Below are 280370 nucleotides of genomic sequence, written 5' to 3'. Positions count from 1 at the left end.
TATACACCAAAAGATGGAGCCAGCACAGAATAGTGGGAAGGGCCATTTTCCAAGCATATGCTAATAGAGTATTGTCCAATCAATAATTGGCCTTAAGTGCTCGGTTGTCTGATTCTAATGTATCAACTCAGAGTTTCAGCCCTTTACATCTCCTGCTTTTGTTTTAGAACACAGTCATGCTCTCCCTGACTTCTCAGGAAGGGAAATGAAAAGCACCAAAGGGAAGTGGAGATTGTGAGTGGGTTTCTGGGCTGAAGGGTCTTATTAGAAACAAATATGGACAAACACATGGGAGGTATTACACAAGCACATAACAATAACACACAGGCTATTAGTGGTAACTCTCCCCACATTCAGAGCAGGCTTGATGTGGTATAACAAACATGAATTGTACATGCAAGTAGTGGTATAGCAAAGAATATAAATCAGCATGGTGTAAAAGATTTCCAGAAGTCCTAGAAGGAGGGTATGTTAACAATAGTCATATACACCTTCAGCAGCCAAGAGATAGTCCAAAATCAATCTATTGTTCATTGCTTCACGTGTCAGGAAATCCAATGATCCCTGCAAGTTTTTGAAGTCCCACAACAGTCTTTTTTTTTTTTTTTTTTTTTTTTTTTTAATAGCTTTTTATTTACAAGTTATGTGCATGGGTAATTTTACAGCATTGACAATTGCCAAACCTTTTGTTCCAATTTTTCCCCTCCTTCCCACCCCCTCCCCTAGATGGCAGGTTGACCAATATATGTTAAATATGTTAAAGTATAAATTAAATACAATATAAGTATACATGTCCTAACAGTTATTTTGCTATACAAAAAGAATCACACTTTGAAATAATGTACTATTAGCCCGTGAAGGAAATAAAAAATGCAGGCGAACAAAAATAGAGAGATTGGGAATTCTTTGTAATGGTTCATAGTCATTTCCCAGAGTTCTTTCGCTGGGTATAGCTGGTTCGATTCATTACTGCTCTATTGGAACTGATATGGTTCATCTCATTGCTGGAGATGGCCACATCCATCAGAGGGAATCCAATGATTGCTGAGGGTTTTGAAGTCCTATAACAATTTTTTCATGTCTCAGAGAATCCAATGATTCCTGAGCGTTTTCAAGTCCTACATCAGTCTTATCATGTCTCAGAGAATCCAATGATTCCTGAGGGTTTTGAAGTCTCAACAATTTTTGATGTCCATGAGTCAAACGCCATAACTGCTGTGCTCATTCAGTAGTGGGCACAGTCAACGATGGAACCACCCGATGTTTCTTGGGTCTTCTCCTTCGTTTCAAGGGTCTGCTCCATCTCTCTCCAATGGACAAGGCAAATACGGCTCATTGGCACCCATCTGATTCCTTCTCCATCTATAAAGATATAAGCAAACGCTTTCCCCCAAGCAGTTAACCTATCTGGTCCCTTTCATTCATCATGTTCTGGGTCTCTCCACATCACCTGGCAATTATCTAAAGATAGTGGAGCTACTCGCACTGGATACTGACCTTCCAGCGGGTTATAAAACCTGTCTGCCGGAGCCAGTGCATCTTTCTCAAAAATCAAAAAATTAGTGCTATATAGAGATAAATTTAGAAGTTCTCTAGGATTACCTGTGGCTCCCCCTTTCTTTGGTTTTTGGAGGAGCGTCTTGATGTCTCTGTTTCTCCTCTCCACTATTGCCTGTCCTTGAGGATTAAAGGGTATGCCAGTGGTGTGTAAAATCTTATACTGTGCACAAAAGTGTGCAAAATGTTTAGGAGTATATGCAGGTCCATTATCTGTTTTTATTGCTTGTGGCACACCCATAACTGCAAATGCTTGTATAAGGAATTCAGTGACCACTCAGGCTGTCTCTTTTGCTGCTGGTATTACAAAAGTGAATCCTGAAAAGGTGTCTGTCACAACGTGGATAAAAGACAGGTGACCAAAATATTTATAATGGATCACATCCATCTGCCAAATTTCATTGGGTCTCAAACCACGAGGGTTCTTCCCTGGAGGCAGTGTAGGAGCATGGAAATGAAGGCAAGCTGTACAGCTTTTTTACTATGCTCCTTGCTTCCTCTCTTGTTATTCCAAATTGCAAATGTAAAGGTCCAGCAGCCTGATGATATTTAAAATGAGATTTTTGGGCTTCTTGAAATAAAGGAGTATTGGCCAGCATAGTTAGAAGGCTATCTGCCTTTGAATTACCATAAAAAAATAGGACCTGAAAGTCCTTTATGAGAGTGGACATGCAAGATATAAATCTTACCTGGATGCTTTCTCAATTGTTGAAGTTCCTTAAAGAGCTGATATATATTAGAGGCTACAAATTTTATTTGGGCTGTGGCAATTCTTTGTACCACACCTACTGAATAGGACGAATCAGATATTATATTTATATCTTTTGGATAATAAGAGCTAGAATGATTGCATACAATTCATTTTGCTGAGTGGACTGAAAAGGAGTTCTGACTACTCTCTTTATAGTTAAGTCACGAGAGTGTACAGCACAAATATTATGTTTGGATGCATCTGTAAAGATAGTTGGTCCTTTAAGAAGAACTTTAGAAACCTTTTCTTCAAGAATCCATTGCCAATTATGTAATAGTCTGGTTATCTTTAATGGAGACCCATGTGTAAAATTTGGAGCCATGGCTAATAAAATTTGCCACTCTGGGATAATTTCAGACCATACATTAATTTGTGCATTAGTATAAAAGGTGTATATCTTGTCAGGTCTTATCCCAGATAATTGTACTGCTCGCTTAATGGCCTTTAATAAAATTCTAGCCACAAGCACTGGGTAAAGAGTAAGGTTTTGTCCTGGTTGTGCCGGGAGGTTCACCCACTCTATCACATTGTCTCCTTAATGAAGATCTGCTGTGGGTGCCTTTTGTGTAGCAAAAACTGGTATTTCCAAGGTTTTTTTGAGTGACTCAACCACATTGGATAAAGCCAGTTCAACTTCTCTCAAAGCCTCTTGAGCTTCTTTTGTAAGCTGACATCGTGAGTTTAAAGCACTGTCTCCCCTTAAAATGTCATATAATGGTTGCAGATAGTCAAGCCTAACATTGGTCACATCCATTGGATATCTCCTATCAATTTCTGAAAGTCATTTAAGGTGTTTAACTTCTTTGTTCTTAAGGACAGTTTTTGTACTGTAAGCACCTTACGGTATATTTCATATCCTAAATATTGAAAAGGAGATGTCTTTGAATTTTTTTCTGGAGCTATGTGCAATTTGTAGTTCCTTAGTGTTTCTATGGTCTTTTATAGACATGCTTCTAACATTTGTTCCTCAGGTGCACATCCCAATATATCATCCATGTATGTAATAACATAACTTTTGGAAATGTTTTTCTTACTGGAGTAAGAGCAGCAGCAACATACATTTGACACATAGTAGGACTGTTTTTCATTCCATGTGGCAAAACTGTCCATTCATATCTTTTATAAGGCTCAGCTAAGTTAATGCTGGGCACTGAAAAGGCAAATCTTTTCATATCCTCCTTATTTAGAGGGATAGAATAGAAACAATCCTTAATGTCTATAAGCAAAGAGGCCATTCTCTAGGCAATTGAGTAGGAGATGGAAGTCCAGGCTGAAGAGTTCCCATAGTTTCTATCTGTTCATTTACCTTTCTTAAATCAGTCAACATCCTCCACTTTCCAGATTTCTTTTTTACAACAAATACTGGGAATTCTAAGGACTTAGAGAAGGTTGTAAGTGTCCTTGGTCAAGCTGCTCCTGTACTATATCTAATAAGGCCTGAATTTTATCGCTACCTAAGGGCCACTGTTCTATCCACACTGGTGTATCAGTTTTCCATTGGATAGAAACAGGTGAAAGTGTTGGCAGGCCTTCAGCAGCAGCCCTGCCTAAAAACCCGAAGTACTCATTTGTAATCCTAATTGTTGTAAAATGTCTCTTCCCCACAGATTGATGGGGATTTTTCGAACTATAACAGGAGTAAAAATTCCTGTTTTGCCTTCAAAAGTCCATCTCAAAGGAGTAGCACTAACTCAGCTGCTATTGATCCTCTTATGCCAGACATGTAGGTATCTGCCTTAATCTTTGGCCAGTGACTGGGCCAGTTGGCACCTCTAATGACTGTATGATCTGCATCTGTGTCTACCAATCCTTCTAATAGTATGCCATTTACATAAAGAGCATAGGTCAGTCAGCTGTCACAGCTGCTGTCTAGTATATCCCTGGATTTTATTGCTTGGAGTCAGAATCTGGGCAACTATCACCAGATTGCTTATTAGGAGTCTGTATCAGTAAACTTATGCTACTACTTCTCTTGGTTGATAAGTCACACATTGTCTATCTGTATTAGTGACTAGGATATTAGCTACACACTCCCCAGTTTCCCACATCAGTGTATGGATGGACACTGTTTTGTACTCTCAGGAGATGAAATGGTCAAGTCTACTGTGCTTGGAGGCAAGGTATCCATAGGCTGAAGAGAAACAGATTTCATCTCTCCAGGGGGTGTCTCAGTTTTCCCAGCTGCATACAATTCCATTCTCCCCAATTGTAATCCCCCTCTCCCATCAGATTGCTTCCTGGTTGATTGGTCATGTCTGGGTACTGGACTTCTAGGCATTCTCTGAGTGTAGCATGGGCTGCCATCATGCCCCTAGTATTTTTTGCCTTGGGCCCTGGGGGTGGGCCTCTCATCCTGTTTCCCGGAATCAGTCTACATTCTGATACCCAATGGAAGCCTCTGTTGCATTTTGGACATGGGGTATTGGGTCTTGTTCTCATACCCTGTTTTCTCACTCTGTCTCTATGGCAACATTGAGCTTTCAGATGCCGTACTTTACCACACTGAAAGCATTGACGAGCCTCTCTGGAAGTCCCTTGCCAAAAGGGTTCCTGTCTTCCCATGTTCGGATCCGGGGAAGTCTGTATCATATCCTGGCTATAAAAGGTATTTGTGCCCACTGTGGCACAGCGTCTTATGATCTCCTCTAAAGGAGCATCCTTGAGTAGTCCTAGTATAATTCTTCTATAAACCTCATTAGCATTTTCTTTAGCAAGTAACCTTATCTGACTTTGCTAGTCAGTCATTTTGGCCAATCTGAGGGGTATAAAATGCCTCCCGCCTCCCGACTCTTAAGTTTGAAATAATTTACATTTCTTTAATCAGTGATTTAGAATATTTTTTTTTTTCTCATGACTAAATTGCTGTGAATCCTTCACTGGAGAACTGCCTGTTCCAATTTATCAATTCAGGAATGTTTCATGTTTTTATAAATTTGACAAAAGTTTTTATATAGTTGAGATATTATCTGATAATTTGTCTATAAAATTTTTTCCTCAATTTTCTGCATTCCCTTTCTTCTTGACTACATTTGTTTTGTTTGTACAGAAACTTTAAAATTTAATGTAATCAAAATTATCCATTTCATTGCTCTTTGTGTCTTGTTTATTCACAAATTGTTCACTTATCCATAAGACTGATAGGTAATATATTTTATGTTCTTCAAATTTTCTTGTATTCTCTCTCTTTATCTGGGTTATGCATCCATTTTGAGCTTATTTTAGTAAATGGTGTAAGATATTAATCCATAATCAATTTCTGCTAGACTACTTTTAATTTTTCCTAGGTTATTTGTTTTGCATAATTAAATATGTATAACCTTCATCTAATTACTTAATATTATAGGAAGGAGGGAGATGAGGGAGAGACAGAAAATTTGGAACTTGATGTTTTGTTTTGTTTTTAAAGGATGAAATTGTCTTTATGTATAAATAGGGGAAAATAAAATATTTTAAAACATTCAAGAGTAAGGACAACATCTGTTGTCCAGTTATCTGTTATCCATATATGATCTTCAATGGGATTCCATGATAAATTTCTATCCTGGCCAGGCTCATAAATAGAAACTGTTTTGTTCTTCCCAACTTCTCTAACTTGAATGGATCTTCAGAGCATTTTAGAATCATTTTCATTATGTATCATTTGATTCCCACCATTAAATTTTTCAGGGAAGGGAAGTTTGCCCCACAAAAGGAGTCAAGTTGAAGCAATGTAGCTACTTGGCAGATATGGATCAGGACCTAGTTTTGTAACTCAAAGCACTAGTGGAAGGTATATTTCAGGTTCCAAAATCTGTTCCTTCTATGACTTGGCTCTAGAACTCCTTGTATTCTTCTCTTCAGGGCTCAGGAGATTTAGCTTATTCCAAAATCCCTACTCCAGTAGTATCAAAATCAAAAATGGGGGCTATTAGGACATAGATAAGATACCCTGTAGGTCCTCATAGTGACTTAGTTTTAAAATGGAATCTTACCTATAGTTTAATATATTTTTATTTATTTTATTATTTCCAAATGATGTTTTAATCTGGTTGAGGCTGTGCTGGGGGTGTTGGACAGCATGTTTAATGTTCTCTACAACACTCAGGTCTTTTCTCGTGTCTTGCTGCAATAATTTCTCTACTAAGTGCCTTTTCTTCTAGGAACTCTTCTTTCAATCTCTCCTTTTGCTACTCACTGTGACTTGTATGATTGTGGGAGTCACTTAATTCTCACTGGCTTATAAAATGGTCTATAAGGTTCCTTCTAACTCTATGAGCCTGTGAAGCCTTTGGTCCTCTGCTACTGTTCTTCCATTGCTGCCATCTCTGGACCTCTGTGTCTGTGTTTCTGGATATAGATAGGATGGGGTCCCTTCATGAATGAATTGTTTTTTTTTCATTTGTTGTTGTTGTTTTTTAATTTTACTCAATTACATGTAAAAACTTTTTTTTTTTTTTTTTGGTTATACAGTTACATTTTTCTTTTTTTTCTTTTTTTTTTTTTTTAACATTTCCTTAAGAATTATATTGGGAGAACTGATGCTGAGTGAAATGAGCAGGACCAGGAGATCATTATATACTTCAACAATCATACTATATGATGACCAGTTCTGATGGACCTGGCCATCCTCAGCAAGATCAACCAAAGCATTTCCAATGGAGCAGTAATGAACTGAACTAGCTACGCCCAGAGAAAGAACTCTGGGAGATGACTAAAAACCATTACATTGAATTCCCAATCCCTATATTTATGCCCACCTGCATTTTTGATTTCCTTCACAAGCTAATTGTACAATATTTCAGAGTCTGATTCTTTTTGTACAGCAAAATAACGTTTTGGTCATGTATACTTATTGTGTATCTAATTTATATTTTAATATATTTACCATCTACTGGTCATCCTGCCATCTGGGGGAGGGGTGGGGGGGTAAGAGGTGAAAAATTGGAACAAGAGGTTTGACAATTGTTAATGCTGTAAAGTTACCCATGCATATAACCTGTAAATAAAATACTATTAAAAAAAAAAAAAGAATCATATTGGGAGAGAAAAATCAGAACAAAAGGGAAAAACCACAAGAGAAATAAAACAGAAGAAAAAGACAAAAAAGAAGTGAACATAGATCCATGTGCTGATTTTACATTTCAGTCTCTGGATGTGGATAGTAGTTTCTAGATGAGAAATTTTCTGCCTCCATTCCTTCACCCACCAAGTCTTCTCTGTGTGTCTGCAGTCTTTCTTAGCTCCTTAACATCTGTGTCTGTTGCATTTTAAAGGCCAGAGGCATGACTCAGCTGTGCACCAGGATTGAATCAGGATTGATCAATCTGTCCCAGATGTCCCAGGATAGCATCAGTCCTCCTTATGTCAGTAGGTTAGGTTTGTACCTCTTCAAATTATTGGAATATTTTTTGCCCTGTATGGGAAGACATCTTTACAACCTTAACCAGAAAAACTAGAAATTCTTGAGAAATATGGCCAGCCACTAGGTGAAGTTTATGTATTTCATTGGGAAAATGATCATAAATAATAAGGATAGCTGACATTTATGTGGCATTTTAATGTTTGCAAAGCATTTGGCATATCCATTATTTATCTTGAAATAGTCTTAAGTGGAAGATTGTCTTGTGAGGCTAGATTTATATTTCTAATGTTTATTGGATTGAATTTAACCTCCTGCTTTGTAAGTAAAGGGAAGGAATGGCAAAGCAGGGCTTGAATTGGTTGAATTAATTTATTTTTTTGCTGTGACAATTGGGGTTAAGTGACTTGCCTAGGATCACACAGCCAGGAAGTGTTCTTAACTCTTTGGGTAAAAGAGGGGCTCAGTTTAGTGCCGACAAGCCAGTGGGAGGCCATTAGCTGTAGCACAGATCAGGGCCCACGAGTGACACAGCAGATTAGCTGTGAGGCCTTAATGCAGCAAGCAAAGCACCAGCTCTGAAACCCAGGGCACGACCACCTGAGTGCAGTGAGAAAGCTATCGACATCAGAGGCCCTGAGGCAGAAAGCCAGTGAGCAGCCCCAGGAGCTAAACTCACTTTTTTTTTTCTTTGGAAAAAAAAAAAGAAAAAAGAAAAAAAGGAAAACAAAAGAAATACAAAACAAAATAAAGCAAAACAAAGGAACATTGTCATGTGCCCAGCAGAGCATCAGGGAAGATTCAAAACATATAACAATAAATTACCAGATCAAGAAAGTATATATATTAATAAAAGAAATTATATTCATGAATGATCATTGGCAGTCCAATCATTCTTATATTTTCTCTTCTTGATCTGTTCTCCAGATCTGTCGTTTTTCTTATGTTTCACATTCTATTCTATTTTCTCATTCTTTATAATCTGTTTTGTTATTGTTGTTTTCTCATAGCTTCACTGGCTTCCCTTGGCCAGTTCTAATTTTCAAAGCATTACTTTCATCTTTGAGACTGTACTTGTTTTTCTGGTTGTCTAACTTTTTTCCCCACAAGCTTCTTGTCTCTCTTCCCCCCTCCCACCCCACCCCCCTTTCATTCTTTCTTTCCTCTAAGGCAGTTGGGGTCAAGTGACTTGCCCAGGTTCACACAGATAGAGCATGTTAAGTATCTGAGACTAGATTTGAACTCAGGTCCTCCTGACTTCAGGGCCAGTGCTCTGTCCACTGTGCTATCTAGCTGTCCCAAGCTTCTTTTTCCTCAATGACTCTCATTTGATTTTTGAATTATTTTTTGAGTTCTTCTATAAATTCTCTATAGGCAGGGAGCCATTTCATGTTACTCTTTGGAGAGGAAGCTTTTTTTTTTTTTTTTTTAAACTAAAGTGTCCTCCTAGGAAGAGGAATCCCAATCTTCCCTGTCTTCCCTGTTCCCATAATATGTTTCAATGATGGAGTTTTTTCTTCTTTGCTGGTTCATTTTTTTTTAAATAAGAGGTATGTGTAAGCACCTCAAATCATGGGGTGGGGAGATGTTGCCTCAAGTTTCCCTTCTCCACTTTGACCAGGAACCCCAATCCAGAGCTTCCCCTTCCCTTCCTGCAAGTTACCCTCGCCAATAGTGCCCCTGACCTGCTGCTTCTGCACTCTCAGTGCTGGTTCCTTCTCACTCAGGGCCTGAGTCTCAGCAGCCCATTTGAGCCTTGAGTTCCTGATCAGTCTTCCCATACTTTGCAAACAGTCAGGGAGGTGAAAGTCTCTGTGATTCCGGCTGAGGCTTCAGCTACAGCCAGCTAACTACAGGGTCCCTGCCTGATGGTTTTTCAGAGCTAGCCCAGGAGCGTTTGCCCTTCAGACAGGTTAATTCCTAACCTGGAGCCTGTCTTCAGATCTTCTCAGTTTGTATCTGGAGGATCCCAGTTCTGTCCAAAGTCGTCTTGATTTTTCTTGAGTCCGTGTTTGCCCTGGGGCTCAAAGTTGTTCTATTTGTGGGGGAATTGGGAGAACTTGAAATTTCCCAACCTACTCCACCATCTTCCCAGAATCCTCCCCTCCCCCCCAAACTCTACTTTAAAAAAAGCAGAAACTAATAGTCCTGATCATAGAAGCTACTATGGTGACAGGGAAGATCCAAACAACTTGGAAGAGGACAACAATGAGGGCAGCTAGATGGTGCAGTAGATAGAATTCCAGCCCTGAAGTCATCTGAGTTTAAATTTGGCTTCAGACACAATGTTTCTTAACTGTGAAAAAAGGAGAGAGAATAACAGTGTCAAAATGTCTACAGGTGAATTCTCAAAGGAGAAATGAATTGGTCTCAAGCCCAAAAAGTCCTCTTGGAAGAACTCAAAGAGGATTTTAAAAATCAAGAGATATTGAAGAAAAATTGGGAAAATAAGTGTTATGCAAGAGAATTACAAAAAAGGAGAAAAAACTTGGAAGAAAGCACAAAAATTAAAGAAAGCAATTTCTTAAAAAATAGAATTGGCAAAATGCAAAACAAAACACCCATTGAAGAAAAGATTCTACTTTAAAAGTAGAACTGGCCAAATGGAAAAGGAGGTATTTTCTAATTGAAGATTTTAAAATTTAAATTGTGAAAATAGAAGCTAATGAGTCTATGAGACATTAAGAATCAGTTAAAATCAAAAGAATGAAAAAATAGAAGAAAATGCAAAATATCTCATTGGAAAAACAACTGGCCTGGGAAATGGATCCAGGAAAGATCATTGTAGAATTATTGAATTACATGAAAGCCATAAATAATAATAATTTTTAAAAATACCCAAACAGCATTTTGCAAGAAATTATTAAGAAAAATTACCCTGATATCTTAGAACCAGAGGGTAAAATAGCCATTGAAAAAATCCAATCATCTCCTAGAAGTGATCCCAAAATTAAAACTCCAAGGAATATTGTAACCAAATTCTATAATTGTCAGGTCAAAAAGAAAATATTATAAGCAGCCAGAAAGAAACAATTCAGATATCAAGGAGCCACAGTCAGGATTACCCAGGGCTTGGCAGCTTCCACATTAAAGTACTGGAGGGGTTGGAATATGATATTTTGGAAGGCAAAGAAACTTGGATTACGCCCAATTCAGCAAAATTGAGCATAATATTCCGGGTTAAAAATGGATATTCAAAGAAATGGGGGGGGGGGCGCTTTAAATCTTTTCTGATGAAAAGACTGAATTGAAAATTTGAACTTCAAAACAAGACTCAACAGAAGCACAAAAAGATAAATAGGAAAGAAAAAAAAAAACATGGTATTCAATATGATATTTGTAATACTTAAGAATGATATCTCTATTAGGACAGTTAGAAGGAATATACTTAGAAAGTATAGGTATAAGTTGATTTGATGTGATTATAAAAAAAATAAAGGATAATAAAAAGATTGTACTGGAAGAATAGGAAAGGTAGAGATAGAATAAGGGAAATTATATCACATGAGGAGGATGAAAGACAGAAAGAAGGAAGGGTCATCATTGGTAATTATATATACATACAAACCTTAGTCATCAGGTTTGACTCAAAAGAGGAGGGAATAATATACTTACAGTAGGGTAAAGAAATCTATCTTACATTACACATATTTAACTTATATTGGATTGCTATATAGGAGAGGGGAGAAGAGAGGGAGAAAAATTTGCAGAGATGAATGTTGAAAACTATGCATGTATTTGGAAAAATAAAAAGCTATTATTAAAAAATTGAAATATTTTAAAAAACCTATCTTATCTTATAGGGAAGTAAGAGAGAAAGGGGGAAACTAAAAGGGGCAGGGAGATGAAATGATAGAAGAGAGAACAAATTGAGGGAAGTGATGGTCAGAAGCAAAACCTTGGTGAAGAGGAACATTGTGAAAGGAGAGAGAGAAAAAAGTATAAATAGGAAAAATAGGAGGGAGGGAAATATGCAGTTAGAAATCATAATTGTGAATGTGAATGGGATGAACTTTCTAAAATGGAAATAGAAAATAGATAAAAAACCAGAATCAAATATATTGTTTACAAGAAACACATTTGAAGTACAATATCACACACAGAGTAAAGGTAAAAGGTCAGAGCAAAATATATTATGCTTCAGCAGAAATCTAAAAAAAAGGAAAAAAGCAATGATAGTAATCCTGATCTCAGCAAAAATGTACCTAATTAAAAGAGACAAGAAAGGAAACCACATCTTGCAAAAAAGATACCATAAACAGTAAAATCTGTACTAAACATATATATATACCAAGTAGTATAGCATTCATATTCTTAGAGGAGAAGCTAAGTGATTTACAGGAAAAATAGATGACAAAACAATACTAGTGGGGGATCTTAACCTCCTCTCAGAACTAGATAAATCTAACAACAAAATAAACAAGAAAGAAGTTAAGGAGATGAATAAAATTTTAGAAAAGTTAGATATGATAGACCTCTGAAGAAAATTTAATGGGAATAGATGGTACCTACACAAAAATTGATCATGTATTAAAGCATAAAATCTCATTCAAATGCAAAAAGGTATACCTATTTAATGAATCCTTTTCAGATCATGATGCAATAAAAATTACATGTGATAAAGGGCCATGGAGAGATAGATTTAAATTTAATTGAAAACTAAATAATCCAATCCTAAAGAACGAGTGGGTCAAACAAAAAGTCATGGAAACAATAATTTCAACAAAGAAAATGACAATAATGAGACATCAAAACCTATGGGATGCAACCAAAGCAGTTCTTTGGGGAAATGTACTGTCTTTAAATGCTTACATGAAGAAAATAGAGGAAAAACAGATCAATGAATTGGACATGCAACCAAAAAAGCCAGAAAAGGAACTAATTAAAATCCTCAATTAAAACATCAAATTAGAAATTCTGAAAATCAAGAGAGAATAACAAAATTGAAAGTAAGAAAACTATTGAACCAGTAAATAAAACTAACAGCTTGTTTTAAGAGGAAAAAGTCCCACCAACAAAATAGAAAAAGTCTTGCTTAATTTGATTTAAAAAAAACAAAAAGAAAACCAAATTACTCGTATCAAAACTGAAGAGGATACATTCACCAAAGATAAAAATGGAAACAATGATTAGGGGCTGTTTTGCTCAGCCATTTGCAAATAAATCTGACATTTTAAGTGAAAAAGATGAATATTAAAAAAAAACAAACACAAATTGACTAGATTAACAGAACAGAAAATAAAATACTTAACCTCAAGTTAGAAAAAAAAAAATTAAACAAGCCATTAGATGAATTAGATTGATTTGCAAGTGAATTCTACCAAACTTTTAAAGAACAATTAATTTAAATTCTATATAAACAATAAGGAAAAATAGATGGAATCCTACCAAATTTCTTTTATGACCCAATTATGATACTGATACCTAAATCAAGAAGAGCCAAAACAGAAAAAATTACAGAACAGTTTCTCTAATGAAAACTGAAGCAAAAAATTTAAATATAATAGTAGCAAAGAGATTGTAACTATTACTAGGATAATATACTATGATCAAGTGCAATTTATATCAGGGATATGGAACTGATTCAATATTAGGAGAATTATCAAATAATTGACAGACTAGCTAATTCTATGGGTTGTTAAATTTCTCTATAGGTTCATAGAGTAGGCACCTCCCTTTCTGGTTCAACTTAAGGATAGCTGAAATGCCAGCCTTTCAAAAATACCTCCTTCATTAACCTAAAATTTCTTTTTCAGTTTAATATGTAGAAGGTTGGGCCTTCAACAAAACTAATAGAATCCATATGATTATCTTAATAAATGTGGAAAAGAGCTTTTTTTTTTTTCTTTTTGACAAAATTGAGCATCTATTCCTATTAAAAAACCTTAGAAGAAATAACTGGATTTTTCCTTAAAATGATTAGTATCTATTTAAAATCATCAGCAAGCATTATCTTACTCCAAGCAAGATTGATTGGGATAAGCTAGAAGCTTTTTCAATAAGATCAAGAATGAGACAAGGATGTTCATTATTACATGTTCATTATTACCACTACTATTCAATATTGTACTAGAATTGTTAGCTTTATCAATAAGAGAAATAAAAGAAATCAAAAGAATTAAGGTAGGCAATGAAGAAACAAAACTCTTTGCAGATGAGCTGATGGTATACTTAGAGAATCCTAGAGAATCAATTAAAACACTGCCTGAAATAATCAACACCTTTAGTAGAATTACAGGAAATAAAATAAAACTCATAAATAATCAGTATTTCTTTATATTATCAATAAAACCTAGAGATAAGAGATAGAGAAATTCCATTTAAAATAATTAGATATATAAAATATTTGGGAATATACATGTGAAGACAAACTCAGGAATTATATGAGTACAATTACAAAACACTTCACACAAATAAAATTAGGTCTAAGCAATATCAATTGCTTATGGGTAGGCTCACCTAATATAATAAAAATTACAATTCTACCTAAATTGATTTACTTATTCAATATAATAGCAATCAAACTACCAAAAATTATTTCATAGAGCTAGAAAATAACAAAATTCGTCTTGGAAAAACAAAAGGTCAAGAATATCAAGGGAATTGATGGAAAAAAAAAAGTAAAGCAAGGTGGCCAGATCTAAAACTTTTATAAAGTACTGGTTAAGAAGTAGGAGTGTTGGATCTATGGAATAGATTAAATGCACAAGATGTAGTAACTGGCTATAGTAATTTGCTATTTGATAAATCCAGATTCCAACTTCTGGAATAAGAACTTACTTATATATGGCAAAAACTGCTGACAAAACTGGAAAATATTACAATAGGAACTAGGTGTAGACCAACATCTCATGCCATATATCAATGTAAGGTCAAAATGAGTACATGATCTAAGTATGAAGGGTGATATCTTAGGCAAATTAGGAAAGCAAGGAATAGATGACTTTGGAGATGTATGGAGAAAGGAAGAATTTATGATTGAAGAAGAGATAACATTATGAATAATTAAAAATTTTAAAAGTTTTTTACTTTGGTTATATATGTATATTCATTTTTTAAAATTTAAAAATTGTTATGAAGTGTGTTGGGAGAGAAAAATCAGAACAAAAGGAAAAATCATGGGAGAAAAAAAACAAGAAAAAGATAAAGACATGAGATGGAGACTGCTACCCACATGCAGAAGAAATAACTATGGAATCTGAATACATATGAAAGCATAATATTTCATTAAAATTTTTTTTGGATGGCTTTTCCCTTTTGTTCTGATTCATTGTTCACAACATGACTAATTTGGAAATATGTTTACATGATCGCATATATAGAGCCCTTATAAAATTGCTTATTATGTTGGGGAGAGGGAATGGAAGTGAAGGAGAGAAAAGTTATTAAAAAAAAAAAAAAGGGACTGTTGAAAGGTATTTTTATATGTAAATTGAAAAAAATTAAATACTGTTTAAAAAAAAAAAAAGAAAAATATGTATCCTTCAAGAACCACCTGAATTGAACCTCCTAATGTAATGAATACTAAATATACTTTTTTTTCCCCACCCCCCAAAATTCCCTATTTCTTTTGAGGTCATCATCATCCATCATCCTTCTAGTCACCCAGCCTGAACCTGAACTGAACCTGAACTCACTCTGGTAGGTTGGATCCCCAGAAAGATACTTTCTGGGTCCATTTTCCTAAAACTATAAGTCATGAATTCCTATTTCTGTGCTTACATTTAATAGTGAACCAGGACTCAACATTAATTGAGCAAAGGCATTTATTGAGGGGATATAATAAAAATGGTAACTATAAATCACTCCTTTCAAAATCCAAAGTGATTATTGTTCAGTCCTGGCCAACTCTTTGTGGCTGTGGCCCAGAGGATTCTGATACTGTCCTTGAGGTTTTCTTGGCAAAGCTACCACACTGGTTGGTCATTTCCTTCTACAGTGGATTAAAGCAAACGTAGAATAAGTCTCGCAGCTAGCAAGTCTCTGAGGCTATTTTGAACTCAGGTCTTCCTGATTCCAGGTCTGTCCATTGAGCCCCTTGCTGGTTGTAGCAAAAACCATGGCAACACCGGTGGGAGACATCCATGGAGAGAACACATGTGGCCTTTGGTATTTCAGGGCCCCAGGGCCCTTCCTGGGCTCGTGATACCCTCATGCTCCTCCTCCCTGGAAAGTGGGGAATGCTTTTTCCTGCAGCTGGACAGCCAGGGCTAATTCCCCTTGAATCCCTGGCTGGCTCTCATAGGCAATGCCATGAGTCACGCTCTTTGAAACTGCTTCCTGCCCTCTCTGCCTGCTCTTTCTGGGTGTCCACTACTAGATAAATAGTTCCGCTATAAGACACCATGACCAATGGGTGGGGGAAGAGAGGAAGGAAGCAATCTCCTCCCTCACCACCCTCCGGGAGGACATGTAAAGGTCACACTCCACAAAGCTGTTTTCTGCCTCAACTGCCTCACAGGACTGACAGGCTTGCTTTTTGATGGTCAGCAGGTAAACGGTCAGTCCTCAGGCAGCCTATGGCAAACCGTCTTTCTGATTTCATCAGGAAACTTTTTTTTTATACCTTACAAAATATTAATACATTAACACCTCCTCTCTTGGTTAACTGTCCACTTCTGTGATTCCAACTGGTCTAGGGATGGGAGGACAAATAATTTGGTCAGGTACTAATTAGTTCAGATGTGTTCTACATGAAAACTTTTCTCATCTCCCCAACTCCTAGTGCTACCCCCTCGAATTAATGTGTTCTTAACTACTTCACATTTATCCTTTTAATATTTTTTTGTATATAATATATATGCATAAACATAAAATGTATATATGTATACACTTATTGTCTTCTTCGTTAGAATATAAATTCCTTGTAAGAGATTTTTATATTTATTGTATTTGAACCTTTAGTGCCTGACACATTGTCTGTCTCCCCTTCAGAGGCAGATGGTACAGTTCAGGAAGACCTAGTACAAATTCCTCAAACATTTATTAGATTTATGCCAAACAGCAAATCATTTAACCCTTTACTCTCAGGTTTTTTTCATCCCTAAATTGAAAAATTAATGTCAACCATCTCACAGAGTATTGTAAGGATCAAACGAGAGAACACATAAATGCTTGGCAAATTTGAAAATGTCAAGTAAATGTTATCATTGCTGCTTAATAAATGATTAATAAATGCTTGTTGATTATAAAAAGTATTTACACTTTTTTTATACACATACGTGTATATCTACTTATATATGTTGTCTTCAGCACTTAACACAGTACCTGATACATAGTAGGTGCTTAATAAATGTTTATTGATTGTTTCCCCCAGTTAAACGTCATGAGTTATTGTAAGGATCAAATGAGAGAACACATAAATGCTTGGCAAATTTGAAAATGTCAAGTAAATGCTCTTATGATTGCAGAATAAATGATTGATTAATGCTTGTTGATTTACACATGTTTTATATACCTGACACGTAGAAGGTGCTTAATAAGTGTTTATTGATTGTTTCTCCCAGTCAAATTTAAGAATCTTGAGGGTATGTCCAGTACCTAGCATTGTGCTTGGCACATATAAGCTTACATTAAATGTTAGTCATTGTATTGATTGATATAGAACCAGAGTTTCAATCTTGGCTCTGCAACTGTTGATGTATATGGCTTTGGGCAAATCATTATTCCTTTGTAAAAAGAGAAAGTTGGACTAGATCCACTCTCTCCATGGTCCTTTTTAGCTCTAGACCTACAATCCTTTCCCAACTACTTACTACTACTGAATCAACAGCACAAATACATATATCATTCTTGATTCCTCTCCTCCCCCATTTCCTTTAAGCTTATTTTCTTAAACTTCTTGAGGGCAAGAACCATATTTTCTTCTTGCTTTTATAGTTCTGGAAGCATAATACATACTCTCAGAGTACTTATTGCTTTCAGATGAGTATAGTGAAGCACATGGAAAATGTGCCTTTTGCTAATGTGGGGGAGATGCAGAGGGACATTAGGCACTTTGTTTGCAGTTGAGGGTCTGGGTACCAATTGGATGTATATTTGTTAATTCTCATGGGAAATAACCTCTAAGACCACTGGGACATCAAGAGGAAGAACTCAGCCACTAAATGAAATTTTGTGGTTTGGGAAAATAATTTCCATTTTAGAGTTGTCTCACATATAATAAAGGGCAAAATGAAATATCTATTCATTGATTTTTTTTCCTTTCAACAAACATTTATTTAAACCTCTTTTCCATGTGCTGCCCAATATAAAAGGGCTACTTGGGCAATATTTACACATCTTAATATTTTTCAAGGCAATTAAAAAAAAAACCTAAGGAAATCTACATTAAGATTTGACAAAAAATGTTTAAATGACAGAAATATATTTCCAATATTAATTACTGACACTAATATTTGCTTATATTATCAGTCATCAAAATGTATTAAAATTCTTGTTATTCAAGATCTGTTCTTTGAAAAGCAGTTCAATTAAGCAAATACATATTAAACACTTACTAGGTGAAAGGCAGGATTTCTTAAACTGAGATCCAAAGATGAAAAAGAGATAGTTCCTGCCTTTAAGAGTTTTTACATTCTATTAATGCACTGATGCTAAGAAATTGTTAGGTGCTTTTTTTTTAATCTCAGGAAAGTGGGGAGGGGGTAAGGTCCTAAAGAAACCAAATAATCCAAGACACAACTAATGTTACATACATCAAGTCAAAGAGATAGGATCTTAAAGTATATTATAAAAATAAATAAAGCTAGATTAAAATAATCTTTTTAGTAGTATTTTATTTTTTTAAATACATGTAAAGATAGTTTTAACATTAATTTTCATAAGATTTTATGTTCTAAATTTTTTCCTTCCTTTCCTTACCTTCCCCCCTTCAAGAGAGCAAGCAATATAGGTTATAAATGTACAAAAATTAATAATCTTTAAAAAGAACTCAAAACACTTTGTCCATATCAACCTCAATATTATGAGCTAAGCAGAATGTTGGTAATGATAGTTTTTTTTCTTTTTTTAAAGATAGTAGATACTTTTTTAAAGAAAGTAGCCAATTAAAGTTCACAGGAGATAATGGATTCCAGAATTATATTAGGAAAGAATAGTGTTAGAGCTGAAAAGAGTAGAGTTAGAAAAGTAAAAATAGAACTCAAAATTTGGTCATATATTTAGTCTCACATCCATTTAAGGCTATTTCCTGAGTTTAATTTTCCTTAAATTTTTATCTAGACTAATTTTATGAAAGGAACAGTGGCTCAGGGGATAGAGAGCTGGATTTGAAGTTAGGAAGACCCAAGTTCACCTATAGCCTTAGATATCTGAAATGATATTTTAATATCACATGAAGGAAAGAAGGAAGGAAGGAAGGAAAGAAAGAAGGAAGGAAGGAAGGAAGGAAGGAAGGAAGGAAGGAAGAAAAGAAGGAAGGAAGAAAAGAAGGAAGGAAGGAAGGAAGGAAGGAAGAAAAGAAGGAAGGAAGGAAAGAAGGAAAGAAGGAAGGAAGGAAGGAAGGAAGGAAGAAACGAAGGAAGGAAGGAGGAAAAAAGGGAAGGAGGGAGGGAGTTTGGGAGGGAGGGAGAAAAAAGGAAAGATGGAGGAAGAAGGAAAAAGGAAAAAAAGAAATAAGAATGTTTTGAGCACCTATTATGTGCTAAGCACTCTGTTAAGCATTTGACAACTATTATCTCATTTAATCCTCACAACTGTGAGAAGTAAGTGCTATTATGATACCCATTTTATAGTTCAGTAAATTGAGGTAACCAATGGTTAAATCACTGACCCAGAGGTCAAACTTGAGTTCACATCGGCCTGTTCCAAGCCCAGTATTGTCTCTACTGAACCTCAAGCTGTCAGCATATGATAAAAACTAGAAGAATAAAAGTCCACATTCACAAATGACACTGCACATGTTTATTACATATTAGCCACCTTCCCCCTATATTTGTGTTATTCTTCCAAGAGAATTGGGGCTTTATTACTACAATAAAAGCCTATATGTGTGTTAAATGTGTTCACTGGAGGTTGTTGCAGTGACTGAAGTAATTAGTTGACTCTAGCATTGGAATTTTTTTTTTTTGGCTTTAATAAAAAAAATAATGATTTTCCTGAAACTTGAGGAGGAGTTGGACAGTTTGGATCAAGCCTGTTCACAATGTGTCTTTTTATATTGTAACCACATTTGGTTGATATTTTAAGGTGCTATATATATATATATATATATATATATATATAATATGACTTTATTAAAGTGTTAACTGTAATGCATGAATATAATAAAAAATTCAATAGAAACATTTGAAGGTTATTTTGTGAGGGAGGAGATTCCAAAAGGCATATTTGTTTCGAGATAAGTTTTCTGAAGAACATAGTATATTTATTTGTTAGTGAATTGTGGTTGCTAGGATTCTCCCTACCCAATTATTTTCTTTTAATTTTTAAATAGTATTTTATTTTTATAAATACATGCAAAGAAAGAAATACATTCACTTTTGAAAAACCTTGTGTTCCAAAATTTTTTCCCTCTCTCTCTCCTTCCACCTTCCCCAAGACAGCAAGCAATCTGATATACACTAAACATATGCAAGTCTTCTAAATATATTTCCATATTTCTCATGCTGCACAAGAAAAATCAGATTAAAAGGGAAAAAAAAATGAGAAAAAAAAAGCCCAAGCAAACAAACAACAATAACAACAAAAAGGTGAAAATACTATCCACATTTGGTCTCCATAGTTTTCTCTAGTTGCAGATGACACTTTCTATTACAAGTCTATTGGAATTATTCACTTTATATATATATATATATATATATATATATATATATATTGTATTTCCTTCCCTGGTTTCATGTTGTTCCTCTTCACTCCTCCTAGAATATAAGCTCTATAAGGACATGAATTTTGTTTTTCTATCCCCAGGACCTAGCACAATGTTTAATAAATGTTTATTGCATTGACTTGAATTGAATGTGCAACACATGTTCTATATGCCATTTAAAGGATGTTAGAGAAAATACCAGTTGCCTATTTACCTGTTAGTAATGCTTTTTTAATTTTCTAAAGAAACCCTATTTGAGGATAGAATGGTTGGTGGGCTCACTGAACAGTTTTAATCTAGGAATTGTGCATTTCAGTTTTATGTACATCCCTACAGAATGTATTTACCTGGTCTATTGTCCCATTGATTTTGGGAGTCCATTTTATTGCCTTACCTCATGCAGTCCTCAAGGACAATGAGGATTGTTTTATATACAGTTGTAGTTATGGTTACTTATGTTATAGTTCTTCCTTTAGAGCCTTCTTCCAATACTTCATTCAGTATCTCATCGAGAGTTTTCTAAATCCAAACCAGTAGAATAGTGTAAGCGCTGGTAGATACAACCAGGTTGCAAAGCCTTCCAGTAGGGTTCTGCTCTATGCTCAGGATTGAGCGAGCTAAGTCTAGAAGTCTAGGCACAGGTCAGACACAAGACTCTGTATACACTTTGATCCAGCAGTGTCTCTACTGGGTCTGAATCCCAAAGAGATCATAAAAGAGGGAAAGGGACTCACGTGTAAAAAAGTATTTGTAGCAGTCCTTTTTGTAGTGGCAAGGAACTGGAAACTTGAGTGCCCATCAGTTAGGGAATGGCTGAATAAATTATTGTTATATAAATGTAATGGAATATATTGCTCTATAAGAAATAATAAGCAGGCTAATTTCTGAAAAGTCTGGAAAGCCATGAACTGATGCTAAGTGAGGTGAGCAGAATCAGGAGAACACTGCGCACAGCAGCAAGAAGATTATGTGATAATCAACTGTGATGGGATTTGGTTTTTTTCAATCCTCAATGAGTTGATTCAAGGCAGTTTCAATAAACTTGTGATGGAAGGTGCCTTCTACATCCAGAGAGAGAATATGGAGACTGAATGTGAATCAAAGCATAGTATTTTCACCTTTTGTTTGCTTTTTAATTAACAACTATCATTTAAATTTATCATTTATCTATTTGTCATCTATCATCTCCTTTTCATTTATCTATACATTACTTATCTATCATCTATCATCTATATTATAGACAGATACATGATAGATAATAAATATGTGACAGATGATAAGTAGATGGATGATAGATCTTTTTAAATCTTATTTTTATTTTATTAAAACTTTTTATTTTCAAAATATATGCATAGACAATTTTTCAACGTTGACCCTTGCAAAACCTTGTGTTCCAAATTTTTCCTCCCCTTCCCCCCACTTTTCCCCTAAGTAGCAAGTAATCCAATATATGTTAAACATGTACAATTCTTTTATACACATTTCTACAGTTATCATGCTGCACAAGAAAAACCAAATCAAAAAGGGAAAAAATGAGAAACAAAATAAAATGCAAACAACAACAAAAAGAGTGAAGATGTTATGTTGGGAACCACACTCAGTTCCCATAGTCCTCTCTCTGGGTGTGGATGGCTCTCTTGTAGATAGAGAAATCTAATGATCTTACTTAAACCTATTGGGGCTGATCCAACAAAGAAGGAACCATACAAGTAGAACAACTAAGAGAGATTAGATTTAAGAAAACCCAGAGGGAAAAGAGAATCCAGAGAGAATGGTCAACTGTCAAATGCTGCAGAAAAGTTAAGAGATGAGGGCTGAACAAATGTCATGGGGTTTGACAATTATGAGATCACTGATAACTGGAGAGAGCAGTCAATTGAGTGGTGAGGTTGGAAATTGTGTTTGAAAGTTGAAGTAACCCTTCAACCTTCAAGTGAGAAGAGAGGTAATGGAGGCAGAAAAGTTATAGGCAGATTTTTCTACAAGTTTGGCTATGACAGGGAGGAGAGATATAGTATGATAGCTAAATGAGCTAAAGGAGAAGTTAGTGTCTAATGCAAGAGTTCTTAACTATGAGTAGATTTTAGGGGAATTTTGAACAGGGATGGAAAAAAATGCAACTTTATTTCAATATAACTGATTTTTGTTGTAGTCCAATGTATTTTATAGACTTAAAAACATTATTCTGATCCACAGATTTTACCAGATGACTAAAGGAATCTATGACATTAAAAAAGACTAGTATGAACTTTTTAAAGAGGAAGGAGGCCTGAGCACCTGTGTAGATGAAAAGAAAAACCAAAGTAGAGAGAGAAATTGAAATAGAAATATAGAGGGGAAGGTATTGGGGTAGTCAGTTAGGAGACTAGATGAAGTAGAATAAAAGGGATAAGTAGAAGGATTGACTTTGGGAAGAGAAGGGCCACTTGTTTATCAGAGACTGGAATAAAGAGGAGAATGGGAAATGATATTAAGGGATTTTGAGGAGTAAGGGAATGCAGAGAAAGCTCTGTTTTCTCAGTAAAATCTCAGGAAATGTCCTCTGCTGAAAGCATGAGAGAAAGTGTTTTGGGTGGAGCTTAAAGAAAGAAGAGAAGGATTGAATGCTTCAAGTGAGAAGGATTCCAGGATCTCCTTTTAAACACTGAAAATCCTAAGTGTAGGCATTCATTTAAAATGCATTTTGACCCTGAGTGGTTAAATGTCCACCTCCCTTCCCTCTAGAGTACAAGTAAGAAAACAACAGTGTTTTAACTATGAATATTGACACTTGCAACATACTTTGTATTTCCTTGCCCAGTGAGTTATAATCAAATCTGTGCCCCTAGAACTAGCTCCTGCCCACACTCAGCGTTGGTTCCAGCTGTATTATTTTACACATTCTTTTCTTTCCACAAAGATCTTTTCCCTAGCTCTTTGCCATTTATGTTGCCTATGTTGAGAAAACAAAGGATTTCACGCTACCCTGTGTTCTAAGCTTAGGGAAGAGAAGGTCTTCCTCCTCCCACCCTTATTCCCAAAGAGTGTGTTTCCTCTCCCCCCTTCCCCTGCCCTGACTTTTTTTTCCAAGTTAAAAAATATCACAAGCCAAATTCTATTGGAAATAGCTGTTTTCTTTGGCATCCTGGTACATTTTTCCTTTCCTTTCTCTTGTGTGAATTATCAGTATCCTACATACAAACTAAAACACAGTTTGTTAGTAGGGTAGAGATTATTATCTTCCCTAATTACCTCATTAGCCATTATCTTAGGTTCCCTGCTTTGTGAATTTGAATGGCCCTGAGGTATAGGGTTAAAAATTCCTCCCAAACCATATCTCCCTTTAGTTTATCATTCCATTACTGTAGCACCCTTTATTAACTCCACCTAGACTTGGCAGACTCTGCTCTTAATGAATCCCAACATGCATATGGCCCCCTAAGTGTTTCACCCCAGCCACGTGATTGTACGATCTATTGATTTGGAGACTTCGGGGTTAATTGGAAGGAAAAGACCTCATGGACTCTACCACTAGAAATTGAATGGATAATATCAACAGAATTAATAGAATTTGATTCAATTCTATATCATTTATTAACTATCTATTATGAAAACATTATGTATGTATTGGCAGTACAAATATCCATCCCATGAACCAAATCAGTTCCATTTGTTCAATAATGAATAGAACCAGCTACACCCAGCTAAAGAACTTTGGGAAATGACTGTGAACCACCACATAACATTCCCAATCCCTCTGTGTTTGTCCACTTGTGTTTTTGATTTCCTTCTCAGGTTAATTTTACACTATTTCAAAGTCCAATTCTTCTTGTGCAGTAAAATAACTGTATGCATATATATATATATATATATATATATATATATATACACATATATTGTATTTAACATATACTTTAACATATTTAACATGTATTGATCTACCTGCCATCTGGGGGAGAGGGTGGGGAGAAAGAGGGGAAAAGTTGGAACAAAAGGTTTTGCGATTGTCAATGCTGAAAAATTACCCATGCATGTATCTTGTAAATAAGAAGCTATAATAATAATAATAATAATAAAATAAAAAAACAAACAAAAAACAAATGTCCATCCCAGGTGTCAAGCAGCTTATATTATACTTAATGATACAGTTTTTTGGGGAAAAAAATCAAGGAGGTGGTTTCTGATTTTTTGTTAAATACCAGGAGCAAATTGGGCAGCATGGTGATACAGTAGATAGGATAGATTGTCAGGTCTGGAGTCAGGAAAGCTCTTCTTGAGTTCAAATCTGATCTCAGACAATGACTAGCTGTGTGATCTGGGGCAAGTCTCTTAATTCTGTTGGCCTCATTTTCCACATTTGTAAAATTAGCAGGAGGAAGCAGGAGGTCCTGCTTCTTTAGGAGGTTTGTCAGACCACCTAATATGTTTGCCAAGAAAAGCCAAATGAATTGGACTTGGCTAAAAAAATCACTCAACTTGCCTCTGTCTAGGGTAGTAATGATGGTTAGAATAAAACATTTAGAAGGATGATTCAGTGGCAGATGGGCAAGTGAGTATATCGTATGGACATAGATGAGCCCAGATAAAAGCCATTTTTTTTTTGTTTCTGATGGATTGTGAAAGAACTGAGAATCATGAAGAAACCCCTGAGGACTTTCCTAACTTCATCTCCCATAGCTAACTACCAAGAGGCTAATGAACCTTCTAAAGAAAAACCTGTAGGAACAGTCAAAAAGGACACGCCTATGAATCTGAAGTTTTTGGTTAGTGTATTTTGTTAGTTCAGAGAACTAAAATGTGTTAAGGAAAAAAAAATCTTAATTTCCATCATTTAAGGTTACCAGTGTGTCTTTCTTGCCCATATAGTTGCAGGGGTAGCCACCCTACCTCTGTCTTTATCTGTTACTTCCACACGTTACTGAAATCAGTTCTATTCTCCTGAATAGTCTGACCCTTCAATAGCTTTTCTTCATTCTTTCATCTCTCCTGCCAAACAAACAAATTTCTCTATTCTCCTTAATATGTTGGTGAAGAGTTGAAATCATGTGATTCACATTTTGGCTGATTTTTGTTGTTTTGTCTGTGTTTTGTTCTGTTATGAATTGAATGGCTTAAAGTACTTGCTCCATGGGGGGATAAAAGGCAAAGGTGAAGTAGGTGAGATCCCATATAAACACTTGTTTTGATAAATAAAGTTTTTTTTCCCTTCCAAGAGAAAAAGATAAAGTTTATATGACTGGCTTTTCCTGTCTCATTAGAATGTGAGAAAGTAAACTTATAGTAACTGTTAACAATAATAAACTTTCACATAAACCCTTTTAGGTTTGCAAAGTGCTTTTCATACATTAACTCAGTGGATCCTCATGACAACCCCAGGAAGTAGGTGCTATTATCATTCCCATTTTACAGATGAGATAACTGAGACAGAGAGGGGTTAAGTGATTTTTGCCAGGGTTACACAGATACCCAATATTTAGGAGGGATTTAAACTTGGGGGGAGGAGGGAAAGGTTGGTTTTGTTTTTTACTCCATGCACTGTGACTACATGTTCCAGATTTTCCACACCAGTCCAAATTTTAAGAAAACAAACTATTTTTAACGAGGCTATGCTAAAAGAGTATCCTTTGTCTGATCACAATCCTATGTTTTGATTTGGAAATCAAACTACATGTGTGAGCATTTGACAGAATTGATAATAATAACTAGGATTTACTTGTTGCTTTGAGATTTGCAAAGTGATTTGCTTATGTTAACTCATTTAATTCTCACAACTCACAATTCTCACAATCTCTTAGGTAGGTGCTCTTATTATGCCCATTTTACAGATGAGGAAAAAGGAACACAGAGATTGAGTGATTTGCCATGGGTTAAACAAGTAGTAAGATGCACAATCAGTATTTGAACTAAGGTCTTGCTGACTTTAAGTCCAATTTTCTATCACACTGTGATAAGAAGAAGGTTTTGGAGGAAAGATGAGTTCAGACTCAGTAACAGCAGTATAGAATTGCAGAATTCCAGAGTCGGATAGGACTTTAGTGATTCCATTGTTCAATTCCTGCTGTCAGAAATTCTTCTGCCATATACAATATCTGATCAAGTGATCCTATACAGCTTTTTCTTGAAAACCTCTAGTGAGATCATGTTTTTTGTTATTACTTTTTACTTTTTTCTTCTAGATTGTTTTTCACTTTCATATATTTGTATTCTCAACTCATTATTGTTTCTTTGGTTTTTTGAGGGAGATTTGTTTCTATAAATTGTATTTTTTTCTATTCTGGCAATTATTTCTGTTATGTAGACCATAAATTCTTTCATGATTCTTGTTTTTCTCTTGAACCATCTGGGACCATCTTGCTGTGGTCCCATGACCTCTTGGGAATCCATAGAATCCTCTGCCTCATTAGTTGTTAATTCATTTTCCTTCATCTTGCAAATTTGTTTTCCCATCGATTCCTGGACTCCTTAAATTCATCTGGAGACCATATTCCTTTCTGTTATTAACAATTTCATTGTTTTTCTAATTGTACTTAAGGTCTCTAACTGAGTTTTCTTCCTTCCAGGAGCTTCAGAAATTCCTTTATTGTTCACTTTTTGATTCTTTCCCCTTTAATAATAATTTTCTCAGGGGATAATCCTGAAAAACTGACTCTGTCTCCTCCTACACTGGAGAACTCACTTTTCATCGACTTCTTTCATTTCAGGAAGGGGAATTGAGATGCAGAACTGGCCTCAGTCCCCTTTCCTTCAGGCCTAGTAGAGCTTCCCCAAATCCCCACACATAATGGCATTCTGCCCTTGTCATCTTCTGTTCCTCAGGTCTCTGGCTGAAGCTTCCTGCAACACAATCATGCATTGCCATATACCCATTGCATTTCCATCATGTTTCCCACTCTCTCTACAGATTATGGTATATTGGGAGTGGGAAGGGGACAGCTGAATTTGGTTGCAAATTCCAGGATTGTCTTGTGTAGCCCTGCTGAAACATAGGGGCTGGTGGGGAAGGAGAGTGCTGAGTAAATACATAGATTATTGGCCTTCTCTGTTCTTTGTGAGCCAAAGCTTGTCGATAGGTTATAACATGTTGCAAACAATGACTTGGGTACAAGAAATGGAATAAACAATATTATTCAGCAAGATATGGTATATGAATTTAAAGCAATATTATTGTTCTATAAGAAATGATCAGCAGGATGATTTAGAAAGACTTGAAGAGACTTACAGGAACTGATGCTCAGGGAAAGGAGTAGAACTAAGAGAATATTGTAACAGCAGCAACAGATTATGTGATGATCAACTGTGATGGTTCAACAACGAGGCGATTCAGGCCAGTTCTAATAGACTTGTGATGAAGAGAGCCATCTGTATCCAGAGAGAGGATTATGGAGACAGAATGTTGTGTTTTTCTTTCTCTCTTTTTTTTTTTTCTCTTTTGATCTTATTTTTCTTGTGCAGCATGGCAAATGTGGAAATATGTTGAGAAGAATTGCACATGTGTAACCTATATTGGATTACTTGCTATTTGGGGAGGAAAGAGGAAGAGAGAAAAATTTGGAATGCAAAGTTTTGCAAGGGTGAATATTGAAAACTATCTTTGCATGTGTTTAAAAAATAAAAAGCCATTATTATTAAAAAGAAAAAGAAAAGGAAAGGGAAAAAATATATTGTTGAGGAAATGTGATCAGGATTTGTGCAAAGGAGGGATGGACACTTCAAGGGCTTTCTTGTTAACCAAAAAATGCTAAAAAATAAATCAAGAAAAGAAACCTACAGGGTCTCCAATGAATTGAGTAGATTAGTAGAATATAGGATTAGAATTGAAGATGACTTTAAAAATTATCTAGTCTAATCTCATTTTATAGATGAGAGAACTGAGACACAGAGAGATTATGTATTTCCCAAAGTCATAGAGAAAATAAATGATAGAGACAGTATTTGAACACGGTCCCCTAAATCCAAATCTAGTACTCTTCACTCTTACTACACTATGGAGGGTTTTTGAGAGAAGAATAAGAAATGAATTTTTACTGAAAGTTTAACAACCAGATTTTTCAAAAAAAAAATCTACAAATGGGGATGGCTAGGTAGTATAGTGTATAGAACACTGACCCCAGAGTCTGGAGGATCTAAGTTCAAATCTGATTTCAGTCACTTGTCACTCACTAGCTGTGTGACTTAACCCTTGCTCTTTACCCCCATCCCACTTCCACAACATGCTTTTAAGTTTATCTGCATTATTAACATTTTGCTTGTACTTGGGCATATAAAGCACAGTAACTGAGAAGAATGAAAAGTTGAATATATATAGGGTATTATCAGTGAGGATGGAATAAAAACACTTAGCACTTTCTTTGCTGAGGCTATGCTGTGCTGAATGGTTCTATCCACTGTCTTCCATGTCATGCTCTCAATTCCAAAGGTTTTCAGAGAGACCTTGAGAGTGTCCTGCTTCTTCTGACTGCCATGTGGGTGTTTGCCTTGTGGAAATTCTGTAAAATAGTCTTTTAGTATAGCATATGTTTGGCATTCGAGCAACGTGGCCAGTCCATCAGAATTCTCAGTTCAGTGCACACATAATGAGAATTCATTAAATACATTAGAGCTGGCCTTTAGAGGTAGGAGAAATCACACCCCATTTATTCTTCATTAACCCATATGCTCTTGTATTGTCAATGAACTCATTTAATTTCTCTCTGGTGCCATTTATTTGACATTTAAGACTTGTAACAAATAATAATAACTAGCATTTGCTTTAAGATTCATAAAGCTCCTTTCAGATATCATCATATTTTATCCTCACAAACAGTCTAGGAAGAAAATGCTGTTATTATTTCCATTTTACAGAAGAGGAAACTGAGGCAAACAGAGATTAAGTGACTTGCCCAGATTTACACAGCTAGTGAGGGCTGGGGCCAGGATTTGAATTCATTTCTTCCCTAAGTTACTCAAAACTGACTTGTAACATTTTTTATATTGTTGCATAGCCTTTTTTTTTTTTTTTACATGCACATGTTGTCTCTTTTATTAGAATGTAAAATTCTTAAAAGAGGAACTTTTTAACATTCCCCCTAGATACCTTGCACATTATAGGATTTGAAGAACTATTGTGAAATTCATTTATAAGATCATAAATTTAAGGCTAGGAGGGATTTTAGAGGTCATTGAGTCCAAGTCCCTCACTTTACACATGATACCCAGAAAAGGTGATTTATCCAGAGTCATACAGAAAGTGACAGAAGCTAAATTTGAATCCAGGTCTTTCTCATTCAAAGTCTAGCACTACCATTGTGCCTCATTCATTTGTAGCCTGCTTTTCTTTTAATGTGGAAGCCCAAGAGTTACATCCATACTCTTGGATTATATTCTATTATAAACCATAGTTCACAAGTTTCATTCTGAAGGAACCAGATCAAATCAGAAGATGCATTAATTTAAAGCAAAGTCATTTAATTAAATGACAAAATAGCAAGCTAAATAACAGGAAAAAGTCCCTCCACAGCAGAGAAGGACACTTCTTCACATATTTCCATGTTATCTGTAGGATGCAATGGGGTGTGTTTGCGACCAGAACACTTCTTGCTTCTGGAGCTGCAGCTTGTCATGTCTTACAGGGCTTCAATATTATGATTATAACTTTCTTCAGTAGATTGTAATCTGATGTTTATCTGTGGAATTAAAATTGCAAGGCAGCTTCTTCTGCCACAGTGGGAGCTGTCACAGTGCTTTTGTAGGAGAACCCAAAGCTTCGGGGCTATTTCAGTTCTTTGGTGAGTCAGATTGACAGTTATACCCAATCAGCACAAATCTTCAAGGCAAAATGTTCTCTTTTACTCTCTGAGCTTGCTCTCCACCCCATCATCACATCCACTTGATATTCTGGTTGGGATGAGTATATTCCTTTAAGTTCTGTATAAACTAGACCTTGGTTTTGAGTCCATGCTAATGACTCTGGAATATCTCTCAACAATACTGAAGGAGTAGGGTGTCCTGCTTTCTTCCAGCCTTGTCCAGCTTTCCTAAATCCCTCTACATTTATTCAGTATTAAAGCAGTATAAAGAATGAAACATTGTATGGTCTCTGGGAGGAGATACAAAGATATATAAGACATTATCTCTGCTTTCTAGAAACTTGCCTTTTAGTAAAGGGCAATAAGAATATTGAATGAATGTTTTGGAGTTGACCAGATTTCAAATTTCTGAGAGAGTACAATCAATCCAGATTAAAAGAGAAATGTTTAACAAAATTTTAAAAAGATACAACACAGATTATGTTAAGTTGTCCTAAATCAATATGTTTGTTATCAAAAAGAGGGTTGGTGGATTTTAATCCTCTTTATTCACCCGTTCCACAAACTTGTCATTGACTCTAGCTGGTTTGGGATGATTTAACTCTAATCTCTTTTGTCAGGAACTTTGAAACTTAACCATTCCTCAGACTCACAGGTGATTGGTGGGAGATATCTTAACAAGGTATTTCATTTCTCCCTTTAGAGTGTTTTGACAGTATCTGTGGTAACCCAACTTCTCATACTTCTCATGCTGAACATGGAACAATTGGTCTAAGATTGGAAAAGAAATATGTCAAGGTGTCACCTTATTTAACTTATATACAGAGTACAAAAATTGAAATGCAGACTGGATGAATCAAAATCTGGAATTAAGGTGGGTGGGAGAAATAGCAACAATCTCAGATATGTAAATGATACCATTTTGATGGCAAAAAGGAAATAAGAAGCTTTTTGTTGAGTGTAAAAGCTGACTTGAAGCTTACTATCAAAGAAACTAAGATCATGGCAACTGGTTCCATCACTTTTTGGCAAACTGAGGGAGAAGAGAATGGAAGGAGTGTCAGATTTTATAGTCTTGGACTTCAAGCTCACTGCAGATGATAACTGCAGCCATGAAATTAAAAGCTGCTTGCTCCTTGGAAGGAAAGGTATCTGGGCAACGTATTAAATAACAGAGACTTCTGTATTGTCAAAGGTATGGCCTTTCAGGCCTGGAGAGACTTACACGAACTGATGCTGAGTGAAATGAGCAGGACCAGGAGATCATTATATACTTCAACAACAATACTATATGATGACCAGTTCTGATGGATCAGGCCATCCTCAGCAACGAGATCAACCAAATCATTTCTAATGGAGCAGTAATGAACTGAACTACCTATGCCCAGAGAAAGAACTCTGGGAGATGACTAAAAACCATTACATTGAATTCCCAATCCCTATATTTATGCACACCTGCATTTTTGATTTCCTTCACAAGCTAATTGTACAATAATTCAGAGTCTGACTCTTTTTGTACAGCAAAATAATGTTTTGGTCATGTATACTTATTATGTATCTAAGTTATATTTTAATATATTTAACATCTACTGGTCATCCTGCCATTTAGGGGAGGGGGTGGGGGGGGGTAAAAGGTGAAAAATTGGAACAAGAGGTTTGGCAATTGTTAATGCTGTAAAGTTACCCATGTATATATCCTGTAAATAAAAGGCTATTAAATAAATTAAAAAAAAAAAAAAAAAAAAGGTATGGCCTTTCAGATAGCATGTATGGCTGTGTGACTTGGTCTGTAAGGAAAGGTAAATGATGTAAAATCAATACTTTTTGGAGAAGACTTTTGAGAGTCCTTTGGACAGCAAGAAGATAAAATGAGTCAATGCTTAAAGAAATTAATTCAGCTATTCACTGGAAGGTCAAATACTGAAGCTGAAGCTTAAATACTTTAGCCAAATATTACAAAGACAAGACTTGTTGGAAAAGACCCTGATGTTTGGAAAGATTGAAGGCAAAAGAAAAAGGGGATAGCTAAATAGTATAATGGAAGCATCCAGCATGAACTTGGACAGACTTTAAGAGATAATGGAGGAGAGTAGGACTGTGGTTCATAGAGTCACCAAGAGTAAGACATAACCAAATGACTGAACAACAACAAAATCAATATGCACCTGTTGCTGTTGCTGTTAAGTTGCATCAGGTTCTGTGACCCCATTTGGGGTTTCCTTCTTCATTTTTTTCTCTCACTTTTACAGATGAGGAAACCAAGGGAAAAGTCCCCCGAGTGACACAGCTAGTAAGTGTCAGAGGCTGGATTTGAATTGAAATCTTCCTGACTGCAGACTTAGTGCTCTGTCCATCTAGTTGCCCCAATATGCAAAGATCCATTTTTATTTGAGTTTGACACCTTCAATGTGGACTATAAGTATGACAGTTGGCCCCTATTTTCCATTTCTTTTTAATTCAGTAAATAAGTTATTAAAAACTTACCATGTGCCAAGCACATACTATTTTTTCTTTCTGTTTATCTACCTGTAGTTACTTTATAGCTTTGATCTTTATTTCTCTTCTCATCTCTTCTATTAAAAATGCATGTGTTGGTGCAGTGGATAGAACAGCAGCCCTGAAATCCTAACACATCCTACTTCAGGTTTTATTTCTTATCAGTGATTCTGTCCTAGATTTTGGGCTCCATTCTGCTGTCAAGTTGATCTTCCTAAAGTAAAGATCTGACTATGTTGGTTCTCCCCAGCTTTTACTAAATACTAATGGTTCTCTATTACGTCTAGAATAAAATATAAAATACTCTGGCTTTGAAAACCCTCGATGACCTGCCTCTTTCCTACCTTTCCAGTGATCTGCGACTTCACTTGCCTCCATGTACTTGACGATCTAGTGGCTGCTTTGATGTTCTGCTCAAAAGATAGCCCTTCTCTGAGTTCTGTGCATCTTTGCCAACCATCCCCTATTACCTGGACTTCCCTTAGTCCTCATCTCTGCCTCTGGACTTCCATGGTTTCCTACAATTCCCAGTTAAAATCCCACCTTCTCTAGTTCTCATTAATGCTGGCATTTTCCCTCTGAGATTATCTCTAATTTTTTATCTTGTGCTATGTAGTATATGACCTATTGTCTCTCTGGTTAGATTGTAAGCTTGTTAGGGGCAGGGACTGGTTTTTTCCCTTGTTTTTACCTCCAGGGTTTAGCATAGTGCCTGACACAAGTAGAGCCTTAATAAATGACTTGGAGAGACAAATAAATGAGAGACAAATGGAGAGGCAATGTGATATACAGCTGAGTTTGAATCCCAGCTTGGCCACTGGGGGACTTCATCTCTCTGATGAATGAGGGGGTTTGGACCATCTTACCTCAGCTGTGACTCTATGATCCTGTACCTTTTTACCATTGAAACCCCTGAGGCTGGAGTGTTTCTAACTTATTGCTAATTTGAAGTGGATGGGCTGGATTCCAGGTGACAGATGGTGACACTAGTGCTTTCCTGGCACTGAGAATATTTTGTAGGGAGTTAATATTTAGTGAGGACTAAAGGCAGAAGGGCCAAAGTGTTTAGCTTGGAACGGCCATGCCCTAAGCTTGCCAGTCAAATTGGCTCAGCAGAATGCAATATCTCCCTCAAACCCCCCTTGTGCTTCTGATCTCTGCCTAAAAGGAGGCTGGATTCGTGACATTTTCAGCTATGAAATTAAGTGAATTAAGTAGATCAGGATGTGTGGTTTGTTTGAGGTTGGTCTCTTTAGGATCTTGTCCTGGGCCATCTTAAAGGAATGAATTCCATTGCCCGAAATGTCCCCAAAATTTAGAAATTCTGTAATACTCTGGAGCCAAATTACAATGTAGAACAGAAGTGGGAGCCATCAGAGGCCTGTGTGGAAGGAACGCATTCAGTCTTGGGACACAAGGGTGCAGCTCTCCAGCTTGCTGGTCCATGGAAGATAAATGACTTTGTCTCCAACAAGAGTCACCCCACTGCTTTCCCTGTTGAAGGTAAGGAGTAATGACCTTGGCAGATGGACCGAGAGATCAGGGATCAATGGAAGTTCTAAGGCATTATGGTTCCCAATGACTCCTGAATGGTACCATTAATATGGTTTACTGGGCTTCCTCCCTTTCCCTGGACCACCACCGTCACTGTTCCTAGCCATCTTGAGACTGCCTGAATCTTCCCAGTCCCTCGTCCTCCATGATCCTTCGTATGACCTTGTTACCCAACAACTGGCTAGCTGAGCTGCCCATCTCCTTATTGACCTTTCCTGAATAAAGTGACCTGACAAGGACACTTTTTATCTCAAAAGAGAACATTTGTAAAGCATTTAGCAAGTGCCTGGTACATAGTAGGTGCCTAATACATGCATGTTCCCTTGCTTCCCCTTGTCTTCCTGTCTTTCCTTCTTATTCTCAGCAATAGTAGGACAGGAGACAGAAGAAAACAGTAATGTTCTGAATGAAAAAGTCTGAAATCATTGGACAAATCAGCGGTTTTTAACCTTTATTATTTTATATTGTTTATCCCAAGCAAGGCCTCTGGACCCCTTCTTAGAATCATGTTTTTAAATGCATAAAAATAAAAGCATAACATTTTTATATATTTATTTCAGTATAATATATTATTACATGTTTATTTCAGTATAATGTTATTGCATCTTTATTTCAATATAATTCAATATAATGTTATTATATCTTTATTTCAATATAATTTAATATAATGTTATTACATCTTTATTTTAATATAATATATTTTAATATATTACATTTTTATTTTAATATAATATATTATTGCATCTTTATTTCAACATAATGTATTATTACATCTTTATTTCAATATAATTTAATATAATGCTATTACAGCTTTATTTCAATATAATGTTATTACATTTTTATTTCAATATAATATATTGCATCTTTATTTCAATATATTATTATATCTTTATTTCAATATAACATATTGCATCTTTATTTCAGTATAATAAATTATCGCATCTTTTTTCAATATAATATGCTATTACATCTTTATTTCAATTAATGTTATTGCATCTTTATTTCAATATAACTCAATATAATAATTATTACATTTTTATTTTAATATAATATATTATTACATCTTTATTTCAATATATTATTGCATCTTTATTTTAATAGAATTCAATATAATATGTTATTACATCTTTATTTCAATATAATAATTATTACATTTTATTTCAACATAACATATTATCACATCTTTATTTCAATATAATTCAATGTAATATGTTACTAAACTTTATTTCAATATGATTGGTTTCCTTTGTCAAGAAGGTGAATATCAAAGGCAGCAGAGTACAGATAAAAACTCACACAAACCTTGGTATTTCACTCCTTAAAAAAATGGTGAAAAGATCCTAATAGTTAGTCTTGGCTGGGTTCTAGTCTTAGCTCTCACACTTCCAAGCTATATGATGACTTTGGGCCAACTCAGGTTCTCCTAGCCTCAGTTTCTCTTTTTTAATAAAACAGTTCAGTAATAGTTCTACTACTTATCTCACAGGCCCATTCTGAGCAAAGGCCTTTGTAAACCTTAAAGAATGACAGAAATACGAGCTGTTATTATAGTCATACCAGTCTCAAATGATTCTGGGCTTTGCTCTTGAGCACACAGCATTCACTGAACAAGTCCTTGCTGAATTGAATTCTCGCCAGAACAGAAACCAGATCTGGCTACTGCAATAAATAACCCAAATCACATACCAAAAAGCTTTTGCTGATGTAGGATATAAATACAATGAGTTTTCTCTTCCAGTAGTGAGAGGAGAATCACATGTGGGGTGAGGGGGGGGATTGGTGGTGGAAGGGGGTGGAGACCGAGTGCTAAAACAGACCCAGCCACAGAATTTTATTTTAAATTGTATTTGTATTTTCATAGTGATTTGAAGGAACCTACTGTCTGAAAATCTCAAGCTTTGCTTTTGTTCATTTGTTTTGTTGCAGTTTATTTGTAATCAGCCCCATGGATTTCTGTGGTAGGCAGGAAGAGTAGATTTTTAGAAGTTCTATAAAGTTACCCCCTTATCCCCCGCAAAAAGGGTGTCTGTGTGTATATGTGTGTGTATGTGTGTGGGGACTTGACAACTCTCTGTCCTTCTTTATTTCAACATAATATGTTAGTGCATCTTTATTTCAATATAATTCAACATATTATTACATCTTTATTTCAATATAACATATTATTGCATCTTTGTTTCAGTATAATAAATTATCACATCTTTTTTTCAATATAATATGCTATTACATCTTTATTTCAATTAATATGTTATTGCATCTTTATTTCAATATATTATCACATCTTTATTTCAATATAATTTAAAAGAATGTTATCACATTATATTAAACATTATTTTTGAAAACTCAGCTTTGGACTGTGATTTATAAGCTCAGTTAAGTGTAATCCATCCCCTTAGAAGCTATAAACAGGCAGGATGAGAGGGATCTCAGCAGATCTCAGCTGAGCTCATATTCTGTGATCTGAATGATACATGGATCCAGGGTCTATTTTGGTGGGTGCGGAGAGAGAGGGCTCAGGAAAATGCGCCCTCAGCTGTTGTCAGGGGTGGAAGGAATCTGATAGGCTTCCTTCTCCACCCCCAGCCTTTTTTTGTTTTCTTTCCTTAACCATTAAAACCCTGGAAGGAATAGATAGTAAGGAAGGAATGGAAAGGAGATTCAGCTAAAATCTTACGGCAGCAATTCTGAGCATTGTCTACTACTTTCTGCTCAGGGAAGGTAGCCACTTTGGAGAATGGACAAAAATTCTAAGATGGATTCCTTCCCCTTAAAAAAAAAATCTAATATTTATATAGCGCTCGCCGTTTATATGTTACTGTTAGGTGGGTGACATTATTCCCTCTATTTTTACATTGGAGGAAACTGAGGTTAAGTGATACCCATAGGGTCACATAGCTGGTAAATATCTGCAGGAGGATTTGAACTCAGATCTTAATGACTCCAGGTTCAGTAATCTCCCCATCATACACTTAGTCACCTACTTGAATTCCTTTTTTTTTTTTCTTGAGGAAATTGAGGTCAAGTGACTTGCCCAGAGTCACATAGCTAGGAAGGAAGTATTTAAGTGTCTGAGGATGGATTTGAACTCAGGTCCTCCTGAGTTAAAATTTCTTTTAAATTATGGGTAAAATTATGGGCTTCTGTCTTTAGGGATGAGAGTCATTATTTTAGCAAGGGTCGAGGATTGTTCCGCCAGTCCTTAACAACTGAGTCTCTCTTCTGATGGGGCAGCTAGGTGGTGGAGTAGTTCGAATGACAGCCCTGGAGTCAATTCTGTCCTCAGATATAGAAACTTGGACAAGCAACATCACTCTGTTTACCTCAGTTTCCTCATCTGTGAAATGAGCTGGAGAAGGAAATGGCAGACTGCTCCAGTGTCTCTGCCAAGAAAACCCCAAATGGGGTCACAAAAAGTCAGACATGACTGAAAAATGTCTAAATCACTTCTGATTAAAAGGACACCTGTTCTCTGCACCACTTTTCCTTGTGGTTTTGCAGTCCAGAAGGTATTAGATTCAGGCAGTGATATGCTGGTAAATGTTTAACAACTGACTCTCACTCACCCCCAAAATGTACAAAGCACATTTTTCAGTTTAACTTTTATTAATAACATTTTCTCCATTACTTTCTTAAGTCTAGATAATCGACAAAACAAGTCAATCCCCTCTATGTAATATTTGCCATTTTCAGTTGGAAGTACACTTGAAAATTTAACAATCAGCTTTGCCAAGTTCAGCATAGTTCTGGGTTCAGAATAAAATGAGAGGTTTAAGTTAGATAGATATCCTCTGTTCTGAAGTCTCACCTACCTTAAAAAAAAGAGAATTAAAAAAAAATAATTCCTTTTGGGAACTTGGAGACTACTAATAATGAACATGGAATTTGTTGGTGACACAATTCTTTATCTATTGTCATTGAAATCAAGAATATCTTATTTCAAATCTTGCTTTAGGCATTTATTAACTGTGACTTTGTTGGTTATTGGGATTATGACTTCTCTAATATAATTATCTTGGAGTTTATTAATAAATAGTGCTTAATAAATGGGTTTGGAAGCAGGAAGAATCATTTTCCAATCTTACACACTTATTAGCTGTGTAACCCTGGATAAGTCATTTCACTCTGTTTGCCTCAGTTTCCTCATCTGTAAAATGAGCTGGAGAAGGAAATGGCAAATTGCTTCAGTAGCTTTCTTAAGAAAACCCCCAAATAAAGTCATATATGAGTGAAAAATGACTGAATAACAACAAAGACACTGAAGAGTTCAGAATGACTCCTAGGTTTTATACAGTGAAAAAAGCAGTGGATTTGAATCAGAGGACTTGGATTTGAATTCCAATTTAGCTATTGAGTACTTGTCACTATTCCTGTTTTACAGATGCAGAAACAGAGATTCAGAGCTTTACTCAAGGTCATATAACAAATAAGTGTTAGAATCCAGGATTCAGAAGTTAGCTGACTGACTCTCAGGTTATTTGAGCTGGAAGGGGTTTAAGTGAAGACTTATTACAAGCCCCTCATTTGTGCTAGTAAAGGTTTCTTTTCTAACCTGCTTAATTCCCAACTGTTGTCAAAAAAATTAAAAAAAAAAAAAAAGAAATTTCAATATCTCGTGCATCTAAAGCCCAGCATTTGTAACAAAGGCCTGCCCACATTAAATTTCCTAGATTTGACATTCTCTACAATCATTCTAGGTTATCTTATAGACCGCAGGGGTCCTCAAACTTTTTAAATAGGGGGCCAGTTCACTGTCCCTTAGACTGTTGGAGGGCCAGACTATAGTAAAAAAAAAAACAACAACTTTGTTTGTGGGCCTTTAAATAAAGAAACTTCATAGCCCTGGGTGAGGGGGATAATCTGGCCCGCGGGCCATAGTTTGAGGACCCCGTTAGGGAAACTATCATAATGGAAAGAGTATTGGATTTTGAATTGGGTAACCCGGGTTGTAATCCAGACCCCCATTCCTCCACCATTTGACCCGGACTACATCCCTTCTCTCTGAGTTTCATTTTCCTTATTTATGAAATGAGGGTTTGTGCTAGAAGACTTTAAAGATCCTCTTCTGGCCTAAATCCTGGGATATTGTATCCCACTCCTGTGGCTTCAATAATGGCATTTATGGGATGGTTCCCAAATCTACACATCCAGCCAAAAATTTTCTTTTCAATTCCAGGTTCACGTCTAAGTTGCTGGCTGGACTTCCCCAACTGGATACGACTCCAGTGCCTCAAATTCAATTCCCAAATTCTGGGAAGAAAGCAAAAGCTGCTGTGACAATCTGGTTAGACTAGACCCCTTGCCCCAAAGGGAGAAGGGAGGACAGATACATAGCTAGAAAAGCAGCTAGAATGACTGATGAATACCTGAGTGAGCACCAAAGGAATTTTGCCAGCTCCATTATGCTACCTTATCTAACTAACTCATGATTGTGTGTTCAAAGGTGCCTGGGTCTGCTTATCTCATACTGGTTCCTTCAGAAAGGACTCTGGCTCCCTTTGTCCTACTGAATATAAAACCGTATAAACCCCAAGGCTCGGAAGCCACTTAGGTCAGGCTGTAGGTAGTCCTAAGACCTACTAAAAGCTAATATTTTTATAGGGTTTACTACGTGCCAGAAATATACATATATGTAGGTGTGTGTTCCTAATTATACCATCTCATTTTTTTTTGTAATTCCTTTTTTTTATTTAAAGCTTTGTATTTTCAAAACATACGCATGGATAATTTTTCAATATTGACCCTTGCAAAACCTTGTGTTCCAAATTTCACCCCCCTTCCTGCCACTCCCTCCCCTAGATGTCAAGACATGTGCAATTCTTCTGTACATATTTCTACAATTATCGTGCTGCACAAGAAAAATCAGATCAAAATGGGGAAAAAAATGAGAAAGAAAACAAAATGTAGGCAAACAGCAACAAAAAGAGTGAAAATACCATGTTGTGATCCACACTCGGTTCCCACAGTCCTCTCTTATACCATCTCATTTTAATCCCTCACAGCAACCCTGGAAGGTAGGTGCTAATATTATCTCCATTTTACAGATGAAGACATGGAGGCAGACAGATGCGAAGTCACTTGCTTAGGGTCACCTAGTGTCTGAGGCTGGATTAGAATTCAGGTCTTCCAGATTCCAAGCCTGGTGCTATTTACTAGATCCCACCTTGTTGCTCAGCATGCTAGTTCTTGAAGGGACTTCTTAAAGGACTCTTGAATGAGTCCTATAGCATGTCCTAGAATTGAGGCAAAAGGGTCACTGTCACCCAGAGACATATGTCTTTCATTTATGCTTTGCTTTTTGATCAATAAATGATAATGCATTAAATTTCCTGTGCTTCTCTTCAGTCCAAATGGGTCAATCATAGCTAATTAGCCTGACACTTAAGACTCCCCATTATCTTTTTTTTTTTAAATCATTTTTCTTATTACTCTGCATTCCAGCCAAATTGGACTATAGCTATTCACTAAACTTGACATACCAGCCCCTGCCTTATTTGCACAGGTCATTCTCCATGTTTGGAATACATTTCCTTTTCTTCTCTGCCTTTCTCATTCCTTATCTTCCTCTGAAACTTAGCCTAGAAGCCAGCTTTTTTGGGAGGGCTTCAAGGGTCACCTTGCTGAAGTGTATTCTGTTCCTTGTCCTCAAATTTTCCCAGAATACTTTGTTTGAATCCCTCTCTTTCTCCCAATCTCACTTTGTTGTTATTATATTATTTAAGTGTTTGCCATATGTGCCTCCCAAAATGAAGGCTCCCAGAGAGCAGAAATTGTGTCCCTCTTAATAATCTGTACATAGAAGGCTCTTAATAAACCTTTACTGAATTTGGATTATTAATTCCTATTCTTTAAGTATGACGTGGCGGTAGTCAGTAGAGTTTTGTTTTTTTTTTAACTAAAGCTTTTTATTTACATAACATATGTATGGGTAATTTTTCAATATTGATCCTTGCAAAACCTTTTGTTTCAAATTTTCCCCTCCTTCCCCCACCCCTTCCCCTAGATGGCAGGTAATTCAATACATGTCAAATAGGTTAAAATATATATTAAATCCAATATATGTATATGTATTTATACAGTTATCTTGCTGCACAAGAAAAATTGAATCAAGAAGGAAAAAAAAAAAAAAAACTGGGAAAGAAAACAAAATGCAAGGAAACAACAACAGAAAGAGTGAAAATACCATGCTGTGATCCACAGTCAGTTCCCACAGTCCTTTCTCTGGACACAGATGGCTCTCTTCATCACAAGATTATTGGAACTGATCTGAATCATCTAATTGTTGGAAAGAACCACATCCATCAGAATTTGATCATCATATAATCTTGTTATTACAATGATGAGAGTTAGATTTTCAATCAGTGAATCCTGCCTCAAGCGCTTAATATCTGTGAGATCCTCAGCAAGACATTTAGTCTTTAAGTTTCCTCATCTTTAAAATGACAATAATTGCATCTACTTCACAGGAGTTTTGGGAAGATTAAATGAAAAGCACTTTGGAAACCTGAAAATGCAATACAAGCATAGTATTGTATTTATTAGAAATTAGATAAATCTAATTAATTAGTGAAGTTTAAAATCTAACAATATTCGACATGTTAAAAGACAGAAAGTTAGGGTCATTCCAATCTGTTAAATGTTTAGATCTGAACCCAGAAATTTGTATTCATAAGCCAGTTAATCTCCTTCTGCTAAGTACATCCTTTTTTCTGCTAAAATCCTGTGTTTAGCTGGCTTCCTCACTGTCTGAGATCGGCATTTACAAGTTTGAGAAAACCCTCATGTCCCTAAATCTCATTATTCCCATCTGAATTTTTAGGGAGAGTATAAGTGGAATCATCGTGATTCAGAAGGCCTGTGCTTTCCAGGGTAGACAGAGACTGGCTTATGAACTACTCCGACTAGACATTCCTGGGTTAGGCTGAACTGAATCACATGGGCTACAGGAAAAGTCTGGGTCAAAACAACTGTCCTCAATAATAATCATCCCCTACGTTTACTGCTTTGCCCCAAACAGAAGCTTTTACGTAAATAATTCCGTTTAATCTGCCTGTCTGTGAAGAAGTTCGAGAAGCTGTTTGGACCTTCATTTCACAGCTGAGTTTGAAAGCAGCTTGTGGACTTGCCCAGGATGGTTCAGCATATAAATAAGTGGTAGGGTCAGGAGTACGACTGAGGCCTTCTGACTTCCACCATCCTGCTTTTCTCATTATAGCACATCGTTTTCCAAGAGCTTTTCAATATTGTTTTTTGGTGGGGAGAGGAGGGCAACAGCCATTTTCACAAGACGAGTTAAGATTTGTTTTCGTGTCCTTTTGTTGGCCATAAGAACCAAAGTGAAATCTGGCATTAAGCTCCAGTTTGTGAGCAACTTGAGGAGCAATCTTTGCATGGAAGGCCTGTGGCTTGGTGTTTCCATGACATTTCATGAGGATCTCGTTCTCAGTAGACATTACTCAGTTCTTCTAGTCATGGTGAGAGTAAAGTAGAGTCATGAAAAAGTAAAGTCTAGTTCACTCTCATTTAGAGAGAAGATCTGATGAGGGTGGGAGAAAAGGCAGGCAGTCATTCTGTAAGAGAGAGATAGAGACAGAGACACAGACACAGAGACAGAGAGAGACAGAGTGAGAGACCGAGAAAGATAGAGAGACAGAGACAGAGAGAAAAAGATAGACACAAACACAGAGAGACAGAAAGAGACAGAGACACAGAGAGAGACAGAGAAAGAGGGAGAGACAGAGAGACAGAGAAAGAGAGATAGAGACAGAGAGACAGACAGAGTGAGAGAAACAGAAAAAGAGAGATAGACAGAGACAGAAAGAAAAAGACAGAGACAGAGAGACACAGAGAAAGAGACAGACACAGAGAGAGACAGAGACAGAGAGAAAAGACAGAGACAGATAGAGAGAAAGAGACAGAGATACAGGGAGAGACACAAAGAGAGACAGAGAAAGAGAGACAGAGGGAAAGACAGAGACAGAAAGAGACAGAAGCAGAGAGACAGGGTGAGAGACACAGAGACACACAGAGAGACAGAGACAGAGACAGAGACACAGAGAGTGACAGAAAGAGAAGAGAGAGAGGAAGGGAGGGAGGGAGAGGGAGAAAATGACAGAAAATAGACTTCTCCCCTCTCTCCAAGGGCTTCACGATTTTCCCTAGGATAGTCCTGTGTGCCAGCTGGACTGCCTACTCCAATTTCTACCACATTCTTCCTTTGCCTTCCATCTTTCTTCAAAGCAGGAGCAGCAATAGCAAACCATTTGTTCAACTAATTGCCCTCTGTCACCATACTACTGACCTAGAGCCTACATGGTTTCCTGATACAAATGTTCCTTTTTTGCTTTAAGAAGATAGATCAGTCAATACATATTTAGCATTAAGTGCCTACACGGTGCCAGACGCTGCACTGAACATTGGGGATTTGAAGAAAGGCAAGAAACAGTCCCCATACTTCATGTATTGGCAGTCTAATGAGGGAAGCAACATGCAAAGAAGCATATGTAGGCAAGACATATACTGGATGTTCCGGAGATAATAATGGGGGGATACATTAGTTTTAAGGCAATTGGTGAAAATCATGGCTTGGTAGCCAAAAAATTTGAGTTTGAATGTGTCTCTAATGTCTGAGACTAGATGACCTTTAAAGTATCTTTTAACTCAAAATCTATGATACCATGATTTGTAATTTTTCCTTTTTTGTTGTTCCAATATCCCTGCTAGAGACAGTACTTGGGCAAAGTACTTCAGTACTGAGATATTAAATCTATCATCTTATCTTTTTTTTGTATCCCTCTCCCTCAAAGTGCCGTCTCTCCATATATTTCTATAAGTACACATAGACTGGCAAAGACTGGTTGTTAATCCTGTTTACAGAATTTAGAGAGGCAGAGAAAACATTTTAAGCAAAGAAAGGTAAGTAGAATTTTCCCATGGAAAAAGGCTTCAGATGAACCCAAGAAAGGAGATGCAGAGTTACTGCCTTGGGGTCTGTAGTGAGGGGGGAGGGTTTCAGCAAAGGAGCATCTGTTCTGAAGCTCATGTCCAGTTGGCCCACATAGCCTTACTCCAGGAATTCTGGCCCCAGTCCTTGTATCTCTATTTGTAATGTTTGTGGCTTTTGCTTCCCTAATTATTTTCTTTTATGTTGCGGGGGTTCTCTGCGAGTCCCCTTCTTGGATTTTTGTGAACTAAATTTTTAAAGATCATCCAGGGATTTCTTATTTTTATTCTGCAATGTTTCTTCTATAAAAGAGTCATTTCTACCGATCCCCGGGTGGCTGGAGACAGTGTGGTCCGTGCCACAGGAGTTGTAGCCCAGAGAAGGCCATTCCAGCAATCTCACCAATATCAGGCCTAAGGGGAAGAACAAGAGACCATAAAGAGTTAACCATGTCACATGAGATGAAGTACTTTTTTCATTAAGTCACCATGTAACTGGAAACTGCCATCAACAGTCTCATATATTGGAAACAGGAAGAGTAGCTCTAACATACTCCATGAAAGGTGGGGAAGGGTTGGTCCCTACTATACTTCCTTTCTAATTCTCTCAAGGGACTTTTTCATATCACATAAAGGGATCACCTGATGTGGCTGTAATTTTATACTTTTAATACCTTGTTCTTAGTTCCTTTTATGTGATTGGGTTCTGGGTGTTTAAGACCAAGCTCCTTACAAATGAATGAGGAAAAGCATCTATTAATCACTTATAATATGACAGGCACTGTGCTAAGCTTTGAAGATACAAAAAGCAAGACAATTCCTTCCCTCCACAAAATACGTTATTTTCTTCCCTTTTGGTCATTATGGACTTGACAAACATCAACAAGCAAGAACATTTCTATAGGCAAAGAATAGAAAAAGAAAATATGTGAAATCTTGAACATCCATTAAGTACATCTTGGGTTTTTTGGGGTTTTGGTCAAATTTAAAATTCATAGCAATATGTTTTCTAGTGTTTCTTTCCCAGAGTGAGGCTGATTATACCCCATCATCAAGGTTCTAAGGACAACTCTGAGTGAGTTGAGGTATTTTTCTCAAATACTATTGACTTGAGCGCCCCCCCCCCCATCCAAATATTTTCTTCACTGTTAGCCACTAATAATTATTAAAAACTATTTCTAATAAGCCAATTAATATCAACTAGGTTTTAAAAGAGATATTTACATTGAAAATATTGCAAGAACAAAAGTACCAGTGTTTTTCCCCAATATCTGAGGGGCACAGTCTCCCCTATATCCTCTTGGTTTCTGGGGAGAATGGGCTCAGAAAGCAGTTTCTACGTAGCATCAGTGCCACCATGTTCAACATTGATGCATGATGAGCTCCTGTTTTAGATACCAGTGGGTTCTGTTCTAAAGAGTCCCATTTCTCACTCTATTACTGAAGCTAGATAGGCAGCAAAACCTGCACTGTGCTCCACTACCAGCCCTCTCTCTCTAGTCTCCTTTACCTAAAAAATGAAAGAACAAATGGCGGGTTGAAGAACCAAGGCCCACATTCAGGGGTCACACATTAGTCTCAGATGTCTCTCTTTTATTTCAGGAATGCTGCTGGACAAGAAAGGTCAACCAAAAATGGGGGAAAGTTCTGGTCAACTAGTACATTTTTGGAAGGCATCTCCCATTTAAATTGTGTAATCAATCAAACACTCCTTTACATCACAAAATTAGCAGAGTGAACAATTTACAGAATGTCAGCACATTCTCCAGAGTCCATTTGGACTTCTGCAATTCAAGAGGTGGGCTTATTGTCTAATCTCTTGTTACATACGTCCTTGCTTATCTGAATCATCTTCTGAACTTCTTTCTGCTCTATTCTAGGAATTTTTAAATGATTCATTGATGTTCTTTTTCTTTCTTTTCTCCCCTCTTCTCCACTCAACCTTCCTCATATTCTTCCCCCACCAAGGAAAAAAAAAAGTTTTTCCCATAACAAATAATTGTACTTATGCAAAATCAAATTTGTGCATTAACTATGTCCGAAAACTATGTCCACTTTGCATCCCTAGTCCATCACTGTCTTACCAAAATGTGGCAAACATAATCATGTTTGCCATCATCAGTCCATGGAATTGGAATTAAACTGTGCTGACTGAAGTTTCTTAAGATTTTCACATTGGTTTTCCTTTATAATGCTGGAGTTATTGTATAAATTGCTCCATTCTGCATCAGTATAAGGCTTTCCTAAGTCTCTCTGAATATGTGCCTTTTTGGCATTTCTTAGGAGCAATAACATTGCATTATGTTTATATGACATTTATTCAGACACTGAACTGAGCCACCTACAGTGAATAAAAATACCTGGACCTGCATCAGGAAGATCTTTTAGTCCCAATTAAAATCCCATCTTTTATACGAAACCTTCCCCAAGACATTGATGCATTGTTGGTGGAGTTGTGAACGAATCCAACCATTCTGGAGAGTAGTTTGGAACTATGCTCAAAAAGTTATCAAACTGTGCATACCCTTTGATCCAGCAGTGTTACTACTGGGATTATATCCCAAAGAGATCATAAAGAAGGGAAAGGGACCTGTATGTGCACGAATGTTTGTGGCAGCCCTTTTTGTAGTGGCTAGAAACTGGAAACTGAGTGGATGACCATCAATTGGAGAATGGCTGAATAAATTGTGGAATATGAATATTATGGAATATTATTGTTTTGTAAGAAATGACCAACAGGATGATTTCAGAAAGGCCTGGAGAGACTTACACGAACTGATGCTGAGTGAAACAAGCAGGGCCAGGAGATCATTCTATACTTCAACAACAATACTATATGATGACCAGTTCTGATGGACCAGGCCATCCTCAGCAAGGAGATCAACCAAATCATTTCCAATGGAGCAGTAATGAACTGAAACAGTTACGCCCAGAGAAAGAACTCTGGGAGATGACTAAAAACCATTACATTGAATTCCCAATCCCTATATTTATGCCCACCTGCATTTTTGATTTCCTTCACAGGCTAATTGTACAATATTTCAGAGTCTGATTCTTTTTGTACAGCAAAATAATGGTTTGGTCATGTATACTTATTGTGTATTTAATTTATACTTTAATATATTTAACATCTTCTGGTCATCCTGCCATCTGGGGGAGGGGGTGGGGGGTAAGAGGTGAAAAATTGGAACAAGAGGTTTGGCAATTGTTAATGCTGTAAAGTTACCCATGCATATAACCTGTAAATAAAAGGCTGTTAAATAAAAAATAAAAATAAAAATAAAGATAAAAAATAAAAAAAAGGAAACCTTCCCCAACATCTTTTATTTTAGGGCCATCTTTTTCTTATTTATTTCCTGTTTATCTTTTTTTATATGATTTGTTTGTATTTATCTGCTTGTTGTCTCCCGTTAGAGTGTAAGCTCCTTGAGAGTTGAAACTGCCTTTTGACTAATTATATTCCCAGTGCATAGCACAATGTTGAGCACATAGTAGATACTCAATAAATGTTTATTGATTTACTGATGGTAAGCTTAAAAGTGGGATTGCTAGGGAAAAGGATATGCACAATTTAATGACTTGTGGGGTATAATTTCAAACTGATTTCCAAAATGGCTTGACCAATTCATACCTTCAAAATAGTGCACTAGAGTGCCTTTTTACGCTAATTATTTTGTGTTCAATTTTTTCCCCCATTTTTTGTCATCTTTCCCGGTCTGGTGTAAGGTAGAACTGCAGTTTTTTTCCATCTTTTTATTATTAATGCTTTGGAGCATTTTTTCCCCACATAAATACTGATAGTTTGCCTTTTTTCTTTTGAGAATTGTCTATTTGATTCCTTAACCAAATATCTATTGATTAATGGCTTTTTATTTTTGAATCCCTGGCATGTTTCCTCTACCTGTCTCCACTAGCTTCTGGCCCATTTATCTGAATTTATTCTAGTATTCTTGGTACAATCCCTCTACTTGCTGTTGTCCCTTTTTAAATGAAAGCTTTTTATTTTAAAAACATATGCATGGATAATTTTTCAACTTTGACTCTTGCAAAACCTTGTGTTCCAAATTTTCCCCTCCTCCTCACCCTCTCCCCTAGATGGCAAGTAATCTACTATATGTTAAACATGTTAAAATATATGTTAAATCCAATATATGTATACATACTTACACAATTATCTTGCTGCACAAGAAAAAGCAGATCAAAAAGGAAAAAAAATGAGAAAGAAAATGCAAGCAAACAACAAAAAGAGTGAGACTGTTATGCTGTGGGCCACACTCAGTTCCCTCAGCCCTCTCTCTGGGTGTAGATGGCTCTTTTCATCACAAGATCATTGGAACTGGCCCGAATCATCTCATTGTTGGAAAGAGTCATATCCATCAGAATTGACCATTGTATAATCCTGTTTGACCTGTTTTATGGATGTCTGGGTTACATGAAGTATCTGACACTACCCACCTCCACCCCCATAATTGATCTTTCTAGGTCCTTTTTTCCAGATATTTTCTGGGGTTTATGTAGAAGAGTTGGTCACCTCTGACCTTTCACATGTCCATCCTCACCATAAGAAGGAGCTTATATTCTAGTGGAAAAGGACAAAACATATAGGAGAGCAGAAAAATGATGTAGTCAAGGAAGTCAGATGGTTGATTAGAAAAGTCATAGGGAAATTGATTGACCTGCTCATTCCTGGAATAATGCTATAATTTGATTCTTATTCCTAAAACAAGAGGTGTTTCTCAAAAGATGATCAGAGAACTATATGATGTATCCAACACATTCTAGATATAGTCAGCTTCCACTATTCAGAAGTACAGAGCCCTTGGGAAGGAGTTTGCAGCTGGTGTAGCAGTATGGCAGGAAGCTGGCCTAAAATTGGAGTTTCACAAAATCATTTTAACAAGGATACTGGGAATACAAATACAAAGACTGAATGACAAATCAGTTCTTATGCTCAGGTGGTTCACATTTTGTTGGAGGGAGGCAACATACATTCTCCAGAAGAAAAAAACAACTTTGTTCATGAGTTGAACACTGAGGTAAGCCAGGGATTATAAGACACAAAAATGAAAAGGCTTCATTCCAGGTAGAAAGGGACAGTTTCCACAAAGTCAAAGATAAAAGACTCAGTTCAGGGAATAGCAGGTAGACTAGCTAGGTGAAACAGTAGACAGAGCACTGGAGGCTCTAAAACCTAATCTTGCCTTAGATACATTAGCAACATGATCCAAGGTGTGTCATTTAATATCTTAGCCTTAGTTTCCTCATTTGTAAAATGGGGTTGTTATGATGATCAAACAAGATAATAAATAAATATAAACTTTTTACAAACATTATATAGTCATATAAAATAAATACTACCTTTTAGACCAGTTTGATAAAAGAGCTATTAGGAAATGCATTTAATTGCTAAACATTTATTACGTACTCACTATGGAAATGCTAGGGATGCAAAAAGAGGCAAAAAAAAAAAAACAAAACCCCAGCCCCTGTCCTCAAGGAGTTTACAATCTAATGGAAGAAACTACATGTGAACAAATATATACAAAGTAAACTATGTAAAATTATATAAATAGGAAATTAGACAAAGCACTGGAATTAAAAGAGATATCTAGTAGATGGAATGCTGGTTTGGAATCAGGAAGATTTGAGTTCAAGACCTGCCTTAGACACTTACTGGGTGTGTAATCCTGGGCCAAATTTCTTAATCTCAATTTCTGTCCATTTTCTCTGCTGTAAAATGGAGATAAAATAACATCTACTTTTCAGGTTGTTGTGAGAATCAAACTGAGTTAATATTTGTAAACATTTTAAGACACACATAAATGCTAGCTATTATTATTATTTGGAAAGAGCCTTAGAAATTGTCTTGTCCAACCCATGTCTGAAAAAGAATCCTTTTTTTTTTATTATAGCTTTTTATTTACAAGTTATATGCATGGGTAATTTTACAGCATTGACAATTGCCAAACCTTTTGTTCCAATTTTTCCCCTCCTTCCCCCAACCCCTTTCCCTAGATGGCAGGATGACCAATACATGTCAAATATGTTAAAGTATAAATTAAATACAACATAAGTATATATGTCCTAACAGTTATTTTGCTGTACAAAAAGAATCAGACTTTGAAATAGTGTACAATTAGCCTGTGAAGGAAATAAAAAATGCAGGCGGACAAAAATAGAGGGATTGGGAATTCTATGTAATGGTTCTTAGTCATCTCCCATAGTTTTTCCCTGGGTGTAGCTGGTTCAGTTCATTACTGCTCTATTGGAACTGATTTGGTTCATCTCATTACTGAAGATGGCCACATCCATCAGAATTGATCATCATATAGTATTGTTGTTGAAGTATATAATGATCTCCTGGTCCTGCTCATTTCACTCACCAAAAAGAATCCATGTTACAATATTCCCAGTCGGTGATCATTCAGTTTTTGCTTGAAGACCTTCAATTAGGGAGAACCCACCACCTCTCAAAGTAACCCACTCTACTATCTAATTGCTTTAATATTAGGAAGTTTCATTTGACATTAAGTGTACACCTTTCTGCAACTTTCACCCAGTTTTCCTATTTCTAGATCCTAATCTAGGTCAAGCAGGAGACAATGTCTACTCACTCTTTCCCATGACTCCTTCAGCTACGGAGAGCAGCTATCACATACTTCCATTGGTCCTCCCATCATTCCTGATCACTCTTGTTTCAATGGTGTCTTTTTTTTTTTTTCCTTTTTTTTTTTTTTTTTTATTTAATAGCCTTTTATTTACAGGATATATACATAGGTAACTTTACAGCATTAACAATTGCCAAACCTCTTGTTCCAATTTTTCACCTCTTACCCCCCCACCCCCTCCCCTAAATGGCAGGATGACCAGTAGATGTTAAATATATTAAAATATAACTTAGATACACAATAAGTATACATGACCAAAACATTATTTTGCTGTACAAAAAGAATCAGACTCTGAATTATTGTACAATTAGCTTGTGAAGGAAATCAAAAATGCAAGTGTGCATAAATATAGGGATTGGGAATTCAATGTAATGGTTTTTAGTCATCTCCCAGAGTTCTTTTTTTGGGTATAGCTAGTTCAGTTCATTACTGCTCCATTAGAAATGATTTGGTTGATCTTGTTGCTGAGGATGGCCAGGTCCATCAGAACTGGTCATCATATAGTATTGTTGTTGAAGTATATAATGATCTCCTGGTCCTGCTCATTTCACTCAGCATCAGTTCGTGTAAGTCTCTCCAGGCCTTTCTGAAATCATCCTGTTGGTCATTTCTTACAGAACAGTAATATTCCATAATTTTCATATAATGGTGTCTTTTCTAAAATGTAACACTAAGAAGTGAACCACAGTATTCCAGGTGTGACTTGGCAGAAAAAGCAATAGAATGTTCACTCCCTCATTCTGGATGTCACACATCTCTTAAAATAACTCAGGATAGCATTCACTTTTTTGGTGACAGATCCATTTATTAACTCATATGGAGTTTTCAGTCCATTATATCTTCCCCCAAAAAATTATTGTTTAACCAAGCATTCTTGTAAGTAAAGTCAGTTTTTTGAACCTAAGTAATAGATTTTTAAAAAAATCAGCCAACCAACAAACATTTAGTAAACACCTATTGTTTGTTAAGCATTATGCTAAATACTGAGAATACAAATCTCCCTAAAATTATATTCCAGTGGGAAAGATTATATACACATATACAAATATATTTATGCATATATAATCATATGTATTTATTTTTTGGGGATTTTGAGGATCAAATGAGATAATTGCAAAACTCTCTGGCACATACTAAGGGCTGTATAAATGTTACTTATCCTTATTATTATGCATTTTGTAGTTATATTGACTTTTTGTTATTTCATTCTGTATTTTTTAATTGATATATACATGTGTATGTACACATATATAAATACTATTGATTTTCATGGGTAATTTTGAATTCTTGTTTTTCTTTTTGCCTGTTTTTAATTTTTTCTCATTTCCTTCCATATTTTATTATTTCTATATGGAAATCTCTTGATTTTTGTGGCTAATTTTGTATTTCACTACTTATTCTATTATCCTAATTTTATAGATCTATATTATATGTATATTTATACATACCTATTATATATGTATGCAATAGACACATAAATATATGCACATGTATGTAGACATATACGGCATACACAGTAGATTGGGAGTAAGAATACTAGCAGTTGGGAGGATCAGGAAAAGTTTCATGTATAAGTTGTCCCTTGTAGGAAGAGAAGGATTCCATGAGATGGAGATGAAGAGGAAATGCATCACAGGAACAGGAGATAGAGTGTTATCTGTGAGGAACAGAGGGAAGTCCAGTTTGGTTGGATTATGGATTGTGGGAGGGGGAGTAATGTTTCATGAAGCTGGAAAGAGAGAAGGAGGTGAGACTGTGAAGAGCTTTACAAGCCGTACAGTGAAGTTAATATTTTATCCTAGAAGCAGTAGGGAAGCACTGAAGTTGATTGAGTAGGAACATGATACAGTCAAATCTGCATTAAAGAAAAATCTCTCTGGCAGTGCTATGTGGGACAGACTGGAGTGGTGAGACTCCAGGTTAGGAAACAAATTAGGAGGCGGTTGCAATATTCCAGATGATGAAAATCTGAATTAATGTGGTGGCTGGGTGAGGAAAAGGAAGGGGTCAGATGTCAAGATTTGACAACTGATTAAGTTATATGAGGGATAAATGAGAGTAAAGAATCAAAGATAATATCAAAATTTTGGGAAGGGGGTTGGGGTGGATGGGAACAACTTCAAAACAACAGTTTTGGACATGTTGAATTTGGGATGTCCCTGACCCATCTAGTTTGAAATATTCAGTAGGTAACTGGTGAAATGGAACTGACACTCGGTGGAGAGACCAGAGCTGACTTTATAGCCCTTTCAGTCATCTCCATTGAGATGATCATTAAACCCACCGAGGCTGATGAAGTTACTGAGAGAGAGAATGTAGTAGGAGGACAGAACCTCTGCTTACATCCACAGTAAGGATGTGTTTATACAGATAATGAGCCAGCAAAAGGAGATGGAGAAGTGGTTAGACAAGTAAGGGAGAGAACCAGGAGAGAGTCATGTTGTGAAAACACAGAGAGGAGAGAATGTACTTGAGAATAGACTTGTCAAGTGTCAAATACAGCAGGTAGGAAGAGAAGGATGAAGACTGAGAAAAGACCATCAGATTTGTTAACCAAGAGATGGTTGGTAATATGATATATGAAAAGTTCAAGAGATCTAATTTCTGGATAATTAATTATTTTATTAATTATGGCTAGTAAGTAATTAATAAAAGGATGATCATTTGATTGCCTCTCATAAACCAAAGACCCTTCATTGAAGCCATTCAATGCTTATATGCCTTTGGAAGAGTGTCATTGAGGATAGAAATCAACTCTTGATTGGTTAAAAGTTAGTGAGAGAAAGAATATTATAATGAGAGGTGGGCTTATTCTAATAACCTGTCTGACTAGAATACAATGATTAGATTTTTTAAATAAGGTTTTTCAAGTTAAGTGGGGCAACAACTCCACATAGATAAGATGGTCTAAATGGAGCAAAATTTCCAGCAAGGTCAGAGATCTCCTTGAAATGAGGAAAGAGCAAAAAGGAACAAAAACTTGGATCTCCGCAATCATTGGTTATTTAATAATCATTTCTCTCAATAACTCTGGAGAGGGCAGTTTCAGTTGAGTAAGGGGACTGGAAATCAGATTGAAAAGAATTGAAAGAAAGGAGAGGAAGTGAAGTTAGTAAGTATTAGCAGTTTTGTTTTTTTTTTTTAAGAAATTTGCTGAAGAATGCAAGAGAGATCTAGAACAATAATGTGAGGGAGTCTCATGAAAGTTTTTTAAGGACAAGGAAAACAAGGCAGTTAGGAAAGAAGTAAATAGTTTGAGGATTCAAGTATGTGTGTGTGTTAAAGAGAGAGAGAAACAGAAAGAGAAAGAGAGAGAGAGAGAGAGAGAGAGAGAGAGAGAGAGAGATATTACAATCTGCTGGAGGAACTGGAGGAGGTGTGATCAAGCGCATAAGTGGAGAGGTGGCCTGAGTAAGGAGAAGGGTCATCTTTGTCAGAGACGGGCAGAAGGAGAGAAGAGGGATAATGTCAAGGAGTTCTGAGATAAAGGAAAGGCAAAAGAGGGAGGAGGTTGTGTTGGATGGCCTTGGTTTTCTCAGTAAAGAGACAAAGTCCTTAGCTGAAAAGGGGGAGGAGAAGTGTGGGAAGTTTAAGGAGAGAACAGAAGATTTGGAGTCATTTCTGTGGGGAGTGAGATGGGGAATTACTTAGGAATAAAAAGACTGCCTGGTTAAAGTGAGGAACCAGTTGAGAGGAGATAACACAAATTATTATGAACCCAAGCAGCCTAATTGTGTGATTTCTGCCAGCTCTATGGATCAGTCCATGAGTAGGAGCAAGGGAAAGATGTATAAAGTAATTTTTCTCAGGAGGAAGCATTAACATGGGTAGAAAGTGGCCACTTTGAGTTGAACTTTAGAGGGAGAGTATTCGACTAACAAAGGACAGCCTGTTCAAAGGCATGAAGGTCAAAGATAGGATGGGACCCCAGATGATGCTACACATCCTGTGATTTAGCCATCCCAGCAATCTTGCCATTTGATTTTACCATCACACCATCCATTCCCCTCTGAAACAGCACCTCTGGACCAGAACACCAGAAAAAATGTCTCCAGAATAGAGGGATATTAACGTCCTTAGCTTGGAAAGTCTGCTTTGGATGGAACCATTTTTATCTGACACATGAATGGGCAGATGCTCACCACCCAGCCCTAGATCACATTCCATCCAACTATCTCCCTTCATCATTTTATAACTCATGTTATAAGTGCCAAATCAAGTAGTTTAGTTCTAGCATTAATGAGCCCCCCCCCTGGACTTTCTGTAACAAGGGAAGTGGCAAAGTCAGCTTTAGGCGTATTGCTTTGCCTGCTCTGCATCGTGTGGAGTGAAGAAAATGGAATTAGGATGACTGTTTGGGAAGTTACTGCAATAATCCAGGGGAAAGGTGATGAGAAGCTGATCTAGGGTAATGATCTTCTGAGGGGGTGGAGAAGAGGAAAAATGTGAGAGATATCAAAGAGGTGAAATCAGCAAGACTTGGCAGCTACCTGGGAACCAGGGAGTGAGGGAGAGGGAAGAGTGGAGGTTGACTCTGAAATTTGGAATGTGGGTGATTGGAAAGAGAGCAGGCCCTTCAGGACAAGGAAGTGAGGTCTGTTTAGTGGGGAAAGATAAGATCTTCCCCATACATATTGAATTTGAGATGTCAACATAAGGTAGTTGGAAATGTCTAATGGTAGATGTTGATGTGGGACTGGAGCTCAGGAAATAAAGGAGCTGTAGAATTTTATATTCATCCTTATTAAATTTTGGATTTTGACTATTAGTCAGTGTGTTAATTATCATTCCAAATTTTGTTCTATTTTGATAAGTATGGCATCGATTTTTTTTATCCAATTCACTGATAAAATGTTGAGTCATGTAGGGCTAAGGACAAATCTCTGATGGACCCTATTAGATATTTCCTTTCAAATTAGCCAGCTCCAAATCCACCATTTAGTCCACAGTTCTTTTCTAGTAGGAGTAGTTGTTGTTTAGTTATGCTATTAGAAACTTAACAATAAATATCAATTATAATTGCAGCATCCTTTCTGCGGGTGTTCCCTAACTTGCACTTGAAAGGTTGGGTCCCTAGAGGGCAGACAACCCCCAGGTACAAAGTATTCCTAAAACTTTAGTTAATGAGCCCCATCTGGTGCTTTTTACTTCTAATATTCATCCACTTGGTATAATTAAGTTCAAAGAAAAGGCATTTGTTGTAATGGTATTGTAAAAAATAATAGTAACAAAACATTACCTTCCATAAACTTAGGGGATACTTTTCCACAAATACATGAGGAATAAATGAGAATAATAGGCCCATTCACAGAATTCATTAATAGAGAGATCTGTTTTTAGGCAGTGTACCTGAGCCACTCAACTCATACCTTCTTCAGGTCCCTGCTATTCTTCCATTTTTCATGGTGTCCTCATGCTGCCTGGGGCTTTTTTGAGCAGTTCTGAGATTTCTAAGTCTGTTCCTTTTTGTAACTCACTTCCTAATGGTCAAATTAAATTCTCCTTCAACTCATAAAGTTCTTTGATCTCATGCCTTGATTGAGTGGGCCTGGGTTTCCCACTAGGTGAGTAGCTTGCAAGATGTCATGGCTGAGGTGGGGACTGAGGGAGAAGGAAAGAAAAATCCCTTTCTTCCTAGAGGTGAGGAATAATTCCTTCTCAAGGTTTAGATTCTATTTCCGGGTTGGTTCTCTTACTGCTTGCTAAAGTTTATATTTCTTAGAGCTGTCTTCTGCTTCAACTACTTTAAAAAAATAGTTTATTTTGCCTTTTTTTTTTTTTTTTTGGAAAGACCATCATTTCTGTGGAAAATCCTTTGGCTAATCCATAGCTATAATTCCCTCAAGCTTGACTTGAATTTCTGCACATCTCAAGAGGTAACAAAGTAGAAACTTACCATCTTGTTTTTTCTATTACCTATCCCTTATATTCTGTAATTTCATCAGCCAGGCTAGGAACTCAGGAGATGGGGGAATAATTGATCAGAAATTGATATTTTTCTTTACTGTACAATTAATTAAACTTGCTTAGTAAATATTTATACTTAAGGTAATTAACTTCAAGAATAAAATAGTGTAAAAATCTTAAATTATTTAAATCCACAACTTTGCCAATATTGCTTTGCTAAGTTGTTTTTTTTTCCCCCAATTTAATAGGCGTGAACTGATACTTCAACGTTCTTTAAATGTGTACCTCTTTATTTCTTCATCTTATTTACAAGTCTACACTTCTTTGTGTAGAAGTCTACACATGCCTATTTCTTTGCTGGTATATTTTGTGTAGTATACTCTAATTCTATTCTATGAAAGGCTTCCTGGGAGAAAGGACAAGAGAATAACAGGCTGAAAAATAAGGACAAGCAATTTTGATGAGCATTTATTTGGAGGGTCTGGAATTATGAAGAAAAACAGAGGTCAGAGGAGGGGAAATTTGGGAGGTTTTGAGAAGGTAGAAAAAGTGAGATTGGAACTGAGAGAAGAGAAAGATTCTCTTGAATCTTTGAATAGCAAGCACTATAGCTTTTCTTTTCTTCCTCAGATCCTCACAGGATGATCGAGATAAACATGACTTGAAGTTTACAAAAGAAAAATCCTTGAACTCAAAGAAAAGAAATTAAAAGGAGGGAAAGGAATGGCAGGCCCGGGGGAGTGGGAGTAGACGATCCTAAACTGAAGAAATGCTTGAGGAAATGGAAGTTAGTAAAATAAAAGAAAGTTCAATGTGGCTGGACAAAGATAATATCCCGCATCCTGAGGATCTGGGAAGGTACTAATTATGTGAATAGATTTAACCAGTTGACCTGGCTAAAAGACTTGAAGATATCAGTCCCAGAAACTATGAAAAGCAGGGAAAATTTTCAGTGTCATGCATAAAAATTGGGATATTAATCTTTCTGCTAGGACCAAGTAATTGGTATCTATGTTCCAAATGTTAGAAGGAAAAGAGGAGAGGAAGAATGAAATGTCCCTTTAAAAACTGGAAGAGTTTCAACATGACAACAAAGAAGAAAAAGCGTCTGACTAGGGAGAGATGAATCCTGACCTGTGATGGGATTTTGGAGGGTGGAAGAAAGATAAAGGGGAAGGGAAGGATCACTGAACTAAGGATCTAAGCAAATAGCATGAACCTGTCTCCAAAGAGGAAGGATTTGTGCCTTCTGAGGAGTAAGCATATGAGGACTGAATCCCTTCCAAGAAATGACAAAAGATGGGAGTGAGGGATAGATCATCCCTTGAGGTCTGAGGAAGAAGAGAGAGGCTATCGTACTTGCTGAGGGATGCTTTGCTGAGCCAGAAAATAACAATAGAGGTCTGCAGCTGTCTTTCCTAGGCAAGTATCCAGGACATGAGAGAAACCTCCCAAGACTCGTCAAACCTGATAACTACTACTTCTGGTGATTCACATGGATACAAATAAATGATACTGCCAGAAGGAATCTAGGAAGCATTGCTAAAGATTATTAAGTCTTGGGGGGTTGGAGGGAACTGAAGAATATCAAAACACAGGTAGTTTGATCCCTGTTGCCAATCAAAGCAAAGGGCTTCAGAAGAGAAAGGAAAACCTGGGAAGAGAACATTTAGTTGACCAATGATCCTTGAGAATGGGATTTGGATTTTTGATCATGTTTTAAAACAGAGGAATGATGGGTTAGAAGGGATGGAGGAAATAGGATTCTGGGAAGATGGTGGAGGGGGGTAAATTTCAAGCTGTCCCGATTTCCCCCACAAATAGAACAAATTTGCACCTCAGGGCAAACATAGACAGCTGAAAAATGAAGAAGACTTGGCTCAGAACAGGATCCTCCAGATGCAACCCAGAAGATCTGAAGATAGATTCTGGGATTAAACCGTGTGAAGTGCAAACACCTCCAGGCTAGCTCTGCAGAAACACCCAGTGGGGCCCCTTGGGGAGAGCTGGGTTTGAGAGGAGCCTCAGCAGGAACCACAGAAACTTTGACCTCCTGGATTGTTTGTCCAGTCAGGGTCTCAGTCTGGACAGACGGAGGGAACCTTGGCTGATTAGGAACGACAGGCCCAGCTGTGCCGCGGGAGGCAGCTCTGGGTAAGAAGGAGTCAGCATGCTGGGAGGGCAGAGGCAGTGGGGCAGGGATGCTGCTGACTGTGGGCACTCGCTGGAGGGGAGAGCTCTTGCTTTGGGGTTCCAGTCAGAGGAGAGAGCTAAAGTAAAGTTAGAGACACCATACCCCCACCGAACGGCTAGAGATACTTATACTGATACCTCTTATTAAAACAAAATCATCAAAGAAGAAAGAACCCCATCATAGAAACCAGGGGAACAGAGAAGAAGGGGATTCAATTTTAGAGGGGGAAACTGAAGTAAAAAAAGCTTCTACCCCAAAGAGTAACAGTAAATGGCTTCCTGCCCAGAAAGAATTTATACAACTCAAAAAAGGAATTTAAAAATTAAATGAGAGACATTGAGGAAAAACTAAAAAAAAAAAAATCCAAGAAAAACAAGATTATGGAAAAAAAAAAGTTAACCAACTAGAAAAAAAGGTTCTCAAAGATGAAAATAATTCTTTGAAAATTTGAAAATTAGAATCAAGTAAAGGGAAGCCAGTGAAGCTCTAAGAGACTAAGAAATAACAAAACAAAAGCAAAATTAAAATAAAAACAGTAATAAAGAATGAAAAAATAGAACAGAATGTAAAATATAAGAAAAATGGCAGAGCTGGAGAACAGATTAAGAAGAGAAAATATAAGAAGAATTGGGCTGCCTGAAAGCTGAGACGAAAAAAAGAACCTTAACACGATTTTGCAAGAAATACTCCAAGAAAATTGTTCTGGAATAATAGAACATGAGGGGAAACCAGAAATAGAAAAATCCACCTTTCACTACCTCATTGAGATCTTTTGTGGAAAACACATAAGAATATTATTGCCAAATTTTAAAACTCCCAGATCAAAGAGAAAATTTTGCAAGAAACAAGAAAAAAAAAAAAAAAAACAATTCGAATAGGCTAGAGTTACAATTTGAATTGTACAGGATTTATAAGCAGCCACAATAAAAGACTACAGGTCCTGGAATCATATCTACCAACAATCAAAAGAACAAGACCTAAGGCCAAAGATATCATATCCAGCAAAATTATCTATAATATCAAATGAGAAAAAATGGACATTCAATGAACTTGCAGATTTTTCACAGCTTTCTATCAACCAAACCTGAACTTAATAGAAAATCTAACATATAAGAGCAATATTAAAGATCAATTTCAAGGAGCTCAACATAGACAAATTGTTTATATGTGTGGTTTTTTTTAAACATGGGAAATCATTTGTTTAACATATATATATATATACCATATATTTAACAATAAACAATAATTAATAATTTAACAGTTATCAACAATAGGGTAACTCAAAAGAAAGATTGGGGCAGAGTTAAGGAAAAATGGTAATTATGTTATATAAATGAAGTGTAGAGAAAGAATAGACACAGAAGCATTAGAGAGAGGAGGAGGGTTTGTATTTCTGAAAACCTACTCACCTCTGAAATCGGTTTAGTAGGCAACACTATATATATACACCAAGAAGGGTATAGCACCCTCCAAAAATCTATAAAGAAATAAGGTGAGAGGGATGGGAGGACAGGGAGCCAAAAGGTGTGGAAAGAAGACAAGGGAGGGATCCATTAGTGGTAGCAGAGAGTCAGTAGGGATAGGAAAGAGATTTATGTGTATGTGTGTGTGTATCTATATATGTATATATAAATATATCCTTTCTTAACTATAGCCTGGTTGGGGCAAATGGGGAAGATGAAAAGAGGGAAAAAAAGTAAAAAAAAATTGTGCACCTGCATTTTTTATTTCCTTCACAAGCTAATTGTACAATATTTCAGAGTCTGATTCTTTTTGTACAGCAAAGTAACCGTTTGGTCATGTATACTTATTGTGTATCTAATTTATATTTTAATATATTTAAATCTACTGGTCATCCTGACATCTGGGGGAGAGGGTGGGGGGTAAGAGGTGAAAAATTGGAACAAGAGGTTTGGCAATTGTCAATGCTGTAAAGTTACCCATACATATAACCTGTAAATAAAAGGCTATTAAATAAAAAAAAAAAAAGGTGTGCAGCAGAGAACAAAAGAACAATTTACAAGGAAGTAAAGAAAAGAAGGATACTCATGAATATAATTTCTTCTACTAATGAGTATATATAGATATATTTTCTTGAACTTGTATTTGCTGTTATATATTTTAAATATTCCCTGATGTTCCGCTGGGCACATGACAATATTCTTTTTTGTTTTGAATTATTTTGTTTTGTATTCCTTTTCTGTTTTTCTTTTTTTCTTATTGTTTTTCAATTTAAAAAGATTTAAAAAATGAAAAAAGAAGGGATGGAGGGCACACAATGAGGACTTGTAGGAATATATTTGTCTGAAGTCCTGGGAGTCTCTCTCTCTCTCTCTCTCTCTCTCTCTCTCTCTTTCTCTCTCTCTCTAATATTTTCTTGGCTTGTCTAAAAGATAATTTTATTCTTTAAAAGGTGGAGAAATAATAGGCAGAACCAAGATGGTGCAGAAAAAAACAGTGACTCACTTAATCTCTCCCCAAAATGCCTCTAAACACCTTTAAATAACACAAAATGACAGAACACACAAAAGGATAAGGTAAAATAATTTTCCAAGCAAAGATCACTTAGAAGTTTTTCAGGAAAGGTCTATTGCAGCTGGGGATTATTGGAGCACAGTTTGGTGTAGACTGGTCTCCAGTAAACCATGAGCAAGTCTAGGGAGCCATTGAATGTGCGGCTGTTTCTTGAGCTCTTAGTCCACAGATTGTAAGAAGGCTGAACAACTGATCAGAAGGAGATTACAGGGATATCTTTGCTGGCATTTCAGGTAGAATTCTGTTGCTTTGCCTACACTCATATATGGGTGGCAATCCCAAGGCAAGGATGAGCACTAACATATCAGAGATTGTAGTCACAATGGAGCAGGGACCCTCATCACAGTTCCAGAGCAGAAAAGAGTGCTTGTAGTCACTCACAGGCCAGAGCACAGGTCAAGAGAAATAGTAAATATACCTCTCCTTTCATCATCTATCATGGAAGAATTGAAAACTTACAGGTCCCTAGAAGTCTCTCTGAAAACAGCTGCATAAAACCCCTGAAACTTGGGAAAGTGTGCCCTGCACTCTGAAAGCAGAGCCTTACTTTAAAAGGAGTCAAAAGTCAAGAAATAGACTGGGAAAGTGAGCAAAAAACAGAAAAAAAATTCTGATCATAGAAAGTTTATATGGTGATAAGGAAGATCAAAACACTCAGAAAAAGATAACAAAGTCAAAGCTCCAATATCCAAAGTCTCTAAGAACAAGACATTTGTCTCAGGCCATGGAAGAGCTTAAAAAAGAATTTTGAAAATCAAGTAAGAGAAATAGAAGAAAATTGGTAAGAGAAAAAAGTGATGCAAAAAATTATGAAAAGAGAGTCAAAATCTTGGTCAAGAAGACACATAAAATACTGAGGAAACCAACACTTTTAAAAACAAAATAAACCAAATGGCAAAAGAGGTACAAAAAACCAATAAGGAAAGGAATACCTTGAAAAGCTGAATTGGACAAATGGAAAAAGAGGCACAAAAATTTGCTGAAGGAAAAAAAAAAACCTCCTAAAAATAGAATTGGCCAAATAGAAAAGGAGGTAGAAAAATTCACTAAAGAAAATAATTCCTTAAAAATTACAATTGAGGGACAGCTAGGTGGCACAGTAGATAGAGCACTGGATCTAAAGTCAGTAGGACCTAAGTTCAAATCTTGCCTCAGACACTTAACACTTCCTAAACTTATGACCCTGGGCAAGTCACTTAATCCCAATTGCCTCACAAAAAGAAAGAAAGAAAACAAGAAAGAAGAATTAGAATTGAGGAAATAGAAGCTAATAACTATGAGAAATCAAAATAAAACCGAAAGAATTAAAAAAAGAAGATAACATGAAATATCTCTTTGGAAAACAATTGACCTTGAAAATAGATCCAGGAGAGATAATTTTAAAATTACTGCACTACCTAAAAGCCATGATCAGAAAAAGAGTCTAGACATCATTTTTAAGAAATTATTAAGGAAAAGTGCCCTGATATTCTGGAACCAGAGGTTAAAATAGCTATTGAAAGGATTCCCCAATTACCTCATGAAAGAGTTGTCAAAATGAAAACTTCCCGGAATATGATAGCCAAATTCCAAAACTCACAGGTCAAGGAGAGAATATTGCAAGCATCCAGAAAGAAACAAGGCAAGTATTGCAAAGTCAGTCAGGATAATACAAGATTTAGTACCTTTTGTATTAAAAGATCAGAGATCTCATAATATGAAATTCCACAGGGTAAAAGCTAAGATTAAAATCAAGAATTACCTATCCAGCAAAACTGAGTATAGTTCTTTAGGGGAAAAATGGATATTCAGTGAAATAAAGGATTTTCAAGCATTCTTGATGAAAAGAACAGAGCTGAATAGAAAATCTGAGTTTTAAATACAAGACCCAAGAAAAAAATAAAAAGGTAAATGGGAAAGGGATATCATAAGGGACTTAATAAGATTAAGCTGTTAACAATCCTACATGGGAAGATAATATTTGTAACCTATAAGAACTTTCTCATGCAGTTAGAAGGAGTATATATAGATAGAGGCACAGGTGTGAGTTGAATATAAGAGATGAAATCTAAAAAATTTAAAAGGGATGATAAAGAGGAAGACATTGGCAGAAAGGGAAAGGGAGGGGTAGATTGGGGCAAATTATCTCACATAAAAAAGGAAAGAAAAAGCTTTTATGGTAGAGAGAAAGATGAGGGACATAGTGGTAGGGAGTGAGTAAATCTTACTCTCATCAGAATTGGCACAAAGAGGGAATAACATACCTATTCAATTGGGTATAGAAATCTATCTTACCCTGACAGTAGGAAGGGAAGAGTGTTAAGGACCATGCCTACGTGAAGGGGTAGGTCAATTCTCTGAGAGCCTCCACACACTACAAAAGAAGATAAGAGAAGTGGGGAGGGGTGATAGAAGGGAGGGCATATTGAGGATGGATGATAGAAGCAAAACACTTTTGAGAAGGGACAGGGATGAAAGGACAGAGAGAATAGAATAAATGGGATGGGAGGAGGAAATAGGATAAAAGGAAATATATTTAGTAATCATAACTGTGAAAAAAGTGAAGCAAGTTTTTCTAATAAAAATATTTTTCTAATTTGTCAAACATATAGAGAACTGAGTCAAATTTATAAAAATAGGAGCCATTCCCCAATTAATAAATGATCAAGAAATATGAAGTTTTCAGATGAAGTAATTGAAGCTATCTATAATCATATGTGAAAGTACTCTAAATCACTATTAATTGAAAGAATATAAATTGAAACAATTCTGAGCCCTACTCCATACCTCTTAGACTGGCTAATAGAATAGAATGGGAGAATGACAAATGTTGCAGGGGATGTGGGAAAAACAAGTCATTAATGCATTGTTGGTGGAGTTATGGACTGATTCAGCCAGTCTCTCTCTTTTTTTGAGAATGTTTGATTTTTTAAAACTTAATAGTATTTATTAATACACATATCATTACACATTATCGATACATACAATGATAGTTTTCAAAATTCATCTTTGTCAGATTTTGAGCTCCAAATTTTTCTCCCTTTTCCTTTCCCCCACCTCAAGACAGAAAACAATCTGATGTAGATTATATATTATGATCATATTAAACATATTTCCACATTAGTCATATTGTTAAAGTAGAAATAGAACAAAAGGGAAAAATTACAAAAAAAGAAAAAAGAAAATAGTGGGTCCTTTTCCCTTTTTTGGTTATCTCTTTGGAATACTGACCTAGTATCTGGTCTGTGTTTTCTTTCACAACATGACTAATATAGAAATTTATTTTGCATGACTACAAATATATACTCCATTTTGAATTGCTTGCCTTATTAATGAGGGACCAGGCAGGAAGAGAGAGAGAATTTGGAACTTAAAGTTTTTTTTAATGTTAAAAAAATTGTTTTCTACATGTAATTGGAAAAATACTAAATTAATAAAATTAATTTAAAAATTAATAAATTTTTTAAAACAAAAAAGTGGAGAAATAAATAAGGCAACTCTTATTCTCAACTTGATTTTCTCCAAAAAAAAGAATTGGTTGCTAGGGTGAAAATTATGTCAGCCATTCAATAAGCATTTATTAAGTGCCTATTGTGTGCTAGGTACACTGCTAAACACTGGGGTTACAAATGTAAAAGATAATGCCTGCTCTCAGAGAGCTCACATACAAGTACTTTATATATAGAGACTATGTCATTTAGAAGATCTATATCAAGCTAAAGACAGGATAAATTGGATATAATCAATAGAGGGGAAGGCATTAGAATTAAAATGTTTTGGGAAATGATCACTTCACAGAATTTGTGACAGAAAAGAAATAAAGAATGGGGAATAGTCCAACATGCACCCTAGATTTTAAAGGATTTAGAGGAAAAATAGGTAGGATATAATGAACCAAAACTCTACAAAGGAAGTAAGAGATGGAGAGTTTCCAAAAATAAAATTCTAAAGACAGACAGAAAAACATTTCTGAGGAGAAGCAAAAGAGTAATTGTTTATAAAACTAAGATTGGTGAACCAGGAACTAACCAAGTTAGACTATTTTTAAAAATTACTTATAGCTTTTTCTTTTTTCCTCACTTTTTCCCTTTTTTCCCTCAATATATTCTTCTCTCTCCCAAAGAGTTAACCTTTTAAAAAATATTTTTAGAAGGGAAAGGAAAGAATCAAAACACTGAAAAAATAAAAAATAATTCTGTCATGTTTCACATCCATGGTCCTCATGTGTTACTTCTGTCACTTCTGATAACTCTGGGTCAAAGCTGATCATTATAATTGCATGGCATTCAGTTTAAATTGTTTGGTTGTTTTTTCCATTTACAGTTTTATTTTACCTCATATTTGTAAAGCGTTTTGCAAACTAAAAGTCCTATTTAAATACTAAATATATGAAGGTGATGATGATGATGATGCTTATAATTATGGTCATGTTTTATATTGTTTTCCCAGTTATGTTAATTTTACTTTTTATCAGTCCTTTTAATTTTTCTATTTTTCTGTATTCATCACATTCATCATTTCTTAAGTACAGCAATATTCTGTTACATTAACATACCACACCTTATTTAGTCATTCTCCAAAGGTTGGATACCTACTTTGTTGCCAATTCTTTGTACCACAAAGAATGTTGCTATGGATATTTTGGGGTAAATGGAACCTTTATTTCTTTCTTCTTTGTAGTATATGCCTGGTAGTAGAATCTCCTGTCAAAGGATTTAAACATTTTAGTTACTATCTTCACATAATTCCAGATTGGTTTCTTGAATGACCAGACCAACACTCAAAATGTGCCTGTTTTTTTTTTTTTTACAAAATCTCTGCAATGTTGACTGCTTTCATTTCTTGTCACATTTATCATTTTGTCAAAATGTCAGGGTTGGTTTGATTTTGTTATTGTTGTTCAGTCATTTTCAGTCATGTCTGATTCTCTGTGGCCTCACTTGGGTTTTTCCAGGCAAAGATACTGGAGGGGGTTGCCATTTCCTTCTCCAGCTCATTTTACAGATGAGGAAACTGAGGCAAACAGGATTAAATGCTTTACTTAGGGTCACATAGCTAGTAAATGTCTGAGGCCAGATTTGAATTCAGTAAGATGAATTTTTTGACCCCAGTCCTGGCACTCTATTTACTGTGTCACCTAGATTGATTTTAACTCCTCCTATTATTACTATTGAATTGGAGCATTTAAAAAAATATAGTTGTTAATTTTAAAAAATTCTTCTTTTGAGATCCTTCCTTCTGAGCTCTGTTTTAGTGTTAACTGCCTCTTGGACATCTCTTGTCCAAAATGGAATTCATTATCTCTCCCCAAAACCTTCCCATCTTTTGAACTTCCATTCCTGTTGAGGGTACCACCATTCTTCTTTCAACCTTTACCTCTCTCCCCAATCTTCCCTTATACTCACCCCACACATCCACTCTGTTGACAAGTCTTGTCAATTCAACCTTCATAGTAACTTTCTTGTAGTCTCTTTCCTATATAGAGCCGTCACCTATTGCAGGTTCTCATCACCTCATGCTTGGGCTGTAATGGTTGGTTGGTTGATGGGTTGGTTGTTGTTCTTTATTCTCAAAGAGTGTCAAAATGACATCACTATGTTAGAGTTGAGTTACGGTGTGTCCAACTATGGCTGGTCAGACCAATTCGAGCTCAGAACGCTTTGCCGCAAGTTGGACCCAAATATGAACATTTGGCGTAGACCCTTTAATTTTGTGCATCTTGCATTTCTTCTGAGCTAATTCAATTCTGCTCTACTCATAAAGCACGGCACCTTCTCTGATGTGGGCACTCCCATCCTGTACCGGTGTCTCCCATGTCATGCAATCAATTCTAAAGTTCTTGAGAGAGACCTTGAGAGTGTCCTTGTATTGTTTTTTCTAACCACCTTGTCCTGAGTGAGTTCTCCATAAAATAATTTTTTTTTGGCAAGTGTACATTTGGCATTCGATCAAAATGACCAGCACAACAGAGTTGTGCTCTCAGGAGTAGAGTTGGAATGCTTGGCAGTTTAGTTTGAGAAAGGATATTGATATTGATATTCTCTCTTGGGTTATTATAATAGCTTTCCAGTTGGTCTCCTTGCCTCAAACTTCTTGCCTTTCCAGCCCATCTTTTGCTTAAAGTTCAGGTTTCACCATGTCATGTTTCCCCTCTCTTGTCTCTCACTAAATAATCTCCAGTGGATCTCTATTATCTCTAGGATCAAACTTTTTTTCCCTTTTAAAGCCCTTCAGCTAACATTTATATAATGCTTTAAAGTTTTACAAATATTTACAAACTTTAAAATATTATATTATTTGATCCTCACAATAACCCGGGGAGGTAAGACCTATTATTATCCCTATTTTACCAATGAGGAAATTGAGGCTGGGAAAAGGTCAAATGACTTATGCACAATCCATCCGGAGTAAGTTGTCTGAGATCAAATTTGAATTAAGAATTTCCTAACTCCAAGACAATCCTCCTTTCACTCACTTTACTATTTAATTGCCTCATAATCTAGTCTCTTCCTAACTTTCTACTCTTTTAACCCTTTACTTACTACCTTCTACTTATTTTACAATCCAAAGATACCATCCTTCTTCATGTTTCTCAAATTCAATATTCCATCTCCAATGGAGATGGCTTTTCACTGACAATCTCCTTGGTCTGGAGTGCTCTCCCTCCCTACCTCTTGCTTTCTTCCTTGGCTTCCTTCAAGATACATCTTAAATTTTACTTTCTGTAGTATTTTCCCACTTTCCATCACCCCACTGTTAGTATGTTCACATGAAGTAACCTTCAATTCACACTGTGTATATCTTGAATATATAATTTATTTGCTTGTTGCCTCCCTTGTTAGAATGTGAGATCCTTGAGGAGGGGTATCAAAAAAAGTTTTTTGTCTTTGTGTTCTGAATGCTTAACACACAGTATCTGGTATATAATAAAGTTTACTGATTGACTGACATAGTTTGTTCATTTCCTTTTGCCACTTATCTGCTGGGAAATAGGTTTTGGTCTTATGTATTTTTGTTAGTTGTTTATAAATTTGAATGGATATCAAATTCTTATCATAGATAATTGATTTTTTTCTACTCAGTCATATCCATTTTTATTCTAATTGTATTATAATTTTATTCCTGAAAAAAGTATCAACTTCATATTGCCAAATTTATCTATATTATCTTTTTTAATTGTTAGCATCCCTGATTTGGTTAAAAATTCAACCTCTAACCATAGTTGTAAATGATTTTTGATCTCTTCTAATTTTTAACAATAGGATATTTTAAGCAGAAAAAGCAGAATGAATTAAAAGGATAGAAAAAGAGAGGTCACCTCTGGGATCAAGTCATTTCTCTGAAACATACTGTCTGTATCATCCAGGGGAAGTCACTACTAAATTTCTCTTTCCCCTTACTTCCTGTTCCTTATAACAAAATCTTTCCTAAAAATAAAAAAAAAGAGAAAGATTTTTAAAATCAGGAAAAATGATTAATGCATCAAGAAAGTCTGACAGCACATGCAACCTTCCATACTTGTATATCTTCTATAAAGGGTAAAGGGAAGAATCTTATTGCTCTTCTTTGGGGCCAAGCTCTCCTTATAATTTTACAACATTTTTTTTGTGAGGGAGCACAGAAATTGTGATTAAGTGATTTGCCCACTGTCACATAACTAAGTGTCAAGTGTCTGAGGCTAGATTGGAATTTAATTCCTCCGGAGTCCAGGATTGGTACTCTATCCACTGTGCCACCTAGTTGTTCCTGCATTCCTTTTCAATTGTTCTGTGACTGTTCTATTTACATTTTGCAGTCATTGTTTATATTGTTTTCCTGGATCTGCTAACGTCATTTCACATCATTTCAAGTAAATCTTTCAATGTTTCTCTGTATTCTTCTTACATTATAATGACTTTTCATTATTTTAATGATAATTTGGCCATTTCCCAATTGATGGGCATCTGTTCTGTTTATAATTCTTCGTTACCATGAAAATTGCTTCTATAAATATTTTATGTCGATGTAAATAAATAGATTATTATATTTGTCAACATCCCTTTGTGTTTTATACCTAGCAGTTCAAAGAGCATGGAAATTTTAGCTACTTGGTTTGCATCATTCAAAACCAAATGATTTTATATTTGATCCTGAAGGTAAGAAAAAGTCACTGGCGTTTATTAAATTGAGGAATGATACTTCCAGATTAGGATGATCAATTTGTAGAGGATGGACTGGAGTGGGGAGAGACTTTAGGCAGAACAATTCATTGGTAGAGTATTGCTTTAGTGGAAGACCTGCATTATGGTCATATCAATGTCAGAAGAGAGAAGGGAATGTATTAAAGAGACGTAAGAAAGTAAAATTGAGAGGAAATAGCATCAGATTGAATTGGGAGTCTGAGAAAGATTGAGGTGAGAGAGGATGAAACCTGGATTATGAGCCTGAGTGATTGGAAGAATGAAAATAATAGGGATGTTTGAAAGCGGGGAGGATCTGGGGGCAAAGATAATGAATTCAGTTTTGGACATGTTGAGTTTAATGTCTATGGAACATAAATATCTATTAAGCACTTGGAGATGTGAATCTGGAAGATAGGAGAGAAGTCAGGGCTAGAAAAATAGACCTGAGAATCATCATTAGTTCTGAATCCATGGGAGCCAATGAGATCACCCAAAGGAAATGGTATAAAAGAATAAAAGAAGACCCAGGACAGAGCCCTGAGTGAAATCTGGGATTACCAGGTATAACTTGGACAAAGATCCAGCAAAGAAGAATGAGAAGGAGAACTCAGCCAAATATCACGAAACCTAGAGAGAGAAAAATGTCAAGAAGAGAGTGATCCACAGTGTCAAAGACCAAAGAAAAGTCAAGATGGATGAGGACTGAGAAAAGGCCACTGGGTTTGGCAATTAAGAAATCATTGCTAACTTTGGAAAAATAAAAGGAGAAAAAATAAACTTTGGAGAATAATAAGGTCAAAAGTCAAATTGTAGAGAAAGTCAGGGAAGTAAAGCCCAAGTAGTTTAGCCACAAAAGGGAGGAGATATATAGAACCAAAGCTCCTGGGGATATTCAGATCAAGTGAGAGTTTTTTGGAGGATAGAGGAGGAGAAGCACTGGCGTGTTGGTAAGCAGCAGGGAAGTAGCCAGTAGGCAAAATGAGATTAAATGAGAGAGAAGTGGGAATCATAGAAGGAATAATCTCTTAGAGAAGACAAGATGAAATAAGATCAGTTGTGTATGCAGAGGGGTTTGCCTTGGCAAGGAGACAGGGTACCTCTTCTTTTGAGACAGGGGTTAAATATGTGGCAGATAGTGCCACAGATAATGGCAGAAGATATGTAAGTGTGAGATGAGGAGAAAGGGGAAGAGATAGCTCTTGATGAATAGGTTTTTGTTTTTTTTTTTTTTTAGTGAAAAATATCTTTTGACCATCTATCTACTAAGGAATGGCTTCTGGTCTTATATATTTCTCTTAATTTTCTATTTATCTTGGAGGTCAAACAAATCTTTATCATGAGAAGTTTAATATAAAGATTTTTTTCTATTGACTAGTTCCTTTTTAAATCTTAAATCATGTGTTCTTAAATTTATTTTGTGCGTCATAGACTCTTTAGACAATCTGGTGAAGTCTTTGGATCCCTTCTCAGAATCAAGTTTTTACATGCATAAAATAAAACACTTCAGATTACAAAAGGAAACTATTCATATCAAAATACTATTCTCAAAATATTTTTTTTAAATTCCCATCAAATTTATATACTCTGAGTTATGATCTTTTGTCTGCAAAAATGTAATGTAAATGTAATGCATTTCATTACTTTTGTTTGTGCCAAAGCTTTCCAATATCATGTTATTAATCTCTTTTACCTTTTATTATCGCTATTCTGATTTGGTTAAGAACTCTTCTAACCACAGCTGTGAAAATTATTTAATCTGCTTCTCTTCTAATTTTTTTATGGTACGATCTTTAATATTCCAGTCACAAATCCATTTTGAGTTTAGTATGGCATATGGTGCAAAATGTTGGTCTAAACCTAATTTCTGCTAAATTGATTTAGAGTTGCTCCAGCAATTCTTGTCAAATAGAGAGTTCTTTCCTAGGCGATTTATGTTTTGAGGTTTATTGTACACTGGATTATTGTCTAACTTATTGTTCAATTTTAAAAAATTGAAAGGAAGAATGGGCACAGAGGTTGAATACAAAAGTGTGGACCAATCTCATAAAAATAGTGTTAGGAGGACTAAAGTTTACTGTTGGCTGGAGCTAACAAAGTAACCTAAAGCACAATACAAAACTATATTTGCAGGCTATACTAGGAAAAAGGCAGATCAAAGAAGGATTCTTGTTCAGGTTGGATGGAATAGTGCTATGCAACACTTTTTCTTTTGACCTTTGGACTGGAAAGGAAAGAAAAAAATGATTATAGGTAAATTGATACTGAAGATAGGTAGGGAGATAACCAGAGAACACATGGTTGCCCTTAATGAGTCACCAGTCCAGATAAACTACATCCCAGGGCTTTAATAAAAAAACAAAACAAAACAAAACAAAAAAAACCTAGTCTGTGTGATCATTAGCCATTGTCAATGATCTTTAAAAGATTTTGCAGGATTTAAGAAGGACAAATATCCCAGTTTTCAAAGAAAGGGAGAAAGTGAAGTCTGAACATAAGAAGTCAGCAAGCTTAACTTTTGATTTCTGAAAAAATCATGAAACTAATTATCAAAGGAATGGCTAGTCACCTTCTAGAAAAGGAAGTCATGAGCCCAAAGAACCAGAATGGCTTTATCAAAAACAGATCATGCCAGACTAACTTCATTCCTTCTTCCCTCCTTTCTTTCCTTTTTTTCCTTTACTCTTTCTTTTTCTTCCTTCCTTCCTTCCTTTCTTTCTTTTTTCTTTCTTTCTTTCTTTCTTTCTTTCTTTCTTTCTTTCTTTCTTTCTTTCTTTCTTTCTTTCTTTCTTTCTCTTTCTTTCTTTCTTTCTTTCTTTTCTTCCTTCCTTCCTTCCTTCCTTCCTTCCTTCCTTTCTCTCCCTCTCTTCCTTTCTTTCTCTCTCTCTTTCTTGTTCTCTCTCTTTCTCTCTCTCTTTTTCTTTCTTTCTTCCTTTCCTTCTTTCTTTCTTTCTTTCTTTCTTTCTTTCTTTCTTTCTTTCTTTCTTTCTTTCTTTCTTTCTTTTCAACTCCTTCCATGTGTTGATCAATAAACAATGATAACTAAAATATTAGAAAGCGACATAGATATCTATATCATCAGACTAAAAAACAGACAATAGCCAGCCACATAGTTGCCCAACATTGGCCAGCCATATCACATGGGTACCTGTAGACACAAAGACTGGGATCATTTGAAATCCAGGGGCAAGTATAATAACTATGGTTCAAATAGTGTTGATTCTAAATTGTATTTTAAGATATCTATAACAATGATGATGTGATATGAAAATGTTTATGATTTCTATTGTTGACAAAAATCACCAGAACTACTAATGCTATTGTATTTTGTCACCTACATGCATCACTAAAAATAATACTAAATATCAGTTAAAGACTAGTGAAAAAAAGGCATAATTTTTTTTCCCATCTAAGTTCACAACATTCCTTGAAATCTATCCAACCCTAGGTTAAGTTCTCCTGATTTAGATTTTAGTAAAACATTTAAAAAACTATGTCTTACTATTCTTATGGATGAGATGAAGAGATATGGGTTAGAAAATAATGTAGTTAAACATATTCCAAGCTGATTTAATGGCCAGACCCAAAGCCTAGTCATTAGCAATTGCATGGCAGCTTTCAAGGAGATCTCTAATAGAGTGCTTCAGGGCTTGGCCCTGTGCTGTTTATCATTTTTATTACTGACTTGTGCAGCTGCAGCACTTCCCATGAAATGGGGCATGGGCTATGGCTCCTTGCTAATGGACATGTGCAACATAATTCACCTCTCCGAAGTTACAGAGACCAATAGCCCAACCAGGAACTATTGAAATTTTGTCCTTTAGCAAGAAGCTAAGGTATATATTTCATAGAAAAGGCATAGAAGAAATACTTATCACATTTTCAGATGACACAAGCCTGGGAGAAATAACTAAGACAAATATGACATAGGAACCGATAATATTTCAATAGGATAGAATCTTTAGTTGAATCTAACTAGATGGAATTTGAAAAAAAAGAAATCTAAAGGCTTCCACTGAGGTTCAAATAATCATCTTGACAAGTGGAAGATAGAGGCGACACAGGTAGATAGTTATTTATCTAAAGAACATCTGGGTGTTTTAGTATTCCACAGGTCCCACATGAGTCAACCATAAGATATGGCAGTCCAAGCAGCTAATGCAATCATAGACTACATTAAGAAAGGTATGTTATTCTAGACCAGGGCGGTGATAGTTCTGTACTCTGCCCTGGTGAGCCTATATCTTGAATACCATGTTTAGGGTTCTGGGTCCCACATTTTGGGAAGCAAGGAAGACAATCAAGTTTCGAAAAGGGATCTTAGAGTAATACTTGAGTTCAAACTTAGCTGTGCAAGTCTCTCTGCCTCAAGCAGAGACATTTTCTTATCCATAAAATGTGGACGTTAATAGCATCTACCTCCCTGAGTAGTTGGGAGGATAAAATGATATTACATTTGTTAAGCACTTTGAGATCCTTAAAGCACTATATAAATAATAGCTCTCATTATAAAGACTGGAGACATTTAGTTGGAAGAAAAGAAGATGGAAGGAAGCCATAATAGTCATCTTCAAATATTTGAAGGGCTGTTGCGTAGATGAAAGATCAGATTTTTTTTCAGATTGTCCCCAGTTGGCAGACAGAACAAGGATTAATGTGTAAAAACTTCAGAGTGGCTGATTTATGAAGGAAGCAAAGACAAACTTTTTTTTTTTTTTTATAAGCAATAAAAGGTCTCAAAAGGTAGAATGGAATTCATTGAGAGTCAGTGAGATTTCCCTCCCTGGAGATCTTTCTGCAAAGGCTTGATGTTCATCTGTCAGCTATGTTATAGAGATGGTATAGAGAGATCTATGACTGTTCAGTTTAGGTTAGATATTCTGAGGTCTCTTCCAATGCTTAGTTTCCAAGTCGATAATATTCCCTTGATCTACCAGTCTAGCAAAAGAGGAAATGAGGTTAGTCTAGCAGGACCTGTTTCTGATGATGGTTTCTCTGTCCCAGCTAGGAAGTCTTGACCCATGTAAGAGAGCTATTTTAACATTTCAGCTTGAAGGCCTGCAAATCACTTCCCAAGAGTCCCTGCCGGACTCCCAGATCCCCAAGCTTCCAGGCTTCAGATTCAACAAGGACATGTATAATCTTAGCTTTAATAGGCTAGTCTTAGACTCTGTAGCAAAGGAACGAGGCAAAACTAAACAATCGGGGAACAATCAGGAGCTAACCCATGTGTCATACTGACTGTAAGAGTAATAGGAACTCAGGGAAAGAAGAAATCATGTGGGTTGGAGTTAAATAATAGCTTATGTTTCCATAGTATTTGGAGATTGACAAAGCATTTAATTTACACTATCACAGCAGTCCTGTACAATACATAGTGTAAAATATTAGCATCACTCTCATTTTATAGATAAGGAAACTGGGCTCCAGACAGGTGATAAGCAGAGATTCAACTCTAGCTGTTTTTCCTCCAAGTTCAATGCTTTTTTTTCACTCCTGTCTTCCAAGAGTCCAGAAAAGTTTTATTAAAGAGATAAGCCTCGAGAAGGAGTTTGATGGATAGATAATAATAGCTAACATTTAAGGTTTGTGAAGTTCTTGACAAATATTATTTTATTTTATTCTTACAATAAACCCTGGTAAGTGGGTGCTATTGTTATTCCCATTTTACAGATGAGGGAACCGAGGCAGAAAGTGATTAAGTGATTTGACTAGACTCATATAACTAATAAGTATCTAAGGCTGGATTTGGACTTAGGAAGATGAATCTTTCTCCACTGTCACCCAACTAGGAAGGATTTGAATAGGAACTGGGGAGAGAAGGAAGAATAATAGGACATTTTAAACAAGGAAAGGGGAAGACCACATTCATGAATGTAAGAGTAATATCAAGTTCTGTGGAATCAGCCTGTCTAGTGACTATCTACTGGGGAAATCAGCCTCGTGAGAGCAAAGGGTCTGAATTGGAGATAGCTGTGGGATGAGTGGACAATAGATCAAGAACAATTATAGCTCTAGAGGTTAAATGGAGACGTGTGTCTTTGAGAGGATAAGCAAATAAGGAGCTATTCAAGGTCTACAGATCACCAATGGGAGAAAAAGGAACCTTTCCCTGGCTCTTTCTTGAATAGGAATAGTCGTTACCAGAAGTGACATCCTCCAGTGGGTTATACAACCCACCAACCCTGCTCCCTTCTTCTCAACAATCATTGCTGGTTTTCTCTACCCTCGTGTTGGGCATTCCTAGCCCAGAAAACGGACCTGCTGAATTTCATCCTGATCTACCTTTGAGTTAACTGGGCATTGCTTATGAGCTGAAGAGGATTGGAGGTGGGGAAGAAATAAATAGCAAATGTGGCTTTGGGCCCCATACTGGGTGTGGAGTGGTTCCCTGCTGGCTGCTTGGGAAGTCAGGCTTCTGATGCATTCAAAGCAAAGAGAAATGATTCACATTGGTACTTCCATTTATTACAGGCTGTAGGCCAAGTTCAGGTTTGGGGTTGTTTTTTCCTCTTTTTAAAAAAGATCTTTTTAGTTGAAAGGGTAACTGTGTCTCAAAAGACACTTTTCTTCATTCAGTGAAATTCTGTGGCGAAGCTTTGCTGTTTCTTGGTTTGTGATGAGTCTCCTTTGCTTATGCCTAAGGAGAGAATGGAATTTACTCAAAGCCACATTCATTTTAGTCTCTTCTATTTTTTTTTGTTTATTTATTCCCAAGCAAAAAAGAAAAAAAAAAACCACCTAGGGAATGGCTGAAAGGTGTCTTTCAGATGGGCCAGAGACAAGGGATTCTAATTCCCAGCTCTAGATGTACAGGAGGAGAGCTGTTTTTGGAGTGAGGAGGTCTGTGGATAGCCTGGATCAAACTGAACAAATAAAATCCTCTGTTTATTTATCACTACTCTGGATTTATTCCGGAGTCTTTTAAGAGGGGCTGTTAGGACCAGCCCGAACTTGTGGGGCTATTTCTCTTCCAGCTACTTCTCTGTTCTCCCATCTAAAACCCAAAGGGAGGAGATCCACCAATAAATCAATCAACAGATACTTATTTATTAATTTCTTACTGTGGGACAGGATACATGTTTTTAAAATATAAGACTCAACCTCCTGCTTTGATTGGGAGACGAAAAATAATCCCAGAAGAATACCAAATGGCACAAATCTGGTGTAAAGAGAGAAGGCAGAGAAGGGCATTCTAAGCATCCCCAGTGGAATGTAAGCTTCTCGAGGACAGGAACTGTTTTCTTTTTACTCCCCAATTTAGCCTGGCCCACTTATTTTTGCCCAGACTTGTGATTTTGCTGCTGTAAAAGATTCTGAGAAGGAAACTTTCTCTATCAACATGGATCAAAATTATTGCACAATTTATGGTATTGAAGACTTTTTAGTACCATTCAGAAATTAAAAAATTTCCCCAGGGTCACATAGCTAACATGTGTCTCGACATACAGCTAGTATGTGTGTGTCCGAGAGAGAATTTTAATCCAGGTATTTCTGATTTTCTGGGCATCTCTCTCTCTCCACCAAGCTCCCTCTCTGCCTAGAATGTAGCAAATGTTTAAGAAATGATTGTTAAATTAAATTGAATTCTAGATGAAGAGAATGATAGCTCACAGTTAAATGGGCGTTGAAGTTTTTAATATGTTTTCCTCTCTACTTTCCCCACATAATAAGTATCATTTCTATTTTACAAATGGGAAAACCCTAGTTCAGAGAGGTTAAATGACCACCACAAGGACATGCGAAAAGCAAGACTTGAATCCAGATTCTCTGGTACTTGTGAGTAAAGACATTAGCAGGGTGTTTCTTTCAGTGAGAATATCCTGGCTATATAGTATAAGAATGGTATACAGGGGATGGTATAAGGTATTAAAGAAAGTGACAATCCTTGACTTGATCCTGAAAAAATAAGGAGCTATCGATAAACCTGATGTTCAATAAGATGGCCCACGGCTTGGGCCACTCAGGGACTCCTGTTGGGGACTTCAGAATCTGGCTTCTGTTTCTCAAAGGGCTTTCAGCCAGGCTAACCAGGGCATTCAACATAGAACAGGTTTATTTAAGACAGTATCTTAGTCCTTAGTCAGTCAAAAAGCATTTATTAAGCCCCTCCCAGGAAATGTCATTTCTCAATCAGAGTTTTACTTCACATTCGGTGTGTGTTCAGTCATTTTTCAGTCATGTCCAACTTCATGACCCCATTTGGGATTTTCTTGGCAAAGAGACTGGAGTAATTTGCCATTTCCTTTTGCAGCTCATTTTACAGATGAGGAAACTGAGGCAGACAGGGTGAAGTGACTTGCCCAGGGTCACACAGCTATTAAAAATCTGAAACCAGATTTGAACTTAGAAATATAAGTCTTCTTGACCCCAGGCCTGGCACTTTATCCACTGTGCTGCTCATTAACCCCGACTGACTTCATAGCACAAATAAGTAAATCCCCTCAATCATGAATGGATCACAAGTCCTAAGACTAGTGCCTATCTGACCCCTCTTCTTGGCCACTGGTGAGCCTCTGTGATGCTGATAGGACATCAGTAACTCTCAGAATAAAACTGACAGTCTGTACTGCGAACCCATCTCTCTCTGATATGGCTTCCATATCCATTTGCTTCCTGCAACGTTGCTGATCCTGCAGATTGCCTTCAATCTGTGCAGTGTTGGGATTCCTAACTGCCCCATGCCAGAGATGGAAAAAAGGGCCCAGATCAATTTATATAGACTAAGCTGCTATATATATAAAAGTATACATATAATATATATGTACATATATGTATACTATATATATAGTATATATCTACTATATATGTATATATATACACACATAAAAATATATATGTATAAATATATATTCAAGAAACATATATATATACATTATATATATATATTATATATATATATAGAGAGAGAGAGAGAGAGAGACTGGAAGGAGATATCCGAGGCAAGAGGGCCAATATGAATTAAGACGGAGAGACTTTGAGTCATATTTGTGTGAAATTGTAAAGGGGACTGCCATGTTGAGTGAACAGCGGGAATTCAGTTTGACTGGGCAGGGTGGGGCTCCTCAAACAAAAACCGGAAAGTCAGACATGTAGACTTTCTAGAGTAGATCCTACTTCCCAATAGTTCCCAGAACAGGAAGAAAATGACGTTTTTAGGAAGATTCATTTGTTACTCAGGAATATTAGCAAGAGGTAGTGGAAGACTAGGATTCAAGTCCCACCTTGGACACCTGCGGGCCTGGTGACTCTGGGCAGGTTGCTTAACTTCTCACTACCCAGGCAGCTCTCTAAGGTTGTGTTGCTGAGCAGGTAGTGAAATCTGTACTGGTGGAGGGAGTTTCCCAATGGGACCTTCCCATGAAATGAAATCACAGTTTCAGTGAAAAATCAAATAAATAAAAACTTGGCAGCAGGTTAATGGATTGATAGCAAAGGAGGCCTGGCAGCTGAGAGCTTTTGAATTAATTCACCTTTGAGGTACTGAGGTAGTCTGGGGAAAAGCAGAGGGCAACTGGATTTGCACTCTGGGTACCTGGTTCCAATCCTGTCTCCAACACTAGCTGTGTGACCCCAGGTGAATCCATGGATCTTTCTTTCCTCAGTTTCCTGATCTGTAAAATGAAGATTCTTACTGGCTCTAAATCTGTGATCCTATGAGGTCTGGTGTTGACAATGGAAATGGACATCATGCTGATATGATATTATCAGAATAATAAATAGTCACTAAAACATAGGCAGTCAATTAGCATATTTCTTTCTTTCTTTCTTTCTTTTTTTTTACTAGGCAAATCATTTAATTTGTTGACTCAGGTCCTCATCCATAAAAGGAAATGAAGAAGGAAATTGTAAACCACTCCCAAAAAACCCTACATTGAGCCATGGAGAGTTGGACATGACTGAAATAAATGAACAATAACAACAAAAAAGATCCTTTGTATTATTCAACTATATAAAAGGACAGATTGGTAAAGTCTAAAGGACATTGAGTCCTATAATCATCCAACCCCTTAAGTTCTCTTGAGACACCTTAAAGTTCCCTCCCAGGGCTGTCCCATTATTTATTTATTTATTATAGCTTTTTATTTACAGGTTATATGTATGGGTAATTTTACAGCATTGACAATCGCCAAACCTTTTGTTCCAATTTTTCCCCTCCTTCTCCCACCCCCTCCCCCAGATGGCAGGTTCACCAATATATGTTAAATATGTTAAAGTATAAATTAAATACACTATAAGTATACAGTATGTGTATTTTCCTTTTGGTATCTTTACTCACTTTGGGATTCCCCCAGTCCTACAGACCTCCTGGTAAATGAGATTCTTTCAGGGCTCTCATGGAGTCCAGACTGGGAAACTCCCACAACATGATGTCTCTAAGAAACAGCAACGCATGTGGTGTGTATATTTAAAAGATGTCAGTATCTGGCTTTCCCCGGGGTATGGGAAACCCAGTGCCATGATACAGAGACAGTCTGGCCCCAAAGATCAGTGCTGAAGAGGGTTGGGAGGGCATTAAGACTTGAAAACAAGACTGACGCCTTGTGTGCAATACAGAAAGGTGATAAAGCAATTAGGGCTACAAATATTCCACCTCTGCCTACAACTATCTAGGCCTCTGTGATTCTGTAGGGTGTATTACAGGGGAAGGAGGAGATTGGCCCGCCTCCTCAGAAGCTCTTTCTCCGATGAGCAGATGAATATTAAGTGAACTATAAACTTTTAAAAGCACATTCCATACCCACCTAGTACACATGAAACCTTAAGATTTATTCCCTTTTGAGAATAAATTCACAAACCTTGTATTCTTTAAAGCAGCAGGGCATATTATGTTGATTAGTGTTTCTCCCACTATAATATTTTCTTTACCCCCCCTAAAAAATCGATATAAAATGTCAATATGAAAAAGTATGAATTTGGTTATATTAGACAAGTATGAATTTGGTGATATAAAAAGTATGAATTTGTCAAAATTTTAAAAATATGAATTTGATAATGTTAAAAAGTATGAATTTGTCAAGATTTTTCAATGAATTTGGCACTATTAAAAAATGTGCATTTGGCAATAAGATGCTGATGTGGGGAATTGATGTTTCTCAAACTGCAAAGGAAAATCCTTTTCCCCTTTCCCCACGATGCTAGCCCTAACAGTGACTCTGAAAATGATCTGATAAACACATTTACCCTGAGGTGGTTGTGATTTTATGCTACTCCTCCCAAGATTTTTTGCATTTTAAAAGAGGGCCTCCAAAGAGAGAACCCCAATGTTTACAACCAAATAATTGCTTCTCTAAATGGCAGAATTTCGGACCTTGGCAGCTGGAAGGGGGAGGGATGCTTTGGGAAGGGAGAGGGCCTTAAATAATACTTTTCATTCAACCTGTGTTGAAGATGAGATTTAACTATAATTTTCTGTTTCAAAGACCATCTAGAAGGATATTTATGGGTGTAAAAGCTAGGCTAGCCCATGCCTAGGTAACTATGAATAGGAGTAGGAGTGTTTAAGTGAGGGTGTTAAAAGTCATCCTTCTTTCCTCTCCCTTAAAAACAAAACCACTCCCCAAACCTGCTGTCTGGTTCTCAAAATTCATTTCTATAATCAGTAACAAATTGATTAAAATCGATACTGAGTTGTAAATGACTAATATCAGATTGTTTCCTCAAGGACATTTTTGATTAAGGTTGCTTCTCTTTTTTGGAGGCAGGGGATTTTTCTGCCCTTCCTCTCTTCCCCTCCATTTTCCCCTTGTCTCACAGGCCCTTGCACCTTTTATCCACATGTACCAGCAGGAAGCTGGCCTAGCCAGCCCCAGCCAAGACAAGGGAGCTTAAATGTTGAAAGAAAGCTAGCCACAAAAGTGGGGAGGTGGGAAAAGAAAAATTAAAAAGTTGGGGATCTCCTCCCTCTCCCAGAAGTAAGGAGCAATTTTCTCTCAAAAACAAGGTTCTTCTTCTATTGTTGGTCTCATCTTGACTGAAAAATTTCACTGCAAAAACTTCCTCAGGCGTATCTCCTATTAGCCTTCCTCCTCAGAGTTCTACCAGCAGGCACATGGCTGACTTTCTGGCCAGGAGAATTTCTTTACCCCTAATATAAGGGAAACAAAATATAAGCACTTATTTTCTTGATAGTTTAAGATCCTAAAGACACATTTCTCTTATCTAATCCTTATATTCTTTAATTTTATTGACTAGGTTAGGATAAAATCAATTGATCAGAGGTTTACTGATAAATTCTGCTTAGTATAGAAACTATTATTTTTTCAAAAGATCTATGATTTCATGAGTGAAGGTACTCTTTCATCAATGAACCTTGCAATCCTCTCCTCTCTTCCTCCCCTATGCTTTAATTGATCACTTTATGAATTGTTGTGATTAAAAAAAATATTGATCAGCCAGTGGTGATGAGTCTCTCCAAATTTTAAAAATATTTAATTTAATATTTTATTTCCCTCCAATTATATGTAAAAACAATTTTTAATATAAGTTTTATTTTATTTTTAATAGCTTTTTATTTTCCCAAACCCATGCAAGGATAGTTTTCAACATTCACCTTTGCAAAATCTTGTGTCCCAAATTTTTCTCCCTCCTTCCCCTCCCATAGACAGCAAGTAATCCAATGTAGGTTACACATGTGCAATACTAAAGTACATATTTAGAAGAACGTGTTTTTTTTTTTTTTTAATTCTGAATTCTAATTTTCCTCCTTCCTGCCTTCATTGGGAAGACAAGCGATTTGATGAGTCTCTCAAAATTTAAACTGGTCCTTGGATGACAAATACACAAATATATGGGCTCACACTTGAAGCCTTTATGACTGGGTAGGACATGTTCTTGCTCCACTTGAATAGCCTCGGGCAACTTAGTATCACTTCCACATCCCAATTATTTGATCCACAACATCCGCAACACAAAAATATTGGAGGAGAAGAGAATTTTACTAAAATGGATCTAGCCACATCTGCCCTTTCTGCTTCCAGCTCCTTTTTCCCATGACAATGTAGGCTAATTTGAAATAGTTATAAGGAGAATGGTTGCTAGACTAAGGAAAGAATGGAATGTAACAACACCAAGAATGAAACCAAATGAGGTGAAAACAGAAGTGTTTGAGTCATCTGCTGACTCATTTCCTTGCCTGGAGACATATTGAAGACCAAAAAAAAAAAAAGGGGCATCATATTAAGATTTCACCCTGCCACTCTGAGTGGTACCTCACTTTCTGAAAGGGTCAAAAGGTGTGTTAGGTAAGGGTCTGGCACAATGGAAAGAACGTTGGCTTTGAGTCAGAGGTCCATGCTCCCAATCCGGGTCTACCATACACTCTCTGGCTGACTTGAGCTTTCTGGGGCTCTGTTTCCTCCTATTTAAAACCAAAGTCTTGGACTGGGTGCCTTCTCACATCCCTTTTAGCTCCAAGCCCAGGGACTTTTGATCTCTCCTCAGATAGGGTTGATACTGAAAAAATGAGAGAGCTGAAGGTCAAGGTCACCAGTAAAAGAGCTGAGCTGAGCCCCAGACACAGGCACCTTAAGTTCAAATCTCCTGCTCATTCCATTAAGCCAGGCTGGTTGGCGCGGTATAATGGAGGGTGGAGGGGAAAGCATTTGAGATGGGTGTTTTTGGGACTCCTTCCAAGCAGGACTGGCGTGGATGGTATTTCTGACTGGTAAATAGTTATTAATTTAGAAAATGAGTCTTCCATTTCCAAAGGACAGTCCTTTGGAGGATGTACAATTGCTTCTCTGCTTCCAAAAAGAGAATTGATGAACTCTGAATATAGCAGATTGAAGCAGAATTTTTTCATTTTCTTTATTTTTCTTGCCTTTTTTTTTTTTTTTGGCAACATGATTAATATGAAAAGATCATTGTATGATTTCACATGTATAAGTGAATTTTTTTATGAATCTTTTTAATAAATGGGGGAGGAGTTGGAGGAAGATAATTTGGAATGGAAACATTTTAAAATGAATGTTAAAAATAAATATATAAGTATTTTTTAAAAAGAGACAATGAAAAAATGAAACTTCATAGATGAGATAATAATTAAGAAAAATGATTCTTGTCATCTAGGAACAAGGAAGATAGAGGGAAAGATTCTGGGTTTAAAATCTTTTAAAGCAGAATGATTACTTTATCTGTGAACTCCAGCTGTCCAAATCATTTTTCTTGAGAGGCAACTAGGTGATAATGCAGTGAATAGAGCTCTAGGCCCAGAGTCAAGAAAAGCTGAATTCAAATCCAGACTTGGATACTTATTAACTATGTGACCTGGGTAAGTGACTCTTCTGTCTTCCGCAGTTACTTCAACCATAAAATGGAGATAATAATAGCTTCCTTAGAATTGTTATGAATCTCAAATGAGAAAGATGTTTGTAAAGTGCTTAGCACAGAGCCTGGCACATAGTAGGTTCTTAAATGCTCGTTTTCCTTGTCTTTCTTTCTTCATCTCTCTTTCTTTTCTTTTTTCTCTTTCCTTCCTTGCTTTCTTCCTCTCTCTCTTTTTACTTTCTTTTTCCCTCCCTCTTTTTTCTACTTTCTTTCCTTCCTTCTTTCCTTCACTCTCTCCCTCCTTTCCTTTCTCTTTCTTTTTCCTCCTTCCCTTCCTTCCTTCCTTCCCTCTCTCCCTCCTTCTCTTATTCTTTCTTTTTCCTCCCTTCCTCTCTTCTTTCCTTCCTTCCTTCCTTCCTTCCCTCTCTTCCTCCTTCTCTTATTCTTTCTTTTTCCTCCCTTCCTCTCTTCTTTCCTTCCGTCCTTCCTTCCCTCTCTCCCTCCTTCTCTTATTCTTTCTTTTTCCTCCCTTCCTCCCTTCCTCTCTTCTTTCCTTCCTTCCTTCCTTCCTTCCTCCCTTCCTTCCTTCCTTCCTTCCTTCTTTCCTTCTCTCCCTCCTCCCTTACTCTTTTTCCTTCCTTCCTTCCTTTCTTCCTTCCCTCTCTCCCTCCTTCCCTTATTCTTTCTTTTTCCTCCCTACCTCTCTTCTTTCCTTCCTTCCTTCCTTCCTTCCTTCCTTCCTTCCTCCTTCCTTCCTTCCTTCCTTTCTTCTTTCCCTCTCTCCCTCCTTCCCTTACTCTTTCTTTTTCCTTTCTCCCTCTCTTCTTTCCTTCCTTCCTTCCTTCCTTCCTTCCTTCCTTCCTTCCTTCCTTCCTTCCTTCCTTCCTTCCTTCCTTCTCTTCCCTCCTCCCTCCTTCCCTTCTTCTTTCTTTTTCCTCCCTTCCTCTCTTCTTTCCTTCCTTCCTTCCTTCTTTCCCTCTCTCCCTCCTTCCCTTACTCTTTCTTTTCCCTTTCTCCCTCTCTTCCTTCCTTCCTTCCTTCCTTCCTTCCTTCCTTCCTTCCTTCCTTCTTTCCTCTCTGCCCTCCTTCCCTTACTGTGTTGACTGATTATCTCTTTTCACCACTCCTCTCTGATCCTTCTTCCTGTCTCCTTCCTTTCTTCTTCTTATCGCTCTCTTCTTCCACTCACTCTTTCTTGAATTCACTCCTTGTGTTTGCAAATTGGAAAATGTACATTACCCGAACTAATGAAAAATCATCATAGCTCTATTGAACAGCAGAAACGCACATCAGAATCTTTATCTGGATCACTAGCTTACTAGTCAGATGCTGAGAAGTACATGGAGTTTCCTCTGAAGAAGCTGATAGGTGGAACAAAGGTGGAATGTAAATCCTTGACACAAGCCAGCAAAGCCATCTGCATGGAGTCCTTATTCCCACCCTGAAACTATTCAAGTTTGCATTGGATATAGTCATGTTATCAAGCTCATGACATCTGTAGAAGAGAAATAATGAAATGTTGATTTTGTTTTAGTATATGTAATTCAGGTTATAAACCAGAGGGTGGAGATAGCCCAGGCTGGTAAGATGCTTTTTCATGGGCTAGTAAATATTTGCTTTGTCTGCAAATCTGGCTTGAATTACAAGTATTATCTCTGAAGCATCACACTTTGTTATTAGAGGTGAATTCTCTAGAAACCTTCGTCTTTACTGATTTAGACTGGAAAAAGAGTAGATTTTCTATTGGGAAGGTCACAGAGAGCTCAGCATCCTGAACTGCCCACAGTCCTGTGTAGAAAAATGCAGGATATTGTTATTCTGATTTCCTCCTATTCAGAGACCCTGCACATGGCTGCTGGTTTTATGATTCACTGAGATACCTCCCAGAAATCTATCTTTGACCTTAAAAATATGAAAATTCCATTCCTACCAAATGGCTGGGCAAATGATGGTGGGGCATATTTTAAGTTTCCGGCATTTTATTATTTATTACCAATAGCACGTGCTTCAGAATCAAGCCTACAACAATTCCATATTTTCTCAGTCCTGAGAAGTGTAGTAAGAAAAATTAGAATTCACAAAAATTCAACTCTTTAAAGGATCACAGGATTTTGAGCTTAAAAAATAAAAGGCTCTAGAGAACAACTCTAGATCTCCAACTGCCTCTTTTTACATTTGGGGAAACAGATCTAGAGTGAAAAAAAAAAATCATAGTTATTAACTAGCAGAGTCTAGATTTGAACCTGGGGTTCCTGACTCTAAAATAGCTTTCTTCCTACTACACTATCCTGCTTTGTATATTAAGATAAATATTGTGACTCCAACAAATCCCTTTTGGTATCATTAAGAAAAGTATGTTAAATATCTGATGATATCTTCTGCCTGGGGAATCGTCTGCCGGGGCCCATGGGCGGGATGTGCAAGCTGGTGATATAACTGGTCTTTTCCATCTCCCACTCCTGAGATCTATTTATATTCCTAAGGACAGTGGTTAGGAAGGCTACTTATTCCAAGATCTCTAGTCTAGAGGTTATCTTTGGGAGACATGTTGTTGTTCCTGACATCCCTTTGCCTTGCCCAATGGAGGAATTCTCAAGTGTTTGTGGACTATGGCTCTCTGTAGAGGCAAATTTCCATATCCACTGAGCTGAGCGAGGGCCTGAGTTCCCCTTGGCAACCTGCCCAGGTAGTGGCGTTTTAGTGAAGTTTGGACAGTCTGGTTTGAAAAGGGGCAATTTTGTGTCAAAATTTAGATCGCCTTCCTTTCCCATAAAGGAGCCTCAGTTCTGCATACCTACACTTTCTCCACTGCCCTCTCTACCCTCCCTTAGACCTTTGATTGTTTTGGTTGGATCTCATCAGTCAGAAGTGGGTACAGGATGTTTCCAGCCAGGCTTGATCCCTAAATTAATAAGTGATTAGTTAAGATAGAAAAAGGGGACTGACCTCAGCAGTGAGCTGCCCACCCCACTTTTCTCATCCATGTGTGAGACCCACTGTCCACCCCAGGAGGAGCATCCAGTGGTCAATTAGCATTTATTAAGTGATAAGCATGTGCCAGGTTCTGTGCTAAGTGCTGAATATACCCAAGAAAGGCAGAAACCCCATTCTTACTCTCATGGAAACCCCACTCTAAATGGTATCAGACTGCAAGGTCAGTAAAGAAAAGTAAAATATAAATCATTTTTCAAGTGAAAAAAGAGCTGACCCAGAATCAGAAACCTGGGTTTTTAATCCCAGGCTTAGCTCTGCCTTGCTGGGTGACCTCAAGCATGTGCTGTGTTTCTCCAAGACTCATGTTTTCCATCTCCCAAGTAACAAGGTTGGAGCAAAGGAGATAAAGTTTGTTAAGCACTTTATGAGATTTAAAGCATACTATAAATATCAGAGTATTAGTATTAATACTATTATTACTACTAATATTAATAATTAATCATAATATCAATACTAATGTTATAATTAATATTAGATGATCTCGAGGGCTCCTTTCAATTCTAATATTCTATGACAATTTGAGTGAGGGGTGTAATTTAAACCCTTGATCACAATGTGACAATATTCAGTGATGGGCAGAACAAAAAACCCACATGTGTGTAGTTGTTAGCACTGTTAGAAGGAAAAGGCATCATAAAACAGAAGGTAATTTTCTTATAAAATTTCTTCCCCAACTGATTATCTTCTGAACTTCTTTATTTCTGTTTTGGGCATACGCCACCATCCTACCAGGGTCCCCAAGTCTCACCATCAGCATTATTTTTGGCTCTTCCCTCACATGCCACTTAAGTCAATAAGCATTTATTAAGCACCTACTATGTGCTAGATGGGGCATTGAGGTGGGAGAATAGGCAGAATGCCTAGCCTGAAGTCAGGAAAACTCATCTTCATGAGTTCAAAGCTTCAGACATTTAGTAGCTGTGTGAGCCTGGCAAGTTGCTTCCATGTGTTTGCCTCAGTTACTGCATCTGTAAAAATAAACTGGAGAAGGAAACGACAAAACACTCTAGTACCAAAAAAGCCTCCACCAAAAACCAAAACCCAAACTGAGTCATGAAGAGTTGGATATAATCAGACAACAACAAATGTGCCAGATAGTAGGTACTCAACGAATTAGTTGCCAAATCTTGCATATTTTATCTCTACAACTTCTCTTGAATCCATCACTTTTTATTACACAATCACTAAATTAGTTTAGGCCCTCATTATCCTTCCCCTTGACTCTTGTGGATCCCTCCCTGTCTCAAGTCTCTTTCTACTCCCATCTATCTTCTACAGAGATATCAAGGTGATTTTCTTTTAGTTTAGGTCTGACTCCATGGCTGTTCTCACTAAACTTTGATGGCTCCCTTCAGTCTCTAAGAGAAAAATATAAACACCTTTATTTGTCTTTATAATCTGGTTCCCAACTTCTTTTCTAACCTCATTAAACATTACTTACCTCCTGGCACTCTATAGTTTAGCCAGAATGGGCTCGTTAATGTTCCTCACACATGAGAAATATCTCCTATCTCTATGCACAGTTATTTCCCATAACTCCATCCTCATCTTCGACTTGTAGTCTCTTTCCTTCTTCAGGAATCAGCTCAAACACTACTTTTCTCATTCCTGCAATGCTAGTATCCTCCCTCCCTAAACTATCACTTGTTAACTTGATTTTTTTTTTTTCTGAATAGATATGCTGTCTTCCTTGATAAGCTCCTCAAGGTCAGTGGGTTTTTTTTTGTTTTTGTTTGTTTGTTTGTTTTTGATCTCCTCAATGCCTGAAACAGATCTTGGCCCATATTAAGTACTTAATAATGTTTGTTGATAGAGTGGAAAATTCCAACTATTCAATTATATTTATTTAAATATATCATTGGGCTTAGAAAGCTAAGCTTTAAATCCTTAGATACCCCTAAAATATGAAAAGTTTCCATGTTTCATAGGATTCTTTAAACTTTCCCAATTTTTCTAAATTTCCCACGTGATCCTGGCTTAGAGTCATCCTACCCACTAACACCTGCTGTTAACTGAATGTTAATATCGGTGGTACTGAATGATAAAGCAAGACTTATAGAAGGAAGGATATCTAATTACAGTAAATGCTTTTCAATTTGAAAGTTCCTTCTTTAATAAGTAGTCATTGTTGATTGTCTTTGTTCTATAACCATATGCAATGTATTATAATGTGATCGTGAACAGGAAAATATAGATCATATTTCTTAGAAAACAGAGCTACCTATTATTATATAATAGCTACCTATTAAAAGGTAATCTAATGGACACATCATTTTACGTCAATAAATAATATTGAAATAAATGCGGAGTATTATAGTATAAATACCCTTTTAAAAAATATAATCTCTCCCTCCCACTATTATTCCCTCCTTTTCCTATCCTCCCAGATAATAAATTAACAAGAAATCTGAGAAATGAAGTCCTCAGTACCAAATACATAGACTGGCAAAACCAACTCCCACACTGGTCGTGTCAGAAAATGTAGGTTGACTTTTATGGAAATGTTTTACATAACTTCACATGTGCCTTCTCAGTAGGGATTGGGGGTGGGGAGAAAGGAAGAGAATCTGGAATTCAAAATTTTAACAATAAATGTAAAAAATAATTTTACTTGTATCTGGAGAAAATAAAATATTAAATAAGTAAAAGAGGAAAAAAATGTCTCTCATCACCTCTCTCTAATTATAGCTTATCATGGTATTAATTAGAATTTCAAAGTCTTGAAAATTATTTTCTTAGTAGTTTTGTTATCATTGCATGAACTGTTCTCCTGGTTCTGCTGAAATCAGTGTCATTTCTTAAGTCTTTACAGTTTCTATTGAATTCAATCATTCCATAATTTCTTATGGCATAATAATATTTTGTTACAACCCTCACAATTTATTTAACCTTAATAGGGGAGTGTTCCCTTAGTTTTCTATTTGGGGCTTGCATTTACTTTTTATAGATTTTTGCATTGATTTATCTATGCACATATTGTTTTATCACTTCTCCAAAAGAATTTAAAGCACCTTGAGGACCAGAGCTTTTTATTTTTATTTTTGTATCTCTAATTCTGTGCCTGGCTTACATTAGGTATTTAATAGATTCTTCTTGAAGGAATGAATGAATGTCATCATTTTGGTAAAGGCTAACCATGATTGTAGATGGTTTCTTATTAGATGTCACCAAAAAAGAAGATTTAAGATAATTCTGCATAGGCAAATAGGACAATAATAGAAGACTCATATTAGCAGATTCTGATCCCTAATAAATACATTGAGTTTTTCAAGATTTTTAGCTTTGTATCTCCCTAATTTTTCTTTTTATGCTTTATTTATTCTCCAAATCTTAGCAAAAGGCTTGATGGGGCTTAAATTTAGTCCAATTAAAATTCACTTATTTTCTTCTGATCACAAAAAAAAAAACAACAAAAAAAAAAACTTTTCTCTTAGAGAAATGACATTTAACAAGGATGAGAAGCTTGAAAAAAAAAACATGCTTATTAAAATAAAATTCAAGGTTATGGAATATTATTGTTTTGTAAGAAATGACCAGCAGGATGAATACAAAGAGGCTTGGAGAGACTTACATGAACTGATGCTGAGTGAAATGAGCAGAACCAGGAGATCATTATACACTTCAACAACAATACTATATGAGGATCAATTCTGTTGGAAGTGTCTATCTTCAACAATGAGAGGATACAAATCAGTTCCAATTGATCAGTAATGAATAGAACCAGCTACACCCAGAGAGAGAACATTGGGAAATGAGTGTGGACAGCAATATAGCATTTATATTCTTTCTGTTATTGTTTGCTTGCTTTTTGTTTTTCTTCCCAGGTTATTTTTATCTTCTTACTAAATCCAATTTTTCTTGTACAACAAGATAACTATATAAATATGTATACATATATTGTATTTAACATATACTTTAACATATTTAACATGTATGGGACTACCTGCCATCTAGGAGAGGGAGTTGAGGGAAGGAGGGGAAAAGTTGGAACAGAAGTTTTTGCGAGGGCCAATGTTGAAAAATTACCCGTGCATATCTTTTGACAATAAAAAGCTATAATAAAAAAGTCAAATTCAGGCCAAACTAATTAGTTTGTTAATGACCTTCTACATCTAAGCTTCGGTTGCTTCATCTGTAAAATGAACAATTTGAAGCGGTAAGAATGTTTGTGGTTATAATTTTGTGTGATTCCAATTTCTACTAGTTTTTGCTCCCTTTGTATGCTTCCTACTCTTTGTGAGATGCTAAATAATGCTAAATCATTTTTAATAAAAACAGATTTGCTATGAGGAATAGTAGTTAGTTTCCTCCTGTCCTACAGTCAGGTGGATGGGATGGTCTGTTTTTTAAAACCTGAGACACTGTGGATATTGTGCAGATTTCAAGAATCTCACAATCTTAGGGCTCAAGGAGGTACTTTGGAAAGGTCAGCTTCCATCTCCCAAAGTCAGACTTCCTAATATTAGGCTCATAATCAGCTAATTGAAATTCCTGGGACTTAGACTGCAAGGAGCCTTAGGCTTCATCAGTCCAAATGCCTCATTTTATAGATAAGAACCTGAAAGCTGAAGCTACTTACCAGTTACACAGATAGGAAGTAATAGAAGGAGGATTCAAATTCAGTTGTCTTGAACTTTTGACTTTCCACTGCTCTTTTCTGCCTTTCTCTATCAAAAAGCTAGCATTCTTTGAGCTCTTTCCATTTGCCAAGCTCTGTGAAGCCAGATCTTGGCAAACTGTGTCACCTATGTGGGCTTTCATTTCTTCACTTCTAAAAGTCCAGTTCTGTGATCCCATAGGGAAAATATCTTATCTTCCCCATATCTCAAGAACCATTTCTCTTTCTCAAACCAATATCTTTGTTCATTCAAGCCAATATCCCTAAGAGAGAACATTATCTCCTAATAGAATCTTTCTTCCAGGCAAAGCAGTCCTCAATTCCTTTTTACATACACAATTCATATGTATGCACATATATATAGACATATATATATACATTTATTTTTATGCAATGTACACATACTTAAATATAATGCATAAATATATTGTATATATACACATATAATCACACACATATTTATATGCACATGCACACACATATTTTACATATATACATGCATATATATACATATATACATATTGACATATACACAATATACATTTACAATGTGCTTACAATACATATACAAACAATATTTTACATGTACATGTATACATATATTTACATATATACAGACATGCATACATTTATATGTTTGTCTCTCTAGTCTAAGAAAGCTATCAGATTTCTTTGTCATAGTTTAGACTTGACAGACTCCTCCCCACCCCCATTGCTGTTTGTTGGTTCTGGCTTAATTATCCTCTAGGTACTTAGGTGTATTGCTTAATAATCATTCCCCTATTTTCCTGAGCATGGAAGTTAGATTAACCTGATGATAACTATGGGGATTTAAAGCTTAGTGCTGTGCTTGTTCTTCTAGTTTTTCATGACTTTTAACAAAAATAATTGGGTTAGCAAATTCATTACCATTTTTCTTAAGTCAGTCACATAAAATATAGCTATATTGTCTGTTCTTTATGTATTTAGATTTTCCCTATTGATGAACTTTAGATGTTTGTACTTTTCAGTCATCTTTAAGTTACCTTTGTGTGCTTGTTGTTATTGTTGATTTTCAATAAAATATAGAATTCAGATCTGAAATATACCGTAGCTGAAACTACTCATGTAATTCAACTCCATTAATTTAAGGTGAGACTGAAACTGAGATTCCGAAGAGATAACTAGATCAGAGTATTTCGAAAAGCTCTGATTGAACCCAGATTTTTCGACTTTAAATCGAGTACTCTTGCTTTTTATATACTACACTATAATTTGAGAGAGATTTAATTCAATCACAGACTCAGAATATTAGATCTTTAATATCACTTAGTAGAACTAATGAGGGGTACAAATGAGGGGAATGAATCCCGCAGAAGTAAAGAGCTTTACTATCAAAGCTCATATAGGTGTGGAACTTGGTTCTCTTTCAATCCTATATTCTCTTTCTATATTTTAATCCTCATATTAATAGAGTGAAGTTCAACTAAGTAGAGAGGAAACATTTTTTTTTGATCGGGAGAAGAAAGTAATACATTGAACTAAATGTTAAATTCAGTATAGATGAATGGGCATTTAGGTAAAAAAAATTGGGGTGCATAAGTAGGTTTGGATTTGTGAATTCATTTGCATGAAAATTCACTCCATTCACATACATTGAAAATTTTCTAATTTCTGGCCCTCTATCCACTATAATGTATTGTCTCTTATGTAATTATAATTTTAAAATTTCAGAGCAAAATAATAGGGAACTTTCTTCTTGGTTTATATATTCTCATTTGCATTATAACATGTTAATTTGAATGTTTTACCCAACTTCCCACTAAGTTTAAGCATAATTCTTTGACTGTAATGGGGAAAACTAAGAGGAAGACTTGCTTATTCTTTTAAACATTTTTTATTCTTTATTTTAAAATTTATTGTGAAAACACATGCTGAATGCTTCTTGCATCAAATTTCCATGGGAGAATATTACTATGAATGAAAAGATATGAGGACAAAAATTAAAACTCTCTATACTAAAGAATTTGTTCCTGGAAAAACCATCAGTTGATGACTTATTTTAGATCAAGCTTGTTTCTTTTCTTTTCTTTTTTTGTATTTTTTTTTTCTTTTTAAAAGTTTTAGACTGTGTCTTCTTATCTTTCTAAATCTGGAAGTGCAGTGGGTGTGACCACTCATGTGTCCCCTTCCATTGTGGATTAGCTGGAAATTTTGATCTACTCTGTTTCTGGTTTTGGTTGGTTTACCCATCTTTCTATCCCTTTCCAGCCAGCATCTTGTAACTCACACTTAATGCAGGTACTTGATTGGCTTAGCCCACTGCAGCTCAGAACTCCTGGGCTCAAGAGATCCACTTGTCTTAACCTCTTTGTTGCAAGGATTACAGTCATGATCAACCATGCCTGGTCTTGTTTCTTTTTTGTAGTCAAGGTGACATGTGTGGTAGATTTCAAAGTCAAGTTTTCAACCTAGATGCTCATGTGAGTTAAAAGGTGATGTGAACACTAAGAATGCTAATGAAAATTTAAACTCCCCTATTGATTTTGTTCTCCTTGGTTAAAGAAGACCAAAATGATATCACTATGTCAAGGTCAATGTATAGTGTGTCCGACTATGGCTGCTCAGGCTCCACCATAGGTCAGGCACAAATAGTCCATATGAACATTTGGAATGGAGATGCTTTTAAATTTGTGCATCACATCTGTGATATTAGATTTAGTTCTGGTCACTTCATTCTAAGAGGGCTCTGATGAATTGGAAAAAGAATCAAGATGAGCAAGTGGAATGGGATTAAATTCATTAGGATCTGTTCAAGGAACTAGGAATATTTATTTATTTATTTATTTTATTATAGCTTTTTATTTACAAAAGTAGGAATATTTAACTTGAAAAAGAGAAGATTTTGGAGGAATAAGTATTCAAGTATTTGAAGGGCTGTCCTTTTTGAAAGGAACCTGTTCACCTTAGCTTCAGATGTAGAAGGAGGTTCAGTGGGTAGAAGTCTTCCAAAGAGGAAGAGTTAGCTTGGATGTAAAGAAAAACTTTCCCAAGGGTTAGAATTATCTAAAAGTGAAATGAACTGCTTCCAGAGGTAGTGGGTTTCTCCTTACTACCTACTTGTAGGGTATGGTGTAGAGTAGATTCTTTTTCACGTATGAATTAGATTAGATGATCTCTCAGGTCCTTTTGAATGTAGAGATTCTCTGCTTCTATTCTATTTATAATTCTTCCCCCCCCCCCACTACATCATGTTGTAAAATGATGCATTATGCATTTAATTCATGAGTGCTTAGGGAATTCAGTGTCCAGGAATAATTAGAACAGGATGGCATGAATTGGGAAAGCTTCCAAAAGATGACTTGAAACAAAATTGCCCCATCAGAAAAATAGGGAATTTGAGATGGCTTTTATAAATAATGTGACATCTTAAACCTTGTACCTGTTGTCATGATTTAATACAAGTTGCTATAAAGTGTGAGTGTGTGTGTGTGTACAGTTCTAGTCTCTCTCCTGAACTAGTCATGTCTTTTAGACAACTCAAACTGAATGTCCTGTAGGTGACTCAAACCTGACATGTCCAAACAGAACTCGTTATCTTTTCTCCCAGATATTCTTCTCTTCTGAACTTTCCTATTACCACCATCCTCTCAGTTACCCAAGCTGGCAATCTCCACTGTACTTTTACTCACTCCATTTCTCCTCACAAGTCTCATCATCTCTACCTTTTCCAAACCTCTTCCGTATGTTCTCATCTCTTCTACTCATATAGCAACTAATATCATTCATGACTTCATCAAGTTTTGCTTAGACTTTGAGGATAGCCTTCTAAGGGACCTCCATACCCCCAGCCTCTACCCACTCCAATCTTGTCTTCACTCAGCTGCCAAAGTGGTTTTCTTAAAATATAGTTTTACCATGTTTGTATGTGTCTCCCCCAACTCCAAATCTACTGTGCACATATTGATTTCCCAATAGCTTCCTGTTTCCATCAGGATCATAGATAAATTTCTATTTGGCCTTTAAAGCTCTTTACAACCTGACCTTTTCCTATCTCTCCAATTTTCTTAGACTTTACTCTCTTCCACACAATGTATAATCTAGCTACAGCAATGCACTTGCTGTTCATTGAATGTGCCACTCAGTACCCCATTCCTGGACCTTTGTGCTGATTGTCCCCTCATCTGGAATGCTCTGACCTCCTAAGCTCTGCCTCTCGGTCCCTTCAAGTCTCAGCTCAAATAGCACATTCTGTTCTGCAGATGGCCTTTCCCAGTCCCTCTAGCTACTTGTAGAATTCTTTCCAGGTTATGCTTCTCAATCTTCATTACATGACTTAGTTGCCTTCTCATTGCAGAACATCTCTCTACCATGTGTACTTCCTTCTCCCATTGATGAGTTTCTACATTATAGAGACCAGCCAGACCAATCATGCTTTATTCCCTTCCCAACATGCTTTTGACTCTTTAGGCTTTGGCACATGCATTTCCTCTTTCATTAATCTCTACTTGATTTTCAACTCCTTTTTATGTGTTGCGTTTTCCCTTTAAATGTAAGCTCACTGAGGGCAGGGACTGACTTTGTTTTTGTTTGTATTTATATCCCCAATGATTAACATGGTATTTGGCATCTAATAAGTGCTTGATAAGTCCTTAATGTCCACTTGTCATCCTCTCTGAGATTAACTTCTACTCTGTAAATCCTTTATGTATCTAGTTATTTATAGGTCTTCTCCCCCATTAGAATGTAAGTTCCTAAAGGGTAGAGAATATTTCTGCCTTTCTCTGTATTCACAAAACTTAGCGGTATCAGGCATGTACTAAGTGCCTAATATATGTTTGTTCACTGATTGACTGACTATGAGATTGGAATATTGGAAAAAATCAATGATGACTAACTTAGAAGAAATGTAAATGTTTCATATCTAAAGTCATTTCTATCAGAAGGATGTGAAATCATTGAAGATGTTGGATTTAGAATGATTTGATCATAGATAGTGATATCATACAATTCCTTCTTCTATTCCTCAAGGATTTTGTTGAATTAAGGCTCTTTCCAAGCAGAAGATCTCTCCTCTTCACATCCCCCTTTTTTGTTTTCATTCTTCCTCTTAAAGTCAAAATAGATTATCAACCATTAAATACAGATAATATGTTTCTTTTAGATAAATTCTGTCTATGTCTTCTCCTTTTGGTTTAAATTTAGTTTCCTACCACCTGTTACTCATATGTCAAGCCACTGTCTTTCATGAGAAAGAGTTTTTAATCTGTTCACTTTGCCTGTTTTTTTTTAATGGTTGAAAGATTTTTGAATTGGGCTTTCTTAAAGCTCCAATGTTTGCCTTTTATTTCCATACTTAGTATTCAGAATTAGTTTATCAGTCAGCACTATATGCTCAGCACAGTGCTATGCACTGAAATTACAAGTATAAGCAAAAAGAAAGTTCCTGACTTCAAGAAGCTGACATTCTACTGGAGAAGACATCTACTGCCCTTTAGCACTTTCTCCTTCCATGTTTAGATTTTATGAAAATGACTTTTTAGTACTTGAATGTTTATATTTAAGTGTTTTAACCTTGACTCTATCCCTTCTCTATCAGGATGGGATAGCATGCTCCATCATAGGTCTTTTGTGAGTATGGTCATTAAGTCTTTCAAAGAGATTTTTCTTTACGGTATTGTTGTCTGTTATGGGTCTGAACTTGAAACAAAGGATTCCTATAAGGTACTAAGTCGGTGGAATTGATAGAGAAAATAGTTATCTAATTTAGTATGGTTCAGTATGATTGATTTAATCCTACGAGGAGATGTTATGGACCAGAACTTGAAACAAGTTACTAAGTGGAATTGAGGAGACAATGGTTAAATCAAGTTTAGCATTGATTTCATCCTAAAACAAATAATGCTTTCCTAGTATCTTTTTCATCTGAAACCTTCTCTTCCCCATCATCACCATCATTTCCATTACTTTCTCCTTCATCTTCATCATCCTCACTTTCTTCTTCCTCTTCCTCTTCCAGTTGTCCTTGTATTGTTCTGCATCTTTCACTTTACTCTGTATTAGTCCCTGTTTTTTTAGACTTCTCTGGAATATTTTTCATAATTTCTTATGGTGCAATAACATTCATTACATTCTATACCACAATTTGTTCAGTTTTTCTGTAATTCATAGGCATCTCCTTAAATTTCCTTCTCTTCTTTTAATCCTACCTTCAGGAATAGCAATTCGATTTGCTTTCAATTATTCCCTTCCCAATATTATTTTTCCTTTTAACTACACTTCTCCCTATTCTTTCCATGTTGGGTTTGATATATATAGACACCAAATTGTGTATATGTACTTGTGTTTAATCTTTTTTTTAATTAGACTTTTGACATCCTCTCTCTCTACCTCAACTTCTATGTTTATAAAATATTGTTTTCATGTACTGCAATTATATGAAGCAATTAAGTTCTAAACCTTTCTTTCTATTTTCTACACTAGTGTACTCCATTTTTCTCTATGTTACATCTCTTAAAACATGAACAGAATCAAGCTACTCCCAGGGCCTCTGTTTTTCTTATTTAACTATTAATAATACTCTTTTTTTTTTAAGGTTCTGAAGGGACATTTAATTTCTTTTCCATGTATAAGAATATTAACACTCCATCATCATAACTTTTCTAAATAAATAAAAATTCTAAATATTTTAAATAAATAAATTTACCTTTGTTCTCTGAAAACCTAAAATTTTAAAATTCCTACTCAGCATTGGTCTTTTCATCAGAAATGTTTGAAAATCCTCTGTTCTATTAAAGATTCATCCCCGGCTCCCTATAGGATAATACTTAGTTATATAAGTTATTCTTGGTTGTAAGTCAATATCTTTTGCTTTTTGCAATATTGTATTATTCCAAGATCTCCTTTCATTTAGAGTAGAAGCTGTCAGGGCTTTTGTGATTCTGACTGTGGCTCCTTGGTACTTGTACTCCTTTTGATAGCTTGAAATATTTTTTCCTTTGATATGAAAGCTCTGAATTTTGGCTCTTACATTCCTATGATTTTCCTTTTTAGAGTTTCTTTCAGGAGGTAATCTTTGAGTTCTTTCTATTTTCTACTTTGCCTTCTAATTCTAAAATTTTTTTTTCTAGCAGTTTTTATTTTATGAATCCTTTTAATATGGACATTCTTTATAATGGTTATCTTTTTCAATTTACTTATCTCTCCAGCTTTAGTCTATGAAATAGGTTGGGGCTTTGTAGGCAATATCCCCTACCAAAATTTTGGGTGGAGTAATTAGTCCTCTTTAGTTATGCCCCATCCCCTCACTCCAGGCTCATCTGATTTCCTGTGTCAACTTCCAGGGATTAGGTTCCATTGGATCTTCAAGATTTAGATTCCTGGATCCTTAAGATCCTCTATGGTGAACAGAGCTCTAGAGACCTCAGAATCCTGGAGTATCCTGTTCTAAGCAGTTACATCCACAGTGATTGTTATTACTGTTCCAGTGCTATGAGTTTCTGACCACCCCAGGGCTTTTTCACTGGAGTCCTCTTCTCTTGCTTCTTCCAATTGTGGGTCCTGTCCACAAGTGTCTCTGGTCCAACTCTGGTCATACTGTGAGGCTGCCTACTTATATTGGAGCTAGTATTGTCTGCAGTCCACTTCACTTTTGCTCATGATCTTCCCATTGATTTTTTGTGTCTTTCTGTGCTGAAAGACATCACTAGTTTCTTTTCCCAGTTCTTGATCATTATTTAATTGATCATTATTCAATCAATTGTGTTTTTTTTTTTTTTTTCTGGAATAGGTATGTAGGGATCCAAGCTGGTTGTCTCTATTCAGGCAGTCATCCCAGACAGAAAACTCTTCTTTTTAAAAAACCTTATGAGCATGTTTATGTCATGTTTATTATAGTATTCACTGCTATAATAATGTTTATTTGTTAATAAGTATTTCCAACAAAGAACTTGTGATTTCCTAAGTTGTAATAGTTCAGCCAATAACTTTTCCATATCCCTTAAATTCTGAGGGTCAGTAGTGGATGACCCAGCCAACTCTTTTATTGTTATATCCTTAACTCTGGAGTATTTGGCCACTAATCCTCAGCAAAGCTGAAGAGAGGTTGTATATTTCTTTGATTATTCATTGACTAAGTCTAAATGATGGCTTCATTCTTCTGAAATGTTTGTATCAACACATAGTAATAATAATGTGTCACAATGTAAATATTTCTGTGTCAGGACTTTACCCTTTGCCAGTCATGCCTCTCTAACCATTCTCTTGTCTGTTGCTTGGGAATTTGGGGTGTATGGGGGGAAAAGGGAAAAGAAAAGGGAGCTGTGTGTGTGAGAGACAAGATATCCATACTTCCATCATTGCCCTTGCCTCTTTTGCACTAACTACCAAAAAAGAGCAAAAGAATGATTTTACACACACACACACACACACACACATACATATTTTATGAAGTAATATGCAAGCTCCTTGGAGGTGCAAACTTTATCAATTTGTCTTTGAAAGTGTATTTCTTTTCTCCTTGTCAATACTTAAATAAATTCTTGTTGGCTTGGCTTGTTGGCTACAGGGTGAGCAAGAGTAGAAAGTTAATATGACGATAGGATTTTCCTTTTTGGATGAAATGGTGCTCAGATTGGGATCCAAGTCATATTTTAGTCTCTGTAATAGCTACTTGTTTTAAATGAGTAAAAAGCATTGATTTTTTTAAACAGGAGTTCTGTGAACTTGATTTTTTTTAAATTGAATTTTGATGTAATTGATTTCCTTTCTAAGCCTATACATTTTATTTTATGCACTTGAAAACATTATTCTAGAAGGGGCCCATAGGCTTCCCTAGGCTGCCAACAGGAGCTGTGACACAAAAAAGGTTAAGAACCATAGGCAGTGATTTTTCTTTTTCAGCTTCTGCCTCATTTTATTCAGCAAGGGATTTTCAGGGCCCTTTATTTGAAATTTGTCTTTTGCTTTCCCTTATATCAGGTCTTAGGATGCAGTCTCCTTGTTTGTAATTTCTCCATTCTGGAGGGCCTGATCTCATCTCTAGCTGCCTTCCAAAAAAAGCTCTTTGACCAACTCACAAACCTCAAAAATGTCTTATTCAAATCAGTTGCTGTGTTTGTCATGATGAGACTCAGTCACTTTGAAAAAAGTGAATTTTCAGTTTGAATATGCTGTATGCAGCAGCAAATGAGTTCTCAAGCATGCAACCTACTTTTTCCAGCAAAAATATTTACTAATTCATATGTAAGGGTGAAAACTTGAACATTGGTATTTAATAAATGTTTATTGATTGATGAGAATTTAGTAATCCTTTCTTCACAAGTACTGTCATTCATCTATTTTCTTCGTTATAGGAGAAGCCTCCTGTAGTGGGCCTGGGAGTGGATGAAGTATATTCAGAAGTGACTATGATGTAAAATCAAGACATCATTAAAAACTTATTTCAAAACAAAAACAAAACAAAACTAGCCTTTTCCCACCGCTATCATTTCTCTGTTACAATTAAGGAGTGGCATATCAAGTTGGGCAAAAATAACTTGTGGTCTAAACTTTTTTGTCTTTTTCATTCCTGATTCATCCTGGAAGCTTTTCTTTTCAATTTTGTGTTTGTTTAACCTGAGCTCCAAGATATGCTTGTGACCAAAATTATTTTAACAGTCTTCATTGTGTGTATACAATGACAGAAACTCTGGGGCTCTTATGACAAGCTATTCTTCTGTTCAATATAAGTTTTATTTAATTCTTCTTTCATGGCTGACATATGAGCCTATTGTTCTTACAGGCTATTTGTAGACAAAATTCGCAAAGTGCCAAAGCAGTTCCAGTAGGGGTTAAAGAGCACCAGAAACATAAAGGCTGCCATTTTGTCTTGTATAATCTACACATTTAAATCTGGGTCTGTTTGAAATTTTAATCAAGTGCCTGAGTAATGTGATATATGATTGCTTGCCAAGAAATATATAGGAAATATACTGTAACTACTATAGTATGATTATGGCATTGGATATAATTAGAGGAAATTTTCCAGTTTTGTGGACTTAAAGTCCATCTTCCACTTTACGTTAAAAATAAGAAAAATAAGAAAAAAACATATCATCTCAGATATTAGGTAAAATTAAGGAAAAAATGAAACAAAACCTTAAACATAGCATGAAGTTTCTTTGGAATTAAAGTTGATGAGATACAAATGATCCTAGAATATTATCGCAGTTTGGTCTTATTTTGTGACCAGATCAAAGCTATTGACTTTATGCCAACAATTATATTTGTGTTTTTAGGCACCAAACTTCGAAGAGCAACAGTAAAATCTAGGCCTCTCTAATACTGCAGAGTTGTGGCCAGTAAAAACAAAGTTCTATGAAAATACCAGGAAATAGAAACTCTTTTCAAACAGGCATCCAAAGACTACTTAGGTCTCCCTAGTGCCTGAGGGTGGTTCTGTAGGTCAGGGTCCAAGGTATGGTATCCTGCCCTTCCTCCCATTTTTAGACAGGTATTATCTGATTTTTAAAATTACCATTGATTCAGTCCTGATAGGGAAAGGGATTACAGAAACACATACTACCCAGCAGTGCTTTATGAGTCTTTGAATTGAAAAGGGTAATATGCTGTTTGAGTGTGTTTAAGGGGAAAGGATCATTGTCCTTCTATGTCTGTGGACAGGGACTTCCAATATGGGGACATTAGAGCTGCTCTAGTAGATACTGGACAAACATGCCTTTTAAAGGAAAGAAAAAAAAAATGAGACTTAAAGTTGTTGTAGTATTTAGACCCTCTTCAACTACTACTCAGAAATGACAATTTATTCATCCCGTTACATAGACCTATGCACTGGCTATGGGACAAAATGTTCTTCCTTCTTCCAAGAGGGCACAGTTCATAAAAGATGTATGAAGTGTTTCTGTATGCCTAACACTGCAGGGTTTGAATCTTCCTCTCTCAAATGTGTGTGGCTCCTGCTAGTTTTAAACAAACTTCCCTTGGGACTTGTTACTACAGACTGTACTGATCTGCTGGTAGCAACGGTGATTCGAGGGCTGTTTCCTGTTCTGCTTTGCCACCTCACAGGGTGGCTCTGAAATCTTACCCACCTCTGACAGGAAGAAAATATTCACGGGACTGATTATTACACTGGGTTCAGGGAAGATAATTGAGCATCTTCATTCAGATGTTCAGATTGTAGGCTACACTATGAGGACGCACTGAAATTCTGCGTCTTCCAGCAAAGCTTAAGCAAAGCCTCCCCACCCTTGGCCAACTCCCCTTTCTTCACGGATGATGCCCAGTAGCATTCTCTTTTTAGATCTCCAAACGTTTCCAGGGTTGTTTAATTGTAATAACCACACAGTTTCAACGCCCTGGCTTGCCCAGGTTTTGGAGCAGGGGGGGGGAGCACAAGAAGGGGAGGACAAAAACAAAACAAATTTGAGGCTAGCGAAATCTACCATTAAATAAATGAACACAAACATACTAGGGAATCTTTAAAAATATTGTTTTACGACTTCCTATTTAGATAAAAAATGCCCTTAAAAAAACCAGTCTCTAACAACTAAAAAAAAAACCCCACCAAACCAAAACAAAAGGCATTAGACACAACGTTCAAATTGATTTCCCAAGATGCACCTGCTTTAAGTCAATTGATGCGTTTCCTGAAACATTCTAACCAATTTAGGAGCACTTTCTGAGTATTCTTTTAGGTTCAGGAGAACCTGGGGTGACAATAGGAACCTTTGTCTCTGAAACAGCCAAGGACGGACATTAAATGTGCTTGCCTCCGTTCTTGACTGGCCTACCTGTTACCACGGGTGATAAATACAATTTGTTGGAGCAACAGTTGTTAAAGCAACTGGTCGCGTCGGCTTCGGGGTGAGTGGGGGGCGGAGGGAGAGGCGGAAGGGACCTGGCCCAGGCAGGCTAACTTTCTGAGGGGATAAATTGCGCAGAAGGTGCTGACCTTGCTTTGCCAACGCAATCCCGGGCCTAGAACCCCTCCTACTGGAGTTTCGCTTTCTCGGTTAAAAAAAGGGCCTGAAGTTGAACCATCCCGTTTTAAACCGCCTTGTGCCTGACAAATTACTCTCGGCCCCCTTTTCCTCCGCCTCCGACCGCGACCCCCCATCTTCCTCCCGAGCGCCGAAGGCCCCGAGCACAGTTAAGGCCCTTCCCCCGCCCGGACCCCTGGATTTTGCACATCTTCATTTGAGCCGAGACTAAGAAGCCCCTTGGGGGCCCCGGGCCCTCTGGGCAGGCCCCCCCCACACACACACACAGTGACGGGAGCGGGGCAGGCCGCGCAACCACCTCCCAGGCCAGCGCGGACACCTCTCCCCCTCCGCCGGGGCCCCCAGGCGCTGACAAGTCCCCAGGCACCCCCCGAGCCTCCCCCCGGCTCTGGGCCCTCTCCCAGATCGCGAACAGCCCGGACAGCGGCAGGAAACAGATTGTTGATGCTGTTCCCTTCCGCGTCGGCCCTCCCCCCGCTCCCCGTCGCGGCTCTTCCCCAGCCGCCGGCTCTCCGCCCCCCGCTGCCGGGGCCCCAGGCGCGTGCGCGGAGTCGCGCCGGGGGCGGGGCCCGGATTCCTGTCAGCAGCGGCGGCGGCGACGACGGCGGCGGCGGCAGCGGAGCCCGTCAGTTTTGGCCGAGGAGAAGCTCGCTCCGGAGCGCCGTCGCCTTCGGCCCGTCCTTCCCGCCGGCCCTCGCGCCCTTCCCCGTCGCGGCTCCGGCCGAGCGGGCTTGCCCGGCTGCGGCTTCGCTGCGCGGTGGGGGCTGCCCGCGGCGGCCTCGGAGGAGCGGCAGCGGCGGCCGCCCGCGCCTGCCTCGCCTCGCCCAGGCTCACGCCCCGACCCCCGGCCTCCTCGGTCGCTCGCCGCCCCCGGCCCGGTGCCCGAGCTCCCGCAGAGGAGGTGCCGCCGCCCCCGCCGCTCCCCCCCCGCCCTCGGGCCGGGCCGGGTCGAGCTGCGATGCCCTCGGACTTCATCTCATTGCTCAGCGCCGACCTCGACCTGGAATCGCCCAAGTCCCTGTACTCGAGAGGTGAGTCACCCGGGCGGGGGGCACCCGCCGCGGTGCGGGGGGGTGCGGCCGCTGGGCCGGGATGGCGGGGACCCGGGGGGGCACGGTTAGGGAGCCAGGACGGCGTGGGCCGCGGAGGCCACGGCCAGGGAGCTAAATGGCGTGGGGCCAGGGCGGGCACGGCCGGGGAGCCAGGATGGCAGGGTCCTGGGGCACGGACAGAAAGCCAGGATGGCGTGGGCCCGGGGGGCACGGCCGGGGAGCCAGATTGGCACGGACCGGGGGGCACTGCCAGGGAGCCAGGATGGCATGGGGCCAGGGGCCGCGATCTGGGAACCAGGAGAGCATGTGGCCCGAGGAGCATGACCAGGGAGCCAGGATGGCATGGGGGCGGGGGACACGGCTGGAGAGTCAGGATGGCACGGGTCCTGGAGGGCACGGCCAGGGAGCTAGGGCGGCATAAGGGTGAGGGGGACGCCGACAGGGAGCCAGGGTGGCTGGGGGGTGGAGGAAGGGGAATACGGCCGGGGAGCCTGGCTGTCATGGGGGCGGGGAGGCACGGCCGAGGAGCCTGGATGGCACGGGAGCGGGGGTGGCATGGCCCCGGAGCTTGGATGGCACGGGGTGGGGAGTCACGGCCAGAGGAGCCTGGATGGCACGGGAGCGGGGGGGCATGTCCAGGAAGCACGGGGCGGGAGGAGGGAGACTTGGCCGACGAGTCGGGCCCGGGAGGCACCATTGAGGATGGCATGGGGTCGGGATGGCAGGGGGTGGGGGGAAGCACACGATCCGCGAGCCAGGCCCGGGGTTGGTGAGGAGACGGGCACCGAGCCAGGATGGTATGGGGGCGGGGTGGGGGTGGTCCGCAGCCAACGAGCCAGGTTCGAGGGGTGGGGATGCAAGGCGCTGGGCATCCGCCGGGATAGCCCAGAGGCGGGGGTGGGGGAGAACGCCACGACCAGCGCGCCAGGCCCTCGGGGCGGGGTGGTGGGGGGCCGCTGGGCACTGGCGGGGAGGGGTGGGATTGGGGGACCCGAGGGGATCGATGGGGGCCCAGGAGATCGTGTTGGGCAAAGGAAGGAGGAGTGGGATGTTTGCGCCCTCTTCGCCGCCCCCTCGTTGGCCCCCTGGGCCGCTCGGGCTCCTTTGGATGCAGCCTGCCCGATGCCGGGCCGCTCGGCTCGTCTCTGCGGCATTAATCGCTTTTAGTATCTTCCCCTCCCCTTTCTCCGCGCCTCCCTCCCACCCCGCTCGCAGTTCCCCCTCCCCTTTCCGCTGCTCTTCCCCTGCGGCCGTCGGGCCGGGGCCTCCCCGCTCGCTCGGGGATTACTCACAGCATCCCCCTCTTCATCCCGCCTCCTCCCTCCCCCTTCCCCCCTCCCCGCTCCCGGCCGGGCCGTATCTCCGGGCTTGGTCAGTGGCGGCGGTTCCTGCCGAGGCCCTACCCAGGAAAGTTGCCCCGGCTGTGGCGTCGTCCCCGTGCCTGGGCACAGAGAGGGTCCTGCGGCCCCCCCGCGGGTTCTATTCGGCCCGCCCGCCGCTCCTTCCCCAGCGTTAGCCCTGGCCCGGCCTTCTCCCTAGCATTCTGGGGCAGCCCCCCGGACCCGGCGCCTTTCCTTCTCGTCCTGGAGCCCAGGAGAGGCCCACCTTTTCATCTCCCTGTCTCAGAGGCAGTTTCTGGGCCCGAACTGATTTATTCTTTCCCCGCTTTCACACAGAGGTATGTCTCCTGTCTAGAGAAATTTTATTACTCTGGCTTGTTTCTAGGGTACCAGTGTAGACAGAATCCTCAATCCTCCCCAATCCCCTAAATCCTTAGGGTTTTTGTCATCTGCAAAGGTGGCATTAGAAGGGCCCCAAGCAAATTCCCTTGACTAAGGCCTCTAAGAGAATTCCCAGGAGCTGAAGTATTAGGACCTGAGCTTGATGTCCGATGAGGTTAAATTCCTATACTGGACACTAGAAGAATGTGTCAGAACAGGTTTCCTGTGCAAGGGACATCACACCAAAATTCTCCAACTATGAGGTTAACCATCTCTTAACCCACTTGTAAAAAGAGAAGAGGATTGGATTTTAAAAATCCTTTTGTAATGTGAATTCTTTTCTTTCATTTTGATTGGGCTTAAAAAAAGCCAAGAACGGTTAGACTATTTTACTTCATTTTCACCAAAATTTTCTCTGAAGAGGAGGAAAAAAAAGAAATTAAGATTTCTTATTTTATATTTATTGAGATAAAAAAGTTTAATTAGAGCTGAATAAGAGGTTCTGGTCAATGAAAAGTTAAATGGAATTTGCTCCTGAGTTTGTACATAGAACCTAACTTAGTAACTATAACCATTGTCTGTTGCTCTGGTGACTTTAGTTGGCTGCTACCATCATGCTGAGTACATGATGATGGCATTTTAGGCAACAATATCTGAAATTGTATGGAAATGTTGTAATTTGGGTATCAAAAAGAAGAATACAACAAAAAAAATGATGTTTCTTAAGAAAAAATCGTTCTATAAGTAGTAATTAAAGTTAACAGATGTAGGACTAGTAATTCAAATTACAGAAGAGTGGCATACTAGCTCTGATATTATTTGTAGCATAGCAATTTTATTCAGCATAAAAATATTCAATGCCTTTTGTCATTTTTTATATCCTCTCAAGTCACACCCACCACTGAATTTTCCTAGAGCCGGACTGTTGGAAGGTCAGGATAGTGGCCATTTCAAAGTATATCGTGTCGTTATGCAAAAACTTTCCTTAAAATGGAGAAAAAAAGTGAAATATAAGAAAGTTTGAAATTTTGAGAACTCATACAATCTTTTTTTTTTTTTAACTAGGGCATTTGATCCTTCTTTTAGAAGCATATTGGAATGGCCTTATTTACTAGGTTTGGTATCAATAGTAGCCTGTCATATTTTCAGATTTGACTATCAGTGAGTGACTTGAAGAAACCTGAAAAACATAAAGGAATTATTTAAAATTTTGTTGTTAATATCCTTTGGGAATCTCAGGTAAAATTTGTGCCCTTTCAATAAAATTTTGTCAACTTTTGCCTTTTATGACTTAGTAATACCATTCTGTGATTTCATAATCGATAGGAAATATAAAGTAAAAAATAAAAGTATGGGATAGTAATTGATGAAGTTAATTCTTTTTAGATGGCTCATTCATATGAACTAAAAATAGACTTGTTTTATGGAGCATTTTAAGTTCTTAAAAAAACTTGGTTGTTATCACATTCATTTTAAGAATAAAGAGATTGTATATAATAGATTTATAATTTCATGTACAATCAGATTTTTAAAAAAAATTTAAAAACTTATGGAAATGCCTTATTTCATAAATTAAAAATAAAATAAAATTTTAAAAAGAATAAGGAGAATCAAGTAAGCAGATAGAATTATTAGTTGAGATAGGATTTTTACGAAGGATCTGAGAGTATATTGACATTAAATTACATATGTGTAGAATAATTAAAAAACTTGAATGGTGACTTTAGTTGGTTAATGTGTTGAAATTTTAATATTAAGTCTAGGTAAAATAATCTATTGTGCTTCTATAGGACAATAATTACTTTGGAGATTATATGTAGTATATTGATCAATGGCTATTTTGCAACTTTTCTTATTGATGATTAATCTAGAGTATAACACTTCAAAATAATTTCAATATGAATTGAATTTTGTTGTTTTATTATTTTTGGCATTAAGTTGTTTTAACAGTAATCTGTATTATATAAAAAAGTGCTCACATGAGCACTTAAGTTTTTCTTTTACAAAATAATGTTAAGTGTATAAAGTATTATAGACATTTTATAGGTGTTTTTTGACCCTCATTCTATTTAGTTTGATCATTACTGGGTTTTTTTAACTGTGTGTATCCACTTCTGTAGCAACAAGTCAGTATCATAACCTTACTTTATTGCATTATTTTATAATCAGAGTTCAGGTATGAAAAAAATCAGGATTTAAGTTTGGAAAGGCGATAGGAAATGAGAAATAACAAAATGATATGCATATAGAAATAGTAACTGGACTAGTGATTGCTTTACTATTGGGAAATCTTAGATAAGGAAACTATCTACCAAAGCAGGCTGCCTTATGCTCCTTAATCAAGGAATATTGTCTTAGAGAAGTGCCTAGAAAGCATTGAGTGCTGATGTCTATATGTATGTGCCTGTAGAACCTGAACCCAGCTTTTTTCAGGTTCTGAAGCTGGTACAGTATCCACTGTGTCATACTGTATATTAAAGCTAAATTCTTTCATATCATTTAGGGATACTACTGAATTTTTGAAGGTATAAATAGGTCTTTTTGTTTCTCATTTGTTTACATTCTCATGTAAAATAAAGGTTTAATTCTTAGGCATTGATATTTCAATTTAATTTAAAAATATTTATTAAATGTTCCTGGTGTGCAGGGCTCTGTAGTAGGTTTTCTTAAATCTTAAAATATATTTTTCATATTGATAGAACTTAATACTTGAAATGAACATAGTCATGGTTTTCCTTTGCTTTGATAAAAGGGTATTATTAGAAACTAATTTTCTATTTCGATTGGCTATTTAATTTATACTTGCTTATTCATTGTATTAATTTTAAATACCAATTATTTTTAGAAAACAAACACTTCTAACAGGCCCTCTGACACATAACATAAGGAATCCTTTTATGCTTCTTTGTCATTAAGATTGGTTTTATCAACAATCATTAAGTTTCTACCGGAATTTGATTTTTCTTCTTAGATGAAGACTAATTTGTGAAATGATAGAAAAAGGCAGAATAGTGTAGCGAAAAGATAAGTGATTTCCTTGAAGCCAGAAATACCTAGTTTCAGGTTTGGCCTCTGACATTTTGGTTGGTTGATCCTTGACAAGTCTAAGTGCTTGAGGGAACTCTCTAAAACTTGAATGTCATCTTACATTGTTGAGAGAGATTTTCCTCACATGAATGTTTTATATTAATGATATGTCACAGGTCAGTTCCTATTCCCTACATCGCAAATGTGGGTGCCCATTTAGTCCATCAACCATTGTAGCATAATGGTAATTTCCTATTCTGGAAATTCTAGTTTCTCTTGCCTCTTTCCTTTAGATCAAATCTAATGTAAAGAGAATCCACGTTAGCATGTTTTTTGATTGTAAGCTGAGGTCTTTTGCTTTTTTTTGTATCTTTGGGCATATATGTTTTTTGGTTAATATCTTTTTTCTTGTTATCAAGTTTAAGACTATTAAGAGTTTTTTCTTTTCTTTTTAACTATTATTTTCGTTACTATTTTATGTACTTTTAATTTGTATATGCTGTTCATTAAAGTTCAGCTCCAACAGGATCTCTTTTACTCTCCTTCCCCCATCTCTTTCCCTCTCCCCACACTTTTTAAGTGCCTGCTTTGTACCAGGTAGCTAACTTGCTAAGTACAGAAAAGACAGCATCTATTCTCATCTATTCTCACCATCTATTGGGATGGGAGGGAGGGGGAACAACTTGCAAATAGCTATGTACAAGCTATGGAGAGAGTAAATAGGAAAAATCAATGGAAGGAAGGCCCTAGATTTAAAAGGACTCCAGAAAGATTTCCTGGGTTGTTGGGGTTTTTTTTGTTTTTGTTTTTGTTTTTGTTTTTAGTTTTTTAGATTTTTAGTTAGGACTTAAGGAAGCCAGAAGGTAGAAGATGAGGAAAGAGCAGGCCTAGAACCTCTTAGGGAAAGAAAAAGCAGTATCTACTTTTGACCCAATAAAGCCCTAAAATTCCATTTTGTCTTTTTTGGTTGTTTCTCTAGGAAAGAAAAATTTCTATATAAGAAATTTAGGAATACTTCTGTGGAAAGGCTTTGTAATACTATTTACATAATAATAATTTAACATTTATGAAGTATTTTAAAGTTTCAAGGTGCTTTATGTGTGTTATCTCATTTGAACTTCATAAACTTGTGAGGTCCAGGGACTATGGATATTATTATTCCCATTTTAAAGTTATCTGGGAAATGAGGTTGTTGTTTGCTTACATATAAGGTGAAATTCATATTCAGGAATTCCTAATTTTAAAGTGTAGTACTCTTAACTACAACTTTTCCAGATAATAATTGAAAGCTTGGCTTTCAGAATGTGGGATTCAAGTATCTAGTCTAATGTAACCTCCTAAAATCTTTTTTATGGGGTATTTCTCTACCTTCTCACCCCAAATATGTTTAAAGTGTCTTTAGGGAAAAAACTTTAGAGTTATAGCTGACTTGGAAAATGTTTATTTATTGTTGAGGCAATTGGAGTTAAGGGACTTGTTCAGGTCACACAGGAAGTGTTGAGGCCTATTTTGAATTCAGGTCTCTTGACTTTAGGACTGATGCACTATCAATTGCACCATCTAGTTGCCCTTAGAAATAGTTTTAAAACATCTTTGCCAGTCAATATAGTTTGAACTGGCTTAAGTGATTTTGATTTATTTTGATTATGATATGTTATCAGTATAAGATTACATAAGCATCTACCTCTGGCAAATATTTTACAGTTACATATTGCCACTGACCCAAATGAAAAACCATTAAAAAAAAGTTATATTCATACACATATACACACACACACACACACACACACACACACGCCCACGCGATATTCCTAGGGCAACTAGTTGGTATATTGGATATAGCACCAGCCCTGAAGTCAGGAGGACCCGAGTTCAAGTGTGGTCTCAGACACTTAATACTGCCTGGCTGTGTCCCTTAACCCCATTCGTTGCCTTAGCAAAAAAAAAAAAAAATTAAAAAAGCTATATTCCTGGATTTCCAGTACTCATAATTTTTTTTTTTTTTTTGGTACTAAGTTATTCTTTCCTAATATAGAATGAATTTTATTATGAGATTTTGCTGGAAAGATTTTATGGTAGACATTTTAAGCACAAAATAATTTATCATAGCTATTATACTTATTATTTATAACCAAAGTTATGTTTTAGTAATAGCCCAATCTACTTTTTTGTTTCTAGGGAGATAGTGCAGATCCCTAGAAACAAAAATTGCATTGAGGTTGTTTGTTTTACCAGATTCTTAAGTAAAGTTGATATTTTTTGTAATCCGTTATTATCATCCATACTTGTTGATGGTTTTTTCCCCCATGGGTTTTGTTTTTAGAATTATGTACTTTATTTACAATAATTATTATTATAAATATAATTTATAATTATAATTAATTAAATTCGTAACTTTTAAAGGCATTAAAGACCATTTTTAATTTGGGTGAACTGGAAACAATAGTAATACCTAGTGGTCAAGGCCATGCTCTCAAAGAAGTACAGTGAACTGTTTTTTAAAATGAATGAAAGCACTCCCTACTCCTGGATATCTCCATCAGCCACTGAAACTGAATAGAGAAAAATGGGAAATGCAACAAAAAGTAGGATTCTTATATGTATGATTTTTCTCCTTGTCATATTAGAAAATTAAGATGAAAATTTAAAATATTTAAAAATTATGTAGCCATCCTTTTCCTCCCTGAAAATTAGAATCATAGACTTCAGTGGAAGTTTAGAGATTTTCTTCCCTATTTAGCAACAACTGCTATCAAAAATATAACCTGATCTTATGGCAACTAGGGCTGTGTTTTCTTGGATTTTGAACTGAAGCATGTGGCTTTAGACATGTAGCTATTTTATTCTTATTTTTTTAAGGAGGATCAGAGAATATGGTACTGCAATTATAAAGAGAAGGACTTGAGCCTATGTGGTGTCTCAAATGTTTTAATTACTAGCTCTGTGACCCTGGGCAAATCACTTAATAATCTCAGCCTTAGTTTTCTAATTTGTATGTAAAATGAAAATAATTATGGTATATACTTGATAAGGTTGTTGTGAGATCAAATGGGATAACATGTAAAGGACTTTGTACACCTTGAAGTGCTATTTGAGTGATACCTATTATTATCTAAACAATGATTTAGGGATTTATTTTTGACTATCTACTTGATAGTAAATAGTTATTTTTTCTTTCCATCCAAGAGCATTATTATTTATTTCCTGTGGACTTTTACCAAACTATTTCAGATTTATTTGCGGATTTTAAAAGTGTTATATAAAAAAAGTTTGCAATACTAGGAATACTTTGTTGATTTATCTTACTTAAAAAAAGCAAAGCAAAACCAAAAACCAAACAATTTGATTGTGGTTTTAGAAAATCCTAAAAAAAAAAAAAAAAAAAAAAGATAAGTAAAAATTATTTGAGATAAAGAGAAATAATTATAATTTATTGAATTTTGCAATAAACCTTAACTTTTAGATCTTTAACATCATTTAATTACAGATGATTTTGCTGTGTATTCTTTAATTCTTCCTTATGAAATCTCACTTTCATCACATTGAATATTGTTAAATGTACCTTTGATGGACAGCCCATATTTTCAATTCTTGATCACAGTCTATAAGTTTTCAATGGAGTTTAAATCATTTGAGTTCCCAAGAGATTGAAGTATGTTTATTGTCTTTATTTCCTGAAAAAAAAAATTCTTAACTTTTCATGATTATGGCATAGTCATATGGCATAGTTAAAGTCATGTTCCAGGATTCTGATTTCATATAGGATTTAATTCTGAGAAGAGTTCTCAGAGAAGCAATCTCAATTTATCTGTTTACTCAGGGTCATCATTATTTCTGGGAATAAAACTTCGAGAAAGCTAAAAAAATTTAGAGTGGCTGTTTTACAGTTTAGTGAAGATGCTAGATCTTAAAGGTTCATCTGATTTATTCTGATAACATTTTTGGTATGGCCTTGCATGAAAAAAATGATTTTCATTAGTAAAAATTCTCTCTCTTTCCTTTCAGTACTTTTAGTACTTCAGACTTAAGTCTTTGTATTGCCTTGCCCATGGCAAATTTTTTTTCCCTTAGAAAGGAAGCAGCTAGTAATTTCTATGAGGGAAAAAAAATTTGATGTTGTTTTTAAAACTCTATCCTCACTGTTATTACAATTCTAAGAAATTCAGACCACTACAAATTAACATACTTATAATATAAAATTTTACATAGAATTAAAATGGAGGTGCTGGTGCAGAATTTATTATATTCTGCTGAAATAAAAACAAAACAAAACAGAAATAGCAATTATGATTCATTGAAAGCTGTAGTAAGAACAGACTTGATAAAAAGATAAGCAGGGAAATTGCAGTATGTTTAAAAGTGCTATTGTTAACAAATCAATATCAGTGTTTATTACATTTACACTGCACAGTATTACAGCTAAAGGCTTAAAAGTCTATCATATTGCTGAGTGAAAGACACAGTAAAACTGTACTGGTGGGGGAAGTCCTCAGTTACTCCTTTCAGACTTAGACCAGTAACAAAGAGGGGGGAAAAAGAAGTTAAAGACCTGAAAAGAACTTTAGAAAATTAGAGATGATAGATCTCTATTGATTATTGAATGGGAACAGAAGGAATTTTACTTACTTTTCAGCCATGCATAGCACCTTGGCAAAAAATCAGTCATGTATTGGGGCACAAAAACCTCATGAATCAATGCAAAAAACCCCAAAATACTAAAAGTAATCCTTTGTGACTAACCACAATGTAATAAAAATTATATTCAATAAAGGGACTTTACAAAGAATTAAAAATTAATTGAAGACTAAATTTAGTTTAAGGAATTATTGACTCAAATAACAAATCACAGAAACAATAAAAAATTTCATCAAAGAAAAGCATAACAATGAGAAAACATACCAGAATTTATGGGAAACTAATTAGTCCTTGGGAGAAAAAATTATATATCTAAACACTTAAATCAACAAAAGAGAAATAATAAATCAGTCATTTGAGCCTGCAGTTGCAACAGCAACAAAACCCTAGAAAAGCAACCAATTAAAAACTCAACTAAATGCTAAAATAGAAATTCTTATAACAAGAGATTTAACAAAACTGAAAACAAAATGAGATTATAAAAATTAAGTTGATAAATATCTAGTCTTATTTAAAAAAAGGAAAACAAATTGTTTATATGAAATGAAAAAATATATAAATTCATAAGGAAATAAAGAAAAAAGTTTAAGAAACTCTTTTGCCCAATTAAATGCCAATGAAATTGATAACATTGTATATGAATGCTTATAAAAATATAAAATGTTCAAGAAATAGATCATTTAAATATCCTAAATATCACAAAAAAGAAAGAACAACCTATAGATGCACTCTGAGGGGGAAGAAGGGGAAGGTAGAAATTTTAGTACCAGATGGATTTACAAGTGAATTTTATCAATCAAAGAGCAGTTTCAGTATTAAGTAAACTGTTTGTAAAAATAAGCAAAAAAGGGAATAAAATCCTGATATAAATGTAGTTTTGATATCTAAATCATTGAGGACAATACAACACAAAAAAACCAAAATATAGAGTTGAGTTTTTTATGCTGGAGTCTTGAACTTTCATTTTCTTGAATATTCTGACAACTATATTTCATTACAAGTAGGCTCCTTTTATAATCATAAACATTTTTTTCATTAAAAGCAATAGTCTGAGAAGAATGTATAGGCTTCAGTGACTGCAAAAAGATTCTTTAAAAAGAGTCCCAGCATTGGGGTTCTCTAGATAGACCATTTGCAAAAGCAGTAGTTTTGCTTCCTATTTGCCTTTATTCTAACCCTTCTTGTCTTATATTTGGCATTTCTAGCATTCTGTTAAATAGAAGTGCTGATGATTTAGCACTCTTGCTTTTACAAAACATTGATCTTACTGGACAGACTTTTAAACCTTTCTCTTTTATACATAATGTTTGCTCTTAGTTTTAGGTAGATACCTCTCATGTTAATTCATGTTCATATACTCCTAAACTTTCTAGTGTTTAAACATAAATGAGTGTTAGATTTTTAAAAAATCTTTTGCATAAACTATTGATATAAATCATGTATTTAAAAATTTTTTTGTTATTACTGTGTTCTGTTATGTTTATGGTTTTTTTATATTGAACTAATCCTGCATTCCTGGCAATAAACTGAACCTAGTCAAAGTTTATAATTATGCCAATATGTTGTAATAATATTTAATAGTTTTTTTTATCAATTTTCATTAGGAATATTGGTCCAATGTACTGTTTTTATGTCATGAAATTTTTTGGCAGTTTGGTGAAGCCTCTCAACTTCTTTTCAGAAGATGTTTTTAAATGTATAAAACAAATGTATACAAGATTGCAAAAGAAAACAATTATATTGAAATGTAGTTATTAAACTATTAAAAAAATTCACAGACCTTAGGTTAAGAACCTAAACAGCTAAAAAAACTAATTGTAATAATAACTTCAAAACAATTGCAGCATATATAACAAATGCAAATAAATCATGAGTACTTTTGTATACTACCAACAAACTCACAGGAAGAAAAATTTCATTCAGAATAACTGCAGTATGCCTAAAACATTTGAGCATCTATGTTCTAAGACACATAATTTTAGGGATATAACTGCAAAATACTCTTTGTAGAACTAGACCTAAATAATTAGAGAAATATCAGTAGTTTAGGCTGAATTAATATAATAATCCAAAGATTACTTTATAGAGCTGGGGGAAAATGTAAAATACCTCTAGAGGAACACAGGGATCAGGAATCTTCAGGGAAATAATGTAAAAGAATGGTATGGAAAGGGACCCAGCAGCATGACTTATCAAACTTTACTGCAAAGTAGTAATTACATAAACAATTGGGTCCTAGTTAAGAAATAGGTAAATTAGTGAAACTAATCAGGTGCTTATGATACAAAAGCAAACGAACACAATAACTTAGTGTGAAAATAAAGACCTCAGCCCCCAGTAAGAAGCCAGTGACACATTATAGAGTAATCAGATACCTCCAAGTATCAGGACCCTCTTAAGAGCTTTGTTTATTTTCTGAGAATTAGTTAGGATGTTTCTGAACAATAATTTGTCATTTGTTGACTTTTAAAAAATTATACATTTCTTTGTGCTTCTGTGTGATCCTCTTTAATTGTGGGCTTTAATAACTTGACTTCCCCATACTAACATCCATTATGATATCTTGAATAGTCTTTGAAGTGTACACTTTAAAAACCGTCTAGCTTTTCTGTTTCCTTTAAGGTAATTTCCGTAAGCTAAAAAGTTTAGATTTAAAAACAGTAAAAATGAGCAATGAAACAAATATGGGTGCATGGAAGCAAGAGAAGAGAACAAGCAAGCATAAGCATTTATAGAAATGTCAGCTATGCTTTTGATACTGTGCTAGGGACTTTACAACTATTATCTCATTTGAACCTCATCACAACTAGGAAGTCCTATTCTTATTCGTATTTTACAGATGAAGAAACTGGAGCTAATAGTGGTTAGATGATCTGGATAGAGCTACAGAACTAAATAAATAGCCAGGGGGAGATTTAAACTCAATTATGATTTACCATTCTAGCATTTTACCTACTCTGCCACCTAGCTGCTACATGTTATTTCACAGTTCAGCTACTCTGATAATACTAAAAACTACAGAAGAGAAATTATGTGTGATAGCTCTTTGGAGGAAAGCCTTACAATAAATGCAGCTGCAATAAATACCATAAAAAAGAAAACTAGTTTTTAAAGTAGCTGCATATCTGGGGTGGCCAAGATTTCTTGCCTTAGGGGAATTTTAACAATTTCTATTCTCAGAGTATGGGAGGAAATATTTATTGTTTATACTTTATTAATATTGTTTGAATTTAGCTTTATGTGGCTAGGAATTATCTAACCCAAAAGCTTATTATAGAGGTAAGCTGACCGCAGAGATGCTCCAGGAAAGCCAGGTGGTTGCAGGAATGTTTAGATCCTATGCAAGTGATTCTTGGGACTTTTTCTATGGATGTTCTAAGGAACATGTTTAAAGTAGTAGTTGTAGTTGTCACTATCTGCTTAACTTGATAGTCATTCAAATACCAGATACCATGGAGCTTATTGCAACAGTTACTGCATACACTGGCTGCAGGGTAATAGAAAGACTTAAATTATTTTTATCCTGTTAAAGCTTTCCCTTTCTTTTGGAAATTTTCAGATTCTTAGTTTAGGAGGAAATAGATAATAAAAGGAAGCAGATGGCTGAGACAAGAGATGATTCAAAGATTTGAATTTTATGAACATGAAAAACTTTTTTGCCCTTTCTTGTTTTTGAACTTCTCTCCCAAGTTTATCTAACTTTCTTCTAATATCTTTCATGCTGTATTTTCGTTCTTCGTATTTCTTCATCTTTTGTCTTTGTTTCCTCTGTCCCCTAAATTATATTTCATTCTCCTCATTATTTTCTACATTTGTATTTTTAGAAAATTCTTGTGTCTTTCTCCTTTACTCGACCCTAGGGTTGCCAACCAGCTGGTATTTGAGTATCTTGGCTGGTAGGTAGTTCATCGCAGAAAGTAGTTGCTTTTTTGTTTTGTTTTGTTTTTTTTTTGTTTTATCCTATTAGAGCCCCCTTTTTTAAAAGTTTTTTTCTTGATACTCTTAAGTGATCACTATATTCTTTTTCATCTATTTTCTTCTTTAAATAAAGTAGAAAATGTGGAAAAGAAAAAGTTAAAACAGACATGAAAAAGTTTCCTAATTCTTACAAATGTTTATAGAGTTTGGCTAAGGAATGCACATAAACTTATGAAGATTCTTCCAATTTGTAGTTTTTGGAATCTACTAGCAAGTCCGAGTTATATAGTATATTGTTAGTAATTCAGTGTTGGTTAGAAAAGGATGATAATGTAGCAGTCATATAAATTTATTAGATACTGCTCTTATACTAACCCCAAGAGCATAGTTTACCATAAGTTTTAACTTAAGGACTTGAATTGCAATACATAAAATATAACATTTTAATAAAATAAACTCATAGGGTAGTAAATTATAATAGTGTATTTTTGCAGAAGTAATTAAAATCTTTAATATTGCTTTTAGATGAAAAATTATTAAAGACTGAATCCTTAAATGTTTCTGTGATCTTATCAGTGGACTTGTTCTCTCCAAAGATGCAGTTTTCAACTCATCCTTGATTATTCATATTGTTGAACTTGCTCATGAGAGCCCCTGTGTAATAAATACTGTGATACCTATATTATAAATATTTAAATGTACTAAAGTTCATACTTTATAAGTGGTTTCCAAACTTTTTTTCATTATAACGTCAGAAATTGAAACTGAGTTTTATTAGCAATATTAATATCTGTTAGCCAGAATATAGCCAGAACTGATAGTAATGATCAGGAAATTCATTTATTAGGTTCCTTTCCTTTTCTTTTGCTATCTTTGTTCATTTGTTTAAATGTGTTATCAGCTTTAATTATGTTTGCATGTACAGTCAGTGAATGATAATGTTTGAGTTTTCATGAATCTTTCTTTTGGTGGGATTCATGTATAACAAATGATTATCTTCGATTGTGTAATTGAAAAGAAAACTTAAATTTGCAAATGATGGGTGTTTTGGTTTTCTTTCTTTTTTTTTTTTTTTGCCCTACATTGGCAAATTCAAAAATAGCAATATTACAAGTTAAACTTAATTGTATGTATAGTTCAGTGGTGGCATGAGCTTAGGAAAAAGTGGAAATGTATATAAGTAGGGAGGGAATATACCTTCTCTCCTTGAAAATACCTTGATCTTATTTAGAAAAAAAAATTCAAGGGAAATGTCTCCCAAAATTAGTATACCCAAAATAATAAATACACTAAATTGCAGTATTCATGTGAAAAATTCCAAATTTCAAATATCTGGAATATTTTATGAATAGATTTTAGAGACTTTAGAATAACATGTCAAAGAATTGTGATTTTTTTCATGAGAAAACTTTTCCACCCATAATGGCAACTCTATAACTTTTACCCTTAAAGACTACCTTGTGGCTTAATGAGGTTAAGTGATGGCTCCTATGGTCAGATTGGAGTAATTGTGAGATTGAGAATTTGAGCCCAACTGTTCTTGAATTTACACAAGTAAAGTATATAGATAGAAAGGCCCAAATCTTGAAAATTTTAAGCAGGTTTATGAATAAGAAACATTCCAGAAATACACTCTAGTATCTTACTTACCCAGAGGTCCTTTTACCTAACAACTCTATCTGAAACATCTGTGAGAACTAAGTAAATGAAAGCTTGCTCATCTATTAGAACTGGATTAAGTGATAGCAGGTACTTTTTTGATCTAATATTGAATAGTTTTCTGAAAGTGGTTTCTCTTCCAGGGACTTGATCAAATATTATAATCGGGTTTCTCCATTCAGAGCCTACTTAATCTTACTGTGGACGCATTTAGCATACTTTTAAAAAAAGTATGTAGGTATCAAATATGTGGACATACTTCAAGATTTTAGGCAATATAATTTTATTTTTACTTTATGGTATATGTATTTTTAAATCTTTCTTTTGTTTTTCTGTGATCTTGATTTTCAGATAAATTTGATTTTCTGAATAAATCACTTTTCTATTCCCTACTTAACAAGCCATCCCTCATCACAAAAAAAGAAAAGATATGAAAAAAAAATTCAGCAAAACCATTTAATCTGTCAGTTAAGCCATTGGGTATATACAGTATTTCATACCCTTGATGCTCCACTTTAAAAAGTAATTATGGTTTATTTTAACATTAATTTTTTAAAGCTTGATTAAAAAAATTGAGTTCTCCAACTTTTTGTCCCTCCTGCCCCTCCCCACTCATTAAGAAGGCAAATAATCCAATATCAATTAAACACATGAAATCATGTAAAGCTTATTTCCATGTTACCTATGATACCAAAAAAGGAAAAAAAAAAAAGAAGAAAAATAAAGTAAGTAAAAAAAGTGTACTTCAATCTGTACTTAGAGTCTAAAGTTTTCTCTATGGAGATATATAGCATTTTACTTTGTGAAAATTTCTTGGAATTCTCCTGTATCATTGTATTGTTTTGAGTAGCTAAGTTTTTAATCATCATTACAATAATTCTATTACTATTCCATACATGCATTACAAAAAATTTTTTTTTTCATATCTTTTTTTGTGATGAGGGATGGCTTGTTAAGTAGGGAATAGAAAAGTGATTTATTTAGAAAATCTAATTTATCTGAAAATCAAGATCACAGAAAAACAAAAGAAAGATTTAAAAATATATATACCATAAAGTAAAAATAAAATTATATTCCCTAAAATCTTGAATGTACAGCATTCTCTTTGTTCTGCTCACTTAACTTTGCATTAGTTCGTACATCTGTTTTCTCTGGTTCTTCTGAAACCATACCTGTCATTTATTATAGCACAATAGTATTCCATCACAATCATTTACCACAACTTGTTCAGCTATTCCCCAATTGATGGGCATTCCTTCAGTTTGTAATTTTTTTGTCATCAAAAAAAGAACTGTTAAAAGGGCATTATTAAATTGTTAAAAAGGTTATAAGGGCATTAAAGTCCTCTTTTTCTTTGATTTCTTTGTGATACAGACCTAATAATGGTATTATTGCTAGGGTAAAGTGGTATGCAACATTTTATAGGCCTTTGGGCATAGTGCCAAATGGGTGGTGGACAATAGGGTCTTAGTGTATCTATTTTCCTGTATCTTTTCCAGCGTTTGTAATTTACCCTTTTTGTCAGGTTGGCCTGATAGCTATGAAATGCTACTTCAGGGTTGTTTTAATATGCATTTCTTTAATCAGTAGTAGTTTAGAGTATTTCTTTTTTTTTTTTTTTTTTACATTATGATTGATGTTTGAGTTTTTTTTTCCTAAAAGCTGCCTATTCATATCCTTTGACCATTTATCAGTTGGGTATTAGCTCTGATTTTTTGTAAATTTGGCTCAGTTCCTTATATTTTGAGAAATGAGATCTTTAGTAAAACTTATAATTTCCCTTCATTTGCTGCTTTCCTTATGATTTTGGCTACATTGGTTTTTTAAAAAAACTTATACAAAATCTTTTTAATAATATGTATTCAGAACTATCCATTTTACTTCCCCATAATCTTCTATCTTTTGTTTGGTCATAAACTCTTACTTTATCCATAGGTATGATAGGGAAATTTTTCCATGCTTCTCTAATTTGCCAGTGATATCACTCTACCTAAACCATGTACCCATTTTGACCTTATCTTGGTATATGGTGCGAGATATTGGTCTATGCCTAGTTTCTGCCAAACCTCTTTTTAATTTTGTTAGGACATTTTTGTCAAATAATGAATTTCTTCCCCAAAGCTTAGATCTTTGGATTTATCAAATACTAGATTACTGCAGCCATTTATTGTTGTATGTTATATGTCTAATATATCCCACTAATTCACTATTCTAATTCTTGGGTCAATACCAGATTGTTTTAATGATTACCACTTTGAATATAATTTGAATCTGGTATTGCTAAACTACCCTTCCCTCAGAATTTTTTTTCATTGATTTTTTTTGATATTTTTGACGCTTTGTTCTATATAAATTTGGTTATAATTTTTCTCACTCTAAAATAATTCATTGATAATTTGATTGGCATGATGCTGAATAATTTAATTTGAATTGTCATTTTTATTATATTGGCTCAGTCTATCCATGAACATTTATTGTTTCTTCAGTTATTTAGATCTATATTTATGAGAAAAGTGTTTTGGAATATGTTCATATAGTTCCTGGGTTTATATTGTCTGCAGTTATTTCCATTACAATTATATATTGCACCTTGTTCAGCCATTCCCCAATTGATGGGTATTCCCATAATTTTCAGTTCTTTGGTATCACAAAAAGAGGTGCTGTAAATATTTTTGTACATGGAAGTCTTTTTTCCTTTTTTTGATCTTTGGGATACAGATGTAGTTGTGGTATTGCTGGATCAAAGGATATTTTATGACCCTTTGGGCATAGTTCCAAATTGTTCTCCAGGATGGTTGGATAAGTTCACAACTCCTTGATGGTGATCTTTTAAAGATTGCAGAGAATGCTATTGTTTCTCAGCCCTTAACCTCCAACTTTCTCTGTTTTTCTATCTATTTATCTATCTGGCCTTCTTCCCTACCCTTTGGGCTTACGATTAGGACCATGTCTTAAACCCAAATCACATGCTCTGGTAGACTGACCTACAATAGGTCCCAGACCAAGTCCCACTTGATCATAGTTTGGGCCTGATTGGCTTCTAGAGAATGTAAATAGCAGTTGTTTCTGTTTGGCCAGAAATCCTGAGGGTCTTTCTCTTGTAGATTGATTTTTTTTTTTTTTTTTTTTTGACTAAGTAAAAGTGACCATTCTCTGCTTCATTTCTTCTTTAAAAAAAATTAAATAATAGCCTTTTATTTCCAAAATATATGCAAAGATTCAAAATTCACTGTTGCAAAACCTTGTGTTCCAAAATTTTCTCCCTCCTTCCTCTTTCCCCCTTCTCCTAGACAATAAGTAATCCAAATAGGTTAAACATGTACAATTCTAAACATTTCCACAAATATCATGCTGCACAAGAAAAATCAGATAAAAAACCAAAAAGCAAATAAAAAAAGTGAAAATATTATATTGTGATCCACATTCAATACCCATAGCCCTCTCTTTGGATACAGATGTCTCTCTCCATCACAAGTCCATAGGAATTAGCCTGAATCACCTCATTGTTGAAAAGAGCCATGTCCATCAGAATTCATCATCACATAATCTTGTTGTTGCCATATACAATGATCTCCTGGTTCTACTCACTTCAGTTAAAATCAGTTCATGTACGTCTCTCCAGGCCTTTTTAAGAATGAAGAACATTCCAAATCACTATTAATTAGAGAAATGCAAATTAAGACAACTCTGAGATACCAATATACACCTGTCAGATTGGCTAAGATGACAGGAAAAAATAATGACGAATGTTGGAGGGGATACGGGAAAATTGGGACACTGATGCATTGTTGGTGGAGTTGTGAACGAATCCAACCATTCTGGAGAGCAATCTGGAATTATGTCCAAAAAGTTATCAAACTGTGCATACCCTTTGACCCAGCAGTGCTACTACTGTGCTTATACCCCAAGGAGACACAAAAGAAGGGAAAGGGACTTATATGTGCCAAAATGTTTGTGGCAGCCCTGTTTGTAGTGGCTAGAAGCTGGAAAATGAATGGATGCCCATCAATTGGAGAATGGTTGGGTAAACTGTGGTATATGAATGTTATGGAATATTATTGTTCTGTAAGAAATGACCAGCAGGATGAATACAGAGAGGCTTGGAGAGACTTACATGAACTGATGCTAAGTGAAATGAGCAGAACCAGGAGATCATTGTATACGTCAACAACGATACATGTTGTTGTATGAAGATGTATGAAGAGGTATTCTGATGGAAGTGGATTTCTTTGACAAAGAGACCTAATTCAGTTTCATTTGATCAATGATGGACAGAAGCAGCTACACCCAAAGAAAGAACACTGAGAAATGAATGTAAACTGTTTGCATTTTTGTTTTTCTTCCCAGGTTATTTTTACCTTCTGAATCCAGTTCTCCCTGTGCAACAAAAGAACTATTTGGTTCTGCACACATATATTGTATCTAGGATATGCTGCGACATATTCAACACATATACAACATATATAGGACTGCTTGCCATCTAGGGGAGGGAGTGGAGAGAGAAAGGGGAAAAATTGGAACAGAAGTGAGTGCAAGGGATAATGCTGTAAAAAATTATCCTGGCATGGGTTCTGTAAATAAAAAGTTATTATATAAAAAAAAGAATGAAGAATAAACAACAATTTTCCAGATTTCACTTTATCATTTCATAGATGTAATTTCCCATGTTTCACTGCATTTGTGTACCAGTCCGAATTTATGAACATCTACTTTGCCTACTACAAAAAAAGGCATAAAAAAGGTGAGATCGTGAAGAGTTGGACATGACTGGAAAATTATACAACTTGCCTCTGTGAAGAAATCCAAAACAGTCCAGAAAGCATCTCAACCAATTTTGCTTAAAATTGGTTTATAGAGTGATTAGAAATGGATGGATCGGTATTGGCTAAGGAATAGATTAGTTGATCAGTGGAATAGATTAGGTTCAAGGGATAAAACAGTCAACAAATATAGCAACCTAGTCTTTGACAAACCCAAAGATCCCAGCTTTTGGGATAAGAACTTACTGTTTGATAAAATTGTTGGGAAAATTGGAAACTAATATGGCAGAAACTAGGCATTGATCCATACTTACCAGACACCAAGATAAGTCAAATGGGTTCATGACCTAGGAAAAGAATGAAATTATTAATAAATTAGAGGAACATAGGATAGTTTACCTCTCAGACCTGTGGAAGGGGAAGGTTTTTATGACCAAAGCAGAACTAGAGATCATTACTGATCACAAAATAGAAAATTCGATTATACTAAACTGAAAAGTTTTTTGTACAAAACAAAACTAATGCAGACAAGATTAGAAGGGAAGCAATAAACTGGGAAAATATTTTTACAGTCAAAGGTTCTGATAAAGGCCTCATTTCCAAAATATATAGAAATTAACCTTAATTTATAAAAATCAAGCATTCTCCAATTGAAAAATGGTCAAAGGATATGAACAGACAATTTCAGATGAAGAAATTGAAACTATTTCTAGTCATATGAAAAGATGTCCAAGTCATTATTAATCAGAGAAATGCAAATTAAGACAACCTTAAGATCACCACACACGTGCTGATTGGCTTATATACCAAGGAGACAAAAAGAAGGAAAGGGACTTATGGGATGCGGAAAATTGGGACACTGATTCATTTTAGTGGCTGTGGAATAATCCAACCATTGCGACAATTGGAAATGGCTTGTAAACGTTATAAACTGTGGAATACTCTTGATCCAGTCTAGTGTTACTACACTAGGATTATATCAAGAGATTGGAAGAAGGAAGGGACCTGTATGTGCAGTAATTGTGGACCATTTGATAGTGGCTAGACCTGAAAACTGAATGATGTCCATAGTTGAAGATGGCTGAAATAAATTGTGATGATGAAAATTTTTGAATATTACTGTTCTTAGAAATGTACCATTTGATCAAGGATGATTAAGCAGCAAAGGCAGAGAGACTTACACGAACTGATGTAAGTGAAATGAGTATTGACCAGTTCAGTTATATTTACCTTCTGAATCAGTTATCGATGTGCAGTCCAAGATGGATTTGGCTATCCTGCAACAATCTAGATCACCAAATCATTTCAAATATGGAGCAGTAATGAACTGAACTAGCTATCCAGAGAAGGGACTCTGGGAGAAGGAAAACCATTACATTGAATTCAGTCCTATATTTATGCAGACGATCTTTGATTTCCTCACAAGTAATTGTACAATAATTCAAAGTCTGATTATTAAACAAAGCAAAAATAATGAAATTTTCATGATACTTATTGTGTATCTAGTTATATGTAATTTCCATGTTAACATGTCTACTGGTCATCCTCCGCCATTTATGAAGGGCTTGGTACAAAAATGGAAAAAAGGAGTTGGAATTGTTAATGCTGAATACCATGTATATACCTTCCTTTAAGAAATCAAACTAAAAAACTCAAACCAATTGCTAAAATTGGTTTATAAAAAGAAATGGATCTTTCAGTGTAAAGGCAGATTAATAGAGAGCTTTGAATTTCAGGTTGAGACTGAAGGATTTGGACCTCATTTATTGAGTAGTGGAGTTCTGTTGGAGGTTTTGAGTAGTAGAGTGTAATGTTCTTCTCTAAAATATTAAGTTCTCTGGGAGTAGGTTCTTAGGGGACTTCTGGAGGCAGCCTTAGTTGCAATTCAAAGTAATAATCACTTCAAATGGAAGCAGGGATTAAAGTCCAAATCCTTTATTGTTTCCTTCAAAATAGCCTGGTTAGCTTTCTTAGAGGCCTATCTCTCTCGCTTGGTTCCAAGCGTTCTTGCTGCTAATCCTTTGTCTCTTCCAGTTTCAGCCTCTAGCTCCCTCCCAATCTCCAGCCAACACAAAAGTGGAATATGGAATGAATCTGACTCCACTTCTGAGAGTGGGTTTGTGGGCTTCTGACTTGTGAATCTCCTCCACTGAATCCTGACTTGTGAATCTCCTGGATTCCATCCTGGTTGAGGTTCCTAGCTTATATATATATATATATATATATATATATTAAGATTACATATATATTATTATATATATTATATTATATATATTATATATAAAGATTATATATATAAGATTAAGATATATATTAAGATTATATATATATTAAGAAATTAAAGGTGTGAATCTTAAAGATGTGAAAGGTGTGAACTCTAATAAGTACTAAGTACATAAGCATTGTCTCTATCAATTCCAGTGACTTAGCACCTTGTTTCAAGTTCTGGCCCATAACAGTAGAGTGCCATGATTTTACTTACTTTATTTAAGTTGCCAATTTATACATAAATTGAAGGCAAGAAAAATCTAACTGGAAAGCAGAAAATTCAGGGAATTGTTCTAGTGAGGTGAGAAGTACTCGGAGTAAAACAGGCAATAGAAATTGTTGGATTATCTGCTGACATGTTCTAGTAATAAGAAAAATCCTCAGCATATGGGTGGCAAAGAAGTATTTAAAGCTAAATGATGATCATTTAGCTAATGGATTTTGGGGTGAAGTTTTATATGTCTTTATCTTAGCATTAGCCCTTTTCAGTTTTGTAGGAAAAATCCAAGGTATTTTTTAAAAATTATTTTTAATTTTTTAGATTTGTGATGACTTCTTTTTAAGATATTTGTAAAATAATTTTTTCTTTGTGGTCTTGAAGGTTGACAGTGTTTTGTCTAGGTGAGGATAGTTTGGTAATTTTCCATACTGATATCCTTCAAATTCTCTTTATTTGCAATCTGTCCTTTATGGGAAATTATCTTGTATAGTTTCAAAAAATGAGTGTATTTTAGATTCTTTATTTCATTAGGGTATTTTGAAAATTTTATAATTCTTTAAATTTTCTTCCTTTGCTTTGATCTTTATGTTCCAAATTTTTAATCATTTGTATAATATGGGCTATCTTTTTTCTTTTCTGCATCATTCTGTTCTTCAGTGAAACAATTTTTTAAAAATTGGGGCTACTTTTAATATGGATAGGTAGAGGGATAGCTAGGTGCAGCAGTGGATAGATCACCAGCTCTCAAGAGAGATTGTTATAAATTGTCAGTAGTGCCATTTGAATCCTAGAAAACTTAATTTTCACATTTTTTTGAATGTGTCAGCTGAAGTATGCTTCTGTCTTCTCTCGATCAGTGGTCATTCCTTGATGGGATATTGCATGATCCAAGTACTTGACTGACACTGTAAAACTAATATTTATCAATTGGCAACTTCAAACCAGCTTCCTCTTGCTATTTCCAATACAACATTAATTTTTCTTTGTATCTTTCTGGTGTCTTTCCAAAGACCATAATGTCATTCAGTTATACCGGTATATTTATGTACTTCATATCTTCAGCTACCTTCTCTATTAGCCATTGGAAGTACTCGTAAGATACCTTCTTGAAGCTTAAGTTTAAATTGATGAAATCCAACTAGGCAGAAGGAAGCTGTCTTTTTTTTTTTTTTTTTCCTGCCATTGGAACCTGATCATATTCATTTCACAAATCCAGCATTTATTTTTGTAAGACTTGATGTTCCAAATTTTTCTCCCTCTCTTCCATAGCTCCTCTCTCCTCAAGACAGCAAGTAATTTGATATAGATTAAATGTGTGCAATATTTCACAAATCCACAACTGAGAACTTCTAATTGCCTAGCAAGTAGCCCAAGGCATCTTGAACCCATGGCATGGTATGCTAACTTAAGTCTGCTTGTTCAGTGTAGTTCACTCCCTTTTAGATTTTATTAGCCTTCTTTGTTGTCAGTACAGTTTTTCCTCTTTAGGATTTTACTTATGGCTTAAAGATTGTTAGATTCATTGATACCACAGTAGTGAGTAGTTTGGTCAAATGGTTTCTGAGAGATAGGAGGGATTTTCTGTGACCTCTTTCAAAAAGGTCTGGAGTCCCTAATGTAGGTTTCATGTGTTGTTCCTCGGGCATATTCCAGATCCCATTTTTGCAGTGAAAATACCTCCATTCTTTTACTCACTTAATTCCTTAACTAGTATTTCTATTCTACAGGAGGATTCCCAGAGTTAAATTTACCAGAGTTTGAGAAATCAGAGCTTTGATGGCATTTTCTGCCACTATTTGCTTCTATTTTTTTATATGTGTATACAAGGTGCTTTAAGCAGCAAACTGGAACAGTTATGTTCTGGAACAGTACTGTACTGGAACAGTATGTTATTAGAATCTTAAATAAGGCGGAAATGATGCTGATAACTCTTGACTCAGAAATATTCTTTGGGTCTGGATATAATAAAGCCAAAGAACTCACTTCCCTGTCAATACTCATAACTTCCTTAGGAAACTTCGTTCTAATGAAGCAGATAGTTCTTTTCTCCTAGTTCATAAAAGTGCTAACCCTTTTAGAAGCTATAGTGGGTTTTCCTGAAGTGTTTTTTCTAGAAAGATTGAATCCCAATGGTCATCTGGGATTTACTATCCAACGCAACAGTGTATTTCACATTACCAATCTTTATTTACTGTTTTGTCTGTGTAAGGCCCTATGTGTTCAAGTGAAGGAACCTACATGTTACTGCTCTTGAGGTCGTTAGTGTCTTTAAATTCTGGGGTGAGTTCCAGTTGTGGTTCATTTTTTTTAATGACCTGCTTTTCTGGTATACAGATTTTCCCTTATCTATGTGGCAATCCCTTCTTGAGTGCATCTGTTATTACTGCCTCAATCCAGACCATGGTTGAAGCATAGGGTAAACCCTTTCCTTGTTCTTTATATTGGTAGTATTCTTGCATCCAACAGTTGTTACTTCTGGTCCTTTGATCCCTGCTTCTCTTAAATGGTCTTGACACTAGTCTATTTCTGCAAGTACTCCTAGGTACTTGATATTTAATTTAAGTGATCGTTCTGTGTTTTCTTGCCTAGTTTTGATACATTGTTTTATCTTCTTTGCCAATATTTTATTTAAAAATTTTTCATCCTTATTCATTAAGGATATTGGTCTTCTCTTTCCCATTTTAATTCTGTCTTGTTAAGTATCAAAGACCATATTTATATCATGGGCTAAATTTGTTAGGATCCCATATTTTCTTATTTTTTGCAAATAGCTTTTGCAATATTGGAATGAATTGTTTTTTGAATATTTGGTTGAAATCCCTTGTAAATCCATCTGGTCCTGAGGGTTTCTTTTTGTCCTTTAGAGGTTCACTTATGGCTTATTCAATTTATTTTTTTGAAGTTGGATCATTTGAACTGTTTCTAGTTTTTTTAACTTAGATATTTTACATTTTTGTAAATATGCATATATTTCATTTAAGTTGACAACAGTTTTTTAGAATAAATTATTTTGTCTCCAGTTAGTTTTGGTTCTTATTTCAATGACTGTTGAGTTTTTTTGTCTTTGCATTATGGTCAGTAAAAGATATGTTTAATTTTTCTGCATTTATTTATGAGATTTTACGCAATAGTAAGTCAGTTTTTGTAAAGGTGTGACATACAGCTGAGAAATGATGTATATTACTTTCACTTCTCTACCAGTAATCTGTAGGAGGTTGATCCTATCTAACTTCTCCGAAATCCTTCCTTCTTTCTTTCCTTCCCTGTGAAAAGTATGCTATGAAATCTCATGCATTTATACTTTTACCCTTTCTCCTTATATAGTTTTTCTTTTTATAATTCACTAAATTTTTTACATATTTGATTTTTAAAATTTTATATATTTTTATTAAAGCTTTTTATTTTCAAAACATGTACATGGAAAAATTTTCAACATTAACCCTTGCAAAATCTTATGTTCCCGTTTCCCTGTTTCCTCCATCCCCTCCCCAGATAGCAAGTAATCCAATAAATATTAAACCTGGTAAAAAAGATATGTTAAACCCAATATATGCATACATATTTATACAATTATCTTGTTGCACAAGAAAAATCAAATCAAAAAAGGAAAAAATGAGAAAGAAAATAATATGTAAGCAAACAACAACAGAAAGAATGAAAATGCTATGTTGTGATCCACACTCAGTTCCCATAATCCTCTCTTTGGGTATAGACGGCTCTCTTCATCACAAGATCATTGGAACTGGCCTGAATCATCTCATTGTTGAAGAGAGTCATGTCCATCAGAATTAATCATCTTATAATCTTATTTCTATGTATTATTTGATCTCCTGGTTCTGCTCATGAATGTAAGTTTCTCTAGGTCTCTCTGATATCATCCTGCTGGTCGTTTCAAACAGAACAATAATATTACATAACATTCATATACCATAACTCATTCAGCCATTCTCTAACTAATGGGCATCCACTCAGTTTCTAGTTTCTTGCCACTACAGAAAGGACTGCCACAAACATTTTTGCACATGTGGGTCCCTTTCCCTCCTTTAAGATCTCTTTGGGATATAAGTTCAGTAGAAACACTGCTAGATCAAAGAGTATGCATAGTTTGATAACTTTTTGAGCATAGTTCCAAATTGTTTTCCCAAATGATTGGATCACTTAACAACTCCACCAACAATGTATCAGTATCCCAGTTTTCCCACATTCCCTCCCACATTCGTCATTATCTTTTCCTGTCATCTTAGCCAATCTGAAAGGTGTGTAGTGGTACCTCATAGTTGTCTTAATTTGCATATAATTCACTAATTAAAAAATTATTACTATAAGGTTTAAATTGCACATTGTCTAAATAGAATATATAGATTCAAGTTATTTATTGCAGAATGATCCTGAGTAAATCACTTAATCTCTGTCTGCCTCAGTTTCCTCATCGTAAAATGAGGATAATAAGAGCATCTAACTTTCAGAGCTGTAAGAACAGAGTGAGATAATATTTTAAAACTCTTTGTAGGTCTTACAATTTGATATAAATGCTAGCTGTTACTATTCATAGAATCAAATCCTAGATGCTCAAAATTAAAGGACGGTAGTAAATAAACTGATAGATTTTTAATCACCAAAAGAAAAATATTTTTGGGAGAATTCAGATGTGACCTTTTGTAAATATTTAAGTGATAAAATAGTCAGATTACCTCTAGTAGATTTGAAAATTGAATTGATAACATGTATAGTTATAATTTTTTTATTTGCACAGTAAAAATATTAATATTTCATAGTCCTAAAGCAATGAAAATTTCTCAATAATTTGTCAGAAATTTGGCTGAAAATCAGCAAGTGTGAACTCTGACCCTCATTCTTTGCAACACAGAAACTCCCCACCCAACTAGATCTTAAGAAAGGTATTGTCTTTGTTGTGTTAAGTACATAATTATTAGATAATAACTAATAATAAAAATTTGAAAAAAGTTAATGAAGTCCTCAAATGATAGATTATATCTAGAGCCAACAATTTTTCTTTGCTAAAAGACCCAGTTAAAAGGCATTATAAATGGGTTTATGTTCTACTTATTAATACAAACATATTACATGCTTCTTTTAAGCTGACTTAATAAAACTTTTTGGGGGTGAGGTGAGGCATTTACCCAAGAGTCACAGAACTAGTAAGTGTCAAGTGTTTGAAGCCGTATTTGAGTTCAAGTCCTTTGGATTCTAAACCATTGTACCATCTAGCTGCTCCAATTAAAAAAAATGAAAAAAAAATTACCAATAATTTTTATCTTTAAACAAATTTAAACTGATAATGCATTCAAGTTTGTTCTGTAGCTAGCGTTTTAAAAGATAAATGTGTGCTGTAATAAAAACTACTTTATTTTTATTTATTATCTACAGTTATTTTATTTTATTTTTTAAGGCTTTTTATTTTCAAAATATGCATAGATAGTTTTCAACATTCACCCTTGCAAAACCTTGTGTTCCAAATTTTTTTCTCCCTCTCTTCCCCCAACTCTTCCCTAGATGGCAAGTAATCCATATGATAAACATGTTTGCACTAAAACAAATTTCTATCATTATGCTATACAAGAAAAATCAGATTAAAAAAGGAAAAAATGAGAAAGAAAACATAATGCAAGCAAACAACAACAAAACAAGTAAAAATACTATATTGTGATTCATACTCGGTCTCCACAGTCCTTTCTCTGGGTGCAAATGCTTAATTGGCCTGAGTCAAAGTGCTGTTAAAAAGAACCACGTCCACCAGTATTGATCATCATATAATCTTGTTTCTGTGTACGATGTTCTCTTAGTTCTACTCACTTCACTTAGCATCAGTTCTTGTAAGTCTCTCCAGGCCTCTCTAAAATCATCCTGCTGATCCTTTCTTATAGAACAATAATATTCCATAAAATTCATATATACCAGGGGTCCTCAAACTATGGCCCGTGGGCCAGATGCAGCAGCTGAGGACATTTATCCCCCTCACCCAGGGCTATGAAGTTTATTTATTTAAAGGCCCACAAAACAAAACTTTTGTTTTTACTATAGTCCGGCCCTCCAACAGTCTGAGGGACAGTGAACTGGCCCCCTATTTAAAAAGTTTGAGCTCCCCTGATATATACCATAACTTATTCAGCCATTCTCCAACTGATAGGCACCACTCAGTTTCCAGTTTCTTGCCACTACAAAAGGGGTTGCTAAGAACATTTTTGCACATGTGAGTCCCTTTCCCTCTTTTAAGATCTCTTTGCGATACAGGCCCAGTAGAAATACTGCTGGATCAGTGGATTTACACAATTTGATAACCCTTTGGACATAGTCCCATATTGCTCTCTAAAAGGGTTCACAACTCCACCAGCAATATATTAGTGTCCTAGTTTTCCCATATCCCCTCCAACATTCATCATTATCTTTTTCTGTCATTCTAGCCAATCTGAGAAGTGTATAGTGATACCTCTGAGTTGTCTTAATTTGCATCTCTGATCAGTAGTGATTTAGAGTATTTTTTTCATAACTAGAAATGCTTTTAGTTTCTTTATCTGAAAATTGTCTGTTTATATCCTTTGACCATTTATTTATCCTAAATTTGCCCACTTATATCCTGTGACCATTCATCAGTTGGGGAATGGCTTGTTTGCTTAGAAATTTAAATCAATTTTCCATATATTTTAGAAATTAGTCCTTTGTCAAAACCCTTGGATGTAAAATTTCCCCCCCCAATTTACTGCTAATCTTGTCTGCATTGGTTTGTACAAAAACTTTTTAACTTAATATAATCAAAACTGTCTATTTGCTTGCATTTCATAACTAATTCTTCTTTAGCCATAAATTCCTTCCTTCTCCACAGATCTGAGAGGTAGACTATCCTTTGTTCTTCTGATTTGCTTATAGTATCACTCTATATTTCTAAATCATGAACCCGTTTCGACCTTATCTTGGTATAGGGTGTTAGATGTGGGTCAGTGCCTGGTTTCTGCCATACTAATTTCCAATTTTCCCAGCAATTTTTGTCAAATAGTGAGTTCTTATTCCAGAAGCTGGAGTCTTTGGGTTTATCAAACACTGGATTACTATAATCATTGACTATTGTGTCTTTTGAACCTAACCTATTCCACTGATCTACTACTCTGTTTTTTAGCCAGTACCAAATAATTTTGATGATCATTGCTTTATAATACAGTTTTACATATTTAACATATATTGGTCAACCTGCTATCTGGGGGAGGGGATGGGAAAGGGAAAAAGTGGAACAAAAGATTTTGCAACTTTCAATGCTGAAAAATTACCCATTCATATATATTGTAAATAAAAAGCTATAACAAAAAATAATATAGTTTTAGGTCTGATACAGATAGGCCACCTTCATTTGCCTCTTTTTTTTGGGGGGGGGTTAATTCCCTTGAACTGAAAACTACTTTTTACTTGATCTTTACTTGTTAACTTTAATTCCACCCACATTCCTATATGGTCAAATTCTATGGGTTTTACTTCTACAGTAGCTTTCTTTCTCTCTACTTTTACATCAGTTCCCCTAGTTTAAATCCTCATCACCTAACACTTGGATATTGAAATTGTCTCCTTACTGTCCTTTTTTCTCCTCTTCAATGCATATATAACTGCCCAAGTTGTCCTGATGCATAGGTCTGACCATGAAACCTCTTTCCTTGATAATCAATTTTCTTGTATTAATTATTGCACCATAAAATAAAAATGTAGAGAGATTTTCCACAATCACACTTTAGCCTGTCTTTTCAACTTTAGTTCATATTTTTTCCCTCTGTACATTCTTCATTCCAAGCAACTTGAAATGCCAGGTATCTGAATTCAACATTCTCTGTCCAGTGCATTTGTGAAATCTGTCCTCCAACCATGTAACCCCTCCTTCATCTCAACTTTTCAGTGTCTTCTTTCAAGGTATAATTCAAGTACCACTAACTCTGTGAACTTTACCCCAATTTCTTTCAGTTAAAAATATTCCTTCCTTCCTTACATTTTCCTGCAGGACTTTCTTTGTATGTCTTCTTTGACCCCATCCCACTGTGTCCTAGGTTATACTTACTTTCACATATGTTTTCCCCAAGTAGAAGAAAAACTTTTTGAATATAGGAACGATAATTTTTATTTCAATATTTTTCATGCCTAGCCCAGTGCTTCAAACTATTAGTTTCTAATGAATATTTTTCAATAGACTTATTACAAATAATTTAAATTGAGGTACATCTTGTGAACAAATAAGCTATTGTTGCTTATAATTATTATTAACTCTTAATAGTAATTACTTTTACATAATACTCCTCCATTCTATTTCCTTTACATTGACTGTCACCTCAGCTTTGGAATGCATTCCTTCCTTACCTCTTTACCTTTTGGAATTTCAAGTTTCCTTCAAGATTTAGTCCAAATGATATTTCTTTGGGTCCTGTCCTGATTTCCCCCCTCTCTATATACTCCCCAAGATAATCTTGTACTTCTTTGTATATGCCCGTACATGGGCATGCTCTCTCTCACAATTAGAATAGAAACTTCTTGATGTAGGGACTATTTTGCTATATCATATAGCTTAGAATGGGTAAGAAATAGACAGGGTTGGTGGGGTGGCAGGGACGAACCAGCTAATGCAGGTCAGATGAATTGAAGTCTCATGTAGATACAACTAGTAGAACAGAGCACATAACGCATGAAGAAAAAACTTTTAAGAGTCTTATGTTGTGTGGGAGTGAAAGTGAGAAAGGGCAATACCCTAAGGATATGAAGAAAACAGTTCTCAAAAAAAACTGAAAACTATTAACAGCCATATGAAAGAATGTTCCAAAACACTAGTAATAAGAGAAATGTACATTAAAACAGTTTTGAAGTTTGACTGCTGTGTCAACAAATTGACAAAGATGACAAAGCATGGAAAGAGTATTAGAAGGAAAGACAAGAATATCAGTACATTGTTAGTGGAACTGAACAACTGAGTTGTATATCTATTTTCAAAGCTTTCCTGGAATTATGTAAGACCAAGGAAGTTATTTATAAAAAGAAAGACTCCATAGACACTAAAATATTTTATAATGGCACTTTCTGTGATAGTAAAGAACTAGAAACAAAGCAGTGACCATCAATTAGGGAATTGTAAACAAATTGTGTTATGTGAATGTAATGGAATATTACTATGCTGTAAGAAATTGGGCAGCCAGGGTGGTATAGTGGATAGGGTGCCCAGCTTGGAGCCAGGAAAAATTGAGTTCAAATTTAACCTCAGACATTTATTAGCTATATGATCCTGGGCAAGTCACTTCACCCTATTTGCCTCAAATAGGGGCACATCTGTAAACATCTGTAAAATGAGCGAAAGAAGGGAGGGGCAAGCCTCTTCAGTGTCTTTGCCAAGAGAACCCCAAATGGGGTTACAAAGAGCAAGATGCAACTGAAATAACTGAACAGCAACAACAGAGGAATGGTATGTAGTACAGAGAAACCTGGAAAGACTTGTATGAATAGATTCAAAGTGAAATCAGGTCAAGAAAACTGTACCTGATGACTACAGTGATGCAAATTATTCCTTATGTCTGGAATGCTCTCCCCCTTTCCAAAATTCATTCTTTGCATCACTGTAGTCATGGAATGTGTGGAGTTGTTGCCATATGGTCAGACTGTAGAAAATAAGTGGAAGGAGATTTCTCATCATGGTATAGTTTTTATAACATGTTGCCTCTCCCATTAGAATGTAAGATCTTTAAGGGAAGGGATTATTGTTGCTTTTCTTTATCCTGACACATAGTAAAATCTTAATAAGTGTTTGTTGAATCGATGGTGTGTCATTTGTCCTCCATTCAGGTAACTTGCAATGGAAAGAATTTGAATTTAGAATTTTTAATGTTGACTCTGCCACTTTCTATCTGTTTGGCTCTAGGCAAATCACTTAACCTCTCTGATCCTTGATTTTTTATCTCTACCATTAGAGGATGACTTGGATAATTCTCTCCATTTCTAGATTATGATATTATGAAGCTAATTATGTTTTATCTTTATGCATTTTTCTGACAATACATGAATCTTTAATAGTTGAGTTATAGAATTAATATGCCAGAATAAATGTTTGTCATAGGCAGCAAATGGTCATAGAATTTCATCTGAAATAACAGAATTTTAGAGTTGGAAGGGACCTTAGTGGCCATCTAGTCTAATCTATAATGGAAATGAGTGACCAGTAAGTATAATTTATTGGGTAAATGGTCATCCAATTTCCTCTTGAAGTCTCTGATGAAGGACAACTCCTGACCTCATGAGGCAGCACATTCCACTCCTGGAAAGCTCCAAATGTTAGGAATTTTTCCTGCTGTTAAATTTCTATTTTTAAAAAATTACATTTATTGCTGTTGTCCTGCCTTAAAGACAAAGAGGATAAGTGCAATCACTTCTACATTATAGCCATCCTAATGCACAGATAGGTATCACATCTCATTTGCTGAAAATAGAGCAATTAATAACTTCTGGACTTGTCTTGCCTTGACTCCCTTCCATCGCCCAGCTTTCTTTTCCAGAATTAATATGATCAGTCAACAAGTATTGATTAAGCACCTACTGTGTGCCAGGTATCAACAGTTCCTGCAGCTGATCATCATAGAACATGGACTAAATGTTCTTTGCTATCTTGATTGCCCTTGTGTACTTGTTGTTAAGCAGCTTCAGTTATGTCCAACTCTTAGACCTCTTTTGAATTTCCCCTTACATTCTCAGATTTTACCTTTTCTAAGAAATACATCATTGATATATTTGTTATTAACCTGAAATTAAAAGCAAGAGAGGGAGGGGTAGTTTGTGTCACACCAATGAGCTTCTCTCACCTCACTTTTATCAGTGTAGGTTTTGAGACATTTAGCAAGAAATTTTAGAGTATTCCATCAAATTATATGAAATTTTCATTTTGCAGTCTCTGAATAAAAGTTTACTTGTTAGGACTGAAATTTTTAAATTTATGTTCAAACTTTTTTAAGGTTATGTTGACAGATGCCATATCAGTGACCAGTGACTTATTATCCATTTTTCTAAACACTCTATTTACATATTAATTTTCTGTATTTGCTATTTCTGGCTGATAGTTATTCAGTTGTTCTTTGAGTCAAGCTGCTCCCTCAATAAAAATTTTTGGGGGCCTTCTAGGAAACTTAAGGCTGAAGAAAATAATGGTGTTTAGGATGTTAAGATCAGATGATTGTGTTGCAGAGCAGAGAGAAAGGGAAAGAATGACCTAAAATTTCTCTGCCTCATTTGTGACTAAATACAGCTTTTACCTGATACAGGCATCTTTTCTGTTAAACTACTTTGTAACAAAGTCTGTATGTGATTTAAGATAACTAAACACACTTTTGACCTTAAGATGGGATCTCACTTAGGTTAACATACCTCACTTTTAACACTGCAATTTTTAGATGTGTTAATTGTTTATGAAAATAAAGATGTCACTGAGATAAAGTAAAGAAAAACAAAAACCCAAAACTTCAGAGTTCTTACGAGTATATTTAGAAATATCTTTTCATGCTGTGCCAAATTTGCATGACTTTTCATTTTAGCTTTATACAGTATTTATTTTTAAAGTACAAAATATTTGTGCTCTAATGTTAACCATTCTTTTTTTGATTTATTGAAATTTAGAGAATAATTATAAAACAAGCTACATACATCATTTATTCTGTTTCTTTCCCCAAATGAATGGGCATTCCTCGTCTTCTTGTCTTGGCTTTATTTTTGTACATTTGTTGTCCAAACTGCCTCTTCAGTTACCTACTATTAGTAAATCACCAAAGACTTCAGGTGAGATGAGTGGGAGAGGTTGAATTAAAGGAAATAGAAAGTGAAGGTGTATGGTTCAAAGTTCCTAGTCCAAATTAATTTCCTCTTGCTTGTTAACATGAACCCTCCAACCCAACTTTCTTAGTAGACTGTTCAATACACTAATTTGCCTAGCAGAATTTTTAATTGTATTTAATTGTATTCTTGAATAAATTAAATGAATTTAACTAGAAGACAAGGTCTATATAAGAGCACTTTAAATGACTAAGAAGTTTGTTTTCCTTAGAAAACTAGAATTTAAAGCTCACTAAATAGATCAGGCTCTTTCATTGTGAGATTTAATCTCACTTTTATTTGTGGTGATACTCCTTAGAATAAATATACAGCAGACTTATTTTCTGTCTTAATCAGATTCACTTGTTAAAAAAACCAAACAAAAAACACAAACTGATTTTCTTTCTGAAGCTATTTTCTGAATTTTAGGACAGGAAAATTGGTGTTATCCATAGTATCTCAAATATAGGAATACAGTTTTAAGTTTTCATAACTTGGATAGCTATTTTTAAACGTTTATTTTTGTTTTAGTAGCTTAAAACTGTACTCAGACTTTTTGTAAACCTTCTACACAACAGTGACAAAAACCCCAATCCTTTTTTTTCTTTTAAATCATCTTTTAAAATGTAAAGAGAAGTAAGTCTTATAGGTAGCCTATTTCCTAAAAATAGTCATACTTTTTCAAGATAACTGCTAGAAAATTTTAAATATCTCCTGTAGTTTTTCCGTTCTGCTCTGATTTTTCTTTTCCTACATGATTCATAATGTGTATTAAAAATAAATAAATTTACGTGGGAAAAAATGACACTGCCATTCTGAATGCCAGTAACCCAGGCTTACATTTCAGTCTTCTTCAAATCTTTTTTCTTTTCCTCATCCATCATTCTTTTTCTGCATTGTCATCTGTATCTCTTGCCTATTTTTTAATCTTGTTATCTTCAGCTTAGTTCAGATTTTTCTTACCTTTGGCCTAGACTATTTCCTGACTTCTCTTCATTTTATTTACTACTTTCACATTAATTTTCCTTCAGACATAATTGTTATCTGGTAATTCCTTTGCTCAGAAATCTATGATTGTTCCCATCATTTCAAAACCAAATCCTTTTCTTTATCATTGTTTCTTTTTTTAAACATCTCCATTTCCTGTTGTACCCTCTTTTCCATTCTGTCCTAGAGAAGCTGCCTTTTATAATAAAGAAAAAAAAAAAGGAAGAAATAAAAACCTTTACAACTAACCAACCAATCCACAAATCTGATAGTGTGTGAAATATCTACAATCTTATACCTTTGCAAAACAAGTAAAGAATGAATGGGCTTTTCATTTATGGGAGGGGACATTCTTGATCATTATTTTGCAGCATGTAATTTTGATTGTTTTGCTTTTGTTTTTTCAATTTACATGGATGTAATTTTGTTTTCTTGGTTCTGCTTACTTCACTTTGTGTCAGTTTGTATAAATCTTTGCATGTTTCTTTGTATTTATCATGTTCATTGTCACCATTAAATGTGCACATAATTAATTAGTCAGTTAATTTTTATTATTATTATTTTTTTTGCTGAGACAATTGGGGTTAAGTGATGCCCAGGGTCACACAGCTAGGAAATATTAAGTATCTGAGGCTGGACTTGAACTCAGGTCCTCCTGACTTCAGGGTCAGCACTCTGTCCATTGCACCTTATTTTTTTTGTATTTTTCTATAGATAGTTAACTATTTTGGAGTGTATGTATTTGGGATAATTTTTCATTAACCTGAGGTATTTTCTTAGTAGTGGAATCTCTGGTTTAAATTTAGTGTATAGATATTTTAATCACTTATTTTGCACAATATCATAGTGCTTTCCAAAAACATTTGAGGGAGACAATAAGCATTTATTGAGCACCTACTATGTGCACTGTACTAAATGATTTACAAGTATTGCATTTGATTCTCACAATAAGTCCGGGGAGTTAAATGCTGTCATTATCCTCATTTTACTGCTAAGGAAACTTTTTGATTGTAGGAGACAGGTGAAGTGACTTCCCTAGGCTGGTCATTGTCTGGGTCTAGATTTGAACTTCCTGACTCTAGGCTATCACCACTGTATCTCCAATTTAGAACTCTACCAACAGCATATCAGTGTGTTTGTCTTTCCACAATCCCACCAACCTTTATTCTTTCCATTTTTTGCCATATTCTTGAGTGTGATTAAAAACCTCACAATCGACTTGCCTAACATATCTGGCTGTGTGACTCCTGGGTCACAACTTTTCCTCTCAGAGCCATCAATAACTCCAGACTGTAAATTGTTGTTGAACAAGAGCTGAGCCACTGAGGCAGGCAGGGCTCCTTAAGTCATTGACAATTACAGGTGTGGGTAAAAACTCCAACAGCATGGTAATTATTCTCACTGGTTGGGTCAGGAAAGGCACATGGAGGAGGTAATCCTTGGGTTGAACTTTGAAAGAAGATTGGGATTGATTCAAAGGAGTAGAAATGAAGAGAGAGTTCATTACAGCCATGGGGAGTAGCTTGGGCAGATATACAGAGACCAAGATAATTTTTTTGTGAAGAACATTTAAAAGGCTAGACTGTCTGGGCTAAATAATGCTTGAAGAGTAGTAAATCTACAATGAATTTGGAAAGATAGATTGGTGACAGGTTTTGAAAGGGTTTTAATGTGAAGGAAATAAAAATATAATTTTCAGGGACCATAGAGTGAACTCAGTATTTTGTAAATTTAGGGCTGGTTGTATCATCCTTGACTCTAGAATTTTAGGAATTGAGAGAAAGCATATAACAATGGTTTTTAAAATTACTAGTTTTTGCATCATTCCAACAGGATAAATACCACCTCTTCCCATCTCACTATCACAAAATATCTTCTTCTCTCTCCCCCAATTTTATGATGTAGAAGTAGAAGTGAGGAAAGAAGTAGTGTTTTCTATTGATTCACGAGGTTTGGATGGTCTTATGTAGAAAGCCAGGGAGTAAGACTAGAGTGTCAGATACCATCTTCCTGTTCAACTTGTTAATTACAGAGTAACCATTCCAAACTCTCAAAGGATATAGGGTATATTTATTCTTTCAAAATTTATTCAGGAAGCAGTCATCTACCTTTTTTCTTTAGCCTAGTGATTAGTACATCTTACCCTCTTGCATCATGGATTCCATTTATCCAAAAAACACTTAGTCAGTTGAGGACCTAACCATAGAATCACACTTTTGAGACTTTTTGATTATAGGAGACAGGAAAATTTTGGAATTTCCACATTTTCATGTGGAAAAACAGGGTAAATAAAAAGGCTCTCCTCGACTTCCAGCTATAGTCATGACCTTTGTCTAACCTAGGCAGCAGAATTATATACAACACCTGCTTGAATTTGGCCAAGCAAATTACCTGTGACTGCTTAGAGACCCTGGTGACTTGCATACTTAAGATGTGGTTTTCTTATAAGGGCCTATCCTAATTTGCTTCTTTAAACATTTATTTAAATGAAGCTAGTGGTGCTAGAAGCTTCTGGAAATATGAAATCATCTCCATTTTATAAAAATTATTTTTGTAACTCCATTATGGTTCCCTTTTTCCTACTTCTCCCAATGCAAACCCTAGACATTAGGTTCTACATTGGTCAAAAGGGACAAGAGAAATTACTAAAAGCTTTATAAATAAGACACAAAAATGTTTACATTGTCTTGTAAAATTAAAAAAAAAATGATGAAAGGTCTCCTAAGCTATTTGTTTTATTTTTGTCATCAGCAGCTAGATATTCACTTAAGTTTGATTTTAAAATTACCAAAAATGGTCTGGCAGGGGCCCCTTGATCATGATGGAATCACCTATCTCTCTCCATGGGTAAGGCTTATTCTCATCTTTCTCAGGACTTTGTATCATCAGGATAAAAAAAGAGGAACATTCTTAAGCTTCACACAGAGGGTACGTGAATGACTCTTAACAGCCAGTTTGTATATCTAGGATGGGCAATACAAAAGGGATAATTTCCTTTTCTTTCTTTTTTTTTTTAAAAGAAGGAATTATTTGTGAATCTTAACTTGCTTATTAAATATGATTTATAATCTTTATCACCTGAAACCTTATTTCTCCAAAGTCACAATGACTTCTGCAGTTTTTGATACTGATGACCACTCTTTATTCTCTGTTGTTTCATGACACTCTTTTCTTTCTTCTACCTAGATGATTGCGTCTTAGTCTTTACTGGATTTTTATCCAAATCATACATGCTAAATGTGGTATCCCTGGAGGCTTCTGTTTTGGGTCCTCATCTCATTTTCCTTTGTACTATTTTTGTTGTAGGTCACACTTAGTGCAAATAACAATTCCCATGAAGTGTTTGCATTATTGAATTTTCATTGCATATTTCCATTGAACTAGAACCAATGATTTTATTTTATATATGTTACACTTCAAATAGTATGAATTTAATTGATGTGGTCACTTCATGTGATTCATTACCTGCATTTATCAGAACATAGAATAGAAATACAGAATATCACTGCATTAACTACATATTATAACACAACATTTGAATTGCCTCTTAAACGGTGCTCTACTTGAGTATGAGGCCAGCTTTATCAATTTTTTTCTAGTGCAGTCTACATCTGAAATAAGATGGAACTTAGCAAAAATACATTATTGAGGTAGATTTGACAAGATCTTGTGAAGCAGAATTGGCAATTGATTGACTGCAGGGTAAGATTGACAACCAAAGAGAATGGAAGATAATGGTACTCTTGACTAAAACAGTTGATGAAAGGCTTGGACATAGTGAGCATCAAATACTCTCACACAGAATGAAATCAGTTGCATTTTAATATATAGGAAAAGGCTTTTCAATAGCAACAGATCTTTATGTAACAGAAAGAATCTTACTAATTAAACATCTAATAATAAATGTCAGACATAAAACAGAAAGATGTATGTTTACAAAAGGAATTTACCACTCTGAAGGAAAGGAGATCCAACATGGAGTCTAGATTGAGAAAAAATTCCCAGTGGATTATAAGGTTTTCCTCATAGTCCTAGTTGTGTTGTTTGCATCAAACCTCAAGATATTTTGGAACTTCCAAGAAGAGATCTATAATGATTCAGGTATTTGGCCTTCCCATCCATATAGAAAAGTCAAATGGAGGAAGAATGACTATTCTCTACATTTTAGCATACATTTGGATGGACACCATATAGAAATTGCTCAGGAAGTTGAATATCAGTGACCGACAGTGTTGCACTCAGTTTGAAAAAAAAGAGGAAAGTAGTCTGGATTGCTTTTGGGAAATTGCAAAGCTTATTTACTGACTCAAGTTTGCCATGAAAGCAAAGGGCCATTTTTTCCCTAGTATTTATATTTTACTTGGTTTGCTGTTTGGCAACAAGCTCCAGAATACCTGTGCCTCTGGATAACTAAAGATGACTATCACACAGAGAGCAATGGAAAGGGATGTGAACAGGTTGTAACCTGTGACCAGCTTTGAAGAACAGGTTTTAAAGAATTGTATGTTAAAAAGAAGATGGACTGATCATATGGCAAAATCAAGGGATAATAGGGAATAGTGTTCTACTAGTATTCTCATTGTTTTGAAAGAAAGCAAGAAAGAAAGACCTTGGCTATAATGGCACATTGATTAGCCCTCCTATGCTAAACTCTTAGGTGAAGATGGACAAGAGTTGCATAGAAAAGCAGATGTAGGCAGGTTGTGAGCTATAAAATTGGAGGGAATTCCTCAATGAGATCATGTATCTATTTGATTTTTTTTTAGTTTGAAACATGTAGAAGATATTCAGTTTGAAATGTTCCATAGGAAGTGCAGCTGAGGAGACAAATAAAAATATTTGTGAGAATCATCTGCATAGAAATATTCATATATCTTGGGAACCATTAAATTCACTAAATAAAGCCAATATAGAAACACAAGAGAAGGGCTGGGATAGCACCTCAGGGTACATAGACAGTTAAAGGATGTGATGTGGATGGAGAGTCTGAGTCTAAAAAGGATGGTCAGACAAGTAAAAAATGAAAACCAAGAGAGAAGTAGTATAAAGAAAACCCAGAGGAGGAGATGATGGGAAACAGTGTCATGCTATATTTAGATCAAGAATGATGAGAATTGAGTGGAAAAAGATAATCAGACTTGATAGCTATGAAGAGATCATGGGTAATTTTGGAGAGAGTAGTTTCAGTGGAGTGATGCAGTTAGAATATAGGTTGAGAAGTAAATGAATGGAGAGAAAGTAGAGCTAGTGAGTGTAGATAGCTTTTTCTAGAAGTTTGGCTAAGAAAGGGAAGAAAAATATACAACTAGATCTAGGTAGAAAGAAATAAAGGATTTTTTGTTGTTTTTTTTTAAGGATGAGAGGAAATAGGTGTATTTATAGACGTTAGAAAAGAAACCAGAAGACAGGGGAAAATGGGGGATAAGAAGAGGGGTCAAAATGAGAGGAGATAAGGTCAAGAGTATGTATATGTAGAGGTCTTGGCCTCGGTGAGGAAGGCCAACTTTTGGTTAGAGACTGGAGGCATGACTTTGAATTGAATTAAATTAATATTTATTTCTTTATTAGTATCCTCTAGTATGTGTCTTTAAAAATTTCTATATAACATTTGTAACCAGTTGAAATCAGGGATATTTCATTTGGTAATTTTAAGTTCATCCGTCAATAAACATTTAATAAACATATCTTGCTAGATACTGTGCCAAATTGATCACATTTTAGTCTTATGGGAAAACCATGTTTTAAATCTCAATTGATGTAGAAATGACCATAACTATTTGCCATATCCTGATACCAGTGCCTTTTACTGGCATTGATGTCCCCTTATTTGGTAAGGAAATACTATTTTTAAGTGATTTGACTTATTTTATAAGGTAAATGAATAGACTTTGGGGGGGGGGGTGTCTAGAAATAGAATAGTTTCCTATATTGTTTTGGTTAGAAAATATGTTCCAAATGACTGATGTTAGAACTTTAGAAATGTCCCATTTTACAATTTGGGGAGAGCTGTATTTGTTTCAGGGTTATTCTTACTGATATGCCTTTAATAGAGAATATAAAAGAACAAACTTTATTAACCTTTGCTTGAAGGATATCAGGAAAGCCCCTCCTTTTTGCCCTCTGTCCTTATTTTCTTCTTGAGTGGGAGCATTATGGAGAGACATAAGAGAATAAAAGATAAGAGTGGTAGGACCCAAGAGAGAAAAGACATTTCTGCCATTGACAATCATTGCAGTAATAAAATTTTTGAAAATTCATAGGTTGGTTACCATGCCATAGTTTTTCAGTTTTTTGTTATTGGGGTTATTTTTTTAGTGCCCATGGTGAGTTTTCTTTCATATTTCTACCTAAACAACCATATCAATTTCTTTTTTACTTTTTTAAATCTACTTGTTTTACAAACTTACCTGACCTTTTCTCCTTTTTCTTCTTGGCTTTTCTTAAAAAATATTCTTTTTTATTATGAATTTAAATGTTGATGAATATGAACAACAGAAAAGGGGATTGCACAATGAAACTATAATCTTCTGTTATAATATTTTTTAAAGTATAAACTTATATTCTCTCTATTTCTGTCTCTCTTGTCTTTCTCTGTCTCTCTTCTCTTTTACATAACATTTAAAAAATATGATTAATAGTTTTTCTTATCTTCTTGTTTAAATCACTGTTACTATCCCCCAACTTTTTGTCTTCCTTATAACCAAAAATGTTGACAACCAAAATAAATCTATTACATTGGCTATCTCTGTAGATTTGTGCCCCAAGTTTCACTAACTCTAGTCCACTTTATTGCCAAGAGGTGAGAAATAAGTTTCATCATCAGTCTTCTGGAATCATGTTTATTCATTTTATTGATCATAATTCTCAAATCTTTCACAATTGTTCTCATGTATAGTGTTGTATCAATGTTATAAATTTTTTGATTTTGCTGACTTTACTCTGCCTCAACATATGCAAGTTTTCCCAGGTTTTTCTAAATTATCCCTTTTGTTATTTCTTAAGATGTGATAATATTTCTTTCATTCATACAACATAATTTTTTCAACTATTCTCCAGTTAATTGGTATCTACTTTATTTCCAGTTTTATGTTTCTATAAATTTGCTTATGGATCTTTTCTTTGCTCTGCTTTTATTTTTAAAAAAATGTTTGAGGTATATGATATCATCGAATCATTGTATATGCACAGTTTTGTGCATTTTTGTGTATAGTTGCAAATTGTTTTCTGGCATGGTAGGACCAATTCATGATTCTACCAGTGGTACATGAGTTTTTGTGCCTTTTTCCATAAACCTGATAAATGTCATTTTCATTTTACATTATCTTGTTAATGTTATGGTTTTGAGGTGGAACCTCAGTGTTATTTTAATTTGCAAGTCTCTTTCTTAATGATGTGGGGAACTTTTTCATATGGATGTTCCTTTAATCTTTTGAAAATTCTCTATTTCTACCCTTTGAGCATTAATTGTTGGAGAATGGCCCTTGTTTTTATATATGTGTATCAGTTTCCTTTAGATCTTTGCTATTTGCTTTTATCCGAGAAATTTTACTGCAAAGACTTTTCTCCAGTTAAACTGTTTCTCTTCTATTCCTAATTGCATTGCTTTTGCTTGTGCATATTCTTTTCAGTTTTATGTGTCTGTAATCAAATTGTTCATTCTATCTCTGTTTACTCCAAATGGTTTCCAAAAGTGTTTAATAATTATGTAGTCCTTTTCCTCCCTCTCCCCAAGTATATCCACATTATCTGGATTTGGGGAAGGTACAAATTTATGGTGTTTTGGTAGAATGAGGGCAAACATGCATGTTTTTATTTTATATCTTAACCATCTGCAATTAAACCCTCTTCCAAAGGTATTTGGGTACATAATCTCTAATACTTAATGATAATTAATATATAATTTAAATGCCTTCAGAAATTATTGAACAAAATTTTCAGTTCCCAGTCAATCCAGGCCATTTTTCTTCCTTCTTTAAATTTTAAACACTCCCCATTGTCCATTTCTGCCTTTGCCATATTTATGCTAAGGGATGATAAATTCTACAAGTTGATCATACAGGTTGTCATTATCTGGAAAAGAGACATTTTATCCATATGGATGTGTGTGTGTGTGTGTGTGTGTATGTGTGTGTGTGTTAAATTCTTTTGAGAGGTTTTGACTGGCTTGTTTGTAAGAGAGCACCTAGATAAGGCAGTGAATGGGCAGGAATCGGGAAGACCTGAGTTCAGATATGGCCTCGGATACTAACAAGCTGTAGTGGCTTGGGCAAATCACTTAATCTCTATTTATGTCAGTTTCCTTAATTGTAAAATGGGAATAATATAGCACCTACCTTCCAGAGTTGCTGGATCAAATTAAATAATATTTGTATAGCCCTTAAGCACAGTGCCCTGCATATATTAGCCATAATCTAAATGCTATTGTTATTATTATGATTGTTTTTTGGTTGTTGTAAACCACAGGTAGAAATTAGAGGGCAAATGATTTCCTTTTAATCTTAGAATGATGTAGGGGAAAAGCAATAGATTTGGAACCAGAGAACCTGAGTTCAAATCCCAACTCTGCCTGTGTAATCTTGGTTAAATCAGTCTCTCTGTGGGCCAGTTTCTTTATCTGTTAAAAAAAAAAAGAAAAGAATATTGGATTAGTTCATGATCTTATGATCTAATGATACCTAGAGTAATATTGCATAAATTGTTATCTTCTTTTAACCTTGTATATATGCTTTGCTTTTTAAATTAATTTAAAAAAAAATTTGCCTTTCCTTCCCACATCCCTTTCTCCCACCATTAAGAAAGAAAAACATGCAAAGTTAAGTAAAACATATTCTCACATTAGCCATGTCATATCTTTTTAGTCCTATGGTTAGCTTGTATAGTAAAATTGGTAAGTCTAGCAATGTCCTTTCATTTCATTTATTTTTTTCTTTTTCTGAATTACATATTTACTTGAATTAGGATTTGCCTTTTGGACTTAGTCCCTTTTTATTTTCAAAATAATCATTATTGGGAAACCCTTCTAACTACCTAGAATCTATATTTCTGTATTTAAGGACTCTATTTTATTGGTATTCATTTTTCATTCATTAAAGATTACAGTCCCTATGTAATTTCGTAGATGATCTTTGAGAAGTACCATAGCTTAAAAAAATTATAACACTTTAAGCTTTATTAAGGTTTTATTAAGACTTTCTGCATCTAGCTAGTCTGGTGGTTGGACAGTAGACACAGGTTCTATCACCAGGGTAGTAATTGGAGCATTTCCAACTTACTAAGTCCTACCAGAATTTGCACAGAAGCCCTTTCCTTCATTATTTGCCAGAACGTTTAATTGCTTAATTTAGGAGATTTTTAAAATTCCAAATCTCTAAAAAAACATTTCTTCTTCTCCCTCTCCCTGCTCCCCAAATTAGTAAAGTATGAAGTATATTGCCAAAGATCTCTGGTCTAGGCTTAGGAAGTTCATTATTTTTAGGAAGTTTACAACTGACAAAAAACCTGATAATAATAGAGATTTCCAAAATCAAAATCAAGGAAGGAAGGTAAAAAGAATGAATTCTGGACCTACGTGCATTTAATGTTGTTGTTCACATCACAAAAGAAAACATTTAACTTATTTTTGTGTTCTCTCATTCTTTTTTGGTCATAAATTCCTCCCTTCTCCACAGATCTGAAAGGTTAGACTATCCTTTTTTCTCCTAATTTCCTTATAGTATCACCCTTTATGTCTAAATCATCCCATTTTGACCTTATCTTGGTATAGGGTTTGAGGTGTTGGTCAATGCCTACTTTTATTATAATTTTTTCAGTTTTTTTCCAGCAGTTTTTGTCAAATAGATTGTTCTTATCCCAGAAGCTGGGGTCTTTGGGTTTATCATATACTAGATTACTGTACTTATTGACTATTGTATACTATACCTAACCTATTCTACTGATCCACTATTTTGTTTCTTAGTATCAGATACAGTTTTGATGACCACTGCTTTATAATATAGTTTTAGTTGTGCTATAATAGTTAGTCTACCTTCCTTTTTTCATTAATTTTTCTCCCCTTAATTTCTTGAAATTCATGGTCTTTTCTTCTTCCAGATGAATTTTCTTACTATTTTTTTCTAGTTCTACAAAGTAATTTCTCGACAATTTGATTGGTATGGCATTGAATAAGTAGATTAATTTAGGTAGAATTGTCTTTTTCTTATATTAGGCTTGGTCTATCCATGGGCATTTAATATTTTTCCAATTGTTTAGCTCTAAATTTATTTGTAGGAAGTGTTTTGTAATTGTGTTCATATGGTTTCTGTCTTTATTTTGGCAGGTAGACTCCCAAATATTTTTGTATTATCTATATAATATATATAATATATAATATCTATATAATATAATTATATAATATAATTATTTTAAATGTGATTTCTTTCTATCTCTTCCTGCTGGACTTTGTTGGTAACATTTAGAAATGCTAAGGACTTGTGTGTATTCATTTTATATCATGCAACTTTGCTTAAGTTGTTAATTGTTTTTAGTAGTTTTAAAAATTGATTCTCTAGGATTCCCTAAATATACCATAATATCATCTGATGCACAGAGTAATATTTTTTTAATTAGACATTTTTAAGAAATTGAGGTCGTTTGAACAAGATTAAAAAAAATTTTTACAGGGTAAAAATTATACTGGGGGACAAGTATAATTAGGCTTATTTAAAAAATTTTTTTATTTGCTTCTACATATTAAAAATATAATTTCATTTTTCTTAAATGGGCAGTTTGTATTATTTTCCTAAAATAATCTGCAAGATGTGATATAGATATATTTGTGCCAGAATTGCTAGTACCTTGGATTTTAGTTAGGTGAAGAGAAGTTATTGAAACATAGAACATTACCTACCAGTTATTCTTGGCCTACATAATCTTTTAGAAACTTAATATCTAGCAGACATACAACCAGTACATTTTTCCAGTTGGAGATGCCAACTGTGATGACTGTTAAGCTTGCAGTATTTTTTAACAGAGAATGAATGCTATCTCTTTTCAGAATAGAACTATGTTGGCCCAATGGAATTGCCAGGTAATCTGTTTTAGAATGTTTAAGGTAAAACTGTTAGTTTGGAATCCAGTAGTTTATTGAGAATTAATAGAGATCTAGATCTTGTACTTAATTCAAGTATTTTATGCTCTTGGTGTTTTTGGAAATGTTAACTCAGATTCCTACGGAAGCTTTATGATGAAGTTTTAAAGAAAATCATTTACCTTTAAAAAATCTTTTTTAGTCTGAAAGTTTTTCTTCATCATTGCCTGTCACAGTAACAATATTTTTGACTTCAAAAACATACATTTATGCCATATCTATTTTCATTAAAATGTCTTTGATTACAGAATGAAGTAGTTCCTTTGATTTATCACCATTTTCCTACAAGTTGTTTTCTTGCCATGAAAGATAAAATGATCTCTTTACCTAGCTTTTATTTGTTGACTTATAATTGAAGGTAAATGAAAGATGCCTTCAGTAACTTGTTCTTTAAGACAATTATTGCTTCAGAGAACAAATCTGGGGATGTTGAATGTCTTAGTGATGAATCTAAACAGTTTTGCTGCCACTTTTCCACTCTCACTCTTCCAGACCCCCAATGTGGAAGACCAACATTATCTGCTTATGCCTTTGTCTGTCTACTTATTACTTGGGAAAGCCCAGGAAAATCCTTCTCCTTTTGTTCTTCTCCTTGGTATTCTGCCTTATGTACTGAAAAAAACTTGGAAAGCATATAAGATCAGGAGAATGTTGGAGAAGCAAGGAAGGAGATGACATGGCAATATTACCTGTCAATAAGCAATCAAGTTATTCTCTACTGCTTAAATGCTCTACTCTCAAATACTTTTAAGTTACTCTGGTTCATAAAGTTTAGAGCTAGAGAGAAGCTTAGAGATAATTTATTCTAATCTTATTTTTCAGTGAAGAGGTTGAAGCCCTAGAAAGGGAAACTATTATGGTTCAAGATTATACAGGGAGTAAGTAGCACTATTGGAATTCAAGTCCAGGACTCCTGATAGTCACACCATAATTTTTCCTACTACACCATACTTTTACTCCCCTTCCCCTGTTCTTTTCTTTTTTCTTGTTTGTGGGCTTCAGTTTTCTACTGTTCTTTCAGCCTTACTTATATCAAATTAATGGTTGATCCAATTATCAGTTATTTTAAGCTTCATTGTAGAAAAGTTCAGATTGCTAGAATAGTATCCTCAGAAAATCTCTGGTTGAGGCCAGAAAAACATACAAGGTTTTTGATGTTGATTCTATTGACAAGAGTATTAGGACTTTATCTCTTTGTACTATTCAGAATTATGAAAATTAATTCAAATGTGGTCATCGACTAAAGAATAATTTCAGGAAAACACCTGAAAAATTGTTAAAGAATGGTTTGCTAGCATGGAGTCATTAGGATTTGATTTCAGATTTAGCTTTAGGCACTTATTCTGTTACTCTAGTCAATCCGTGTATGCCTCAATTTTTTCATCTGGTAAAAATAAGGATAATAATAGCACCTACCTCCCAGGATCGTCGTGAGAACAATCAGGTAATATTTGCAAAGTATTTTGCAGGCCTTAAAAAACCATATAAATGATGTTATTATTATAAGATGGAGAAATAGATACATTAAATTTGAAGTTTGAATCTTAAGCAATAATGTAAAGAATAGAAAGAGAAATAGGGTATAAAACATAATTACAATTTATTAAATAGCAATAAAATATTAAATTTCTCAAATATTTATTGAATGTATGCTATGAGACATTCTAAAGCTTGTTGGAGGCACAGAAATATATATATATATATGCATTCTATATGTATACATATACATATACACATACATACACAGACACATATGTCACTTGGGGGAGATAAGATGCCGAGAAGTAGTAGACAAAATATCAAATAAGTACCATAAGCATTATAAAGAAAGTAAAATACTAAGGGAGTAAAAAAGTGTTAAGGGGAGAAAAATGAATGATGAATGAAGAACAATTATTCAAAATAATGCAGAATTAAAGGCCCAAACATTGAACAACTGGTGCTACATAGCTCAATTATAAGGATTCGATAAAAGCTCTTAAGAATTGTAATAGGATGAAAATTAGATTAGAGCCACATCTCAGGAAATACTACAGTAAATTCCAAATGACTCATTTGGCATTAAATATTAAAAAGAAATGAAATGATAACATCAATTATAATTTTGAAGCAAAAGAAAGCTTTTCACTAAATAAAAAGTTATAGGAAATAAAATATAACAAATGGATTGACAATCTAAAGATTGTTTTTATACATCAAGAAATCTAAGAATAGAAGCAGTTTAAAAAAAATCTTTGCCATATTTCTGATAAAATTCAGTATTGGAAATTTACAATTAAGGATACATAGTTTATAAAAATATCATTATACAGTTTAATGAGAGTAAGTTTCACTCCATTTTCTTGGAAGGGACCTAAGAAGCCTCCTAGTCTTATTTTTAAAATTTATAGAACTAGGGTCAAACCAAGGTCCCTGAATCCTAATCCAGTTCTTTCTCCATTGCATTGTTCCCAAAAGAATAAATAAATAAATAATAAACTGAAACTTTGTTCAAACTATAATAATTAGAGAATGGCAGTCTAAAGCAATTTACATCTTTCATCTTATAGTTATTAAATTGGCAAATGTAGTTAAATAATAAATTTATTGTTGGAACTCTAGAGAAATGGTCCTTGCTGTTTGTGTTGCTGATGGAGCTGTGAATTGCCATCATTGTTTCAAATGTCATTTTAGGACAAGAGCTATAAAACCCTGTATAACCTTTAATATAACAATCTCATTTCTAAGATTATGAGGTTGTAAAGATGTCACTGAATAGAAAAAAAATACCTTTTGAATAGAAATATTAGTAATTATATATGGAACAGCAAAAGTTGAAAATAATCCATGTACTCAAGTTGAGCAAACAATTACAAAAGTAATAGATAATGTGCTCTAAGAGATGAGAAATAATACCAAAAAAATTGAGAAGGGTTAGAAAGTCATCTACGGTGTAATGGATAGAATCCCTTTGAATCAGGAAGATCTGGGTTTAAGTTTTTCTTACTCATCTGACCATGTGACCATAAAGTAATCATTTCTAACCCTTCATTGTCTTCAGGCAACCCTCTAAGACAAATAGTTGAGCACTATATTAATAATTGTTAACATTATTGAGGCAATTTAAGGTTTGCAAAGTGCTATTCATATTATCTCATTGGATCTTCACATCAACTTTGTGAGGTAGGCATTATTATCATACCCATTTTATAGATGACAAAATTGAGGCTGGAAAAAGCTGAATGACTTGCCCAGAGTGATAAAACTGTTAAGTGACTAAAGCAGGATTTGAACCAAAGTTTTCCTGACTCTTAAGTCTAGTAATTTTTGTATTCCTCTTGCTACTTAAATGGAGTCTAAATGACATCATTTAGGACACATAGTTTTTAAGAGTATTATTATACACTTTAATGAGAATAAGTTTCACTCCATTTTTTTGAAAGTGACCTTAAAAGCCGTGTAGGCTAAGTCATCAGCTAATGAAGGTTGAATGTAAGTGAATCAAGGTTTTTTTTTTTTAACCAGATTTTAAAAAGGACTTTGGGTACCCATGAAAAATCAAAACTTTTCAGATAACATAATGTGCCTCAGTGACATAGTCATTTTGCTCAAAATCATGGAAAAACTATATCACTAGAAAATTGAAAATCCTGTTCACAGGGAAAGCCAACAAGTCACAGAATAAGCAGCTGAGAAGAACATAGCAGTGAGTGACAGAAAAGAGGAGTCACTGGGATGAAAATATGTGGATGGTAGAGGTACTCCTGATACAAAACAGTTGAAAGATTTGTTCAGAGCAAAGAATTTAACCAATGAAGCCATCATGTGCAGAAATATGATTGCTAGATGAGGTTTTTGAACTGATTGTGATCTTGGAGAAGTCAGAGATTACTGAGGAGGAGATAAGAGAAGATTCAGTTTTTGAAAAGGGGAAGAAAATAAAATTTTCAAACCATAAGCTCAATAGCGAGATTTTTATTTCTAGTAAAATTCTAGAGTGTATTACTAAAGGAATGGTCAGTCAACACCTAGAAAAAAGAAGCAGCAATCACTAAAAGTCAGTCTGACTTTATCTAAATAGATCATACCCAGTTTGCTTTTGTGGTAGCTAGACTGGTAAATAAAAGAATCCTGAAGTTATGGTATAGACTTTATAGAACTTTTGAATCTCTAATGCTGTTTTTAGGGGAAAGGTGGAGAGATTTGGATTATACAGTAATAAAGCTAAATCCAAATAAATTTTGGATTAGTTGAATGGGCTACCCCAAGAGTAATAATTAACATATAATATAACATGTACAGATAATAAGTTTAGCACATATCAACTTGGAAAAAGGGCTGTAATATAATACCTTTAGTGTGGACTCAAGAAGTTTGATGTCTGGATCTATAGAGGAGATATGTCTTGATTAGATCACATTTGGACTACAGTGGTTAGTCTGGGTACTAAATTTTAGGAAAAGATCTTGTTAAGCTGAAGAGTAATGATAAGACTGCATCCAGGCTGGTGAAGAAGTGATTAATAGCATCATAAAGCAAGACTATTAGGGACCTTAAAAGTCATCTTGTCTCCAGCTTCTTAAATTGTGGTTTATGACCCCATATGGCATCTTGTAACAGAATGTGGAATCAGGAAATTATGATGTATTATCAGCAAATATTTGATTTGTATACCTGGTTTGTATATAAATCTATATACCTCACCTCTTGCTTTCTGGTTCGCACATTTGCTTGCTTCTTACTTACTCTTGCCTTCACTTGACTTTGCTGTTTCCTAAAGTTGTCATTTTTTTTTTTTGTCCCCTTCTAAGGTTCTATTAAGCATAGTTTGTGCTCTTTGTTTCTGCTTCCTTACTATATATTTATTCAATATTATTTTGCCATTTTTGTAAGCATTATGTAAATAGTATTAGATTATTACATTCATAAACCATAATTTCTTAAACTTTTCCTTAGTCAATGGTCTTCTCTTTTATTTCTAGTTCTTGGTTATTTAAAAAAAATCCTACTATAAATTTATGTTTTTAGTAACTTCCATGATTCTCTCCTTGGGGTATACTCCCAAGGAATGAGTGAGTGAGAGAGTGTGTGTGTGTGTGTGTGTGTGTGTGTGTGTGTGTGTGTGTGTGTGATAAGCAGCTTATGTAATACAGTGATAGAATTCTGGTCTACAATTAGGAAAACCTATGGCCTCAGATGTATGACCATAGGCAAGTCACTTAATCTCTGTTTTCCTAAGTTCCTCATTTTTAATATAGGAATGATAATAGTACCTAGTTTTTAGGATTGTCATAAGGATCCAAAGAATATTTGTATAGTTCTTAACAATGTGCTTGGCACTTAATAAGTGCTATATAAATATTAATTTTCATATTCCATGCAATAGAATGCTGAATCAGGAAACAATTCATTTATTGGCTAAGTGTAATGACAATTTAATATTCAAGATCATTTGTAAACTCTTCCAGAAAAGTACAGTAAAAGATTATGAGAAACATAAATAGCTAAATAATACCTTTAGTGGACTCAATAAGTTTGATGTCTGGATCTATAGAGGAGATATGTTTTGATTAGATCACATTTGGAGTACAGTGTTTAGTCTGGGTACTAAATTTTAGGAAAAGATCTTGTTAAGCTGAAGAGTAATGAAAAGACTGCATCCAGGCTGGTGAAGAAGTGATTAATATATTGCATCATAAAGCAAGACTATTAAGGACCTTAAAAGTCATTAAGGAATCTTCTCTTCCCCCCCCCCAAAAAAAAAAAAAAAAAAACCAAACCCCTAAACCAAACAAGCAGAAAACAAAAACCACAGAGCAAAGTAATAGAGTGTAAAACTAATTTAAAGAGAACTTGGCAAGAAATTCAAATACATAGTCATTCTGAGAGCATGAAGGATGAAATTGGAAGGACAGCAAACAGAAGAAAGATGGAAAAAATTTGTAAAGGTTTTTATTTTAAAAAAAACACTGTTCACTCTCAAGGAAAGTAGGATTGTTGCAGTTGACTTGTGATATCACCATCCTAAATATGTTTATAGAAGAGATAGAAATGACTCTAAAGGAAACAAAAAATAATTTTTAAATTGCATAATTATATGTTGGTAATATTAATGTTGTTCTTTTTATGAGATACTTAGGAATATTAATTAGGTGTTTGCTGAGTACTCTCTCAGATTGTTGAGATTTATGATAAATTGTTGGTTTTGGAATCAGGAAAATGAGTATTAAAATATCTCAATGCAAAGCAGAATGGCAGGAACTAGGCCTAAGCAGTATCTCGCATTGTATATCAAGATAAGTCAAAATGGGTGCATGATTTAGACCTAAAGGGAAATATTAGCAAATTAGAGGAGCATGGAAAAAAGTACTTGTTAGAGCTATAGATAAGGGAAGAGTTGGTAATCAAACAAGAGATAGAGAGGATCATATAGGTAAAGTGTATAATTTTGATTACATAAAATTTTTAATGAAAAAGACCCACATACACACATACATCAAACACACTATAAAATTTCTTTTGGTGGTGACAGTTGGAAATTGAGGATATTCCCATTAGTATTTAGGGAATTGCTGAAGAAGTTGTGGTATATGATGGATGTTTTAAAAAAAAAAAATATGTGAATGAGATAGTTTCAGAAAAACCTGGGAAGATTTAAATGAATTGATATAAAGTGAAGTGAACAAAACCAGAACGTTACACAGAAATAGCAATGTTATCACAGTAATCAACTATGAAAGACTTAGCTATTCTGATCAGTATAATTCCAAAGGACTTATGATGAACAATGAGTATTATCTACTTCCAGAGAGAGAATTGATAAATTCTGAGTGCAGTTTAAAGCATTTTTTTTCACTTTTTTCTCAAAATAAAAAAAGAATGAAAAAAAGAAATGTTTTCAGTTCTATCAGCTTATTTTTTTTTTAGGGCCTCAGACTAGTGATGTCACTCTGGGCAAAACACTTGATCTCTTTAATTTTCTCATGTATAAAATAGAAATAGTAATACATACTTCAAAGGGTTGTTGTAAGGATCAAATGATTCAACTTATATAAAATACTTTGCAAACTTTAAAGAACTACATAGTCCTTTAAGCTGTCTATATAAGCTACCTATATAAATACTATTATTATTTTTAGATGTTATTGAGTTTATTTTTTAATAATTTTATTAACAATTTTAGCAAATAAGGAAAAATGAAATGAGAAATAAGATCCTAAATTATTATTTTGTGTGTGTATGTGTAGGGAATTTAATAATTTTATTAATAAATCCAGCAAGGATAGTTATTAGGACATCTCTTTTAAACCAAAGACAATTGTGGACACACATATCCATCAAACATTTAGCAAAGATTTCTAACTATGGGACTTAAGAGGAGAAACAATATGAGAGAATAAGGGAAAGATGGGATGGATGGCTCTTTGACAACATCAAAGGGAGCAATCCTTTTTTGTAAATAGACTTTTCTAGATAAAAGATGCAAAGGAAAAAAGTAGATATCTTCCTTTGTCTAGAAACATCTGATATGGTCCTGTGGTTCTAGTGTGGTCTTAGCAGTTCATTTCCAGCTTAGGTCACTTGTAGAAATTTCCTACAAAACTATATACCCCAATTTAAATAAAATAATAAACTCCAAAATGTTTACATTTTGATAAAAAAAAATTAAACTTTTGAAAAAATATATAAAAATTCTTTATCTTTTTCTGAATTCATTTTATCTGTGTGCTTATTTGCTTGTTTTTTTATACAGCTGTAAACAGTGAATAGAACTCTTGTTTTGCTTTTCTTGGAATACTTCATATGCTTTCCTATACTTATTTTTAAACATTTGTGATTTTTATGTCATAATAGCATATTTTATTGCAGATATACTATAATTTATTCAGATATTTTCCAATCTCATAGGTTGCTTCCAGTTTTCTGGCTTTATATATAAAAACACTCTAAATATTTTTGTAGAAGTAGAATTTTTACCTCCTTTTCTGTTACCTTTAGGACATAATCTTGTTGATTTCATATTTAATTGCTTTTGCTTTTTTTTTCCCCTCAGAATCTGTCTATGATCTTCTCCCAAAGGAGTTACAGTTACCTCCATCTAGAGAAACATCTGTAGCATCCATGAGTCAGACAAGTGGCGGTGAGGCAGGCTCGCCTCCTCCAGCTGTAGTTGCTGCTGGTATGCATTTCATTTTATTTTATTGAAGAAACCTGTAAGTTATGTATACTATGCTGCCCCACATGAACAGTGCTGGCAAAGTTTGGATCAAAAAGATCATCATGGAGTATAACTGAGGGTTTAATTTAAAAGGTTTTAACATGTATTTTTTGCCATATAATTTTCTTTAGTTCATCTGCTTCATGTAAACGATATACTGTTATAAGCAAGCAGTATTGTTTAAAATTTAAGTGCTTAAAACAGTGCCTGGCACAAACTAAGCGCTTGATAAAATGCTCGTTGATTGACATCTTTCACATTGTCTTTCTATAAATTGCATTGTCTGTAATTGATCCTGTCTTCAAATATGGAAACTAATTTGACGATAACTATCACTGCACATAAAAGGTTAAATTTCAAGCTATGGATAGAAAATGGTGTTTGAGAGTGTATTTTTTTTTCAATGATGGTCTTTATTAGCTTAAAGGAAGGCAATGCTATTAATGTTTTGCATGACCTGGAGAAACTCAGGGTGTAAAGCACTCAAATCTCTTTTCTGTTTGTAGCATGTTACTATAACCTTTTCATTGCATATTAAAATGTATGTGTAACTCAGGATAGCATGATTTCATATTCACTAGATTCAGATTAAAATAAGTAGAGAATTAAATGTAAGACTTGTACAAATATATAATGCATTTGAAATTCATCTAGTTTATATTTATATGAGCTTCTAGATCATATGCTTTAAATATAAATAAAAACCCCTTATTGCTCTCTTATTTTTTGGCACAATATTTCAGTTAACATTCCAAAAAAAGATTGAGAGCAGACAGCAAATTATGATAAAGATTTGACTAGCAAAGTTAGTATGTGGATTCTTTCTTTAATATATTGCTTTACATGGCTTTCATTCAACTTGAGTAAAATTGAGATCAAGTGGTTTTGATTTATAAAAGTTAAAGCAATACATATACTTGAGGTTCTTATGTCTCTCCTCATGGATTGATTTCTTATGTAGTCTAGTTCCTCCGGTCTTTAAAATGGTCTTTGAAGTCCATCAGAAGGGAGTGTTAAATAGAGTTTGCTAGTATGGGAAAGAGAACAAGGAAGCAGAAAGTTGCTTTGCAAATGGGATGCTACTGATGTTCTTAGAGCTTTTTAATGTGGTTTTAAAATGTATTTACCTTGTACACAAAAGCCTTCCATTGATCTGTGTAGTGCAGTAAAAATACTTCTGGTTGGGATCAAAAAAACTTTGAATATGGCAAAGAAACTTTACAGCACTGCTCACTGTTCATGTGTTGTCAGGCATTTTCTAACAGATTCTGTGGATTTAATTGTGTGCCATCAAACTTTTAAGTAATTAGATTTACAAGATGATACTGGTGAAGTATCCACTGAATTCTAAAATTTTTTTGAATATTTTTTCACAAATGTAGCTATTTTAATTGAATAATAGTTTTAAAAAATTAAAATTGTATGGGGTCATAAAATGTGAAAGAAATCACTAAAATTTTGTTAATGGTGTCACGTTAAATCCACAGGTAGAAATTAACTAACTGATTTCTTTTATATCTTTTGAGACTGTTTGTAAAGATATGAGTTTGACTAGAACTAAAAGTCTGTTTCCTCTATGCTTTTTGGCATAAATTTTACAAAATTAAGAGCTAAATGAATGGAGTTTTTGGTAAAACATAACAAACAAAACTATCTTTCTTTCCAAAAACAAAAACAACAGCAACAGCAACAAAAAAATAACACTCCAAAATTTCAGTTTCTTTTTAAAAGACTTTATTAAAAATAAAATTAAATGAGACGAATTTGGGTCATAGTGTCCTATGTCTAGAAGTAGAAAGGACTTCAGAGAATGGCTTCTTCCAGCTAATTGAGTTTATAGGTGAAAAAGCCCAGTTCAATAAGGTTATAAGTGACCAGGGTAACAGAGGTAGTTAGTATCCAAGTAGGGATTTGAAGTCCCATATCCTCTGACTTAACAGCCAATGTTCTTTATCTTGTTGTGCTATCCTACTTCCCACAATTTGAAACACTTCTTATGACAGTTAATAAGATGTCAATTTTCTCAAGTTGTACAGAAAAAAAGATTTCTTCAAGCAAGATTAAAGCCAAATGAGAGTTGTAAGAGATTTGAACCAAAGGAAGCATGCTGAATTGTAAAGGAGAAAATTAATAAGTTCCTAGCTATAAAGATGACCGGAAGACTGGAAAAGAAAATCATGACAGTATAGTTATATGCAGAGTTATTCTATTTGTTTTAATTTTTAAAACTCATCATGTTTTATTCTAAAATTCCAGTATGTTATTGGTTTAAAAAAAAACCAAAAATTTTTTCAAGGTAGATGAATTACATTAAACTGGACATATTATTCTTTTTAAGAATTAATATAAATATCACTTGATTGCCATTTGTGTTTGAAGTGATACTAATTATATCTTTACTGATAACTATATTACCAGAAGGATAAATTTTAGTGCCAACTTGATTTCCCTCATTTTATTTATCGTTTAACGTTTTTTGTTTATGTAAGACAGGATATCTAGGAAAAATCTAAATAATTTAAATATGAATTTGTTAAGCCATTGTAAAATAATCATTGAAGTCAAAGGAGAATACTTATAAATTCTTAAAGAGTTTTGAAGGAGCAGTCATGTACAAGAGCCTGATGGGAACAGACTTCTAGTTTTGCCATAAAGATTTTACTTTATAAATACTCTTAGATTAATTTTTTAAATCTTGAGATATGGATATTAATGACTATATTTTGATATTTGATTATTAAATGGACATTGTATTTCTCAGATTCACCAATGCAGATTTTTTTCCTCCCATGGTACTGATAGGACACTAATCCACAATCCAGAATATTATGTTAATTGTTATGAAATGAAGTTACTTGTTAAGACCTTCTTTAGTTTTTCATATTTTCATGCCAAAGCAACTATAGGAATAATTAGTCCAATACTGTAATAAGCAGAAGCCTTAGGCTAACAATTTTATATAGTTCTGTTGGTTATTAATGATTAAAATAGTTGGTTCCTAAGTAAATAGTTCTTTTTCTAAAAAGAAAAACTACCCAAATGAACTTAAGTACTTTCTTACATAATTAAAAAGGTGACCAAGAATAAAAGTATCAAGACATATAGAGTTTAGAACTCCACATCAAGGCAAAAAATGTGAAAAGTTCAGAAAGCAGGTATTTTCAACCTTTTTGGCATTAAAGATCAGTAAGATAGATGCTACAATAATTAATCTATCATTCTTAGAGTCAGATTCTTATGTCACCATTAAAATTATTTTAATCCTTCACATTGATTTAACTTTTTAAAGAGAAAAAACAAAATAAAATGTTTTTCAAAAATGGTTAAATCATTCTTTTTTATCAAATAAAATTGTCTTGAATTGGCAGTATGTACAAACACATATTTATCAAGTCATATTATTTTTGTGAAAGGGAGAAATATTCAAGCAAAGATGTCAGTAGATTTTTTAAAAATGTGAATCTAAATTTTAAATCTTAGAGTACCCTTTAATTTATAGAGTATAACTTTTAATAACTCACTTATAGAAATGTTGACATGCTTATTCCTCTTAATTTGATGTTTATTAAGCACTCACTACATGCAATGCATTGTACTAGGTATAGGGATTACAAAAATAAAAGAAGACAGCCCCTCCTCTGAAGTCTTGAAATGAAGGACATGGATAAGACTAATTCAGAAACAACTGTACTGTATATAATGATAAGTGCAAAAATTAGTCATTTTGTTAGAAATTATTAGAGGGAGAACACTTAAGAGTTCAGAGCTCAGGGAAAGCTTTATGAAATAGGTAGCACTGTTTTTGCCTTTGAAAGAAGGAAAAGATTGCAGAAATTAGAGATAGAGATCCATTTTAAGAATGGCTGCTATAAAGAATTAGGAAATGAGTAGATGCCTATCAGTTGGGTAATAATGAAGATAACGGAATATTATATGTATATATAATGAACAAGCTGATTTTAGAAAGGCCTGGAAAGATTTACATGAACTGATGCTGAGCGAAACAAGCAGAACCAGGAATACATTGTACACAGTAACAGCAAGAATGTGTAATGATTAATTATGAAAGGCTTGATTCTTCTCAGTGGTTCAGTTATACAAAGCAATCCCAATAGACTTTGAACAGCAAATACCATCTGCATCCAGAAAAAGAATTAAGGAGACTGAATGTAAATTAATATTCTATGAACATGCTATGTTCGCCTCTTTTTTCTGTTTTTTTCCCCCCTTTACCATGAGAGGGGAATTTTTCTGCTCTAATTGCTCTAATTTTTCAGTCCCAATATGATTCATAAAGCAATGTATATTAAAAATAAGTAAAAAAAGGAATGACTGCTGTAAAAATACAATCATTAGAGTAAATGATGAGATTGGAGAACTATGTAGAGTCCAATTTGACTAGAATACAGATTGTCTATATAGTAGTATCAGAGAAATAAAATTGCAAACCACTCTAGTCATTTTTCCAAGAAAACCCCAAATGGGGTCACAAGAGTCAGGTATGACTGAAATGATTGAACAACCACAAATATAGCAGTAAACCGTAAAATGGGAAAAGGAGGCTGGAACCAGATTGGGAGGAGCTTTGAGTGGCATTTAAGAAGGTGGTGTTTGATTTTATAAGCATTAAAGGTTTTGAAGTCAGCATTAGGAAAATTACTTTGGCAATCATATAGGAAAGGTATCAGATTAGAGAGGAGAGAGCCAAGAGATAGGAAAACCAATTAAAAAACTTCCAATCATTGGGGAAAGTAAGTGGGAAATGAGGACCTGGACTAGAGTGATTACAGATAGAGACTTACAATGACATTAAGAGCTCACATTTATATAAGGTTCACTAGGTCCTCTAAATAATGAAGAGATTACCTTTATTTTGCAGAGGAGAAATTTGAGGCATAAATAAATTGTCACTTTCTTCTAACTTCCACCCCCATCTTTTCTGTAGATCCTGAAAAGGCATTATGGCATAGTGCTTAGAGACTAGGCCCCAATGTGGCCTCTGCCTCTTACTGGCTCTATGCCTTGGGCAATTCCATAAGTCCATATCAGTTTCAGAGTTGTCAATCTTCATTAGTAGCAGGATTTTCCTGATCCAAAAATTCTCTTGACCATTGAAATAATAGCCTTTTTATACAATATGTGCTTACTATATGCCATAATTGAGTGCCACCATAACTGTAGGAGGAAGGTGCTATTATGATCCTTATTTTTGAGTTGAGGAAATTGAGGCTGATAGAGGTAAAGTGTCTTGCCCAGGGTAACACAGCTAGTAAATGTTTGAAGTCAGACTTGAACTCAGGTCTTTTGTTCTCTAGATTCAACTTTATCCACTGTGCCATCTAGCTGGCCCAATATATTAGTCATGGTATGCTAGTTAACTTGTCATAGCAGCTATTTGAAGCTTTCATGTATCAACACCCATAAAACAAATATAGGAAAAAAGTACCTTTATTGAGTGGATAACACTAACTTAGAAGCAATCTGGGGCAGCTAGATGGCTTAGTGTCCGTAGAGTAATGACCCTGGAATCATGAGGATAGGAGTTCAAATCTTGCCCCGGACACTTACTATGTGATCCTGGATAGGTCACTTAACTCTGCTTGCCTTAGTTCCTTATCTTTAAAATGAACTGAAGAAGGAAATGGCAAACAATTTCACTATCTTGATCAAGAAAACCCCAAATAAGGTCATGGAGAGTTGAGCATGATTGAAACGACTCCATTTATCCCCCCCTCCCAATTTAATTTAATGATTTTTTAAAGAAATATTTTATATGACAACATAATTTCTATGACTGTTGGATAGTACATAGAAATAATGATTTTTGTTTTATTACATTTAGCTTTATGGAATAATACATTTGTAAAAGTTAGATACATAGTAACATCTATTGAATAATAAAAGATCCTGACTGCCATTTACTTTAAGGGAAAACAGATAGGTAAACTGAGCTTATCTTATCTTGATTTATAGTTATCCTTTACTTTCCTCAATTCTAATTACCTCATGCTACCAAACCTACCCCTCCTACAAAAAACAACTAAGTTAAACTTCCAAACCATTCACCTACATAAAACATGCATGCACGGGGAGCCAAATGATCAGGTAATGGAAATGAGGTAGACAGATTGGCATTGCAATTTTCTTCTTTCCTTTCTGAACCAAAAGTGCTTTTTACTTAATGGTTCACTAAAAGGGAGGTTTAGCACATTGTTTAAGGCCAGATTCTATAGAATCAGACTGTGATTTGTACTAGTATCTTTATTTGATGACATTGTACTATAGCAAGGAATCTATTATGTAATGCAATTTTATGTATGTTAAAAAGCATCTATATTTGAGTCAATTTGGATTTTTCCTTTTTTAAATAAAATAATTCTGGGCACATTTTATTTAACTTTTGAAATTAATTGAGAGACGTGTAAAGTATATTTTGAGAACCATGGTATTTTTTTCTTTCATGAAATATGTTATATCCGATTTTCCAAAATTAAACCTGAAGGCTATTAGGGAATCAATGTTTGATCATAGGTGTAAATTTCTATTTTCCCTGTATCTCAAATGCAGGTCAAATCTTACCCACAAATAGATGATTTTTCAGAAAGTTACTTATTCATTCATAAATATTTGCTATCTTTTAGATAATAAATGTCCAGAATAGAAAGTAGAGAAGCTCTCAGAACCATCTGAGATGGCAAGATTTGCCAAAGGGAGGTAGTATTCTATCATGGAGAGAGCAGTGACTCTGGAATCAGAAGACACAGGTTCAAAACCCTCTTCAGTCACTATGCTGTGGCCTTGGACAATTTCCCTGTCCTCCTTGAAATGATTTTCTTCTCTGTAAAATGGGACTATTGGTCTAGCTGGCTCCCATTCTTCCTTTCTAACTCTTGCTATATAGTCCTACAATCTCTCCTGGCTCTGTACTTATTTGGGCTAAAAATCAGTTTGAGATATTTCTAGTTAGTTTTCAGTTTAGTTAAAATAAAGTTTATCAAGACATCCGTTTTGTTTAAGCTAGTCTCAGACATCTGTATGTTAATTATCATGAGATGAGCATTCTTGAGGGAAGCTTTTGACATACATGAAAAGTTTTTGGCAACTCCTAGGCATAAAAATAATTTGGGAAGGGCAGCTAGGTGATGCAGTGGATAGAATATTAGCCCTGAAGTCAGGAGGACCCAAGTTCAAATATGGTCTCAGACACTTAACACTTCGTAGCTGTGACCCTGGGCAAATCACTTAATCCCAATGGCCTCAGCAAAATAAATAAATAAATGAAAATAATAATAATAATAATAATAATATTATGGCAATCAATAAATATTTTTAAAAGCACCTTCTATGTGCCAAGCACTATGCTAAGTTCTAGGGATATAAAAAGAGGTAAAAGAGGCTGTCCCTGCCTTCACAAAGCTCACAGTATAATGGAATTCAGAAATGTCTATTGACTAAAAATTCCACAATTCCACAATTCTAAACCCCTGGAGAAGAAAACAGGGTACTTTGTCTCATCTATGTGCTAGTAATAATCCTGTGTCTTTGACTATTTTGAGATTTTAATAATAAGAATAATTCCATATTATCTTTTACCAGTCTCACAATAACCTTGTGAAGCAAGTGCTCTTAATTCTTTTTGAACATGAACAAACCTTACAGTGGCTTTCCAGAATCATACAGACAATAAGTATGTGAAGCAGGACTTGAATTTGAGTCTTTCTGACTTCAAATCTTCTGTGTTACCTGTATGTTCACATTTCATTTATAGATGGACAAATATGGGAATATACAGCATTTCATAATAAAGCAAAAGAAGGATTTGATGATAAAGAATATTTTGAACTGTATGATCAGTCAGTAAGAATTTATTGTATTCCTGTTAAATATATGGCACTGTTTTAGGCACTGAGGATATCATATAAGTTTATTCAATTAACTCCAGTGACACTCTAATAATTTTAAGATCAAATACATGTTCCTTTTTCATTTAAAATCATTCAAAACCTAATTCTAACCTGTCTTTCCTAACTTATTATACATTGCTTCTATAAACATAGTCCATAGACCATACAAATTGTCAGTTTTGTTGTTCATTAAAATACATGACATTCTACTTTTATCTCTTGTGTTTTTGCATAGACCACTCTTCATACCTTGAATGTGTTCTGTCCTAACTTTTGCCTCTTAGAATCTCTAGTTTCCTTCAAAATTCAGCTCAAATACCACATCTTCAGTGGTGCCTTTCCTCATCCTTATTCCTATTCAAATATGACCTTGTATTTATTTTCTTTATACTTGTGTACATAATATATGTGAGAAATAAGTGTAGAATAGGTGATTATATGATCCATTATTTCATTTAACTTGAAATAAAATATCACTACCAGTATTAGCTGTTATAGAAATAAAATGAATAAGAATTGTTTCTTATTTGCCTTTGTAATACTTTGTAGAATCATTCTTCCTGATCAGCTTTACTTTCCCAATTATAGTCTAATAGTATCTCTTCCAAACATTTTCATTCTTTTTTGGCCTCTTCATGGTTCCCCTCTTCCACTTTCTCAGCCACCTCATATGTTACAGAAAAAATTGAGGCCATTTGCAGTGAACTCCCTCATATCATATCACTTGCATGCCTTTTGCCACTATTTCTTCCTTCATCTTTGTTTTACATGAAGAAGTGGCCCTGTTGCTTACCAAGGTTTACCTTCTACCTGTACAAGTAATTTCCTTCCATCTTGTTTCTTCCAACAAATTCTCCCTCTATTTTACCTGCCCTCTCCCTTTTCTTCAATCTTTCTTGACTCCTTCCCTGCTGCCTACAAGGTACCCTGTCTGCACTATCTTTAAAATATCTTCATTTGATCCTTCCATCCTTGCTTATTCATCCTATAAAGAAGAGATCTTTTTCCTTTGTAGCCAAATTCCTTGAAAAAGTTGACCATAATAAGTGCCTCTATTTTTTCTCTCACTTCATCCTTTAGAGCCCAACATCTGACCTCATCTGTCCTCTGAAACTGTTCTCTCCAAAGCTACCAGTAATCTCTTAATTGATAAATTTGGTATCAGTCTTTTTTTAAAAAACTCTCTGCAGCCTTTGGCACTATCACTCTCTTCTTGATAATTTTGTTTCCCTAGATTTTTAGAATATCACTCGTGGTTCTCTTCTTACCTATCTGACTGCTCCTTTTTAGTCTTCTTTTCAGCATCATCATCCAGGTCATACTGCCTAACTGTAGGTGACCTTCAGGATTCTGTCCTGTCCCCTCTTCACTTGGTGATCTCATTAGCTCCTATGGATTCAGTTACTATCTACTGCATTTCAAACATTTTGAGCTGTATGTACAGGAGACAGCTTAAACTCAATTATGTCTAGAATTTATCAATTCTCCTTCCTTCCAGACTTCCCTAATACTGTTGAGAGCAACAATGGGACGTTTGACTTGTGAACACATAGATTTCAGTGTAAAAATATATCAGACTTACAAATAAACAAGAATAAAGGTGGGGAGGACTGAAGAGAGAGGATAAGACTAGGAAAGGAAAAAAAATCACAAGAAAAAAATTGAAAAGAGTTGGAGAAAAAAAGAAACCAACTAGAATCTTAAGGCAGTGCTGTAAATGGCCTCTTGATATGGGCTGTTTAGGAGTAGCTGAATACATTGGAGCATATAAATGTATTGGAATTACTTCACCATAAGAAATAATGAAAAGCAATTATAGTAAATCTATAAAGAAAGATGTTTGAAAAACTTAACATTGATCAGTATAATAACCAAGCCCTAGTGTTGGGATTACAAAGATAAAAAAAGTGAAAGTCTCTACTCTTGAACTTACTTTCTGTCTGGGGCAATAATATGCAGATGTGCATATCTATATGTGTATAATTTATAATGTAGATTTGTATATGTATATGCAAAAAAAATTAGATATTAGTATAGTTTTTTCTACAAAGGTGACTAATAACTTTGCTGAAGTTAAAATCATGCTTCACAAATACATTTCTTTACAACTATTATCTGCAATCTCTACAACATTTGATGTAATTGACTACTCTCTCCTCCTGGAGGATCTTTTCTCTCTGGATTCTTCTTTGGGGTCACCTTTCCATTCAGTCTCCCTTGTTGGACCATTGGATCATGCTGCCCCTGCTATATGGGAAAAGAACTGTTTCTAGCGTTAAAAGAACAAGCTATCTTCAGTGTGCTATAGTGCTATAGCGTGATGGGTCACTGAGCTTCCCTAGGGCTTACTTTTCTACAGTGTGGAGAGGAGATAGAGCAACTGGCCCTCTGAGATGACATCTGCTACTTCTAGATGAATGAGCCTTTTATATCTAAGGGAGTGTGGTCTGAGGGTCTGTCTTAGGCCCTCCTACATTGGCTTAGACATTTAGAGCTATTAGTTTTGTAGACACCTCAGACTCATTACATCTAAAAGGATAACTTAGTTTTCCCCCCAAAATTTACTCCCTTCTGGATTTCTCTCAAAGGTAGTGCCATCCTTCTAGTCATCCAGGTTTTTAACCTCAGGATCATCTTTGACTTCTAACTTCAGCCTTGACTCTGTATTCACTGGGTCACCTAGCTTATAGGAAAGAAGCTAGCACTAGATAGAAACAATTGAGAGTCCTATGCATAGAGATGATAAGAGCTGAACTTATCAAACAAGACCATATGGAAAGAGAAGAGAAGAGGGCTAAGGGCAGAATCCTGTGGACTAGCCACATTCAGTGGAGAATACCTGGTTGAAGATCCAGCAAAGAAGACTGAGAAAGAGCCATCTGAAAGAAGGCAGAAGAAGCAGGACAGAGGAATACTTAGAAAAATCAGAGAAGAGCAAGTACCCAGTACAAGGTAGTGGTGATCAGAATCACAGAATTTAGAGGCTCCCAATAAACCAGTGAAATCTGGAAAGGAACTGATCATTGAGAAGTGGAGAGGGCAGTTTTAACTAAATAATAAGCTCTTAACATAGAGAGAGTAGGAAGTGGAGGCACCAATTGTAGATGTCTTTCTCAAGCACTTGAGCTATGAAAGGAAGGAGAGATTTAGGATGATAATGAACAGCATAGTCCAATGAAATAAAGGGTTTTTTTCCCCCTTAGGACGAAAGAGACAGGAATGTATTTCTAAGCATCAGCAATATATTAAACCAATATATAGGGAGAGATTCAAAATAATGGGAGATGATGGTTGATATGTGGCAGTCTTCTTTTTTTTTTATTTTCTTTTTTTATTTAATAGCCTTTTATTTACAGGTTATATGTATGGGTAACTTTACAGCATTAACAATTGCCAAACCTCTTGTTCCAATTTTTCACCTCTTACCCCCCCACCCCCTCCCCCAGATGGCAGGATGACCAGTAGATGTTAAATATATTAAAATATAAATTAGATACACAATAAGTATACATGACCAAACCGTTATTTTGCTGTACAAAAAGAATCAGACTCTGAAATATTGTACAATTAGCTTGTGAAGGAAATCAAAAATGCAGGTGGGCATAAATATAGCGATTGGGAATTCAATGTAATGGTTTTTAGTCATCACCCAGAGTTCTTTCTCTGGGCGCAGCTGGTTCAGTTCATTACGTGGCAGTCTTCTTGAGAAGATGGAATGGATCAAGGGTATATGTAGAAGACTACTTCTTGTCAAACAAGTAAAGGAGATAATGAGGGAAGATACCTGAGTGAATTGAGATGAAAAGGAGAGAAAAGTGAACTCTAGGTGAATTAATTTTTTCATGGAAATATGAGCAAAGTTCTCAGCTGAGAAAAGGAAGGAAGGAAATATTGTGGAAGACAAGGGAAAAAAGGGAAGACAAGGTCACCTCACTTTCTTCTCCAGAGCCATTTGGGTCCAGTGGCCAGTATAGATCAGGATGACTGGAGATGACCCTGGATGAAATGAGAGACCTAGGCCTTTTTAAGCTAAGGTTTTCAACAGGTCTCAGTTTGATTGAAGCTGCACTCATTCAGGGATGAAGGCTAGGTAGCATTTGAGGCAAAGAATCTCCTCTTTCATCTAGTCAAAAAAAAAATTAAATAAGTAAATGAATGAATGAATCTGGGAGTGGAAGACCCTCAGGGTTTCTAGCCAAAGCAGAAATATGCTATTTACATTCACAATGAGTTAATTAGGACCTAAACAATGACAAAATGAGGCTTGGCCTAGGATTAGGGTGAGGATCTAGTTGAGTTTATGAATCATAAATTGGTGGACCTAGGTGGCATGGTTTTGTGATCTTTCTCCACTTACAACATGAGAATAGGAGTAAAGGTAGTAATTTAAAAAAATTATTTGAGAGAAATCAAAGATTGTGGGGCTTGGAATAATGGGGCAAGGGACTTTAGAGCAATGAACAGTATAGAGCTTTAACAAGTTAACCAAGTTCTTGAGATAAGGAAAAGAGAGAGGACTAAGTAGCCATGTGGAAGTGGTGATCTGTATGAAAATTAATTTTCAGTTTCTTATATAGTAAGTTGGATTTTAAGAGAAAAAGCTTGAAGATGCTAAGCAGTAAACTAAAAATAGAATCCAGAAAGCGTATAGTCTGTAAACTTATATCATAGTTTCTTAATGAATTCTATCTTTTCCATTGTATTTTGGGAATGGGTTAAAAAAATTCAAGCAACAGTTACATGCTAAGTAATGTTATAAGAGCTTGACCAATATTATTTCATTTGATCCCCCACTATAACCCTGGGAGAGATAGGTGCTATTATTATTCCTATTTTATAATTGAAGTGTCTGAGTCTGGATTTGAACATAAAGATTTTCTGACTCCAGACCCAGTGCTGTATCTACTAGACCACTTAGCTGCTTTATTATTCAGTCGATCAGTTAATTAATCAGAACTGTAAAAAAATATTAAGAGAGTCTCTAATAGCTTACATTATCAATTGATTTTCCAAAAAAAAAAAAAAAAAAAAAGTAAATGGTTTGAGTATTATCCCCATTTTACTTATGTGAAACAGCTGAAGCTTAGGGAAGTTCAGTGTACTGCCCAAGACTATGTAGCCACATTTGAATTTAAATCATTTGACACAAAGACCAGTGTTGTTTTTCCTATATCGTATTGTTTGTAATATTTTATCCACTATTATAGAACCTAAGCCAGACCCAGGAATAAAGTAGTTTAACTAATTCGGAGAGTTTTTACTTGTGCTACTTTTTTCCCCTACCTTATCACATTTTCATGAATAAGAAATTCAAAGAGGTGTCGACATTTGGCAAAAATATTGGCATTGGTGTCTGATGATATACCTCATTTAAACTACTTAAATGAATTTGTTAGAACTCTGTATTTATTTAGAAAATTTCTGTATTGCTGATAATGAACAGTATTTTCTCTTGAAATACAACCTTTTTAATTGGTTTCTCTATTTCAGTGTCAGTAAAAACATTTCTTCTAGAGTTCTCTTAATTCAACCTTATTTTTTAGGACAATTGTTACTCTAATCTGGCCAGACTTTTACTCTTTTGAAGGGCAACGATAGTAGATCTTTATCCTTTTATAGTTGAGTTATTGAAGATTGGTTTATTAGAAAGCATTATTCTTTTTTTTTAATCTTAGATATTAGGCTAGAATGTTACTCAGTGTTTTATCAATAGCTAATGATAATATCTTTTCTTACAGATTATAATCAGTTATAATTTATTGATTATAATTCTGGGTGTCTGGGGACATTATAATGTCTCAGATTTCACCTCTCACCACTACCACTATGGAACTTATAATCTAGTTAAATATGTAATATGGTGTTTTAACTATGAAATATACTGTTTATTCACTTGGTTGGTTCACTTATAAATTGGATAAAGCCTAAGAATTAAGAATTCAATAAACTTTAGAGTAGAAGAGTTTTCTTTTTTTTAAGTCAGTACCTTAAATTCAAGAGTAGGAGTGGATGCTAACAACTTGTCATAATAACTATCATGTTAAAAATAGTTTCTTAGTGTTGAGTCTCAGATATTTACAGATAATGTTTGTAGCTGACTTTTTAGATTGGGTGGAAGGGTAGACATCAATAACTGAAAAAAATTTAAAGTGCTCTTTTGATTCCAAGAAAAATATTGTTTGTATTTTTAAGACAATTAGGTCATTCATGGTCCTGTCCATACTTAAGGTGGTTTTAATTAATTTCATAATGTCAGCATTGCTGCAAGTCAATTTGAAGGAAAAAAATTCTGGCTTATGGATTAGCTTGCATTTATATCACTAAAAATATGTGTCTGTATTGGTGAATATGAGGTAACTAAAATTTCAGGTAAGAAAATTAGTCTCTTAAAACTATTTGAATATTAATATTTATTGGTAATAGATTAATTTAAAATATATTACTATAAGTTTAAAATATTGCTTATTTCAGCATGTAAATAAATGTCATAGATGAAAACTGAAACTGTTTTTTAACATGTGTGTAAGTTAAATAATTAGCCCTAGAATCTTTTATTTTTCTTAAAGTAAATTGGATTGCTTATTATTATATGCTGGGATGCTAGTTGTTTTTTCTATTAATACACTTAACTTGCATTCTAGCTCCGCCATTCAGAGACAGGCATCGTGTGGTGGGTTGTGTGACAGTGTCTGTCAATAGTGAAGACAAATAGTACCAGAGACACTTAACCCATCCAATCTCACCCAGGGTATAGGTCGGTCTCGTTTTCAGACTTCTTCATAAGTCTTTTTTTTCTTTCTTTCTTTCTCTCTTCCTTCCTTCCTACTTTTCTTTCTTTTTTATTTCTAAATAGTGACTTGATACTGATTTGAAACTAAACTTTTTGATAAAGTTTAAAACTTTACATTAATATCATATGAAAAAGAAAAATAATAAACCCAGGTTGGCATGAAGGTGTTGGAAAAAAAAATAAAAAGCAGATTTGCAGCCACTTTGTATGTTCTTGTTCATGTCTCCGTCTTTTGGCAACATGAGTATGGAACCTGGAATTATTTCCTCTGAGTATTTTTTTTCTTTCTTATGAAAGTATATCTTTCTAATCTACTGATTTTTATCTGACAAGATGTTTTGTTTTTAAGTTAATGTTGCAAGTGAGGTTAAAACAAAATATGTAATTGTTTAACTGAATAGTATGGATTTGGGGCAAGAAACTGTTTCCAAATTTACCAGTGTTGATTTTTCTGTTTATTTTTCTGATTGCTTTCTGAACAGTTAATGGTTTGCCTTCTTTCCTTCCACTATTGGCTTACCTGGAACACTGGATACAGTTTTAGCTATATATTGAAAAACTTATCAAAAGTGATTTGATTTTTCTTTTAGGGCTTTAAAGAATCTTTGTGGCTCTAAAAGAATTTTCTAGAGTCCGATTAATTCCACAAAGATGACAATTTCTTTCATACTCAGCAGCAATCATTAAAAAGTTCTCTGATAAAATATATTTAGAGATTTGTGCATATATCTGTTATATGAGGGTAGGCTTTGAAAATATAATAGTTATTACTATGACAGCTAGTATTAATATAATGTTTTAAGGTTTGCAAAGTACTTGACACAAATATAGTAAATCATTTGATCTTCACAACAACTCTGGGAGGTCCATGCTATTATTATTCCCAGCCTACAGATGAGGAAACTGAAAAACAGAGAGTTTAATTTATTTGCCCAGGGTCATAAAGCTAGAGAATGTCAAGAGGCAGAATGCCTTTCTCACTCCACTCATTATGTCACATAACATTTCTTAATATTTAAATAGAATTTATTCCTACTAAGGGAAGATAAAACTTGAGTTGATTTATATGCAATATAGTACTTAAAAATTCATTTTCATATTTGTTGGAGGGGGAACAAATTTAGAACTAAAAGTAAATACCATAGCCTTTTGGTGCTTCATGTAGGTTTTACCCTTCAATTGCTCATCTCCTGGCTGTTTTGTATTTTCAGCATGAACCCTAATAATTCAAATAATTCACAGTAATATCTCAGACTAACTTTCATAAAAGACAGGGCATTTTAATTTAAAGGTAGCATTTAGTTTTTTAGACACAAACATCTATTTGCCAACAATGGAATTTATTTTACATTAATAGGCCTAGAAGTAGAACCCAATAGTAAATAAGTCTTGCCCTCACTTATAATTTTAGAATTAACTCATCTTAAGATTAGAAATTCCTGTGTATAGACAGTAGCAATTCTTAGTTATTTATGCCCTTTGAGGTCACAGGAAATGCCATGCGATAAATGATAAATTTAATCTGTAAATCACCTTTGGTTCAAAGAAAATGAATCTTCTTGGAGAATGATTACATAAACTCATAAAAGGGGACATATCAGTAGAAATTTATTTGTCTCTTTTAGGGGTGATGAGGAAATAATAAACAAAATGTTTAACTTTCAACTTTAATTCTATTCTTTGAAAGAAATTAGTTAACAAATGAAGTTCACTAGCTTTTTCTGTGCTGAACTTTAAAAAATCTGTTATGAAATAGAAACATTAGTAGTTTTAGTCTCATGATTTAAAGAAAGAAATATTAAAAAGTGGCAGTTGAAATAAATTTATTTATAAAGATATATGGACATATTTAATGGGCAGTCATAAGACATTTCCAAAATAAAGATGAGATAGATATTCATAAATTTGTTAAAAAAAAAAAAACTAATGAAATCTTATATAAGGGAAAAAAAATTAAAAAGATTCCCTAATAAACTTCATAAAAATAATGTTCAAATAATCACGGGGGGGGGAGGGGGGGAGTAGGCTATCTAAATGGTATCTAAATGCTCTTTAGTTTCTAGAGCTCCAAATAAAATTCTTTGCAACTAACTTTTTGGACATGATTATAAGAAAAAAAAATTCTAGATATTTAAAATCTGTTTCATGTATTCCTATTTGCTGTGAATGTTGGTAATGCGTGAGTGTAGTTCAAGAATCTTTTAATAATTTTTTACAAATTTTAATAATTTTCTTATAAATTATTATTATTTTAAGTTTTTAAAAGTAGGCTAGTATAAGGTATATTGCTTTTTTTTTTTCAATCACAATACATTTAAGGAGCAAGGAGACTAGGTATAGAAGGTATTCTCTGAAAATACTAAACAACTACTTGGAAATGTTAAAATTTTGCTTCCCCCTCCCTTTTCAAGTAATGTAACATAGAATAGTATCTAGGTAGTATGTCTAATGCTAAATTACAAAATAACAAATCTGATGTATCTCCTAAATATGTAAAAGTGATACATTCTGGCTTTGATTTAATTCAATATAACAATTATTTGGGTTCCATTAGTATTAGACTCCACATATGAGATATCCTTTACCTCTAACAAAACATAATAGATATATTTTTGTGAAGAATTATACAAGTGTTCTCTTAACATGGGGTGGGGGGGATGAGCAAAAATATTATAATTTTAAAAGCAAAAGTGTGGATAGGTTTTCATATTATATAATGTCTTAATTTAAAAGATGTTTACTGGTGTTATCTGACAGTGCTGGTATTTCTAGCTTTATAGTTTGTGCTAATATACTCTTTTATTTAATAAGTATATCCAGGAAGCTGCAGGTAAAAACAACTATTGTGTGTTAGGTTTCCAAGCAAGGTACATAGATTAATTTATGTAGGGTATGATATCACAGTTTGGCATCCCTGTCCTCGAACAGACTTTACATATAAGATTGTTTTATTATTTCATTTTTTTCTTACAAAGATTTTTCTGGTATTGTACTTGTCGGAACTTTATGTTCACCATAAAATCTAGGTCACATCTTGAATATTAAATTCTGTATAAAGTGATGGACCTTTTTTCCTCATCTTAAACTTCATGGCCTGCTTTTGGGGGCATGCTTGTTTTCTTTTTAGGTATGACTTTTTAGTCTGTCACGGACAGGAATCCCTGAGATTTTCATATTCTGCATTTTCTTGTGCATGGTGTTAGTTTTAATGTAACTGTTAAGAAAAAAGGGGGAAAAGCTGCTTTATCGAAATACAAGTCCACAGCATTCATGCTGCATGCTCTGTGTGTTCCACTTGCAAACACTGCATGCTGCATACTTGTATTTCTTTGAGAATGAGAGTGTAGAAGACACAAAAAGAAATAGAATCTATTTTGCCAATAGTTGGAACAGATGGAAGGGAATGTTCAAGGTAACACTTTTTTTTCCCTGTTATTAATTAATTTAATATTTCTCAAAAGATGAGAGAGAAGAACTTCATATTTAAACACAAAGTAGCTGCAAATCAGCTTCTAAACTGTCACTGACATTAGCATCTAGATTTTATAGTTTTAAAAAAATCTTTAAAAGTATTTATTTACTAAGAAAACATTGCATTAATGCATGATGCAAAAAAAGGATAAATTCTTTAAATTGGAATGCAGTTTAAAGTGACTGAATTTTCCAATTTCATCTACTGCATTTGATGAGGATATAAATTCTGGAAAATGGAACTGGTATCATCTAACTGCTCCAGGTTCTTCAGAACTTAGGGTAGCAAAGAAAATCTTCCACGTGGCTGAATGTAGAGCACCTTATTGATGAATGACATATTTATTGTGCTCTTGAAACTTGACAACCACACATTATTTTGGGGGTGTGTAATTTTTGTTTAGTTTCCAATTATTCTAATACATTCTTTATCTTAACAATAGAATATTGGCACTTTGATTTTAATTATAAAAATGTTAATTTTTAGCATATCATTTCTTATACTTTTAAATGTAACAATTTCAAATCCATTTATCCATTACCCCATTTTAAAAAAATTAAAATTTATCATTCCAATTTAAAACATGGCCTGTTTAGATATTGGTAAAGATTCATTTTAGACTTTTACAACAGTTTCAGTGGCCTAATAAGTCTTGCCTATTCTTTTTTTCAGGCCATGAACTTTCTATTTTGTTTCTTATAGAAGATACTACAGTACTTCTAAAATTACAGGAATGACTACAACTTCTAATTTACTCTGAAAAATACAGGTTTGCCTCAAAAATTATGCTGTTAAGAACTAAAATGTAAATTTCAATGAGCTGTTCTGCCAAATGCCACAGTTTTTAAAAATCTTTCACTCAGAATATGAATCCTTTTTATCTTTATTATCAAGGCATAATAGATCAGAATAATGGTTTTACAAAAATCCTTTCATAGGAATTAATTCTACTGCTCTCCAGAGATTTTATTATTTTAATTTTTTCATTTATAATTATTAAAACTTGATGTTAGGCATGTCAGAAAGAGTTCACTTAATGGAAATAACACTTTTCTAAGGAGAGAGGAAGTGGACAGTAGTATTTAGTATAATATTTATTGAGTACCTTCTTTATACAAGGCACTGTTACTAACTTTATAGGTGAAAAATACCCAATGATTGAACTTTCACTTTGGTTTTTATTCTCTATTGAAAAGCTGATTAATTTCAGAGATTGTAATTTTAAACTGCCACTTCTAACCTCTGGAGATTGGAGGTAGTACAATTTGCTTATCTTGTAGAATGCCCCGCATGTTTCAAATCAAATCGTTTTCATCCCTGTTCTTCTGGTCTGCAATGACTGGTACCAGTTCCATTTTCCTACAATTCAGTTAATTATATATATATATATATTTTTTTTTTTCCTATTTCTCATTTTATAATTGATATCTGGAATAACCAGCAGCTCTTTTCTCATTTATTTTCTCATATTTTTATTCCAGGATTTGCCTCTGAAGCAGGGAGTGTCTGCATTAAAAATGACCTGTAGTTCTCTGCTTCATAGGTTAGAAACTTATTTTAATATTTTGTGGCTAAGCACAGTCCCACTTTTTCAAATTTATTATAATAAATTATTTAATTGGCATTGAATATGGACTACAAGCATACATTTCACATTGGGGTTTCTTTTTTTATTTTAAATGACTTAAATTCTAAAGAATCAGTCCAGCTGAGGCAACAAAATCTTTATTCTTGCTCTGCAGCTTATGTACAACTTTAAAATTAAAGTTAGAGTTAATATATATATACATATATATATTGATTACAAATAAAATAATGCTATTTGGGCATCTTTAAAAATCATTTTATTGCTTAGGCCTTGTATTGCTTGAAGCATTTGTATTCTAAAACTTACCAAATTCCAACTATTCATTTTGGGGAAAAATAATCAGTTCACAAATCACATTTTCAATGGGACTGCTAGCCAGCATAGGTGAAAATATGTATAGTGTATTGACTCTTGAATTGTACACTGCAGATGCTTCTTCAGCTCCTTCCTCTTCCTCCATGGGCGGTGCTTGCAGCTCCTTTACCACCTCTTCCAGCCCTACCATTTATTCTACCTCAGTCACCGACAGCAAGGCTATGCAAGTGGAGAGCTGCTCCTCAGCCGTGGGGGTAAGTAACAGAGGGGTAAGTGAAAAGCAGTTAACCGGTAACACAGTCCAGCAGCATCCGCCAACACCGAAGCGGCACACAGTCCTGTACATCTCGCCGCCACCTGAGGACTTGCTGGATAACAGCCGGATGTCCTGCCAGGATGAGGGCTGTGGACTGGAGTCTGAGCAGAGCTGCAGTATGTGGATAGAGGATTCTCCCTCCAACTTCAGTAACATGAGCACCAGTTCCTACAATGATAACACGGAGGTACCACGAAAATCACGAAAACGAAACCCAAAGCAGAGGCCAGGGGTCAAACGGCGAGATTGTGAAGAATCCAACATGGATATATTTGATGCTGACAGTGCCAAAGCACCTCATTATGTGCTTTCCCAGCTTACCACGGACAGCAAAGGCAACTCAAAAGCAGGAAATGGGTTGGTATTCACATTTTTTAAAGTTCTATCACGATTGTGCAAAACAGAGCTAATAAACCATCCCTTTGACTTTTTGAGGTGTTGAGCTCACATTTATTTATGAAACTAGAAATGATAATTTTGTAACAGAAAATCATGAGCATTCTCAACTAGAATCACCAAAATTTACTAAAGAAAAATTAACTGGATTCTAACAAATAACATTACTCCATGATGAATTTAATAGGCATTAGAGACTGAAAAATCATAATCTATTTTGAAATCATTTTCAATTTTAAATGATTTTATCTCAAGACTGAGAAAAGATTTTTTACCATTAGGAATTTACACCTATAATAATCCTATTTAAAATAATCCCCAAAGAAGTTCACCAACAAGTAGATTGGAATCTTTGCATATTGATTGTTTCCCACATTGTAATTTGTTCACTTTTTTTTTTTTTTTTTTTTTTTTTGCGTGTGTCTATGAGGCTCTCAGTATATTACTGGCAACTTTTGTCTTTATCTTCATTTAATGAAGAGAAGGAAAAAGGAGTTGGTGGTTTGTTGAGATGTTCCAATTTGACACATTTTTCAGTTTTTGTTTGATATACTCATGAACTGATTGACCCAAATATGTTTTAATGTGAATGCTTTTCTGTATCTGATTTTTTTTCCAGAAATAAATCTTTATTCATATTTCTATCTGTGCTTCTGGGTTGCGTGTGTGGAAGGGAATTGGATGAGGGTTGGGAGGGAGTACATTTGCATTTTCTTTAATTTCTATCAGTTTGCACTTTTCACTAAATACATCCCAGTAGTTGCATTACAAAATATTCATCCATTATAGCATATGGTGGGGTTTCTTTCTTTCTTTTTGTCTTTTTTAAAACAAATAAACGTATGGCTTCTTTAGTTCCTCTTATTTTGATACTTGGTAGCTGGACATATTTTTTATATTTGCTTATAATTTAAGAATTAGAAGAATGAATTTTAAACCACTTCTGTAGTTTAAAGATAAGTTTTATATTTTTTCAGATAAAGTTCTTTAGATGGGCCCTGGTAGCTCTTAAAGATTTCATATTTAACATGTCATTATTGATAAAGTGAGAAACTCCAGTGTTTTACTGCTTGATGACATCATAAGTACCTCTCCTTGGTGAGTTGGAAAGTAGGTCCAATATAATATTGGAGAACATATTTAGTGTTCTTTAAGTTCCGTTTCCCCTACTCTTCCCAAAAGAAAAAGGTATCTTTTACATTAAATGTTCTTTGTTCTCATAGTTATTCTTTATACTTCATTTCAGGGAAAAAAGGTTAACTGTGATGCTATGTGAATAAAGTTATTAAGTAAACCTGCACATTACATTTATACATGCACACATTTTTTTTTTAACTCAGTACATATGTTGATTAAGAAAATTTTTTGAAAGTTACAAATGCTCCTTTCTGGAAAGTTTTCATGAAAAAGAATAGAAAAAATTCTAGAATATTTCATTTGCAGAACTTGACAAGAAAATAAGCCTTCCAAAAATGTTGTTTGAATTAATGAAGATTATAGAAAAACCTTATAGGAGATAATATACTTTGATAAATTTATCTGAGTCTAGATTTCTAAAACTCATGTAAAGCTATCATGTTTTCAGTCATTTAAATGTGTATTTTTATTACATAGGTAATTTGAGCTTCAAGAAAGCTTAAAGAAGGTAACAGCTTCTTTCTAAAAATGAATACTGAAGAAACAGATTAAAAGCAAAGTCAAATTTTCAGATGAGAGATATAGTCAGACTAAGTATCATAGATGTTGATTAACCTTCCTCTAGGTATTTTGCATTTCCTCCTTTGAAACAGATATATATTTGGTATGAATTGATACTCAAAAGAATATACAAAGACATTTGTCAACTGAAAATCTCCTCTATAATAATTCATGAAACAAAAGAAGTTTTCTAGCACTTTTTCAGAAGAAAAAACAATTGACATTAACTCATGATTAAAATGTGAACTCTTCAGAATCATATGGAAAAGATGAAATAGTTTTAGGCCTATAAGAAATGAACTTTGAGTAGCTTATCACCTACAGTCAAGCTAAGCATTTAAAATTATTTTACAAAAACAATATTAAAATTTTCATGTTACTCTTTAGATTTCAAAAAAGTAATGAAGTGTGAGATAGAACTAGAACTTAGATTAGTGTATACAGTGACATTCTGAAATTTTCTTTAATGTAAGATCTTTTAATATTTTATGATAATTCATGTAATTCTAATAATTTAGAAATGTATTTGGGGCAGCTAGATGGCACAATGGATAGAGCACTAGCCCTAAAGTCAGGAGGACCTGCATTCAAATCTGCCCTCAGATACTTAATACATCCTAGCTGTGTGATCCTGGACAAGTCATTTAACTCCATCTGACTCAAAAATAAACCAAAAAGAGAGATTTTGAAAGAAATCTACTATCTAGACAAGTGTTAAACAGAGTTGTGTAATAATTTTTTTAAAAATCGGGAATTGTGAAATTCATTATATAAAGATAGTAAATAATTTCAGAAAACTATGTTTAAAATTTTTTTCCAGTAGTTATAATAATATACAGCATATTTATTAGACCCAAAAACAAGAACTCATTTAAAGAAGACTTTGCCCTTGAATATTAGACAGTATTTTTTGGAGATTAAAAATACTATATGTGGATTAATATACAACAGCTAGTAAATATTTTGTGAGTCAAGGATATGTATAAAATAGTATCAAGAGGTTAAAGTTTAAAATATTTAATTAGTCATTCTGGATCACATCATTTTCAAGTTCTGTCAAGTATTCTGTGAATCTTTAACCTCATTTTTCTAAATTATGAAGTTAATTAGACTTTTGGATATGATGTCATCAAGAGGTGATGCCTATTTTGTGTGGGTGATTTTTTTGCGTGTGATGAGAATTCTCCTGCATAATATCATAGAAAAGTAGATTGTAGAAGCAAAGGAATCAATTCCACTTGAAAATATTTTACATAAAAACGTGCCAAGACAGTGAATTTTCCTTTTCAGATTGGCATTTAGAAGTTACCTTGCATACAGTTGCCACATCATCCTTGTTAGATATTATTACTTAAAAGAGTTCCAAATTACATGATTTGAAATAATAAAATGATTTTTGAAAAAGTTGCATGCTTGTATTTAGACAGTTTTAAAGGTTTAGCTATTTTAACCTAAATTTCCAAATCAGTTCCATTGGTATGATCCTTTCAGCTTTGATTTTTCTATTTTGTCTGTTAATTCAGCAGATGTGCTAAATTAGCAAACATTTTGATATGTAAGAAGAATAAAATTCATTCTAATAACTAGCCTCTCAAAAACTAATTTATTTAAAGGAAAAACAAAAACATTTCTCTTAAGCTAATTGACACACTAAAGATTTTTACATGAGGTTTTAATAAAGTGATTTGAAAATATTGCAGTTGAATTTACTGTGATTATAAAATATCTTGATAGGAATTCTATGTATATAGTATTCAGGTTGAATAGTTTGATTCTTAGCTAGGCTAATGAATATAAAAACAAGTTTCATATCACAAGTTATTTTTAAATTTTATTCATTTAGATGTCTTTGAAATGGAGTAATGAGTACAATATAGTCTCCCATATATAGTCTTCTTTAAAAATAAGTAGAAATTTTGGTCTTGTTTATTAATAACCACAAGAACCTTTTTTCATTTCTTGCCTTTTCTATCACCTGCTTCACTTGTGTCTTTCCCCATCCTGCCTCATCATTCTGCCAGTCCTCTCATAGTTGCTGTGGCTCTATGAGAATGTCTCTTTATCTCTCCATCTTTTTAATATTGCTGGTAAGGAAACTTAGTTCCCTTAGTTGCTGCTACATGCTTTGATTGCTGCCTATCTTCCCAGCAGGCTGATGGATTGGCTAACTGCCTGGCTAGCCATCAGGGCTCATACCAGCCTCATTAATCCTACCTCTTTATAGTCTTTCCTGGAAAAGGAAACAGAGAAACTACTTCATTCTAAGGACTACCTAATCCTCTTTCACCTTTTGGATTCAGGTTATCTCCATTCTTATTCCTTTCTCCTTCTAGTAATTGGGATTAAGCCATAGCTAAAATTCAAACTGAATACTTAGTTTATCACATGGGTCATGGTATAGGCCTAGGTTAGTGATACTAAGAGCAAATAGGGTTGTGAATCAATTTAAAGAGTGTAATTTCAAGTGATAGATAATTTTTTCCTCTTAAAAATGAGTAATATTTGTAAAGGGCTTTGCAAACCTTAAAGCACTATATAAATGCTAACTTTTTATTATGTGTGTGATGTATGGTATATTTTGGATTGAATCAGAATTTGAAGGTAAAGCTTGTTTCCTATCCACCATTTAAAAATTTTGTTTCTGAAAAACTAAAAATGAAGAAAGTGTTATAAGCTCCAAACCCTCGATTTATAAATAAACTTTTGAAACACAAGCTGGTGGGTACTCTATATACTATAAACCCTAATTGTGGAAACCTGTACTTTGAGAGCTTTAAGGTTCTTCCTTCTTTGATTAGGAGTCAACTAAACTGATATCTAAGATGAAACATACACTTGAAGAACACATCTGGGAAAGATTGCCTTAGGTTTGTCTTTGAATACAACTGGCAAATGGATGTAATATTTCCTTGCAAAAATTCTGTTAAACATACCAGAAACCACAAAATGGCATTCAAAAGGTTGTGACATAATTATGGATTTTCCTTAACTACTGCCCCTCCCCCCTTTTGTTTTTTGCCAATCTGACAAGGAAATAACACCAATTCATCTGGGTAGTATACTTAGAACATATATGGTGTGTGTGTGTGTGTGTGTGTATATATATATATATATATATATATATATATGCATTTTTGTAAGCATATGGATAGATATAGATATGAATGATGCTATTGTTCAAAGTCTACTCAAAAAAAGGGAAAACTTTTGGTACAGTCTTTGATAGTATTTGAACTAAAATATATTTGTATTTAAATATTAGGAAGAATGATGCTGAAAGCTGTCCCCTTTTGTCACAGTCTTTTATTCCCTCCCTTCCCATCTCTAAACATATATTTTTTCCTCTAACCAACTTTCTGATTTTAAAAATATAATCATATCTGACTTTTGCTGAAAATCCTAAAATTTAATATATGGATGTATTTTATATATGGATGTTGTCCTAGGTAATTATTTTGTTAGTAAACAGAACATTTGTTCCTACTTGGACTTGCCCATTTACCCTGTTTTCTTCCTTAATCTCATTTGGCCATCTTGAGTATTCTTTTGTAACATTTTTTCAATGTTGTGCTTTTACTTCTCAGAACATTGGAAAATCAGAAAGGAGCTGGAGCAAAGAAGAGTCCTATGTTGTGTGGACAGTATCCTGTTAAAAGTGAGGGAAAAGAACTGAAGATAGTAGTTCAACCTGAGACCCAGCATAGAGCTAGGTATCTGACTGAGGGCAGCCGTGGTTCAGTGAAAGATAGAACACAACAAGGTTTCCCTACTGTAAAGGTATTTTATTTGACCATACACTAAGATTTTGCTGCATGTTTAATGATATCATTTTTTGTTATTGGGTTTTAATGAGCAAAAATTCAACTCTTAAATATTAACTAATATCTTATTATTATTGAATCATACCAACAAAATTCAGTTGAGTATGATTTCCTATTAATATAAATTGTCACTACTTGCATAACTGAGTTTTTATAATAATCTTTCTCATAGTCTTATTAGATTCTTCACTTTAGGAAATTCATTGATTAAGTTGACTAGTATGGTGAGAACAATATGAACAATAGAGCTTCTAATCTATATCATGAGAAACCATTGAAAGAATTAGAGATTTAGTTTGGAGTGAAGAGAAAATTGAGGGAGTGATGCAATACAGACATTATAAATTGTTTTTCCAAAACAAACTAATTCAATATTTTTTATTGGAATAATTGGTTATTAATCTGTTACTGTTGGAGTGAATTAACTTTAAAAAATTTACTTAACAAATTGATAGTTATAACAATAAGTTAGTCTTTTTAAATGGTTTTGGGAGTCAATTTTATTTTTTAGTTTCCTATTGATTAATACAGTACATAAACTTTTAATATAAAACTTCAGGGCTTTCAAGCTGCACACAACTTAAAAAAAAGATTTAAAACAAAAGGAAATTCACATGGTTATTTTCTTTATATTCCCCTATAGATCTCTCTGTAGTTCCCCTTTCTGAGAGAAATGACAGTTGCACAGAAGTGATAGGGAATTAACATTAATAAATTGATATTTGTTTCATGAAACAAATTATATTTTTCATTACTGAGAAATTTCTTCAGAATCTAATTGTAGTTATGTACACTAACAAAAAAATAAAAGAGATGATGATAATAATTTTTCAAGAGTCATTTGTCAATATTTAAATGTGTATTGTCATAATGTTTAGTCCTATTGGTAGCACACAGAAGTAGGTAAGGGGAAAAGTAAATACCTCTAGTTCAGTATTTAAATTTCATCCTATTGGATTAAACTTTAAATTGCTTTGCTCTTTGATTCAATATTTTAAAGACCTACATCATGTTACCAACTTATTCAGTACAGCATGTTGAGTAGTTATTTAAGTAAAATTTATAAATGACTTGCATATTTTCAGAATCATCTTGGAAAATAATTTTTAAATGGCCAATAAATAACACTTTTTCCTTGATTAAAAACAAATTATTAGAATGCAAGGTGGAAGATATGATAAACCTATTGGAAGGAACTTCACTGAATATTAAGTCCATTCAATTCCTGAAAGAATTCCCATTACAACCTGTACAATGTATTGTCATTTATTCTCTGCTTAAAGACTTATAGTAAAGGCAAATTGACTGCTCCTCATGGCAGCCTGTCCTATTTTGGGAATACGCTAATTGTTAAAAAGTGTTCCCTCATATCAAATCTAAATTTGCCTGTTTTTAACTTCTCCCTGTTGCACATAGGTCTACTACACTTTAGAAATAAATAGGCAAAGTCTAATAGATTCTCCTCCACTTTAGTTGAAGATGATTTATATATAATAATTGCCCATATAATACCCTTCACCTTCCCAAATATTTTCTTTTGTCAGTCAAATATTTTCCATTTCTTTAATCTTCCATCATGAATTTTTAACATTTTTAGTGTTAGAAATTTAGCAAGCATTTCTGTATGCAAAAAATAGAAAAAAGAGGAATGCATATAAAAATGCAAATATTTATTATATTACAGCTTTAAAAAAGAATATAACAAATTTTATTCATATCTCTAAAATCTTCCTGTTCATTCTTCTGCATTGAAAAAGTATTTCATTACTACTCTTTCCTTTGGCACCATTATGCCTGGGTAATCTTTCTCTCAAGAGTCTCCTTCTCCTACCACAATGAAAACTTTCCCTTCTAATAAAATTTATGCATTCTAAATAAATTTCCACTCATAAATTATACTTCACCTGCTAAAAGTCAAAGCATAAATGAAATTTAATTATTTTATTAATGTTAATAAATTTGTTTTATATAGTATTTTTCTGTAGTATATATTATACATAATATATTAAGATAACATTAATATCTTATGATTTCAATAGAACTTTGAGTATGAACATTTCTTTCAAAATTTTTTTCTTAATCTCTTAATTATTATTTTTTTGAAAGTGGATGATTTCATTGTTACCTTGTATCTACGTGCTTACTTTTTAATAAAAATTTCATTTTATAATTTGTCTATTGAAGGTCAGTTAACTTTCTGTTTTCTGCTATTTGATTCCAGCTGGAAGGACACAATGAACCTGTAGTGCTACAAGTGTTTGTGGGTAATGACTCTGGTCGAGTGAAACCACATGGGTTTTATCAGGCCTGTAGAGTAACTGGTAGAAATACAACTCCTTGCAAAGAAGTTGATATTGAAGGCACTACAGTTATAGAAGTTGGCCTTGACCCTAGCAACAACATGACATTGGCGTAAGTAATAAGAATCTTTTTCATTCTTGTATTATCAACTATTAGGATAGTTGATAGGAAAAATGTTATTTTTTAGCCTTTTAGAATTTTTGAAATTATCAACCTTTTTTTATGTAGTTTTCTATTGGATTTTTAAAAACTCTACTTCATTTAAAAAAAAAAAAGTACTTCATGCTTGCTTGCTAGATTTTTATGCCTGACTTTTATTTTCTAGTTTTCTTTGAAAAGTAATGAATTGTTATAAAAATACAAAGTTCTACTATTAATCTTTTTTAAAATGTTCTTAAAACTTTATTTATTTGTTTTTAGCATTATTTTCTTTTTTAAATTGAGAGTTCCAAATTCTCTCCCACCCCACTTCTATCCACTGAGAAGACATGCAATATGATATTGATTATACATGTGAACTCATGCAAAGCATATTTCTATATTTTAGTCATATTTTCAAAAAACAGAAAGATAAAATGAAAAAATTATATTTTATTTTGTACTTAAATTTCATCCATTGCTCTAGAGTTAGATAACATTTTTTCATCATGAGTCCTTTGGAATTATCTTAGATCAATTGTATTGATTAGAGTAGTCAAGTCTTTCACAGTTAATCACTATTACAACATTGTTATTACTGTGCACAATGATTTTCTAGTTCTTCTCATTTCACTTTACATTAGTTCGTATAGGTTTTGCCATGTTTTTCCTGAAACTACCTCTACATCATTTCCCATAACACAAATAGCACTCCATCACAATCATGTCACAACTTCTTCAGCCATTCCCTAACTAATGAATGACCACTAGATTTTTAATTCTTTGTCACCACAAAAAGAACTGCTATAAATATTTATGAATATATAGGTCCTTTCCTATTTTCTCTCATCTCTTGGGGTATAGACCTAATAATATTATTGCAGTATCAAAGGATATGCAGTTTTATAGCACTTTGGGCATAGTTCAAATTGTTCTCCAGAATGGCTGAACTAGTTCACTATTCCATCAGCAATTTATTAATGTATCTATTTCCCCCCCCATCTGCTCTAGCATTTGTCATTTTTAGTAGGTTTGAAGTGATACCTCTGAATTATTTTAATTTGCCTTTCTCTAATCAATGGTAACTTAGTATGTTTTTCCTTATGCCAATTGATTTCTTCTAAAAACTACCTTTTTTATATCCTTTGACAATATATCATTTGCTCTTATTTTATAAATTTGACTCAGTTCTATATTCAGTTATATATTTAAGAAATGAGGATTTTTTTTTTGGAGAAACCTCCTATAAATTTTTAAAAGATTATTTCATTATCTATAGCACCTTTTAGCAAAATGTAGTCTCCCTGATTATCCATTTTAATTAGATCTATTTTTGCTTTTGCTTTGTCTGAAATTATTATTTCCCTTGTCTTTTTTTTTTAGTTTGTCTGAAGAATATCAAATTCTGCTGCAGCTCTTTATTTTAATTTTGTGTGTGTATTTCTATTTCAAGTGTGTCTCATCAACATTATTGAATTCTGGTTTTTAATTCATTCTGCTATCCTCTTTTCATTTTATGAGTGAGCTCATCCCATTTACATTCACAGTTAAGATTACTAATGATATTTTCCCCTTCATCCCATTTTCATCTTTTTTTCTCTCTTTTTATCCTGTAACTCCTCAGAAGTCTGTTTTGCTTCTAACCCCTGTCTCCTACTTAATCTGTCCTCCATTTTATCATTTATATCACTTTGTCTTATCTTCTTCCCCTCTTATTTCTCTATTGAGTAAGTTATATTTCTGCATACAACTAAGGAGAGAGAGAGACTATATAACACACATATACATGTATACGTCTGTCTTTGAACTATTTCTAGTGAGAATGAATTTTAAACATTGCCTGCTCCTTCACTCCATTTTCCTCTCTACTGTGAAAACTCTTCTTTGTGAACCTCTTTTATGTGAGAAATTTTTTCCTACCTCTCCTCTCCCTTTCCTTTTCTTTCAGTAAATCCCTCTTTTTCACCTCTTCACTTTTTGGGAAGATCATTCCAACATAATTGACTCATTTCTATGCCCTCTGTTAATGTAAACTTTTTTTAACTTCCTTAACCACAGATAAAGTTCTTAGGAGTCACATATATCATCTTCCCATATAGGAATGTAAACATTTAAAATTTATTAGGAGTCTAAGAATTACTCTTTCTTGCTTACCTTTCTTTGAGTCTTGTGTTTGAGTATCAGATTTTCTGTTCAAGTCTGGTCTTTTACTCAGAAATGCTTGAAAATCTTATATTTCATTAAATGTTCATGCTTCCCCCTGAAGAAGTATACTTAGTTTTGCTAAGTAGATTATTCTTACTTCTGATCCTATTTCTTTTGCCTTCCAATATATCACATTCTAAGCTGTCCTTCTCTTTTACATGGCATTGCTAAATCTTGTGTGATTTTGAATGTGACTCCACAATATTTGAATTATTTCTTCCTGACTGCTTGAAGCATTTTCTCTTTGATCTGGAAGCTCTGGAATTTGGTTATAATTATTATTGGGAGTTTTCATTTTGGAATGTCAGGAAGCAGTCAGTGGATTTTTTCACTTTCAGTTTCACCCTTTAGATTTAAGATATCAGGGAAGTTTTCCTTGATAATTTCTTGAAATATGATGTCTAGGCTTTTTCTTTGGTGATATTTCATATGGTCCAGTAATTCTTAAATTCTCTCTCCTCAATCTGTTTTCCAGGTTAGCTGTTTTTCCTATGAGAGATTTCAAATTTTCTTTTTGACTTTTGTTTTATTGTTGCATAATGTCTTAACCAATTCTTTTTCGATTATAATTCTAATGAATTATTTTCTTCAGTGAGCTTTTATATCTTTTTGTTCTATTTGGCCTCTTCTCTTTTTAAAAGTCCTTTTTTTCTTCAGTATTCTTCATTATTTTTTGGCCTCCTTTACCAAGCTGCTAATTCTCTTTTCATAATATTCTTGCATCACTTTGATTTCTTTTCGAGTATTTTCTCTGCAACTCTTAGCTCTTTCTTTAATGCTTCCAAGAATTCTTGTTGGCCTCTGATAGATTATCTCTATCACTGTAGTAGCTTTTTAATGGCCATATTATTGTTTTTGTTTGTTTGTGCATTGTTCCAATCTTCTTTGGGCTTTATCTTAAAGTTGGACTCTGCTCACCTAGGATGGAGAAGCACTGTCCCAAACTTCAGGCTTTTCCATACCTCTGTTTTCAGAACTGCAAGGTTTTGGTGCTTCTCAGGTGGTGTGATCTGACTAGAGGCATGGTCACTGCTTTTCTGATATGTGCTCTGGTCTTTACCCCCATTTACCCTTACCCTCTGTCTTAATAGTGACATACCACTTCCAGTGTCATTAATGTTTCTGCAGAAATCATGACAGGTAAAACGTTGTTATTAATAAATAACCAACCACATTATCTAGCTGGATTTCATTTTGTCACAGTACTATTTGATTTTAATAATGTTGAACTGTGTTAGTTAGGCCTTTGGTGATATTGGCTACTTTTCCATTTTCACATATTCCTTCACTGACGTTTATTTTGACCAATTCCCCTTTCTTAGTGTGGTGCAATGAAAGAAGCACTGTCTATGAAGTCAGAAGATCTAGGTTAATGTCATACCCCTGATGTTTACTAATTTGGTACTTAGTTTCCTTAGACCTTAGTCTCCTCATCTGTAAAATAGGAACTAAGCAGCCTCTGAAGCATTTTCCACATATAAATCTATAAACCTCCCAACTCATAATTATGAACTCTGGTGTTTCTGAGCTATTGGAAATCAAGAATACTTAATAGATTTTTATAACCTGATGTAAAAATCAGAAACTTTTTAATTGTAGCTACTGCATTTATTTTTCTACTTCTCATATCTAAGATTGATTGTGTGAATGTTATTATAGTTGTTAATGAGTTTAATTTTTATATTTTATTGGGATTTCTTGAGTTGCTTTAGTTTTACTCCTTATATTGTATACACACATATTGTACTAACCTCTTTAGATTTGAGATATATCTATTATAGAAGCCCAGTTACTCTCTAAAAGAGTTGGGAGGACTCACATTCATCAGCCTACTGATGAATTTGTTTGTAGATTTTAAGTGGCCATTGAACCAGTGTTTGTTATCATTCTTTCCCTGAACACTTTTTGATGACTTGTAAGATTTTAAAATCCTCTTCTTTTTCTTTAAATAAATTACAAGTAGTAGCTATTTCCTGTTTTGGAGATAACTTAAAATTATGCAATCATCTGTAATGGCTGGTATTTGACATATGCCAACCTTTGCCAAATAACTGAATTGTGGAAGCTATAAATGGTTAGGACTCTATACTTGGTACCAGGAGTATTTACATGCTATGACTACTTGTGCTTAGCCTTAAAAATCATTGAGGCTATAAAGGATATTTTCTAGAACCTTACTTAGTTTCAGGATCCTTTTTCAAGGCTATGTTAAATGAGCAAAAAATACAGTGAAGATGCAGAGGAGTCTGATAAAACAGGTCATTTTTATAACATCCTTATGATTTAAAATATATATATATATATGTGTGTGTGTGTGTATACATATATACCACACTCACTAGTTTAGCTTATAAAAATTAACTGTAAAAAGAGAGGCTAAAAAAAGAGGTTTTTGTGAAAAAGTATTAAAGGAAAAGTGTCCTTTCTAAGCCATTACTGATATTTAGAGGTTTTTAAATTTTAGGTTTTATATTTTGCAAACTTTCCATCCATGATTTCCTCCATTAATAATGGAAAAATTAATACATTTGATAGTATGCAGAAACAAGTATGTTGGTATAAAAATAATATAAAATCATTGTTTGAGATAACTCATGTTTATATAATAATTTAAAATTAACTACAAAATCTTTTTCTTTATCAAGAAGCCTTAAAGAACTAGGAGATGTTTAGGTAATTTGTAGTCACTAATTTTGGACCTGTATATTTAATGATTTTTATTTTAGATAAAAAGAAATCTTACTGTGTATAATTTTATTCATTCTCTTCCTGTTGAGGATATGTAGTTAGTAGTCCATGGTCTCAAACACAGATTGTTATTCTATAATCAAGTTTGGTTTTAATATGGAAATTCGTAAATGTGAATTTATGGAAATTATCTTTTTTTTTTTGAGTACCACATACCAGTAAATATTAATAATACAATTTTTTTTCCTTCCTTAGGGTGGATTGTGTAGGGATCTTGAAACTCAGAAATGCTGATGTTGAAGCTAGAATAGGAATTGCTGGTTCCAAGAAAAAAAGTACTCGAGCCAGATTGGTGTTTCGAGTTAACATCACACGGAAAGATGGCTCAACTTTAACACTACAAACACCTTCCTCTCCAATTCTGTGTAGTAAGTAGCTATAGCATACATGACTATATTTATAGCATGTAAATATAAAGATATTAAATCCCTTGGAAAACTGATTTTTAGTTTAATAACTGAATCATAGTGCTTTATAACTAAGTTGCAAGAGAGTTAACTCTAGCTTTACAATTATATGGGTGTTGAAGTCTTCTAAAAACTTGTTAAACTTTATTCAAATAAAGTGGATAGAGCATCTGCCCTGAAGTCAGGAGGACCTGAGTTCAAATCAGATACTTTTAACACTTCTAGCTGTGTGACCCTGGGCAAGTCACTTGATCCCAATTGCCTCAGCCAAAAAACAAAATAAAGTAAAAATAAATGCTCTGAATAAAATAAGGAAATATCCTTTTATTGATTGTTTATCACTATCATTTGTTGCATCATTGGTTAATTTTATTAGGTTTGAAGCTATAAAAACTAAATTTTTTCTAGACTTATTTCATTGTAAATTGCAATAACTATACTTACTTGTCCTCTCACTATTCTTTCCACTTCAAGAATCCTATACCATGCTTTAGAGGAGACAGTAACAATCCCTCTGACTTCCAAATTCCTCTAAAAGGTCACTTTGTTTTTAAAAAATTAATCAGACAATTTGCATAACAATAGCTTGTCATTTGAGGGAGTTCATTTTTCCTTTAACCACATTATCTTTTGCACTTCCTTGAAAGTGAACCTGTTTCATGTAGTGATCCTTAAACCATTTGATTTCCTCAAACTAACAGCTCCTACAATATCTGTCATTGACGTGTGCTCATTAAAAGTTAATTTTCGCTCTTTCCCAAAGAGTAATATTTTCCATTCTTCCAAATCACATAATTAAAACACAACAAATAAAAACAACATATATGTGTATGACACAAAATTCAGCCCTCATGTGATGTGATAGCTTATTGAAAATGGGGCATCCAGCTTAAACAGTGTTCATCTGGTCAAGGTCAAACAATCAGAGTTAGCCTAGCATTATTAGAAATACCATCCCCATTGCTGTCACAAAATGAAGTCATATCAGAATAATTCCTTGTACTAAATAATTTGCACATCACTGGAACCTTTATGAATTTAGGAAGATTTCAGATTAATGAGGGTATTTCTTTAGGAAAATCCCAGTAAATTTTCCATTTTATATTTGCAAAATCCAGGTGTGGGGTATAGATTTTTTTTGATTATCTCATTTTAAAAATTGATCCTTATCCTTTTAGGGGGAAAATGTGGATATTAAATTTTAAAATAAATGTTACTTAGAAATTTGTAAATATTTAGACAAATATTTTGTTTTATTATTTTGAGTGAAAAGAATTTTGTTTTAATTTCACAGAAGTTTAGAAATATAAAAGTCCAGACATGATTGTGTCTTGTCCAAGATCACAAAAAAGTAAAAAAGCCAAGAGCCAAAACCCAAGTGTTCCAACTGCTTGATCCTCTTCATGCTCTTTCCCTTTCTACCACTCTCTGCATCTTTCTGTATTCAATTATTTTGGCCTATTCTACTAATATATATAAGCAATTTGGGGAATTAGTTATTATTCATCCAAACTAGAATGTAAAAATAGTAAGTTTTCTCTTGGATTTGGATGGAATATAAAGACAAGATTTTGCATGTATGAAATTGTATAAGGGAGAGTAGATAAAGGCCATAAAAGTAAAATATCTGATTGCTGAGCATTTTAGAATGGTACTGATATTTTAGTGCTTATTTTAAATTTAGATTATGAATAGAGAAACAAAAGAATTCATTAGCATCTACTGTGTGTCAGACACTGAGCTAAGTAAGTACTGGGAATAGAAACATAAACATGAGATAGTGTCTGTCTTCAAGGAGCTTATATTCTAATAGAGAATGAAAACACATCCAAGAGGAATAGCTTCTAATAATAGTTTTGTTCTGTATAGTAAGTAGAATGATAAATGGAGCCATAGGACAGTTAAATGACATGTTCTTTCCAGATTCAATGGTCTATTTATTTATTTGCTTTTCCCAACATTGGAGGCAGGAGGGGTAAGGCTTTGTGTCAAGGGAGATAGCAAAAAGATGGATAGGATGCACTTATTAAGCATTTAATATGTGCTAGTCATAATACTAAGCACTAGAAATACAAAGAAAGACAAAAATAGCCTTTGCCTGCAAAGAGCTTGTTGAGGTACAATAGTGGCTAGAATGTTTCTGAGTCAGGAAGACCTGCATGCATCCTCAAACATTTACTAGCTCTGCTATTCAGGGCAAGTTATTTTAAACTTTATCTGCCTCAGTTTCCTTAACTGAACATGGGAACATGTTCTTATGTGAAATGGGAACAACATTAGCACCCACCTTCTAGACTTGTTCAATCAAATGAGATAATATTTCTAAAGCACTCAGTACAGGACTTGGCAAATAAGAGACTATGAATTGTCTAATGATCTTTTTTTAAAATGTCTTTAACTAGAGATTTTTTTCTTTTGAATGATTGAATGTAAATGAGAGCACTTCAGCTGTTTATTAGCTCAACATTATACCTGTTTAGAAGGAGTTTGTTTGTTTTTCATCAAATTATAGTTGTAACAGTTTCGAGAAACATTTTAAGTTCAGTTTGTCCACTGAAAGGTCCAATGAGACCTTTGAGAACTAAATGATATCTAGTAATAGTTTTAAAAGAGATATTATCTTCTCTAATTTCACAGGAAGAAGGACATATATTACTGTATTGTCATAATGCAGTTATTTTTTAGTGAGTATGACAACATAAAGTAAATCAGAAAGGTATCGTTTTACAAGGAATTTAAGTTTAGAGAAAAATATTATAGATGTAGATGCACTTCATGAAACATTACACCAGTGATATTGTATTATCAAAAATTGTTTCTCTTAATATATGTTTTATGGCAAATATTTTACATGAATGTAGCATTTTTGAGAAGGGTGTTAAATACAATGAGAGTGAGAAGGAAGCAGGCAGGGTTTGGATTAGAAATAGACAGGGAGATGGAGGGAATTAGGGAGATGGTAGGGAGGCAGAGAGGAAATGAGGGCAAGCAGAAGGGAGGGGGAGGAAGCAGGCATTTGATGTTCCATTTTAAACCATTTATCCATTGGAAAGGCACATTGCCAGTATTTTTGTTACTACTTATGACAGTTTTTAAAATTCCTGTCCTTTGGTGATGGTTCAGAGCTTCGCTGATCTTTTAGGGAGGGTTGGAAGTGATTGATCACTTCAAGGGAAATGAAAGGGTCTTTCCTTTTTATTTCTCATGCTTGGAATTCTCCACAGAGTATTTGTTTGTATTTTTATGTCACTTTTGGTTATTTTGTAATATTATTAGTAAATTGTGAAATTTGTTAAGCATACATGCCCCCATTTACCTATGACTCCACTACTTGACATCAGGAAGACCCAAGTATTGTCCCGAACACTCTGTGACTCTGAGCAAGTTACTTGACTTCTCAGTACTGGCTCTGAGCAACTCTTTAAATTGTAATATTCCTGCAGAGGTGCTGCTTTGTAGTGGTGGATGGTGTGTTCTTCCAGAAAATTCTTTAGGCCAATGAATCACAGATATTATCCAAAAATATTAAATGTGACTTTCCCCTTTTATAACTGTCCTTCCTATACATAACTTTTTTCCTTAGATGACATTGGTTCTTATTAACATCTTTTTTGTTGTTATTGTTATTGTACTACTGTTGATTAGAAATGTCTGAAATGTGACTTTCTTCTAGAATGAGGTATACTGGTTTTCCTCGATTATAATCTGACATTTTACTCCAAAAATTCCTTCATAACTCAGTTCTCTCTCATTAAATTTTGATATATAAAGAGTATATTATGATGGATTAAATGTAACATAGCCTAAGAGAATCATGGTGAATTTTGCTCCATTCAGCAAAGACAAATTAGAAAAGGTTTGGTTACACATATATCAGTATTTTTCCACTAAAGTTTTCTGCCACATATTTATTAATAGAGTAGTTTTTGGTAACACTGTTGATATGATCACATTGAAAGTAATAAATTAGTAAGTCAAGTAAAAGTGTTTAATTTCTGATTTGTATTTATTTCTCTGGTTTGTACAATTTTATATACTTGTACCTCAAGCAAAAAGGTTCAGCAATTAATTTTTCATTACCCAGAACTTTTTAATATGTTTTGTTGGAAAGGAGTGAAAAGTTTTAACTTCTTAGAATACTATTTGGAATCAACCAAAGAAAATGGACGTTTGAAAGTTGTTTACATAACAAAGTGATAGTTTTTTAATATTTTATTTTACTTTTCTTAGTAATATAATTATTTTTTCTCTACCAGTTTATAATTGAAATCCATTTAATTAATAAGCAAATAATATTGTCTCTTAAATCTGTTGAGTACAAAGCTGATCCTTTTGGATAACCATTAAAACTTAAGTAGAAATGACCCTTTTCTAGCTGACAAGTTGTTTTATTATTTTTGAATAATCACAATCTAGTTCTTTGTGTATAGTAAATGTAAATATGAAGACATACACAGCACCCTCTAAAGAGCCTCATTTGGCAGCCTTTTATTTTCAGAGCGTTAGAGGAAAAGATAATGAGATAGAAAAGAAAAGATAATGGGGGAAGTTTTAGTGTCATTAGTGAAGTGGAATTTTACATAATATTTGAAAGTGGGGGAAGGGAGGAGTTAATTTGCTTCATTGTTAATCCAACCTATTCATATAGGTTTACACCTCTTCTTTTGTTTTTCTTCTCAGAATTTTTGCCCTTTATTTCTTGACCATACATGCCTTTCCAAAATAAGTCTGGAATTCCAAAAGTACCTCCTACCCAAATTAACTTGGAACTTTATGTGGAGGTTCAGTCATCACTGTCTTTGGGAATATTTTGTCTAACATTAATTTCAGTGTATACAGTACATACAGATATATTTGTGCATAGCTTGCACACAGAAATAATTGAAAAGTATCTCAATTATAACTTTAATATTTAGTTAGGATAACTGTTGAATTGTGCAGTTAGTAAATGAATTGTAGCAAAGATAAAATTAAGTGAATTATGTGTATTCCCTTCACAAATGTAGAGCGTGATCCTTCATTAGTACACAATGTATTGAGTTACTATGAACCAAAAATTCACTATCTGGTGATCACCTAATAGGTGATGAGACTTTTCCTGAGCCTGTAGGAAAATCCTTCCCAGACTGGCAAGATCTGTCAGAGCTTGTGCTTCATAATCATAGATGAATCCAGGATCACCCAAAGAGTATTACACAAGTGGAGGAAAATTAAGTATGCATCAATAAATAACAAGAAAATATAGAAAGTCATTTGTTTTATACAAAAGTATAGTAAAAATGTAATGAGAATGTGACATTAGATGAAAGCTATACTAATTTACCCTTTCTCCATAATAGAAAGGTTTGCTAAACACATTAATATTGTATGAAGAGGCCTTTTAACTTATTGAGCATTTGAGAAGCTTAGAAGTATTCACTTGTAAAATAATTAATCCTCTGCAATTTATTACCCAATTTATTAACTACAGATCCTTAAATGTCTCTGTTTCCAACACTTAGATATCACCTTTAATCTTGAAAATAGCAAACATATATTTTTTTAAATTCTCTGTCTCTTCTTGGTGAGAATCTAAGTATTGTTGTGCATTCCAGGCTTACCTCTGGGTGAGTAAGATCTTGTTTCCAAGGCCTCTAATGATTAACCTTTCAGAGGTTCTCTCCAACTTTCGGACCCCACTTCTTTTGACTTCTCTAAGTTTTTAAGCAGCATTGTTGATAAGTATCTGCAGAGAGAATCTCATGTGGAGTTCTCAGTACCAAAAAAATCACAGCTCAGGACCAAAGATAATTTTCCTGGAGGACTCACTTTGATCAATTCTAGTACTTTTCAATCAGACAATAAGCATTTCTGCAGGCACTGTGCTAAGCAATAGATAGAGATCAGAAGAAGGCTTTCCTCTCCTTCAAGGAGTTATAATAGTCTTATGGAGAAACAATGTACAAATAAATACATGCAAAGCAAGCTATGTAGGATATATATAGGATAGATATGGAAGAATTATCAGAGGTAAGGCATTGGAATTTAAGAGAGATTGGGGAAGGCTTCCTATAAAACACAGGATTTTAGTTGGAACTTAAATGAAGTCAGGGAAGTCACTAGTCACAGCTGAGGATGAAGAGGCATTCCAGATCTGACCACGTCAATCCTCTTCTATCCCTATCATCTCTAGGATCTTCAAATACAAAATGCTCTGTCCTGGCATTGAGAGCCCTTCATACTTACTTTTCTAGTTTTCATATATCTTATATCACCATGGTACTCGACCATCCAGTGACACTGACCTCTTGAATAGCTGTTTGATAAACAAGACAGTGTCTCTCTCTCTCTCTCTCTCTCTCTCTCTCTCTCTCTCTCTCTCTCTCTCTCTCTCTCTCTCTCTCTCTCTCTCTCTTCCCCTCTCTTTCTCCCTCTCATTCCCTTCCTTCCATTCCTGGAATTCTTTCCCTTCTCATCTCTGCTTTCTGACTTTCTGACTTTCCTGGTTTCCTTCAGATCCCAGTTAAAACCCTGCCGTCTACAGAAAACCTTTCTTAATTCTAGTCTTTTCCCTTGGTTAATTATTTTCTGTTTTCCTTGTATATAATTTATTAGAGTATGAGTCCCCTTGAGGATAGGGACTGTCTTTAAAAAAAAAAAAAATTATTTTATCTTCAGCACATAGGTTAACATAGTGCCTGACTTAGAGGAGGTGCTTAATAAATGCTTATTGTTCACTGACCATTCATCTGAATTTCCTTAATTCTTTCACCTTTCCAAGACATCCAGTTTTGTAGCTTAGGTGTCATTTCTGACTCTTCCCTTTCACCTCATTTATTTAATTGCCAAGTTTCATTAGTTTTACAACATCTCCAGTCTGTCAGCTCTCTACTTTCACAGCCACTGTCCTAATTTAAGCCTTTACTATCTCTTCTCTGAGCTACTGTAGTAGTCTTCTCATTGATATCTCTATTTCCCTTCTCTCCCTTCTCCTGTCCTAAGTTGATATTAAACACCAATTCGACTGTCACCCCCTTATTCAGTAAACTGAAGGGAAGCACTAGTTAAATATAGTGGTTAAAGTAGTGGACTTTTAGTCCAGAAGACTTGAATTTGAATCCTCTTCAGATGTTTACTAATTATGTGATCCTCAGTGAGTCACTTAATCATAATTATAATAGTTAACATTTATATAACACCTGCTGTATGGCAGACTGGTAAATTACCATATACCATTTGATCTTCACAACAACTCTGGGATATTTTTCCCATTTTGCAGATGTGGCAAATGAGACATATCTCGTTGACTTGCCCAGGGTCACACATTTGCTATCTGAGGCTGGGTTTGAACTCACTTCTTCCTGACTCCAGATACAGTGCTTTGTCCACTGTACCACCTAGTTGTCCCAAGTTGGTTAATTTATCCCAGGCTCAGTTTCCTTATTATAAAATGGTGATGGTAGCACTTACCTCACAGAGTTATTGTGAGAATGAAATAGGATTATTTCTGATTATTGTTTTGTTAATGAATCAAATGTTTCCCTGTTGTATCTAAGAATATTTTAATTCTTTGGTGTTATTATTGCTTATAGGTAGCATTCTGTTTCCCAACACCAAATCTTTGCACTGGCTGTCACCCTGGCTTGGAATATATTCCCTTCTTACCTTTGGCTCTGAAATCCCTGGTTTTTCTTAACATTCAACCCAATTATCACTCCTGCCTGAAATTTTTTCCCATACTCCTACTCCTAGTGTTTCTCTCCTACTCCTACAAAAATAAAACTCCCCAAAAACCCCAACCCATCCTTGTACTTACTTTGAATGTTTTGTACATACCTATAACTAATCATTAATAAACTATTAATCACTAAAAGCTAAGTGTCTTGAAGGCAGGAAGTGTATCACTTTTGTCTCTCTTAGCACCTGTTCCTTACACATAATAAAGACTTGGTGAGCATCTGAATGACTAATTTTGAATCTTATTTCTTATTCCTCAGACTTCTCCATGAGTTGATGAGGGTACAAACTATGATAATATCAAAATGGGAGGAAAAAAGAGACAAACAGGACAAAAAGACAATCTATAAACTGAGTAGTAGAGTCAATTATGCTAGATATGATGTTTTAGGATAAGAAGTATTAATGCTTTTTTTATATTTAGTACTTGTTTTTTTACAGCTCAGCCAGCAGGAGTACCAGAGATCTTAAAGAAAAGCCTTCATAGTTGCTCAGTAAAAGGAGAGGAAGAAGTCTTTCTTATAGGCAAAAATTTTCTGAAGGGAACTAAAGTTATCTTCCAAGAAAATGTCTCTGGTAAGTAGAAACCATATTAACTTGAACATGCAGAAAGGAATGCTTACTGAGATTTTTGTTATTTAACTTTGACTTTTATAAGTGGCATAATTACTAGAGAATGACATAATATTTAATATTTTGACACATTTTCATTTTTATTCAATCAGATGAAAACTCTTGGAAGTCAGAAGCTGAAATAGACATGGAATTATTTCATCAGGTATTACTCTTAAGCTATTTTAATATTTATGTGTAACTAATCATGGGCTGTTTTGTTTGTTCATCCAAGGAAAAAGTTTTATTGCTGGTCTGGTTTCTTCTAGATTATTAGATATGTTTCTCTGCTGCATGTGTTTGTTTCTTTCTCCAGCTTTTCTTTTGCACATAGTTTAAAAATTATCTTATTCTATGTGTGCTGTAATTAATATCAAAGAATAATATTCTCTTTTGAACTCTAAAGTATTTTTCTTAATTCTGTTTTCCTGGGTATAAATTGCTTTAGTCAAAGCATACTGAGTATTGTTAGTTCAAGAATCAACAAAATCTTTACCATTAATTTTTGTTTTGGGGAAGTTGAAAGAAATCTAGTCAACATGAAAAAATATTATATTTACATATACAAAAACAGTTTGCAGTTTTTTTTTTTAACAAAGTTGTCTTATGGGGTCCTTTCTAACAAATTATGCCTTAGCTAGAATATACAAAGATTAGAACTAATGAAGAACCACACAAGGAATTAGACCTAATAGAAAAGGGTTAATTTTAATCCCGAGTCTGGGAGAAGCCAATGTAGAACTGCAGGTCAAGAGCTAGTACAGTCATGGAGGAGAAAATTACCCATCTAAATGAGTAGAAGCAGTAGTACAAGCTCAGAGTTATAATGGACTTTAGGATGGTGAGTAAGAAAGGAAGTGATTCTAGAAGGGATAGCAAGCAAAACAAAATAAAGAAGGGATTTGAGGCTGGAGGAAAGGCATCTCACACACACACAAACACACACACACACACACACACACACACACACACACACATACACACACACCACTAACAACAACCCAATTCTTTATATGACATGAAATTAAAGATAATCTGTAAGAACAGTGCATTTCTATGGAGTGTCTTCCAAAAGTTCTTTTGCCCCCATGCTACTCTCTTGCTATTGCGAGAAATAGGAGAGGCAAAAGAATTCAATAATTCATATGCATTTTCCTGACATACAGCAACCAACAACAACAGCTCTTACTGGACTTTATTTAATGCCATCCTGTTTAACACATGATTTTTTTTGGAAACTGTGCATTTTGTCTTCCCAAGTAGTAGAGTATGACCTTATGGACCATGTTTTATGACACTTCTCCATTTTTCAGGGTATCCAACATATCACTAGGCACATCACACAAGCAACTAACATAACTTATTAATTGATTTAACTTACCTTTGGCTTGTTTGATAGCCTTTGGACATCCTGGGACATTTCTAGCTTTATTCTACTTGAGGCCTTTTAAAAAGTACAGTTTGGCATTATCTGTAACTTAGATTTCCTCATTCAGGAGAAAGACAGTAGTATGAAATTATTTGTTTTCTGAAGGATTTTTTCATCTGAAATAAAATCTCTCATTTACAACATCCTAAGCAATAAAATGATCTTCCTAACCAATTAAATAAGCTTCCTAAAACACAAGACTGACATCAGTGGCATCTTACCACCTCTAGAATAAAACTTTTTGTTGGTCTCCAGTCACTTCAGTCATGTCTGATTCTTCATGATCTCATTTAGGGTTTTCTTGGCAAAAATACTAGAGTGGTTTTGCCATTTTTCTTCTCTAGCTCATTTTACAGGTGAGAAAACAGGCAACCAGGGTTAAGTGACTTGCCCAGGATCACACAGCTAGTAAGTATCTAAACTCAAATTTGAATTCAGGTCTTCCTGACTCCAACCTCAGCACTCTCTCTACTGTACCACTTAGCTGCTCAAGTAAAATTAAAATTTCTCAACGTTTCATTCAAAGCTCCTTCTAGCTTATTACACATTATTCTCTTTTGCACACCATATCTTTCACCGACATTGACTAATTTGCTTTCCCCCAAATGTAGCAGGCCATGTTATACAAGCACAGGCTGTTCCTCATACCTAAAATATACTCTCTTTTTACTAACACTTAAGATCTCTAGCTTTCTTCCAAGCTGAGATTGTGCACCTTCTACTAAGTGAAGCTTTTCTTGATCCCCATAGTTATTAGTGTTATTTCTCTCCTCCTCAGATTATTCTACATACATTCATATATACATATATATGTATATGTATACTTTATTATTGTATTATATGTTTGTATTATTTATTGTTTACTTGTTGTATTTTCACTCCCTCTTCAAGTAAAATGTGAGCTTCTTAAGGGTAGAGCGTATATTTTTTATTTGCCTTTATCTTTAAGGGCTATATCTCTAGCACTTAACAAAATACCATACACATATTAGTCACCGAACAAATTATTTTTGGATTAGAGTGATTTAATATTCTTCATTATCCTTTGATCCTGTTAGCAATATACAGAAACTAGAACCAAAACAAATTGTATCATAGTCACCCAAATCCTTTAATGTGTCTTAAACAATAAATGTCTTTTTAAAAAACAAACTTTGAAATCTGGGGTAGTTTAATTTCTTAAAACACTATTTTTTCAGGGTAGTTATGCCAGCCACTATAGATTAAAGAAGAATAATCATAAAAATAAGACAGACATGTGGTGGAATGGAAAGGAATTATATCCTTATTTGGTGGCTATGTCCAGAGGTCCTGGGGTTTTGGCAAGCAAGTATGTAAATAAATTAAATCATAATATGATCTTCCATTTGATCCTGTCCTTCTACTGTTAATTTTGAGATTTTTATCTTAAGAGTTTGTATCTGGATTTTTTTTAGAGGAGTTTTTTGTGGAATTGTTACAAGATGAAATCAGAGCTAGGTATAATGCAAAGCCTTTTCATATGTGAAAGGAGCTGTAGTTGGAAATTTGGAAAAGAATATTCAGGAAATATTTTGAAGCAAAAAGAAACCCTGGGTGTATGTGGATAATATGAGAAGAGAAAGTGTATATTCTACAATAAACTTATAAAAATTGTAGAATGTCAGAAAGTGTTCTACAAATATAGTTAACTATTAAGTCATCCTTAGAACCTGTGGGAACAGTAGCCCATAAAATCAATGTAAATCAGTTTTGTTAAACAGTTTAATGCATGAAACAAATCAACCCTCCCACCCCAATTATTCTATAAGTAGCTGAGTAAGGAAATCTGTGTCAGAATTTCTGCTTTGAAGACAAAGTATAAACTTCAAGCATTCTGTGGAACTTTTCTATATATCAAGTTATCTCTTCTTCTGCAAGTTTAGCTAAATCTTTATTGTTGTAGTTTTATTTGACTAATTTATCTCTTATTTGGCCAGATATTTTGAGTTTTCTCATCACTGAAACTTATAAAGGCTCTTTGAAAGATAATCTTGTAACTAACAACTAGAATAAATACTTATAGTTAAAAAAAAAATCAACCCTAACATCCTAAATCATTTTTAATATTAAAATATAATTGAATAATAATTACTTATATTTGTATGGTGTATTGTTATTTAGAAATATTATTTATCATAAAATAATGGGAGGAAAAACTATTTTTGACCATTCAACAATTAGTTTCTCTAGTATAAATCACAGTAAAACCTTTATTCTTTGTATTCACTTATACATGAATACACATTCATATATGTGATAGGAGTATGTTAATTATATCTATTCCCATTTTAACAAATTTACACAAGATTGATGTTTTTAATTGCATATTGAAATAAATATGTTTAACTATATTAATAGAGTTTGGCTTGGAAGGAGATGCAAAGCTTGGAATAGGGTAGTGACTTTGGAGAAGGATTAGCTAACTGGAAAAATTTAACAGGTAACAGATTTGAAGGTGCTTTCTGGGAGAATGAGGTTATGTATGACACAAAAAGTAATACAATATTAAAATAGGGAATTTGGCAGGTTTGCATTTTCTCAAAATAGTGTGGAGTGGTTTTGGGGGGTTTTTTTTTGGACCTGTGGGCATTCTCCCACAGAATCTGTGACCCTGATGAAAAAGAAGAATTTATAGTTACTTGTGAGCAAGTAAAAGGAAGAAAAGACTTTTGGGAGTCAAGATACTGTGAAAGATACAGAGGTATATTGACATTGGGGAAATGAGGGGAGAGAGCCTTTCAGTATAAAAAGAGAAAGATGTATTGCGTTGATAGCTTAACAGACTTGGTGGGAATAACTGTTCTAAACAAAGGCCTTGGGAGTTCAAGGGCTATAAATTTTAATTCTGTCTCTGACACTAGTTTTATTTTATATTTTTGAGAAAGTCTGTATTTCCAAAACTAGAAAAAAGTGTAGCGATATGAGATTAACTCAAAAGGTAGTGAAAAATAGCTCATAATAATATATAATAACAAAAGATTATCTGCTAAAAGGGAAATACATGATTTTTTCCCCAAAACAATTTGCCATAGAAAAGTTGGAATTCAGCCTTAAAGCCTTTAAAATTTAAAATTCACTTTAAATGAGAATATTCATGTTGTTTTTTTTTCCAATTCAAGGAAAATTAAGAAAGCATTTGTTTTAACCATCAAATGTTTTACCTTCTGTATTTTGGTGTGTTTGGTCTTAGCTCAAAGGTATTCGAAATTTTGACTTAAAATCATAGTAGTAAGAGTGCTTGTGAAAACTTTATATTTACTATGATTTTTTTCAAATTTAAGATTGATGAGGTGTCAAATTGACAAAAAAAAAAGGAAGTTGATAAGATAGGTAATACTAGGATTGCAATTAAACTCTAAAAATGAGCATATAAAAAAACTACCTTTTAAAAAACAATTTTAACAAAAACCATTATTAGAAAATAATTTATTTCAGATACTGAAGTTTCAGTATATAGTTTATAAAGTTAATGGAATAGCATGCTACATAGGAAAACTTATTATAAAAGGATGTTAACTCTAGGGCAGAGGTTTTAAGCTTTTTTTATGCCATGGATCTCATTAGCAATCTAAAGCCTACCAGCCCATTCTCAAAATAATGTTTTTAAGTGCATGAAATAAAATACAGAGGATTACAAAGGAAAATGGTTATGTTGAAATGCAGTTATATATAAAAATATATGTTTACAGACTTAACCTTGACTTAAGAACTCTGCTCTAGAGTTTGCCTATTATTCTTAAATCTGCAAAAGTACTTTTAGTAATTATCTGTCATTTTGACTGAAGGTGGGATTTATCAATGATACAGGTGCTATTTTTTAATGAAGTTATAGAATTCAAAAAAGACAAGACTTAAAACATGTATATATCTGAAAAACTGAATCAGTGCCATGGGACCATGTAATCAACGTATTCTATTGTAACCATAACATGGTATGAGCCTTTGATGTTTTCCATTTGTATCTGATAGTTCTTTTTAATGATGTTGACTTTGTTGGCATTACACTGGTATTACTTCATTAGGCTGATAGTTAGAGGAAACAGTTTTTATGACTTGTAGGTGCCAGTCCTTCCTATATAATAACTGATGAATTGGTCAAACTATAAATGAAATCTGAAAAGCGATGCAGTGAATAGAGAGCTGTCCTCAGGATCAGAACCATGTAAGTTTGGGCCCTTCTGTAACATAGTGGCTGTATGACTTGGGGCAATTTCCTTAACTTCTCTGTGTCTCCAAGCAACTCAGATATACTCTAGGTATAGAGCAGATACAGAGCTGTTTTGATAGTTGTTTACTCACCAGGAGCTCTCTCTATCACTGTAATCATGAATCTATTTTTAAAAGAAGTAATAAATGAATCTGCTGTATTACATGTATATAGTACTGAGGTATTATCAATAGAATATGTGCATTGGATAATTTTCCAGCAGTTATTGGTTGATTTGTCCTAATTAATCTATATTCTCACATGGCCCAAAGACTGAATATTTGTGGTGGCAATCTTGACCTAAGGTAGAAACAGAGCAAAAAGAAGCTCAGGGTTTGCATAGGGATAAAATCTCTGATACTGACTTTATTAATAGAATGCCCCAAATAAATACAGTCCAGTTAAGCAAGAAAAGATCCTTTGACTCCTTCTACATTCAACTTACTTGGCATTTTTTACAAAAGTATAGCATTTGCCTCCTAATTTTTCTTTCCCATTACTTGAGCCTTTGGGAAAAGAGAATTCATTTAACATTGGCTGTTGCCAGAGTGATTAGAACTCTTAATAGTAGTAAAGTGGTGTTGGACTAGATTTCTTTTCTTTTGTTAAGGCTTTTTTGAAAAAATAGTACTTTTAAATAGCATTAAAATGTCCTAAAAAAAAAAAAAAAAACTGTAGAACAGATTTGAACTGAGGAGGATCATTTACATGGAAGGATTGCAGAAATTTACCAACTTTAACCTGGGCTGTATTTGTTGTTTTGTCTTGAGGGTACTTTTTTTCCTCCAAATATAATTTTTAAAGTTTTAGAATTTTTAATCGAGAGCTTATAAATCACCTAGTTTATTCATTCCTTTTGTAGAAAAAGAGAGGGACTTACAGAGGTAGAGTGATTTGACTGAGTGGCAGAGTAGAGTCTAGAGCCCAGATTTCTTAATTCCTAGAACATGGTTTTCTACTCTTTTTCCCCCAAGGAGAGCAGAGTTGGGAATGGGAATGAGAGAACTTAGAAGAAGGAAGAATTTGAAAGGAAAAGACAATTTGCTGGGAAATTGACATGCTTCCAGTACTAACAAGTTACCCTCTTTTAATATAAGAAAAATGTTGGATCTTAGTCTACATTTTCTGCTGAGAAAAATAATAGAACACACTGTTCACATGTCCCTATGAAAACCCTAAGCTCTTTTTCTTTGCATATTGTCAATAAGATCTGTATACAGAGAATGCCTGGAAAAGTTAAGGTCCTACAAGAGTGAATGACATCTATCTTCTATTTTCTGAAAGCCTGGGAACTTTGACTTTCTGTGAATAAAGTTTTTTATTCCAATGGGACCCTAAGATCTCGATGCCAGACAGACTACAGGGTAAAAGACTTATATTATGCCTAGCAGTTTTATCTAGCTCTAGCATTAATTTGACTAATAGAATATGTGTTTTAATGAATTCTTTTTTCATTTATAGCTCATAGAAAAATAAGTCTATAAAATTTTAGTAGTATTACCATTTTAGCCCTCTGATTTTCTCATTTTCCCCTTTACCTTTGTCCAACCAGAATCATCTTATTGTGAAGGTGCCTCCATATCATGACCAATATATAACCTTGCCTGTGTCTGTGGGAATATATGTAGTGACCAATGCTGGAAGATCCCATGATGTTCAGCCATTCACCTACACTCCAGATACAGGTAAGTCCTAGAATGAAGCCAGGGTTGAAATGAAGGATTAATTTCTAATTTTTGAAGAGTGTTGAGAGAGTTTTAACTTAGATAATGGGGGAGAATTAAATTATTTATCATTATTGTAAAAATTTATTGTAATTTTATGTTTTCCAGTTTTTAATTGTTCAGTAAATTTGATATAAGCTATCTTTCTAGTTTTGTGCAGCGAGGTGGCAGGTTGGATAGAGCATTGGCCTTGGAGTCAGGAAGACTTGACTTCAAACCAGGTCTGGTCTCAGATACTTAGTAGTTGCATGATTCTGGACAAATCACTTAATCTGTTTGTCTCACCTGTCAAATGAGCTGGAGAAGGAAATGGCCAACCACTCTAGTATCTTTGCCAAGAAAACCCCCAATGAGGTCAAGAAGAATTGGACACAACTGAAAACAACTAAATAAAAGTCTTCCTAGTTTATATATAAAACTCTTAGTGAATCCAATTGTCAGGACACCAGTATGAAAAGCTGAGACCCTTTAGCCTTCAGAGTTACATGAAGCTCACCCTTATCAACCCTGAATAAAGATCATTGCAATTGGGATATAGCCAGGCCCAGAAAGTTTTTTTGATATTTGGGGCTCTATTTTAGGTACTCTATTTTAAGAGGTGATTATCCAAATGAATAGTCTTTAATAAATGCTCTCTTATCAGTGTCTCATCTAGAATAGAAATGCAAATAAAGACAAGGTGTAATTCTCATAAGGTGCCAGTATCTTTCACTGTTCCTTGGGTGTCTATTTACATCTTAAGAGAAAAAAGAGGCAATACAGAAATATATTTGCTTAGTCATTTTTATCTTGTACCATAGTCAAATCTCAACTCTTAATTTCTACTTGGCTTGTGGCACCAAGTTGCAGAAGGGCAACATTATAGACATGGTTTCAAACAATTATGTAATCATATACCTAGTCCTACAATGAAGTAAAGAAAATGAACATCCTATTTACATTTTTTTCTTAAAGAAGCCAGACCAGTATATAATAATATACTTTTAATGTAGGCCTGACTCACAGGGCCCATACTACTGTATCTGTTTGATTACCTGAATGGAAGACACTGTCTTCTAGTAGGAATCATAATGTATAGGAACTGAAATTTGCTGCTTTATTTAAGTAAGCAGACTCTAGCTGCTGATTTATAACAGTTTACTAGGGAGCCTTTTTTAGTTCCCTCAGCTGCTAGGCAGTCCATTTACTCTTTCACCACAGATGTTACTGAAGAAGAATCAATAATCTTTTCCTAGCCAGAATGCCCTTTAAATACAACTGTCCGAGAATTCAAGATCCTGGTACTGTTGTATAAAAGTATCTGGTGCTATACCCACCTCTGAGGAGATAAGACTAGCTTCCCTATATGTTTGTGGTCTGTACTTTGTTGTTTTTGTTTTTGTTTTTGTTTTTGTTTTTGTTTTTTGAATTTTATTTTATTTTATTTATTTTTTTTATTTAATAGCCTTTTATTTACAGGATATATACATGGGTAACTTTACAGCATTAACAATTGCCAAACCTCTTGTTCCAATTTTTCACCTCACCCCCCCACCCCCTCCCCTAGATGGCAGGATGACCAGTAGATGTTAAATATATTAAAATATAACTTAGATACACAATAAGTATACATGACCAAAACATTATTTTGCTGTACAAAAAGAATCAGACTCTGAATTATTGTACAATTAGCTTGTGAAGGAAATCAAAAATGCAGATGTGCATAAATATAGGGATTGGGAATTCAATGTAATGGTTTTTAGTCATCTCCCAGAGTTCTTTTTCTGGGTATAGCTAGTTCAGTTCATTACTGCTCCATTAGAAATGATTTGGTTGATCTCGTTGCTGAGGATGGCCTGATCCATCAGAACTGGTCATCATCTAGTATTGTTGTTGAAGTATATAATGATCTCCTGGTCCTGCTCATTTCACTCAGCATCAGTTCGTGTAAGTCTCTCCAGGCCTTTCTGAAATCATCCTGTTGGTCATTTCTTACAGAACAGTAATATTCTATAATTTTCATATACCACAATTTATTCAACCATTCTCCAACTGATGGACATCCATTCAGTTTCCAGTTTCTAGCCACTACAAAAAGGGCTGTTGTGGTCTGTACTTTGAAAAAGAATGATAGAATTCTAAATAATATATCCTGTACTGAAACAAAATTCCCTTCTGTCATTCAGCTTCTGCTTAAAAGCCTCCTCAAGATGGCAAGGCAGTCCATTTCCTTTGGGGTAGTTATAATTGTTCATTTTTTCCTTATAGTAATTCTGTTTCTGAAATTTCCACCCCTTGGTCCTTGTTCTCCCTGGGTTATTGTAGTAGCCTTTGAATGTACTAGGAATAAGTGCCTCTCTTCTTCAATCCATCCTCCCCAAACTGCTAAAGCTCAGGTTTAATTTTGTCTATTAATTCAACTCAGTGACTCACTGTTACATCCAGGATTAAATATAAAGACCACTTCTAGCATTTAAAACTTCTCACATCTTGACTCCTACTCTTCTTTCCAGTCTTCCTATGCATCATTCTTCCCTACAATCCTACCCATAATGGCCTGCTTGCCACTTCTATTTACTTATTTTTCATCTGGTACTCTAGTTCTCATTTGGGTGCCATTTGTGTTGCCATCTCTCATGGTTGAAATGCAGGTCCTCTCTTCATCTCTGCCTTTTGTAATCTCTAGCTTCCTTCAACACTCAACTCAAACACCATCTTCTTGGTCAGCTTCCTTTAAAGTTGTCTTCCCTTTTGAGGTTTACTTGAATATTCTACATATATGTGGTATATAGCTATTTCTGTTCATGTTGTCTTCCCCCTTTGAATGTAAGCTCCCTGGGGGCATGGACTGTTTTTGATTTTTATTTGTATCTAGTGCCTAATACATACCAAGTATCATACTTGTTATTTGATTGACTGAGTGAAATAAGCATTGTTGGAAAAATGATTACCTTAAATATTTTTTCCAAACTAAAGGTTCTTTCTGCATGTATGGTATTATATGCATGTAGAAGAAATCTTAGAACTACTTTGTCCAATTCATTTCCTTGCCAGTGAAGTATGTGATGTGAGAATTTGCTGTTAGTAATAACCCAGTAATGTAAATGTTCTGCTCTCAAGCTTCAATAAGGAAATGAGGTATTCAAGTTAATCAAAGTAAGCTGTTCTCAATAACAGTTTGTGTATATGTATGTATATACACACACGTCTGCATATGTATATGTGTAATCATTCATATATCTGTGTGTGATATATACATATGTTTGTACAATCGCTATGCTGTTTACTGCACATGATTTAAATATTCTTTGATTTAGACACTTGAGTTCTATAGTAAGCCATAGTTATTAGGACTCTTGAATGCCAATGTAATGGAAAAGCAGAGAAGTATAGTGTCTTTTAAGAGATATCACATTGATTAGATGCCAAATAAAAATAGCTTTTGTAGTTTTAGAAAAAAAGCATTGTCATGTTTTCCTTTCAAGTATTTTCCTAAAATAACTTATGGGTGATAAATAGAAAGCATTTATTAAATGCCAATAAGCATTTAATACTGTACTAGGCAGTATTCTGAGTGTTAGGGAATAACAGATATCAAAGGAAGACAGTTGGCAAGATGTCCTGAAAGGCTAAATAGATGGGATGTAAAGATAAGTCCATTATTGGACGCAGTGGATCAGCTGACATTTAGTCACTAATCAAGAAGCACCAGGGTAGGAGTCCTAAGATGAACCTGGATTAACTTCTCTAATGACTAAATCCATGGATTTTACAGGTCAAGAATGTAGAGGTCCAGGAGAGCTGTGGAAGATGTGGATCCTAGAGGGGGAAGGCAGGGCAGTGGTGGCAGTCAGATGACTAGATACTTACTTGTTCAGTAAGTCTTTAGAAAACAAGACATGGGTTTTCAAGAAATATCTGATGGTCTCATATACTAACTACTGGTTAACCCTTTAACTCAGACTATGCAGACACCCAAATTCCATTGGGTATTTAGACAAGGAGAAGAACATGATCATTCATTCTAAGAGGATATCATGAGGGTCACCAGTTGCAATCTTTCCAGTGAGATGAAGGACACAAGACATTACTATCTTTTCGGCCATTATGTCCTTACAATACTAATGACATTGCCGTTCTCACAGTCATGTCTCCTGGGCCTTGTCCTCATTTGCTACTATGCCTTTAGTTCTTTCAACCTTTCCATCTGATGTGCAGATGAACTCTTTTATATGTTATCTTTCTCAATCATAGAATGAGCTGCTTGAAAGCTGAGATTATCTTGATTTTTCTATTTTTACTCTACTATTTAGCACATAATAAATGCCTTAAAATAATTTTTCCATTCATTCTTGTCCCATTGTGATAATTCCCAAATCAAGTTACTAATTACTTGGTTTTTCGAAAATACATTTTAAAGAATTATTTACTGATTTTTAGCTGTTAACATTTATGGAATCCGTTAACTGTTTGTGAATTGTATATAGATTTATTTCTTATCAAATGCTCCATAATTCATTTATCTGTTCATAGTGCAACATAACAACTCTCAAGAAATGTGTACAGTTTTATCTATGTGTGTCTGCATGCATGTCTGATAACTCTAGCTATCATTTGAAATTATCTGTTCTGGAGTGATACGTGGAAAATGTAAATTGTATTTGAATAGAAACACTGTAAAATAGATTAGAATCTATTTAGATGGAATCTTTATTTGGAGAACCTTTTTATTTAAGTTTTACAGGGTGATTCTAGTTGTGTAGGATAATTTGTAATTACTTAGTGATAAGTTAGTAATACATATGTTAGGATAGGGAAATAGATTGAAACTTTGATTTCACCTCTCAAGTAAGAAAACTTTGTCTCCTATTGGAACTCAGTGCCTTCTCTGCATTTTATCAGCTTGGGACTGCCCTCAGCACTAGGCAACTAATAGTATAATACAAACTCATTTTGAATAGGGATTATTGTTCCCTTTTGTATTTATATCTTCAACATTTAGCACAGTACTTAGCATATTGTAGAAAGTCATAAGTAATTTTTGATTGACTTATTGAAGTGACTTGCCCAGAGTTCCAAAGCTGCTAGGAATCAGAGATAGAATTTCCTGGTTGTGAGACCAGCTTTCTGTCTGCTATAGCTTAATATGTTATAGTTGGTAAAATTTGAATTAAAAGTTCCAAATGCACATTATATATTTTTAAAATTCAGCCTTACATACCCACTGTCTATTTGAATATTTCTAGAAGTCTGCTGAGTTGTAGATTAATTATATCATGCTAGTACATTTATTAGTTTTCCCCCTAAACTTTCTTACTCTCCCTCTTTTTAAAGAGCAACACCATCCTCCCTGCCCCTCAGGCTTACAACCTAGGAGTCATCCTGAATTCCTCACTATCTCTTACTATTTCTCTCTCCTCACCCCACAGTATCCAAGCTGCAGCCAAAGCCTGTGATTTCACCTTTGTAGCATCTCTTGAATATACTATCTTTTCTTCTCTGACACTTTTTGTTGTTCAGTTGTTTTTCCATCATGTCTGACACTCTCTCATCCTATTTGGGGTCTTCTTGGCAAAGATACCAGAGTAGTTTGCCATTTCCTTCTCCAGCTCATTTTATACATGAGTAAACTGAGGCAAACGGGGTGAAGTGACTTCCCCATGATCACACAACTATAGCCTGAGGTTGGATTTGAACTCAGGAAAATGAGTCTTCCTGATTGCAAGCCTGGCACCTATCCGCCATGCCACCCCAACTGCCCTCTGACACTGCCCCTACTCTAGCGCAAGCTTTCATTATCTCCCATTTGGACTATTGCAGTAACCTGTTGGAGGGTTTGCCTGCTTCAACTCTTTCCCCACTGCAATTCATCTTTCATTTGGCTACTAAAGTGATTTTCCTAAAACACAAGTTTTGACCATGTCATTTTTTCAATAAACTCCAGTGGCTCCTTGTTAACCCCAGGATCAAACACAAAGTTTTCTGTTTTGACATTCAGATCCCTTCATAACAACCCCCTCTGACTTTTCAAGTTTTCTTATACCTTACTCCCTCACATGTACTCTGAGAACCAGTGACCCTGGTCTCCTGATTATTACATGAACAAGAGTCACACTCTCAGCTCTGGGCATATTCTCTGGCTGTCCCCTATGCCTAGAATACTTTCCCTCCTCTATCCTCCCTACTGTTAAATCTCAAGTAAAAACCCATGTTTTACAGAGAACTTTCCTCAATCCCTCTTAATTCTAGTGCCCCCCTTCTTTTAATTACTTCCTATGTTTGTTGCATATTGTCGTCTCTATCAAATTATATGTTCCTTGAGAGTGAGGACTGTTTTTTGGTTCCTTCTGTATCCTCAGCACATCGCAGTGTCTAGTATATAGTAAGTACTCAATAAATGTTAATGATTGATTAATAGTAAACCTGTTAGATAAGGATGTATTGAATCACATTTGATTGCCCCTGACCTTCAGAAATATTTGACCAGTGTTAACATTTCTTTCCCTTGCATATGTAGAAACAGGTTAATATACAAAAGAAAGCATTTTGATAAAATGTATGTTTAAAATTTCATTTCAATACTGAACATGAAATTGAGTGAGATCTTATAGGGAAATAGTCTGTTATTAAAGAAGTTTGAAGCAAAACCTACTTGTTCATTTGGATAATTTATAGTAAATACCATCATTTCTTTTAATCAACAGCTAATGCTTTGAATGTAAATGTGAAGAAGGAAATGTCCAGCCCAGCAAGACCTTGTTCTTTTGAAGAGGCTATAAAAGGTACTAGATTAATCCTTATAAAAATATTTAATAGATAAACCTTTATATTTCCTATAGTACACATTTTTTTCATTTGTTTATATTTGTTCATATGTAAACACTTAATTTTTCAGTATGATTATTTTCCTTCTTTTTTTTACTCAAATATGTTTATCTTTGAAAATAGAAAGGTCTCAGGTTTTCTTTGTCAAATCTGCTTTTAAAAAATTAAAAAATAAAAATATAGTTAAACTCTATCCCTATTCCATTACTATAAATTTGATCAAATTATGATCTTTCTGCTATAAGAGGGATCGTTTTAAAGGTTAGGTGTTGTGTTGTCTTTTACTCCTGCATAGTTTCCTGTTTCTTTCATCCCATGCTACTGATAAAACATATTACGACGAAGTAAATCTTCAGTTAATTTTAAACTAAAAGGTTGAGAAAACAGAGCATTTTATTAAGCAATTAAAAAATTTTTTTTAGTCTGTGAGACTCTTAACATTTTCAATTCATTAAGTTTTTATTGACTACATAGAGTATGCTTGACACTGATAAGCAAATTGATAATCATATTACTTCTTCCTATACCTATTCTATTTTTGGATAAATGAATGAATGGAATAGTATTTGTTAAGTGCTTTTGTCCTTAATAAATAAGCATATGCAAAGCTTGTGGCTAAAGACTAGGGATCCAGACAGGAATATTAAGACTCCCAAGGAACTTTCATTATATAAGATGTTTCTGCTAGAAGTCAGATTATTCCTCTCATAATTCAAATATTCTCTCACTCTCAAAACACTGTATAAATTTTATTAGATTATTTTGGATAAAAACCCAATATTTTTGGATTTAGAAATAAAAACAAAACTTAGGTTGACACTTCATATAATAATATAATTCTAAAAATCTTGAGATTCATATTAATAGATGTTAATGATCTATCTTGCCTCATCAATCGGAAAGAAACAGGGGAGAATAAAACTAATTTATTGAAAGATTGACAAGAGGTCCAGCCAAGCAAAATTTTCCTAAGAGTATTTAAGGACAGCAAAAGCGAATAAAAATAGAAAAGATCTGCAGTGGTTTTTATAATAAACTTTTTACCATCAAGGATATTAAAACTATCACACTTGGCCTCGCAAATCACAATCTTGGATGTGCTAATAGAGGAAGTGGAAATTCACTAAAAAGAAAAGAGCCCCATTCTGAAATAAGTATATAGAGACAAGAATGCAATATCCCTTTGTATTTACTGTTCTTAAAAAGCATTTGATTCAGGAGGAAAAAGCATTACCTTAAAAGCTCTTTTCCAATAAGACATCTCCCATTGTTATATCAAAACTGTTCAAGTTTCTGTGAAAGAAAAACAGAAAAGGTTTTATTCAGTGAACCACTAGTTATAAACATTAGGCAAAGTATAAAATAGAAGGTGTTTATCTAATACAGAAGTTCCAAATTGAAAAGAAATTCCTTGTATTTCTTTCAATATCAACATTATGCTAGTTAGTTCAAGCCCCAGAACACTGTAGAACCTCTTGGGAGAGATTCATTACTATCTGCCTGACCATCCACACAGCAAAGACCAAATGGATGAAGAATTTTTATTGCCTGAGTTATGACATATAGTTGAAAGAATGAGTACAAAGCCAGTCTACCTTCAGGCACATCTGGAGTAGACAGTACAAATGGACGAGCAGGGCAAAAAATTAAGCAAAAAGGAGGAGAGTGCTGGATTGCTATCAAAAAATCACAAAGCACCATTAATTTCCCCAAGGTTCTCCCAGAAATAAAGGCTTTCATAACAATGACATATCAGTATTGTATGACACACAGCAGTCTCCACTATCACACTGAAATCAGTGGAGAGAGAGACTGCAACATATGAATAACAAGGTTGACCAGAAAATTTAGGACAGGATGATGGGTCGGTGATGAAGGAGAGCCTTGAATGTTAAACCTGAACTCTCTCCATATGAAATGGTGAAGAGAGTGTCTGGCATGTTGAGTGGAACCTAGGGTTAAATTGAGGAGAGTTGAGATCCAGTAGGATGAGCAGGTGTGGAGGCAGTTATTCCCATTCAAGGCAAAATCCCTTTCACTGACATCACAGATCCGTTTGAGAAGGAGCAGATGCTCATAGGTGTGTAGGTGGTGATTTAATCAAGGGCTTCCAAGGACCTCTAGTAAACTGGTTAAGTTCAATAAATTCCTAAGGAGTGAGGATTGCACTGTCTATAAAATTATTCTTTTCTTTCAGACTACACTCAATAAAAAAGTAAATTAGGCTCAGAACTTGCTTCCAAATTGGCTACTAAACCCTCAAGTTATATTCTCAAGATAGTCCTGAGAACCATGAAACCCATGTGAAGTATAAAAACTGGATCTGTGATTTTAAGGGTATAAGGCACTCCCAGATTAGGAAGCTCCCTCTACTAATGCATGTCAGCATCTTTTCTGAAACTTAGTCTTTAAAGGTTGCCTTGAGAACTGAGAGGTTTAAGACTTTCTTAGGGTCACACAGCCACTATGTATTAAGAGTTGAGACATAAAGTCAGGGCTTCTTGGCTTTGAGGCTAGTCCTTTCTCTACTATATCATATTGCCCATGTAGAAAGAAATAAAGGAAAAGGAAAGAATAAAAAGAAAGAGAGGGAGGGAGAGAAAAGTATTACATTTTTGTGAGCTACTTCATCACATAGATTATACTTATTTTTCTACCATTATAGTTCCATGAGAAAATAGTTCTTTAAGCTGTCAGTTAAATCCAACATATATTAGAATTATAAATTTCACATTTCTTTTTGTTTGTTTGCAGTAATGAAAGCTACTAGTTGTAACCTAGATAAGGTAAATATTCTTCCTAGTGCCTTGATCACTCCACTCATGTCAAGCAGTATGATTAAGAATGAAGATGTTACTCCAATGGAAGTAACAGCAGAAAAAAGATCTTCTCCTGTCTTTAAGGTGAGTTATGTTGATGTGAGTTCCAACCCTTGACCTGAATCTAAAACATCCTCTATGCACAGAATGATTTTTCTATTTTTCTATGGTTTTATTTTCAATCTTCTTAACCCCTACTTCCTCATTTCATTGAAAGGAGTTCTGTTTTTCAAAATTATTTTTCTCTCTAATATTGTTGTTATATACACCATTCTTAGTTCTACTAATTGTACTCTGCATCACTTCATAGAAGTCTTTCTCATTTTCTCTGAAAAAAAATTGTTTTGCCCTTCTTATGGCACAATAATCTATTGCATTCTTATCCATTAATTTGTTTAGTCATTTACCAACAGGACAGCCCTTAGTTCTAGTTTGGGGCTTCTTTATATGTGTTCAGAATCTCTAGTTTGAGCTAGTATAACTTTGTTTTCTCCATACTTCTGATCATTCAAGTCTCATTGTTAGTATATCTTTGGGGGATTTTTTTGTTTTTTAGGCAACAAAGGCAGTTGGATCAACTCAGCAAACATTAGAAAATATCTCTAACATATCCGGAAGTGGATCTTTTTCATCATCATCTTCCCACTTACCTCCTGAAAATGAAAAGCAGCAGCAAATTCAGTCTAGTAAAGTGTACAACCCAGAGACTTTGACAACTCTGCAGACACAAGACATTTCACAATCAGGGACTTTTTCAGCAGGTCCTGCTGCTGGCCAGCTGGCCAGCAGCGATGCACTGTTGCAGCAGGCGACCCAGTTTCAGAGCAGAGAGCCCCAATCGAGAGAGGTGTTGCAGTCCGAGGGCACTGTGGTGAATTTGTCTCAGTTGACTGAGGCATCACAGCAACAGCAGCCGTCACCCCTGCAAGAACAAGGACAGACTTTGCAACAACAGATTTCATCCAACATTTTCTCACCATCAAACAGTGTGAGTCAGTTACAAAATACCATACAGCAGTTACAAGCTGGAAATTTTACAGCCGGTGCTGCCAGCAGCAGCAGTGGAAATGTGGATTTGGTCCAGCAAGTCCTGGAGGCCCAGCAGCAGTTATCTTCAGTTTTGTTTTCTGCTTCAGATGGTAATGAGAATGTCCAGGAACAGCTTAGTGCTGACATTTTTCAGCAAGTCAGTCAAATTCAAAACACTGTAAGTCCTGGAATATTTTCTTCAACAGAACCAGCTGTCCATGCCAGGCCAGATAATTTAATGCCTGGAAGAGCTGAAAATGTTCACTCCCAAGCTGAAAATACATTATCCAGTCAACAGCAGCAGCAGCAGCAACAGCAACAGCAGCAGCAGCAGCAAGCGATGGAATCATCAGCAGCCATGGTGATGGAAATGCAGCAGAGTATCTGCCAGGCAGCTGCCCAAATGCAGTCTGAGTTATTCTCTTCAACTGCCTCTGCCAATGGAAACCTCCAACAATCTCCAGTTTACCAGCAAGCATCACATATGATGAGTGCATTATCTACCAATGAGGACATGCAAATGCAATGTGAATTGTTCTCTTCTCCTTCAGTTTCTGGGAATGAAACTTCTACTACTACAACACAGCAAGTTGCAACACCAGGTCCTACCATGTTTCAGACTTCAAATTCCACAGATGGAGAAGAGACAGGAGGACAAGTAAAACAAATACAGAACAATGTATTTCAGACTATGGTACAGATGCAGCACAGTGGAGAAAATCAACCTCAAGTCAACCTTTTTTCATCTACCAAAAATATGATGGCTGTTCAGAACAGTGGTACTCAACCACAGGGTAATGGTTTGTTCCAGCAGAGTAATGAGATGTTGTCTCTTCAGTCTGGGAGCTTTATACAGCAGCCTTCTCATTCACAGGCTCAGCTTTTTCACCCACAAAATTCTATCGGAGAGGCTCAGAATATATCCCAGGAAACTCAAGGTTCTCTTTTTCACAGCCCAAGTCCCATTGTCCACAATCAAACTTCCACTTCACCCTCTGAGCAGTTGCAATCTTCGATGTTTCATTCCCAGGGTACCATGGCTGTACTACAAGGCTCGTCTGTTCCTCAAGACCAGCAGCCAACCAACTTGTTCCTTTCTCAGAGTTCTATAAATACACTTCAGAATAACACAGTGTCTCAAGAAGAACAGATCTCATTTTTTACTACACAGAACTCCATTTCTCCCCTCCAGCCAGCACCCAGCACTGAGCAACAAACAGCTTTTCAACAACAGACACAGATATCCCATATTCAGTCACCTATGCTTGCCCAAGAACAGGCCCAACCCTCTCAGCAGGGTTTGTTTCAGTCTCCAGTATCTTTAGGTGCTCTTCCACCAAATTCAATGGCCCAGAGCCAACAAGGGACAATCTTCCAAGCTCAGCATTCAATGGTAGCCATCCAGAATAGCTCTTCATCCCAAGATCCACAACAACAGCAGCAGCAGCAACAACAGCAGCAACAGCAGCAGCAACAACAGAATATTTTATTCAGTAACCAGAATACCATGGCTACAATGGCATCCCCAAAGCAACCGCCACCAAATATGATTTTCAACCCAAATCAGAATCCACTGGCCAACCAAGAACAGCAGAACCAGTCTATATTTCACCCACAAAATAACATGGCATCGATGAATCAAGAACAACAGCCCATGCAGTTTCAGAACCAGAACACAGTTTCTTCCCTTCAGACCCCAGGATCCACCCAGGCTGAGCCACCCCAGCCATCTTTATTCCATACCTCTCCCCAGATTCAGCTGGTTCAAGGGTCACCTAGTTCACAAGAGCAGCAAGTCACACTCTTCATCTCTTCGGCTTCCATGTCTGCCTTGCAGACCAGTATGAACCAGCCAGACCTGCAGCAGCCTCCTCTCTACTCTCCTCAAAACAACATGCCAGGAATCCAGGGAGCTGCAGCTTCACCTCCACAGCAGACTAATTTATTTCACAACACAACGGGAGGCTCGATGAACCAATTGCAGAATTCTCCTGGCGCATCTCAACAAACTTCAGGAATGTTTTTATTTGGCATTCAGAATAGTAAGTGGTGTTTTATTACTGCTTATGTGTATATGACTTAGCAATTGAGAGTTGACATTTTTTTAATACCTTTGTAAGTTTAGTCTCCGTATAAGCTTTTTCCCCATGCTACAGACATAGACTGGAAGCCTTAGCCAGCTGAAAAGTGAGCTATGTACCCAAACCTAATGGATGAAAGCATGTGGATGGATTAAATTGATCAGACGGTTATTAAATGTTAGCTCTGGAAAGCTGAATAAGTTGCAAAGAAGGTTCAGACTCGGTTGGTGAAGGGAACTTTCTGATCCAGGAGTTGCTTCTCCTGGTGACCTCATAGGTCCAAGCCCCACTTTTCTGTGCTGGGCAGGATATCAAATGCCAAAGACACAAAGATTAATCCTTTGCAGCATGGGGCTTCAGTCTTATATTTTCTCCTCCCAACAACTCTGGAAAGTACTTGCCATTAAACTAAGACAGTTTAAGTAATTTCTCTACTATCACATAGCTTGTCTCTAAATCTGGACTTGAACTTAGATCTTTCTGACTCTTGGGTCAGCATTCTATTCACTGTACCACATAGGCAGTTCAGAGATAGTACATAGAGGCGGGAAACATCAGGTTAAGTTCAGAGAACAATAGTAGGCCAGTTTAGCAGAGACAGAAAGTGAATGAAGGAAGATCCTGTGAAATGACAGTAATAATGATAGTAATAGCAAGTATTTATATAACAATTTTAAGATTTTCAAAGTATTTTACATAGGTAACTTATTTGATAAAATCTTAACTTGAAATAGAAAATGTGACTTGGATCCAGACTGTGTAGACTTTTTAATTCCTGACAAAGTTGGCATTTTCTCCCAAAGGTAATAATAAGCCACATAATATTTCTGAGGAGAGTGGTTTAGAAAGGGCAGTGTATTAAGATTATTTTGCCAGTTGTGTAAAAGATAGATTTGAGGAAGGGAGAAATTAAGATCCTTGAAACCAATTAAGAGGTTTTGGAAAAAGTCAAGGCAAGAGGTAATGAGGTTTAAAAATTAAGTAGGAACCATAGAAGTAGAGAAAAAATGTAAGATAATGTAAGAGATAAAATCAATAGGGCTTCATATCTGATTGGATATGAAAGGTGGAAGGATCAACATAGGCTTTGGTTTTCAACCTGAGTGATGGGGAGTTTAGTGAACCTCTCAGCTGAAATAGGGAAGGTGGATGAGAGAGAGAAAAAAAATCAGGAGGAAAATAATGAATTTAGGTTTGGACATGAGTTGTATCTGGTTGTAGAGAGTACAGTAATACAGTGGACAGAAAGGACTAGCATTCAGGGGAGAATTTAGAACAAGACACACAGATTTGTACATAAACCTGGTAACTGAATCCTGTTGTACAGTTTTAAATCTGGATGGGGAAACAGCAGAGAAAGAAGCAGGGTTAATACAGAACTTTGGCTAATACTTATTTGTGATAGAGGAGAGCAGTGAATTAATGGAGAAGATTGGAAAAGACTAGCTTAACAGGTAGGAGAACCTGCAAAGACAAGTGCTGTAGAATCAATCAACAAGCATTAATTACTTGTCTCCCTTGTGCCAAGAACTAAGATAACGGGAAATTATACAGGAGAAAAAAGTCATCCTCCATGTCACACACTGTAGAAGGGTGAGAACAAGGCATCAGCTTTAGCAAATGAGATCACTGATGTTCTAGAGAAAGACTTTTGTTTAGATTGTTCTAGCTGGAAGTCATATTGCCAAGCGTTCAAGAATGGATGGTATGTATAGGGTTCTCTTTCTAAGGCTTCACCTTAGACTTCCATTGGTAAAGGGAACTTTCTGATCCAGGAGTTTTCACAGGGAGAAAAATAAAGAATAATTTAAGGGTATCAAAGAAGGATTTATAGGTTTGGTTTTAGAAGAGAGACCTGAGCAAATTTTTAGACTGTTGAGAAAGAGCCAGCAGATGCAGACTTAGATTAAAAATGAGAGATTGAGGGAATGATTGAGGGAGTAAATTTATGAAAAAATGGCAGGAAGCACAAATAAAAGATTGGAAGGCTTGGCAAGAAGGGCACCTTGTGTTCTGAGCAAACAAGGAAAGGACAGGCAAAGGTGTACTGAAGGTTTTTGAGGTGTTGAGGAGAGGAAAAGCGACTAACTCCATCTGGACTCAGTCCCCTTGTAAAAGAGGTGAGGTAATTTTCTGGAAGGTAGTGTGGTGGAGAGTAGAGAACAGGGCTTGGGAGAGAAGTACAAGTCCCTTTACTGGAGAAGAAACTAGTCACTAAATGTGTCTTACAGGAGCATCATCTTTGTCACTGAAATGTGTTTTGGCCAATTGCTCTTAGAGCATTAACCGTATATATGATAATATATAGTGTTTCCCAGTATTTTAAGCTGTTAATTGGAAAGTGAAAGGCAGACATGACTGGAATTCAGAAGAGAAGTTTAGAGATAGGCACAAAGATTTGGGAAGAAGCTACAGGAAGATGATAAGTGACTACAAAAAAGAAAATTCATGAGATGTAGTTTCTTCCAGTAAAATGTAGGTTCCTTGAGGGGCAGAGAAGAGTGTGTTTTTTATCTTATTTTGTATCTTGACCTCAAATTCAGGTCTCCTAATATACTACATTGTGAGAATCTTTTTCTTCTACTCTCAATGAGTTATTTTTTCTGACTTCATAAGACGGAATTTTCTTTTATTCTCCAATACTGTGTGTGTGTGTGTGTGTGTGTGTGTGTGTGTGTGTGTGTGTAATATTTAGTTGGAGATATACAATAGGCAGTTAATGATGACTAAAACTCTGGAGAGAGTTTAGGATTAGTCACATAGTTTTGAGGATTTTAAAAAAAAAAAGTGATCATTAAACCACATGAGAGGGAATTAACATCATGACGGGAAAGAAATGTTTTATCAGATTGCTTTCTGTCTTGGGAAGGAGAAAAATTTGGAACACAAAATTACAAAAAATGAATGTTGAAAACTGTCTTTACATGTATTTGGGAAAATAAAATACTGTTGAGGGGGGAAAAAAAGAATACTTGGATACCTTGAGTAACTTTACAGAATTTTAATGATTTTATTTTAAATGTCTCTACAGATTGTGGCCAGCTTTTAACTCCTGGACCAGCAACATTGCCAGATCAGCTAATGGCTATAAGTCAGCCAAGTCAGCCTCAAAATGAGGGTCAGCCACCTGTGACAACACTTCTGTCTCAGCAAATGCCAGAAAATTCTTCACTATCATCATCTATAAACACCAACCAGAACATTGAAAAGATTGATTTGCTTGTTTCATTGCAAAACCAGGGGAACAACTTGACTGGCTCATTTTAACTGCATATGAGTAAGTGTTCCGTTTTGGTTTAGTAGTCTTATTTCCTCCTGTAAGAGGTTAGATAGTCTTTAAATGATACAAATAAGTTACACTTGGATGAATGTTTTCAGCAGCATTTCATGGGATTTTTCGATAATTTTGACCACTTCAAACCCCAAAGGCCCAAGAATTTTGAAATATGAATAGAATTTACTGTCTTTATAAGTTTAGGTAGATGCCAAAAGATTTCATTTTTATGTCTCATAAGAAATTGAATATTGAATTCCAAAAAATGCTGAAAAAAAAAAAAAGAAGAAATATAATAAATTATAGTTATAAGAATTAAGTTTTACTTAATCTTTGAAGGTAAAAATAAGCTTGTAAATAAATATTTTTTCAGTTGATTATATTTAATTCTTCTCTTCTTTTTTTTGCAGAAATTCTGTGAAGAAAAACCCAGTTCCAAGATGCTCTTGGAGCTTGTGACTACAATTGTATTAAAGTGTATGGAATTAAGTTGCTCTATAAAAAAAAAAATTACACCAAAAAACTATGTTTGACTAAATATATAGATTTTATCCTCCCTGCAGAAGCACATTTGTGCTACTTATTGCAGTGATTAATCAATAATATTGTCATATTCCATATTCCTAATAGCAATAATGACTAAGGATTTATGTTTTATGTTCCCATTCAGTAAATGTAATTGTTATCTCTTCCTAAGCACAGTGCCTCTATAAGGCACAGTATGAATTCAAGTCTAGTCCACTTGGTCATTATTGCTATTAGAAAATAACTCATAATGTCATTTTACTTTTTATTTGTTCGTTATTTTTCTTTCCCACATCTTTTCTGTTAAGATTTCTATAAAAAGGATATCCATAACTGAAGTTGATATCATCCAAGTAAAAAGCACAGCTGTTGGTCAAAGTAAAAGAATCATGTTGTCAGTTTTCATGGAGAGCCTGAGGAGCTTACCCAGTGACAAGCTGTAGTAGTAATACTTAGAGAGGACAAATCTGTCTGTGTAAGCAGACACCCTGTTTGTGAAACTGGGCATGGCTGAATGTTTTAAGGCTCCACATCAGAGTTGTTCATGATTTTCTATATGTTTGTACAAAGATGTTAGTCTATAATTGTGCATAGAATAGTAATGATCTTGTTCTACAGAAATGAAGGGGACAATTTATGGTAATTTTTTTTTTTTTTTAATTTTCTATGATATCCTGTCCTATAGGGAGTAATTTGAATGGCTGAAGTTCATTGTAACCTAATTTGCATTCTTCGGTCACAACTTATTGTAACTCAGCCTTAGACCAACATTCCTTTTTTATATGTTCCCATGATTTTTTTCTTCACTTTTTAGTTTGGTTGTAAGCAACTATGAATACATTACTGGCTTTAGGATCCTCTAGCAGCTTAAAGAAAATAAGACCCCTTTGACCCAAGGTGATCTAGCAAGTCCTGCAACACAGGGAAGGAGAAAAGATCTCTTCCATTAATTGGGAGGGATAGGAATTGACTCCAGGAAAGACAATGCATTTTTTCCCATGAACGGTGCTGTTGTAAAGTCTTCAAAAAAAAAATTTTCCCTCGAATGGGAAACAAAAGCTAAGTTTTCTTGAAATACCACTTCTCCCTGAGCTGCAGTGACTGTCATAAACTTGTCACCTCAGTGCTTTACAATTTTGAAGTGGTCACTTTCCTGATAGTTCCCATGAGCCTTAGGCTTTACAGGGTCATACTGTTCACTTAAAATGAAGAATTCACTTGTTTATATCTGTAAAGAGCAAAAGAACACACTCCGGGACTTGCAGGTGTAGCACTGGTTATACAGTTTGGGTGCTTTGACCAACCCGAGGAATGTTTGCTTCTCACTACAACCTCTTGTCTAGCCATGTGCTTTTTCCTGTTCTCCTTGTGGCATGTAGAAAGCTGTTCTTGCCGTTTAGAGCCAAGCTGGTGTGTGTAGCTTCTAAATCCTGATATAATGGCTTTGGTATTCTTGTCGGTTTCACTTTGTTTTATTGTTTTAAGTACAGAATAGCCTGAAAATTGTTCGACTTTTCTGTTTACTGTATTGTTTTTCTATCTTTGTATACTCAGTTGAATTGTGTAGAAATGTGGTGGTGTTGGTTTTGTTTTTATAACTAGATTTTTCTTATTTGTGATGGTCTTTCTGTTATTTGTATGCTTTATCTTGTCTTTACCACAGTCTTCTCTTCTTCTCTCACAAGCATATCTTTCCCACTATCTTTACCCTTCTTTTTCTTTTTCTCCCCTGCCTTCTTTATTTTTTCTTCCCAATCTCCCTCTCCCTCTCTCTTTCCTTCCTTTCCCCCCTGTCTCTCTCTTTATCTCTTTCTCTTCTCTCTCTCTCTCTCTCTCTCTCTCTCTCTCTCTCTCTCTCTCTCTCTCTCTCATCCTCCTTCTCCCTCTTCCTTTCCTTCTCCTCCCTTTCTCTTTCTTTCCTTCTCTCTCTGATTGAGAGGCATTGAATTACGTTTTCAGTAGTACAGGCTTCTTGCCGATATGAAGGGAACTTTTCAGAAAGAGACCTGCTCTGGGTCATTTAATTTTGAATACAGTTTTCAATCGTTCAAGTTTTGGATGGTTTATATCTAATGTGTGTTTCATTTTTTTGGAAAGCTATATTTTGTATTTAGGAAATGGTATACTATTTTGCTATTTGTACTGAGTGAGTACATTGGCATAAATATAAAAAATTTATATATATATATATATATATATACATATATATAAACTATTCTTTTTGCCACACATTTTTGTGGTAAATTTGTGAGTTTGTCTGATGTTCTACCACAACGTGGCGTCTGATAACAGTGAGGGGGGTTTTGTTATGTCTTTATTAAGTATTTAAGTACTTTTTGCAACAGAAATGACCTGTTCATCTGTGGCCATTCCATCGGGCAGTGCATTGTTATATTAGTGGGCTAAAGGCAACTTCACTGTGTTTGCTGTGTTTGTCACTCAGCAATGTGTTGGAGTAAGGAAACCAATTTTGGCAATTGTGTCATGTGGTGTTTCACCAGAATGAGCCAATCAGCTTTTGCTCACTATATATTTAATATTTTATTATTGTTGTTATTATTAATTGGCTTACTTGTTCTATGCCTTTTATTTATAAATACACTAAAACCATATTACAGTTTTAATAAAGAACATTTTCCTCACCACGTAATGCCCAGAGTTACATTTTAAATTCTCTAAACCAAAAATATTTTTCTTTCCCTCCTTATCTTCTCCATTGAAGAAGAGAAAAATCCCCTAGGATATATAGTTCAAGAAATGAAAAAGATCAACCCTAACCCAGTGCTTCACTTCCAAAATGTAAAGCCCTAATAGTGCATAGAATGTCAAGTATAGTATCAGGGTGATTGTACCCAGCTGCTATATAATTGGGGCATAGAAATAAAATTCTTTTGGTCAGTTCATTTTTGTGTTTTCCTAGAATATTTTTTTTCAATGATGATCCAGAAGCTTCAATGAGACCCTTTTATTCACCATATTCCAGGACTGGAATATTTGGTAACACTGTGGTTATAACTTCATCTTACAAAAAGACTGACTTGTGTACTAATTTACCTTATTTAGAAGAATGTTTATTATTGGGAAATAATTGATTGTCAGTGCCAAGTCAACGGGGACCAATTTTCTGTTTTACAATATCTTGTTGAGAACAGTACTTATACCTGAATTGTACTGATTCCCAGTTTGGGGTAGAGGAAGAAAACCCAATTTTCACGTGTTTCATAAATTTAGGGATTGTTATTCAAGGGCTGTGCTGTGCTACCATATTCCTGTTAATTCACTAATGGTGACTTTATTTTTTACTTTGTTAAATTTACGTTATCTATTTTAGGTCAATGTTAAGTGTACAACATTCTGAACACGTGATTTGGTTACAAAAAGTATTTGTATTTTGAATGAAGGGTAAAGCTCAATGGTTGGTTTGTGCTAATACTGCTGCTTTCAAACAACTGTTACAGATGGGAAAGAGACTTTCAGTGAGCCAGCAAAGAGCCTTAGAAGAAACAATTGGTCAGAATTGTTTCGTGGCAGAAGGACCTAAATATACTGTGAACCACATCTTATTTCCTTCATATTGCTATATTCAACATGTTCTTAATTTCAGAAATGAACACTTATGCTTGGAGCTTATCTGTGTGTGTGAGTGTGTGTGGATCTGTGTCTGTATGTGGTTTCTCTGGTTATTCATTCCATTATGCTTTGATACAAGTATAGAGAATAACTGGAGATTTGTTTTTAATTCTGAACCTTAACATAAGAGGTCACAGCTACCTTTATAAATAAAATATCTTTGATTCAAGATTCACAATGTTTTTAGCCCAATATTAATCTAAAACATTTTAATGATTTTTATTTATCATAAAAATGAATAAAATTGAGTTTTCCATGTTTCCATTTTAAATATATTTCATTGTTTAAGAAGTGACATTAAAACAAAATGTGTTTTTCCCCTCACAATAATGAAACCTGAGAAACATCTGGAAGTAAAGACTGGAACAGAATATTGCCTTAATAATGCATAGACCCAAATTTCAATACAAATGTGTTTACAAACATTTAATAGATGGAATCTTAAAAATTTGTTTTATTGTGAAATTTTCTCTCCTAATATCTTTGCTAATTGGCAAATCAATATCCTATGAGCCAGTTAACTTTATTCTTTTCATTGTCATAGATTGTACCACTTTTTTGGGACAAGCATCTTTTATAGATGTATACCTTTGTTACCATGAGGGCTGCTTGAGTAGAGGATATGACTAACCATCACAAGTAATGGGGGAAAAATTAAAACTATGTGTTCTAGTAATAGTGAGTAGTGTCATCTTTATGGAAGGACAATATAGTGTAGAGTAAGGTAGTTTCCATCCGCCGCTTATTTGTTTCAAAAGAATTTTTTTGGAAATATTTTAGTAATAAAATGGGTAGGTAATGTTCATAAATAATGTAATAATATCAAGATAGTAAAACAAAATTACTTCAGTTATGACTTTATTCATTTAACATTTTATATCTTACCTGATTACGTTTCTTGAGCTCCTATTGGCTGTTTTGTTGGGGGAAAAGGGAGGTTCCTTCTGTTCTATGCTAGCTTTCATTAATAGATGTAGTTCAGGTATTCTACCACTACTTATCTGATATAATTCAGGAAGCCTTTAAAGAAAATTTTATAAATCCAGATTAAATACTTGTTTTCAAGTGCCTTTCTTACTTTGACAATGCCATCTTTAAAAAATTTTGTTTAGCATTGCCAGAAAATGTATACTTTTACACTGATAGTTATAGTATTATCCTTTACATTATTTCCTGCTAGTCTTTTCTCTGTTTCTTAACTACTGCCTTGAAATTTCTGTTAAGAAACATTGCCTGAAAAACATTTTCCATAAGTTTTTATACCCCTTTGTCATATAACTAAAATATTTTATTAAACTCTTTTGAGGATGAGGGAAAAAATCTATCTTTTATTATTTGGATATTATATAAAAATTACTATAAGTGAGCTGTTTCTCATTGTTATCCATTTTGATCCACTTATAATTTATGTGTTAATAGAATACTTATGACATAACACCATACTTGTAACTCAGTGCAGTTTAAAAATACCAAGAAAGAGGTTTGTAAAGTGTTTACTATGTTTTTAAGAGGAGAATTACATTTCTGAAGCACTGTTTAAAGAAAACATCATCATACCCATATTTTTAAGTAGAAGGAGGCAAAAAAATGTAGTGTGTTCTATTTCTCATTCATTTTTCTATGAGTATATTAGAATTTCAGTTTATCTTATTTCAAAAACTTGCTGGAAAAAAAAGAAGTTGCACCTGAACTACTGAAGAGCAAAGGTGATTTCTTTAGAACAGATATAGTTAGGCAATCAAAAAAAAATTAAACTTTGTCTTATGGCCCTCTCTTGATTTGAATATACATTTTAAAATCTGCCCAATGTAATAGAAAAAAATTGAGCTTAAGTACGGATTAGCAATAGCAATATAGATTGAAAGGGAAAATTAATGGTAAAGTTAATAAGAAGATGAGATGAAATTCCATTATGTATTCCTAAATAATAGCTAGCACAACCTTCTCATAGTTAAGAAATCATGAATATGAATCTCTTGGAAGGAGACACTTGCAGAAAAACTCCAGTGATATGGAATTGCTCTCGTTTTATGAGTATTTTCATGACTGTTCATGGCACCTTGAGACTGCAGACCTTTAGATGCAGTATTTTTAATATCCAATTCACAGTATGCACTTTAATCATAACAAAGAAGTCAAGGGTGCTAAATAGTGGTCATTCTTTATTAGTGAATACTTTTTAATGATCTGAGGTACTTTGTCATTTTTGTCTTGGTAAACCAAGACACTGTGGGTATGTAACTGTATTGTGTGAATATCTTCCAAATGATCTGTATAATTAGGATTAAGGCTTTGAAATTTAGCCAGTAATAAAGGAAAAACATTAGGCATGAGTAAATCCGTTTTGTCTTTTTAAAAATAATAAAACCAAGCACATTAAATTTTTTTGTCAGCCCACATGTTTGAGGGTTAATTCCATGTATTTTTGTTATGTATATAAACATTATGATATATAATTTTGTACATATATCATATGTACATATAGTATATGTATATATGTATACTATATATAACGATCTAGCAGAAGTGTTTTGTTTTTTTTTTTTTTTTTGGTACTCAACATGTAACCATGTTGATATTATATAAACTTACAACAGCTTATCCCTAATGATTTATGAACAATGCTATTAAATTTCATCAATTTATTCTCTAGAATCTGTAGAAATGAAGAGTTTAAATATATATGTTTGGATACACATAGACTCAGTTTGATTACAAATAATGTTGAGCTAATTATCTGGTATAACATTGTCTTCATTAAAACCTTTACATAAAATGGCTTTGATTTAAACATATTTGGTTTGTTCTGTCTTTTAATTTTTTAATGAAACTTGACAGGTGCTAAAGTCTTCTGTTCATCAAATGGGTACAGTATGTACAGTGGTGAGACAAGCTTTTACTTACCAGCATGAGATGGCCCTGCTGTGGCTGGAGCGCTTATCAAAACTAAAACGTCTTTCATTCCCTGTACTCACTGAGTTGTGTGTATGAGGTAGTCAACAAAATGGCCAACTAGTTCGAACCTAAACAATTTCAAAAGCCATATGACTATTAATTTCTAAGGAAATGAATTACATTTTCATTTCCCTCAACTATTTGCAATCTTATAATTTTTATAAAGTTAATAACTTGTGCTTCCTATCCAGTCTTCATCTCTGCTTCCATATTTCAATTTTCTACTCTAGTAAATAACCTGACCAGGTTTAGGAAAAGCATTTATCTTAGCACTGTAATTTAGTTGTTGTTTTAAGGTAAAAATCAGAGTAGCCTTCTAGGAGAATTCACAGACTGGTCTTGCTGTGTACAAGAACGTGATGGAGAACACTTAGTAATAGATACTTGGCATAACCTATGCTTCATCTAGAAGTGAAATAAGCTATTATATTTTTCATTATAAATATTCATTGTTGCTCTAATAGTTCTATGATCTCATGAACATGAATAAGCCCTCAAAAAACAGATTGCAATCTCTCTACGCCTGCTCATGCTGGGTGACTGTTCTTCATGTCCTTCCTTAAGTTCACCAAAGAAAATCTAAAACAAATGCCAAATAAAATAAGATTTAGTCAATTGAATCATGAAGGCAAGCAATTTTTTTTCAATAATTCATGTGTTTTCTTAATGATTCCTTATCCCCTTTCTTGCCATGTATACACTGTTGCTTTATCTGTTTTCAACTCCTACCTAGCTCTGAATTGATCTCATTATAAAATAAAGCACACAGACTTTACACATTTCAGGCACCAAAATATATGAAACATGTGACCTCTCAAAATTTTTACTTCCTTTCACATGGATTACCTTGGGAAAACTTAGCAATGGCAATTACAAAGGCACAAGATGAAGAGCCAGTTTCTCCACCCTTATTTGAAAATTGCTGTGGAATATGATGCTGTACATTCCTAATTGTCAAGGACCCTGAATTTGGGAGATATGAAGACCCAAGTTCTAGTGCTAACTTTACCACTTACTAGCTGTGTGATCTTGGGCAAGTCATTTAAACTCTCCAAGCTTTAATTTCTTCATCTATAAAATAAGAGTAACAGTCTGCATATCCGAACAAGGCTCTTATGACTTAAATGAAATATTATGTATGAAAATACTTTGAAAAGTCCAAGTGCTATCAAATCGTAAGGGATAACCTCTTTCATTGACCAGCACCCTAGTTTGGGTACTCAAAGAATTCTACTATCTCTTTAGTCATTTTCCAATGCAACTATTACTGTCAAAATCTATCTCAACTAAACTTTAAATATCCCTGAATTAGCCCATATGTTACTTTTTAGGTGTCATTTGTTTAACTTATAGAATTTTCTTGGTTGTATTACTCTTATATGTTATAGCCCTCTGGCCTTTTTCCTTTACTAAAAAATATGGTGTTTGAGATGTAACTTGTAGATATACTTCATCACACTAAAATCAGGAATTTTAGTGATTTCTTATTTATTCCATTGAATTTGAGTTATTTCATTTTGATCTAGTGAATGCATCAGCTCACCTTATTCTTGCTTTCTTAGATAAGCTCCAAGCAGTTGTTCCTTTTGACGTTTTTGTTGTTCTTTTAATTTAATCTTTCAGTATGCTGTAATTTTTCAGTAACCCATTCTTTAACCAAGTGGTTTATCTGCCTTTCTGCCTTTTTTTTTTTTTTTTTTTTTTTTTTTGCTAGAGCACACTGATCAACCACTGAGCTACCTTCTTCCATTGTCCTGCAATGATGTGAAGGTAGCACCAGATGTTCTTTTGTGCATTTTTGTGTATATGGCTTTCATAGTTGGGATTTTCAGAGCACTGATACCAGATGTTTTCAGTTTGTTCTCTGGGGAAATTTCATTTGCATCTATGTTTTTAGCTATCTGTGATAACTTGTTAAATATTAAAAAATATTTTGCTTCTATTGGGACATTTGTATACTCGCAATTATATTTCTGTAAACAGCTGCAGTCAGAAATAAAACATCGAAAGTTTTCTTTTTGTTGTGTTAACCGTGTCACTTTTTTTTCTGCAAGAATTGTATCAATAATGAAAAAAATCTTATATTGATTGGGAAAGAGGGAGAGGTTATATCCTGGATCAGACAGGTCAAACTGCCCATGAGGTCTGAAAACAACATAGCACTCGTTACCCAGATGCAGATAATTCAGATTAGGACTAAACAAGATCCACCATATCTTTCAGAAGCACAAGCAACCTGGCCCTGACATAAAGTCTGTATTCAGAAAGTAAGATAGGAAAAATGAGAAAACAAAAGAAAACACCAAGGATGAAATTAAATTAGAATAGTTAAGACACAAACCCAAAAGAGAATATGCACTGCAAGCAACCCCTCCAAGAAAACCACTCATTTGCCACAGACTACAGTGAAATTCCTAGGAAAAAAGCTTTTTAAGAGATCTAAATGAGAGCTCTAGAGGACGAAATTGGAAGTCTATGCTAGTGAAGAAAGAGGAAGGAATGGAACTTAGCAAATCAGTGTTCACGTCCATACAAGTAAGAGAGGAAGGGGGCCAAGAGAAACCCTGTTTTCATTGGAACTGGCAAAGGAAAGTTGCATATACATACAATTGAGAGGGAAGTGGAATCAAGCAAATTCAACCCTAGCTTCCTAGAGCCAGCTGTAAAGGGAGAAGGAAAGGGAAGGAAGCACAGCCCTCTCACTATACTCTGTAAGGAGGATTGCAGGGGACTGAGGGCTAAGAGAGGACAGATTGAGAGAATTACACAATCAGCAGCAGGAATGGAACCAACTCGGGAACAGAAGGCTTCGGGTGGAGTTAAAATAAGCGACTGGAGCAAAATAAACTGGGCTTCAGGTGAACTCAAGCCAGTGTTGCATTTATGACCTCAGACAAGGCAGCATATTACATCTTACCGCATACAGACAGCACCAGAACTGGACAAAGGGCAAACTGGGATGGATGCCCTGTATTACCAGGGGCATGTGGTCTGGTTTTTTGGAATCCCTCCCTTTAGCCAAAGACCTAGAGGGAGGGCTGTCGGTATCTTTCATAGCTGGGTATGCCTTTCTTTCTGATGGACCTGAGAATACATCATTTGGACCTTTTCACAAATAGAAGGCAGCCCTGATTGGTGGATTAATGAGGAGGTGGGCTAAGAGTTTTCAGCTCTTCCCCATTTCTTTATTGTTGGTGGAGGTGTAGATTTAACAGTAGATTTATTGGGGGGGGGGTTAAAAAAAAAAAGCCAGGATATGCCTTGGGGAGGGCCTTAGCTCAAACTGGCTTCTGTTTACTGGATAAACCCCACACAAGGGTTAATGAGCAGATGACTTGGGGGCTGGGAGGAATCACTTTATTCTGTTATGCCCTTCAGAAAAACTGCCTGATCTACATAGCCTGGGGTCTGAAGAAATGGATAGATTTACACAGAAATATTGGCAATAAATAATACAATTCAGCATTAATTTTCAAGTAAAAAAATAATAATTGGGGATCTCAATGTAATTGAAACTTTTTCAGACTTAGATCTAACCAAAAGTTAAACCAAAAAGTTACCCAACCTGGCAGTTACTGAGTGGACTATACATAATTTTCATCTATGCATAGCACCCTTGAAGAAAAAAAATGGATCATGTGTTGGATCATAAAAACATCACAAAAATACAGAAAAGAAGAAATGTTAAATATCCCATATCAGATGCATATAGAAAATTTGATAAAGGGCCTTTGGAGAAAGAAAAACTTATTTGGAAATTAATTCTTAAAGAACAAATGTGTCAAAAAAAGAAGAAACAAATTACATCAAAGAAAAATGACTGCTGAAATAGCATGTTAAAACTTTTAGGTGCAATTAACACATTCCTTTGGAAAATTTATGTCCCTAAATCCTTTCATCAACAAAATAAGGCAAGACTAGGTCAATAGATTGGTTGTGTAATTTTAAAAAAAACCCTAGAAAACCAACAAATATTGAAACCATAAATTAACAAAATTGAAATTCTGAAAGTTGAGTTTGATAAAAATAAATACATTGACAAAATGTAAATAACATCTAATGGTTTTTTTTAAAGCAATAAAATAGACCTTTAATATGATTTTTAGAGGAAGACCAAATTGTCAATATCAAGCATGAAAAAGAATTCAAAAGAAATGAAGAATCAAATCAGAAATTTTTATTCAATTATATGCCATTAAAACAAATGCCAAAAAAACAAATGAAATGAATATTTACAGAAACATAAAATGCCCAGATTAACAAGAAGAAATGGAGAATTTAAATACTTGATGATAGAAAAAGAAACGAGCAATTAATGAACTCTTAAAAGAAAAAAACAGGACAAGATGGATTTAAAAGTGAGTTCTATCAAATATTCGAATAACAATTTCAGTGTCAAATGAACCATTTACAAAAGTGGGGAAAAGAGACATTTTACCAAATTCCAATTGTGATATGAATATGGTCTTGACACCTAAGCTAGGGAGAGATAAAATAGAGAAATAAAATTATAGAACAAAATCCCTAATGAATATAATGTAAACATTTAAAATGAAACATGAGCAAAGAACAACATGTCAAAGATTCTGTACATTATAATCAGGTAGATTTTTACTAGGAATGCAAAGTTAATTTGGTATTAGGAAAATTAAGCTTAATAAATGATACTAATTTTAATTAATTAATTGACCACTAATTTTAAAAATCACATGACTGTCTACAGAAACATTTTTTGGGGAAAATACAAGAGCCATTTCTGTTTTAAAAAAAAAAAAATTTAAAAGCATAGGAAAATCATTTTCCTTAGTGGAGCAAACAGTATCTATCTAAAGCCAAGAACCAACATAATATGCAATAAAGTAGAGATCTTTCCAGTAATACCAGGGATAAGACATCAGTGTCTGCTATCACCATTGCTATTTGCCTCGCTGATAGAAATGCTAACTGAGCAATAAGACAAAAAAGAAATTGAGGAAATATGTATAAACAAAGGAAAACAAAATATTGCTTTTTGCAGATGGTGGTGGTGTACCACAGTTCTCTTTTAATTATCCTGACTCAATTTCCCTAATTGTCCTGACTAAATTTCCCTAAATTGGTTCTGCCTCAGTTTCCTAAATTGTTCTGCCTCAATCCCCTTAGTTGCAAACCCCTCTCTGTTCATGAAGACTGATATAACTCAGGGCTATTTGCTCTAAGGTTATAAATTGTCAATATGTAAACTCAGAAAGGGGGGCTTCAGACATTCTGTCTCTAGTCACTTTTTAAACTCCCAGCTTGTTAGAGTTTATGGTCCTACCCTCCAACCTGTCAGAGCCAACATCAAGGTTCCTGCCTGGAGATTCCCATATCACCAGACCTTGGACTCCACTCCCCTGCCTTTGTTTAGCTACTGTATATAAATATGTCATTGAGCACTCACATTGGCTGCTGGATGCTGGGTTCTTGGAGATGATAGTCTTATTCAGCACTGGGACCAAGCCATGGATCCATTTGGTCCCAGTAAATCTCTCCATTAAATAAATTATTAAATTGTTCTCTAATCTCTATTTTGCCTCAGTTTCTCCAGTATTACAGTGGGTCTACTTAGAAAGCCATAGAAACAACTGAAAACTTAATTGAAGCAGAATAACAGAATATAAAGTACAGATCCATATACAACACATCAGCCTTTCTGTTACTAATAAAACCTAATAGGAAGAGAAAAAGAGAAATTACAATCATAAAACTAGGGAAAGTATAAAATGTCTAGGAATACACCAAGACATTATGTATTTGAATATGTGAACATAGGACTTTTTTTTTTTTTTTTTACAGAAATAGAGATAAACCTAAAAAAGTAGAATAGGAAAGCTACATGGGATCAGTACCAGGCCTGGAGTCAGGAAAACCTGAGTTCAAATTTTATGTCAGACACTTACTAGTTGTGTGATCCTAGGCAAGTCACTTAACCCTATTTGCCTAAGTTGTAATTGTAATTTGTAATTTGTGATTTGCTTAAATTGTAAAATTGCCTAAATGTAAAATGAGCAGGAGCAGAACACAGCCAATCACTTCAGTATCTTTGCCAAGAAAATCCCAAATGAGGTCACAAAGAGTTTTTAGTCATGACTAAAAAACAACTGAACCATAACAAGTCTCTTAGAAGGAGAGAGAGAAGTGGAAATAGAATCTACTCATGACCTCCTGAAAGAAATCTCAAAATGAAAATTCCCAGAAACACTATAGCCAAAATCCAAAGCAGCCTTGTCAAAGAAAAAATACTAAGAGCAGCAGCCAGCAAAAAAAAGAAATTAAGTTCAGAGAAACTACAGTCAGGGTCACACATGATTTAGCAACCATCAGTTGAAAGGAGTGGAGAGCTTGGAATACAATATTCTAGAGAGTGAAGGTGATAAGTTTTTTACAAAAGTTTTAAGTTTGCTACCACTTGAGATAACTTATCTTGAAAAACTGTATATAATATTTTGGAAGGGAAATGGATCTTCAATGAAATAGAAGAATTCCAAGCATTTATGATGAAAAGATCAGAACCAGAGAAGGAAATGGCAAACTACCCCATTATTATTATCAAGAAAACCCCAAATAGGATTGCAAAGTGTCAAGCATGTCTGAAACAATTGAACAAGAAGACAAGAATAAACTCTATATTTTAATGTGGAGAGATATGTCCCCCTGGAGTCCTATCATTAGAAATGATAGAGGGAATTTAATTAGACAAAGGGCTTAAGATTGGTTCTGCTATGTCTTTGTGATTTTATAACAAGATTGGAAAAATAGGAAAAGATTTCTGATCACCTTCCACTTACTCATTAAACTCCAGCTCTTTATCACCTGCAGAAGCAAATACAAGATATTCTGTTTGGGAGTCAAAGCCCTTTATCAGCTAGCCATACTTCTTCAGTGTTCTTACACCCTACAGTGACTATTACAAATAAATGAAAAGAGAAATGATCACAAAACTCCCCAAAATATAAATATTACAAATTTACAAACAAGTGTGATTCCTGTCTCTGTCTCCCTCCTCAAATGCAAGAAGATACCTCCTGAAGTCATGGGAAAAGAAATATTCTTGACCGAAAAACTGCTTAGAAATGATGTGCTGAATGGTCCAGATTTCTGCTTGGGGACAGTTGAGGAAGAGGAGGATAGTCATGGGACTATAGTTTCTAATGGCTCCATATATTCTGCCTCCCTGCCTCTAATAAGTGACTTGTGGATGCCTTTGGAAGACACCTCCTCTGTTAAGTGAATTTCTTGTGTGATATTCCTGAAAGTTGTCATTTAGCTCATGTTTAAATATTCCCCCAATAACAGGGAATTTGTTGCACCTCATCTGATCATATAAATTCTCTCACACTTTAAATATAAGAAGGTTTAAGGAAAAAAGTAAAGGGAACTTCTTGGGGAGAGGGGAGACACTGAGAAATGTGATATCTGTGAGAACAAATCCCAAAGTCTGAAATAAATTTATTAGATCATTTAGTAGAGGACAGCCAATCAGAAAGTAGGTGTAGCTCTAACTCATGCAGATTCTGGAAAGTTTACATTATGTGGGATTTAGATCAAGGAGCACACATGTGTACACATAAAAGCAATTTTTACCAAAAGGGCAACTTGAAAATAAGATAGATGGAGATGGATATGAATAAATGCAAACATTCAACAAAATTTGGGCAAAGCCAAAGTATAAATGGAACCAAAACAAGACCTGGGTAAGGAGACCCCAAACAAGAATGCTTGGGATGGATCCCAGTACCTGAGGGAACCCAAAATTCCTCGCAGCTCTTGGTAGCCTGGAAAGTTACTGAGGTCAGGGCAACATTCTGCATTCAAACAATTTCTAGTCACATAAAGTTAGGTTTAAACAGTGTTAATAAATAATAATACACAAAAGTAATGTAAAAACTTTTCAATAAACATTTATTAAAAGAAAAAAAGAGAAGATACTTCTCCTTTGCAGAAGTTGGAGGTCTACAAGTATAGAAGGACTTTTGCATCTATTGATTTTTTCAATATATTTATTAGTTTTATTGACTTTTAAAAATACTATTTTTCTTTTTTCTTTGAAAATTTGTTATACATGATGACTTTCTTTTTTCCCTTTATTTTATGTTTAAATAGCTTTTTATTTTCCCAATTATATGCAAAGATAGTTTTCAACATCCACCTCTGCAAAACCTTTTGTTCCAAATTTTTCTCCCTTCCTCCTCTTTTCCCCCCTCCCCTAGACAGCAAACAATTCAATATAGGTTAAACATATGCAATTCTTCTAAAGATATTTCCATATTCTTCATGTTGCACAAAAAAAAATCAATTCAAAAGAGGAAAAAAAAGACAAGCAAATAAGCAACAGCAAAAGGTGAAAATACTATGCTTTGATCTACATTCTAGTCATATGAAAAAATGCTATAAAAGTCTACATACATGCTCTTTGGGCATAGTTCCAAATTGTCCTCCAGAATGGTTGGATCAGTTCAGAACTCCATTTATTAGTGCCCCAGTTTTCCCATATCTCCTCCAGCATTTATAATTATCTTCTCCTGTCCCCTTAGCCAGTCTGAGAGGTGTAAAGTAGTACTTCAGCGTTGTCTTAATTTGCATTTCTCTAATCACTGGTGATTTGGAGCATTTTTTCATATGATTAGAAATGGCTTTAATTTCTTTATCTGAAAATCGTCTGTTCATATTCTTTGTCTATTTATCAATTGACTGTTATCAATTGAGGAATGGCGTGTATTCTTATAAATTTAAGTCAATTCTCTACATATTTTAGAAATGAAGGCTTTCTCAGAAACATTAAATGTAATTTTTTTTCTCCAGCTTTCTGCTTCCCTTCTGATCTTGGCTGCATTGGTTTTGTTTGTACAAAACCTTTTTAATTTAATGTAATAAAAATGAGAGAACATTATGAAATGCAAAATGGGTAATTTTATTATATTAAACTACATATCCTTTGATCCAGCTGTGTCACTGTTGGGTCTATATCCCAAAGAGACCATAAAAGAAGGAAAAGGATCCATATATGCAAAAAATATTTGGAGCAACTCTTTTTGTAGTGGCAAGGAATTGGAAACTGAATGGATGCCAGTCAGTTGAGGAAGAGTTGAATAAGTTATAGTATATAAATATAATGGAATATTAGTGTTTTATGAGAAACAATGAGCAGGCTGATTTCAGAAAAGCCTGGAAATATAGTTTCTGGTTTTTTCTTGGCTGGTAGATTCCAAAATATTTTTGGAATTTTTAAATTTTATTTTAAATTCTTTTTCTATTTCTTGCTGCTGGACTTTGTGGCTACATATAGAAATGCTGATAATTTATATGGGTTTATTTTATATCCTGAAACTTTGCTAAAGTTGTTAACTGTTTCCTGTAGTTTTTTAGTTGATTCTCTAAGGAATCTCTAAGAATACCATCATATCATCTGCAAAGAGTGATGATTTTGTTTCCTCATCATCTACTCTAATTCTTACTATTTCTTTTCTCTCTATTATTGCTAAAGCTAACATTTCTAGTACAATATTGAATAGTAGTGATGATATTGGGTAATCTGATGCTTCTAGTTTATTCCCATGACATATAATGCTTGCTGACGGTTTTAGGTAAATGCTACTTAGCATTTTAAGGAAAACTCCATTTATTTCTTTGCTCGCTAGTATTTTTATTAGGAATGATTGTTGCATTTTATTAAATGCTTTTCCTGCATCTGTTGATATAATCATATGATTTCTGTTAATTTGATTATTTATGTGGTCAGTTATGCAGATGTTTTTTTCTGATATTGAATCCATCCTGCATTGCTAGATAAATCCTACTTAGTCATAGTGTATTATCCTGGAGATAAATTGCTGTGATCTCTTTGCTAATATTTCATTTAAGATTTTTGCATTAATATTCATTAGGGAAATTGGTTTACAATTTTCTTTTTCAGTTTTAGTCCTTTTTGGTTTAGGTGTCAGCACCATATTTGTGGCATAAAAGGAATTAAGTAGGACTCCTTCTTCCCATATTTTTCCAAATTGTTTATACAGTATTGGAATAAATTATTCATTAACTATTTGATAGAATTCACTTGGAAATTCATCTGGCACTGTAGAGTTTTTCTTGGGGAATTCATTAATGGCTTGTTCCATTTCTTTTTCTAAAATGGGACTATTTAAGTTATTGATTTCCTCATCAATTAATCTGGGCAACCAATATTTTTGCATGGTTTCATCAATTTCACTTAGATTGCCAGATTTATTGGCATATAATTGGGCAAAATAACTCTTAATTATTGCTTTAATTTCATTTTGGTGGTAAGTTCACCCCTTTTTATTTTTGATATTGATAATTTAGTTTTCTTCTTTCATTTTCTTAATCAAATTAACCAAAGGTTTATCTATTTTGTTGGTTTTTTTTTAATAAAACCAAGTTCTAGTTGTGTTTATTAGTTCAATAATTTTCTTGCTTTCAATTTTATTAATCTCGCCTTTGATTTTCAGAAATTCTCATTTGGTATTTATTTGGGGAGTTTTAATTTGTTCTTTTTTTAGTTTTTTGTTGTATGCTCAATTCATTGATCTTCTCTTTCTCTATTTTATTCCAGTAAGCATCTAGAGATATAAAATTTCCCCTAAGAATTGCTTTGGCTGCATCCCTTACGTTTTCACTCATTATTGTGACTCTCTGGGATGAAATTATTCATAGTTTCTATGATTTGTTGCTTGACCCACTCATTCTTTAGGGTTAGATTATTTAGTTTCCAATTAAATTTTAGTCTTTTTTTCCATAGCCTTTTATTACATGTAATTTTTATTGCATCATGATCTGAAAAGGATGCATTTACTATTTCTGCCTTTCTGAATTTGATTGTGAGGACTTTGTGCCCTAAGGTATGATCAGTTTTTGTGTAGGAGCCATGTACCACTGAGAAAAAGGTATATTCTTTTATATCCTTATTCAATTTTCTCCAAAGGTCTATCATATGCAACTTTTCTAAAACTGTATTCACTTTCTTAACTTCTTTTGTACTTATTTTGTGGTTAATTTATCTAGTTCTGATAAAGGGAGGTTGAAATCCCCCATGATTTCTTGCACCTCACTTCACTTCTCCAAGAATTTGGATGCTATACCACTTGATGCATATGTTTAGTATTGATACTACTTCATTATCTTTGGTACCCTTTAACCAAGATGTAGTTTCCTTCCTTAGCTCTGTTAATTAGATCTGTTTTTGCTTTTGCTTGATCTGAGATCAGGATTGCTATTCCTACTTTTGTTTACTTCAACTGAAACAGAATAAATTCTGCTCCAGCCTTTTACCTTTACCCTGTATGTATCTCTCTGCTTCAAATGTGTTTCTTGTAAATAACATATTGTAGGATTCTGGCTTTTAATTCACTCTGCTATCCGCTTCCATTTTATGAGAAAGTTCATCCCATTCACATTGACACTTAACATTACTAAATCAGTTCAGTAGAATCATGTAATCAGAAGTCGAATATAAAGGCTTAAGGACTGAGAGACAAAGAGGAGGAAATGAATCTATATACATTTTTTTTCTAAAAGTTTGTCTGAGAAAGGGAAAACAGATTTAGAACGATAACTTGAAGGAATGAGAGTGTGTTTTTGAAGTCTTTTTTCTTTTAAAGAATGTATGACTGCAATAACAAGATTAAATGAAGATTGATTCTGATGGCTGTGGCTCTTTTAAACAATGAGATGATTGAGGGCAGTTCCAATGATCTTGTGATGAAGAGAGCCATCTGTACCCAGAGAGAAGACTGTGGGAACTGAGTGTGGATCACAACATAGCAATTTCACTCTTTTTGTTGTTTGCTTGCATTTTGTTTTCTTTCTCATTTTTTCCTCTTTCGTCTGATTTTTCTTGTACAGCACGATAATTGTATAAATATGTATACATATATTGGATTCAATTATATTTTTAACATGTTTAACATATATTGGATTACTTGCCATTTAGGAGAGGGAATTGGGAGTAAGAGAAGGAAAAATTTGGGACACAAAGTTTTGCAAGGATCAATGTTGAAAAATTATCCATGCATACATTTTGGAAATTGAAAAGCTGTAATAAAAATAAACAAATAAACAAACAAAAACAAAACAAAACAACAAAAAAAGAATGTGTGTGAGAGAGAGATTTAAAGGTAATAGGGAAAGAATGAGTCAATCCAGAGAGGCTGAAGAATGGAAGAGGGGAAGGAGAATGAAAGTTGAAGAAGATGGATGTGAAGGAATGGAGGGCACATTTTGTTCTTGTCAGAGTAAAATAAGTAGTAAAAATACTACTTACGGAGTAAAAATAAGATAGGAAAAAAAGAACAGAGGGTTTGGAATAACTGATGACAAGAGCTAGATTAGGACCATCCCTATATTGAGGCTGAGGTGGAATGGAGGTGGAATAGATCACAAGACCCATTAAGTAGATGAAGAAATTGGGAGATTCAGAAGTTTAAGGAAGTATAAGCATGGATGCCTAAGTCCCCTAGAATAAGATCAGGAAAAAGGAAGATAGTTTCTCAGGTGCTAAATTCCTAATAAAGGAGGAAGAAAAAATTGGTCACTGGTAGACAACAACTTCCATGATTTAAACGGGAGAGAAAAGTTTAACTGGAAAAAAAAGTTTTTAATTGAATGAACTTGAAAGAAGGAGATATTGCTGAGTGATGGGTCCAGCACAGAACAGAAGGAGAATCTGGAAATACAACTGAGAAGCAAGCAGCATTCCAGTTCTATGCTGAGTGTTGGCAAGGATGATTAGGGTTGTTGAGTCATCTGGGGGACCTCAAGTCTCAGTGAAAGCAAGTTGCTGGTAAAAATATGAATGAAACAACAAAATCACGTGAAATCACAAAAATGTTAAGAAGAAACTGAAGAAAGGTCCAACAGCAAATAAAAGAATTATGCCAGAATGGTATCATGAGAATCTAGTAAAGAGAGGACATTATGAAGGAGGGGATAGTTAACAGTGTCAAAATTTCAAAAAGATTTAGAACAGAAACTGATAAAGAGGCATTAGATTTTAAAATTGGGAATGTCAGGAGCCTTGAAAGAAGTCATCATCAGCTGAGCAATAGGGTCAGAACCTTGATGGCAAAGGGTTGAGAAATAATGAGCATATGAACATGTGCAATTAGATAGGTTTTCATTTCTCCTGCAGGTTTGGCACTAAAAAAGAGAAGAGATATAGAAGGATAATTTTAAGGAAATCAAAATTTCAAGTAAAAATTTTTTTTAGCATGTGTATGTTTTTATGTAGCAGGGAGTCAGTGTATAAAATATATAAAGAGATTCACAAGCCACATTATAAATCAAATCAAGTAGTCAAGCCAACAAGCATTTATTAAGTGCCTACTGTGTTCCAAACATTGTACTAAGCAATGGGGATAGAAGAAAAAAAGGCAAATCTTGAGATCACTGCTCTTGAGAAATCTAATAGGAAATACAACATGAAAGTAACTATGTACAAAGAAAATGGAAGATAAACTAAACTGGAAATAATCACAGAGGAAAGGCATAAACATGCAGGGGAACAGAGAAAGGCTTCTTGCAGAAAGTGGAATTTTAGTTGAGACTTGAAAGAAGCTAGGAGACAGAAGTGGGGAAGGAGAGAATTCCAGGTAATTTAATTCCAGCCCCCCCCCCAAAAGTTAACCACCTAAATTTAAAATTAAAATGACTAGAATTATCTATGTATATACACTATTGTTAATGCTGAACATATTGTGATAAGCATACATATATATGTATATTTTATCTTGTGATACTAGTTTATGGTAATATGAAGCCACCACAATTGTCAAGATATTTAATAACTAAGCATTTAGAACATGAAGACAAATCTCTACCATTTTCAGTGATGTTTAATCATATAATACTCCATTTTGTTGATCAGTCATTTTCAGTTGCATCCGACTCTTCATGAACCCATCTTGGCAAAGATTTTCTTGGCAAAGATACTGGAGTGGTCCGCCATTTTCTTTTCCAGCTCATTTTACAGATGAGGAAACTGAGGCAAACAGGGTGATGTGAGTTGTTCTGGGTCACATAGCTAGTGAGTGTCTGAGGCCAGATTGGAACTCAGGAAGATGAGTCCTTCTGACTCCAACTCCAGCACTTCATCCAATATGCCACCAAGCTGTTCTAATTACTTCAGTTAGTACTTTACAAATGATAATGCTAATTGTTTAAAAGTCCCTACAACAGATTCAGAACCAGACCTTTAAGTCATTGTATCACAGTGATAAAACCAAAGTTTTAAAAAATAATGAAGCATATTTAGTTACAAGTTTATTCTTGATTAAAAAAATAATATTACTAATGTTTTACTGACAATAAAAAGGATGGATATTGGACAGTAAGTGGGAGTTTCTTCCATTTCCAATTGATAGTATGATTCATATAGCCTCCAAAATCTCACAGAGCTAAGAAGCCACTAAGTTAAGAATTTTATAAGATAAGACCTTATTGGTTTTCTCTATCTATGTGCCTCTCTGTTTGTGCTCCACTCTTCCCACAGATTCTGTATTTGTGAAATATGTCCCAGGTTTACAAGGGAGGAATGTTTTATAGGATTACTCTTACTATGCCATCTTAGTAAATGCCTTTTGCTTCAGACTTATTGTATCTACTGTTTGATTATTGCTTAAGTGAGCAAGGTAAGCTCACCTAGCGGGGCTTGGAAGCACTAGTTTAAGGGGTGGGCATTCACAGAATACCTTGGTACCTATGAAGATCATCATGAGACCCCTGAGAGACCCAATTTGAAAACCTAAGAGTGCAAAAAACATTCATAAATGCTTTTTGACTGTTGACTGACTGATTGAAAATGCATTCTTGGGAAAAAGTAGTACTAGATCACTGAAAGTTAAGCCCTAGAGACCTACACAAACCTATTTAGTTTTTAAATACTCTAGTTTTTCAGTTTAAAAAGGTCAAGATTTCCTACTATATCCAGACCATTGCCAGTTGTCTTTTTCTTTTTTCTCTCTGTTGTATTTTATTTTTTTCAAATTTCATATGAAGATAGTTTTCAACATTCATTTCTGTAAGATTTTGTGTTCCAAACTTTTTCTCCTTCCCTCTCTCCCTTACCTCCCTGCTACCCCCCATGACAGTAAGCAATCTGATATGGGTTATACATGTACTGTCATTTTAAATATATTTCCATATTAGTCATGTTGTAAAATAAAAATAAGAACAAAAGGGAAAAACCATAAAAAAGAAAAAACAAACAAAAAAGTGAAATAATGTGCTTCAATCAGAATTCAGTCTCCATAATTCTCTCTCTGGATGCAGATGGTGCTTTCTAGTCCAAATCTATTGGAATTGTCCTGCATTGCCTCTGCTGAGAAGAGTTGATTATCAAAAAATCTTGCTGTTATTGTGTATTGTGTTATTGTGTTCTCTTGGTTCTTCTACTCACTTCACTTAGCATTAGTTCATGTACGTTTTTCCAGGGTTTTCTGAATCCAGCCTGCTAATCATTTCTTATAGAAAAATAATATTCCCCTACCTGCTATCTAGGGGAGGGGATGAGAGGAGAAGGAGGGGAAAAGTTGGAACAGAAGGTTTTGCAAGGGTCAATGCTGAAAAATTACCCGTGCATATATCTTGTAAATAAAAAGATATAATAATAGAAAAAGGAAAAATAATATTCCATGACATTCATATACCATAATTCATTCAGCCATTCCCCAGTTGATGAGCATCTCCTCAGTTTCCAGTTTCTTGCCACTACAAAAAGAGCTGCCACATACATTTTTGCACACATAGCTCCTTTCCCCCTTTTTATTGTCTCTTTGGAATACAGACTCAGTAGAGACACTTCTGGATCAAAAGGTTCGATAGCCCTTTTGCAATATAAATTGTATTGACCAATATGTTGCCACTGGACTCTGAAAACTCTGGAGGAGACATTGGGACTGATGCCTTTGCAAAACCCTGCCTCACTTAAATCCAATTCACTTGCCACTTTGGACCTTCCCCTCCTGATGTCATCAATCTTCTTCGAGAATGAAGAATGAACAACAACAAACTCTAATTTCTATAAAGTCAAGCAAGATCTACTCCTCCCGTACTTTACCGTTTCATTATTCCATTTTGGGATAAAATAACGATTAGCTATGATTAAGCAAAAGATTTTTTTTGCTTGATTTTATTTCATCCAACAGCTTCATCCCTGGCTCAGTTGCAGCAAATATAACCCCATGTTTTTGTAGATTTGAATTTTATTTACTTGACAATTACTTCATTTACTCAGTTTAATATTTGTTTACTTTTATAAATGTATTTAACTATTTGAGAATTATTTGCAAGATGAAAATGAGATTGAAGGTGGTAGATGTACATCTTCTAACACTGAAATGTTTGTCCCTCTGCCATTGAAGTTGGAGATAATAGAGTGTGAAGGTTAGTATTTGTTCCATAAGGCAAGTATCATTTAACAGTTTCCTCATCTGTAAAGGGAGAGGCTGGGAGGAGATGATCTTAACTCATCTGGATTTAAATCCTCTGTTCCTAGGGTCTCTAACTCTACCCCATCATTCATCACCGCAGCTTGCTCAGTTAGCTCCTTAAAAACCTCAAGTTCTAGGCAACAGCTTCGTGTTTTTCTACAACAAATCACAAGAGGGCAGCCTTGCGTGGATTCTAGGACTAAGACAAAGACTGTCCCACAATTTAAACGGTAAATCAGAAGGGTTACATAATGACTCTCCATTGTTAATAGACACTTGATGTCGCAGTTTCATTACCAAATTTTAGGAATTCAGCAGAAAGGGGATATACATGACCATAGGGTGAGATATGCCATTGTCAGACAAGATCAATGTGTCCAAATGGTTTCCTTAATTTAGGATTATAGATTTAAAACTCTAAGGATCAAAAATTCTAAAATTTATGGATTTTAAAACTCTAACTCTAGTTCAACCCCTTTGTTTTACAGATGGGAAAAGTAAGGCTAAAAGGAGTTAGGTCCCTGCCTAAGTCAAGTGGAAAGATTACTAGAACCAAAATTCCAACCCTGATCCTCCCAGAGCCCCACTGCAGAGGATTCTGTCATAAGAGATGGTTAGGGGGGAGAAAAGAAAGGATTTCTTTGGGGTAAGCCTGGGAATGGCAGTAATAGGGTAAAATATCAAGATCTTTAATTTTTTTTTAAGATTTAAAGAGTCAAAATATAGTTCAAAAAGTATGTTGTTTGATAGTGGATAGGGAGAACTCCCACAGGATAATAATATGTATTTTATCTTAATATAGAACAAATAAATTCCATTCTACTTGATTGGTCCTATGGGAAAAAAATCTTACAATTTCTTGTTCTTATTTTACAAAGGTAGAAACAGGCTTGAAGCTACACAATATACTAGAAAGAACCCTGGATTTGGAGTCAGAGGCTCTGAGTTTGAATCTCAACTTTGCTATTTACTGTCTGTGTGACTTTAGCCAAATGTCTTACCCTCTCCGAGTCCCTGTTTTCTCATCTCCCAGTGCTGCACATATGAAAGTAAGGCCCCAAAGTGGTTGCCTTGCCCAAGGTTCTATAGCTAGCAAGGAAAGAAGCCGCCAGGACTAGACCCTGGGTCTCCTAGCAATGCCTTTTGACTAATCCACTGCCACATTGAAAGAGATGATAAAAAAGATCCATTTTGGGTAAGACAAGCCTTTAGGTTTCTTAGGTAACCAACACTTTAATATAATGGATAAAAGCTTCTTTCTTCTGCTTACAGTTGTTATTTGTCCTTTTTTAGACTCTTCATGACTCCATTTGGAGTTTTCTTGGCCGAAATATTGAGATGGTTTGCCATGGTTTTTTTCTCCAGCTCATTTGACAAATGAGGAAACTGAAACAAACAGGGCCTGCCCAGGGTGACGTGGTCAGTGAGCATCTAAGCTAGATTTGAGTTCAGGAAGATGAATACTCCTGATCCCAGGCTGCTTCACTGCTCACTTCACCATCTCTACTTACAATGGGGACCGCTAAGTTATATACTACGACCACTGGTCCTCTCTCAGTTGGGTGTTCTTCACCCCCCACATACACACTATTCTTCATCAGAGTTTTTCTTAGTGTAAAGAAGTTGATCCTCCAATGAATCATGGGATTAATCTCAGGAAAGGACCCTTTAGATGTAACATTGAAAAGGGAGAGGGACTCGGTATGACAGCTTCAATGGGATGAAAGTTTCAAATGGAGATTTTTTTTTGCATGATAAAGATATGAGCATAGTTGTGGCAGCAAGGGAAAAGCCAGTGTAAAGATTCACAGGACGAATTACAAAACAAGTCAAGCCAGCAAGTATTTACTAAGGGCTCCTAGTGCTGCAGGCACTATGTGTACTCAGGGATCCAAAGAAAGGTATGGAGTCCTGATTGGTTGAAAGCCATACTATTGGGATGAATGCCATATTATTCTCCCTTCTAAGGGGGAAGGAGTTAAAAGCTATTACAAAGACACTGTGTCCATCAAATAATCTTTTTTATTTGATTGATGGAAGATGGAAACTTACTCAAACTGACCGGCACATGGCCTTATGAGAGTCCTATTAAGTTGAAAACCATAACAAGGATATGGTAACCAGATGCAAACTATAGCAAGACTAACAAGGACACAGCAACCAGAATACAACCTTCACTGTGTTTATCACATAATCTTGAAGGTCTCACTCACCCAAGGTGCTGTCATGTCACCCAAGCCCTAGACCCAGGTCCAAAATTAGAACTGCTTATTAAGCATGATGTAAATCTCCAATGATACATGTAATGACACTTTGCAGCTCCTCCTCCCTTTGTTCTATAATTACCATGAAATTCATGTTCCTTTTTTTTTCCTCATAGCAAATTTCTAGTAAGTGATTAATGGAAGACACAGGCACAATGCAAGTATTTAAGAGCTTACTGTTTTCGATCTAAATATGGAGTCATTCAATATTCCAAATCATTGGGTGAATTGGCACTTGGGCTGATCATTTGTCTGCTACTTGGATGTATGTATATGTTTGTACAAAATAAAGGCCCTTAAGTGTTTCAAAATAATGTAATTTCAAAATAATTGGGAACTAAGTAGTTAAGTGCCCTCCCAAGTTTTTTTTATTATAACTGGAGTAAAGTCAGCCTCTTATAAGTATATTCATTTGTGTAACTATTGAGCCTAGAAGTGGAGAGTTTCTACCTGCAAGAGTGTTATTACCTATGCTTTCATGTATGAGTGAATCTTCAACAGCACCTGATCCTCCTAAAGGAATTGGGATCAGAATAGAAAAATTTGAGAAAGCAACAAGATTAGATAATCCTATATGTCAAATGTTAGTGATTTTAGTAGGACATGTAAAGACCTAACTTTGAGATCCAGCCCCTGCATTAAAGGGAAAGGAGACAGTTAAGTAAGCAAAAGGGAAATATAAGAGGTGAAGAACCAAATTAAAAAAAAAAAAGATCTTAAGAAATTATAGTTTAAAATCTAGAGTAAAAGAAGATAAAACTATGGAGAACATATTAAAATAGATGGAATTAAAATATCTAAGATATCTAAATAATGATAAAGATCTCCAAGTATTGTGAAACAAAGGAAATTAGACAGAGGACTCTGTGAATGGAACTGCAGTAGAATGGTCCCACATGGCTTAAGAGGGGAAAAGAACCTTGAAAGACAAAATAAAAGGGAATAAATAGAAAAATTTAGGCCCTTCACAGTCAAAATAATTAGGAAAGTAGAAAAATCTGAATCCATCATGGTGAGTTTTTCCAAAGAAGCAAAAGAGAGAGCAATTGATTAAGAATGAATATATATTTGAGTGAAGAACAATTTAGAAAAAATAACCTAAGAAAAACAGTGACATTAAATTTATACATAATCACCATACACACTAAATACGAGATATGTAAAAAAGAACTGAGGGATCATAAACCTCTGAAAAGAGTATGACATATACCATAATGCAAGAAAGAATACAAGAATTCTACACAGAATTTCTCAATATAAAAAAGAAAGCACCAATAAACGAATCCACAGAATCACTTTCCAAGAAAACAAATAAACAAACAAACCTATCCTGTACGTGGCATTTAAATTAAGCGATCCATTTCTGAGGGCAAGTAACAAATTCTACAAACAACCAAAAGACTTTCTGACCTACAGAAAATGAAATTCAAATACTCTGTAACAATTAAAAACCACAGAAGGGAATGGAATATTATATTCTGAAAAACAAAGGAGCCAAAGATACAAATCAAAATGACATTTTGTAAACCTGAATCTAATTATCAATGAAAAAAGGATGGATGTTGAATAAAACAGAAACATTTGAAGGGTGAGGGAGGGAATCTGAAAACCCTGAATCACAAATACAATGAAACTTAAAAGTCATAGCTCCTGTTAAATAGGTTAGAATCTACCATCATGTTTACATAAATCAGGTAAATACCTTGGAGGTTTTGAAACACAAATGGTTTGATGATAGGATTTTAGACACAAGTATATGTAGCAAAAAAAAAAAAAAAAGGTCTGCCTAGTCTTGCTTTTTCTTGGTACCATTCATTTGCTGGAGGCTAGCTGCTTTTTAAATTAAGGAAAAAACTCATGTGATTAAACTTTTTTTAATTGTAAAATACATTCACAATGTTCTGCTTGGTAGAAATTCCAACTCTCATTCTGCAACATTAAAAAGTTCACTTAATCTCACCTTATAGGTAAACTACCAAGTAATGAAAATAATTAGGAACTACATCAGGATCAGTCAACTTAATATAGAAAAGAAAGCACCATGGGACAATCTTAGATCCCACTGAAGTGAAGAACTCAAATACAAAAAGTAACTAGAAGTGCCACTGAACTTTTGTCTTCACTCGATCCCCAAAAATATATGAGGGGAGAGCCCTGAAGAGCCAGGTCAAGGAGACTAAAAATTAAAAGTTCATTAGACAAATTTTTAGGAGAATTTAGTTTTAGGGTGTCCTATTTCTTGGCCTTGATCTGGTTGTCAGTTGGGATGCTTTTGCCAAAGTGGTGGCCAACAGAAAGTCCAACTTTCTTCTTTTCTTGTTCTTCCTGCACTTCTTTTTTTAGCAAGAATCCCGCCTGAAAGTTCAGATCAAAGTAGTTGCTTGGAGCAAAGGATAGAGGCTTCTCTTCCCAGATGGTTGCCAAGCGCTTCTTCCATTTGTCCAGAATCTGAAGCCGTTCGTCTGCTGGAGTGTGCCCGATGCTGTAGACGAGCTGAGGCTCCAGGACTTGGAAACCACAGAAGTACAGAATGCCGCTCTAGAATACAGAAGACATGGAGGTGAGTCAGAGAATGCATGGGGAAGCACGCAGCTTTCCAGAACGCGGGCAACTGAGCCGCCTGAGAAATGACCTAGGAAATCACGGCTACTTAGAGCCTGGCTTCCACTGGCGGACACCGACTGACCGACCCTGATGACTTAGTGCCCCGACACAAGGTGATGAGTTGCAGAGCGGACACCAAGCTTCCCTGGGAAGGAATTTCCTTACTGCGAGTTCCCTAGACCAGTGAAATGACGGGGTCAGTCCAGGAGAATGGATTCTAAAGAGACAGAAGAGAGAGACACAGAGAGACATGGAGAAATAGAGAGGCAGAGACACAGAAAGAGACAAATGGAGCGAGACACAGAGCGACTGAGAAAGATAAACAGAAGGAAATAGAGGAGCAGAGACACAGAAAGAGACAGAGATAGGGAGAAAGATAGAGACAGAGAGACAGAGACAGAGACAGAGATAAAGACAGAGAGATAGAAGCAGAGACACAGAAAGAGACAGAAATGGGGGAAAGAAAGACATATACAGAGACAGAGACTGAGAGATAAACAGAGAGATAAAGAGAGATGGAGAGGCAGAACAAAAAGAGACAGAAGTGGGGAAAGAGGGACACAGAGAGACAGAGAGACAGCCACAGAGAGATAGAGACAGAGACTGAGAGAAACAGAGAAGATAGGACTAAAGAGGCAGAGACATAGATAGAAACAGAGAGAGAGAAACAGACACACCCAGATATTAGGGAAAAGAAAAAAGAGGAGAGGGAGAGGGAGAGACAGAAACAAAGAGACAGAAAGAGAGATTGGGTCAGAGATAAAGAACTGAACTACAGATTTAATTGGGATAGGGAATTTCTAGTGAGAAAACACCCTCTAAGAAAGCAAAATTGCCCTGTTCATGCTTGAGTCCATGAGAGTTGAAAGACTTGGCCAGTTACATAGCACGTGCTATCACTGCTAGACCTTGAGCAAAAAAGAGATCAAAGAAATTGAAAAAGGGCTTCTATGCGCCAAATACTTATAGCAACTGTTTTCGTAGTCCAGGCCAACTGAGAGATTTCTCCGAGAGATCCCTCTCTGGACACTCACCCCGCCAAATGACTGGAGAAGCTACAAAAGCTGGGGGACATTGTACGACAGAAGAGAGCCACTCCTTTGGCTCCTTGCTAAGCTTAGGGAAGCACCCAACCCCAGGCATCCCAAGGGGCATTTCATGGTTGTCGCCCTAAATAACAACCATGTGTGTTCTGAGAGGGCCACAAGGCTGACACTTCTCTTAAAAAAATGGCGGCTTGGTTCGCTCATGGTTATGGAGGGAGGCAGAGACATTGGCGCAGATAGCAGAATCCACTAAGAAGGGTGCGGGTGATGCAGAGGAAGTGAGCAAGAAGGATTTCCACTGGTCAGAAACACTTCTGGGAATGAGAACCGCCCTGTTTCTGACTTTGGTCTGGGGGCAGGCATCTGGACCTGTGACTTCATCTTCAGAGGGATGGAAAAGCCATCCTTGAGGAACCCCTGGCAACTCATCTCTAACTTCCCTTGTCTGGAGCCCTGACAAACTAGCGTAAGCACTTATCGTTTTCAGAGTTGACATCCCGCTTCGGACACCTACACACATGGGGCAAAATGGCTTCGCATTCCTCAGCCTCCATTTCTTCATCTGCAAAATGGGGGATAATCTCAGCTGTCTCATGGGGTTGTGGTGAGATGACGCACGCAAAGTACTCTGCAGAGCTTAGAATGCTATGGCAGCTCTCACTGCATTTGTCAGAGGTGGCTTTGGAAACCTGGTTTTTTCAACTCTCCAAGGCCAGCCCTGACCCTGCTTCCCCTCAGAAGGTTACGTGGTCAGAGTCGCCAGAGGGCCATGAAGAGGAAATGGGGTCTTTGTATAAGTAGATCAGGGAAGACACACAACTGGCACTGAAGGGGTTGTTGGTGAAGGAGGAGTGACAGTCCCATGCTGGGAGTTCTCCGCGATGTCCCCTGCCATATGTCACTCTGCCTCTCCACAATAGAGCTTCCAGAGAAGGTTCATCTATTAACCCAAAATACACTGAAAATACGGTACCTGGATTGGCCAGAGAAGGACGTTCATGTCCCCATGGACGCCGAGCAGTGAATACATGGAGCCAGCCCCTCCAGTGGTAAGGGAGAGCATGGCCTTCTTGTTCTGGGGAAGAAAAACTTCATTATTCTCCGACCTCAGAGAGGCGATGCTGATGGTGACAGGAGATTAATGAGGTAGCTCCTGGGAAATGACTGCATCATCCTGCCCTATGGGCTGTTTATACAGCTCAATGCTGGGGCACCTCCACCCTACTGAGTGAGGATGACTCTGCAGAAATGGTGACAGAGGAAATGGAAAACAGGTGGGATGCGGATGGAGAGGGGACAGTTCCATTTGTGGGAAGGTGACAGTTGCGGGCAAGAATGTTGTTTGGTGAGTGAATGCAGGAGGAAAAGGGAGCCCTCAATCTTGAATTAACGGAGGCTGCTACCTCCAATGATGGTGCTACAAAATGAATAAGATCTAAAACAGTGCTCTCTAAAGTCGGGTGACTTTCTAATTGGTTTCCCCTCTCCAATTAATATCCCCAAAGGTCTAAGTTACTCTCCTACTCAATCAACATCAGCGACTCCCTATAGACTGTAGAATCAAATATTACTTCACTTTTATTTAGTCCTTTTAGAAATTTCCTTAGTTATATAAAGTTTTATAATACACATAATTTATACATTTAATAATGTAATATACATATAATAATATCATTTACACATTTAATAATGTAAATTACTTATACAACATATAATGTGAATATAATGATGAGCATAGAAATACATAGAAATATATGTATAAATTTATACATGTCATATATCACAGACATATTTATACATGGCAGATATATCATATATCATGCGATATGAATATATGCACCCCTGAATTTTAATGATGAGGTACTTTATAAAAATTTTTTTCCAGAGTTGCGGGGCAATTATGTCTTTATGCTTGTTTCTCTAAGACCCCATGGGATAAAAAGGAAACTGGGGACAAAAACATTTGAGATAACTGAGATAAAAACTACACTATAAGATCCATAAGGTCAGGGGCTATATCTTCTCTAAACTCAATGTCTCCTCTATTATGTGCCCAATATTATTCACACATTCAAACATTTAGTAGGTGTCTATTCAATAAATGTTGAATGGATGTATTTATTCTCTTAATAAATGTTTGTTAAGTGCATAAATGAGTCAATCAACAAAAAAATTTATTAAGTACTGACTGTATACTAGGAACTATTCCAAGAACTGGAGATGGAAAGGCACAAATGAAACAGCTCTTGCTCTTGCAGAGCTTCTGTTGTGCTGAGGGACGCAACGTATACATATATAGGAAGATATAGAATAAATAAAAATTCAGCATAAGGGAGTTAAGACCAATAAAAAAGAATGATTTAGCAACCTGTTGAATATGAGGGACAAGGACAAATAAGGAGCTGGGGATGACTCTGAGGTCCCAGCGGTCAAGTATTTACAATTTTAATTTGGTAAGTGCCTTTCTGAGGAGAGGAGCTTTCTCTGGCTTGCCCTTGTATGCCCGGAGGCTGGCCATCCATGAACAGAGGCTGTGGTTAAGTGTGCTGAGGACCTGGCTAGCCCATGCTCTCCGCCTACCCGTAGGTCTACCAAAGCCCACTAAGTGCTTAACTAATTACTGTTTATTGCATTGAATTGAAATACGTGCCCAGTGTACACCATGCTGCTGATCAAGATAAAGGGCTTGATGGAGGCTGTCTCAATTAAAATGACTCAGACTCTAGAATTTGGTCTTGAGGACCCATCTTGGTCATTAAGGAAAAGAAACCACATGATTATTTTGTAATGGCCTCTGACCAGTCCCCAACAAACCATTTCAATAATAGGAACCTTGGACCTAGAGATACTTAAAATTGATGACAAAGGAGAATATAGATTTTCTTCTCTTACATTGTTTGCAGCCCGAAGGATAAATATCACATTACCTGAAAATGGCTACACATGCAGGGACAGATGTTCCCTTCACCTCCTGTTTTTTCTCTCCCCCTGACTAATTTCCAGCACTTTCTAAATATCCTCCCAAAGATATGGGAGTTGATTCCGATCCCGGATGAGTTTTGAACCCAGACTACAGCTGAAATCCAAACTACTTCAAGAAAGTCAGCCCCGGCCACCTACCTTAAAGGGTCCCTTGTCATACATGGTTGCATATGAATATGCAAATTCTCCAGTGAAAACTCTTTCAAACCAACCCTTTAGGATAGCAGGCAGCCCGAACCACTGCATTGGAAACTGAAAGACAAAAGAGAAGAAGAAATTGGTTAGTAGGTTTTTGGTGGTGTTTTGGATTGTTTTTTTTTTTTTTTTTTTTTCCTTTTTGGCTAAGCAATAGTAATGGTTTAGGGCTGCAAAGGATCTTAGAGACCATCTACACCAACTGTCTCATGGCCTAGTAAATGTCCAAGGCAGGATTTTAGTGTAGATTTTTTTTTTATTCTGGGAAAAGGCAGCAGGGAGGCTCCAATGACTGCAATTAAAGGGTCAAATTCAGTCTCTGATCAATGTGACCTGAGGAAATCACCTCATCTGTCTGAGCCTCAGGTTCTATATTGTAACATAAAGGTACAGAATGGATGTTCTCTGAGATTCCTTCCATGTTTAGAACTATGACTCCAGGCCTGGAACTCATAATATTCCCCAGTGCCAGATTAAAATGTAATTGGGAGGGGCAGCTAGGTGGCCTATAATGGATACAGCACCCTCCCTGGAGTCAGGAGGACCTGAGTTCCAATTGGACCTCAGATACTTAGCACTTATAGCTGAGTGACCTGAGGCAAGTTACTTAACCCCAATTGCCTCATTTAAAAAAAAAAATTAAATAAAATGTAATTGGGAAATGTTTAACAAAAATAAAATAAAAATATAGTATAGCATAGAAGATGTGAATTTGAGACTTCTCTAAGTTAATATGCTAGGATCTATTTCTATATGAGCTCGATATCTCTCTGTTCTACATTTATGCTGCATTAGGGATGTTGCTGGGGCGGGGGATTTCCCAACTTCTGCAGAGTAACTTGTCTTCTCCGGCCTCCTAGATCCCTTTCTTTTTTGACTGGAATAAACCACTTTTTAAAATGCAAACTGTTGGTCACATTATCTTTCCCATTATTGTCCAGGGATTGAAATGGGTGGGTGTGAATGACTATACCCAAGGTTTGCTAAAGTATCCCCTTTAATGGCAAATTGAGGTAGAAATGGTTAAGGTAGAATTTACTTTCATATATTATGCCCCAGTTAATATTTTCCCAGGCTTAGGGCTACAGGAATAAATATGATGATTGGAAGGCACTTCCTCCTTATAAACCACAGGCTCTCACTGACTCCGGCAAACAGAAATGCTCACAAAGCAAGCCACTCAATTGACTTGGGGCTGGCTCAGGCATTTCTTCGTGAAAGAAAATCTTTGTAGCCGGCTGTTTGGTTTCTAATCCTTGCTGAACTATGACATAATTGGAGTAAAGAATAAAATACTGTAGCCAGCCCACAGCCAATCGCGGCTGACTCTGTGGCTCCATTTGGGGCTTTCTTGGCAGAGACACTGGAGAGGTTTGCCATTTCCTTCTCCAGCTCATTTTATAGTTGAGGAAACTGAGGCAGACGGTGAAGTAACTTGCCCAGGGTCATATAATCAGTGTCTGAGGAAGCATCTGAACATAGATCTCTGATTCTGGGACCATAGTGCATTCTCTATGTACTATGACACCACCTAGCTGCCCTGGAGTAAAGAATAAATGTCCTCATTTGTCCTGCATGAATGTAGGAATGGATTAGGACAAATATGATAAATACAGAGAAGCCCAGGAAGACTTAACATGAACTGAAGAAGAGCGAAATGAGCAGGGCCAAGAGAACAACATATTCAATGACTACAACAGGGCAAATGGAAGGAACAATCCCCACCACAAAACATCTCAAAATGAATGTTGCAAAACTGCAAAGAACATTTGGGTCTGAAGAAGATGCATGAAAAGACATCTTTCCTCTTTTGCAGAGAGATTTCCAAACACAGAGCACTGCATAAATTGTCTATATTTTTTTAAAGTCTTCATCATTTTTGCTGGATTCCCTCCTCTCCCTTTTTTTCTTTTTCTTTTCTCCTTTATAAAAAAAATATAAAGGATGTTCTCTGAGAAGGAAAGGAAGTAGACTTATAGGGAGAAATTTAGGTAATGTAAAAACAAAAGATTTCAGTGTTTTTTTAAAAATAGATGATGGGAAAAATTGAACTTTAAGAAATATCTCTCAACTTTTGGACTTGATCAAATAGTGTATGCCCATCAAAGAAACGGCTCAGGCAGCTTAGAGTCAGGAAATGGCTCTTGTTAGGGATGGGGGGTCTGATGCTGAAAATTCATAATCTGTAGATATCATTAGTGTTTTTTTTTAATGAGTTCAGCTCAGTTAAATTCAGCTATCAATATTATTAGTAACATATCTAAAGATCAATCAGTCTTTGGCAGTGTACCTCAGATTAAATCCAATGTGAAACATTTTTTAAAATGACTAATATCTAGCATTTAGATCATGCTTTAAGGTTTACAAAGTACTTTACAAATATTATCTCACTTTATCCTCCCAACTACTCTGGCAGGTAGATGCAATTATGTCCTATTTTATAGATGAGGAAACTGAGGCAAACTTGTTCATGGTCACAAGCTAATAATAGTGAAAGAAAATGAATAAATGAATAGCTAATAATAAGTCTCTAGGTCTAGGATTTTATCCATTATACCATCCTTCAGAATCTTTTATCTTTTCTGTAGCTTGAAAGTGCTTAAATCATGTCATATCATTTAAGGAAAAACCAATCCATGCATAGTAGGGGGAAACCACAAACCAAAACAACTTTTTTCTTAGAAAAATAGGTTTCCTGTAAGCCTAATGTTTTCTGGGCTCTATGATGGTTCAATTGAAGGTTGCTTCTAAAAATTATTTAATATATTCAGACTTGCAAGATGCAACTCCAAACTTGTCAACTCATGTTTAGAACAAACTTTTGGTTCCCTGGGAGAATTTTTCAAGTAGTCACCCAGGCACTATTGTAGACAATAACTGAGATCTAGACATAAACAGGAGGAAAAGGGTTAGTTAACTCTTACCACAACATTAGGAAATGATGGAAAATCTGGAGGGCAAAATCACATTGTTGTTCATCTTCTATTCTAGAAAAGAACCAATGACGTCAGGGAGTTGATACCATGAACATACAAGTGAACTGGATTTAAGTGAAGGAAGACTGTCACCAGCCTCTTTCTCTTCTGGGTCCAATGGCCAGATATAGATCAAGATGACTGAAGATGGCCCTGGAAACAGTGGGAAACATTGGCCTTTTTAAACTAAGGTCTCCCCAGGTCTCAGTTTGTCTGAAGCAACACCCGTTCAGTGATTTAAAGCTAGGGAAGAAATGAAACTAAAGATGGACTAGTTTGACTACTCAAAAAAATAAATAAATAAAATCAAACCGGGAAGGGACAACCTTCGGGGTTTTTGGCTAGAACAAAAAAAATTGCTTTTTGCATTCCCTCTAAGCCATCAAAACCCAAATAATGATTAAGAGAGGCATGGAATGGGACTGGATTATTGGCTGATCAGTGAGAACCAGAATGATTTTAGGTTTAAAGGCAGAATCAGGTAGCTCCATTTTTATCAAAGCCTGATTTTTCAGGCTCTATTTCAAGAAATCACAAATGAAAACCATATGAGACAAAAGAATTAATTGTCCCAGTTTAAAAACAAAACAAAACAAACAAACAACGATAGAAAAAATTGAATAGTAGAAAAAGCCTCTGGGCAGTCCAAAATGTCTTGTGGGAGACTTGGACCTAAAAGCTACCATGGCAACCTTGGCGAATCTGAACAAAGTGGATTAATCAAATGAAGAAGGGTGAACTGCCAGCTCAGTATGAGTCAGCAATGTGAGGCGGCAGCCAGAAAAGCCAGTGAGATGTTGGACTACTGGAATAAAGAAACCTCACAGAATCTGTTTCTTCTTTGAAGATGCATCTCAAGCATCATATTCTCCTTGTAGCCTTTCCTTGCTTTCCTAAACGAAATGATATTTGACTATTTTGTCTACATGTGTATTTATTTATTTCATATTTATTCATATTTATTCTGAATGAGTTCTATGATTTGATGTTTCTCTCTTTGGAATATAAGCACATTGTGAGCAGGAATTATTTAATTCTTTGTACTTGCATCTCCAGAGACAAGCACAGTACCTAGCACACACTAGGACACTCTGAGCTGATCAGAGCCAATCTGGAGTACTGTGTTCCCATTTCCAAGTCAAACAGGCTTTTTCAATGGAGGTTTTCAGGCAGGATGCCCATTTGTGGGATGTTATGAAGGAGATCCTTGCTAAGATCTGAGTTAGATTGAATGGCCCAGATCTCTTCTAATCCTGACATTCTGTGATTCTGTGGAGACTGACCATGTGGCATGGATATATATAATAGGCTTCAGAGCAAGGCAAAGAACGAGAAGGCAGTGGTCTCCCGCAGTCTGCTCTATGGTTAAAAGACCTGGAAATGCCTTAGAGAGCATTAATCTTCCAGAAAAGATCAAATAATATATTTGAAGAAATGCTTAGCACAGTGTCTAACTACAGGGGTCCTCAAACTTTTTAAACAGGAGGCCAGTTCACTGTCCCTCAGACTGTTGGAGAGCCGGACTATAGTAAAAACAAAATCTTTGTTTTATGGGCCTTTAAATAAAGAAACTTCATAACTCTGGGTGAGGAAGATAATCATCCTCAGCCGCTGCATCTGGCCCACGGGCCGTAGTTCGAGGACCCCTGATCGCTTAAATAAATTCCCTTCCCTTTTCTGAAGAAGTTTTGCCAAAGTCTTCTCTGGTCTATTCTCAATCTCAAAAAGCAAAACCAGACCAATAATACGGAGTCATCGAGTATAGTCTTGTTAGCCCAAAGGACAGATTTACTGGCTGGGCCATGATTAGGATGTTCTCCCAGCTCTAGCAGAAGGCAAGACTTCAGGGAGAAGTATTATGAAGCCCTATTGAATGAGAAAGCAACTTGATGATGCAATAGAATGGAGTCAGGAAGGCTCATTTTCCCAAGTTCAAATCTGGCTTCAGATACTTACTAGCTGTGGGATCCTGTTTGTCTCAGTTTACATACATATATTATACACATAGACACACCTCTATATAAAGTATGTTATATATTATGTGTGTGTATAGACATGATCAATGTAGGAATTGTTTTAGCATGATTATATGTGTTTATAAGAAGGGTTTTTAGTTTTCTTGCTTTCTCAATGTGGGAAGGATTTTGGAGTGAAGGCATATCTTTGAAAATAAAATAAAATGGTGCTCTATCGAAATGGATAGAGCGCCAGCCATTAAGTCAGGAGGACCCTAGTTCAAATCTGACCTCAGACACTTAACATTTCCCAGCTGTGTGACCCTGGGCAAGTCATTTAACCCCAATTGCCCCAGCAAACAACAAACAAAAAACATGAGTAAAAAAATAGGTTGCCATCCACAAAATTATATGATGATCAATTCTGTTGGATGTGGCCCTCTTCAACAATGAGATGATTCAAACCCAGATCCAATTTTTCAGGAATGAAGAAAGCCATCTACACCCAGAGAGGACTGTGGGAACTGAGTGTGAACCACAACATAGTATTTTTACTCTTTCTGTTGTTGTTTGCTTGCATTTTTGTTTTCTTTCTCAGGTGTTTTTTTCTTTCTAGATCCGATTTTTCTTGTGCAGCAAGATAACTGTATAAATATGTATACATATATTGGATTTAACATACATTTAAACATATTTAACATTTTGGGGACTACCTGCCATCTAGGGAAGGGGATGGGGGGAAGGAGGGAAAAATTTGGAACAGAAGTTTTTGCAAGGGTCAATGTTGAAAAATTGCCCATGCATATGTTTTGTCAATAAAAAGCTATGATAATAAAAAAATTTTTTTTAAATAAGTTGCCAGCAGGTTGTTAATCTGCTTCAGTGAATGGAATTTTCATGCCAGAAGTTCTTGCTCATACCAAAAAAAACAACAAAAAAAACCCTCAAGTTATCCACTAAACTACACTATCTTAGGGCAGCTAGATAGTGCAGTCAGCCTGAGACACTTAGTAGCTGTGTGAACCCGGCCACGTCACTTAACCCTGGTGCCTCAGTTTCCTCATCAATAAAATGAACTGGAAAAGACAATGGCAAACTACTTGAGTATCTTTGCCAAGAAAACCCCAAATGAGGTCATGAAGAGTTAGACACAGTTGAAATGACCGAACAACAGTACACACTACTTCAACTACGTACTTCCCAGGGTTTTTGGGAGCATCCAATGAAGATGCGACATGTTATTGCAATCTTCAAAGGATTATACAAATATCAGCAGTTACGATTACATGATCACATTTAACTTGAAATCACTTAACTTGAAATCACTTATATATCTACAACCTCATTCTCCCCTCACAAAGGGGCTCTGAGGTAGATGAGGTAGGTGGAATCGGTCCCATTTTATAGAAGAAGAGCCTGAAGAAAGATGGAATGGGGCTCACTGAAGATCATACAGATAATGAAAAAAAAGCTTGACATTAATGGGAGATGCCAGTCATACCGCTTCCCTTCCCCGAGTCCGATACCTGAAATATCACAAGATCTGCATCTTTCACCTTCTTCTGTTCAGCGACAATATCTGAGCTCAGCCGCCCCTCCTTATAAGCCTGAACAGATTCAACTGGATACTTAAAATTGTCAGGGTCCTTTAGATCACCTGAAGAAGGAAGGAAGAGGGGAATGAGAAATAGGTGCCATCCTGGAGATAGTACTGGGTCCAGAGAACCAGGCCCAAGGAGAACAGGAGATCAAATACCTGTGATGTCCTTCCTGGAGATTAATGGATTAAAATTCAAGGCATACAGGTCCGACACTGTCACGTGCCAGCCTTGCTTCTTTAGAGCCTCCTCAGCAGCTTCTTTCATAGCATAGTTGAAGGATGTCTTCTCCGAGTGAGCCAGAACTATCAGTGCTCTCCTGGCTGTAAGAGACATCACAGGAAACAGAAACAATGAGTGATGAGGCTGTATGTTGTCACCTTGTTTATTTAACTTTAATGCAGGATACAGCATAGAAATGCCAGGCTAGATGAATCAAAAGCTAGAGTTCAGGCTGCTGGAGAAATATCGACAATCTCGGATGTACAGATAATATCATGCTAATGGTACAAAGTGAAGAAGAAATAAGAAGCTTGTTGATGAGGGTCTAAGAGGAGTGTAAAAGCTGGCTTGAAACTTAACATCCAAAAATATATGATGCTGGCAACTGGTCCCATCAATTCCTGGCAAATAGAGGGAAAAATAATGGAAGCAGTGTCAGATTTTATGTTCTTGGGTTCCAAGATCACTGCAGATGGCGACTATAGCCATGAAATTAAAAGACATTTGTTCTTTAGAGGGAAAGTTATGGCAAATCTAGACAGTGTACTAAAGCAGAGACATCACCTTGCTGACAAAAGTTTGTATATTCAAAGTTGTCATTTTTCCAATAACAATTTATGGCTGTGAGAGTTGGAAAGCCAAGTGCTGCAGAATCAATGCCTTCAAATTATAATACAGAAGATAATTCTCAGTCTCTTGGACATCAAGAGATCAAATCAGTTAATATTTAGAGAAATTAATTCAGCTTATTCATTGGGAGGTCAAATACTGAAGCTGAAAATGAAATACTTTAGCCACATAATGAGAAAATGGGAAAAGATGCTAATGTTGGAAAAGATGGAAAGCAAAAAGAGAAAGGGATAGCAGAGGTTGGGAAGGTTAAATCATGGAAACAGTAAGTATGAACTTGAACAGACTTTAAGAGACAGTGTGGGAGAAAAGGGTTCTCTGAGGTTAGGAAGAGTTGAACACAACTGAATGACTGAACAATGGCAACACAATATGAAAAATCTTGAAGAATTTCAGATAATCTGCTTGGGTTACAGGGTCATAGATTCAAAGTTGGGAAAAACCTTAGAAACCAGACTTTATCTCTTATTTTACAGATGGGAAATGAGACCCACTAAGAAGTGATGTTCTCTGGATCACACGGCTAATCAATCAGTGACTGGGGCAGCATTTGAATTCAAATCTCAGAGGTTCCAAGTTCAGCATTCCCTCCACTGAATTTTAAAAACATTTAAGTTCAGAGGATTTTTAAATTCCTTAAAAAAAAAACCAGGGGGACAAAAGAAGGAAGGGCAAGACTTAGGAAAGGGAAATTGTCTTTGACTGCCAAAATGATCTGCAACTCCTTCTCCAACTCACCTTCTTTAATCTTGCAATTATAAAGGAAATGCAGGAATGTTATGCCTAGTAGTTATTTATTTTCATAGTAGTCATGTTTAGAGTTTCTTGTACAGTTTAATTTGCAACGGGATGAACAGTTATTGTTCTTTATTCCACTGGCTTATTTTTATTCTTTAATAATAAATCTTCCAAAATATATTCTATATTGCAAAAAGAAAATAAAATAGGATTTCCCCTCCTCATTGACTAAATTAGAAACAGGTAGATCCATTATTGGCCAGAAAGAAAAAGAAGAGACAAATCATTATTCAAATTATTTAATCATTTCATTTGAGCTTAAATCTTGTTTCTATCTTTCTCTGATCCTGTTTCTCTGTCTCTGTGTATGCATATGCATGTGTATGTATGTATGTGTGTGTGTGTGTGTGTGTGTGTCAAAGTAAAGTAATATCCAGAAATAGTGAGCATTAATAGTTGCTGGGGAGGGGAGGATTAGAAAAGATTTCTTGTTGAAACAAGTACTGGAATGAACCTCTGAAAGAAGCTGGGGATTCTAATAAGGTAAGTAAGGAAGAAACACATTCAAGAAATGCAGGATAATTTTATCTATTTTTAAACTGTGGGTCTCAGTGCCATGTGGGGTCAGGTTACTGAATGTGGGAGATCATGAAATTATAATTTATTATCAGTATATGCTTGATTTGTATACCTGTATATCTGGGGTCACATAAACATTTCTAGGGCAAAAAGAGGTCGCAAGAGGAAAAAGTTTAATAAGCCCCGTCTTAAGAGTCTCCAGTCAGTCAATAAGCATTTATTAAATTCCTACTACATACTAAGCCACTAGAGATACAAAAAAAAACAGTCCCTGGTCTCACAGTAGTCTAAAGGGAGAAATATGTAAACTCCTATGAACAAACAAGATACATACAGGGTGAAAGGGAAGCAATTAACAGAAAGAATTAGATCGATAGGAAAAGGTTTTAGCTGGGGCTTGAAGGAAGCAGGAAACAGAGATGAGAAGGGACAGCATTTCAAGCATGGGAGACAACCAATGAAAATGACCAGAGCAGGGAGATGGAGTCTTGTTCAAGGATCGATAAAGAGTTCAGTATCCCGAGATCGGATGGTTTCCGGGAGAAAGGTGTAAGAAGACTGGTAGTTAGGAGTTTGTGAAGGGAACATGATTTTATATTTGATTTGGAGGAGACAGGGAGCCACTGGAGTTCACTAAATGGGAGTGGCAAGTGACATGGGCTGATCTGTGCTTTGGGAAGATTAATGTGACACCTGAGTGAAAGACAGACTGAATGGGGAAAGACTTGAGGCAAGGAGACCAATCGGCAGATCACTGCAATTGTTCCACGAGATGTTACAAAGTAAAATCCAAGACTTGGCAATGGCTGGGTATGGAAAGTGAGGGAGAGCATTGGAAATTGAGGATGGCACCTAGGGTTCGAGCCTTCATGATTGGGAGGAGGATGGGGGCCTGGACAGTAAGAGGGAAGTTACAGAGAAGGGAGGGCTGGAGCAGTGGTCAACAGGAGGACAATGAATTCAGTTAGGGGCTTGTTGAGTTTAAGATATCTACAGGATCCCCAAACCAGGAAATTGCCACAACCCCAAAGCAGCACAGCAAGAAGATGAGGAAGAGGCAACTGACCCACAAAATTAGCAGAGCAATCATCAACAAAAACATTTGGTACTGGTAAAGAAATAAGCAATATCTGAAACAACCGGTAAATGGCCAAATAAATGGTGACGTGAATATTATGTCAAATTGTGCAGAAAAAGAAACGCGAGGAACATGAGAAGACAGATGTGAGCTAAACAGAGTCAGAAGAATGAGGCAAATAATGATTACTAATGATGAAGATGATAAATAAAAAAAAAAAAAAACCATTGATACAAAGGAAGCCAGACTGAAAAACTGCAACAATCTGGTGGAGTTGTGAACGAATCCAACCATTCTGGAGAGTAGTTTGGAACTATGCTCAAAAAGTTATCAAACTGTGCATACCCTTTGATCCAGCAGTGTTACTACTAGGCTTATATCCCAAAGAGATCATAAAGAAGGGAAAGGGACCTGTATGTGCACGAATGTTTGTGGCAGCCCTGTTTGTAGTGGCTAAAAACTGGAAACTGAGTGGATGCCCATCATTGGAGAATGGCTGAATAAATTGTGGTATATGAAAATTATGGAATATTACTGTTCTGTAAGAAATGACCAACAGGATAATTTCAGAAAGGCCTGGAGAGACTTACACGAACTGATGCTGAGTGAAATGAGCAGGACCAGGAGATCATTATATACTTCAACAATAATACTGTATGAGGATGTATTCTGATGGACGTGGCCATCCTCAGCAACGAGATCAACCAAATCATTTCCAATGGAGCAGTAATGAACTGAACCAGCTATGCCCAGAGAAAGAACTCTGGGAGATGACTAAAAACCATTACATTGAATTCCCAATCCCTATATTTATGCCCACCTGCATTTTTGATTTCCTTCACAAGCTAATTGTACAATATTTCAGAGTCTGATTCTTTTTGTACAGCAAAATAACGGTTTGGTCATGTATACTTATTGTGTATCTAATTTATATTTTAATGTATTTAACATCTACTGGTCATCCTGCCATCTAGGGGAGGGGGTGGGGGGTAAGAGGTGAAAAATTGGAACAAGAGGTTTGGCAATTGTTAATACTGTAAAGTTACCCATGCATATAACCTGTAAATAAAAGGCTATTAAATTTAAAAAAAAAAAAAAGTTAAATTGTATTCCAATGGAGTTGTGATGGAGAGAGCCATCTGCACCCAGAGAGAGGACGGAGGGAACACAATATAGTATTTTCACTCTTTTTGTTGTTATTTGCTTGCTTTTTTTTCCTCATTTTTTTTCCTTTTTGATCTGATCTTTCGTGTGCAGAGTGATAATTGTGGAAATATGTATAGAAGAATTGCATGTTTAACAATATGGAATTACTTGCGGTCTAAGGAAGAGAATGGGGGAAGGGAAAGAGAAAAAGTATTGGGGTCACAAGGTTTTGCATTTGGATCACAAGGTTTTGCAAGGGCGAATGCTGAAAACTCTATGGTGAATTTTGAAAACAAAAAGCTTATTAAAACAAAAAGAAAAGAGAAAGAAAGGTTACGGAGGCCAGAGTGACAGACTTAACTCGTGCCAGGCTGGGGGGCGGGCGGAGGGGAAGGGCCCAGTCTCCCTGGGCACACTTTGGGGAAGGACGGGTCCCTTCCAGGTCTCAACCCACCCAGGGGACCATCTGTCCGGGCCAGGACCGGGTAGGGACGGGAGCATAGGGAGTCACTCACCAGCCATCACTCCTGCAGGGCGGGGCGAAGAGAGCGCCTAGAGACTCTCCGATTGGCCGAAGGAGCAGGGCCAGAACCCGGGCTGGGCGGAGAGCGGAGTCTACACTAGGCACTTGGAAGCTGGAAGCGGAGGCAGGCCCTTTATAGTGGCGCTCCGGGGGCCCGCCAGAGGGGAGAGAGCGGCCGCGGGGAGGAGCCGGCGGCTGCCCAGCGAATTCGCGAGCCTTTCGTGGGCGGGGTTACTGGGGGACCGAGAGGGGAGGAAGGGGAGAGGGAGGAAAAAAGAAAGGAAGGGGGAAAGGATGAGGAGGGGGGAAAGGGAAGGGGGAGAAGAGAGAAAGGGGAAAGGGACAGAGAGAGGGGAAAAGAGAAGGGAGAGGAGAAAGGAAGGGGAAAGGGACAGAGAGAGGGGAAAAGAGAAGGGAGAGGAGAAAGGAAGGGGAAAGGGACAGAGAGAGGGGAAAAGAGAAGGGAGAGGAGAAAGGAAGGGGAAAGGGACAGAGAGAGGGGAAAAGAGAAGGGAAAAGAGAAAGGAAGGGGAAAGGGACAGAGAGAGGGGAAAAGAGAAGGGAAAAGAGAAAGGAAGGGGAAAGGGACAGAGAGAGGGGAAAAGGGAAAGAGAGGGGGAAAAGAGAAGGGAAAGAAAAGAGGAAAGGGGAAGGGACAGAGAGAGGGGAAAAGAGAAGGAAGAGGAGAAAGGAAGGGGAAAGTGATAGAGAGAGGGGAAAAGAAGAGAGGGGAGAGAGGAAGGGGAAAGGGACAGAGAGGGAGAAGGAAGGGAAAGAGAGAACTATTGTATTAGTTGTATGTGTATATGTGACCCTGATTTAGCTGGCAGGTGGGGATTGGGTATGGATGATCCTGGTAGTTGGGTGAATAATCCTAGATTAGCTGGGGGTGTCTGTGGGTGGCAACAGGGTCCGTTGGTTGGGGTGGGTTAGGGGGGACGGGGATGGTGCCTTTCTAGGTTGGAATGACATCGTCTCCTGAAAGGACCAAACTGTGACCTTAGGGAAGGTTCAGTATACTGGAGCCCTCCTTGACAGCATCCTCTGGGGCTTCTTTGGTGTCCCAGGGTGAGGGGGGAAGTGCCCTGTATCCCCGGCCTCCCAAACTGTCAATTCGGAAAGGAAAGGAAGATAACTGTCGGTTGCTTTTGCCAACTTTCTTTTTATTGTTTTTCTCCCTTTCTTTTCAATGTTTTATTACACAAAGATGGCTCTCTGGGGAAAGGGTGGAGGAAAGGATGTTTTCTGGGAAATGACTGCGCTTTATAACAAAGGCTAAAATGAGATTTTAAAAAGCAAATAGAGAAATTTCGTTTAATTCTCTGGATCTTGTATTCTGCTGAGTCACAATGACTGACACTGAAACCGAAGCTCAGTATAAGCAAGAAAACTTTGTCCCAGCAGAGTAGCTCTAGGCTGGCTGACTAAAGACAGCCCCTTTTAATGTGGTTTGGGCAGAGCTCTTTGGAATGGAATCAAATTCAAAGATGGATAGAATTTGACTCATTCTGTTCTCAGTCCTCATTGTGCTCTACCCCGAGCTCCCCAATTCCTTTTCACCTGGGCAGGCATATAGTCGGAGCAACCCCTCTGCCTTCATGGACTTCTAAGAATGGTGGGAACACAAGGCAGATGAGGTGGTCCTGGAGTGACAAGACTAAGATCTATGAAAGTTAGAAAGCCACAGAACTCAGAATGTGGAAGGAAGCTAAAGAGGGCTGTCCTGGTAGCAAGAGATAATGATGAACTGTAGGGATTGGTTCAACACAATTTTAAATTTTGCTAAATCAGTGACTGAAATGTCCTAACCCTTTGACCCATTGGGAGGGCAGTACCCCAAGAAGATCAGTGACAAAAAGAAAGGCTCTTTCCCATAAATAAAAATCTTCACGGCACTATTTTTATAGTAGCAAAGAACTGGAAACAAAATAGATACTCAAAATAGATACTACTTTTTTCTAGGGGTAACCCTGAAAATCCTTGTGGCTCCTAGTACTATCACTCCTAAGCTTCCCATTATTGGTCAACCACTTGAACTCTATTAGCTTTTACAAATGATAGGTACTGAGAGAGTATCCCGCTAATAGAGTCCCTCCAAATAAGGGGCGTATTCTCTCCTTGTATGTACAAGGTCCCTGGGGAGAGTAGGCTCAAATTTAAAGTTCAGTGGTAGAGAGTTCCACTTAAGACCAAAGGACACACTCCTGACTCTTAGCTCTAGGAGTCCTTTCTCTCCTTTCCCTGAGACTTCATGAAGTTCCCCATAAGTATAGTTTTCCACTGGTGTCTGAGAATTGGTGACTTCCTAGGTCTAGAGAGCCAGCATTTCTCTCAATTTGTCTTTGTAAGATGTCAGAGAAAAAGGGTACGCACAGCACATTTTTAAGTTTAATCTGCATTATTAACATTTTCTCCATTATTTTCTTAAGTCTAGACAAATCAACAAAACAATAAATTGAGGCACATCTAAAATGGTTGGACCATGTCCCAGTTCCACCAAGAATGGGTGAGTGGGTCTATCTCCTTATTGCCCCTCCAACATTCACTGAATCTCTCAACATTCAATGAAAATCTCTCAGATTTTCATGGAGTTAAAGTAAAGTCTCAGAATTCTTCTTACTTATATTTCTTTTACATTTAGAGACTCGGAGCATGTTTTAATTGGGCCATTTCTAGTTCCTGGTTTTTCTTTTGAAGAGCATTCATACCTTTTGGCTACTTATCTATTAGATAAGTTTGGGGAATTACATATTAGTGTCACTTTCTTGTGTATTTTACGTGATAAATCAGTAGTAGAAGAAGAAGAAGATAACATAATCAAAATGATCTGTCTTACAATTATTTATGGAAAATTGGAGAATGAAGCAAAGAACTTTTTCCAAAGCCTCCTCTGATCTTCCAAGATAGCCATCTCTTCATTCCCTACTGCATACACTCCTTTGGATTGGCCACCATCCTTCTTATGTACTTTCCCTTTTTCCTCTTTCTTTCCAACTTCCTTTTCTGTGTTGACTTCCTCCATTCGATTGTAAGCTCCTTATTATGCCCAAAGGGATATCAAACTATACCAGCAGTGTCACAAATGGGTTTGTATCCCAAAGAAATCATCAAGGAGGGGAAAGGATAAGTGCAAAAATGTTTGCAGCAGCTCTTTTTGTGATGGCAAGGAATTAGAAATTGAGGGGAATGACTAAGTTATGATATATGAAAGTAATGGAATATTATTATTTATTAAGAAATAGTGAGCAGGCTCATTTCAGAAAAGCCTGGAAAGACTTAGTGAATGGATGCTGAGTGAAGTGAGTCAAACTAAGAGAACATTGTACACAGTTACAGCAAGATTATATGATGATCAACTGTTGATAGACTTGACTTTTCTCAGCAATGCAGCGATTCGAGACAGTTCCAATAGACTTGGGATGGAAAATGCCATCTGCAGCCAGAGAGAAAACTATGGAGACTGAACATGGTTCAAAGCATTTTCACTTTTTTTTTTGTTTGTTTGCTTTTTCTTTCTCATGTTTTTTCCCCTTTTGGTCCGATTTTTCTTGTACAAAAAGACAAATATAAATATATGTTTAAAAGGATTATACATAATTAACCTATATCAGATTACTTTCTATCTTGGAGAGAGAAGAGTGAGTGAAGGAGGGAGAAAAATTTGAAACACAAAGTTTTACAAAAATGAATGTTGGAAACTATTTTTATGTGTATTTGGAAAAATAAAATACTATTGAGGGGGGAAAAGACGATCGTAAGCTCCCTAAGGACTGTAAATGTCTTTCTTTTTTGTATTTATATCTTCTGTGTGTAGTTTTAGTTTATTAAGGATAACAAGTCTGGGCAACAGATTCTGATACTTGATCATGTCTTTCTAAGTATTTAGCAGGTGCTAAATTGTGCAACCTACAGTATTATCTTCCACAATTTCTACCATTTCTTTACAAAACCTATATCAACCAATAATTCTGAGCTTCTTAAAAGGAAAAAAAAAAGAATTTCCCTTCTGAAAGATGCTAGATCTTGTTTTCTCCCTTTTTTATTTAGGAAGAGGACCTTGCCATGGTATCAGATGCAGTAACTGTGTGGTTTGTCACCAAAGAATTCTTGGAGTCAGCACTTTGAGAATATGTGAGTTTTACTACGTCTGATGAAAAAATGTGATGTTAATATTTTTGCAGATAATAGAAAGCATAAATAATTTTGCTTAGAATAAATTTTACTTAACCCAGAATACAAAATGTATTGCAAGAACCACTTCTGGGCCTACAGAGCTGGGATTTACGGTACTCTGGTCTCCACCCTAGGGTTAACAGGGGGCCTCCCTTGTTCTAGGCTCAGGCATGTGGTTGAACCAGTTTAGTCTTGGGGGATCCTGCCTCTTAGAAGAGGGACTCAGATTTTCCCCACACTCATTGGTTCATTAAATCCCCACCTTGAAACCAGAGGAAAAAGGTATGTACAGTTCCAAAAAAAAATGAAAATTGAAATGTACTCAGTGTACAATAAATATAGGATAGGCAGTTTATCTGTGTATACATAAAAAAGATACAAAGTCATTTATTTTTAACACCCCTCTTTTTTTTCTTCTGACCCTGTCACTACCCTGGGCTAGCCCCTTATCATTTCATGCCTTTACTATGCCAATAGACTGCTGGTTAATCTTCTACTTTCTCACTCCAATCCATTCTCCACTCAACTGTCAAAATAATCTCATTAAAGCAGAGATCTAAACATGTCATTCTCCTGTCAATAAAATCCAGTGATGGGCCAGTTAGCTGGTGTAGTGGATAGAGCACCAGGGGAGCTTGAGTTCAAATCTGGTTTCAGATATTTAACACTTCCTGGCTATGTGACCCTGGGCAAGTCACTTAATCCCAATCGCCTGAGCAAAAACAAACAAACAAAAAAACAATAAAATAAAATAGAACCCAGTGACTCACTAATACTTCCAGGATATGTAACAAATGGTGTACTTGTGGCAGGGGTAGGTTGTGAGTGATTTGAGGAAAGACAATAATGGACATCTTTAGTATCTCCTTCCCCTTCCATTTTCCAAGGGAGACTTTGATTCCTGCCTAAAGAAAAAACAGGATGTTGGGGGCAAAAACTAGTCCCTTTTCTCTCCTCTGAGAAAGGGAGTACCAGGCTAGAATGATAGCTAGCTGCTCTTTAATGTTATTATTCTAGGGATTATAACTGTAAGGTTAGAGCTAATCTTCTGATCATTCTTTCTTTCTTTTTTTTTTTTAACTAACTTTTTATTGCCAGAACCCATGCCAGGATAATTTTTTACAACATTATCCCTTGCACTCTCTTCTGTTCTGATTTTTCCCCTTCCTCCCTCCACCCCCTCCCCCAGATGGCAAGCAGTCCTATACATGTTAAATAGGTTACAGTATATCCTAGATACAACATATGTGTACAGAACCGAACAGTTCTCTTGTTGCTCAGGGAGAATTGGATTCAGAAGGTAAAAAATAACCCAGGAAGAAAAACAAAAATGCAAACAGTTTACATTCATTTTCCATTGTTCTTTGGGTGTAGCTGCTTCTGTCCATCCTTGATCAATTGAAACTGAATTAGGTCTCTTTGTCAAAGAAATCCACTTCCATCAGAATACATCCTCATACAGTATCGTTGTTGAGGTATATGATGATCTCCTGGTTCTGCTCATTTCACTCAGCATCAGTTCATGTAAGTCTCTCCAAGCCTCTCTGTATTCATCCTGCTGGTCATTTCTTATAGAACAATAATATTCCATAACATTCATATACCACAATTTACCCACCATTCTCCAATTGATGGGCATCCATTCATTTTCCAGCTTCTAGCCACTAGAAAGAGGGCTGCCACAAACATTTTGGCACATACTGGTCCCTTTCCCTTCTTTATTATCTCTTTGGGGTATAAGCCCAGTAGAGACACTGCTGGATCAAAGGGTATGCACAGTTTGATAATTTTTTGGGCATAGTTCCAAATTGCTCTCCAGGATGGCTGGATGTGTTCACAATTCCACCAACAATGTATCAGTGTCCCTGTTTTCCCACATCCCCTCCAACATTCTGCATTATCTTTCCCTGCCATTCTAGCCAATCTGACAGGTGTGTAGTGGTATCTCAGAGTTGTCTTAATTTGCATTTCTCTGATTAATAATGATTTGGAGCATATTTTCATATGGCTAGAAATAGTTTTAATTTCTTCGGCTGAGAATTGTCTGTTCATATTCTTTGACCATTTATCAATTGGAGAATGGCTTGATTTCTTCAATTCTCTATATATTTTGGAAATGAGGCCTTTATCAGAACCTTTAACTGTAAAAATGTTTTCCCAGTTTATTGCTTCCCTTCTAATCTTGCCTGCATTAGTTTTGTTTGTACAAAAACTTTTCAATTTGATATAATCAAAATTTTCAATTTTGTAGTCAACAGTGATCTCTAGCTCTTCTTTGGTCATAAATTCCTTCCTCTTCCACAGGTCTAAGAGGTAAACTATCCTATGCTCTTCCAATTTATTTATAATCTCATTCTTTATGCCTAGATCATGAACCCATTTTGACCTTATCTTGGTGTACAGTGTTAAGTGAGGGTCAATGCCTAGTTTTTGTCATACTAATTTCCAATTTTCCCAGCAATTTTTGTCAAATAATGCATTCTTGTCCCAAAAACTGGGGTCTTTGTGTTTGTCGAACACTAGATAATTAAAGTCATTGGCTGTTTTGTCCTTTGAACCTAACCTATTCCATTGATCAACTAGTCTATTTCTTAGCCAGTACCAGATGGTTTTAGTAACCGCTGCTTTATAATATAATATTAGATCTGGTACAGGTAGGCTACCTTCATTTGCTGATCATTATTTCTTAACAGGGAAAGGGGAGTGCCAAGATTTATATCAGACTTGATTCCCTTCCCACAAAATATTAGTCTCACAGTGAACACACAGAGCAGATATCAAAGCAATCCAATGATCTTAATTGATAACAAAACGGAAATAGAGAAAGTATACATATGAAACTATATAGCAGATAATACAGATTGCTCAACAGAAAGAGAGAGAGATGGAGGGAGGGAAGGAGGGAAAATTCGGACGGTGGGGTAGAGGGAGGAGAGCGGTTAGGGGATGGGAGGAGAGGATAGGAGAGAGGAAGAGAGAAGAGGGAGAATCCCAGATTTCACCCAAAGGAGAAATTCCCTGAAGTCTCTCATGTTACAAGCAAGGGACAAAGACATGATGGAGATTGCCTATTCTTCTCATGACAACTTCTTAGAGTCTTTTTTTTTTTTCCCTCCAGCAACCTGAAGAGAGTTTGATATCACACATCTCTCATCTCTTCCAATCTGGGAAGCCTGAAGAAAACTAAGAGATTGAAGAGACTGGATCTTTCTTCTTTCCTGCTCTGGACAATTTTGCCTTGCCCTTCACCAAGGCATGGGGATTTGATCACTCTAGTAAGAAGAGAATCCCATAACAATGAGTTTAAGGTTGCATATAAAGGTTACCTATAAGTTTTATGCTTACATATAAAATCCTTTGGCATTTAAAGCCCTTCATAACCTGGTCTCTTTCTGTCTTTCTCAATAGTGTTTTATTTTTCCAAATACATGTAAAGATAATCTTCAAGCATTCATTTTTGTAAGATTTTGAGCTCCAGATTTTTTCTCTCTACTTCCCTTACTTCCCCCATTCCAAAACATAGCCTTCCTTTGTTCCTTTCTTCCTTCTTTTCTCTCTTCCTTTATCCCTCGTCCCTTTTTTTTCTTTCCTCCCTCTCTTTTTTCCTCCTTTCTTTCCTTCTTTCTTTGTTTCTTCCTTCCTTTCTTCCTTCTTCCCTTTTTTCTTCCTCCCTTTTTCTCCCTTCCTTCCTTTTTCTTTCTTCCTCCCTTTTTTCTTTTTCCCTTCCTCCCTCCTTTCCTTCTTCCCTCCTTTTCTTTTTCCCTCCTTTCCTCCCCTCCTTTCTTTCCTTCCTCCTCTCCTTTCTTTTCTTCTCTCCTCCTTCCCTTTCTTTCTCTCTTTCTCTTTCTTTTTCTCTCTCCCTTCCCTCCTTCCTTCCTTCCCTCCTTTCTTCCTTCCTTCCTTCCTTCCTCTTTCCCTCCCTCCTTCCTTCCTTCCTTTCTTTCTTTCTTTCTTTCTTTCTTTCTTTCTTTCTTTCTTTCTTTCTTTCTTTCTTTCTTTCTTCTTTCTTTCTTTCTTTCTTTCTTTCTTTCTTCTTTCTTTCTTTCTTTCTTCTTTCTTTCTTTCTTTCTTTCTTTCTTTCTTTCTTTCTTTCTTTCTTTCTTTCTTTCTTTCTTTCTTTCTTTCTTTCTTTCTTTCTTTCTTTCATTCTCTTTAATCTAATACTTTACCCCCACCCCATTAAATCACTGTGATCCTGTGGTAGTGTCTCCTACTTCTCTAATGAAACCCTCTTTTTGCTAACTGTCCTCTATTTGGGGAATACTTTCTCTCCTGATCTCTACCTCCTGACTTTCTTCAAGTCTTAGCTTAAAGTCTCACCTTCTCCTCATCATATCACACCTAAAAATATCATAAACTGGCAGTCATCAAAACCACTTGGTACTGGCGAAGAAACAAAATAGTGGATCCATGGAATAGGTTAGGATACCAGACAATAGTCAATGATTATAGTAATCTACTGTTTGATCAACTCAAAAACTCCAGATTCTAGGGTAAGAACTTACTATCTAACAAAAATTGCTGGGAAAATTGGAAATTAGTATGACAGAAACTAGGCATTGACCAACATCTCACACCATATACCAATATAAGGCTAAAAAAGGTTTGTTCATGATTTAGACATAAAAGAGGATACTCTAAGCAAATTAGTAGTGCAAAGGATAGTCCACATGTCAGATTTGTGGAGAAAGGAGAAATTATAGCCAATTAAAAACTAGAAAATATTATAAAATGTAAAATGGATAATTCTGATTATATTAAATTTAAAAGTTTTTGCACAAACAAAACCAATGCAGCCAAGATTAGAAAGGAAACAGAAAGCTGGTAAACAAGTTTTATAGCCAGCGTTTTTGATAAAAGCCCCATTTTTAAAAAGATGTAGAAAACTGACTCAAATTTATAAAAATACGAGTCATTTCCCAATTGATGAATGGTCAAAGGATATGATAGACAATTTTAGATGAAGAAATTAAAACCATTTATACTCACATAAAAAATGTTCTAAATCATTATTGATTAGAGAAATGCACATTAAGACAACTCTCAAGTACCAGTTCATACCTATCTGATTAACTAAGATGATAGGAAAAGATAATGATAAATGATGGAGGGGATATGGCAAAACTGAGACACCAATGTATTGTTAGTGGAGTTGTGAACTGATCCAACCTTTCTGGAGTGCAATTTGGAACTATGCCTAAAGGGCTATCAACCTGTGCATAGTTTTTGATCTAGCAGTGTCACTCCTGGGTCTGTATCCCAAAGAGGTCATAAAAGGGAAAAGGACCCACGTGTACAAAAATGTTTGTGGCAGCTCTTTTTGTGACAGCAGGGAACTGAAAATTGAGTGGATTCCCATTAGTTGGGAAATGGCTGAGTAAGTTATAGCATATGAATGTAATGGAATATTATTATACTATAAGGAATGATGAGTAGGCTGATTTCAGAAAAGCCTGGAAAGATTTACATGAATAGTCATTGAGTGAAGTGGGCAGAACCCACTTTGTACATAGAGACATTGTACATAGCATTATGTGATGATCAACTATGATGGACTTGGCTCTTCTCAACAATGCAGTGATTCAAAACAATTCCAATAGACATAGGATAGAAAGTACCAAATGTGTCCAGGGCCAGACCTATGGGGGAAAATTAGATTAAAGCAAAGTATTTTTACCTTTTTTGTTGTTGTTATTGCTTGTTTGATTTTTCTTCCTCATGGTGTTTCACCTTTTGGTCTGATTTTTCTTGCACAATGTGACAAATATAGAAATATGTTTAGAAGGTTTGTGTATGTTTAATCTATATCAGATTGCTTACTATCTTGAGGAGGGGAGCGTGTAAGAGATGGAGGAAGAAAAAATTTAGAACTATCTTTACATGTATTTGGAAAAATAAAATACTAATGAGGAAAAAAATAAAGTTCCATCTTCTGCAAGAAACCCCTTCTGATCTCCCTTAATTTTAGCATCCTCCCTCTGAGATCATCTATAATTTATTCCTTATGTATTTTGTTCATAAATAGTTGTTTGCATGCTGTATTCTCCCCTGTTCCCATCAGATTGTGATTAGAAAGGAAGTTCCTTGAGACTGAGGACTGGGTTTGGAGGATTTTTTTTTTTTTTAGTAGAGTTGCTTTTCTTTGTGTCCCCAGAATTTACCATAGTAAGTGAATGATTAACAAATGCTTATTCACTGAACAAAAAAGACTCAGCGCACAGTGATAGAAAGATTTCAGAACAGTAACTTTGTGTGTAACTACTGTTATGATCTGCTGGGAGACTGACAGTCAGGACCATAGAGACCCTCTAGTAGAGACCTCTCATTTTACAAATGAGGAAACTGAGTTAGGTGGCAAGCCTAAAGTCATAGAGGATGTAAGTAGAAGAATTACTATTTGAACTGAGGCTTTCTCACTTCAAATCTAGTACTCTTTCCACAATACCATACAACCTCTAAAAACCTTGTCAGCATAAAACAGTATAAAGTCGTTAGAGAGCCTTTAAATGAGATAATATTTATAAAGTGTGTAGCACAGTACCTGGCAAATAGTAGTTGTTTAATGAATAAGCATTTTTTCCCCTCTACTCTGGACCCTCCTTTCTCAAGACCTCTTAATTCTAGGGTATTCCCTATGTTGATTAGTTCCAGTTCATCCCTGTCTGTAGATCATTTGTATGTGATTGTTTGCATGTGGTCCCCCACATTAGACTGTGAGTTCCTTCAAAGCAGGGATTCCCTTTTACCTATATTTGCATCCCCAGCACTTGGCATGATGCCAGGCACAAAGCAGAGATCTAATAAATATTTATTGATGGAGTGATTGACTATATATCTCTGTTAATAAAACCAGTGGCCTTGAGTCAGTTCCCTTATCAGTGCCCATTCTCTCCAAGAGTACAGGGTTGCTGCTAGGGACTCCTCCTCCCTTGTCCCTTTGAATTTTTGTTCTCCTTTCTACACACCTCCCAAGTATGTTTGATTACCTACTCAAGGAAGAACACACAAAGGGGAAAGGGTAGACAGGGAGCAAGATCCTCTAAGTTTAGGCTCAGAGGGTGAAGGAAATCACCTGTTTATCCCCCCTATGTCCCAGCACGAGGAGCATGATGGAGACCACTATCATTCACACTAAAGAGTCCAAGAAAAGAACTGAGCTGGAATATCTTTAACTGGCAACTGGTAAAAAGCCCAACTCCACCCTCCTCCCTATTACCAGCTGGCAAGAGTAATTTTAAGGAACGGCTCAGAATTTGCTGTGCCATATCCCAAAGGCCACGTCCTCCCAGCATTGGGCCAAACCATGGCCAGAAGCAAGGATCCAAAGTTCATGTTTGGAACCAGGAAGGGCAAGTCCAAATAATGTACT

The 280370-nt window shown here is 35.3% G+C and overlaps 2 protein-coding genes and 1 long non-coding RNA gene across 10 annotated transcripts; 2 read left to right on the top strand and 1 right to left on the bottom strand.

The window, feature by feature from the left end:
• The first annotated feature begins 104399 nt into the window (after window positions 1-104399).
• On the top strand, window positions 104400-225775 carry NFAT5 (nuclear factor of activated T cells 5). 8 transcript variants are annotated; one of them, XM_031950077.1, is made up of 14 exons: window positions 104400-104541; window positions 158741-158866; window positions 179089-179647; window positions 184969-185161; window positions 187427-187617; window positions 192793-192965; window positions 201162-201296; window positions 201446-201498; window positions 208542-208674; window positions 215397-215474; window positions 218272-218420; window positions 218893-221407; window positions 224478-224723; window positions 225131-225775. In XM_031950077.1, the coding sequence occupies exons 1-13, from the start codon at window positions 104469-104471 to the stop codon at window positions 224711-224713; spliced, it is 4614 nt and encodes a 1537-aa protein (XP_031805937.1). In that variant the 5' UTR covers window positions 104400-104468; the 3' UTR covers window positions 224714-224723; window positions 225131-225775. The 8 variants fall into 8 exon arrangements, with proteins under 8 accessions (XP_031805937.1, XP_031805938.1, XP_023350913.1 ...); XM_031950078.1 differs by lacking the exon at window positions 104400-104541 and adding an exon at window positions 106144-106240; XM_023495145.2 differs by lacking the exon at window positions 104400-104541 and adding an exon at window positions 178553-178614 and having other exon boundaries at window positions 158768-158866; window positions 179089-179228.
• Window positions 225776-251612: 25837 nt separating this feature from the next.
• Window positions 251613-269015, bottom strand: NQO1 (NAD(P)H quinone dehydrogenase 1). Its single transcript, XM_012540399.3, has 6 exons — window positions 268821-269015; window positions 264071-264235; window positions 263841-263971; window positions 257328-257441; window positions 255181-255282; window positions 251613-253095 (listed from the first exon to the last, which is right to left on the bottom strand). Exons 1-6 carry the CDS (start codon window positions 268825-268827, stop codon window positions 252790-252792), a joined length of 825 nt encoding a protein of 274 aa, XP_012395853.2. The 5' UTR covers window positions 268828-269015; the 3' UTR covers window positions 251613-252789.
• Window positions 269016-269589: 574 nt separating this feature from the next.
• LOC105749119 lies at window positions 269590-276423 on the top strand. Its single transcript, XR_004231613.1, has 3 exons — window positions 269590-271334; window positions 272876-272959; window positions 276120-276423. It is a non-coding gene; the product is annotated as an uncharacterized LOC105749119 (long non-coding RNA).
• Window positions 276424-280370: the final 3947 nt, after the last annotated feature.

Source organism: Sarcophilus harrisii, chromosome 2 (genome assembly GCF_902635505.1).
Source record: "Sarcophilus harrisii chromosome 2, mSarHar1.11, whole genome shotgun sequence".
In the NCBI taxonomy this organism is placed as follows: domain Eukaryota; kingdom Metazoa; phylum Chordata; class Mammalia; order Dasyuromorphia; family Dasyuridae; genus Sarcophilus; species Sarcophilus harrisii.
This window is presented reverse-complemented; position numbering and strand designations above follow the sequence as displayed.

What these genes read in the sequence shown, in the direction of transcription:
- NQO1 (XM_012540399.3), bottom strand. An exon ending in ATGACAAGGGACCCTTTAAG is followed by an intron (nt 255,283 to 257,327) that starts GTAGGTGGCCGG and finishes TTTCTTCCCCAG; the next exon opens with AACAAGAAGGCCATGCTCTC. An exon ending in TCCTTCTCTGGCCAATCCAG is followed by an intron (nt 253,096 to 255,180) that starts GTACCGTATTTT and finishes TCTGTATTCTAG; the next exon opens with AGCGGCATTCTGTACTTCTG.
- NFAT5 (XM_031950077.1), top strand. Translation starts at nt 104,469, where the DNA reads ATGCCCTCGGACTTCATCTCATTGCTCAGCGCCGACCTCGACCTGGAA. An exon ending in CTTCCAAGAAAATGTCTCTG is followed by an intron (nt 201,297 to 201,445) that starts GTAAGTAGAAAC and finishes TTATTCAATCAG; the next exon opens with ATGAAAACTCTTGGAAGTCA. An exon ending in CACCTACACTCCAGATACAG is followed by an intron (nt 208,675 to 215,396) that starts GTAAGTCCTAGA and finishes TTTAATCAACAG; the next exon opens with CTAATGCTTTGAATGTAAAT.